At 39.3% G+C, this 251,201-nt stretch overlaps 10 protein-coding genes and 1 long non-coding RNA gene across 17 annotated transcripts; 7 read left to right on the forward strand and 4 right to left on the reverse strand.

Moving 5' to 3' along the window:
• Positions 1 to 32,720: 32,720 nt before the first annotated feature.
• Positions 32,721 to 52,740, forward strand: LOC122641335 (DNA polymerase delta small subunit). 2 transcript variants are annotated; one of them, XM_043834546.1, is made up of 15 exons: positions 32,721 to 32,855; positions 33,003 to 33,132; positions 33,489 to 33,595; positions 33,700 to 33,826; positions 36,459 to 36,566; positions 39,210 to 39,325; positions 39,424 to 39,507; positions 40,380 to 40,448; positions 40,556 to 40,627; positions 40,720 to 40,811; positions 40,888 to 41,015; positions 41,260 to 41,361; positions 41,435 to 41,502; positions 49,738 to 49,805; positions 52,711 to 52,740. In XM_043834546.1, the coding sequence occupies exons 1-14, from the start codon at positions 32,790 to 32,792 to the stop codon at positions 49,792 to 49,794; spliced, it is 1,326 nt and encodes a 441-aa protein (XP_043690481.1). In that variant the 5' UTR covers positions 32,721 to 32,789; the 3' UTR covers positions 49,795 to 49,805; positions 52,711 to 52,740. The 2 variants fall into 2 exon arrangements, with proteins under 2 accessions (XP_043690481.1, XP_043690480.1); XM_043834545.1 differs by lacking the exon at positions 52,711 to 52,740 and adding an exon at positions 50,525 to 50,826.
• Positions 52,741 to 55,652: 2,912 nt separating this feature from the next.
• LOC122642767 lies at positions 55,653 to 58,357 on the forward strand. Of its 2 annotated transcripts, none has more exons than XR_006330098.1 (2): positions 55,653 to 55,871; positions 58,053 to 58,357. XR_006330098.1 is itself a non-coding variant. In XM_043836346.1 (2 exons), the coding sequence occupies exons 1-2, from the start codon at positions 55,741 to 55,743 to the stop codon at positions 58,300 to 58,302; spliced, it is 372 nt and encodes a 123-aa protein (XP_043692281.1). In that variant the 5' UTR covers positions 55,669 to 55,740; the 3' UTR covers positions 58,303 to 58,357. The 2 variants fall into 2 exon arrangements, 1 of the variants encoding a protein (XP_043692281.1); XM_043836346.1 differs by having other exon boundaries at positions 55,669 to 55,871; positions 58,062 to 58,357.
• Positions 58,358 to 60,307: 1,950 nt separating this feature from the next.
• Positions 60,308 to 65,833, reverse strand: LOC122641619. The gene is made up of 3 exons (XM_043834905.1): positions 65,729 to 65,833; positions 60,776 to 60,883; positions 60,308 to 60,647 (listed from the first exon to the last, which is right to left on the reverse strand). Exons 1-3 carry the CDS (start codon positions 65,789 to 65,791, stop codon positions 60,429 to 60,431), a joined length of 390 nt encoding a protein of 129 aa, XP_043690840.1. The 5' UTR covers positions 65,792 to 65,833; the 3' UTR covers positions 60,308 to 60,428.
• Positions 65,834 to 78,046: 12,213 nt separating this feature from the next.
• LOC122641812 lies at positions 78,047 to 80,273 on the forward strand. The gene is made up of 4 exons (XM_043835117.1): positions 78,047 to 78,351; positions 78,777 to 78,826; positions 78,924 to 78,976; positions 79,933 to 80,273. Exons 1-4 carry the CDS (start codon positions 78,113 to 78,115, stop codon positions 80,242 to 80,244), a joined length of 654 nt encoding a protein of 217 aa, XP_043691052.1. The 5' UTR covers positions 78,047 to 78,112; the 3' UTR covers positions 80,245 to 80,273.
• Positions 80,274 to 89,887: 9,614 nt separating this feature from the next.
• LOC122641811 (callose synthase 3-like) lies at positions 89,888 to 156,355 on the forward strand. 3 transcript variants are annotated; one of them, XM_043835114.1, is made up of 42 exons: positions 90,165 to 90,390; positions 99,285 to 99,385; positions 100,350 to 100,468; positions 100,572 to 100,665; positions 100,811 to 100,921; positions 101,027 to 101,143; positions 101,277 to 101,369; positions 101,450 to 101,541; positions 101,635 to 101,761; positions 102,327 to 102,464; positions 102,564 to 102,640; positions 102,723 to 102,816; positions 103,363 to 103,482; positions 103,584 to 103,701; positions 105,408 to 105,742; positions 105,885 to 105,937; positions 106,027 to 106,087; positions 106,611 to 106,692; positions 106,764 to 106,813; positions 106,901 to 106,987; positions 132,191 to 132,328; positions 132,418 to 132,512; positions 132,825 to 132,909; positions 132,998 to 133,158; positions 133,350 to 133,473; positions 133,558 to 133,655; positions 133,738 to 133,873; positions 133,956 to 134,107; positions 138,678 to 138,787; positions 138,868 to 138,984; positions 139,112 to 139,180; positions 139,283 to 139,466; positions 139,555 to 139,708; positions 150,651 to 150,770; positions 150,860 to 150,978; positions 151,099 to 151,182; positions 153,393 to 153,505; positions 153,607 to 153,836; positions 153,950 to 154,747; positions 154,857 to 154,907; positions 155,710 to 155,895; positions 156,058 to 156,355. In XM_043835114.1, the coding sequence occupies exons 1-42, from the start codon at positions 90,207 to 90,209 to the stop codon at positions 156,301 to 156,303; spliced, it is 5,823 nt and encodes a 1,940-aa protein (XP_043691049.1). In that variant the 5' UTR covers positions 90,165 to 90,206; the 3' UTR covers positions 156,304 to 156,355. The 3 variants fall into 3 exon arrangements, with proteins under 3 accessions (XP_043691051.1, XP_043691049.1, XP_043691050.1); XM_043835115.1 differs by lacking the exons at positions 102,327 to 102,464; positions 102,564 to 102,640; positions 102,723 to 102,816 and having other exon boundaries at positions 90,168 to 90,390; XM_043835116.1 differs by lacking the exons at positions 153,393 to 153,505; positions 153,607 to 153,836; positions 153,950 to 154,747; ... (1 more) ...; positions 155,710 to 155,895; positions 156,058 to 156,355 and adding an exon at positions 89,888 to 89,980 and having other exon boundaries at positions 90,168 to 90,390; positions 151,099 to 151,186.
• A 4,845-nt stretch (positions 156,356 to 161,200) lies between these two features.
• LOC122641809 (nucleoid-associated protein At4g30620, chloroplastic-like) lies at positions 161,201 to 174,526 on the reverse strand. Its single transcript, XM_043835113.1, has 7 exons — positions 174,327 to 174,526; positions 170,177 to 170,322; positions 164,161 to 164,261; positions 164,024 to 164,063; positions 163,494 to 163,565; positions 161,595 to 161,651; positions 161,201 to 161,502 (listed from the first exon to the last, which is right to left on the reverse strand). Exons 1-7 carry the CDS (start codon positions 174,418 to 174,420, stop codon positions 161,428 to 161,430), a joined length of 585 nt encoding a protein of 194 aa, XP_043691048.1. The 5' UTR covers positions 174,421 to 174,526; the 3' UTR covers positions 161,201 to 161,427.
• Positions 174,527 to 179,538: 5,012 nt separating this feature from the next.
• Positions 179,539 to 214,127, forward strand: LOC122641807 (probable protein phosphatase 2C 25). The gene is made up of 6 exons (XM_043835108.1): positions 179,539 to 179,549; positions 190,531 to 190,537; positions 209,222 to 209,559; positions 209,899 to 210,263; positions 213,131 to 213,367; positions 213,466 to 214,127. Exons 3-6 carry the CDS (start codon positions 209,265 to 209,267, stop codon positions 213,748 to 213,750), a joined length of 1,182 nt encoding a protein of 393 aa, XP_043691043.1. The 5' UTR covers positions 179,539 to 179,549; positions 190,531 to 190,537; positions 209,222 to 209,264; the 3' UTR covers positions 213,751 to 214,127.
• Positions 183,276 to 188,673, forward strand: LOC122641804 (signal recognition particle receptor subunit alpha-like). The gene is made up of 9 exons (XM_043835106.1): positions 183,276 to 184,293; positions 185,917 to 186,001; positions 186,089 to 186,184; positions 186,305 to 186,457; positions 186,711 to 186,818; positions 186,949 to 187,068; positions 187,795 to 187,920; positions 188,023 to 188,106; positions 188,375 to 188,673. Exons 1-9 carry the CDS (start codon positions 183,329 to 183,331, stop codon positions 188,498 to 188,500), a joined length of 1,863 nt encoding a protein of 620 aa, XP_043691041.1. The 5' UTR covers positions 183,276 to 183,328; the 3' UTR covers positions 188,501 to 188,673.
• Positions 188,415 to 200,282, reverse strand: LOC122641810. The gene is made up of 5 exons (XR_006329965.1): positions 200,265 to 200,282; positions 195,230 to 195,233; positions 193,446 to 193,452; positions 191,675 to 191,678; positions 188,415 to 188,538 (listed from the first exon to the last, which is right to left on the reverse strand). It is a non-coding gene; the product is annotated as an uncharacterized LOC122641810 (long non-coding RNA).
• Positions 203,055 to 205,589, forward strand: LOC122641805 (inositol transporter 4-like). The gene is made up of 7 exons (XM_043835107.1): positions 203,055 to 203,191; positions 203,428 to 203,498; positions 203,616 to 203,951; positions 204,041 to 204,148; positions 204,358 to 204,592; positions 204,893 to 204,975; positions 205,083 to 205,589. The coding sequence occupies exons 1-7, from the start codon at positions 203,056 to 203,058 to the stop codon at positions 205,575 to 205,577; spliced, it is 1,464 nt and encodes a 487-aa protein (XP_043691042.1). The 5' UTR covers position 203,055; the 3' UTR covers positions 205,578 to 205,589.
• A 4,131-nt stretch (positions 214,128 to 218,258) lies between the features above and the next one.
• On the reverse strand, positions 218,259 to 233,366 carry LOC122641808 (actin-like). 3 transcript variants are annotated; one of them, XM_043835110.1, is made up of 5 exons: positions 233,356 to 233,366; positions 220,125 to 220,197; positions 219,567 to 219,960; positions 218,700 to 219,313; positions 218,259 to 218,577 (listed from the first exon to the last, which is right to left on the reverse strand). In XM_043835110.1, the coding sequence occupies exons 2-5, from the start codon at positions 220,182 to 220,184 to the stop codon at positions 218,512 to 218,514; spliced, it is 1,134 nt and encodes a 377-aa protein (XP_043691045.1). In that variant the 5' UTR covers positions 220,185 to 220,197; positions 233,356 to 233,366; the 3' UTR covers positions 218,259 to 218,511. The 3 variants fall into 3 exon arrangements, with proteins under 3 accessions (XP_043691045.1, XP_043691047.1, XP_043691044.1); XM_043835112.1 differs by lacking the exon at positions 233,356 to 233,366 and adding an exon at positions 227,061 to 227,073; XM_043835109.1 differs by lacking the exon at positions 233,356 to 233,366 and adding an exon at positions 222,000 to 222,188.
• Positions 233,367 to 251,201: the final 17,835 nt, after the last annotated feature.

Here is a 251,201-nt window from a genome sequence, read left to right on the forward strand (position 1 = left end):
AAAAAATCCTCATTTAAGTTCATATGATTAGTAATTTGTCATCATAGTAGTATAGCGATAAATAATCACATGAATTAGTTAGATCTTTTGAATTGGAAGTTTGATGGGGTTATGACAACCTTGTGATAATAGTTACTACATCAACTGTAATAATGTTGTAACTTTTTATTTTTAAAAAAAGTACAAATTTTTATAATTATATGTTAATAATAGTAGAGATATAATATGATAATTGATAAAATATTTTGAACATGGCATTTTGATTTTGTTTAGCTCTTTATCACGTGAGAATGCAATGGAATCACAAAACTAAATATTACCTTGCATGTGGCATTGTTCCAAGATATCTTGACTATTTTGTTTCACCTTTTCATTGCATTTGTGGAGAGAGAGTTTAATGTCTGCCAAAAAAAAAACAATGTGATTTTGTGTCGAACAAAATAACTACATCTAATTACCATATGAGTGAATATGGAAAATTATGGATAACTATCCTATTATATGCATGACAACCAACATTTAATATTACTTGTGATGAGATTAAGAAACTCATTTGAACGAGTATCATTCATAGTTTGTTCGACTTTTGTCCCATCAATTGCAACACAAGTTAATTTCTTTTTTAACTCAACACTTAATTACTCTACTTCTAGCATTTTCTTTTCTATGTGTTTGTTTAATTATGCTATTTATATAAAATATTGTCACTTAGAATCATTCACTATGAAAAAGGCACGGGAAAACATGAGAAAAAGAAAGGGGAACGGAGAAAGAGAGAGAGATGAATAAGCAAAAAAACAGGGACAGATAATTATTATTAGGCTAATGAAAAACATATATAGAACAAATAATAAAAGAGATAATGATTTTTGCTCTAAATCTTTCCCTGCCTCTGCTGTTTTGGTGGGGGGAGGGGGGAAAGAGGTTGAAAAATAGTACATTTTCCATTAACTCTAGAGAAACTCATTAAAACATCTAACATTCCTTGAAATTAACCTTTCACCTTCCATTTTTTTCTTAGCATAGCAAACTTTGCAAGATCCGTTGTACAACATTTATGTAGACGTAAAAGGATACAATTCTTCTAAGAGGCTGGCTCAGGTTCTCGTATGAGAAACATTCTTGTATGGGCATGAACCACAAAAATGGAATCCAAGAGTGGGACCTACCTCTCTTGGTTTCTATCTGTGTGGCTCAGGCCATACAAGAATGGTTCTCGTTTGAGAACCTGAGCTGCATTCCTCTTCTAACGTGGTGAAATGACTTTGAATGGAACATGAAAAATATATGTACAATAAAAACATACTCGTGCATAAGAAATCATATCAGCATGATTTCTTAGTATATAAGCAATCATATCCATGCGATTTCTAATTATATAAACTAATAGGCTTCTTTCTTCTTTTTTTTTTTGGGTGAAACAACAAACAATTAGGTTTCAGTTATAAAAAACATAGCGTAATTTTCCAGTGTTTCTAATCATTGAAATATATCAGGTAATTTTTCAGCCTTGAAAAAAATTATTCTATCAAAAATTTAAAGTGACACCTATTTTACAATAACAAAAATCAAACCCATAAATATTTTAGGAAAAAAGAACGTTAATCGGTTGTGTTCTTGCACCAAGACATAGGAGAAAGAAGGCTGTCAGGCTGCGTGACACCTACATCCACACACAAGAAGGGTGCAATGGCTGCCTCGCCCCATGAAATGAAAAACCCCATCCTTGTTGGATGGAGTTGAGGTCCTTTGCACGTATGTTTCAAGTGCCGCCAACACTTGCTCCTTTTACTTCCATAAATACCCCTTTTTACCTTTAAATGACAACAAATGGGACAAGTGCTTGAAGTGTACGTGCAGGTGAACGTACATGTAGAGGATGTGAACTCGTTGGATGCCTCTGCGTGTATTCTCATTAGCCCCCAAGTTGGCGTAGGATCCACACAGCCTGGTAGCAATCCCCTCCTTTATTTTATAATATTCTATTAACAGAAGATCTTCATGCCAAAGGCTGATATATATGGATTCAGTCCCTGTGGTTTCATGATCCACTGTAGTGGATCATCTTTGGGCTCTGCCATGAATCATTTCTTGGCTTTGGCTTGAGTCCAAGAAAATAACTCTTCCTTTTGGTGCAAGTTTCACCTCAAACTCATGCCAATATTCAATAGTACTATCTCACTTTGGGACATACTCGCCAACACCATTACAAGAGAAGGGAGTATTAAAGCTATGGGCTCATGTTCTCTATGCCGCAACACAGGCTGCTCCTAGACACATGGGCCTGCCACTCGAGGGGGCAGGCTGGTCATTACACCCACCCCCATGTGTCTGGGCATAGCCTGCGCCCCCAGCACAGAGAACATTCTCCCTAAAGGTATTTATAGGATGCTTTTAGAGACAATAAAAAAAAATCATCTCTAAAACATCATAGTAGAGATCATGGTTCGTAAACTCAGATCGAATTGGTCAAAATCGTCGGAATTGGATTGGTATCGGCCTAGATCAATCATGTTCAATATTAGTGGATTGTTCCTTGGATCAGTCATCTCGGCTAGTTTGCCCGAATCTTGGGATAGGATGTATCAGTCATTACTATTTTAAAATGGTTTGAAATCTCGGGATCGGATCGATCGTTTCGCCCAGATTGGATCCGTATTAACTGTGATTTTTCAAGTCACTTTTCATAATTTTGTAAAATTTTCTGACCTATACTGGCTGATATGGGAATCGATCCAGCAAATCCGATTTTCATTTTTAAGCAATACAGACCGATTTTGACCGATCCGGTTCGAAATTGACCCTAACCGATCCCGATATTCCGAACCATGGTAGAGACGATTGTATGGACGACAAAACCGCCTTCTCTCTGTTTGTCACAGCACAACTGCAAGGTGTTCTAGGGTTTCTTTTGCTCTCTCTTTTTCAGTTCGTTAACAGACATTTGCCATGGCTTTTCCAAATTACAGGTAGTTTATGTTGTTGGCTTTTTGTCATATTTTCCCTTTGATATATATATATATATATATATATATATTTTTTTTTTGGGGTAAAACCTTTGTTATTCATTCAAATTGGAATTTATTTAACTCCTAATCAGTTTATTAGGCATTTACACCCAAAACTATAGTTTCAGGAAGCATTAGCTTACTTCTCAGCCTAAACTATAGATTCAGGAAGTACTATTGACTTATAATATTACTGTTTTTTGTGTATTATATTTCTGTGAGAAATTATAATTCGCATTTAAATTCTGTATGTGTTTAAGTTTGAAACTTATTGATTGGAATTTTCTCTTCCTGTGACATTTTATTTGCAATTCTTTCCTGCAAATTATTTTTTTTACCAGTTGTTTTATTTTAATCTGAGAACATTATTGATTGGTCTCACTGTTGTGTCTACATTCAATGTTGTATTTTTCTCCTCTTGGTAGCTTTGCCACATTAACAGTGTGTCCTTGAATGGTAAATCCCTCAGTATGTATCTGTTTCCTGATATTGTGGAAATAGATATTGAACTCATCTTTTATACTCACCTTCGATAATTATTTGTTACTTAAATAGTTTCCTCCAATGATGCGAATTATTTGTTTGCTTCTCTAACGTAGCCCCTTAACAAGATGGACAGTATTTCGACCATCTGACCCTGCTTATGAACAAGTGTTAGATTCATTGGCTATGGTTGTTCGACATACACCACCCCTTGTGGAAGCTCTTCTTAGGTGGAGAGAAAGTTGCTGATCATTCCTGTTTTCCCAATATTGTTTTCACCTGTGTTTGTTTATGATGCTTTATAAATTCATATGAAGATATAGGATGGGTCACTCCAGGTGTGACCCAATTGCAGAGGGTAGAAAGAGTTTTCTTGAATTAAAAAGTTGGGTCCCAAATTAGTTTTTTCTTAGAGACATTCATAAGACTAGTGTTAACGAGTCTCAGTCAAATGTTTATGAAACTGATAGATCGTTGACAAGAATTAGGCTGTGCCAAGGAGAAAACGAATTTCTTTTTTCTTTTTGATCAGCAACAATAATGATAAGCTTTGATTTATCATTTATCAAAATGTTTGAAATTACAATTGTGTTAATATGTATAAACCCCTTGAAAGCGTGTACAGCCTATGAGCTGTCAACAAAAAACATTATGACACCAATTATGCAAGGAATTTCAGCTGGAAGAAAACCTACTACTATCTTCCCTAATAAATTCTTTACAAGCCAAAGTCTATCCGGTTAGATACCTGGCAGTATCAACACAAATTCTGGGAAAATTCTACTCTCCAATTGTATTCAGACATTACTTTATTCCTTTCTTTCCAGAAAGCCCAAACAACTGTATATTGTAGTAAATTCCACAACATAATCTTTAAACAGAGGGGACTCTTGAGCCACTGAATAAATAAGTTATTAATGTTCCGAGTTGTTTTATGTGCATACAGAAATAAACTTCCTGCTAGTATTTTAAAGGTATGGTGGGAGGTGGTGTTGAGACTTTTCTACATAACGTTCTTGTCCCTCAGATGCCTAACACTTTCCCTTCTTGGAGGTATTCTTCTGCAGTCAATATATGACATTTACTACTCACAGAGATGCTTTCTTTTTTTTTTCTTTTTTTTTGGGTGGTTGGGAATCTGAGTGATGTAGATTCTGGCCAGAGGAAGAGGCAAAAGACCCATCGAACCAGGCCCTTTTTGGGCCAGACCTGGACCAGCTTGAGCCTGCCAAGGAGGTACCAAATATGCCCCGCGATTTTGAGAAGATCCCACCAAATATCCTCCATGATTATGAGAAGATTCCCCTTTGACTAGTTAACTAGGATTGGTGCTCTTTAGTAGTTTCTAATTTGTTCATTACATGTGGCTGAATTATTAAGCCTAGTAGTCCTAATTTTGTTACCTTCTATTTTAGTTAGTAGTTTTATTTTGCTAAGTTCCTATTTTAGATTAGTTTCTATTTTATTGTAAGCTTGCCTAAGCTATTTATAGACCTCACATTGTAATGAAGGAACACATTTGAGAAAAGAATTTTCTGGCCATTTTAGCCATCGAATTATGGGAGGTCCTCCTTGTTTCAACAGCTGAGATAGCTGTGGATGAGAGGCCCAGGCTGAGAGAGCCATTCCCCCTACCCCTTTCTTCTATCTTCTCTTTTCTCCTCTTTTATTATCCTGCTCGAGCTCCTTCAGTGCTACCACCACTGATCTGTAACTGCAACAATTGCTGCTGCTTCCCCTTAGATCAACACAGGTGCTGAGAAGATCAATCGAAGATTGCTACTATTCTCCAACATATACCGAACTATTGCTGTTGCTGCTGCTGTTCCTGAGACTTGATTCCTGCTACAGCATCAGGGCTGTGAATCTGCACTCCTCTTCATCTAAACCTGCAGAGTTTTGGAACATCATCTCACACCATCATTCCCCCATTCGATCCCCTCTTCTACCCCATTCCATCAGCTGGAATTCTCCAATAACAAAAACCTTCTATTTTCTTCCCACCTCCATAACTTCACTTTCATCCATCAGAACATCACCAAAATTGCAGCAAAGCCTTCCTTCACTAGGCCCTACACTCGATCCTACTTGAAGTCCAAGTACAGTGCTGATTTTGCAAGTTTTCTTCAAACCGTCTAATTTTGGGTTATCTTCATATCTCAACTTCTTGTTAGAGTTTGTGTAATAAGGGTACTTTAGGAACTAGATTGTTGTCTAGTTGCCTTATGTTGTAATTTTCCTTTTTTACCTGTTAATTCCCTAGGGAGGTGTATGTAACTCCTTTCTTATTATTAGTGAAGTAATATAGGTGTGGTGGTGTGAACACTCCAACACACAACAGTGCACCATCATCTCTCTTCTCCAGCTTTCTACTTTCATCTTTCTCGTTGTTCTCCTACATTCTTTAACTTCCAACTTGGTATCAGAGCGCCCTCTGTTTTTGGTTTGAGAGTCGTCCTACAAGCTCTCCACCTCCTTTCCCTCTCTTTGGAACCCTAGGTTACAAAGGGGTTCCAAGGAAGGTGCTGTTATGTGAAAACTTTGAAGAAATCATGCCATAGCTGATGAAGCCTATGGAAGCACCAAGATAGGTCTTCACGTGAAGACTTGGCTGTTTGAAGCTCAAATCAAAGAAAGACAACCCAGAATACTGTTCAGTGAACAGTAACCCGAGAAATTACTGTTCCTTGAACAGTACCCCGAAATCTAAAACCCTTTTTCTGAAACAGGTATTGTTCTTCCTCATCTTGGCTTTGTTGAAGCTTGGACCTGGCCCATTGGAGACGCCCTAGGTCCCCTTTTAAGCCCCCAAAACATTGGTTGCAAAGGAGGAAAGCCCAAGATCTGCAACTCACTTCTGTGCTGCTATAGTACTCCGCCAGTTCTGGGAAGTTCTTCTTGTTTCTCCTTCATCCGAGGTCAGTTGGAGATGAAATCAGGTCCTGCGGAGTCGCCTTGGAGTCTACTTTCAAGCCTATATAGGCTCCTCTGGTGATATCTAGCCCTCTTTCTCTGCAACTCCAAACTATGATGCTCTATAATGCTGCCAGTTGTTGGAATAATGACTGTTTTGTGATATACTACTGTATTGAACCTATTTGATGGGGTTTATTTGCTAAGTTATATTGTTTCAAGATTATGGGTTGTTTTATAATGGATAGAAGGTGCTACTGGTGAAGAAGGGAGCTACCAACCTAGCCAGTTGCACCGCTAGCCTATGTGTCAGTCTGTTTTGCCTGTAAAGATGGTATGTGATACTTTTAGTTGCTTAAGGTTGGTGAGGTGTGTTGTTAACGTCTCTCATGTTGCTGTATGATGCCATAATGTCTTGAAGCATGTGGTGGAGCTGAATTTCGTTGAGTTACTTGCCTAGTTTGCTTGTTGGACTGTGTTTACCAGTGTTTGAAAGGCTTTTTTAGGTAGAGTGTGTACTCCCCATTTGGTTTGGGTATCATCCCTAGTTTCTACGTGTGTTCCTACATTATGTCAGAGGTCGGAGGAAGAGGCCAAGGGCCACCCCGAGGGAATGACAGGGATAGATTCAATTGTGATCACTGTGGTAGATCTGGTCACACTAAAGAGATATGTTGGATGCTTTATGGCTATCCCCCTAGTATGCATGGCAACAGGAGAGGGGGAGCCACACTCTATGATGACTGAGGTTGAGCCTATGGAATATCTATATGGACTACAAACAGACACCAATTCTCACTAAGGATGATATTGTAGTGTTTTGCAGGGTTATGTCATATCTGGATAGTTCTTCTACACCTGTAGTACAAGATTCTTCAGCTTCCACTTTACAGGCCTCTACATCTGCTTCTTCCATTGCCTCTTCGTGGGTCATTGACTCTGGAGCCACTGACCATATGACCAGCATATCTCAGTGTTATGATTCCTATTTTATATGTTCTGGTAAGGAAAATGTTAGGGTTGCTGATGGTTCTCTTTCTTCCATCTCTGGTAAGGGTAATGTCTGTGTCACTTCTTCTATTTCCCTTGACTCCGTTCTTCATGTTCCTAAGTTTAACACTAACCTCTTATCTGTGAGCTACATAACCAAATCCTTAAATTATTATGTCACTTTTTTTCCCATCTTATTGCGTTTTTTCAGGATTTGGTGACAAAGAGTATTATTGGTATTGGACGTGAGGGAAAAGGGACTCTACCTCCTTGATCTAGGAACATCCCCTCTACCTACTGCTCGGTTGTACGCTTGTGGGCGCAGTGACAACAGTATCGTTGACTCCGTGATGTTATGGCATCAACGTTTGGGCCACCCTTCTTTTGGTGTTATGAGAAAAAAATTGCCATACTTGTTTTCTTCTATTCCTCCTTCCCATGTATTTCAGTGTGAATCTTGTTTGTTTGCTAAACATTGTCGTTTTATCCGTATCATGGTAGTAGATCCAATATTCCTTTCCATATTGTGCACTCTAATGTTTGGGAGCCCGCTCCCACTACTGCTTTATCTAATTATTGTTATTTTGTTTCATTTGTTGATGAATATTCTCGGTCTACTTGGACTTTTTTGATGAAACAAAAGAGTGATGTCTATGTTGCCTTTCAAAAATTTTACCAACTGATTTTTACTCAATTTGGTACTCGAACTAAAATTTTTCTAACTAATAAAGGGGGGGAGTATATGTATGGTGGACTCCAAAACTTTTTTACTGACAATGGCATTATGCATTAAGTTGCTTGTGTTGACACACCCCAACAGAATGTCTGAGAGAAAAAATAGCCACTTGTTGGAAGTCATTAGGAGTCTCCTCTTTGGCATGCATGTCCCTAAGACCTTTTGGTCTGATGCCCGTCTTACTGCTGCTTTTTTAATCAATCGCATGCCCACTAAACTTCTTGGCTCCAAATCCCCTTTGGAAACATTGTCTCCCCAAACTTTTGCTTTCTCTTTTCCTCCCAAGGTGTTTGGGTGTGTCTGCTATTTCCATGTTAATAAATCTGCTAGGACTAAGTTTGATCTCGAGGCCCTTAAATGCATCTTTATTGGGTATTCATCCTGTTACAAAGGCTATAAGTGCTATCATCCCTCTTCCCGCCGCCGACTTCTTTCCAAAGATGTCGCCTTCTTTGAGTCTGTTCCCTTCTTTGCTCCTCAATATCTTCTTCAGGGGGAGAATAGTATGAGGGAAGAGGCTACTGATGTCATCCCTTTTCTTCCCCCTTTGCCTATTCATCCATTTCAGTTTGATATTGGGAAACGCAAAGAAGGGATTGTTACTGATATTAATGATTTTTCAGGTGGTAGTTTTGGTAATGAGAAGGATTACCGCTTGTGTACTAGAGAAAGAAGAGCAAGCAAAAGAAGACCTGCCAAGAGTCCTCCTTGGATCCACATCCTAAGATACATCCTCCTCAGTTAGGTGACATCCCTCTTCTTCCTTCTGATTTAGACCTTCTTATTGCTATTAGAAAAGGAAAGAGAGCTTGCACTAATCTTGTAGTCCAGTTTGTTTCCTATGATGCACTTTCTCTTATAGGTGTTGCCTTCACTGTTGCCCTCTCTTCTATTTCTATTCCCAAAAATGTTACTGAAGTTATGTATGATCCAAAGTGGAAGCAAGCTATGTTTGAGGAGATGATGGCTCTTGAAAAGAACTGCACTTGGAAACTGGTTGATTTTCCCAGGGAGAGAGTTCCAATTGGATGCAGATGGATCTACATAGTCAAGTACTGATCAAATGGTACAATTGAGAGATACAAGGCCAGGTTGGTGGCCAAGGGATCTAGTCAGGTGTATGGGATTGACTATCAGGAAACAGTTGCTCTTGTGGCTAAACACAATTCGATAAGAGTCCTCTGATCTCTGGTAGCTAATAGGGATTGGCCATTATATCAGTGGGATGTGAAGAATGCTTTCCTCCATGGTGACTTAGAAGAGGAAGTGTACATGCAAACTCCACTAAGCTTCAAGTTTCCCTCAGCTAAAGGGAAAATGTGTCTCCTCAAGAAGGCACTATATGGTCTCAAACAGTCCCCGAAGGCTTGATTTGAGAGGTTTAGACAGTCCATCTTGAAAAATGGGTATTCTCAGAGCCAAGCTGACCACACACTGTTTACTTGGCGAGGTAAAGACAATATCACCTCCCTCATTGTCTATGTAGATGATATTGTGGTGACTGGGAATGACAAAGCTGAAATAATGAGATTGAAGTCCTATGAAATATTTTTTGGACCTTTGGAATATTGCTTGAGAATTGAAGTGTCCAGATCTAAGAAGGGAATAAACATATGCTAGAGGAAATTTGTGCTAGACTTACGGAAAGAGATTGGAATGCTGGGTTGCAAGCCAACAAACTCTCCTATTGATCAGAATCGTAAATTAAGGGAAGATTGTGGATCTTCACTGGTTGATGCAGGGAAATACCAGAGACTTGTAGGAAAGTTAATTTGTCTATCTTTGACTCGTTCAGATATCACCTATGCAGTTGGGGTGGTGAGTCAGTTTATGCATGTTCCCAAAAGTGGGCACTTGGATGTTGTTTACCGGATCCTCAAGTACTTGAAGTCCTGCTCAGGAAAAGGCCTCCTATATGCCAAAGACAATCATTTGAGAATTGAAGGCTACACTGATGCGGATTGGGCTGGTTAAGTTTCAGACAGATGATGTACATCAGTTTATTGTACATTTGTCGGTGGTAATTTGGTCACTTGGAGGAGCAAGAAGCATCCTATGGTGGCCAGATTTAGTGTAGAAGGTTGAGTTTAGGGCTATGACTCATGGAATTTGTGAAATCCTATGGTTGAAGAGGCTAGTCCAAGAGTTGGGGTTGGATATTGAAGCACTTATGAGACTTTATTGTGATAACAAGGCTGCCAAAGTATAGCCCATAGTCCTGTGCAACATGGCAGAACAAAGCATATTGAGGTAAACAGACACTTCATCAAAGAGAAGATTGACTCTGGCTGCATCTGTATTCCTTTTGTTAAGACAGGCCTCAACTAGCTGACATCTTTATCAAGGGGCTCATCCCTAATCAGTTTAGTGCCCTTTTATGCAAGCTGGGAATGTATGACATTTGTTCTCCAGCTTGAGTGGGAGTGTTAGAGTAAGTAATAAGGGTACTTTAGGAACTAGATTGTTGTCTAGTTGTCTTATATTGTAATTTTTCTTTTTTTTTTAACTTTTACCTCCCTAGGGAGGTGTATGCAACTCCTTTCTTATTATTAGTGAAGTAATATAGATGTCGTGGTGTGAACACTTCAACAGACAACATTGCACCATCATCTCTTTCTCCGCTTTCTTCTTTTTCTTCTCCAACCTTCTACTTTCATCTTTCTCCTTATTCTCCTACATTCTTTAACCACCAACTCTTCTAGCCATCAGAATTGGCTAAAATTTGGAGTGCAGCCCCTCTTCAACCTCATCTCCACTCGACCTGAATTTGGAGACTTTCTACAAGCTGGTTTGATTTCTATACCTAATTCCTTTACTTTCTAATTTGGTGACCTACTGTTTCTGGGCATCCAAATCAGTCCCTGTTTTGAGGGTTTGCTGATCATTCTCAGCCTTGCATCCGGCCCTGTTCACAGTTCCTTTTAAGTGGCTGGAAGAGCTTTAGATGCACGTGGTTCCAAGTTAATGCCGAAGTTGTGTTTGATCTGAACTTTAAGTCCTATTTTCGGACCTGTTTTGTACCCTGCCGTTAGGGTTATTGCTGGTGGACTGCAGTGATTTGTTGTGGGTTAATTGGGGCTAGGTTACTCTAACTTAGCTTTACATTACTGAGGCAGTAATCCATGTGCAATCAGACAATGAGCAAATTAACCTCACAAATAACATGTGGGAAGCTGCCTTCTCTAGTCTGAGCCTCACTAAGAACATCTTCAGTCTTGTCCTTGACTTTTGCAATAGAAGGAAGTAATATAACATGCTTTGTTGCTCTGCACCATCTTTATCTTTATGGTGTCCAAAATTCCATTCTTTGTATGATGCCCTCTGTTGTTCCTGTTCGGTCTGCTCTGCTCACGACACCACCTACACCTCTTACAGTGGATTCCACTAAAGCTCCGACTCATGCACCTATTCAGTGTGATTACTATGGTAGACCCCGTCATACACGGGAAACATGTTGGAAGCTTCATGGGAGCCCCAAAAATGGGCGCAACCCTAAACCGGCTGGCACACGCTCTCAGGCACACCTTACTGAGACATCTGACACCAGCCCTACATCTCCTGCCATGGCTCCTTTCTCTGTGGATCAAATGGCCGCTCTCCAAAAAATGGTGACTCAAATGACCACTAGTTCCTCTACTCCTATCTCTAACCTTGCACAATTAGGTAATTTCTATGTCTCTTCTACTGGTCCTTTTAGGTTACTTAACTCCGGTGCTACTGACCGTATGACAAGTGATTCCACGGTCTTTCGTACCTATTCTCCTTTCTCTGGGTAGGATAAGGTACGTGTTGCCGATGGGTCCATGTCTCCTATCTCTGGTAAAGGCTCTCTGTCATGTGATTCTAGTATTTCTCTTTCTAACGTTTTACATGTTCCCAAGTTATGTGCCAATCTTTTGTCTATTTATCATCTCACTTGTGATCTGAACTGTTCTGTTCAATTTTTTTCCACCCATTGTTTATTTCAGGATTTATTGACGGGCACCACGATTGGGCATGGTCGGGTCCGTGATGGTCTCTATTTCTTGGATTCTCTACCAACGGTTCCGATGCCTTCTTCTGCTCATACTCTCAACTCTGATAGTGCCCTAACAAAGCTCGTTTATTGGCATCGCCGCTTAAGACACCCTTCCATTCATATTTTGCGTTCTATGCTTCCTGATTTAGTTCGGATTTATGGTTTAGAACAATTAAATTGTGATGTGTGTGCTAAACACACAAGGAACTTTTACCCTAATAGTGATAGTACCAGTGAAGTCCCTTTTTCTATTATACATTCTGATGTTTGGGGTCCCTTTAGGACTGTTGATCGTAATGTATGTCGTTGGTTTATTACTTTCATTAATAATTGTACTCGTCTTACCTGGGTTTATCTTCTCCATAACAAATCTAATGCTTTCACATGCTTTAAAATGTTTCATACTATGATTTGTACCCAATTTAATGCTACTGTCCGGGTCCTTCCTAGATGTTACTTGTGCCTTGATGTTTACTACTGGTGTCCCTAAAATGTATTGGGGCGATGCGGTTCTTACTGCTGCTGGTCTCATTAATCGAGTTCCCTCCAGTGTTCTCAACTTCAAGACCCCTCCTTCCTTTCTTCTTGACCCTACCATTGCCTCTTCTCTTCCTCCCAAAATATTTGGTTGTGTTTGTTTTGCTCACAACTCTTCTCCATCTCGTTCTAAGTTGGATCCTCGTGCCCCTAGGTGCATCTTCCTTGGCTATTCGGCCTCTCAGAAGGGTTACAAATGTTATCACCCTCCTACCCCCCGCCTTTATGTCACCAAGGATGTTACCTTTCATGAATCTAAACCATATTTCACGGCACCTCTTCAGGGGGAGAGTCTTGAGGAAGAGGTTCCTCCTTTTTCTACCAACCCTATGGTTGTTGATAATAATTTTCCCATTATTCCTCAGCAAATTTTGGGTCAGGGGGAGCCGGTTATTGACAATAATACATGTATAATTATTTTTGCTCCTCCAGATCTGAGAATCTACACTCAACAGAAATCTAAGAAGCAAGGAACCTTAACTAACCCTCCTGCACCGAATGTGGTGCTCCCACCAAGTCCAACTCCTATCAGGTAATGATTCTCCTACTACTACTGATTTACCTGAGTCTTCTGTTCTTGATTTTCCTTCACATGATGAACCGCTTTATTGCTCTTCGGAAAGGCGTTAGATCATGTACTCAACATCCTATTTCTCACTTTGTTACTTATGAGTCCTCATCTCCCTCCTATAGGGCTTTTGTTTCTTCCTTGTCTTTTGTGTCTATCCCACAGGATTGGAAAGCCGCCATTATAGATCCAAAGTGGAAAGCCGCTATGGAAGAAGAGATGAGGGCATTAGACAAGAATAGTACTTGGGAGCTTGTCCCTCGCCCTGTAAGGAAGAAATTGGTCGGCTATAAATTGGTGTTCACAATCAAGCAAAAATCTGATGGGACGATTGACAGATCAAGGCTTGTCTGGTTGCAAAGGCACCCAAACCTATGGTATAGATTATCAAGAAACCTTTGCCCCTGTAGCAAAGATGAACTCAATTCTTGCCCTTCTCTCATGTGTAGCTAATTTAGGATGGGATCTTCAATAATTGGATGTTAAAAATGCTTTCCTAAATGGAGACCTAGAAGAAGTCTACATGGATCCACCTCCTGGTTTCTCTTTCCCTTTTGTTGCTGGTTGTGTTTGTAAGTTGAGAAAGTCCCAGTATGGTCTCAAACAATTGCCTAGGGCATGGTTTGGCAGGTTCCTGAAGGCTATGCAGAAATTTGGGTGCAAACAAAGTCAAGCGGATCATATGTTGTTTGTCAAAAGCAATGGCTCTCAGGTCACTGCTCTCATTGTTTACGTTGACGACATCATTATAACAGGAAATAGTAATACTGAAATTTCCCATGTGAAGACCCCACTTGCTAAGGAATTTGAGACCAAGGACCTAGGTCCACTTTCATATTTTCTGGGCATCAAAGTTGCAAGGCCCAACAAGGGTATTTTCATTTCTCAACGGAAATATGTCTTGGATCTTTTACAGGACACTGGTATGTTGGGATGCAAACCAGCCGACTCACCCATCGAGGTCAACCATCAGTTGTGTGCAAGTATGGGTGACTCAGTTGACAGAGAACAGTACCAGAGACTAGTGGACAAGCTGATTTATTTATCTCATACCAGGCTGGATATTGCCTATGCTATGGGCATTGTTAGTCGATATCTTCATGATCCCAGGACATCTCATCTTGATGCTATTCATCGGATCTTGAGATATTTGAAGTCCTGCCCCAAGAAAGAGAATTCTTTTCTCCCATAATGGTCACTTGAAGTTGGAAATTTTCACCGATGCTGATTGGGCTGGATCCATCGATGATAGGAGATCCACCTCTGGCGACTGCTCCTTCCTTGGTGGAAATCTTGTTACATGGCGTAGCAAGAAACAAACATTGTCTCTCGCTCAAGTGCAGAAGCCGAATTTCGTGCCATGGCTCAAGGGATTTGCAAGCTTATGTGGCTGAAGATTCTGTTGGGTGATTTGGGAATTTTCCATAAGGATCCTATGCGCCTATGTTAGCATCACCCACAATCCGGTTCAGCATGACAGGATAAAACATGTGGAGATTGATAGACAATTCATCAAAGAAAAGCTGAAGCAAGCATCATCTACATCCCTTATGTCAGAACTAGTGATCAACTGGCTGATGTTTTTACCAAGGGCTTACATTGTAAAGTTTTCCATCCATTGGTTTCCAAGTTGGGCATGTTTGATATCTTCGCACCAACTTGAGGGGGACTGTTGGGAACCGTTGGATTAGGATAATTTCTCTTTACAATAGGGTTTTCTTATTTTACTGTTTTATCCCTAATGGACTGGTTTGCAAGTTGTAATTCTCATTATAAATAAAGAGGGCCTCTGCCATTATGGACAAGCCAATTATTCTCCTCACTCTGATTTCGAACTTAATATTATTCCGCATTTATTTCTGGAGATTTTTGTTTTTATAGAAATATTATTTATGGAATAAAATTATTCCACCCAATCAATATAGGGAATTTCTGTGTCTTTGGAAAGCATTAATTTTCTATTCCTTCCACCTTCTAATATAAAGTATTTAGCAAGTATTAATTTCAATTTCTCGAGATTATGTTTTTATAGAAATATTTTTTATGGTTTAGGCCCTGCTTTGTTACTTATTAATTATTAGGTATGACAGACAACACCTTCCAATTGAGAAAGCTTTAGGCAGTATCAAAAGAATGAGATAAAAAATCAATACGTTGAAATGAATATGAAAGCCATGGAACAACTGATATGGGTAAGATAGAAGTGAAAGTGTAAAACAAGTGGACATACATGACAAGTTGCCCTTACTCGTGAAAAAGTTGTTCATTTCCAAAAAATGTTAAGCAAATGAAAATTGTAAGAATAGGAGTTGTGTGTAGGTGAAATATCAAAACAGGACAATATGAATAAAATGATGGAAAAAAATTTCACATGTCTCAAACGTCCAAGTAGGGAATTGATAAATAAGTACTTCTTGCAAAAACTATTACAATCAGAAGGGCATAGTTAATGAAATCACATAAGTTGAAGCCAACAAGAGAGTACTACTTCAATGAGGAAAATCTGATAAAAAAAAAATTATATATAAGGTATTTCAAGTGCTGAAACGTAGTAGGATCTTTAGAAAGATTCATAATAACCAATAGAAGAGAGGTTGATAGCACGGAAGAAGAAAGAACAGCCTATACATAGAAGGATGTCACTTGAATTAAAATGGACTTTGGTTTGAACTCTGAAGAATGAGGCTTTGGAGTTCTCCAAGTAATACAATGCTCTTTATCTCCTTTGTGATGTGAATATTTATAGCTATTTCTTCTTGTTTGCTATACTATTTTTTCATCTAGTTTGGAATTGGGATATAATATCTTATAGCACTATTATCTTAAACGATCTGTGTACTAGCTTTGCATTTAAGTGTTCATTCTTCATGGTTATATACAACCTTATGCAAATTCTTTATTTTTTAACTTTACAATTCCTTTTTTATCCATTCTGCTAGATCTAGAAAACATCTTGAGTTCAACCATTTTATAATGGTACTTCTTGTTAAGGATGACAAGTCGTCTGACCTTTAATCATAAAGCAACTAGTTCCGAACTACAAGATTAAAATTGTAACATTAAAGTGATTTCTTACGTTTACCTAAATTGGATGAAGCACATTAAAAGGTAGCATCCAGAAGTTTCCACTTTTCCAGATCACATATGCTTTGTTTCAGTTTTTCTAACACTAAGTGAATATTTCCAGCTTAAAGATCGGTACTGAAACAATAAATACTTTTTAATTATAATTTTTTCATTCAACTCAGTTTGATGCCAAGACATCAAGAGTATAATTCACAGCCAACATTTTCTATGTTTGGCTTTGCTTGCATTTTCCTAGCACTAAGTGTACCTATTGTGAACCTGGTTTCGGTGTTATCTTTGTAGCATTATTCCTTCTAGACAGATAAATAGTTGATGCCAACTTCCTACTACTAGCTTTTTATGTTGATGTATCATACTCAACCAATAAGAATTAGAGGTGGTTATGTTGTATAAGACTGCATGGTTTGCTTTTTGTATTGTAACTTCTCCTTGAGGGCCTTCTATGAAGCACAAACATAGAAAATGTGCCATTTGGTTGTGCAGTGCTTCTCTAAGTGAAACAATTCTTTAACTTATTGAGAAAACAAATTAAAAAGTTATCACAAAACAGAAAGTAAAAGTTACATTCAAAATTTACCAAATTGTAGGGAAGAACGTAACCCGGTCGCATGGTCCCTCTTCCAATGTGGGGGCAAATGAGGGGACGCACAAGGGCATTGACCAGGAGGTATTTTTCATTTTGTAGGGGGGTCAGGTGGTCATTTCAGGGGGACTGTGTCTGGGTGCAGCGGCCATGCGACCAGGCAGCATTCTTTTTGCCCAACTTGTATTGGACCATGAAATTTGTATGAAGCTATTGTAGAGGCTCCTCAGTGCATATTGCAGTTGGAACGGCCAGATTAGCTGTCCATGTTGCTCTAATCAAGGTGAGTAGCTAACCCTTTCTATATGTTTATTCATGTGCAGTTTGGTTTTTTTTTTGGGAGAGGGGGATTCTTAAGATAAAAGATAAATTAGTATATTTAGATTTGAAATCTAATCCAATTTCATCACAATCCCAGTGCACAAAGGTAATAAAAATATGAACAAGGCTTTAATTGTATTAAACTATTAACTGTATATTAGAGGTTTGATTTAGTGTTTTGATTTTGACAAAATGATTTATTGAATTCAGTAAGTAACAAGTTGTCTTGTTAGTCATGTGATTGCATCCAACTAAAATTTTCTTATATTGATACATAGATATCTGAACAAGGAAAATAACATAAAATAAACGACTCATGATTATAAACTATTAACTGTATATTAGAGGTTTGATTTAGTGTTTTGATTTTGACAAAATGATTTATTGAATTCAGGAAGTAACAAGTCGGCTTGTTAGTCATGTGATTGCATCCAACTAAAATTTTCTTATATTGATACATAGATATCTGAACAAGGAAAATAACATAGAATAAACGACTCATGATTATAAAACCTAAATCATAAACCATAAGATGTCACTGTTGCAATTTGAAGACATCAACAACAATAATTTTCACCCCTACTTTTTCTAGTTGTAGGCCTAAGATTCCATTTCATTGCACGGAAGACTATATGCTAATGGAATCTTGCTCTAGACTAGCAAAGCAAGATTGGAAATAATCATTTCCTAAGACACTTAATACCACTTCAAAATTTATTCAAGTACATAAAACCAGAACCCCACCACATAAACGGAAAAACACTACCTTAGATAGGAAATCCTACAGATAACGAAATAGCATCCCAAGCGCAAAGTTAAATCCAGTTCTTCTTTGGGTTGGGCTGATGATCCTGCGTCCAAATCAAGCTGGGTTGAACGCATTGTTGAATCTAACCATCATACAACTCATCCTCAGATGGTACTACATTTAAATCGATCATCCTTTGATGTTTGCCTCCTCTGCCAGCACTCCTATCATCACTTTTAACAGTCGCTTCAGGTGAGCACATTGTTGAATCTGACTCTTCCTTGGGCTGTGCTAATGGGCATACGTTCAAATCAATTCCAATGGAGCTTGATCCATCATTCAACTCATCCTTAGATGGTACTACATTTAAATTGATCATCCGTTTACCTTTTCTTCCTCTGCTGGCACTCCGATTGTCACTTTTATCAGTCACTTCAGGTGCCTCTCTCTTTCCATGTGGTTGACGAGGCATCTGGTATCGTTGGATCTGCCTAGGAAACTTCAATCCTCCCAATGCCTCATAAGAATGAGAGAACTTTTCGAATCTCCTATGCAAACGATCATGCACAAAATAGTATGAAGCTGGAATGCTTGGTGTATTTGCCGGCCTACTTGTTGACACAGTTGAATGTGGATTTGCTTGCGAATGCATGGCCAAAGAAGACAGATTGTTGATAATAGGAAATGTTGTTCCTACCATCACAGGCTGATGTTTCTCATCTAGGAGATCATTTGTATATGATGGGTTTCCTCCAAGGTGAAGCATAGATGACTTGGCTATCCCTTGATTATGCAACATTTTATTCTCCATGGAGGTATAAAACAATAAGTTTAGCAACAGAAGGGTTGAGAAACAGCTGTAAGCAATAGGCCGAGAATAAAGAAGAGGAGATAACAAGAGAAAGGGGACAATGGGCTTCTGGGACCTCTTATTGGCTTTATATAGGGGTTTCATAGTATCTCATTTATTTACTAAATCTTCTAAGATAGCAAGTTAAGTTATTGACGAATTTATTTCTCAAGATTTTTGTTTTTATTGAAATATTATTTAAGATGGAATAAAATTATTCCACCCAAGCTATATAGGGAATTTCTGTCTTTGGAAAATATTAATTATTTTTTTATAGAAATATTATTTATAGTTTCAGAGACTCATTGAAAGATATAAAGAGGGTAAGAAGGATCTACACATGATCTTCATAGACCTAGAAAAAGCCTACGACAGAGTCCCTAGAGAGCAAGGTTCTAAAACTCGGTCTTGACCAGGTCGAGTTTTCCGAGATCTCGGGGAGACAGTGTATTTTTTTTTATGTTTCGGAATTATGTTTCGGGCATATGGCCATAGTTGGCTCCGAAACTTTAAGGTAAGCTTGTTTTGGGCTTAATAAACATATTTAAAGGTTCAAATTGAAAAAAAAACACCCAATTTGGTGTTTTGGATTTGTACCCTTGGTTGACTGTAAAGGCCAAACCCTTAATGTAATATTGCCTATTCTACACATTGTTTGAATGATATGAGACATAATTGGCAAGTAAAGCAAGTAAATTATGCACATAATATTGAATAATTATTTAAGAAATAGTTAAAGACTTAAAGTTTCTACTACAAACCACAAGATACCATTAAGTGTTCACAATGCATATTACATAGACACCCAACCTAAGCACAATGAATAATACATAAGTCATAGACACCTTACTACCCTAGTCTTACACGTCTTAACTCTCAAGTTCCCAACAATACAATACTATGACTCTATTAGTATTGAGGAGGTCGAGATTCTCGAAATATTTGAAATCTCGGTCGAGTTTTTCGAGTTTTTACACTTTTTGTTTCGTATAATAACTCGTCTAGAGAAGCTCGAGTTTTATGAGTTTTTTTGAGATCTCAACGAGAGTTTGAACTATGCTAGAGAGTTAATCTGGAATATCGTAGAGAAGAGAAGGGGGGGGGGGGCAAGCCAGTGAATTCCCAATTTCAATTTGGTTACACCAAGGATCAACCTTAAACCCTTATTTTTTTGCACTTATCATGGACGACTTAACCAGAAGCATACAAGATGAGGTCCCTTGGGCTGCGTTTGGTAGCATTTCTGTGTTCTTCTGTTCTTTGAACAAAAACCTTTTTTTTCTGTTTCTATGCTATAACACTGTTCTTTTGTTGCCAATGAGCGTTTGGTAAACCTATTCCAGAACTGTTCCCAAAATAGAAAAATAACAATTTGACGTTTGGTAAAACCTGTTCCGGAACAGTTTCAATAAATTATTACCAATAATTACTGAAATGTCATTACCATCAAATTAATCCAATTAAGACCATTTAATGTCATTTCCATCCAAATTACTTGATGAATTATAAGCCAAATTAAAGTTTCATGCTCATGTTCCAGTTAAATAAAAAAAAGTCTTGGTAGATTCGAACCACCATCCCTTGGAACTTGCTTGAGACATGCTCATGTTCCAAGTGCTCTACCAATTTGTGCTAAAGACCCATCAAGTAGAGTTAAAATTTAAAGCATATTGAGCCTATAAAAAAGAATGGCAATATTCATGGTATGTACACACTTTTCCTTAGTTGCTGGTCTCTATTACCCTAACATGCTTGTATTTTATTCCAAAATTGTATTTTCCCGGGTAAAGATACAAGTGGATAATATTGAGTCATGAGCTTTAGCTCATTGAAGCCTACATTCAACCAAAGCTGACAAAATAGAATTGAATACAACTCTGACCATCTATTCCAAGCCCATCAGGAAACAGATTGTAGAACTCATTCATGTCACAAAATATGCTCTACAACTCATTTAAAGATAGGTTTATCTAGTGTTATAATGGAAAAAACTGACATTTTCTTGGGTGTTATAAGCAAAAAGAGGTCCCTCGTGAAAAACATTAGATCCAAATTAGAAGTATGCAGCAACTATACAAATGAACTTGTTGCAATCTCATGAGATAGCGTGGCATGAAATTTTAGAAAACAGAGTAAATGTGAGCATTAAATATATATATATCACCATGTACCTCCCCCCCCCCCCTCTTTCCCTTTCTTTTCCCTGTCACTCTTTAGGGTAAAGGTCTTGAATTCAAGTTTATAAGGATGGGCTATGATGACATGTACATATCAAGCCCTGGTTCTTTAACACGGAAGTATGGGAAAGAATATTTCAGCTGCTCTTTCCCTGCTTCAAAACTAGTGCCTGTGGTTGTGAACCCTGGTGAAGAGCACCATTTATCATGCCACATGGGCCAAATCCCAGCTCAAATCCATGTCGTTTCTCTCCACAAAGATCAATTTCAAAAGCATACAAAGACTAGAACCCAAAATCCCACCTCAAATCCATGTCTTTTCTCTCCACAGAGATCAATTTCAAAAGCATACAAAGACTAAAACCCAAAATCCCACCTCAAATCCATGTTGTTTCTCTCCATAAAGACCAATTTCAGAAGCATACAAAGATTGGAACTCCAAATCCCAAGAACCCAAAGTGGAATCAAGAGGAAAATCCATAAGAAATCATGGCCAAATGGTTCCAATCACAAAAATAGGGAGAGAAAGAGAGACCAAGAGGATGAGAAAGAGTGAGAGAGAGAGAGAGAGAGAACGAACAAGCGAGCGAGAGAGGGGTACTTGCAACTTCTTCATACTCGATTTCCTAGCCAGAGTTTCTTCTCGCAAACGAGTGTATGGTGCTTGGTTAGAGAGAGAGATGGTGGATAATAAAGACGAAGATAGCAAGACTAGCAGCGGTGATCGATTCAAGGAGGTAGGCTTCGTTTGAGTGCTTCTGTTCTTCATTAAGGAGTAGCGTTTGAGAGAGAATAGGGTCAAGGGCTTTTTTTATCAGGAACGACTTTCCTATTCTTTCTACCAAAAATAGAAAAACACCTAAAACTTATTCTTCAAAAACTATTCCTTGGCACATTTTCCATCCGGTTTGTGCTGCGGGAACAGAAAAACAAACTGGAATTGCCAAACGTATTTTTGTTGTTCATCTGTTCCCGTAGCACAGAAGAACTATTCTCTGGGAGAGTTACCAAATGCAGCCTTACTGTATGATCTTTGTAGATGATATTGTTTTGGTGGATGAGACACAACAACAACAACAACAATAACTACCATAACCTTATCCCAACTAAGTGGGGTCGGCTACATGGATCCACAGAGGTCATGGCAGTAATAGAACTAGGAAAAGTAGAAGGGAGTAAAAAAGTAACAAAAGTAAGGGGTCGGCTACACGGGTTCTCGTCCTCCAAACAACTCTATCCGCGGTCATACTAGGATCGAGCCCTACCACATGCATATCCTTTCTTATCACTTCTCCAATAGTCATTTTAGGCTTGCTCCTACCTCTTTTAGCTCCTTCAAACTGAATCTGATCACTCTTCCTTACTAGTGCATCCATGTGTCTCCGTTGGACATGACCATACCACCACAAGCGGCTCTCACGGAGCTTGTCCTGGATTGGTGCGACTCCAATTCGGTTCCAATACAATCATTTCTTACTCTCTCTCCTAGTCTTTCCTCACATCCTCCTCAACATCCGCATCTCTATTACACTCATCTTATCTATATTACTCTTCTTAATGGCCCAACATTCCGCCCCATAAATCATCGTTGATCTTATTACTGTCCTGTAGAATTTTTCCTTAAACTTAATAGGCATGCGTTTATCACATAAAACTCCTGATGTACCTCTCCACTTCATCCATCCTACTTTAATTCTGTGGAAAACATCATCCTCTATATCACCCTTGTTGTTAATGGTTGACCCCAGGTATCTAAAGCATTCACTTTATGGTAGCTCTCGCTCCTCAAGTTTCACCACTTCTTCGCCTCTCCTGGTTTGACTAAAGTTACACATCGTATATTTTGTCTTTGTTCTACTTAACTTAAAACCTCTTGATTCCAAGCATGATCTCCATAACTTTAGCTTCACATTAATCCCTTCCACTGTTTCGTTCAGCCAAAAGCATATACCAAGGGACCTCATCTTGGATGTGCCTGGTTAAATCATCCATGATGAGTGCAAACACATAAGGACTTAGAGCTGATCCTTGGTGTAACCCAATTGTAATTGGGAATTCACTACTTTGGCCCTCTGCATTTCTGACACTTGTCACCACACCCTCATACATGTCCTTAGTTATATCCACATAGTTACTTGAGCTCCTTCTCTTCCCTAGGACACGCCAAATGAGCTCTCTACGAACTCTATCATATGCCTTTTCTAGGCCGATAAAGACCATATAGAGATTTCTCTTGTAAGCTCTAAAACTTTTCATAAGCCTCCTTAAAGGGTAAATAGCTTATGTCGTGGATCTCCCTGGCATAAAACTAAATTGGTTCTCTGATATATCAATTTCTCTTCTTAGGTGGGCTTCAATGATTTTCTCCCATAGTTTCATGGTATGACTCATTAGTTTAATGCCTCTGTAGTTATTGCAGTTTTGGATATCACCTTTGTTCTTATAAATTGGAACTATAATGCTTCTCCTCCAATCATCTGGCATTTTCCTTGTACTCAAAATCTTGTTAAACAGCTTGGTTAGCCAAGATACCCTCGTACTCCTAAGGTCTTCCATGCTTCATTTGGGATCTCATTCGGTCCCGGTGTTTTGCCTACCTTCATCTTTCGTAGAGCCTCTTTAACCAACCTCGCCAAAGAGGAATTATGGAAGTCAACCTTGGAATCAAAAGGCCTGAAGATAAGTAGAACTATGACCGAATATATGGTGTATAACTTTAGGAACACTAGGACGGATAATGAGGCGGTGAATATTGGAGAGAGAGATCCCACAAAGGGATTATTTTAAATATTTGGGATCAATCGTAAATAAAGAGGGTGACATTGAAGACGACGTTGCCCAAAGGATTAAAGTAGAATGGATGAAGTGGAGAACTACGTCCGGAGTTCTGTGTGATCGGTGTGTCCCTCTAAAGCTTAAAGGAAAATTTTATAGAACTGTCATTAGACCAGCTATGATGTATGGTGCAGAATGCTAGGCTATGAAGAAGTGTCATATAAATAAACTTGGCATTACAGAGATGAGGATGTTGAGATGGATTTGCGGGAAAACTAGGAAGTATAAAGTAAGGAATGACCATATTAGAGCTGAGTAGGGAGTAACCCTGATTCATGTAAACTTAGAGAGAGTCGTTTGAGGTGGCATAACCATGTCAATGGAGGCAATTAGATGCCTCAGTTCAAAGGAGCAACCTGATGCAAATTGAGGGAACCAAAAGAGCTAGATGCAAGCCTAAGATAACCATAGAAGTGGTGAAGAAGGACATGCTTAGCTTAGGCCTTGCTCCTTGCATGACTTCAAATAAAGCTGATTGGAGAGCGAAGATCCATGTGGTAAACCCCATTTAGTTGGGCTATGATGTGACACTTTTGTTGTACTCCTTACCCGAGGTCTGGAGCTCAATGTTGAGCAGTTATGATGCAGTTCGTAGCTAAGTTGGGTTGATGCCCTAGAATTTGTGTCATTGTTGCATGCTCTTTCCCTTTATTTTATATTATCATTGTTGTTTCTTCTGGGATCCATGTAGCCGACCCCATTTAGTTGGTATAAGGTTGAGTTGTTGTTGTTGTATTATTTATGGTTTCGGACCTACTTTGTTACTTATTAAGTATTAGGTATGATAGACAACACCTTCCAATTGAGAAAGCTTTTGGCAGTATCAATAATGAGATAAAAAATCAATACGTTGAAATGAATAAGAAAGCAATGGAACATTTGATATGGGTAAGATAGAAGTGAAAGTGTAAAACAAGTGGACATACATGACAGGTTGCCCTTAGTTGTCAAAAATAAGTTCATTTCCAAAAAATGTGAGACATATGAACATTGTAAGAATAGGAGTTGTGTGTAGGTGAAATATCAAAACAAGACAATATGAATAAAATGATGGAAAAAATGCCACATGTCCCAAAAGTCCACGTAGGGAATTGATTAATAAGTACTTCGGTGGACTTCTTTTCAGTTGTTCAAGGAGGATCGTAACATGAGAGGATGAGCTCCCCTCCGCTGGCCAACGCCTCCACCTCTTCCTCCAATCCCGCCACCATCTCCGCCACCCCCCAGCCACCACCACCACAACCACAACCACCACCTGTCCAAAAACTTGGTCCTCTCTTTTCAGTCCATCACCCTTTTCCTCCAACTCTGGTCTCTCCCTCCACTTTGTCAAACCCTCATTCGAAGATGGCTCATCCTTTGCTCTCTGTCCAAACAACATCCTCACCCCTGAAATTTCCAAATGGCAATCGTGCCTGGTGGGCCACTTTCTTGGCTCAAGTCCCTCCTTCAACATTGTCCGTGCTTCCCTCTCTAAGCAGTGGAAAGCCCAGGGATCATTAGACATTTTCCTCCTCGACAATGGCATATTCATCTTCAAGTTCTTCTCGGAAGAAACCAAGGCCCGCGCTTTGAATGGTGCCCCTTGGCTCGTTGGCACCAAACCGATATTCCTCTGCCAGCGGAACCCTTACATCCAGCTCCACAAGGTCGACCTCAGCTCCATTCCCTTGTGGATTGCCCTTCCAGGGCTCCCCTTGCAATACTGGAGCCAAGCTTGCCTCAGCATGATAGGATCCATCATCGGTTACCCTCTCTACATGGATGCTCGCACTCTGAAGATGGACAGACTCTCGTTTGCTAGGATTTGTATCGACGTCTCGGCTGCAAGTCCGCTCCCCCCCTTCATCCATCACCATCGTGGAAGAAGACGGTTTCAGCTTTGAACAAACAGTTAAATACGACTGGCTCCCCCCTATTGCATCCACTGTTAAGTGTTCGCCCACTGCCCGCGTGACTCTTCTGGCAAAGCCCCAACGCCCTCCGCTACCACCGTGGTTCCCTTTGCTACCCCGACTGGACGCCGCCCTGCGCTCTCTACTTCTCTGGATATTTGGCTTCACCAAGACCTCTGGCTGCTTCATCTCCGTCTCCGACAACCTCGATTCCACCACCGGTCATTGCCTCTCCATCTGGTCGCCTCCCTGGCTCTGCTAGGTACCCCCCTCCTCCCCGTCTGTCTGGCATCTCCAGACCTCCCAACAAAGGAAGGGCAACTTCTCGCCACCGCCACAATCTCTGCCCTGAACAGCCTGGTTCTGGTTCTCCACCGTGAAGGGAGGCCCCCTCGTTTCCTGTGTCTGAGGCGCCTCTGGCTATCTGCGATGGTACAGCTGCTCTGCTTTCGACTGCAACTCAGGCAAACTCCTCTCTACTCGGCCCCTACCGTCAAGACGCTGCTACAAGTTCAAATCTCCCTGCTACCATTGGTTCGCCAGCTCAGCTGTCATCTGATTTGAGCAATTGTTTCACCAAAGAGATCACTTCTGAGCTTGACAGTTCCTCTCCTACTCTGGTTACTTCGAAGAATAGGCATCTGCCTTCTCTGACTTCCTCGGACGCAGCAACTGTCAGGGTCCAATCTCACGCTGCAAATATAGCATTTTTCCGTCTAGATAGATAAATAGTTCATGCCAATTTCCTACTACTAGCTTCTTATGTTGATGTTTCATAAACAAACAATAAGAATTAGAGGTGGTTATGTTGTATAGACTACATGGTTTGCTCTTTCTATTGTAACTTCTCCCTGAGGGCCTTCTATAAAGCACAAATATAAAAAATAAAAAATAAAAAAAAGTGCGATGTGCCTTTATGTGGTTGTGTTTTGCTTCTGTGGAACGAAGTGAAACGATTCTTCAACTTATTGAGAAAAGAAATCAAAAAATTATCACCAAACAGAGTAAAAGTACGAATTTACCAAATTGTATTGGACCATGAAATTTGTATGAAGCTAATGTAGAGAGGATCCTCAGTCCATCTAGTAGCTGGAATGGCCAGATTAGCTGTCCATGTTGCTCAAATTAAGGTGAGTAGCTAATTCTTACTTATGTGTATTTGTGATCTCGTTTGGGGGAGGGTTTTTTAACATATATTAGTATATTTAGATTTAAAATATGAATAAGTCTTGAATGTATTAACAGTATATTAGAGGTTTAATTTAGTGTTATGATTTGGACAAAATGATTTACTGAATTCTGTGAGTAACACAACTCTCCCAGTTGAGAAATGAGGGAAGAAAACAGAAAATGAAAACAGGAAGATGATTTTTAGTAGATAGATTTTGTCTTTTGGTTCTTGCAATACTACGAATTGGAATTGATTGCTTTTGAACCCATCGCATGACTGTTTGAGAGTGTTCATAATTTTTTGGTGGCCATTAGAATCTGTCAAATTGAATTATAAGAAACAACCATCATGCTTTCAAGTTGTGACTGATAATCATACTTTGAAACCTTGAGTATGAATCTCTGCCAAGGTTTATTGCATCCATTAGACCATACAAATTGTAGCTTACAAGCAGCAACAAAAATTCAAAACTGAGCTTCTCAATTTTTTTACAACCCTTCCGATTATATGAGCTTTAGGTCTAAAAGTATGTAAGATTAATTAAGATCCTCCAACAAAACTGCTTTTGAACTATAGTCTTGGTCATGCTTGTAAGATACTTATGTGGCAATGGGATTGGGTTCATTTAGGATAATTTACCTCAGACACATCTTATGACATTATCGTATTCAAGTTCTAAATTGTAACTTTTATTGGATTTGTTCATTGTCTTCGTTTTTTTTTTTGGGGGAGAAGGAACGCCACCTGTTCGTGCATTGTGACTTGTGCCTACGCCCAGACACAGCTGGGCACAAAATGACTAGACCGGCCCGCCCTCAAGGAAATGCAAGGTTGTGCCTATCATTTTGCACCCGGCTGTGTCTTGGCACAGGTACACACCACAGCGCACGACCGGGTGGCATTCTTTCTCGAAAGCACCCTAAAAAATGTACAACTTAAGAATTGTGTAAACACTTCTGGTTGGGTTTATTGCATTTTGTTAGAAGGTCTTCTCATTTTGGCAGCAATAGGATTTGTTAGAAGGTCTTCTCTAGAGGGTGTACAGGAAATTCTTTTGGGTCTTGATCAGGCTACATCGAAGAGTTGGAAGATCAAGGAAATCTGGTGTGCAGACAAGGAGCTAACCACAGTACTCCCGACTCCTAAGCTCAAAGCATGGTGTTGGTATCTAGTACCTCATTTACTCAAGATAAACTCTTTTTGGATGATATTTTATTTTGTATCAAGGAAGATTTTCAATTAGTGTTGGCTGCTAAGCATCTAGCTAGTAAAGCTATGAGAGGCAAATTGAACTTTGTTTTAGTTGGGAACAATGTAAATATTTTTAATTTGTAATGCATCTTTTTCCTGTTTCTCATTAAAAAAAAAAAAAAACACTTACAGTTGTGTATGTACAAGTTGGAAAGACAATGCACAATGAAGTCACTTGTGAAATTTATATGTATGAAATGTATTAAGGCACTTGTGAGTTACGTGTTCAACTTCTATGAGGTTAGCCAAGTTCTGTATTGGTCTCTCAACGTTGTAGTGTTGCATGATGTTACAAACAATACTTGGGGGCTTTTTAAAGGTGAAGTAGATATGTTCTGCTCAAAAAATCTATCACGTGGCATATTAGATGAGGCCTAAATTTTGTGGATAAAGGTTTCATACACACCTATCAAATTTTAAGCCAATTAGAATTGGCCAAGTGGCAAAATGAAGCTCTGAAAAACCAAGTCCATATGAGTGTTACAAGACTCGGTAAAAAAAGGCCGTACCCAGTGCACAAGGCTCCCTTGTTTAGCAGTGTCTAGGGAGGGTCAAATATACAAAGATACGATCAGGAAGAATATCATTATAGTAAGTTAAAAATTCAAGCTTTAATATTGAGAATCATTAAACAAAATATGATTATGATCATTTGATCATATGGTTAAAAATCCATTTCCTTTATTTTTCATACCTTTTATGTTTTATGTTCTTCTAGATTTTTTTCCTTTTATAGAGAAAATATATGTTCATCCATTTATGGAAGGCTAAATATAATCTTTGCCTTTAATCATTTTAGAATCCGTCTTAGAATCCTTTTCTTTTAATATCCTCCAAGCATCAGTTTGACTTAGGTTTGCATGAGTATATATAATTGTAAATATTACATGTCAAGTTTGGAGCAACTATTGTCCTTTTTGAAACCATGAAACTAAAAGATGGGAAAGTTGATGGTGGGATCCAAGTCAATAGGCACAGTATCAAGAAACTGTGGTAAAAAAGACCTAAGGCGAGTATCCATGCATGGCATGACAAGAGTTCCAAAATTTTCGGTCCAAATGAAATCTAAAAAAGTAAGTATTGGTGTGAAGGTAAATCAATGTTAAAAAGTAGTAGATTAGATGCAGAAATGCAGATTGCAATGTGAAGAGTTTGGCTTAAATTCCAAAATCTGAATGAAATTCGGAAAAAAATTCCAATCAAGTATCAAAGACGTGGGTGGAGGGCAAGATCACTGGCGCTGTGAGAAAAATTTAGAATCATTATTTAATTGACAATAATAATTTGTATTGGATTCTTAAATAGTTGATCATTCATTTTTTGTTGTCATGATTTTTGGCCAAGCAATGAGTAAGAACCTATGGAAGTGGATATTGAAGTTGGTCAATCAAAAGTACTAGATGAGAACAAGAAGCCATTTTTAAATGAAAATTGGCAGAAAAAAAAAAACCGAAGAATCTAGCTTATAGGACAAACACAATTAGAAATCGAATTAAAAAAAAAAATCACAAAAGACAAGAAAAAAATATTTCTAACCTCAGAGATAAATTGAAAAAATTCTTAAATTTTACAAAATTGATCTAAATGATTTGCCAATAGATCGCGATGGGTAAAAAAGAGTCATAATAACTCGATCATATAATAATAAATTGTGGCTTTCGCTCCATTAGAACTTTGATTTTCTTTATTCTTTCATGATTTAATTTGTTACTTTAATTTAAGTTCATTTGACTACTAATCTTTTCATAGCAATATGGTGATTAATAATCATGTACATTATTTACAACTTTTGAATCACCGGAAATACTGGTGTGAATTGCACACCAAAAATCATTATTAAAATCGAACCACACCGTTTAACCTGTGAAGACACATTAGAACCGGTCTGGTATTGTAGCTGATTTAAAAAACCAGTTACTCCTAGTATTATATATATGCTCCGCAATGTTTTACAATGGATTTACACTGTAGAAATTTATATAAACTGTTTTTTATTTTAAAAGTCACAATTTGAATGTAGATGTTTCTTTTGGATTAAAAAATAGGTCCATTGCCAATTGGATCTAGAACTGCTAACTCGAATCAGTAGCTAAACGTTAACTCAACACAATATTAAACCAATAATAACCAAATACTTGAACCGACAACAAATCAACCGAAACAAAAAATTGAAACCATTTATTAATTGGCTTATTGGGGATATTTGAACCGTTTAAACAGTTCTGAATTCTACAATAGGGACCAAAACGATTAAAATCCTTGATCGAAAGTTTTGTAGGGTTATGAACTTGTGATAATTGTCACTACTTCAATCTTAAAAATTGTTGTAACTTCTTTTATTTTTAAAAAAAAAAAAAAACTGTATAAATTTTTAAATAATAGATAATATATTATATTAATTAATGTTACAAATAATAGATAATATATTATGATAATCAATAAAATATTTATAATATGTCGTTTGATCGTTTAGTTACTTTCTTATGCGAGGATATAAAATGAGGGAAGTAGTTTTCTGTCCGGGAATGTGGCCTATGCCAACACTCCCATGTGTGTCTATCTATCTCCTCCTCAAAACAAGGGGTTTAGGTGTCTTTTCATTTGGGGAGGAGAGATACAGACTCAAGGGAGTGCTAGCGTAGGCCACACTCTCGGACAGAGTTCTTTTTCCCATAAAATTAATAGGTATTTTACTTTTTATATGGTATTGATTTTGAATGAATGTCATTTATAGTTTGTTCAATTTTATGCACAATATGGGAAAAAGACTCTCTGAGCCTAAGGCATATGTTGTGCCTCCTCACATTCTTTATTATATTAATTATTTCAAGGAGAGAGAAACAATTATTTTAAAAAATTATGTGAGAGGGTGTAGTGTATTCTGCTTGGTTGCTCAGAGAACGTTCTCTCTTTATTTATAATAGTTTATTTTTCAATGCTAAGTACATGTAACATAAAGGAAAAATATTATCACATTGACGGCATGGGAATTCCTCTAATACTCTTCTCCTCCTTGGCATGTGGCCCATATTGACAAACTATGCAGTATCCTTGACCGTGTGCCCCTACATTGGCTGGGCATAGGAATTCTATCTTACTTGTAAATAAAGTATGGGAAAATGGTTTTTGTGGAGGAGTGTGGAATTTGCACCTAGAAACACGGAGGCGAAATGATTGCCCGCCCCCCATAAAATGTGAAAACGATGCCCCTATTTGATGTTTCTGTGTGTGCTCCCATTGGCTCCCGCATGCACGCAGTGGTCACGCTCCCCCACAGGAAACACTTCCCCATAAAAATATTGGCAAAAGGATGGCCAAGCCAATGGGAACAAAGAGGAGATGCCGCATGGTTCATCAACAGAGGGCAGTATCAGGGAGAAGAGTGGAGCACTGTTCTAAGTATCAAAGTCTGATATGATATTGATACGACATTGGCCGATGTGACAAAAAAATGATTTTTTTTTTCTTCCTCAAATTAGTCATATTCAAACTGATTCAACCGATATATATCGGTATCTATATGGTCTTGCATAAGGGTGTCAAAACCTAGCCCTAATCGTTAAGACCGATCGAAATTGGTCAGAAAAACCCAGATTGAATCAAACCGATCCTTATTGGATTGGTTTGGGACTGGAATATGGTAGGATCGGATAAAAACCAGACTGAACCGTACCGACCAATATCCAAACCGAAAACCGAATCAGATGGAATCGATAAAAAATCATTGAGTATAAGATTATGAATAAGTGAATTGATTATCCATTAATTTCAATATTAGTGAGCAAATTTATGGTTGTAAGGGGAATTGTTACAAATCAATGAGTATGAGGCTATGAATAAGGAAATTGATTTGTAATAATGCTTCTTTCATTGATCTTCTTGTTCACTATAAAAAGTTGGTTGGATTGTCAAATAAATGATTTGATAGTAAAGTTCATTTTGCAACTTCACTATTAGTTATATTCTAAGTGACTGTTCGTTGATTTCAATTTTAATTATCTATTTTTACAATTAATGATAATTAATTATACGATTTGTAACAATGATTTTGCTAGAAACTCTATTTATCCATTGTTTTAAATATTAATTATCTTCTATTCTTCCCTTACAATTTATTATTTTTTTTATTTTTCCCGAATTATAACATGAACATATCAAATCAAATTTCCAAATTTTTTGTTATATATTTGTTTTGACTAGGTGAAGGTGACTTAAAGTGTTTTTATTGAATTTTTCCTCACTACAAATTATGAATGTAAGATTTCATTGTGGTTCAAATCCGAAAAACAAACTGATATTAATCTGATATTGAAAAATCAAAATAAATCGAAACTGCATCAGACCGAAAAATCGAAATTTCTTAATGGTTTGGTTTGGTCACACTATCCCGAGACCAAAACCGAGCCAAACTGACCGATTACATCAATATAGGAAACCGATCACAGTGTGTATGAGGAATTCCTACGCAGCTGGTGTAGGGATCATTTTCCCAAAATATATAAAGTGCTTTGTTTGTTTTAAGTGTTCTAATAAGTAAAAGCTGCCAATCTCCCCCGTCAATTTCAAGTTCAGAGTTATCGCACCGGGAGAAACCATTTGCATTATTTTTTTTCCCGCCATGGGAGACATGGAAATAGACACAGCGGAAAATCTTCAAAGGAAACAGTCTCTATATCAAAATCTGGTACTATAATCTTATACCTCTATGTAGCTTTTCCTTTTCATTTTCTTCACATCGTTTTGGAGAGATTTCTAGTATATTATGTAACTAAGAAAATTTCAGGAAAAGTTGGAATTTTTTTTTGTAATAGCTGAGTGTGTCCGTTTGCAGGATGAGGGATTCGGGATTCAGAAAGAGCAATACAAAGGTCAGCAATACAGTCAAATTTACTTCGCTCGCCTCCATCATATGAGAATTCTTCTCTATTCACTCGTTGAGAAATGGAAACCTCATCTGCCGGGTACTTGCTAAACTTTTCTCGGTTGGAATTTCGTGAAACTATTGCTATTATTACTTGCATTATGTTCAGAAGTTACTTTTTTCTGTTTTATTTCAAAGTGCTATAGTGTTCATGAATAATTTAAGTTGAAGCTGCAAACATTAGAGGGTAATGGTCGGTTTGAACTTTAGATTCTTGATTAAGAGAAAATTTGCTGTTTTTTGCATCTGTGTCTTGATATCTTTCCAAACCTTCCCCAATTGTTTCGCAAGTGTACATGTACCAGGGGTTCTAGGTTTTAGAAAAATTGCAACTTGTTTACTAAGTTTCAAGTTGTCAGTTAGGGTTTACATAATGGGTTTTCATTAATGTTGCAGTATGTAAGGTTTTGGGACTTGAAGAAGGCAAAGAATGCATTATTGTTGGAACTCTGTACAAACAAATGAAGCTCAAGCCTACTATTCTGGATGAGTACTCTAAGGAGGTATTGAGTTCATGGTGAATAGCTTTTTTCTGCTTCTTATTTGTAGTTGACATGAAATCAGGAATTACTTGGCGCTATTTTCAATTCCAATTTTGCACTTGCAGAGATCTGCGGTTCCTCTTGTTAAACCACATAATTTCATCCATCCTGATGACTACCTTGTTTTGGAAGATGAGAGTGGAAGAGTTAAACTTGGTGGGACTTTTGTTGAACCATCTTTGTTTGTGACAGGTCTGTATACTGAAAGTTTTCCATATTAAAAAATGAAAAAAAAAAAAAGAGTACTTGCATCATTCTTATTTGCTTTCCATACCTGCCTCACTAAACCAGAGGGTTTAGGGGTTTGTTTTGGGGCTTAAAAACTGCTCTAGGGATGTTAATGGGGAAATTTAACCTATTGATATATTTGCTGTCCTTTTTCTTCAAAATTCTAACCCTAGTTTAAGAACTCCTAGTGCTTATGAGACTCTTTCTTTTTTTTTCACTAACAGCATTATATTCGTTCACTTTATCCTAGTTGGCTTCTCACATTGGCTTTTGGCTGCATTATTTACTCTTCTTGAAAGCTAGGTTACTATTATTTGGAATCTAGTTCTACATTTAAACTGGGGTATCACATGGTAATCCTAACTCACATTAAAAGGACAAGATTCTAGATGACTTGGGTTAGATAGAAAATACTTGAGTCCTTATGATTTAAGAGGATACGGATCTATACCGTGTGGAATGGGCAGACAAGTCGTGTAGCCAACCCCAATTGATTGTGATGAGGCTTTGTCAAATTAAATTTAGTTTACAACAATTACTTAAACATAAGAACTACATTACTAATCCTTTTGCATACCTTGTGAGCCATGTAATAACTAAATGTACTAAAATACATATATCTTAGAAGTTAAAACAATACACTGCATAGGTTATCTATCAAAAGAATATGTATTAGATAAGCCAGCCACAATAATTTTGCAGTTGTGTGACCTAGTATTGTGCTCCAGAAGTGCAATTGATGTGTTTCATAAATAATATTTTTGACAATATTTTCTAGAGAATTAGCATATATGATGCCAGATTAATTACATATGTAGATGTTAATATGTTATAAGTGTTACATAGGCCAACTGCAACTTATACTTATATGCAAGTTTAATATATGTTGAGAGGAGTTTTCATCCCAATGTGGTGGATATAGGGGATGATGATCTCTGCTTCAGTTTAATTTTTCATTGGTATTCTTACGCTTGTTAACTTCAAAAGGGGGACAAATCATGTGGGCAAAACAATATTGTCATGTGCACGAGAGTAGTGGAGAACAGAAATCACTAGTTTGCTTGTTCTAAGGTGGACATAATGCATGGCTCTGTGTTTGGACTGTTTGGTGTAGATTGGGTCTTGCCTAGAGAGTTTTGAAGGATATATTTATCACATGGACCCATATCTTTTTTGGTGTATATGGCTCTATCCAAGGACCAAAGGACCAAAGGACCAAATTAGTCCTGACTAATTCTACTTTGGACCAGCTTCTGCATTGGCTTATCTTGGTCTATTAAGGACTGATCCAGACAAGGTTAGGTTGGTCCTGGAAGTTTTTGCTCTATCTCTTCGAAAGCTGTGCCTTTTCTGGTACATTGAGCATTGGGGGCTATGGTTTGAAAGATACATAGAGAGATTCAAAGGAACGAGCAGATTGATCACAAGGATATGTAGATAAGTGTGTTCTTGTATGCTGGATTGGTTCTTAGTGCTAAAAGGATTCCTAGAGCTCCCTAGAGATGAACACAGAGGTGACTTCATTTACATTTTATGGGAAAACAAATGCTTGGATGTACCCTAATTATAGCCTATACATGTAAGGGATACAAAATACTTTTACAATATTTTGTTTGTTTATTTATTTATTATTCTTATAAGTACAATCCTCATACAATTCTGACAATACTCATTAAAATTTTGTCCTCATACTTTTCTGACATATAGTTCAAAAATTCTTTTCAAGTTCCTTAGCAAAGATACTGTATTGACATTTTTATTTATTCATTACATTTACTTGGGAAAGTTTCTTTATAACTTCTACAGCAGATGAACTGAAGTTGGAAAAAATCATTTTTTTTTTCATGTAGAACTATGTTGGGTCCATGCTATTACTCTAACATACTAACTCCCATTTAGATATCAGATGCTTTGAGGGATCAACACATAAGGTAAACTTGTGAATTTGCTTTGGCTAGTGTGGACTAGTGTTTGACAGGAACTTTGAAGTGTGAAACGAATTTTACTTGTGTTGAAACCGGACTCAGGCTTTCTGCCCTGGGATGTCAACAGGTCCGGTAGTGTAGTTACCTGATCTATTGAATCCATTTTTATTGGTTTGCAGTTAGGTATTATCCCTTCCAGACTGGTTTCTGGCCTTCAGGTGACTCATTGCCATTAACAACTAATTTGGTTTTGGTTAAATTTATTTGCTGACTCTACTTTGTGCCAGGCCTTACCTGTGACAATGCCTAAATCTTTTGGAGGATCTCATTCTTGACCTGATGCATCGAACTCTTAAATCTATAGGCCTTTTTCTTATTTTGATTTGAAAATTTGCTGTAGCTTTCTAATTACCATTGGAAATATATACTGTATTCAGATGGTTAGGATTGTATAATTGTCTATAATTGATCAATGCTTCATTCCAATATAATATGTGCTGTTATCTTCCATGCATGTTACTTGTATGACCAGAGTGGGAATGTTCCATCCATCCTGCATCCGTAAATAATAAACATATTTTTAATGAACACATGTTAAAAGGATCTAATCATATCTTCAACATACTTTTTAACAAATTCCATGTTTTTAATGATGTATTTCCCTATCACAGGAGTTGTGGTGGCTCTGCATGGAAGGGAAACCACCGCTGGTGAGTTTTTGGTTCAAGATATCCTTGAAGCTGGCCTACCAACCCAAATAGGGCTTCCACTAAATTCAAGTACGATCTCAGCAATGTCCCTTGGTTCTGTCTTAGTTTTTATAACCTTCAGTAAAACCATATATATGAGCAGCAGCTGATTTATTGTGGATATACGTTGTTCTTCATGTGCATGTAGAAATAGGCTGTGTATGGCTGTCATTACTTTGTAAATTATGTTGTTGCCTTGAGTGCCTCGTCAAACTTCACTAAGAGAGTAAGAGTTGTGACATAACACTATTTTTTTTTAAGTTTTAACATTAGTTCAAACTCAAATGTAATTGGTTGTAGAGCACTCTGTGTGCATTAAATATCTAGAACACACTTCAAAGACCGATCGGACATTAAACATATACTTTTGCCTGAATCCAGGTTTGGACCTGGTCTGGATTTGGACTTGATTTAAAATAGAAAATAGGAAATCTGAGTAGATTTTATGGAGTAGATTATGATTTAAGGAAAAGGTGCTGAGTGTATCAGATTTGTCCTGAATCTAACCAAATTGATTTGAGAAACATTACTATGGTATTAGTTGATTATGATGGAAGATTCAGGCCTAGAAAGATGACCCAATTGGTCAAGACGAGAAGAGGCAATGAAGCATCCTATTTTGAAATTCAGATAGTTGTGTCAGTTCGTTATTTTTTCTATGGCTATTTTTGGAAGGTCAAAACTGATGCAATCCCAGGTCACAAAACCCTGCTTTGGTATCACTATGGGTCCACATGGATACTAAATATCTCAAATTAATGGTTGTGCCATTCTGTAATTAACTTGAAATTCAAGACCAACAAGTGAAGACTGGAATCAAATGATTGAATAGGGGGTATTTCTGGAAATAACAATAAGAAGGGGGAGTGAATAAAATAAGTACATTTGCCCCTTCTAGACCCTGTAGTAGTGGGTGCCTTGTGCACTGGGATGCTCTTTTTTTTTTAAGATGTAAATATGGGTAATAGGCTTTAGTTATAACATGGGTGGTTGTCTTCAACCTCTTGATAGCAGATTCCCTCATGAGAGATCCAATTGAGTTGGGGCTTCAGTGATGTAGATAAGTCACCTAAACGGCTTATTTTATTAGATATAAGCTTTGGAGTTGGGTTATGTAGGTGTTTGGCCTTTGATCCCATGGAGTAGATCATGATTTAAGGAAAAGGGCTGAGTGTATCAGATTTGTCCTGAATCTAACCAATTTGATGTGTGAAACATTACTATGGTATTAGTTGATTACGATGAAAGATTCAGGCCTAGAAAAAGGACTCAATTTGTCAAGAAGAGAAGAGACAATGAAGCATCAAATTTTGAAATTTCAGATAGTTGTCAGTTTGTTATTTTTTCTATGGCTATTTTTGGAAGGTCAAAAATGATGCAATCCCAGGTCACAAAACCCTGCTTTGGTATCACTATGGGTCCACATGGATACTAAATATCTCAAATTAATGATTGTGGTCATTCTGTAATTAACTTGAAATTCAAGGTCAACAAGTGAAGATTGGAATCAAATGATTGAATAGGGGGTATTTCTGGAAATAACAATAAGGATGGGGAATGAATAAAATGAGTTCATTTGCTCCTCCTAGACCTTGTAATAGAGGGAGCATCGTGCACCGCCCACTGGGATGCTCTTTTTTTAGATGTAAATATGGGTAATAGGCTTTAGTTATATTGTGGGAAGTTGTCTTCAACCTCTGGATAGCAGATTCCCTTATGAGAGATCCAATCAAGTTGGGGCTTCAGTGATGTAGCTAAGTCACCTAATAGGGCTTATTTTATTAGAAATAAGCTTTGAGGTTGGGTTATGAAGGTGTTGGGTCTTTAATCCCATGGGTTTTCTTTGTAATGGACCACTTTAATGGGCCTAAAATATAGGTAGGAAGTAGGAAAACAGGATTTACTTCAATAGTTTAGTTAGAGTTATGTTTTGAGTTAGTTTCTTTCATTATTTAGTTTCCTAGTCAGTTTATGTTACTTTATTAGTTAAGGATTGGGTTAGGCCTTTCCTTTTTAGTGTTTGAGTTTGTTTTTGAGTCTGTTTTCGAGTCTTCAATATAAGTTTGTAAGGGGCTACAGCCTTGTACACAAATTTGATTAATGAGATTGAGAAAAAAAATATAGCTTTGTGCTTTGGTCTTTGAGTGAGTATGGTGAGATGCCATTGGTGAGAGACCAAAATATGGTGAGAGGCCGTGGATGAGAGACCCGAGTCTGAGAAATTCTACCCTATCTTCTTCTTCCCTACTTCAAGTTCTTGTTTTTTATTTTATTGTTCTGAAATTTCCTGCAAATCTGAAAACCGATCGAAGTATTTACTGTTGCTGGACCTGAAGCTTGTGATCCTCTTGTGGACTGGTTATCACTTATGACTGGTCTCCATTATTTGGTATCAGAACCATGGAGGGATGGCAGATGGAGTCAACGACTGCTGAATATAGAATATAGACATTATAGGACTAAAGGTGAGAATGAAAAGAAAAAAAAAAAATCTCAAATTTGACAGAAATTTTTAACTTGAATAAAGAAAAAGAGGAAAAAGGGTAGGGAAACATGGAATGCTTTTATGTACCAGATCAGATAAACCCCACCTATTGTGGTTGGTAATTTTTTGGACTTGTTGCACCATACACCTGAGTGTATGCTGAGGCTGTTCAGTTTTACTGCTCTCAGGAGAAGACAAGTATGTCGTTTTTGTATCGGGCCTGAGTGTTGGGAGCATCACATCTAACCCTCTTCAAATACAGCTTCTTGTTGATCATATTACTGGACATTTAGGAGATGAAAAGGTTTGTACTACTCTACCATTTTCCATTTTCTTCTTAAATTCTTATTCTATTCACTGACTGTCTGACTCAGTTTACTTATTAAACTATTAATTTAACAGGAGCAAAGCATTGCATCTCTAATTGTTCGTGTAGTTATTGCTGGGAATTCTGTTGAAATTCCACATGGACTTCTTAATGGACAGGTAACCTGTGGATGTAGTCTTGAAAATTACATATATTTGTTTCAGTTTTTAGAGGTTTTGTCTCCTCTTTTGATAGGCAAAGGAAAATTTTATTAGAGAGCAAAAGAAATATTTTTTTTTGGGGCTGGTCTACCTTCTAACAATTAAGGGAAAATGATTTGCACAACATCAGCTCAAAAATGAAATTGCACGCCACCTCACATATCACTGTTTATGTGAAGGGTGATATAAATGCCCCTCCCCTACTGTCAGATTCCAAAGGGGGTTCCCTCATTCGCTCGAAACTGCACTCGGGCAGTGTAGGGAACCCTCTCCTAGCAATTAATTGTTACTTTCTTTGGTTACTTCTGAGGTGCTTTGTCAGAGATATTTATTTTAATTTTGTAATCCATATGATACTTTAACAAAAAATTTCGACAACAGAAGCTGTATTTCATTTCTTAGATTGATAACTTGCTATAGCTTATTTTCTTTTAGTTTGTTGTGAAATGTCATCATATTCTCATGGACTTCATATGTTTCTAACTCAATTAGTGAAACACTTGGATTTGATAATAAGATATGTGATGATGTAATCTTTTCATTAAAAACTTTAAATAACAAGAAAGTGAAAAGTTAAATGTTTTATAAGTTTCATTGTTGAATAACTCCCAGTATGAGATATATGATGGTGTTGTTACCAGTGCTCTTGGCAATTTAAAGTATTTCCCTGATCGACTTTACGTAAAAGAAAAGTAGAAAGTATAAACTTTTCTAAAGTTTCGTTGCTGAAAAAATTCCCAGTACGAGATCAATGATTTTGCTAAGGTGTTGTTTACAGTGCTCTTGATGATGCATCCACTTCACTTAATCAAAACCTTTTGACATTGCAGACACTGGCCTCAAAGGATCAGTCCAGGCTGTCTGAGCCAGTCAAAGAGCTTGATATCTTGTTAACTCAGGTTCTTTTTTTGCTATAATAAATCCTGGAGCTAACTATGCTCTTTTTGTCCCATTGTTTGAGTTTTTTGACTGCTGTTTTTAATTATGTTGATTCTCTTGTCTGCAGCTTGCTGCAGCAGTACCTGTGGATATCATGCCAGGGCCCAACGACCCAGCCAATTTCTCCTTACCTCAGCAGGTGTTCCTACCACCTTGTTTACAATCATGAATTACAATTATGCTCTAACCATTTTGCAACATTCACTTATAATCTGTTCTGCTCACTTTCAGCCTTTGCATAGATGCCTTTTCCCTGGGGCATCAGCTTATAACACTTTCATATCATGTACAAACCCTCATTCTTTTGAGGCTGACAATTTCAGGTAGGCTATGAACATGGTGAATTTTAGTTTTATAGGAATATATTGGTCCAATGGTGCTGTGATGTTTTGGTTTCAGATTTCTTGGAACATCAGGTCAGAACATAGATGACCTTGGTAAGTACTCAGAAGCAAAAAGTAATCTTGATTTTATGGAGAGGACATTAAGGTGGAGGCATCTAGCACCAACAGCACCTAACACACTTGGTAAAGATCAATGAGATCCCTGCTTTTTCAGTATATGCATGCACTTGTGAGGCCATCTGCATATGCATATTAGTAACTAGGTTGCTTAGTAGAAAAAATTCCTGACATGCTAAATTGCTAAATAAAAAATGTGATTGAAGAAATAGTTAGAGGTATACTTTCTTCTCCCAACTATATACAAGTTCAAGAAGTTGCAATCTGAGCCTTCTTGTTGAGGCTAAATTTTTACTGATGACTTTTGCAGGATGCTATCCCTTCACTGATAGGGATCCTTTCTTCATTGAGAACTGTCCCCATGTATACTTTGTTGGTAATCAGAGTAAATATGAGACTCGTTTGTTTAGAGGTACATACTTTTAATTTATAGCATATCTTTATAGCTTCTTTTCATGATAATTCAATAGCATTCTCTAATGCAGGAGCAGAAGGACAGATGATAAGACTCATTGCAATTCCTAAATTCTGTGAGACTGGGTTTGCTATTGTGGTAAGATATTTGGGGGTATTCAATCTTCTCAAATCATTGTTAGGAACCTATCTATTAAAAGAAAATCTTTATAGAACTAAAAGTCGGAATCCATTATTTGCTTGCGAATGCGGTCTGCAATACAGACATTATGCCCATTGATTCATTCATTTTCTTTCTTGCTGGTGCTATTACAAATTTACAAGTACTTTATCGTTCTTTATGTTTCTGGAAAGGGAGGATGTAAGACCTTGGAAAGATGAAGTGAAGAATTTCTTGTAGGAGGTGAAGTATTTCTATACAGTAAGGGGCTTGACGCGAAAAGAGAAAAAAAAATTGATGATTTAGGGAAATAAGATGTAGAGAATGTGAATAATGGCTTGTGTCTAATTGATCACAGCCCCTCTTTATTTATAATAGATGGGAGAACATTCTAGAATAGGTACAAGGACGAATACCCCTAGGATAAAATACCCTTGAACCCATATTACAACACTCCCCCTCAAGTTGGTGCATAAATATCAAACATGCCCAACTTGCCAACTATAAAACAAACACTCTTACTACTAATACCCTTAGTGAGAATATCAGCTAACTACTCACTAGATTGAATAAAAGAAACACAATTGAGTCCTTACTCGAGCTTCTCCTTGATGAAGTGACGATCGATTTCAACATGTTTAGTGCGAATGTGCGATCATGTTGAACTGGATTGTGTGCAATACTTATTGCTGAGTTACTGTCGTAATAGAGACACATAGGAACAACATGTAAGTCTTGGAGAAGTCCTTAGAGCTAAAGAAGTTCACATATTCCATGGGCTATAGCTCGAAATTCTACTTCAGCATTGGATCGAGCAACAACTGCTTGCTTCTTGCTTCTCCAAGTAATAAGTTACCACCGACAAAGGTGCAATAACCTGATGTGGATCTTCTGTCATCTGGGCACCTTGCCCAGTCAGCATCAGTAAAGGCTTCAACCCGAAGATGATTATGAGGAGAGAAGAGAATACCCTTTCCAAGAGTAGACTTAAGATATCTCAAGATCCTATATGCGGCCTTCAGATGAGTAGAATAAGGATCATGCATATATTGACTGACTACACTCACTGCAAGGCTATATCTAGCTGAGTGTGGGATAAGTATATTAAACGCCCAACCAATCTCGATAGCTTCCCTTATGCCAAGAAAGAGACTAGATTCCTTGGATAAGTGGAAAAAGGGACTAACCCCGAGTGTAATCGCGAAGGATGAACCGTGTAGCCAAAAATCACAATCATTGGTATAAAGCTGGATGTAATACTGGCTCTCCATCCTTACTCTTTAGGTGAGTATTTGGTTCCAATGGCGTATCAGCTGGCTTACACCCCAACATTCCAGTGTCAGTCAACAAATCAAGAGTATACTTCCTTTGATAATGAGAGATGCCTTGGGTTGAATGAGCAACCTCGATCCCAAGAAAGTATCTAAGCTTCCCCAGGTCTTTAACTTCAAACTCTGTTCCCAAATAAGCCTTTAGTTTGCTTATTTCCTCAACAGCACTCCCAGTGATTACTATCATAGTATGTCATCCACATAGACTATCAACACTGTAATATCCTGTCCTGATTTCTTGATAAATAAGGTATGATCAGCATTACTCAATTGACACCATGGCTCTATGAAAAACGACCAAACCATATTCTAGGGGACCGCTTTAGGCCTTATAAAGCTTTCTTCAGATGACATACCTTTTCATCAGTCTCTGGGGTAGAAAAACCAGGAGGAATCTCCATATATACTTCTACTTCTAACTCCCCATGGAGGAAATCATTTTTCACATTAAGCTGTTGAAGTGCCCATCCTAGGTTGACAACACAGGAAATAATTTCCCTAATAGTATTCTTCTTTGCAAATGGGGCAAATGTTTCCTGATAATCGATCCCATAAGTTTGGGTAAATCCTCTTGCAACCAGCCTAGCCTTGTATCTCTCAACCAATCCATTAGCTTTTTATTTGACAGCAAATACCCATTTGCAGCCTACAGATTTCTTTCCAAGAGAAAGAGGTACCAATTCACAAGTATTATTTTTCCCAAGGCACTCATTTCTTCATGCATTGCGTCTTTCCTCTTCGAATTAGCTAAAGCCTCTTGCCAGGTGTTAGGATTAGAAATAGAGGCCAAAGAGGAAACAAAGACATAGAAAGAAGGGGAAAGAGAATTATATGAAACAACATTGGAAATAGGATGCTCAGTATAGATTCTCTTAGGCTTACGAAGTGCAATAGGTAAATCACTAGGATCAGAAGCAGACTTACCAAGAGAATAACTCGGAACAAGCAATATCGATTGAGGTGGAACAGTGGTGGTGGGTTTTTCATGCCAAGTTCCTCGAGAAAAGGTCTTTAAGGTGTCAAACTCCCCAGGCTGCCCTTGAATTAAAGGTTGCTCCTGTTCCCCCTGGATCAAAGGCTGCTCCTGTTCTTGCCCTGTTATACCATCCTCAAGTTCTATGGATGGGTCTTCCACTGTAGGAACATACTCATCCAATGGAGCAAACAAGTCCACTTCACTAACAGGCTCCCCCTGAAGAGGACTATGCGTAGGAAAATAAGCTTCAAATTCCCGAAAAATGACATCCATGGTGACAAACATTTTTTTGTAGGCGGGTGATAGCACTTATGTCCCTTCTGGGTAGTAGAGTAGCCTAAAAAAATGCAGCAGAGTCCCTTAGGATCAAACCTCCCATGGACATGATGATTGCGAGCAAAAACTATGTAACCAAAGACCTTAGGAGGGACCACAAAAGAAGAAGATCCCAAGAGAACATCAAGAGGGCAGCGAGCATCGAGGTCCCGGGAGGGCAGCCAATTGATGTGATAGGTAGCAGAGAACACAACATTACCCCAAAAACGTGGAGGAACAGGCGAACAGCCATGGTGAACAAAAGAGATCTAGCCACTTCCAAGAGATATCGGTTCTTCCATTCAGCTACACCATTCTGGGCAGGAGTATCCACACATGAAATTTGGTGTATTATCCCATGGGAAGACAGGTAAATTTGAAATGAGCTCTCCATATATTCTTTCCCATTATCAGTCTGGAAAATTTATACATGAGCATTAAACTGAGTCTGAACCATTTGATGAAACAATTGGAAGCAGGAAAATACATCAGTTTTTTGGTGCATAAGACAAACCCATGTAGTGCGGCTGAAACAATCAATAAAGGTAACAAACCACAGGTAACCAAAGGTGGAAACACAATGGGAAGAGCCCTACACATCAGAATGTATGAAACTAAATGGAATAAGACTTCTATTATTTGAAATGGGATAAACAGCTCGAGTTTGCTTGGCAAAAATGCAAGCATCACAAGAGAAATTGTTGGGGTCACAACTCTTAACTAAACTGGGAAATGAAGCAGATAAAACTTGTAGAGGGTGGCCAAGTCGTCGATGCCACCTATGTAGTTCAGCCAAGGCTGATGCCGAAGAGTCAGGGAGGGAAACCTGAGAAACCAAAACTGATGTGGAAGAAGGAAAACCGTCCAGCATGTACAGCCCACCAACCACTTTACCACTGCCAATCGTACGACCGGTTTCCAAGTCCTGAAAAAGGCAATGGGTAGGGAAAAAAGTTACTTTGCAGTTCAAATCACGAGTGAGGCTACTAATAGATAATAAATTAGTAGTAAATTTTGGAAAATGCAAAACAGAAGGAAGGCTCAAGGAAGGATTGTACTTGATGGTGTCCTTCCCAGAAACAGAGGAAAGGGAGCCATCTGCGACCCAAACTTTACTGTTACCAGACAATGGAAAATATTTAAAAAATTAGGTAGGAGAACCTGCCATGTGATCAGTTGCACCGGAGTCAATGATCCAAGAATTGGACATGGCTGAGGTACAATTCCCATGAAAAATACGTGGTGTGGGTGAAGGTGAAGATGTGGAGGTAGTGGGAAGTCTTGGCAAAGAGGTAGCCGAAGCAGCAAAAAGCGCTTGTGCATAAGTGGTGTCAAGCCGAGCCATCAAGTGACGAAGATGCTGGTTAAATTCCTCCTGGGAAAGAGGTTGATCAGAGGTGCTGTCCTCAGATGAAGTCTGATTAGCCCTTGTTGTGGTAGAACGTCCCTAGCCTCGTCCTCGACCATGTCCCCGGGTATCATTGGGACACCCATGAAGCTTCCAATATTTTTCTCGAGTGTGTCGCTCCTTGCCACAATAATCACACTTTGCTGGTGGGCGATCTACAGTAGACCGATCACCTGTAGGGCGAGAAGGAACCCCATGAGATGGCTGTTGTGGGCTGGTGAGGAGGGCTGATTGCTCTTGGGTAACAGGGTGAACCACAACAGTGCGGCGAATAGGCTTGTTCAAGAGTAGGGAAGGGATCACGATTCAAGACAGTTGTGCGAATCTGATCGTATTTGATATTGAGGCCAGCAAGAAAATCAAATACTCGAAGACCTTCCCACTTCTTGAAGGCAGTAGCATCAACATCATAAACAAAAGTAAAAGGCCCATAAAAATCGAGCTGTTGCCACATGCCTCGCAGTTTAGAATAATATTGAGAGGGATAATTCTTGCTGCTTTGTGGCATGTATCTTCTGATGGAGCTCACAACACTGGGGCCGTATTACCAATCTGAGAATAAGTGTCTTGGCTGTCTTCTAAATCTTGGCAGCAGTGTCGAGAAGGAGATAGCACTAGCAATAGCAGGATCCATAGAGTTGATGAGATAGGACATCACAAGAAAGTTTGATGTCATCCATTTATCTTGGGCAGGACCAGCAACAGCAGGCATAATAGCGGTTCCGATGATGTAACCAGAAAGACCACGGGAACCAATGGCCAAAAAACAGGATCTCGACCACATAAGATAATTGCTCCCATATAATTTGATAGGGCTGGCAGGGAATAGAAGGAAATCACGTTGAGTTGCTCCTTCAGGTCCAGTAGAGGCAGTGGAGATATCTTAATCTGCCATAAGTGCTGATGAAGAAAGACCAAATCACAAGATCAATCCTCAAAAAAATGATCCCAAAAAAGATCATCAAAAAATCCCAAGGAATTAGGGATTTAAAACATGTCACACAAGATGGAGGCCCTTGGTGGGAGTCAACTCACCATCAAGGGGAAAAGAAAGGAGCTGGCAGCAGCTGGAGGCAATGGCAGCGGGAGGTGCTGGTGGAAAAAGCCATGAGGGAGAGAGAAGCGGGAGGCGCTGGCGGTGGCTGGTGGCGCTAAGAGAGAAGCCACGAGAAAGAGAGAGAGAGAGAGGCCGGAGGTTTCTGTCGGCACGAAAATTGAGAAGAGAGAGAGAGAGAGAGAGAGACCGAAGTGGATCCCAGCTTTGATACCATGTAGAGAATGTGAATAATGACTTCTGTCTAATTGATCACAGCCCCTCTTTATTTATAATAGATGGGAGAACATTCTAGAATACGTACAAGGACGATAATACCCCTAGGACAGAAATACCCTTGAACCCATATTACAACATAAGGCTTCTCCAAGGGGGGAGGATTTTGGTTGGATTTCATCAAGAAAGAGTTTTGACATTGGATAAGTTTAAAGGGAGAGAAATTTGGGTAGTTAATTGGTGTTATACATGTTTGATGGAGGAGTCAGTTGTTCGTCTATTCTTGAGATGTGATGTGCTATTTTGGTGTGGCAATTTTTCGTGGATTTATTTTATTTGTGTTCGTTGAAGCTTTGAAATTGAAAGTGATCTTTATCTCTTGGCCTTTGATTTGGTAAGGGACAAAGGTGTGGTCGATGGTCCCATTACATGTCTATTTGGAAAGACACCAACAGCTAGCTTTTCAATGATAAAAGTAGATACATTCCAAGATTCTGCGCGCATATCACTTATTTTATTGTCTACTGGCGTAATTCCAAAGCCTTTGATAGTGTAGAGTGGAATTTGGAGACAACTAGTGGTCCATACATAAATTCTTATTGATTTGGTGGGTTTCCCTAAATGCTATTGGGGTTGTTCTTGTCTCCTGACTACCTTTGAAACAAAAAAAAAAAAAAGAGCAAATTATATGCACCCCTCTGTAGTTTGAAACAATAACACCCCCCCTGTATGATTGGGAGGCTTACAAATAAGCCTTTACCGTTAAGTTTAAACCGTTAGCTGTAGTTAAACTTTTGAAGATGGCTATATTAACCTTCTATTTTTTGCCATGCACCATTTAAAAAATGACCATATTACCCTTCTGCTACCATCTTCTTCTTCTTCTCCAACTCCTCCTTCGTTTTGTTATGTTCTTATTCTTCTTCCACTCGATTTCTTCCTAAAAGCTGAGATGGCCAAACCCTATATTTTTGCATTACTACTACTTCTAACAGAATACGCCCGCAAATTCAAGGGAATCTACCAAATGAATCCCAATTAATTTCAGAACCAACTGTTCTGATATATCACCAGAAAACAGAGTACCGCTGGGATATGAACCAGTCTGCAATTCCCAGAAAAGCGAAGCCCATATTGGCTTCAAACTGGGATCGAGTGTTACTTTATAGGGGGTAAACAAAACCCCAAAAACTCAATAAGATCTGCTGAACAGATGAGGATTAATCAAAGAAACAATTTGCCTGAAACACTACTCTAAAATAGGTACCAGTGATGTATTTTCCTTTTGATATTCAATGTTAAAACTGTTGTCCCCTTTCAACGCGAGAGAGAAAGAAGTAAGACCTTGATGATGCCCTTTAAATGCTTAACCAGCTTGGAATCTGGAGTGGGTTCATGGGAATGCTCTGCAAGTCGATATTAGAGGACTAGGAATGTTATTTCGAGATTGATGATGAAATGTGATTCTCAAGGAGGAAGGAGAATAATGGAAGTGGAAAAGAATCATACCAGGAGGATTGCATAAGCCCGACCGATCAATGGAGATTTTTGTTGTGGACTGAAGAGTTTTAGTTTTAGTGGGTTGGTTGGGATCCTCGGAGTGTTGGGTAGGAGGAGACGAGTTAGAGAATTTGGATGGCGCAGAAAATGCCCTGGTGGAGTGGGCAGAAGAAGTAAAGAAGGAACCAAAGCCATTAGAGAGGCGAGGAGGGATCTGTAGTGCCTTTCTCAACATTTTGCTCAATGCCACCGTAACGAAGGTCCACCCTCTCCAGACTCCAATCTCTCCCTTGGCAGAGCTCTCTACCCTTCCAAGATCCCTGCCAGAAGATACCCCAACTCCTTCTCCCCTTCTTCACATCTTTCATCTTCTCCATTGCTCCAGTCCCCAACTTCCAACCTGGCCATGGCCTGAACCCTAAATCAATTTAGGGATTTCTTGGTTGGAGGAGAAGAAGGTAAATAAGGGTAAAATGGGAATTTAAAATAGAGCACTGAACTAAAAGGGTAAAATGGTCTTTTTACCTTCAAAACTAATAGTTTACTAACACCGTGAACCATTAGGGGGTTATTTGTAAAAGTGAAACTAGAGGGGGTGTTTTGTTATTGTTTCAAACTTCAGGGGGGTGCATGTAATTTGCTCAAAAAAAATTAGGGGCTTCAAGTGCAACTAGAATTGTGGAGTGCTTGGGCAATTGTGAATCAATGTTTATAGGCTCATCCTCACATCTGGTATGAACCTGCCATTATGGTTGTAACAGAATCCATTCACAAAGTAACCAGTGTCCAAGGTTGCGCAAGAGAGGAAGAGGAAGAAGAAGAAAGATAAGAAGATGGGAGAAAATACGGCACATCGAATGGGAGAAAAGAAGTGTATCCCACCGGTTGCAGTCACCTTTATTTGTAACAAAATATATTAGGTAATGACAAGCCTTGCTTGTGTGTATTTACACATAAGCCCTTAAATAGAATAATAATACTACAGAAATATCCTTATGGTTCATAACTTCTAACTCTTAACACTCCCCTCAAACTGGATTATTACTAATATAAATAACGGTTTGACTGTCACAGAACATATCAATGAGTTGATTGACTGAAAATCCAAATTCCAGGATAAGATATTTTAACATTAACTCAGCTGCAAAATGAGCCATGGCTTTATATTCAGCTTCTGCACTAGATCTGGCCACTTTAGTATCTCCTTCCACACCGGATCTTCTCCAAAGTCCACTCCATGAAGCTTCCTAATTGTATAATAAAATAATGCAATTTGGTACAGCCTCTTGTAGGACTCTTTGGCTTTGAATAGTTTTTCCTTTCATAAAACTGCATGCTGATTTCGTTCCATAGATTGGTTTGATTTTATTTGTTTTTCCTTTTCATGCTTATTTTCTGGTGTGTACTTGTGCAGCTAAATATGAAGAATCTTGAATGCCATGCTCTCAGTTTCTCAACGAACTTGGACTAGTAGTAAATGAGGTAGGAATTAGAGATCTCTCTTTTTTTTTGCTGTCACAATAGTGGTATCTCATGTGAACAGCAGACAAATTAATATTCATTCATGAAACTACTTTTAGTTTGTCTGCGTAATCTGAGACAAGAATTACATAGAAGTTGAGAATGATGCTTTGAGTTACTGAGATGACCTCAAGCATTTTTTCTCAAATATATAAACCCAATGAAGGATACATGACAAATTATGAGATACAGGACTGTTTAACAGATTAGCAGAAAATGTACAAAGGTGGAAGAGATGAGAATATATCTTACCATTATCCTAATAGAATTTGGATGACTTAGGGGCCACACGTTGAAGGATTTCGCCCGCTGTGGGGGAGTGTCACCTTGCTGCTGTTCAACAACAGTCCCAACCATGGCTCCCCACCGGGGGGGGGGGGGTGGTAAATCCTTCAATTTGTGGCCCCTAAGTCATCCAAATTCTATTAGGATAATGGTACGAGATATTCTCATCCCTTTCACCTTTTGTGCAGTGCTTGGGACTTCATATTTTTGTTACTCCTGGGATTTAGGATTTTTTCAGTTCTTATAATTGATCTGTGCTTGAGTTGGTTAAGTTGCATATTTCATTGTTTATAATTTTTAGAACTAATTGGAAATATATTGTGTATCACCTTAGTCCTTGTAAGCTAATTCCAAGGTAATGTTAGTGACGTGTGCTTTATTTTGGATTGTTGCAGTTCCCAAAAATGGCTTACAATGTCAATGTATGGACGGACTGTCATGGAAATTCAGAACCCATTATTGAAGAGTAGTTATGACTCTTACCATCAGTCATGGGTACCATAGTATTATGTGAAAGTCCCAGTTTCTATTGTGATGATCCGTCCCCTTTGATGCAGATAACAGAATTAGGCTTATTTTAGTGGAAATAAGCCTTGGGTTGGGTTATATATGTGTTGGGCCTTTAGTCCAATAGGGTTTCTTTATGATAGGCCATTTTAATGAGCCTCGAATATGGGTAGATGGCTGGATTACAGGATTTACTTTCATAGTTTAGTTTGTATTGTTTTATTTTGTTATTATTGTTTATCTCTTACTTGTAAAGGTTTAATAGAATTCTTCCTCTTAGTCTGGATAGAGTTTTAGTCATGTGGGACACTGTACTAACTAATTAGATAAGATAGAGGTTTAGTCATGTTGGACACCTATTCCTACTTTGGATAGAATTTCCTACTTATTTTATATTTCAGCTTCACAAGCCCCAACGGTTTTTACTAGTTGAATAAGTTTGTTTTGCCTCTATATGTTCTGTGAGTTTCAAAATGGTGTTGTGGGATGTGGTGCAACTGATGCAGGTATGTCACCTAAAGGGCTTACTTTATTGGAAATAAGCCTTGGGTTGGGTTATGTAGGTGTTGAGCCTTTGATCCCATGGGTTTTCTTTGTAATGGGCCTAAAATATGTGTAGAAAGTAGGAAACTGGGATTTACTTCATTAGTTTTAGTTAGAGTCATGTTTTGAGTCAGTTTCTTTCATTATTTTAGTTTCCTAGTCAGTTTATATTACCTTATAGTTTAGGATTGGGTTAGGCTTTTCCTTTTTAGTGTTTGAGTCTTTTATATAAGTTTATAAGGGGCTGCAGTCTTGTATACAAATTTGATTAATGAGATTGAGGAAAAAAAACATAGGTTTATGTGCTTTGCTCTATGAGAGACCACAATATGGTGAGAGGCCATGGGTGAGAGACCTGAGTCTGAGAGAGACTATCCTATCTTCTCCTTCCCTTCTTCAATTTCTTGTTTTTGCTATTTTAGTGTTCTGAAATTTCCTGCAAATTTGAGATTGAAGTATTTACTAATGCTGGACCTGAAGTTTGCGATACTCTTGTGGACTGATTATCACTTGTGATTGGTCTCCATTAGCAACCCTTGGTGAGATGCTAAGGTCAAGGCTTATGGGATTTCAGTCTAGTTCGAGGCGAGATGCTTGGTTCATATCCAACTATCATTCTCCATTCTTCTATTTTATCCATTATTGATCAGGTCAGTACTTTCTGAGGTTTTTCTTCTAGTTCCTACGCATGCTATAAACCTGGAAATCTCTGTTTCTTGCTTAATAATACTGCTGAGTTCAATTCTAACTTCAGATCTTATAATTGGTTGCTATTCTCAGTTTATTCATGGGTTCAAAATTTAATCTTCACATCAGATCATAAGAGTCCTATTCTGTTAGGATTTCTGAATTTTTAAACCTGTTATTACTGCTATCTGGTTACCGTTTTAATCCCTGTTTCGGATCCTAAGGGTAGCATATTGTTCTATTCTTAAATCTGGTCTCTAATCTGTTGTTACTTAATCTGTAAGTGTTTGTTTGCTGTTCCGGTATTGATCCAAGTACTACCATCAGTTTCCTGTTCTGGAAAAATCCAAATTCAAGTAGGATTCTTGTGAAATTTGAGATCATTAAGTTCAGTTTCTGTTATTTTCTTCCTATATCCGAATAGAGTAATCCATTGAGTTTTGGTTTAAATCTAAAGTCCATATTACTGTTTATTACTTTTTAATTCTGGTCACTTATACTTCACTGCAATTCTGTATTTTTTTTTTGTGTCTGTGTTACTTGGTGACCTTAGGTGACTAGAAACCCATCTCACCCTTACTGCTGTTAAACAACTCACAACTGTAGCTTGCAAATGTATAGGTTCTTATGTTTTATGCAAGTCCCAGGATTTAGGTTTGGCAGTTCACTTGTTCAATGCGTTGAGACAGTGCCACCTTATGATCATTCTTTATTTATTACTTTTGTTGCATATGCCTTATTTGGACTATCCTTGCTTCACAACCAGTTTCCAGGCTATCATGGGAGGAATTTAGTATCTTTGGCATCTTCAAGTAATCAGAGTTTGTTTGGTTTGCCATGGCAGAGTTGAAGATGCTTGCTGAAATCATTTAAAATCCCAGTGGTAGTAATGGCAGTGTTGATAGGATCTTAAAGACCTAGGAATCGGAAAAATCCAATAACAAGAATCACCCTTTGTGAGTTACCATTCAATCCACGCCACAATTAGAAATATTGGAATAGATTTGGTATTTGAACTTATTGATCCCTCACCCAGATATGAAACTAGTCATCACTTATGGACCCACTCAATAATATCTTAAAAAGTGAATTTTGTTTGACCCGTTAACTGGGATCAATTTTGTGGTTTGATGTGAATTGCAGAAGCTTCTTCTGAAGTATAATAATGTTTGCTTATATAAAAATATGGCTATTTGAGCCCTTTTGTATGGTTTTGGGGGGGGGGGGGGGGTTGGAAAAGGTTATTTCTCAATATTGATACAAAAATGTTTCTTTAATTTCCCTAATATTGTTCTTTTAAATGGTTGGGGGAGAACAAAGGCAATTACCAAATCCTTCATTTGGCCAAGAGGTAGCCTTGGGTCTTTGTACCTGTGTCATATAGGGCATGGTATTTTTGGGTAGAAGGCATAATTGTATAGATAATGAAACCAAATTACATTAGTTATAGAAGGTGCTAGCTACCATAACCAGTAAGAGTGATGGCCTGTTACCATGTTCTTGGATCAAATCCCACTTTCACCTCTGGTTGGGGAGTGGGGAAGCGAGGTTATCGACAAAAAAAATTTGTCCAAGTCATTCCCCTTTTTCTATGTGAGTTTTAGGAGCTGCAGTGGTGGTTTATTTTGAATAGTAGAAAGGCAAATGTTTGACACCCTCAGCCATTAAACAGAGATACTTCGTTTGCCACTCGAGAGTTGAGTGTTTAAACTTGGACTGATCTATAATTGTTAGGAAAATAGATCACATGTAAGTTTAGCTCATAATTTTGCTCCTTAACTTAGAAGAGGTCTACAGACCCTCACAACGTTGTCATTTTCATTTGGAAGATCAACTTCTGTATTTCTTCGTGTCAAGATAATGGCTTTCTTAATTCCCAAGACCAAATTGTGACATAACGAAGGTTACAAGGTTAGAAAGAGGAGTGCATCCATCTTGCTGAGAAGGTCTCTAGCAGCCCCACTAAGTTGGTTTCGGTAGTAATGAACCTCAACCAAGGTTCTAAAAATGAGATAGCAAACAGTGGAACTGGGCAATTCGAATCAGAATCTATCTACCTCGAATCCAAGTTTTAAAATCTTGAGTCAGCAATGCCTCGATCTGCCATGTTGCTTATATAATAGAAGGGCAATTGTTCTCTGCCTGGGAGCATAGGCTGTGCCAGACACATAGGGCGGCCATCCAGGGGGACGGGGTGGTCATTTTGCCCATCCCTATGTGTCTGGGCATAGGATTTGCCCCTGGCACATAGAACATGTGAGCATAATAGTATTGAGAGGTAAGTATAATCAAGAATAGAGATGGTAAATCATTTATATGAATTTTATTGAAATTCAGAATGGCACAGTTTTTTCTTATTTGACAGAGTTTACTTTATCGGATTGGTCCAAATGTTCTAATGACCAAAAACCCAGTCTGGACCCGGAGCTCCATCTCCTTCATATTCCAAACAGCTTTTATTCATCAGTGTTGGAAGGGGTATCACGAGAGTCATGTTTTCTTCTTCAATGATGGAAACTGGGAATTATAGGATGGTTATTGATCACTACTTTTTAACGTATGTATCCGAAGAGAGGATGAAATAACTCCACAGCACTGGTTTTGATTTTCACCTGATCTGTGCCATGTGGGATGTCGGATGGAGTCCAATTGTTGTGAACAAGTAACTCATAAGTTTCCTTGCTCACCCATTAAGTTTCAATTCAATTGAAGTTGGCTGAGCGGCAAAACAAGGAATATTATCTCCTCCAATTCCCTGCTCGGCCCAGTTCCTCTAGTGTCTGTAATAAGAGAGGGGGGGGGGGTTGTGGATCCCATCAAGGCAGAGTGTTCGGGCAGGGGTAGGGTGGTTATTGTGTCCCCCCTTATTAAAGGCATTGGGGGAACTGGGCTGGGCAGATGGAGGGAACAAAGATCCGGCAAAACAATGCTTTGAAGATCTAGGTCTATAGAGATTAGAGATATGCCTACAGGAGGTTGCTTGCCAATTCATAGTTACCAAAAAATACATGGGTGCAGAAGGGAAAAAGGTAGGACACACCACTCGCATACCATAAGCTAGCGCCCGTTGCATCTATTTCTCTCGTTGTCCCCCTTTGAAATGAGTCCGTTGCCCTTTTCCCCCTTTGAAATGACCCCCTTGTCTTTATATGATGTCCTGTATTACATCCCCATTGGTGTTGCCCACTTGCTTATCGCACTTGGGTGATGTGTTTATCCCTCTCCTTTAGTTGAATTTGATTAAAAAATTGAACATGTGGCCAATCCAAATGTTGTCCTCAGGTACCCAATTGGTGTTGCCCACTTACTTACCGCACGTTGGCAAAGTGCTTATTCCTCTCCTTTAGTTGAATTTGATTCAGGAATTGAACATGTGGCCAATCCAAATGTTGTCCTTATGATCTAAGAGTTAGAGTTACTACATCATCTTACCGCACGGCAACTCACAATTTTTTTTTTTTTTAAGGGAGAGTGGATTCTCTAGCAAACAGCATAGGGGAGTGCACCAAGGAAGTGTGGCAGATCAGTTTCATACAAGAGAGGGCAGCTTACATTTCATGTGAGAGAGAGAGAGAGAGAGACCAGACAGCCATTAGTCGAGGAATTGGATCGGAATCAGATTGTCATTTCGGGCATTTCCGATCATATCGGATTGGAATCGGCTGGATCTAAATCCCAATGCAAAACATCGGCCGATTCTGGTCGAACCGACTTGAACCATGGTCAAGTGAGCTTATTTTGCACAGATACCCATTTCACCATTTGGCCCTCGCTACTCTCCTCTACTCGCCAGTCGCCACAGGTTGCATTTTATTATCTCTGTAATTACCACTTGAGTTACCACTAAAAGGGATATCAGGGATTCAGGGGAAGCATGGCGACCCTCTCTTCCTTCTCCCTTCCTAAACTCCTTCCGGATTTCCGACGCTCAAATTCCATAGCTAAAATCCCCGCCATCTCGGTTTCCGGAATCGGCACCAATAGTCCATTCCATACACGATTCAGGTACTTTTTTAACCTCTGCGATCTCTTCTCTTCCAAGGGTTCTCCTTTGAAGTTGTATTTCAGTGTTTTATGTTCTAAATTTGAGTCCAAATTATTTGTTTTCGCTGTTCTCTTGGTAAAACTACGACCTTCAATGTTCACCTTTTGATCTGATATCTACGGTGTGGCTGGAAGTTTTAGTTCTTACTTCATAGATTTCATGGAACAAATTTTCATCAGTCAATGCAATGTTGGATTCACATGTACCCACAAGTGAATCACAACAATGTAGCACCGAAATTTCGAATAAGCAATGAAGTCAGTGTTAGGGATGATTTCTTCAGAGATTTCGTTTAGGCCTGATCTTTGGTTTGTTGATATGACTCATATGTTATGACTTTGATAAATGCGTCGCCTGCCGCCTGCATGTTCAATTGTTCATACTTAGTTAGGCTGCTAAGTTGATTTACTCACTTTTATTCTTTATTATGTAAAGAACATGCCAATACCATCCGAATTAAATTTCATCATATCTACTATTGGTGTTACTCTCCTCATATGAATTCATTTCTGATTATTTATTTCCTAATATTGATTCCCATCCATCTCCGCATCCTGATCTCAGTCATTACGCATTTTATGTGTACGTTATTTTTAGCTAATCTTAAAACTGTCTTGTAAAATTTTCCCCTTTCAATTTTAATGGCATATGCATCTGCTGATCACAGTTGAGACAGCACTCCGAAAGTGCTTTTCCACTTCATCCCCCCAGTGGTAATCCGTAATCCTATGGGGAACCAAGATAATGAATATGGGCATTTTGTGTTATGTAGTTCTTCTTCATCAATAATTACTATCCTCTGGTGTTTCCTCTGATATTTAGTAAATTTGTACTCTATGTATTTGTTTTAGCTTGGCTTATCTGAAAAATTGTTTTCTATTATCTTGGTTGGACCATCCATATGGGGGAGATTGAAAAGTATATACCCATATTGCTTAGAGTGGATGGATAAAGTGGAGAGGTGTTTCTAAAGTGTCATGTGATCAACACATAAGGTTAAGTATAAGCAAAAAAATTTAAGCCACTATAGGACATGATATGCATATGGAGTAAACAAGTGGCAATCAAGAAACAATACACACTTAGGAGTGTAACTGAGATGGATGAGTGGCAAGACCAAATTGGGTAGCCTTGATGACACAGATAGGGAAGAAAAAATATATTCATGAAAGATTAGTAATGTGTGCGGAGCTATATGTTTTAAGTGTGGAACAAGTGGCAGAATGGACTGATATATCCAACTCCAAATGGTTCAGATAAGAGTTTGTTGAATTGAGTTCGAGTGAAAATAGTAGGGCTGTTTTAAGGGGAAATTTTGCCTAGCTATGTTTAAAGGTCCATTGGACCAGGTGACCAGATTGGGGTCTGACCATTTGGATTTTGGATCGTCAACGGATAAATGCCCTACAGTCCAAAGTTCTTAGGGAATTTTTGAACCATTCCTCTAGTTCTGCAGATCGTTCAGATTGCCTGCATGGTGCCTGAAGAGTCTGATGCTAGTTTTGGAAGGAAAAAAATGCTGCCAAGAACTGAACAGTTAAACATTTAGGTTTCCCTTTAAAAAAAAAAAGTAAAGGTTGATGGTCTTCATTATTGTTTATCGTATCCATAGTTGTCACGGGATCTAGACAACCCAAGGTGTTGGAGGGGGGGCTTAAACATCAAGGCACCCTTCCAGCAAAGGGCGCCTGGATGCCTAGCCGTAGGTGACGCTGTTACAACTATGATCATATCTCCTGAAATGGTCCTCTAGTTACATGACTGCACAGGCTATTTCTCGAGAATTGAGAGCTTAAAGGTTAATTTTACCATTTAACAGAGAAAAATTGCATTGCCATTCTGGGCACCCCCCTGATGTAGAAAGGTATACCTGTGTTTGCTTCCAATTTCACATTCTCTGCTTGGTCTTACCAAAGAAAGGTAGCAGAACCCTAGTTGTCACATCTGAGGAAAAGAGTGAACTAACAAAGAAGTGATTAACCTAAAGGCTTGCAACCTCTCCTCTTGGATTTTCATGTTTGTTATCGTGGATGTAGTCATGTTCTGTGCCTACTGACTATATTATCCTGCTATGTAGATGAATATGATTGATTGGTGAAACAATTCAGTCTTCCATATGGTTTAATCCCTTACCATAATAGTTATTTCAGGTATGAGAAAGGCTCAAGATCGGGAATGAAGCAGAGGCTGTGTACAGTGTTTGCTTCAGACACCAATCCATCAGGCGAAGATTCCCCTAAAAATAAAGCAAAGGGGAGCGAAGATGCAAAAGGCCCTCCTTTCCTTACCATTTTGGCAGGTTTTGTTGCCTTTTTGGTCATATTTTGGATTGTAGGATCAATTGTTACGTGGCTTATTGGTTTAATTGTCAATGTGCCTAAATTAAAATAGTGCCAACATTACTTTTTCACTTCCTTGTAGAATGGCTTAAACAGAGAGATTCTATCGTCATGAAATGTACAATCACAGTTAGCAATTTTCATCCCAATATTTTCAAGGCTTCTTTCAGTAGTATTAATCTTTTCTAAATCTCAAGATTGCTACTATCTGCTGCAGTGAGAAAATACCAAAATTTTACCAAAAAAAAAAAAGAGAGAAAACACCAAAACAGGTAGCTTGTTTCTATATCTCACATGGTTTGTCTGAGTTGGTAAACCAGTCAACCAAGCGATCCTCCTAGTGTTGTTCTTTTCTCCTTATGGGTCAGGCTTGGATGTGCTTCTTGATTCATGGGTTTGGTTGAGGCTGAAAATGTTTCGATCTATGGATCTATTTTAATATCATGTTTTAAGCATAGTTTTCATTTTGAAACTGGATGTTGAACCATGGTCCAGGTCCAGGTCCTGTTGTTGGTTTGACTGCCAGTTTTTAGCAAAAACCGAAGGTCTGACTGAAAGCCAGTACTGTTTTGATGTCAATTTATGGTTTAACCTGGTCAGGTTGATGGTCCTGTCTTGTTTTAAAAACTAAGTATTAAGTCAGCTTTTTATGTAATTTTAAGCGTTTTGTGGTTAGGTGATTTCTGAGGTAACCTATTGTAGGCCTTACTTTTTATAACTCAGTTGATTCGAACAATGCGGGGCTACAGGATACTCTAAATTCTTGAGGCCTTGCAGGCTGTGGTTGCTAGCATGAGATAGCAAGAAGAGACCCATGGTGGGGCGCACAGCAGTTGTCACACGACTCACACCCTTTGTTGGAGTCCATTCATTCCCTTATTCGTTTAGGGGAAAAAAGGACGGAGTTTTCCTCCACCCATGGTGAATGGGATCCCATTCACTGCGGGAGCGGGAGAGGGCATCATGAGGGTTTTTTGGGAAAAATATTAAAACCCTATTAAGGTTGAGGAAAACTTTGTCAGTGAGAAAAAAAGAGTAAAAACCCAATAACCAGTTTTCAGAGATTGGAATTGGTTGCCGCCGATTCTAATCTGAATCTGCCAGAATAGGCTAAGGATTAGCAGGTATCAGCCAAAAAATGCTAGAAACTCCTATCTGAATCTGTCGGTTGGAATCCGGATCAGTCTCTGTTGATCCCGATTTCGTAAAATCTGCCAATGACTCCTCTTCAGGATATGAAATCTCAAGTATCAGCAGTCACTGAACCCAGATTGTTCCCTTGGACAGCAATGAAATGGGAAGAACAATTTCCTATTGAGCTAGCCAGCTAGGTGCTTGAAACCTATTAAACGGATTGTAGCTGAGATCTAGAATCCTAAGCTTCTTGTTTTGGTTGCCCGAGTCCACAAGAAGGTTCAAGTGGAATCGGCAACAGAATCGGTCTCTATAGTATCTGATTCAGCAGCCTCAACCTAGAAATAACCCAATTTTTTGAATTGGGAATTGGATTCATCTGATTCGACCGGATCCGATTCCAATTGCTCAAACAAAAGTCACACCTACGGCTTGAAATAAATCATCCAAGGTCCTACGGTCTCTCACAAACGATTCATAATTGAACGATTGACATGCATCAGGTTTCACGTTTCACTTTGTTTGGATGATTGAAATTATCATAATTAACCATGCACATTGTGACATCGCTCTCAAGAGATTGTAAACTTGAAAGACTATTAGAAGTTTCTGGGGAGTAGGGTACTAGCAAAAATGCCCTTAAAATCAGGACTCAGGACCAATTTTTAACTGCGTCATCGTTGCCGAGTAGTCAAGATCGATATTTTTGGTTCATTACTAAGCAGAAGAATGATACAAGCAGAACTTTGTAATTTCCAAAATTCCAGTTTCTTCCTGTGAGACTACAGCATTGGCCTCCATCTTTGGTCATACATGGAATTGGGATTAGAGTGGGAATCTACTACTGAAGCAAAATAAAAGAGCAGTATGGAAACATAGTAATTGAAAGATAACATATTGAAATTGTTAATTGTAAGTTGTAACACATAAATGTCTTTTTCTTGAGACAAGGGGCAGTAAAAGAGAAAGAAAATAGAAGAATGATTTATAAAACAAAGGAAAAAGAAAGGAACACAAGAAAGTGAAACGAGTGTTTAAGAATCACTATGGTTTCTTCCCTTGGTTTCCGCAGTTATCATCTTCAGTGGGCACCATAAAAGTACGTCTTTCATCAGAAGTAGCTGTGATGACCGGCATCCATACATCGGAAGTACTACTCAAAAGAGACTGCACCTGAGGGTCTGAAGCCATGGTTGAGGATATCATCTCATCTACATCATCTAACTTTGCTGATAATTTGTCCAACTCCTTTGCTATTTCCAGCTAAAAAGAAATGGTACCACAAGAAGCAAATCACATATGTGAGGATATTAAACCTTAAAAAGACCATGAGGGCTTTTGGGGGGGGGGGGGGGAGATCTTCCACCAAAGAAATGGCTCCAAAGACCTACCTCATCAAGATGCTCAGATGGCTTTGATGGCACTTTGGTAACCTCTAATCCAAGTGCTTCGATTTTTGCACGCAATTCAACTTCTTCTTGATTGGTTAATGACTCTACCTAAAGAAACATATCCCATTAAACAACTACAGCAAACAAGCCTTCAGATTAATTGTCCTGAAGAACAACATCAAACAGTGAACTGGTGGCAGATAGCAAAATCAGTATGAAGTCCAAGAAAAGAAACAAATAAATTTAAGGTAACTAACTACTCATCGGTTTGACAATAAGGACAATGCAGTTCTATGCCTGTTTCCTTTACTTTGAATTGGCGGTTCACTGGATTCTGTGAACTATTAAATTGGTTAGCCAGAGGAGTTGCGCCTGGATATAATCCAAGTCCTCTAGGAATTGGATCTGTGTTACAGTCGAATCTAAGGATACAGAAAGACAATATGAATCAGCCAATTGTCTACAGGTACACGGGCACATCATTCATCAAATTGTATAAAGTATCCAAGAATCAAGCAAGTTTGAAGTCTAGATGCTTTGTAATGAAATAACAAATGCTGGAAATATCTAACAGCAAAAGGATGCAATTATGAACTTGCAACATGTTGAGAACAAAAGATTTACACACTAAAATCTGTAATTGATAAGGTTAGAAGGGCAATGGAACTGCTACTTAATCATTTTGTATTTGTACCAAAACAAATCATAATATATGTTGGGTGTCTGTCCAACTAAAAGGTGCATACCCAATCCACAAAATTCCAAATCAAAATACCAAGTACAGATTTAGATGATCTATGCCAGACCCATAGGTATGCTGTGTTGTGTCTAACATCGGAACTGTGGGTGAAATGAGGCATAACACATCCTATGAGAAGGGAAAACTGTTTGGATATCAAACTAGCGCTGTCCAAATTCCTGATTCTAGACAAGCACGCTTTAGATAAAATCTTACCAGTAGTTCTGTGATTGGAGCCTCAGACTCATCCTTCATTTCCAGTTTTCCCTTTTTTTTATGTTTTTTCCTTTTACCTTTTTCTCTTTTATTTATTTATTTATTTATTTTTGTGGGGGGGGGGGGATTACCTAAGGAGAAAGAAAAACAAAATATGAAAACACAAAACAGGTCAAGAAGAAACCTGGCGGTACACCACCCCCTCCCTTCCCACCCAAAAAAACAAAAAAAAAAATAGAACCCAGCTGCCAACCCCATCAAATTCCACTCCCCTCCTCAAAACCAAAGCAATATCAAGAGTAACATAAGGGCCCATGCCCTTTCAACCTACTCCCCTTCCACAATCTCATCTATCCATCTCTTGATGCCTTCCTACTGCCTTTCTTGGAAATTGACATGTAATCTTCCACCAGCTCAATTAGTATTTGTGAAGTCTCACCCTCCATCCTAATCTCTATCCTTCAAACTTCTTGAAATGATCAACCATGTTTATTGACAAGGGAATTGCATTCCTAATTGATGTACTCACCTTGACAGTATGCGCTATACATTCTTCCTAATTGCTTCTACATGATCAACCATCCTCACTTCACGGAATACCAGCTTCTACATGAACCACTTGACCAACTTGCTTTTCGAATGCTGATATCACATACCTGGGTTAAAAAACTACCCCACCTTCCCTGCAAACCTTAATGTCGCCCACTTGCTACCCTTTCAAGCTTGGTGTGCACAAAGGTACACGACAAAAGGGGGGTGGGGGGGGGGGGGGAAGGTGTGGGAACTCCTCTTGAATAAGAATGAAATCCCAGCAAAGAATTATTTTTAACTATAAGAATGTGCAGAAAACTTTCCTTAGGTACTCTAGGTTCTAGCACTAGACTATGAGGGCACAAAAGAGGCCTTAGGACAATTAACTGAGGGTGTGGGTGCAATTGAAGGTAAGATTAACTACATTTTAGGCACCACTATCTAGGTAATTGTATGGGTGCTAACCTGTGCAAGGGAAAACAAGCAACTATTCAACGCTTCTAGTTCACTACATCAGGCTGAAGAAAGAAATATTGTCACTTATGATGGTAATATAACTCATGTGGAAGGAAAGATACCAAGTCCATGCAAAGTGCACTGGGAGATTGTAACGACCCAGCCCCTCTCTTGGCATAATATTGTCCGCTTTGTCCCAATGGGCCACGGCTTTAAAACACATCATACCAAGTAGAGGAGGCTACTCTTTATCAATAGCTCAGGATCTCCCTCCCTAGCTGATGTGGGACTAAGTTTGCAATCTCTCACCGATCTCCCAAACCCCCTGGAACTAAGTCGTCTCTTGGTGGGGACCCCTCAAAGATCTCCCAGGTGGGCCGGTACTATGTCGTCTCTTGGGTGTCACAGAGATTATCCAATTAGAGTGGGATATCAACGATAAAAGTACAGCAACTACTCTTGTTCAACTTTCTTATGTTGATGGTAGTCATTGTACATAGGAAAGCACCAAAAAGTTTGCAAGCTTGTGAAACTTGATCTTGAAGGGGATTAAAACCAAGATCATTCCATTGACTGGTTACATACTTAGATAGCATACTTATTGCCACAGCTCACAAATGAAAGGAAAATTGAAAATACAATGTGGGATTGAAAAAAAGGAAAGAAGTAACACTCATATGATGGATTAAGCAGTAGGAAATTTAAGAAGTAAGAAACTGCTTTCTTTCTACAGATTATTGGTAATGGTACACCACCAGTTTACAGCATCTGGTTGTGGAATGTGGACAGGAAGTTAGGAGAAAAGGTGATAAATGGTTAAGATGTGGCTGAGCATGTTGGTGATCTTTCAAGTGTCCTACTAAGAATCTTTCACAAGTTGTCATCAAGAAGGAATTAAAGAATGAAGAGGTCCAGTAAGTTGATCCAAATGCTGATGAACAGAAGATAGACATTTGGAAAGTGATTTCCATGACTTTGAATCTTTAGTGGTGATTAAAACAACTGAAGAAGGGGCTTGCTATAGTTGCTAGGTATTTTGATTTACAGTCACTTTGGTGGACAGATTTGTGTTGCCCACTGGACACATCCCAGCTCTTCCCGTGAGAGGCTGAAATCCTGCAGAATGGAACCTTCTAACACTAAGAATTAACAAGATATTCTACTCTGTTCCTGCAAAATACAGTTCTTCTAAACCTTGTGTATTCTGAGATATAAACTAATCAACTCAGCTTTCTTTCTATCCATTGGTGCCCCTACAGTTCTGTCCAACTGCCCACTTCCACTCCACTCAACAACTCAGTTGAGACTAAAACCAGGCAAAGGAGTCCAACCACAGCTACATAGCCCATCTGGCAATTTAAGAATGTGCTTGAAAGACTCATTCTGTCTAATGGAATATGGATGATCATTGGCACACGCACTACTTGAGTTTTCCTACACTTGATTACTGAAAAATATATTTCTTCGACAGAACTTAAGAAACAATATAAGATTCCAGAATTAAGTGCTCCTTCTCAATCTCCATTGCTTCAAATCTGCAAAGCGCTCAATGAGACTTAATCCATCCTAAAAACTAGAGGATGCAGAGATCTGCATCAGGTTTACTGAAGCAACAGATACCCTCATTTCCTTAACACTGGAGCGTCAATTGTATATGTTTATGCCGATGGCATCACTATGAAATGCAAATGACATTTTTGAAAAGTAAATTTCACTGGCATACGAGCTTGTTATGTTACTTTTGTTGGTCTTGAGATTGCATCTATCTTTATTCTGTGCCTGTGAACCATATAGCTGGACATTTCTAGGGGAGTGGAGATGGTTTTTAATGTATGTAGTATGGTATTGAGGCTCCAAATCAGTTTATCTTTTCTGCAACACACTTATGATTCTGATTTTCCCAATCCGCAAAACTACAAGATATTCACTTCTTTCTTTCATTATATTAAGTGTTGATTCTTGGGTAGCCAATTGCCAATAGAGCTCAGAATCTGACCATATTTCTCTTCCCCATGTTATAAGACTCAAAACAATATGACGTCATGAAAGCTTTGCACTCAATGTTTTAACATATAAGCACCAAATTAGATGAACACCTTTGGAATAAATGGTAAAGAACACGTCCATATAAGAATGAAAGCAAGTTGTTTACTTAACCAGAGAAACACATCTCAAAACAATCCATAACCTAGCATGAATCAATTCATTCCCTGCAAAACATCCTAACCATGCCCCTAAGGTAGTTATCATGAGGCACTCACTGAACAATCTAATTCTTGACCTGATTGAATTGCAAAAACTGGAAACAATCTGCGTCATTCGTGATAATTAGATTAGTAGTTTAGTCCATGGCTAGGTTTAAGTATCTTCAGACTGCTTTAACTGGGACCATGTAATCCATCCAATTCCACCCCAACAACCCTCTCCCCCCCTCCCCCCCCCAAAAAAAAAAGAAAAGGGAACAATGAATGCAGCCAAAACCTTGAGCGAAGAAGCATGTAAATATATATTTCTAACGAGTTTGAATCAATTTTGCTTAATCACATGTAGTATAAGGAAGGAAGTGACTTCCTGGAACAAACAAAGAATGAAGCAAAAAAACCAAAATTGCAAAACCAGCAATTCAGACAAATGCAACGAAGAACCTCAGGAATTGAATCCGAACAATTCGATTTCCTCTCAAACGATCTCTAGTACTTCGTAAATGGAACACTCAGATCCTAGATTTCATACACAATATAAGATAGATGTTTCCTGTCCTTGAACAAAACTCCAAATTCCTGATTTATATCTAGAAAAGCAGAATGATTAAGACCTAAACGAAACCAGCAAAGAAACACCATGCCCAGATACGGGCTAAAATTTTTGTTACTCCCAGAATTATTGAACTTCAAATTCGCAGAAGAAAAATATAAAAGGAATTGAGAATCAGATATAAACTCGTAAACACAAAAAGCTAAGCCGGGCAGAGAAAAAAAAAATTTACAAAGACTAATAGAGTACGTGGGTACCTCCTGAAGGAGATGAGAGAGGAGCTGAAAGAGCTGAGCATCTGCTTTCCCTACTTCAGCCATGGCCGGATTGCCCACTGCTAGTTGATTCAGCTTCTTGATCGGTGATTTTAAGAGCAAATTACATGCACCCCGTTAGGGTGTGTTTGGTTGCGTAAATATGTGGAATAAATATGATATTTTAAAGAGTAAATTACTCAAAAAACCCCTTGTAGTTTGAAACAATATCAAAACACCCCTCCTAGGTAAACTGTTTAGTTGTAGTTAAACTTTTCAAAAATTCTATTTTACCTTTCAATTTTTTTCATGGACCATTTTACCCTTGTGAGACATAAGGGTAGCCCAAACCCTTCTCCCCCAAATAACGTTCCAAACCCATCTCTCTCCCTATCCCTTTCTTCTCCGGCAAATGGCGAAGAAATAAATCATCGCTACTGCTGCACCATTAGCAGATTGAATGAGCCAAAGACAAAACAAACCTAGTTAATACCCAAAAAAAACCTCCTTTGTTATCGTTAAACTCAGTTGAAATAACGGAAGGACCTGAATTTCTGTATAGGGAATTTGAGGGTTTTGTCTTCCATCTTAGAGTGAGAGCAGATCAAGCAGTTTCAATGACTGAAACTCTAGGGTTCATCACAGCCATTTAGCTAACAAACTCGCTATCTGTTCTTAGTCTTAGATGAGTTTAACTTGCAGAGAGGAGTGCCTCTTAGCTTAATCAATTGAGATAACAGAGAGAGGTTCTTCTTTTTGTTGGGTTTCCATTTTGTCTTGCATTTCTGAGTTCTTCACCTTTCTTGGTTGTGTTATTAGGGGTAGAAATCTAGGATTAATTAGGTTTTTAGGCTCAAAATAGTCTTATTATTATATGCATTAGTGAAAACTGAAAGCAAGGTTTAAAATCATAAATCGGGCACGGTTCGCTTCAATTGATCTAATCTAGGTTGGAATTCGTCTTTGGCTCGTTCGATTTGTTAACCGGTGGGAATGGTTACAAGGGTGGGTGGTTCAAGCCATGGCAATGGCAGTGGTTCTAGTCAAGCAAAGTAGTAGAAGGTTCGACAGTGAACAATTCGAATTCTTGCCATTAATAGCAAAAACCAGCTGTTAGAACACGCAAGGGTTTTTGTCAAATCCAAATCCGTCCCTATACAGATCTCTAGAACACGATTGAATCAAAATAAACAGGGAAAGCAAAATGTACCTGGCACCCACGTATGCTGATGAAGAACAGATAAGAACGCCTCCATAAGTAGCATCGATCTGTCAAAGAATGAATGCAATCCGCGATGGGGATCTTCTGCCGTCTCCTAAACTCTCCCACAGCTCCCTTTTTTGTGGAGAAAAGAGAAAAGAAAATAGTAATTGCTGGGACCCCTCATCATTAGTATTTATAATACTCACCAACCCTAACCCACTTCCACAATGGGCCAGGCTGGTCCGGTCCATCTCAATAAAATAGTAGCAGCCACGTCAGCCCTTGTATTTCTTGATCCCCATCAATGATCGACCCGATAATTAATTAAGCCCACACTCGTCACATTTTGGGAAAATCCTAACAATCTCCCACTTGGGCTAGATTAATTATAAGGTCATCATTATCAGATGTGGCCATGGGATCTCAATACAATAATAATGCTACTAAACCTTGATCCAGTTAGCAAATATATCGATGTCGAGCAACAGTAGAAAACACACCTCAACATATGGCATATCACTTTCTGTCAGCTACAAACAAGGATCTACTTACTAACATGAATCGCCTTGAGATGATTTTGTACAAGGAATGTCGTACACGTCTGTGATCACATAAATATCGTCATCATTTCTTGTGGGTCCTCGAACGTATTATGAGCATCATACGACTCATGGATTACCTTGAAACATCGTCATGATTCATTGGTAATCGAACGACTTGGTTAATCACCAATCAAACATCTGTGGCTAGAAATAGCCGAACGACTTGGTTCGTCGTCAATCGAACATCCTTAGACCAAAATGGCTTTCAACACATCAATCATATGCATGCATGCAAATGCTATTCATCACAATCGAAACGAAAATATGCATTAAGTCCTCCCACTCAACAAGCATATCAACGAAATAGGAAGCACTCTCAATCTACAAACAGAACAATCATATAAAGAAGCACTGGCACTAATCAAGAGAATCGAGCAAACTAAATCGATCAAATTTGAAATAAAGATTCAAACCACACATCTCGGTACAAGGTAATCAAAAACTGTCAAACTATTTGAACCAATTACTTCTTTTGTTCTCAGTCAAGTTATCATTCCCAAGATTCTTTCTTTCTTTCTTGTGCACAATTAGATATCGATTTCTTTCAAGGGAATAGTTGTAGTTTGCTAAGTGCATCAATTTCTTTAACATATTCTTCGTGATTTTTAATTCGCTCATTCATTCCTTTCATTATTCCTTGTTTTATTTCGGTGTATGGCTTCATCTTTTCATATTATTGATATATTTTCAATCTATGCTATCGAAGTAGCTTCTGTCAAATGGCTCAAGGCCAGTTATACCCTATAGGTTTACAAACTGATTTTAAAAACAATCTTTCATCGTTATAATTCTTATTGATGGATTATTCGTTCATGGTTCATTATGCACGTCAGTTAACCGTCATTTATTATAATTATTCACTTATTATTTCATCTACCATAATAAGTTATCGTTCGTCAATAGCATAATTTCCATCAACATATAGAAACAAAACATCATAATATTAAGGTTTCTATATCGCACAAACTAACATGTTCTTTACCCATCACGTGTCCAATCATCATTCAAACATGCATCAACATATCATCATAAAATCAGTAGTTCTAAACATTTATCATCAACACATCAGACGCATGGCTATATGTAATCAAGATGATAAACATCAATCAACACTACTTCTTTACAATACTGCATTCTTGCCCTTTCAGGTCAAAGATACACATCTTTATCGTACCGCAAATACCGCGAGATAGCAACAACTTTCGAAAATCTCCCTCCACCTTTGGGTGATAGAGAAATCCCTAGGTTATGCACCTCAATAACAATTTATCGCACTGCAATTACCGCGAGATGTCGATGACTTTCAAAAATTTTCCTCCACCTTTGGGCGGTAAGAAAATCCCTAGGCCACGCATCCCAAATTTCTTTGAGTATACTATCTTTGGATGGACACACTGCCTTTCCGTGAAGAAATCAGTAGTTTTCAGAAATCCCAGCACCTTTGGGCAACTGGAACCCTTAGACCACTATCCCTTCCAATCCATGTGCATATCACCTCGTCAAACTTTGGTAACATCGCCTTTGGGCTAATGTCACCTATTCCGCTATCTTGACAGAACCATAAAAGGATTCAATAGGCCACTTTGGTGGATCACCATTTCACCCTCTCATAACTCCTCAACCAGATATGGAGCAATATATGTGGAAATAAACACTTTGATTGTCCATAATGTGTTGTGATATGCACATTCATCGTTCATGTGGCAATGGTCAAACCAAAATAGTCCAAATATGCTCAAAGTAGCATAATCGTCCAAAACAGGTCCCTAGAATCATTAGATGTCCCAAAACCAGGTACCAGTGGGTAGGTCTTGAAATTATGAATGAAACAAGACCAATCGGAGCCCAATCAGATGCTCCACTTGCCCATACGTCACTTGAAGGTGACATAATCATCATTAACAGGTCCCATAAAATCAACAAAATATTCGAACAGGATACCCAAAACGTCGGCCTTGAAAAATATAAGTAAAATGGGGCATCCCAGAACAAAATCCAATCAACACGGCGTTCCAAAACAAGAAAAACAACTTCTGGAACAATTAAAAAACGTTCTAAAATAGTTGATTCTGTTCCCAAATCAACTGAAAAACGCAAAAATCACCAAAACCATAGTCTCTGTTTATCCAAGGTATGCCAAATTGCATATCAAAATGAAGAGCATGAAAAAGCAGACACACTAGAAAAAACCGCGTCTCAAAATTCATCTAAACGAACCCACACGGTCCCTTTGAAGTTTTTCGGTCATTTTTCCCCTTTTTTTTGTTTTGTTTTTTGTTTTGAAAAGCGAACCGAACCGGTCAGAACTAAATCAAACCAAACTAAGCTAACCAAACCGGGCCAATCCCGGTTTGACTAAATCGGATTGCCGGACCACCCAACCGGGTCAACAATCGGGTTTGGGTCGAGTCAGGTTTGACAGGGTCAAATGTGACCCGCAAGCATCAGGGCTGACATCAGCATCGCTACGATTTTTTTTTTCTACAACTGCCGCTGACACGTGGATCTCACTCGCTACTTCGGCTGGCGCATTCGGTCGCGGCAGTGACGATCCACACATCGTCGTGATCGTCTCTCCGAGACCTTCGTACCCATCTAAAAATCTCCGACTTTCGCTGATGGAAAAATTTGGCAGCGGCCAAAACGTGCGGTTTCGCCAAAAATCCGGCCAAAATCCCTATTTCCACCATCAAAACTCGATCTAGGTTCTTAATCAATCGATCCTAGGTCCGTATGGTCGGCTCTAATACCACTTGTTAGAACACGCAAGGGTTTTTGTCAAACCCAAATCCGTCCCCATACAGATCTCTAGAACACTATTGAATCAGAATAAACAGGGAAAGCAAAGTGTACCTGACACCCACGTATGCTAATGAAGAATAGATAAGAACGCCTCCATAAGCAGTATCAATCTGTTAGAGAATGAATGCAATTCGCGATGGAGATCTTCTGCCGTCTCCTAAACTCTCCCACAACTCCCTTTCTTGTGGAGAAAAGAGAAAAGAGACTAGTAACTGCAGGGACCTCTCATCATTAGTATTTATAATACTCACCAACCCTAACCCACTTCCACAATGGCCCAAGCCGGTCCGGTCCATCTCAATAAAATAGTAGCAGCCATGTCAGCCCTTGTATTTCTTGATCCCCATCAATGATCGACCCGATAATTAATTAAGCCCACACTCGTCGCATTTTGGGAAAATCCTAACACCGGCTTCTTCCCTCCAATCCTTTCCATCCGTGACCATGAGTAGCATCGAGTATGGAAGGAGAGTCTCGTTCTACTCCTGAAGCCAACTCTATTACTTCGAATCCTTTGGATTCCCAAAAACGACAGAAATAATTTTCATTTTTTCCTTTCTATGATAATGGGCAGGAACACCGAAACAAACAACCAAGAGAGAAGAGAATCAAAAGTGGTAACCGTTCACTATACCCCGCCACTGGAAATGGTTACAGGGGTGGGTGGTTCAGTCATGGCAATGGTAGTGGCAATGGCTGGGCCAGGGGATGTCCGCCGCAAATGGTTTGTGCAAGTTTTGCCGGAGTTGGTGTGTAGGCAAAACCCTAAATCATTTAGGGATTTTTTTGTTTGGAGGAGAAGGTAAATAAGGGTAAAATTGACCTTAAATTAAGTCATTGATGTATAAAGGGTAAAGTTGTTTTTTTCACTTTCAAAACTAATAATTTACTAACACCGTTAGCCATCAGGGGGTTATTTGTAATAATAAAACTATAGAAAGTATTTTGATATTGTTTCAAACTATAGGGGGTGCATGTAATTTGCTCTATTTTAACCATCTGGTTGCATTTTGACGTATTGAACCACCTAAATCTAAACTTGGTATAAATACCTTAATCCCAAATGGAACTGGAAAAAACACTCGACTGTGGTCGTAGGTTCCTTCGTTTTTTCGTCTCAGTTTCGAAACTGAGTTTTTCGTTATACAGCTTCATCGACTTTGAAGCAGTTCTTCGTCTTACTCGATTCCGCTTGGTGTCCTTACTCGAAAAACTCAGTTTCGTCCACGGAGAGAGAGCTCGAAGGATCGGCTTTGAAGCTCTTCGTCTTCCTCGATTCCCCTTGGTGTTCTTGTTCGAAAAACTCGCTTTAGATTCCGCTTGGTGTTCTTGCTCGAAAATCTCTCAAGTGCATCGGCCAGATTTGGTAACCTAGGGTTTTGGAGAGAACTCAAGTAAACCCCATTTGCAGTCTTCTCTCTGTGTGTGTCTTTGTCTTCTTCAGATTCGCCTACTAGCATTTGAGAACTTCGGTCAGCGCAGCCGATACGTCAATCACAGGTAAATCTCTCTCTCTCTCTTGGTTGATTAGCTGAAATTGTGATATATTCGTCTCAGTTTCGATGAGGAAAAAAACGAGTTTCAGTACAAGATAAACTTAACTTTTAGAACAGCAATATGTATAGGTGGATCCACTGAGAAAGCAAACGAAGTAACCTGCGACCATTGCCATGGCTGGAACCACCCACCCCTGTAACCATTTCCAGTGGCGGTGTATGGTGAGCGGTTACCACTTTTGATACTCTTCTCTCTTGGTTGTCTGTTTCGGTGTTCCTGCCCTTTATCATAGAAAGGAAAAACGAAATTTATTCCTGTCGTTTCTGGGAATCCAAAGGATTCGAAGTAATGGAGTTGGCTTCAGGAGTAGAACGAGACTCTGCTTCCATACTCGGTGCTACTCACGGTCACGGACGGAAGGGTTGGAGGGAAGAAGCTGGTTTTTGCTATTAATGGCGAGAGATTCGAATTGTTCACTGTCGAACCTTCTACTACTTTGCTTGACTAGAACCACTGCCACTGCCATGGCTGGAACCACCCACCGGACTTTTGATTCTCTTCGAAAAGAATGGTGAACATGATACAAAATGTTGAAGAGGGTAATGAAGAAAACAGAGAAGAATGAGATAGATCAATTGGAAGAAGAGATCAGAGGATATTTCTTTCAGCCACGGCTAACAAATCAATTTGACTTTGAAATTCTTAATGCTATTAGGGAAAGACTTAAATCCAAAGATATATTTATTATATACTCCTTGGACTAAACCTTTTTGCCTTCGTAATTGTGCCAATTGACCATTGCAACCAAAAACATTAAAAATAAAGTCCAGTAATCATGAAACATCAAAATAGTTGTTGTTCTTGATGTATAATGCATTATGACAGGACTGATAATGGAACATGGGGAAAGAAAACAGATTCGATACTGATGACTAGAAAACAGATCAAGCAAGAGACAAGGAGGTAGAGAAGAATTAGTAAAAATAGTGGACAACACGGGACAAGTAGCTAGAAAAGAATTGTTAGAAATAGAAGAAATAGTAATATATTAAAGGAGGAACTAAGAGGATGATTATAGGGGAAGAAAAAAGGGATGCCATATAAACTTTCCTTTGGAGAAGAAGTCATCCATAATGGGGGGGATAAGCTTTTTTTTTTATGAACTGGTATTGTCTGAATTTAGGCTTCCGTGTAGGTGCCCTTGCTTGATATGTTCATGCTAGAGATTTGTGCAATTCTAGGAACATCTCGTTTATTGAGGCAGTAAAAATACATTAGGATGTATCTCCATTACATGGATATCTACTTTCTTTATGTTATGTTTCACTGTTTTGTGGTGGGTCATATTATGTTGCATTTGCTTGTGCATTTACTATTTTTTGGCAATAACATTCATCATTAAAAAATTTTATTTTTTCCTTAATTTGCCACTGATCTCAGTAATTTTAAGTACTGTTTATTTTCACTCTTCCTTTCTTATCAATCTTGCGCCTAACAAGCATACATTCGGTATGTTGTTTTAATGCTATGTTAATTTTTTGATAGCTAAGGTGACGTTGGGATTTTAATTTGTTAGGTTTTTTCAATCTTTCTACCAAACACACATACACACAATATGGTAGTTTAGAAGTATTGGATAAATGAACCAAAACAAAGAGGGAATGCCAGCTTTGTAGGTAAATCGGCCAAGTTATGGCATAACAGTGGGTTGGTACTAACTAGACAGGGAAATTCTGTTTTCTTATGTCACGTTAAAACTAATTCAAAGTGGTGTAGAACTACCATTTATCCTTAGGTTTTTTTTTTTTTTTTTTGGGGGTTAAGTAATCCTTAAGCTTGAAGTTTTGAACTTGGCAACAACGCTCAACTTCTTAATCGTTTGTTTTGCAAAATCATCTTAGCTTGGCAAATTAGCCTTAGTATGTTCTGATTTGAACGATGTGGTGTTTTCTAATTTGAAATGTAGATCTACGTATAAATGGGTATCGATCACGAGGACGATGAGGAATACGAGAAGCACAAGCTAATAATTATCTTAGCAGCTACTGCTGTTGTTATAGCAGTGGAGCAATACATGAATACTGCTGGTGAAGTAGATATTCAAGCCGACGAAAATGTTCATTCCACTCCCATTGAAAGTAGCAGTCGTACTCGTCGTAGGCCTTGTTCGGATGTCACAAGTGGTAGAAAGAAAAGAAAGAAAGGGGGTGCTGATAAGATTTCAAGTCTTTTAAAGGTAATAGCTACTGCGATAAGCGATTTAGTCAAGAATGACTCACAAAATGATCTTGCAAAAAGTGTCTGCGCTGCAGTTGATGCAATTCCAGGAGTTGATTTCATCAATAGATTGCGTGCAAAACAATTTTTTATGGAGAGGAAGGAGATAGCCCACCTCTTTTTGGTTCAAAGTGAGGAAGAGAAGCCTAAATTCATAGAATATTATATGAAAGATAGCAAGGACAATGCAGATTACTGATGATGTAGGGTGGACATATTGCTTTGATTGGGGTTGATGGTTTAGGAATTAGGATTGGGCAAGGAAGGATTAAAATAGTTTAGTTATTCATGTTGGACAAATGTGATGGCTTATGTTTTATGGTGGATAGGTGTTCATGGTTTGATGGATTATGGTTATCTTTTTTGTTATGGTGTTGAGAATTACATTCTAGCTTCTGTTCTTATAATTGGATGCTATGAACAGTTTATTCATGGCCTGTAATTGTAATACTCTATTGATTTGGTTGAAACTCCTTGAACTGAGGTCAATCCTTGTAGGGACATTTTCGGTTGCTGAACTGTTTACCTTTCCACTTTGTAGGTATTTTCCTGTTTCAGTATTGTTTTATCACCTTCGCGGAATTGTGGGATTTATGTGCCAAGGTTTCTTTGTGGCCACTTTGATGGTTAGTCTGATTAGCCAGTTGTTTTCTTGAAAAAATAGTCTTTGGCTCTTGCATCATATCTTTTATGTGCGGTTTGGTTCTTAGAGGATGCTGCAAAACTTCAGTTGTGTCTGTGATTCTACCTTTCAGATAAATTTCAGTCATTGTGACCATTGGAGCAATGGTTGTTATTGCCATGAGATTTCATAAATGTTATTTTTGGGATTCTGTTGGTAGGAAGATAGAGTAGTTTCTGCTCCTATATTTATTGGATCAATGCAACCAATGTACCTTTTGAAGTGCTGTGTACTGGGTTGGAGAATACTTCATCATGCAAGCAACTTTTAGTGTTCAGAGTTATTATTTTGCGATGTGGGTATTAAATGGAATTTGATGGGTTTGATCTTGGTTTATGCCCTTACATTCCATCAAACATATCCAAACAGTGAGAGAGAGCTCAGCTGGATATCTCTTTAATGTGATTCGCCTAGTACATCTCAAGAAAGAAAAAACTTTTCACTTTTTTAGCACATTCTTTATCTTCAGTTCATCACTACTCATCCTAGCTAGTAATTAATTTAATTAAGACTAGTTATTGATGATCTATGTATGATTGTATGGGTCGTGTATGGTGGGAGTGATTGCTTACCTGCAGAATGACAAATCCAGCTCAGCAGACGCAACCTGCTGTGATCATAAGAGCTCCATTAGGAGGTTGTTGATGGACACTGGCTTCTGTTCCATCTTGGCTTCTTGTTCCTCTGGTCCATGGCAATTCTATGGAGGGACCTTTGATCAAGGCCTGAAGCATATTGGACATGGTTGTGGTGAATGTGGCTGAGGATACTGCATTCCAGCATAGTATAATTTCTGGTCAATAACTGATCTGTAGAGAACAGATTAAATAGTTTAGTTCACAGTGTTAACTTGATTGTTATCTTTAGCTCACAAGAGATACTATCTATCCAATAAGATTCCACTTAAGAGCAATGTTATCTTGGCGAAGGACACTGTTGGTTTGGTTTGGCTTTCTGTTGTCAGGCCACCAAGGTCTTGGGGTTCATTGTAATTGTCCACGCGTCTAATAAATTATTATTTTTTTATTTTATATTATTTTTGGTAATACAAAAAGGGAAAAAAAAGTCTGAAAGGTAGCGTGGCCCCTGTGCCTAGACACAAATGTGGGCATAATGACAGCCCCGCCCCTCATGAAAGGTGGAAATACTGCATCCGTTTCATGTGCACTCTCATTGGTTCCATATTGCATTTAGGGAACCCTCTTCCAAAAAAAATATATTAAACAAAGCATGGGAAAGAAATTCCAACTACATCAAACTACATAAAGAGGGAAAGAGTTCCATATGGACGAGAGTCAGCCTTAAGTAGGAACATTGTCGTACTGCTCCTAAAGATGACAAGGCTAAGTTTGGATGTCAAGAAAAGAAAAACGAAAAAAAAAAAAAAAAGAATTTGAAGAGAGATACATATATCAATCATTACATCATTATGATTTTTGTCTCATTATGTTGTTTTGTTTTTTTGACATCCAAACATAGCCTATGGTTTGCAACAAAATTTCAGTGTCAGTTGTTTGTTTTTGACTTTCTCTTTCTTGTTTCTAAAGCCCAAGTTCTCAATCCTGGCCAATCTTGCCAAATTCCCAACCCTTAATGGATAAAAGATCATACCATATCCAAAGTAGTATGGTCCTAAAATGACCATCCTACCCCCTACCCAAGTGGGTTCACCTCCCTCTATTAGAGGGAATTGAGGAAATTGATGGGCAGACAAATTGTGGTGATAGTTTTTTGTCAAAATTGGAGGTGATAAAAATCCATATTCAGGGATGGCGATTGAACTTTTTAAAGAAGGCACTTGCCCCACAGAAAATTCACCTCAATTTGCCTGCCTGTCAATTTCCTCAATTCCCTCTAATAGAGGGAGGTGGATCCCACTTGGGCAATTTGTTTGGGTAGGGCGTAGAGTGATCATTTCCGCCCCCTGATGGAATTGAGAAAATTGAAGGGCAGGTAAATTGAGGGGATAAAGATTCAATTCTGACACCGTCAGATTCCTCCCATTCCCCAATAAGATTTCCGCACGTGTCCTCTTGAAATCCAACGACCAATTTCAAAATAGGAAATTTTGATTTTCTCAACCCTAACATCCTCTATTCTCTCTCCTCTTTCACGCACTTCCTCTCTCCACTCCTCTCGACCTCAATGCGAACCCTTACCTTCACTCCTCTCGTTTTGCTGGAGTACCCGTCGGAGCAAAAAATCAGTGGCGCCATATCTGCTGCTCACCCCGGTGTGGAAGCAGTAACCTAACATCCCCTCTTCTCTCTCCTCACTCCCGCACTTCTCTCTCCGTAGAAGAGGTATCCTGCCGTGAAGAACCCTGCAACGATTTGGGAAGGTAAGGGTTCTTCCGATCCCTTCTATGGTTATATCTCTCTCTATTAAAGAATGAAATAAAGATCTCTCTTCAGACCCGTTCTGTGAAGAAGGGAATTTTGCTGCGAAGAACACCGCTGCAATGAGGAGGAGCCCTGCTACGATTTCTCTCCACCTCCCCCTTCTTGTTAGTTCTTCGGAACATAGGAGGCCAACATCTTCGATTTCAGATATATTTCAAGGTTCTGTAATGACCCTCGTTGACGTAGGTGTTTATTTTGAGCTTCTGTCATGGTTTTCTGTCCGAGAATGGCATATACCCACTTCTTTCTTTTTTCCTGAGAATTGTAGTTGGTAGAATTTTTTTTTCTTGTCTGAAGAATTGGTATCCTTAAAATTCCTTTCTTTTTTTTTTGAAATTGGTTCCATTCTTATTTGTATTCAGGAATGGTGAAGAAGTTTGAATCCTAAAACCCCCTTTTTTTTTTTTGTCAAAATTTGTTTGAATCCTAAAACCCCCCTTTTTTTTTGGTCAAAATTTGTTGCATTCTTATTTGTTAGCTGTTCAGGAATGGTGATCTGTTTTAATCTCCCCCCCCCCCCCCCTCCCTTCTGAATTTGGTTTCTCGAATGATAATACAGAATTTTCTTCTTTCCATATGTCAACCGTAGATGGAGAACTAATTGTTTCATGCTCCTGTCAATGCTGCCAATTCTGCAGTCAGTTTGATAAAGAACTGAATCCTTTGGTTAAGATCATCTCCTCATTTTAATATTAGTTTTGCAAAACCTTTGATGTCCAAAGGATGGGCATTCTCCTGTCATTTTCTGCATTCTTCAAAGTCATCTATAAACTGTTGTGTGGGATTGCTAGTTTCTGCATCATGTGGTTGGTTAACTTGATGAAAGATAGTTAGCAGAGCTAAGTCTTAAACCTTAATTTCTTCTTTTCTTGAATGTGAAGTGTACATGTATCATGTGCAGTACAGAAATGTTGAAAGAAGATGGGTAGGACATTTCGTGTGGGAGCAGATCTTTGCCGATTTTTAGGGGGAGCACGCCTCGTCCATCCCAGGCCTCTCTGCTCCAACAATTCCATTGTCTCGAAAGGAAACAACAGCGAAAACAGTAACAAGGATGCTGCAATTAGGGATGGCGATGTGTACCATCAATTAGAGAAACTGGATTTCATGACTGCTGCTAAGATTCTTTTCACCACACCCCCTAAGAAGAAGAAATTTGGGTACTGATACTTCAGTTTGGAACCATCCTTTTTTTATTACAATTTTTTGTCAGCTTCAATTTGGTTTATATGTGTCATTTTATTGGGGTTTAAGGTTTGTAATGTTTTTAATGCTCGGAGAATCTGAATAAATTATTAGATAATCAGTATCAATCGTAATTGAATTGTGTGGTAGAGACCTATATCAGTTCCTTGCAAGGGCTAGACTTAAATAATATTAGCTAGCTCTTTGGCTTCTATTTTTACTTTTCATCTATATAATTTAAGAAGATCAGGAGTTTCCAGGGGAACTGAATATTATTGAAAAAAATGGTTAATAATTCCACGTTATTTATGAACTTATATTCATTGTCCATCCTCACTTGGTTTCGTTCCTAGTTGCAGTTTTTGGAAAATATTCTAATTGGCTTTTCTCCCATTGTCAGGCTTGATTTTCATCTAGTGCAGCTCTTCTTTGTATGCATGCCTTCATTGGGTATCTCAATTTTCTAGCTTGTTATTGACCATTTAACATACTTCAAAGTTTCAGCTTTTAACACTACAATCTGAACAAAATTTATGTCCTGTAACAGCTGTATTTTTGGTGGCTCAGTATGCTCGCTACGAGATCAGAAGGATGGAGGCGGTAATGAAATTTTATCTTTTCTGGATATTGTTTGCATGTTATTGTGCTCTATTCTTTTCCTCATCAAGGGTTTATTTTTAAACATCATTTGTTCTTACATACATGCATAAAAATTATTTTTAACCATGTAAAGAAGGAAAGCATTCTCCTTCTAAGATCCTTGTATGGTTCACCAGTTTAAGCCATTCATTTAACAAACCTTTACAATGCCACCTTTTCTGGGGAGATACTTTTGCTAAGGCAATAGCTGTTGTGATTCTAGCTCGGGATTTAAGTTTTTAAAGAACTAGTTCCATGAAAGATAGACAATCAACTATTACCATTGAGAACAAATGTCGTCGGATACTCGCATTATTGTTGCGACGTCTTTATCCCTTGTGGCACTTAAAATGTATATCTCCATGCAGATGGGTTGTGCTAAGCGCAGTTGGTTATAATTAGACTGTAACCATGGCCCTGATTCTGCCACGTGGTGGAATGATGTAGCAACTGTCCATTGTCGGGTAAACTTCGAATTGGGCTGAAACTTGACATGTGAAAAGGCGATGTTGGGATCTATATGTCAACAAATTTTCAGCCCCATCTGATTCGCTATGTGGTAGAATCAGGCATGGTTACCCAACTTTTTATTATTGAAAAGCTTTTCTATGATGATTATATCCATAAACAAGTACCTTGATGGATGCTGTAGGAAGCATCTGAATGGTTGCATAATTGCACGTATACTGAATCGGTAATAAATATATTTAGGATTTTGGTCACTATTTATTGAGTTTAAAATTTTTACTGTATTGTGTCCAAAATTCAACAAAATATGAATGTTTTATTTAAGCTTCTGTAGTCAAATCAAATACTATGTAATGGTACAATTTCAATGTGCCGTTTTTTTTTTTCTTTCTTTTTTTTGCGTTTAGATCCATTTTTTATTAATTCCTTTCTTCCATCATTGGTCTCAGGAGGTGGAACTCAAAAAGAAGCAGGAGGAAGAAAAAGCAAAAGAGATGGAGTTGAATGCCACAGAAGAAAATGAAGAAGTTGACTCTGATCCAGAGCTGTTGAAGGTGAAAGTCAGACTGGATGCATTAGAAGAGACATTAAAGGAGATTGTTGTTGAAACAAAGAAACTGTCTGGTAGCAATGATCAACGAGAAGGCACCATGAGTGAGCATCATGCAGCTAATGGCTCAAGCCCCCAAAATAAATCAGAAGACAGCACTTATGCGACACAAAGCAACTGTAGTAAATCCAAACCAGATTCAAGCCAATAGAGGGTGAATGTGTCAGATCCAGCTCTTGTAACTTCTTCACAAAAGGATTGTATAATTTCTGGTCAACAACTGATGTGTAGAGAAGAAATAAAACAGTTTAGTTCCCAGTGTTAGCTAGATTGTTATCTTTAGCTCACAAGAGATACTATCTATCCATTAAGATTCCACTTAAGAGCAATGTTATCTTGGATCGGACACTGTTGGTTTGGTTTTCAGTTTGGTTTGGCTTTCTGTTGTCAGGCCACCAAGGTCTTGTGGTTCATTGTAATTGACCACGTGTCTAATAAATTAATTTTTTAATTTTATATTATTTTTGGTAATACAAAAGGGGAAAAAGAAGTCTGGAAGGTAGCGTGTCCCCTGTGCCCAGACACAGATGTAGGCATAATGACAACCCCACCCCTCATGAAAGGTGGAAATACTGCATCTGTTATGCTTCCATGTGTACTCCCATTGGTTTGATGTTGTATTTCAGGAAACCCTCTTTCAAAGAAAATATATTAAACAAAGCATGGGAAAGAAATTCCAACCGCATCAAACTACATGAGGGAAAGAGTTCTATATGGACATGAGTCAGACTAAGTAGGAACATCGTCGTAATGCTCCTAAAGATGACAAGGTGACCAAGAAAAGAAAAACTTCTAAAAAAATCTTGACTTCGAGGTGAGAGACAAATAAATCAATCATTGTATAATTATGATTTTTGTCTGTTTTTTGTTTTCTTGATATCCAAACATAGCCAGTGGTTAGCAACAAAATTTTAGTGCTCGCTGTTTGTTTCTGACTTTCTCTTTCTTGTTTCTAAAACCCAAGTTCCCAATCCAAGCCAATCCTGCCAAATATTGGGCAAGGAAGCAGTGGGTGGGGTGATAGGGGTAGGGCAGAGAAACAGAGAATGGAGCGGGGGTTGATGAGAGCACGATGGAGGGCAGGAAAGCAAGGGAGGGGTGTTGTAGGTTGGGGTGGAGTTGTGAGGCAAGATGAGGGTTATAGACAGGAGATGGTGCAACATTTTGTGGAGAAAGGAGTGAAGAGGAGGCAGAGGAGAAGAAGAAGAAGAAGAAGAAAGAAAGATGATGACGATGAGGAGGAGGTGGTGGTTGTGATAGTTCGAACATATGATTAAAAATGAGATAATTGAATTAAGGGTAAATTACATCCCCTCTCCTATATTTTGCCCTAATTATACATTCCTTCTCTCGACTTGTCCCAATTATACTCGTATCGCCGACAGTTTACAATAAATTACTATTACACGCATATCGTTAGCGTCTGTCTGTTAAGTCATGATGTGACTTAGTAATATTTTTTTTAATCCCCGAACTAAACCTGGATCGATGTGAGATGACCCTTTTACCCTTTTGATTAGAAACGATTCTTCTTCTTCTTCCTGCAACCCCACCCACCCCCATCGTTCTGCAATTCCACCCCATTGTCGACCACTTTGCTGACATTGCTGGCACTTCCCTCGACGATCAAGATGCCCATGCATTTGTGTATGAAATTTGACAAATGACCTTTCTCAAGTGTCCATTAATTGTCCACAATCTATCTAACACTTGAATTACCACATTATTTTGCCATGTGGTGAAATTTTATGGATCGTCAAGAGAAATTTATCTTCTTGACGAGTCATGAATCATGATAATGTCACATTTTTCCTTTACCAACAAGAAAAGCTTATTTTTTATCCAAAAATAAAAAAAGTTTATTTGTCTCATAGTTAGGGCTGTAAATGGATAACCGAAAATCCAAATTCGATCCGCGGCTGTATCCGTTTAGGGGCATCCGAATTCGTTTAGAGATATCCGGGAAAAAATCCGAATCCGAATACTTAATTATAAAAAATTAAGTAAATAATGATCTTAAGGGTTTTTGAAGATTCGACAGGTTCTAGAATATGAGGAAAAGAGAATCATGGTCTATTACTATGGATTGAGAGTAAATTGTATCCACTAGGGGGAGAAAAGTTTGGGTTACACAAGGCAGAGGTGTAAACGGATGGTCAAAAATTCGAATTCGATCCGCATCAGAATCCATCTGAATCCGTTTAGAGATATCCATATTCGACCAAGAATTATCCGGATCTGATTACATCCGATCCGTATCCGAGCCGAATCCGATCCATTTACAACCCTACTCATAGTCACATACATATGTTTCCTCACTAAGAAGTATAAGGCACAGAAAAGGTTGGGTATGGTCCCGGTGCTTTACTTCTCTATTTTATCCATTGAATTCCTTGTAAATTCGGTTAAGGGATCCATAGATTCTATAACAAAGAGGAAGAAGTCTCTTTGTTTCTTTTATGACACCAAAGCTTCTTTTCTGACTGCTTTCTTTGTCTTTTCTATGCATTGGTAGAAAGAAAGTATTTGGTGAGAAGTGTCCATCTCTCTCTCTCTATTAGGGTAATCTCCCAATAAGTCAAGGAATTTAAACTTGGAATCGAGAGTTGAACCGTGCCATCGAAATCAGCCGGAATCAGTTCCAAGAACCCTAAAAACCCCACTCCCCTAGAATGTCTAGAATTAGGATCGATCATGGTTGATTTTAGTGGTCCGATTTTGATTTTTGAAAACAATGCAATAAGCCACAACCCTAGTTTCCATATAGGGATCAGTTGTTCTGGATTTGTCAAATTGGAATCGGCCTAATTTTTAAAAGACTGACTGATACATTTTCCAATTCAGCCTTAGTCGCTCCATCGATTCTTGACAAATATTTACTATACAGGCAATTTTGGTCGATTCTTGATCAATTTAAATAAGAATCAGATTGAAATAAGAGAGACTAATTCACTATAAGAATTTTAGGGTTTACGTGATTTTGGTTGATTCTCATCGATTTTGATAGGAATCAGAATTGATAGAGATCGATTCAATTCTGGATTCTAATATCTTAAACTTAGGTTACTGAATAGACATGAAGAGGTTACTACTATCTTCCCCTCCCCCAAAAAAAAGTGCACGCTTGAAAAGGTTGAATCTCCAAAATCAGCATTGGTCTCACTTTATAAAAAATCAGTGTAAGAAGAAATCTACACGCTACACCAATGAGGGATTAAAAAATGATATCATCCATATGGGATCCAGGGCAATTTGGATCCTCTACTGCCAAGCTGCTTGGTAGGACCGTGCTGCCAAGACATGGTGAGGCGTGCAATGATCGCCTACCCTCACTTGGGGAAGACGCTCGGGCAGGGGTAAAGCGATCATTGTGTGCCTCGCTGTGTCTTGGTAGCACGGTCTTGCCAGGCACCTCGGCAATGGAGGATCTAGATCCGGTCCAGGGTCCACATAGGGCCATATGGTAGAGATTGTGTCGGTATGAACCCCCAGTGTTTATTATCAGAGAATAATATATAGGAATCTACCTACGTAATGACACGACGACGTGGTAATCTTTTTCTTATAGTTTATACATTAATTACTTTTTTTTATGGGGAAAGGTTTCGTACATGGTCGTGTAAACCGTGTACGTGAGAGGGTCTCTCCCAAATAGTTGAAAAAGTCATAAATACTCACCTATTAATTAATGCCTTAAAACTCCCAACCTCTCACATACACGATTTACACGACCGTGTATGAAACCTTTCCCCTTAACTTATTTTATACTTTATATTTCATGTCTGCGTCAACATTAAACAAGAAACCACTATCTGCTTATCCCAATCCTTTAAAATCCTTTTACCACAAAAAAAAATTCCTTTAAAATCCTAAAGGAGATTTTACACGTTGAGAGGAATCTTTCACATGGTTGTCAATTTCAGACTCCACCTTAATTCATCTCTACGTGACGTAACAGATGCTAGACTTTTGGTAAAGATGAGATTGGATTCCATGCAAATACAATGTTGACTTGGGTCTTCGTTTTTTCTTTTAATTTTTATAGAATGATTTGAGTCTTCGTGGTCTCTTCCGAAAGTGGGTTTTTATTGGTCATGATGAGAGGAGAGGGAATTCACTACCCGCAAGCATCACGTGTCAACCGAGACACAATGAGGCGGGAAATGATCGCTTTACCTCTGTTCGGACAAGGCATTCGGGTAGGGGTAAGACAATCATTCTTCATCTGACTGTGTCTTGACAATATAGTCATGTCAGACAGCTTGACAATAGAGGATCTGGATCCATCTTCACCTTTTAAATGGTGGGAAGTAATAGGAAATGGTACTAGTATTGGCACCTAACACGTATATGCAGGTACGCATACATAAAGGGGACTCTCCCTAAATAAAAGAGGGATTCCATGCAAATCCAATGTTGACTTGGGTTATCATAGTTTCTTCTAGAGAGGGGTTTTCTACTGAGTCTGAGTCTGGATCATTTATTCATGTTCAAACGCTTCACATGTGGTTTCATGATGATGCATGATATATATATATTTTTATTTTCATAGTCTTCTTGTGTTTTTTTTTTTAAGATAAATAATTTATATTAAAGAAATATGAAAAAAGGTAAACAATATTAAAAAAAAAGAAGTCACCTAGAACCTCCTTTCAAACAAGCTTAAAGAAGGAAATGGGAGGTCCTTAATAAAAATCGGGCAGGCCCTGTATTTTAACAAAAGTATCAAAAACAAGGAAATTACAATCGATAGTAGATATAGAAATTAACATTCCCTTAACCAATTTACATAGTTCCTCTGGGAAGTCAACTAGTTAGAGAATAGTCTCCACATCATGTATTAGTTTAATGGGAAAAGATTCTTTGAGTCGCCAGGGTGAGGTTCGCTAGCACCTATAAAGTCTATCTCTCTCCTCTTCGTATGAAATGATTTCGACGCCCTCCAATGTACGATGCCATTTTTATTGCACTTCATAGGTGTGCTCTTCTATGATGCTTGCTTAGAAAAGCCTCATGTTTGTTTGATTTTTTCATAATAGATTATGTATGGGTCCATTATAGGGGGTGTACCTAGTGCACGAGGCTCCCACTAAAAGTATTTTCTTGGGCTTAGTGGACTAGTGGTTTGGTCTTTGAGCTGATCGATTAGAAACTAGAATCAAATCATCTCATTATTAATGGTATTATTTCCAAGGTTTGGAACCATACAATTTTGATCCTAACCCTAAAAAGGTGGAACCGATAAAATTTGGTCCATCTCAATTAACTGAAACCATCCAATTGACACGCATAACGTGTATGTATTTGTACATCCATGAAAAAATATACACAATTTGAAGCTACAATCAATTCTATATTTTATTTAGGGCAAGAGACTGTACGTTGTCTAGTCGTTCAATGCTTGCATCAGCACAGGGTTAATGAGAGTGCACACAGGGGCGTCAACATAGATGCGATTTTTTATTTTATTTCTGTGTCTAAGCGTAGGGGCCACACGATCAAGTAACATTTTTTTCCCTTTTATTTATTATAATGGAAGAGAAAATGCTACGATGCGAAAATGGAGTTTCCCACCAATTAGGAGTGGTTGATCGAATCGTCTAATAGATGGCATTTAATGAGGAGAAAAGGTGTGGGGCCAATGGGTGATTTGTGAAAGGGTTTGGACAAGAATCTACAGGGCATTGTGCTCTTCTATTTCCTTTTAGAGAAGCAGTTTTCTATTCGAGAGTATGGCCTACGCTAGCACTCCCATGTGTCTATTTCTCTCTTCCTTATAACAAGGGGACAAAATTGCCTTTTCATATGGAAAGGAGAGAGATAGACCCATGGGCCACACTCTCGGACAAAGTTCTTTTTTCTTTCTTTTTAATAATTTTACATTTTCTACAACCATTGTTTGCTTGCAATCACTTATACCAATGTCCAAAAAAGAAGGAAAAATTACTTATACACCCCCTAGGCTATTGCCATTTTGCTTAAAATATTCAACCTTTTTAACAATTACTTGAACACCCCCAAATTTTACCCTTTCTTTCAAGTAGGTCCTATCTGTTACTTTAGTGATGATGTCATCGGTTAAATTTTTATAATACTTAAACTACCCTTGAAGTGACAGATTTACCCCCTCCTCCTGCTTTCTTCTTCTTCTTCCGTCAACCCCACCGCCCCTACCCCGTACTGCATTGCATCTGCAATATGACTGTTCAGTGGCCGTGGAATGGAAAAAAAATTTGAAATAACCCTAAGAATTGATACAAAGACTGGTTCTAGGGTTCTCTGCAGATTTCTATCGATTCTAGGTCAGTCGAGCCTCGGGATTACTGGTGGCAAGGTCGTACCAGCTAGGTTGAGATTCCGGCAAACTCCAATTCTGGATCTGAAATTCGAAGGAGGAGACTCTGTTTTTGTTCTTCCAACCTTGTTGATTGAAACCGGCGAGCGGGAAGGCTTCATGACAATTATGGGGGAAGCCGTTTGAGTTCCATCGGTCTTTTAGAGTACAGAAGCCCTTTGAGTTGCAGGGCTTAGGATCTGCTTCAATGTCTCCAGATCCCTTTCTGGTTCATCAAATCCACTCATCTTCGACTGCTTCTCGATCTCTCCATAAAGTGAGCCCCTCTGCTTTGGCTCCGGAATGAAATCCTACGAATCAAAATAGATCTTACGTTGCTGTTGCGACTTCCATGGTGAAGTAGGCAAGCCTCCATTCTGAGGTTTTTGTGGCTCGATTTTTGGTTTCTGATGCAGAATTCCGGTGTCTGGACTTTCGATTTATTACCTTCTCAAGCTGCATTGTCTCTTTTGGCGTTGTTTGAAACGTTGCTTCCAGAATTTGGCAAGAAAGTCAGCTTCTGCCGGAAATTGTTCCAGTCAACGAATCGAAACTGAAGCAGATCTCTAGAGACCCTAGACTCTGATGCAGACCTCCGTAACTCGGCTTTGTTTAGAGCTTCGTCAGCTGAGTTAGGGAGAGCTTCGAGCCCCATTAGCCGGGCAATGACGCTAGGCAAACGAAGCTGCTTCTCGTTATCCTCTGTTGTGGGTTACAGCAGGAAGAAGAAGGGCAGGAAGAAGAAGGGCAAGGTTGTCATTTAATTTCGATTTTTTCATTCAACCACAAACAACAGACTAACACTGTCAGGTTTCAGGGAATGTCAAGTACCTGTTGGAAAAGTTGGATATATAAAAAAATGGACAATAGTCTAGAGGTCTAATAGTAAATTTCCGTATAAATGAAAGCATGGTTTTAAAATTTTAATACACAATATTAGGATGGGCCCGGATCCTCTCCAGGTGGAGGCACCCGGGCAAGCGTAATCTGATACAAGTTCTTTTACTATTTTACCCTCCTCTAATCCAATACAATCGATTGCATACCTATAAATTTATTCCTTATCAGAAAAAAAAAAAACCTATCAATCTATAATAATGGATGAGAGAGTATCTGATTTCTCTATCCAAAGAAAAAAGAGAGCCTCCGATTAAAACATTAAAATTCAATAAAGAGGCCAAACAAAGCTTAATCATTAAGCAATAAAAACCGTGACAACCCCTTTACAACAATCTTGACAGGTGTCAATATTAGAATGGGACCATAAAGTACAAAGAAAAAGTGAGAGTTGAAAGCCGACGTGACTTTATCCTTTCGTGCTTTTTCAGTCATTTAAATACCCCAACCACACTCTACCGCCGTATACGGAACTACAACAATCGAAACCCATTCCCACGTTTTCACTTGCTAGGAAACTTTAGTAGTTAATAAAGTTTTCAAATGGGGTAGTTTTGTCCATTTAATTTTTGGGTAACTCGATGGTAACGTCCATGAGCCCATTGGTGTATGGTGACTGTTCCGCACAAATGTTTCAGTTAATTCGTTATCATATATATCCATAAAGGGCTTCGAAATGCCATGCAATTTGCGCTTTTTATTTTTTGAATGTTTTTTTAAACCCCATTAACACGCCCACCTCTCTGCAAATATTTACGATACTGGCCCTTCAGATGATCGATCGATCGATCGAACTTCTTATTTGTTCGGTATTGGTTTTTTATTTTTAGAACCTGTTAAAAAACAGGGAACCGGTTATTAGGATTGAAATCGATAGACCTTGATCCCAACTGATTCTCCCAAAGTTCCATCACTGATAGACCCATTAAGAACCGTTGAAACTAAAACTACTAGACACAATATACATTTTGCATAAACCTTGGCTTTTGCACTGATCACATTAGCCTACATGTTACCCTCTTTTCTCATTGCCCAACAATTGTTTCTATAGGTGAAAATGGATTTTTGTCTCCATCTACCTACTTACAGAGATATCTGCTATAAACATGAACTACAATATCAAGATCAAAAAGTTGCCAACACATAATTCTTTCTTCTCTCATTTATGTAAATATTTCAGAATACCTTTAGATTTTATACAAGCAAACTAATTTCAGAGAAAGTAATCTTAACCTAGGAAATATCAATTCAAAGCTTCTATGGATCAAAACCTAGTGTCGCTAGTGTATGTGTATATCATCAGACTATGTTGCGGCATAAAACTATCAAGGCGGCGACTGACCTGAGTGGCAGAGTAGCATCTGGGGAGAACTCTCCGATGATTAAGTCAGTTCTCTAGAAGCAATAAAAAGTTGCAGAGTGAATTCAAACAACTTTGAGATCCATACCTGCTCAATTGAGAACTTATTTATACAGTGATACCTTGTGATGTAAGCGGTGATTTGAGTCCTTTGGTATGTCATCCTTCCAATTTGATAGTTTCTTTGTGGGAGACAAGATATTCATGGAGAGTCCCATTGTAGAAAATTTCCATTCGTTGCATCTTTGGGGAGGTCTCCTTGCCAATTTGGGAGTTCAATCACATTGTAGTAGATATTCTTTGGTCATTAGGGCATAGCAATATTGGTTCCCTATTTCGGGTTGGATGCAGATGGTAAGTGTTCTATTCAGAGTTGGTTTTCATATGGGAAGTCATGACCTGGCATGATAGTACAACTCAACAATTTTGTCCATGATCTGTGTTGTCCATGTGTCATATTCTGAATGGTTGGTTCATTTTACCCGAATCACACTAATACCAACCTACTGAAGACTAACACACACAATAATAATAAGCAACAATGAACTACAGATTATCCCATTGTATATCTAAAGGGAGAGGGTTCCCTACGCTGCCCAAATCATTGTTTTAGTGCACGGTATCGGAGCGGGTATCAACAACATGCAAAACCGATATGTATCAATATGGTATCACCCTGGATCGACTATATCAAACAAAATTACCCTTGAATTTTCTTAAAAATGAGTTTTTTAACCATTTTACCCCTTGTCTGTACCGTGCTATCAATACAGTATTGGCACAATATCAATGACTACCAAAACCGATACGTATCGCTCGGATACGGGGGATACGATACCAATACTTAGAACCATGGTCCGAATGCGGGCAAATTATTTCACTTCCAAAACTGGGTTTAGAGAATTGGTGGTGCATTTGTAAATATTGACAGAAGCAAGGGCCTTTTTCTTGCTATTACATTCTGTGGTCCACTGTCTCTTGCTGAAGCAGATCTTTATTCTTAAACTACTACGCATGTTCAACCCATTTTCTGCTTCTCTTCCAGGTAAGCTTAAAGCAGCAGCATCTCTCCCTCCCTCTCTCTTCTGCCTATTGTCCTTCTCTCTGCTGCTCCTACTCTAAGCTGGGGCAAGCGGTCTGTGAATCGGCATTTCCTTTTAGTTGTTTTAGTTCGTTTAACCCTTCCCCTTCTTGACTTAGTTTCTTACTTCAGCTATGCTGATTTGCACTCAATTGTGGTTTCTCTGTTCACGTTGAAGATGTTAGGTTCACAAGCTTAGCTCTGTCCCTCTGCTGGTAATCGGTTTCATCCTCTTTATTACTTGATGTATTGTTTTAACGTTCTTCAACTAAGAATGTACTTCAGCTCTGCTCATTCCACTATTTTTGAAGTGTTTTTGTGTTTTCTTCTCCCTCGTTTTGGCTGGTTATGTGTGATCATACTCTCACTCTTCTCCCGCTTTTGTTTTCTGGAATTTTGCAGGAACAGAAGGTTTTTTGAATTCCCTATCAGGGTTTGAAAATGGCGTCTAGGAGGTGGTCTGAGCAGCCTCTGCAGAAGCGGATTATGCGGACTCAGACAGTGGGAAATATAGGAGAGTCCATTTTTGATAGTGAAGTCGTGCCATCGTCACTCGTCGATATTGCACCGATCCTTCGCGTTGCCAATGAAATTGAATCCAGCAATCCGAGAGTTGCTTATCTCTGTAAGTTTTTGTTGGCATTTGCTCATTATCATTTTTTTTAACCATTTCCTTCATCATTTGCCTGTACTGATGGCTTTAGCGTTATTAGTGGTCTTGTATGTTTCTGTCATTTCGTTGGCGTCTGTGGTCTGCTTATTTCTAATTGATTTATTTCGTGAAACATTTAATGACTTTTGGTGATACTTCGTAAAATTTCTATCACTGAAGACGAATATGTAATGGACAGAAAAACTGAATTCATCTATTAGATCTTCTTGCGTTTCATGATTTCGAGTGCTGTCTGCTGGTCATGCTCGTAACATGTATAAGAACACAATTTTCTGTGTTTTCACTTAAAGTGGGTTCATGCCTCCATTATCCAAGATCATCTCTGCAAGTTGTATACTTGTATGGCAAAGCAGGGGCATACTAACAGCAGACATGCTGTACGTTGGGGGTCAGGTCGATCCGCTCTATTTGATGCTATAATAACATTGGAATTTTTTTTGCTGTATATGTAGGGATACCGCAAAGTGAAAATTTTAGGTACCTAGGTTCCATAAAAAATAAAAAGGAGAAATAGGAATGGAGTGGATGAAGTGGAGGAGTGCATCCGAAGTGTTATGTGATCGACCTATTCCTTTAAATCTTAAAGGAAAAATAGCTGAAATGAGGATGTTGAGATGGATGAGTGGTAAAAAAGATAAATAAAGAGCGAACAATTAGAGCTAATTTAGGAGTAACTCCGATACATGATAAGTTGTGAGAAAGTCATTTGAGGTGGCATGGACATGTGCAATGGAGGGCTTTGAATGCTCCAATATGGAGGGGGTGATTTGATTCAGATTAAATGAGCTAAAGAGCCAGGGGTTGGCCTAAAATGACTCTAGAAGAAGTGCTGAGGGAAGACATGCATAGTTTAGAACTATGGTGGAGGGCTAGTTAGGAAGGGAAGAAATCTGAGAAGAACTTAAGAGTTGCAGAGGGGACTGGGAACACACAAGCACACACACGTAGAGGAACCAATAAATAAAGGAAAGCAAAAGAATCCTAACCCAACTCTTAATAGAGTTCATCTATTCCTACGTATCTTTCGTTGCAATTAAAAGACATAAAAAATAAATAAGTACTAAATAAACTACTTCCAAGTTGGACCGGTTCTTGGTTTGGACCATCAAAGTGAGTCTTGTTTGTCTAGCCAGGCTAGACCAACTGCATTAATTCTCCTCTGAAAAGAACTCGACTCCGTTGAATTTGGAAAAGGATCAAGGAGGTCATTTGAGGCTACACATTGGAGGAGGAACGATCCCGCTACGTTCTTGAGTTTAATATTAGAGATATCTTTAGAGGGAAGAAACTTCATGGTTTTGTTGCCGTGCTTGAAAGAATAAGTATTCGCATACCCACAATGTTGCTTCTTATTAAACAGCCATGGTCGACCAAGAAGAATTGACACCTTCAGAGGGAGGACGTCACACTGTATCCATGAATCCAACAATAGAGCATTAGAGTGGGTGAGTATACACTTATTTGTAACCTTGAGATTAGTGTTGTTCACCCATGCAACCTTGTAAGGATTTGGATGTGGCTCTGTCTGCAATCCCAACTTACGAACAATGTCTTAAGAGAAGATATTAGTGCAACTACCTCCATCAATCACCAGACTATATAATGGTCATTGCGTTTCACACGGGTCTAGAAATACTGCTGCTGATGCCAATCTTCATCCTCAGTGACCTTGTGACTTTGGTGGAGGGCCGGTTAGGAAGGGAAGAAATCTGGGAAGAACATAGAGTTGCAGAGGGGACTGGGAACACACAACCACACACACATGTAGAGAAACCAATAATTTGTCTTCAAATCGGTGTGTTTCAACATTGGTAAGGATGTCAACGGATATTCGAAAATTTATATTCGATCCGCGTTCGTATCCGTTTAGGAGAATCCAAAACCATTCGAAAACTAATTGGATACGACTATGATAATCCCCCTATCCGACCGATTATTATCCGATTCGTTTAGCAATCTAACAGTAATAAAATGTCGGAAATGTATCTTTGTGTCCGTCTATCCGATTAAGTTTTTTTATTTTTATAATTTTATAAGTTAAGATAATGTGATTTTTTTTCTAGATTTTCTATTGGTTTTTATATTATTTTATACATTGTGATACATGGAACCACATATCTATTAAAATAAATACAATATAAAATCAAAAGTAGAAAACTTAAGAAAATCAAAGACTAAGAAGAGTAGAAGAAAGGGTAGTTGCTGAACTCTCAAGTCTCAACCCGCCCTCATCAACAAAATGGTAAAGATGTCAATGGATAGGATTTTATCCAAATCCGTTCGAAAACTAATAGGATATTATCCGAATCTATCCGAATATAATCGTATACGAATATGATAATGCCACTATCCGACCGAATTCGATCTGGTTACAATATATAAATAAAGGAAAGCAAAAGAATCCTAACCCAACTCTAAATAGAGTTCATCTATTCCTACGTATCTGACTTTGCAATTAAAAGACATAAAAAGAACAAATATGTACTAAATAAATAAATAAATAAGTACTGAATAAACTACTTCCAAGTTGGAGCGGTTTGGGTTTAGGCCTCCAAAGTGGGTTTTGTTTGTCTAGCCAGGCTAGAGCAGCTGCATCAAACTATTACAAGTATGACTTTGAAGAGAGCTGATTGGAGAAAAAGGATCTATGTAGCCGACCACTTTTAGTTGGGATAAGGCTGAGGCTGACCTGCTGGGCAGTACGGATGCTAGGGATGCTCTCAGGGAGGCCAGAAACACCCTCGAGGGGGCTCTGCTTTAGGAGGAAATTTTTTGGAGGCAGAAGTCTAGGGTGAGGTGGTTGGAGGAGGGGGACCGTAATACGAAAATTTTCCACTCTATGGTCAATGTCAGAAGGAGGTGGATGTGTGTTAACAGCATTAAGGGGGTGGATGGTACGTGGATTACGGATCCTGATGGGGTGTGAGCTGAGGCAGTGCGTTACTTTTCCAGTATTTTAACCTCCCAGGGTTGCTCAATTGATGAGGAGCTGCTGGCAGTTATTCCCCAGGTGGTTTTCGACAGCGATAACTCAGCCCTTGTTGCACCTCCCTCCCTTGAAGAGGTGAAGGAGGCCGTTTTTGACTTGTCATGTGATAGTGCTCTAGGCCCGGGTGGTTTCTCAGGTTATTTTTTCACTGCCTGCTGGGAGGTAGTTGGTAAGGATGTTTAGGTTGCAGTAGTGGATTTTTTTGAAGGCGGGGTCCTGCCAAGAAGCTTCACTTCGGCCAACTTGGTGCTCATCCCCAAAAAGGACAACCCTGAGGTAATGGCTGATTTTCGCCCCATTAGTCTTTGTAATTTCTCTTATAAAGTTATTGCCAAGACTGTTGTGTCTAGGCTGGCAGTTCTCCTCCCTTCCTTGGTGGCAGAAAAGCAGGGGGCTTTTGTGCAAGGCAAGTGCATACATGATAATATTTCTATTGTCCAGGAAGTCGCACAGGACCTCAACAGGAAGACCCGAGGGGGTAATGTGATTCTCAAGCTGGACATGGTGAAAGCCTATAATCGTCTGGAGTGGAAATTCCTTTGGTTGGTCCTGTCTAGGTTCAGGTTCAGGTTCAGTGAGGCCTGGATTGCCTTGGTTCGGAAAACAGTGGAAAATTGCTGGTTCTCTATTGTGATGGGTGGTAAACAGTCCGGTTTCTTCAACTCAACCAGGGGGGTCAGGCAGGGGGACCCTTTGACTCCTTCCCTGTTCATCTTGGCTGAGGAGGTATTGAGCAGGGGCATCAGAAATCTTTTTCAGGAGGGGCACACTTCCTTCTTCAAGCTCCCTAGGGCATGCCCAGGAATATCCCATTACCTTTTCGCGGACGACACTATTATCTTTACTAGGGGCCTGAAAGGATCTCTTAAACAAGTGATGGGTTTCATTGGCAGGTATGAAGGCTTCTCTGGGCAGCTGGTCAATAAGGAGAAAAGCTGCTTTATTATGGGAGATAGGGTCTCAATGGCTAGGGCTCAAATGGTTGGGGCTGTTACAGGGTTTGCCAGGAAGTCTCTTCCAATTCCCTATCTTGGAGCTCCTCTGCACTCGGGAAGGCTCAAAATTTGCTTCTTTAATGGGCTTGTGGATAAAATAAGGCAAAAGGTGGCAGGCTGGAAGGATCGGCTCTTATCTGCTGGGGGACGTGTTACTCTCCTAAAACATGTCCTTTCCTCCATTCCCATACATGTTCTTGCAGCTCTGGACCCGCCTAAGGCAGTTACTAGGAGGATTTACAGGATTTTTGCCGATTTCCTGTGGGGCAGTTCGGAGTGGGGCAACCGGAGGCACTGGGTGAGCTGGGAAAAGGTGTGCAGGCCGCAGTCAAAAGGGGGGTTGGGAATCAGGCTGCTGGAAGACATGGGGCTGGCTCTCAGGATCAAGGGGCTTTGGAGGGTCCTCTCTGATCGGTCCCTATGGAGTTCCTTTTTGAGGGCCAAGTTCTTTAAGAATCTCCATATTTCTTTGGTTGATCGGCATGGTATGGGCTCGAAGTCTTGGCGTAATACTCTTGATTTTAAGGGATTCCTGTTGGAGAGATCTTGATGGCTGATTGGTTCGGGCAGGATTTCTTTCTAGCTTGACAACTGCTCAGGGGCCAGCCCACTTATTGATTATGTTGACAATGCACTGAGCGTCGACACAGAGTTGTGCGTGAAGGATGCTTTGGGGGTGAATGGTGTTTAGAGGCAGGACATTCTAGGACTTATCGACTCGAATGCAGTCCGAGACAGCATAACTCAAGGTAATTTTGCTCTTACGGAGGGTAAGGATGTCCTGGTGTGGACTCCCTCTAGTGATGGGTCCTTCTCCACCAAGTCAGCTTGGAATGAGATTCGGAGTGAGTCCCATGCGATCTCTTTCGCGAAGTGAATTTGGAACCAGGCTGTTCCCTTGAAGGTGGCTTTCTTTTCTTGGCAGCTCCTGAATGGTAAGATTCCCACTGATGAGGCTTTGATGTCTATAGGTATTCCCCTGGCGTCTAAATGCAACTGTTGTGGGAGGTCTCAACAGGAGACGACGAACCATTGTTTGTTATTTGGAGGTACGGCCTCTAAAGTTTGGGATTACTTTGCCAGGCTCTTTGACATCGCTTGTGTTCCTTACCAGACGGTCAGGAGTAGAATCCTCATGTGGCAGAACTTGGCAAACAATAACAGCCTGAGTGCCTTTATCACAGGTATCCTCCCTTCCTTCATTGTTTGGGAGCTTTGGAAAGAGAGGAATAATAGAAGGCATGGGGAGAATAAGCGCACTGCTGGGTTACTAGTAGAGAAAATTAAGGCTTGGGTGAGGGAGTGTCACCATCCCCCTAATATTGGGCGTTCGGGGTCAATGAGGGACCGCCTTATTTTGCAGTGTCTGGGCATTACCCCACCTACGCGATTAGGAGGCCTCCTCTTCCTGTTTACTGGGGTCCCCCCTTTGTCTCGGTTAAGCTGAATGTGGATGGTGCGTGCAGGGGAAACCCAGGGATTGGAGGGGGGGGGAGGAGTCATTAGAAACCGGAATGGGGAGGTGCTGGCGGCCTTTGCTAACTTCTATGGCGGTTGCACCAATTCGGTTGCAGAGCTCCGGGCCGTTAGGGATGGTCTGCTCTTGTGTTAGGGGTTGGGTCTTCTTGATGTTGTTGTCAACTCAGACTCTGCTACCATGGTCAGGATGGTTAACCAGAGGAAGTGTTCGCTATGGCAGGGCTGGTATTGGTTTGGCAAGGAGGTAGACTTGATTACGTCCCTTCGGGCTACTATGACGTTCGCTTTTAGGGAAAGCAATAGAGCTGCGGACTGGTTTGCCAATCTAGCTTGTAATGCAGGGGAGTCTGCCGTGTTCCAGCAAGGGTGCATTCCCGAGGGAGAGATACAGGCTATTCTTCGTGAGGATAGGGCAGGTCTGCCCGTTCTCAGAGCTTAAGACCTTTTGGGCGTTGTTTGGTTTTTTATGGCTTTGAGTGCGTCTGCACTTTGGGTTAGGGGTAAGGTGGAATGTCCCCCCCGTGTATTCTTTATTTTTTGATTATTCTAATAAAATTCTAGGGGCTGACCCGGGTCCCAGATAAGTTCGGGTTAAAAAAAAAATAATAATTAAAAAAAAAATAATAAAAAAAATAAAATAAAATATATATATATATACAACTCAACAACTCAGCCTTATCCCAACTAAATGGGGTTGGCTACATGGATCCTTTAAAAAACAAAGTAAGAGGAATGCAGATTAAAATGAAGAAATGGGATAAGAAAAGTAAGTAGTGGAAAATGAAAAATGAAAGTAAGAGGAAAGAGGATGGCCCAGGAAAATCTCAGCTGTATGGTGTCGATAACGTGGATCCTTGCCCTCTAAAAGGCTCTATCTGAGGTCATACTTGGCACAAGACCCAGACTAAGTATGTCATTCTTCACAACCTCACCTATGGTCATCTTAGGCCTGCCCCTAGCTCTTTTAGCTCCTTCATTCGGCATTAGATCACTTCTCCTTACTAGGGCATCCCCAGGCCTCCGTTGCACATGGCCAAACCACCTCAGACGATAATCTCAGAGCTTGTCTTTGATCGGGGCAAATCCCACATCATCTCTAATACGTTCGTTTCTCACTTTATCCTTCCTAGTTTTGCCGCACATCATCTTAACATCCTCATCTCTACAACACATAGCTTCGCTATGTGGCACTTCTTAACTGTCCAACATTCCGCCCCATGCATTATAGCAGGTTGGACAACAGTCCTGTAGAACTTTCCTTTAAGCTTTAAAGGAATGCAGCAGTCACGTAGTACTCTAGTCGCACCTCTCCAATTCATCCATCCTACTTTAATTCTTTGTGAAACATCATCATCCATGTCATCTTCTTTGTGTATGATAGATCCCAGATATCTGAAATAGTCACTTGGCGGTATCTCTCTCTCAATTTTCACCATGTCATCATCCATTATAGTGTAACTAAAGTTACACATCATATACTCCGTCTTTGATCTACAAATCTTAAAGCCTCTTGTTTCCAAGGTCGATCTCCACAATTCTAACTTAGTGTTAATCCCTGCTTTTGTCTCATCCACCAAAACGATATCATCGACAAAGAGCATACACCACGGTACCTCGTCTTGGATGTTCTTGGTTAATTCATCTATGATAAGCACAAAGACGGAGTATATGATGTGTAACTTGAGTATATATACCTTAAAAACATATATAATTGACCTCTGGAAAAGAGGAACCTCATACTCATTCAAATTTGAGGATTCTGAGTATCACAGATTCACAATGGTTATTTTAGCTAAGGATTTAATATGTTTTGTTATGCTTAACTTATTTAGTGATTATACCATATGTTTTCTCTTAGTTTCTACACTGAACTCATCCTATACTGTGCTTCATATGTTTTGCATTAGCTAGGAGGGTGGGGAGAGCATCTCATAAGCTCTTTTATTAGCATTGGTGGGAAGGGCAAGGAGCCATCACATGTGGGGGCTCCATAAACCCTGCCCTGCAATAAAAAGGAAAAGAAAAAAAGGGAAAGCTTTGATTAATTTTATATCTGTACCCACATCTTTGTGCCATGTATGATGCCTACATTATATGTATTGTAAATATTCTAGAATATATAGTATATTACTGAAGGGTGAAAAAAATATGAAGACTGATGTTCTTATTTGATTTACTAGGATGGATATAAAAAAGGGTTGAACTTGGGTTCGTTGAACTATGTGAATGACAGAAGGCTTTGGAAATTAAATAGTTGGTTTTGGAGGTGGTGGTTTTGTTGAGTTCCCCACTTGGGCAGATTCTTGGTATGTATTGCACAATTAATGGCTATTTACAAGATCCAAACAGATGTAACCCTTAAAGGAAAGTTCTATAGGGGCAGAATTGATGGCTATTTACAAGATGAAGTGGAGAAGTGCGTCCGGAATACTGTGTGACCGACATATTCCTTTAAAGCTTAAAGGAAAATTCTGTAGGACTGTTATACGACTGGCTATGAAGTACGGGGTAGAATGCAGGGTAGTTAAGAAGTGTCATATTGAGAAGCTTTGTGTAGCAGAGATGAGGATGTTAAGATGGATGTATAGAAAGACTAGGAAGGATAAAGTAAGCAATGAGCATATTAGAGCTGATTGGGAGTTGCCCCGATCAATGACAAGCTCCGAGAGAGTCATTTGAGGTGGTATGGCCAAGTTCAACGGAGGCCTAGGGACGCCCAAGTAAGGAGGAGTGATTTGATCCCTATTGAAGGAGCTAAAACGGCTAGGGACAGGCCTAAAATGACCATAGGAGAAGTTGTGAGGAAGGACATGCATAGTCTAGGGCTTATATCAAGTATGACTTCGGATAGAGCCTATTGGAAGGCAAGAATCCATGTAGCATACTCCATTTAGCTGAGATTTTCCTTACTTGCTGGGTGGTCCTCTTTCCTCTTTCAACTTAGCAGACTTTTTTTTTTTTAAACCCCTGTTTTCCCTACTTTGTTCTGTTTGGATCCATGTAGCCGACCCCATTAAGTTGGGATAAGGCTGAGTTTATTGTTGTAGACAGATGTAACCCTTAAATCAAACAGTAGTTCTCCATATTGGAAAGAAATAATGAATTTGTCGGGAACTTTCCCTAGGAATTTTACATAACTAAATGATGGTAACAAGGTTTTTAAGGCACTTAAGTTAAAAAGAAATATATTCATAAATTGTGGTCATTTTTCTGGAGATCCATTTAGTGGGCTTGGATTAGTATCATTTTTATTTGGCATGTGTAGGATATTTATTAGTTCTAGTAATAGTTCTTATTCTTGCCACAAAATGTGTTTATGTTTGAGTACTTATCTTAATATCATTTTATGAAATCTTATGCATTCCTATGCTGATGTCATATAGGTCGTTTTTATGCTTTTGAGAAAGCTCATCGGCTGGATCCAACATCTAGTGGACGTGGTGTTCGCCAATTTAAAACTGCACTCCTTCAGCGTCTTGAACGGGTGAGAATGATTTTTTCCCTTTGAATTGCTTATGGACAGTCAACAATATATCGGAGTTCTGGCCATTGATATTTTCTGCTTTCATTTTTTATATAAAACTGCCAAGGTACGTCATTAGAAGTGTACTGACTCAAGGGAAAAAAGAGAGAGTTTTTCAGGGTTAGTTGTAATTGAGCACTTGCTTGTGTTACTTCCATTAAGTTATATTCAAACTTAAAAAAAAAGAAGTTATATTCAAACTTACTGTTACTGTCATAAATTGAAAGTAGGCATCACAGCATGTGTTTAACTTTAAAAAAAATTGGCATATCGTTAAATGAAAGAGACTAACTGTTTACCAAACAATCATCTTTATTAGCACTTGCATTGCATGTTTTCTAACTCAATTAATGGCTATCTATTCTCTAGTTGGGAAAAGGTAGAGTTAAGTTGAGTATCCTAAAAGAGAATTGCAATAGTTGCATTTAGTTGGGAAGAGGCTCTATCGAGTTGAATGGTGTCTGTTTTCCTGAAAAGTGAATTGCAATTGTTGCATTTAGGTTGAACTATTTCCTGCAAATATTTGATGGCTTTTCTTAAATGATTTTAGTCATGCTATTATTAACTAAATTTGCATTCTTAGAGCATTCTGTTGGCTTCATAAAAGCTTGTTTGTTTCTTGTTTCTCTGCTCTTTGCTGCCTGATCTTTTTACCACACTGTTCTATATATTTACAGTAATCATATCAATACCCTAGCTGTGGTAGTTACCTGGTCAGAACAAAATATATTTGTATCACTGTCTTATCTTCATTCTTTCTTGTTTATTTCTGCTAACTTTAGTGTACGATATACTGTTCCTGTTGTGCCATTTGAAATGTAATAAAATGCCCGGATTACATCTAGTAATATTTAATGCTTGTATCTTTTGTTAATTGTTCATTTTCTTTCGCGGTTCCTTGATGGGTTTGACCTTCACTGTTCAGGAAAATGATCCTACCTTGAAGGGAAGGGTAAAAAAGAGTGATGCACGTGAAATGCAGAGCTATTATCAACAATACTACAAAAAATATATCCAAGAATTGCAGCGTGATAAAGCTGATCGGTGAGTTCATTTTGATATCTGATGTGTGTTCTACTAGTGTTTTATTTCGACTATTGACTTAGTGTACCTCGGGTTTGATTTTCAATTCTTTGTATGTACTCAGTGCACAACTTACCAAAGCATACCAAACTGCCGCTGTCCTTTTTGAGGTTCTGAAGGCAGTCAATCTGACTCAGTCTGTAGAACTTGATAATGAGGTGAAGTAATTTGAAGATTTTTAATTTGATTGTTCAATGTGTTCTTCCACTGATTATGAACTTGGATATTTGAATCTACTTTCCAGCAGAAGATTTTCAGGAAAATTTATTATAATTGACTTATAATGGTTTGCCTTTTACACAGATTTTGGAAACTCATAATAAGGTTGCAGAAAAGAGTCAAATTTTAGGCCCTTACAATATTCTCCCTCTTGACCCTGATAGTGCAAATCAGGCTATCATGAGATATCCTGAGGTATGTTTCGAACATCCATATTTGTTGTTATACCTTTATTGTAGATGCTTTCTGTATTTTTCAATTTAATGTTTAACTGCTTTGGTTTGTTCTTAAAATCTGCAGATTCAAGCTGCTGTTATTGCACTTCGTAATACGAGGGGCCTGCCATGGCCGAGGGACTACAAGAAGAAATTAGATGTAGACGTTCTTGACTGGCTTCAGGCCATGTTTGGATTTCAGGCTAGTAGCTTAGTTATTTGTCAAGGCTTTATGTTCTTGTGGCTTGAGGGTGATGTTTGTTTTCTTTGACTTGATCAAGTGCCTTCCCTGACCCTGAGGTTGATGATGTTTTCTTCCATTTATTAATGTGCAGAAGGACAATGTGGCTAACCAAAGGGAACACTTAATTTTGTTGCTTGCAAATGTACACATTCGAAAATTTTCAAAGCCTGATCAACAACCCAAGGTTTTATTTTCTATCTCTTATGGTTTATAATTTGGAACTCCTTGTTTTCATCTTTAATACTGTGTGTGGCACTTTTCCAGCTGGATGATTGTGCATTGACCGAGGTCATGAAAAAACTCTTTAAGAATTACAAGAAATGGTGCAAATACTTGAATCGCAAGAGTAGTCTTTGGTGAGGCTTCTCATACTGATGTATAGCGGATTTTCATTGGTATTTTATTGTGCCACCTGTACTGTTGTGATGCTGTGGTTTTTAATATTACAGGCTACCAGCTATACAACAGGAAGTACAACAGCGTAAACTATTGTACATGGGCCTTTATCTTCTAATTTGGGGTGAAGCAGCAAATTTGAGATTCATGCCAGAATGCCTTTGCTACATCTATCATCATGTAGGTCTCATGAGCTCCTCCCCACCCCCAATTTGCGTTAAGGCTTAAGGTTTGGGATTGGATAGTGGTTCTGTCCTTGCTAATTCAAATCTTATCCACCATGTGAAAAATGATCCTGTCTGCTCTAGGCCTGATTTTTTTCCTTCAATAAATCCGATTTAAAAAAAAAGAAAAGGTAAGAACATTAAATGATATGTTGGTTGACTAAACTTATGGAAAGTTCTAATAAAAATTCATATATATTAAGTATGGATATCAGAAAAATGTGGAACCAAATCAGTCCCTCATAATAACTGAATATTCACTATGATATTACTGGCCTTAGAGATACTTTTACGTGTGCTTTTCTTCAGTCGTTCTTCATTAGATTCATGTGTGCTCTATAACCTTCCATATTGTTAGATGATGTTTGAGGTATATGGTATGCTTGGTGGAAATGTCAGTCCCTTAAAATAACTGAATATTCACTGTGATAGTACTGGCCTTAGAGATACTTTTACTTGTGCTTTTCTTGAGTCGTTCTTCATTAGATTCATGTGTGCTCTATAACCTTCCACGTTGTTAGATGGCATTTGAGCTCTATGGTATGCTTGCTGGGAATGTCAGTTTCACAACGGGTGAGAATGTGAAGCCAGCTTATGGAGGTGAAGAAGAGGCTTTCTTGAGAAAAGTTGTTACTCCAATTTATGAAACAATTGCCAAGGTGTGGGATATGTTTGTTTTTGTTCAGTCTCATTTACAAATCTATGCTCAGTTTATCGTTTAGTCCATTGTCCATGGTCTGATCGAGTCTGCTGCACAGGAAGCTGAAAGGAGCAAGAGGGCAAAATCAAAGCATTCACAGTGGAGGAACTATGATGATTTAAATGAATATTTTTGGTATTGTAATCCTCGTTGTTTGGTTTGCATTTCTAGATATTTGTTTATAATTTGTAACTTAATCCATCCATGCAAATTATAGGTCAGGTGATTGTTTTAAGCTCGGGTGGCCTATGCATGCTGATGCTGATTTCTTTTGTAAGCCTTTGGATGAGCTACATAGCAAAAAAAATGGGGTAAGGTTGATCTAAGGATATTTGTTAACTTTTTCTGTAGTTTCCTGCATCAGTTCCCCCCCCCCCCTTTTGAAGATTTGAAGAAATAATCAGTTTTTGTAATTTTTGCTTCTATTGTTTTACCCTTTTTGTATTATAATGCAATGTTTAGTTGCATATTGTCATTTGTATCCCTTTTCCCTTCCCATGGTTGCCTCTAATCCAAGTAAATCATTTCCCACATTTATTCATTTATTACTTTCAGTAAATGGTCCCTCTCCATTTTGTTCCCTTTTTTTTTTTTTTGGGGGGGGGGGGGGGGCAGGGGGTGGGGTTAAAAGGGGGCTATACTTTTATATAGAATTGGTAGGTTATGAATTATTAAAATTGTATAAAAAAGTTGAAGTTCCTCCTGAAATATTCAAAATATTGCTTTTCAATCTTGATTACAAGTATCACCTTACTGATGTTGGAAGTTAATTTGAAGTAAAGTAGTTACTTTGAACATTGTTATGATTCTGATGTTGGTTTATGATAGTGCATTTTTTTCATGCGTCCTTTATGCAGGAGAGTATACCAACCAGAGATCGGTGGGGTGGCAAAATTAATTTTGTTGAGATACGCTCATTTTGGCATATCTTCAGAAGCTTTGATAGGATGTGGAGTTTTTTTATTTTGTGTTTACAGGTATCCTTTCTTTTTTTTTTTTTTTGTGTGGGGGGGGGGGGGGGTGAGGTGTAATTCTCCCTCTGTGTATGTGTGCACTAATATTCATTGTTCTTGTTAAGGTTATGATAATAGTTGCCTGGAATGGATCGGGGCAACCAAGCTCAATCTTTGATGCTGATGTTTTCAAAAAGGTGCTGAGTGTCTTCATAACAGCTGCAATCTTGAAGCTTGGACAAGGTAGATTAATTAGTGATTGTAGTTGCTGTCATCACTTTGTTAGTGTAATGAATTTCATTAATGCTTCAGTATTCTTTCTTTTTGCTACTTTTGCCTTCTGTATTAGATTTGTTTGAAGATAGATTGATAGCTTTAAGAATGCTTGCTACAGAAGACATCAATCACAGGCTTGCTATACTGAGACATCTACATATCTTGAGTTGTTGAGTAAAAGTAAGAGAAAACTGACTGATTTGGTGCTATTGGTAATTTGGTATTTTAAAAGGTGTTATTTTTCTGGTTGTTGGAGGGGGGGGGGGAGAGGGTGTAAAACTGGAGGTACACCTAAAGGAAGTGTGCTGATAAAAAACGTCGATGGTGCAATGCTTTTATCCTTGCCTTCAATTAGGGGCCATGCAATGTGCTGGAACATAATTATGTAATATTAGTGCAGCCTTTAGCTTTTCTCAAAAAAGGGGGAGGCAATGTGAGGCACATAAGAACAAGTACATATGCTGTAACTTAATTTCAATATCTTTCTGTGGTTCGAGTTCTGGTGTCACAATGATCAATCCCCATCTGGGGCTTGGGTTCATGATCTTTCACCTTTTAATAATTTATTTCTCATCCAAAAAACACAAATGGAGATAAAAAAAGGTGAGAGGTGGGGGAATAAATTTTTAGGTGTAATTGCTCAGGCTGCATTTCATATGCTGGAGCATGAATGGGTGGAGTGTACCATACTGGGGTATACAGTGTCACACCATGGTTATAGCAGTAGTGTTTTAATAGTGTTTGTTAAAGTGTAATCACAATAGGGGGAGTGTCCCTATCGTGTGTTTGTTAAGTTACAGAGTTTAGGTTTATGTTTATGTCTTCTGTAGTTATTGACTTTAGTTGTAATTGTGTAATTAGACTTGGACTCTTTCCTACTAAGAATCCAATACTGAAATATAATAAAAAGGCTATTGCTGGACCAGTGGACCGCGATAGGATCATTCAATTCCTATTGTGTCTAGCTCATCGTCTCTCTTTCTCTCTCTTGGTTCTCTTCTTCTGCAGATTCTTGTTGGTGATCTCCAGTTTTGTCACATGGAATCAGAGTGATGAAGAAGAAGAAGAAGAAGAAAGAAACAAAAAAATCAGTTACTGGTTCTCTTCTTCTTTTGCTCACTGCTGGAATCTCATCAATTCATCACTGTTGACCTTACGATTGCCTTTTTCTCTCCCTTTCACGTTAATTCAACAGACGATAACTATTCCTTTCCCTGCTGTTTATCTTACAACTTCACCAAATGTTCTGCAACTAGTGATAGCTACAGCCCTTACCATCATCCTGTTAGAGTTGTTAGAATATTTGTTGTATAAGGGTAGTTCCGTTACTGTCTTGTTATAAGACATGACTAAGTTGTATTTCTTCTTTCTTTTTCTTATTCCCATTTACCTCCCTAGGGAGGTCTGTGTAATTTATAGAAATTAATTAATGAAGCTAATATGTGTGTTGAGAATCACTCAACATAATATCATAATTTATAGAAGTTAATTAATGAAGCTAATATGTGTGGCTTCTTGTGTACTTCTCCTCATCAATATCAACTGAATGCTTCTAAATCTGTAAAAAAATCTCTAAATTTTGTGTAATTTTAGATTTTTTAAAATTATTTTCCCATTCTTTTAGTTCGTAAGAAGCCTTGTTATTTGATTAGCTGAAATTTTCACTTCTGCAGCTGTCCTAGATGTAATACTCAGCTGGAAAGCAATGCGGAGCATGTCATCCTCAGTAAAGTTAAGATATATCCTTAAGGTTGTGTCAGCAGCTGCATGGGTGATTGTTTTACCAGTGACTTATGCTTACACTTGGGAGAATCCTCCTGGATTTGCACAAACTATAAAGAATTGGTTTGGCAATGGTGCAAAGTCAACTTCTTTATATATTTTGGCCATTGTCATATACCTGTCGCCAAATATGCTGGCTGCGTTGGTTTTTTTGTTCCCCTTCATTCGGCGGTTTCTTGAAAGGTCAAACAATAAAATTGTGATGCTCGTGATGTGGTGGTCTCAGGTATGCAGAAAAATGGCTATTTGGCATATATATTGCTAATTATTTCTTATGGATCTCCTTTCAGTGTGTACGCATTCTTGAGCTACGGCATTTTAGTTGTTGACTGCTATATATTTACATTACCTCTTGTTAATATCTGCAGCCTCGGCTTTATGTTGGGAGGGGAATGCACGAGAGTACTTTCTCACTGTTTAAGTAAGAATACAGCTTTTGGAATGGTTTCATGAGTAGAATTGATATTTCATGTTTTTGACTGACGTATTTGTTTTTCTTGTCATGCTCAGGTACACCATGTTCTGGGTTCTACTTATAATAACAAAGATCACATTCAGTTACTATATAGAGGTAGTGGTCATATCTATTGAAAATGTGTGAAATTATTTTTTTGACACTATTTACACAAACTACTTCTATATTTGAGGTGTATCCAAAAATAATGATTGAAGTTTTTGTAGGGAGAATCTTCTTTTTAATCTTCAATGCTAAGTATTTTGCTAGGGAATTTTCAGTAAAATTCCCCCCCCCCCCCGCTTTTTTTAAGGAGCATGGGCTTCAGTACCACCACTCATTATCTACTGTGCTTTGAAGTAATCAAGTAATTAGTTTTCATAAATATGCTGAAAAATGTATCACTTACTTTTCACATTGTCTGGGTTTAAATGACTTGGCATAAACTAATCATGCTAATCATTTGTCTGATGAAAGTCTGTTGCATAGATAACCATCTTTTTTCTGTGCAGCATGTTCTAGTTGGGATAAATATATTTGTTACAAATGCCTCTGGCAATGAGCCTATCTGTGGCATCTTCTGAGAGACTGTAGTTATCTAACTTTATTATGCTTGTTTTTTGCCTTTTTCACATTGCAGATAAAGCCTCTTGTGGGTCCAACAAAAACTATCATGCAAGTCCACATAACAACTTTCAAATGGCATGAGTTTTTTCCTCGAGGTAATCAATCAAGTTGTTTCCCAAGTTGCTTTAATTAAAGAATTTGTAACATGGTCATTTTCTGTTTGCAGCCAGGAACAACATTGGTGTTGTAATTGCACTCTGGGCTCCTATTATTCTTGTATGTCTCATCGTTGTTGAAATTTTTATACCTGTAATTGTTTTTCGTTGCTTCACCATTGGTAATAACTTAATGTTTTTTTACTAGGTATACTTTATGGACACCCAGATTTGGTATGCTATTTTTTCTACATTTTTTGGAGGTATCTATGGGGCATTTCGTCGTCTTGGAGAGGTTTGTCGCCTAATTTGTTTTGCTCATTTCTGGTGGTTGCCTTTTTCTGTTTGTATCCATATTAGCAGTGTAAACTCTTAATGACTATTCAACTAACAGAAGCTTTTTCTTTTTCACTTCTTTTGGACACAATATATGGTCATAAGAATCTGCCAAAACATACGTCCTGATTTCGCTCTTTGCTGTATTTTACAATATCAAACCATAAAACCACAGCAATCACTCAAGTAGAAAACGTGGAGGAAGAAGAGAGGAGAAGGGCTCAAGGTTGGAATAGAATACCCAACTGTGAGCAGTATATGTCTTATATAATAACACAATAAACAGTACAATGATATATCTGCCCCTACTTATCTTATCTAACCACAAGACATGACATAACATACGAAACCTAATGTAGTCCTAGATAGGTAGGAGACCTACTAAGGAGCCAAACAACCAGGATCTGTTGCGCTGCTGGTTCGATAGGTCAAAATTAGGGTTTTAGGTTAAATTCTAGGGTTAGGGTTAGGGTAATGAGGATGTATCTTATATGGTAAAGCTAGGCAGGTTTAGGGGAGTCTAATGAACTAGGTTTTATGAGTTTTGGATGGATAAAAATAGGTTAGATGTATTTGGGCAGCAACTAGGATTAGGGTTTTGAAAGGTGGAAGATGATGGAATCTAAGGTTTATACTAACAGGAAATCAGGTGGTTGAATGGGCCTAATATTTAGGTTGAGTGTGGGTAGGGTGGAGGGGAATATATGCTGAAAGTTACAGCTAATTCAGATGGTTAAATCTGGAGTTATGGAGGTTTCCTAGTAGAAGTAGGAGAGAGGAGTAAAAGGGTAATTGCAGACAATCGGCTGGGTGGAAGGTGCTGAAATTTGGATCGAGTCTCTCTTAGGATTAGAGGAAGATTCGATCAAAATTTTAGCAGGTTCTAACAGTTAGATTTGACTGGGCAGAATTCTCGTGAAAATCACCTTGCATGTAACCTTCTAGAAGGGAAGAAGAATAGTTGCAGGTTTTAGGGTTCTAATGGATCTATTGTTTACTGGTGGATGAGGAAGGTAGTAATGATTGAGTATTGGCAATGGGGATCGATGAGGCTGGGTTAGAGGATTAGGAGAAGAAGGGTGTGGGCTAAAACTATAAACTACTTAACTTGAATTTGCAGGTCTTCAATGGCAGCAACTTGAAGAATAGAAGTAGGTCCTCCAATCTACAAGATGCAAGGAATCGATTGGAGATCCACCAATCCCTTATAACAGATCCTCTCGGTCTACAAGACGCAAGGAGTCAACTGGAGGTCCACCAGTCCCTTCACCTTGATATTGCTCACAAGGCAACACTTAATAGAGCAAGGCAGCAGCAGCAATGGGAAAAACTAATTTTATTAATCAAATTCATGTTCAATACTTGCCCCCTTACAACCTTATATAAAAGACTAAAAAATAGACTCTTACTCTAAAAAGGAAAGGCCTAACTCAATCTTTAACCTATTAGGTAACTTAAACTAACTAGGAAACTAAAATACTAAAGGAAATAGACTCATAACATGGCTGGACTTATAGAGTCTTAATCCAGCCCAACTTACATCACATGACCACTTAAGTTGTTACCATAGTTCGAGAACTTGCGAGATCTCGGTTTTTGGAAAAGTCGAGACGAGACTACCTATGAATCTCAAAAGTGCAATAGCGAGATCTTGGATCTCGGTTTCGACCCATTATTTTAACCCACCTACCACTTAAATACCTTACCTAATTGGACAAAACTCGACATATCTCGGCGAGATCTCGTATCTCAGGTCCAGATCTCGGGTTGACCCAAAGTTGAGGCTTCGAGTTGAAAAAAAAAGAAATGCACCAACTCGGCGAGATCTCGACTCGTCTCGGTTTTTCCAAGAGTCGAGTTGGTACCGAGACCCGAGTTTTAGTACCTTGGTTGTTACATGACCACTTAACCAAGTGACATGATCACTTAAGTGATCACACGACCACTAATTACATAAAAATAAAAACTAAGGAATTAAAACAGCTTATCCCATATGCAACCTAATTACCCATCTTTTAGGCTCATAAAAGTGGCCTATTACATAGAAAACCCATGAGATCAAAGGCCCAACATGTATATAACCCAACCCTAAACTTATTCCTAATAAAAGAAGCCTAGTTTGGTGATAAATCTGCATCAACACCATGACATACACTTGCGGTATGACAATTTTACCCCTTATTCTAAAACTTCCCTTCAAGCTGGAGCATAGACATCACCCACACCTAGCTTGGAACAGCTTTTAAGAAAAGCATTACGAGACAAGGCATGAGTAAGGAGATCACCCAGCTGATCACCAGAACTGACAGGAGTTGTGATGGCTTTGGAAATTGTGACTTGTGTCAGAGAGACATAGACCACTCTTTACTTATAATAATAAGATAAAGAGTACAATGACATTACAGCCCCTAAGGCAACACAAGATAAAACCCTATGGACAATTATACCCTTGAACCCCATATTACAACACTCCCCCTTAAGTTGGCGCATGAATATCACACATGCCCAACTTGCATGCAAGAGGACCAACATATTTACTACTAAGACTCTTGGTGAAAACATCGGCCAATTGATCTCCAGACTTGACAAAAGGAGTACAAATCAGACGTTGTTCTAGCTTTTCTTTAATAAAATGGCGATCAATTTTCTCATGCTTGGTTCTGTCGTGCTGCACTGGATTGTGTGCAATGCCTATCGCAGTCTTGTTGTCACAGTAAAGCATCATAGGTAAAGATGTAGGAAGACCTAAGTCCTTCAACAACCCTTGGAGCCACATCAATTCACAAATACCATAGGACATGGCATGAAACTCAGCTTCAGTAGTTGATCGGGCAACAACTATTTATTTTTTGCTTCGCCAAGTAATCAGGTTGCCTCCAACAAATGTACAATAACTAGAAGTGGATCGTCGATCATTAGGAGAACTGCCCCAGTCAGAATCGGTAAAGGCTTCCACTCGTAGATGATCATGTGGAGAAAATAAAACACCTTTGCTTGGGGCAGCCTTCAAGTATCGCAAAATCTGGATCACAACATCCCAATGAGAAGAATAAGGGTCATACATGTATTGACTGACCAAGCTAACTGCAAAAGCTATATCCGGTCGTGTATGGGAGAGATAGATTAGCTTTCCCACTAACCTTTGGTACTTCCCTTTATCAACAAGGTCACTGGTTTTGCTTAAAAGATGAACATTGGCCTCAAGAGGAGTATCGGATGGTTTGCAGCCCAACATGCCTGTCTCGGATAATAAGTTCAAGGTATGTTTTCTTTGAGAGAGAAATACCCCCTTGCTAGAGCGGGCAACTTCAATTGCAAGAAATTACCATAATAGGCCAAGGTCCTTGATTTCAAATTCTTTCCCAAGATATTCCTTTGGTCGAGAGATCTCCTCCTTGTCGTTGCCCGTAACCACAATATCATCTCCTTAGACGATAACATTAGCAATCTTGGTTCCAGTTCTCTTGATAAAAAGAGTACGGTCAGCATTGCTATGAGTGTAGCCAATTGAGAGCATTGCACCATGAAATCTGCCAAACCAAGCCCGTGGGGACTGCTTTAATCCATTTAAGGCACGCTTCAGTTTGCATACCTTCGCATGATTCTCCTGAGTGGCAAAATTAGGAGGAATATCAAGATAAACTTCTTCCTCTAATTCCCCATGTAAGAAGCATTTTTAACATTTAATTGTTGTAACTCCCATCCAAGGTTAAGTGCACAAGACAATATAACACGTATTGTGTTCATTTTCGCAACAGGGACAAATGTTTCTCGGTAATCGAGACCATAGGTTTGTGTGAACCCTCTAGCAACCAGCCGGGCCTTGTACCTATCAATAGTCCCATCCAAATTCTGCTGAACTGCAAACACCTACTTGCAGCTAACCGTTTTCTTTTGGGAAGGAAGAAGGACTAGATCCCAAGTGCCATTTTTCTCCAAAGCATGCATTTTTTCCAACATGGTTGTCTTCTACTTTGGATCACGAAGAGATTCCTACCAATTTTTGGGAAGAGAAAAAGAGGACAAAGAGGAAACAAAGGCACGGTATGAAGGGGAAAGAGATTCATACGAAACAACTTGAGAGATAGGATTTTGTTCACAAGTTCTAATCCCTTTACAAAGATCAATAGGTAAATCCAAAGAAGGGTCAGAAACAATAGGTAAAGATGAAGAAGAAATACCTGGAGAAGATGGATCCAATATAGGAGGGGCCGACGTATCTGGAGCAGCTATAGTGGTGTCTCTTTACCGATGATATGTGTGAACAATAGGAGGTTTGGGTGGAACAGTAACAGCAGGTGGTGTTGTCTCCCCCTGGACAGGAGGGCTAGGATCAACATCACTAGAAGGTGGTATAGGAATGGGCATGTCAAGCATATCAGGCATCTCGGCACCAACCAAATCACCCCCTTGAGGAGAGGCCGGAGAAAAACATGGGACAACTTCATTAAAAACCACATCCATAGTGACAAGCATCCGACGAGTGGGAGGATGGTAACATCGATACCCCTTTTGGGTAGGGGAATAACCACAAAAATGCACTTCAATCCTTGAGGCTCCAATTTAACAGGGTGTTGGTGATTTCAGGCATAACATACACAACCAAAAACCTTCAGTTGAACAGTGAAGGCATTGTTTCCTTGGAAAACCTTCACGGGTGAGCTGAAAATTAACACACAGCGGTCAAAACAGCCTCACTCCAAAAATGAGGAACATTCATTTCAAACATCAGTGCACGAGCCACTTCTAGTAAATGCATGTTCTTACGTTCAGCCACCCCATACTGAGCCAGTGTATCAACACAACTGGTCTGATGGAGGATGCCATGAGATGCAAGATAAGCTTGAAATGCCCCATCAATGTACTCTTTGCTATTATCACTATGGAGAATTTTTATTTGGGCATTAAACTGGGCACGCACAAAATTATGAAAGGACTGAAAACAATGGAAAACATCATTTTATGGTGGAGTAAATAAAGCCAAGTGCACCGAGCATGACAATCTATAAAAGAAACAAACCACTTATAAGCAGAAATTGAAGAACATCAGGCATGGCCCCACACATCAAAATGAATTAACATAAAAGAAGTACTCCGAGAATTTGAAATAGAATAAGAAGAACGTGTTTGTGTGGCTAAAACAGAAGCATCACAAAAGATATCCTTGGGATTACATTTAGAAAATAAATTAGGAAAAGCTTTAACTAAAATACCTATAGGTACACCCTAAACGTCTATGCCAAAGTAATAAGTCAGGAGGGACAGCAGGATCGACAACTGTAGGATGAGCATGACTAAGAGGAGGGGTAGCAGCATCAAGCAAATAGAGACCACTGTATGCTTTACCAATCGTTTCCCTCATTACCAGATCCTGAAAGAGACAATAAGAAGGGAAAAAAGTCACTTTACAATTAAGGTCGGAAGTGAGACGACTAATAGAAAGGAGATTTGTAGTAAAGTTTGGAACATGCAAAACCGAGTTTAGGGTCAGAGTAGGAGAGCATGTGATGGACCCCTTCCCAGAAATTGAGGAAAGAGAACCATCAGCAATGCACATCTTATCCTTACCAGAACAAGGGGAATATTTGGAGAAAAATTGGCCTTACCGGTCATATGGTCTGAGGCACCAGAGTCAAGAATCCATGATTGGGAAATAGTGGATGCACAAATACCAGAAAAAGAAATACATGGATTGGCAGAATCCGAAGGGACCAAGGTGGAAGAGGAAGCGGAAGCAGAACTGGCAGGGCTGGTAGAGTCCAGCTTGGTTACGAAATGACGGAGAAGCTTGGTAAGTTCATCCTGAGAAGTGGAAGGTGCAGCACCAGGTGGAGTGTCAACTGTGGTAGTCTCAGTATGATTTGCATAAGGTTTCCCACGACCACGAGCCTTGGTAGAAGACGCAGAAGGGCGCCTATGAAGCTTCCAACAAAATTCCTTGGTGTGTCTCTCTTTCCCACAATGCACACATTTAAGAGGTTCATGTTCAGAACGATCACTAGGGCGAGAAGAACCACCTTTGGATTGCCTAGGAGGGGCAGACAAAAGTGCCGATCGGTCCTGGGAAGGAGGCAGCATGGCAGCATGGCGAATATCCTCAAGTTGAATCAAGGAATAGGCCTGCTCCAGAGTGGGAAAAGGATCTCTACTAAGAACCTGTGCATGGAGTTGATTGTACTCCACATTGAGACCAGCAAGAAAATCATTCACCCTGAATTTATCTTCTCATTTCTTGAACTTGTTTGCATCTTCAGGGGTAGAGGCCTGGAAAGTATCATAAAACTCCAACGTAACTCAGAATAGTATTGGGACTGACTGAGTTCCTTTTGCTTCGTCTCATGAAGTTGCTTACCCAATTCAAAGACCTGGGCATCGTTCCCAACCTAGGAATAAGTCTGATGTAGGCCCAAGCACCCGCAAGAAGAAACAGCCCTAGAAATAGGGCTGATTGTTGGAGCCTTAGTTTAATTTTCTGTTTTCTATTTTTTCAGTTTCTATACTTAATTTTTTTTTTGTATACTTAAATTGAACCATGGTCTGACCAGTTCAAGTTAAGTGACTCTTTCCTATTGGCTAGAATTTGTTTTATTTCTATTGGTCCTTAGAGGATCTTTTGAGTTATTTGTTTTTTAATTTAAGTTGTCTCCGTCCACAATGTCTAAAGAGGGCAGACTTGTTTTTGTAATAGTAATTCAGGCTCTAGGATTTCCATTCCTGAGCTGAATAGGTGTAAGGCCATTGGCCATTGATTATAAATGGAATAATCATGGGAGGCTCCCCCACAGTTCAATTTTAAAATCTGCTTTCAGTTTCTGCTGCCATTGCTGCTACTGCTCTGCTCCCCAGTGAGTGTGCCTTGTGGATCTCAAGGTGAAGGGATTGGTGGACCTCCAATCGACTCCTTGCATCTGTTAAGATCGGGAGGCTTTTCTTTGCTTCAAGCTGTTGCTATTTTGGATCTCTGCAAATCCAGTAAGTTATTTACAATTTCCTGCAACTATCCTTCTTCTTCTAATCCTCCAACCTAAGCCATCACTACCCCCATCGATCCACGTAACCCTAGGACAGTCACAACTCTGTCCAGCTCCATCCCACCATCAGAACCACTCCAAATTCACACCATAGTTCCAGCAGGTCATCCCCTCCACTTGATCCCAAACTCAGCCCATCCTAACCCCTAAATCCTAATCCCCTTCATCCTCCGTTAAAACCCCAAAACCCTAAAACCTGCCCAGACCTAACCAGCCATCAAAAACCTCTCAAATTTGGATTGAACATCCCCCTCTCTATTTGGGAAACTCGATCCAAACCCTTGACCTAACCCTCCACTATAAACCCTAAAAATCATCACTCCCTTCTTTTCCAAAACCCGAAACCCTAATTCTCTGATTTTTAAAACCTCACTCAATCCTCACTAAACCTATACCATTAGACTCCTAAAAACTGCCTAGCTTTACCAAATAAATCCCAACTCCATTCCCCCAAGCCTAACCCTAGAATTTGATCAAAACCCTAATTCTGTCCAATTGGCCAGCAATGTTGGAAGGTCCTGGTTACTTGGCTCCTGGTAGACCCTTTGTCTATCTAGGACTACATTAAAGTCTCTTGAGCAGCCTTCCAAATTTTGCAATTGTATCTAACAGGAGATAGCCACGAGCAAGTTGAGGATCATGCTTGAGAGAAGGTAGGATATCACTAGGGAGTTAGAAGAACTCCCTTTATCTTGTTCAGGACCTGGAGTGGGGGGGTTTCTCTTTTGCACCATTGAGATAACCCAAATATCCATGGGAATCGGTGTTGAGATAACAAGACCTTGACCACATAAGAAAGTTGCTACCGTCCAAGCGAACTGAGCAAATAGGGAATATAGGGAAGCCGTTAGGGGTGCGAACTTGCCCTTCAATTCCAGAGGTGGTTGAGGAAGTATTCGACATCTTCACAAAAAGAGGAATAAAAACTCACAGATCCAGAAAAAAATTAGATCTTCAAGGATCTAAAAAAACTTCACGGAAAGAAGAGATTCTGCCCTTTTTAATGCATGAGAAAGGCAGATCAAACAAAGAGGGCAAAAAAAGGGTCCTCGGCGGTGGAGAAAAACACCACCGAGGGTGGCGGAAAAGAGAGGAGGCGGAACTCCCTCTCTCGGTAGCGCTAGAAAGAAACCCGAGAGAGAGAGAGAGAGGGGCGCAAGCGTTGGCGAATTGATCGTCATTTCATCAAGGAGAAGCTAGAACAAGGAGTCATTTGTCTCCCTTCTATTCAACCTAGCGATCAATTAGCTGATATTCTCACTAAGGGAATTAGTAGTAAAAGTTTTGGTTCTATAGTTAGCAAGTTGTGCATAGAAGAAAAATAGCAGTCACAGGACAGCAACAATACTTTATCCCAAACAACTCTTCAATCCTGTAGGAAACCCTAGTTTTTCATAGTGTAACAACCAGGACTTCAAAGGCACACACCACAACATAGGTTGCTATGAAACCACAATGGCGAAAGTGAAAAAAAATTGTCATGGCAAGAAAGGAGTTGGTGACTACTGGATCTTAATGCCATGATGCCACCATGTTACAATGTCAAAGCATAAAACCACAGCAATTATACAAGTAGAAAACCTGGAGGAAGAAGAGAGAGAAAGAAGAAGATGAAGAGAAGAAGAAATTGTTGGATATGTTACATATTGATGTGTGTCCATCAAACTCGATTTAATTTGATTAAATTAATTAATTGATTTACTAATATTATGTGCTTGTTATAATTGTTCTTTAGTGCAACTGCCCACTTTATATCGTTTGTTGTTCACAACTTTGGACAGAGTTGGGCAATCTGTTCTATGGTTGCCGTATTGTACATTCGTTCAATATGGATTGAGCAAAAATGTAAATACGGACACATCTAGTGTTGAACATTGATCCACAGAGATTCTTGGATTATTCACCACCGTGTTTTGATTTGTGACGGGAATCTCTGGTAGTTACTTTTTTCATACCTGGGAGATACTTGCTATTTTATTTTTGTTGTGTGCATTTGTGGTGAGTCAATGGTTGATGTCTACCGAAAGGACTAACTATATATTGACTGCTCGGTGTATGCAATCCGGATAGTAATAGATGTGATGCTCAATAGGGTTTTCACTGCTCGTATAGGGAGAACATCCAAAAGAGTATTGTCGGATTTGATTGTGCCAAATCCAAGACCTTGGTATTTGCAAAGTGTTTACAAAAGAGAATTCTATTTTATTATTATTAAATTAAATTATTTTGAAAATAGTTTTCAAATGTTTTTCGGCCATTCAAAGTCCTAGATACTCTCGTGATTAATTATAGTAGGCCGGAATAGTGGCGGTGAATTTTATTCCATGGTTGTGGGGGTCTATTATGGATGTTAGTAGTGTGAGGAGAAAGTGTAATAAAACATCTACCGATTGGGGGTTTTCAGTTTACACCTTTTGTAGAGATGTCCTTTTATGCAATTAAGGAACAATTTATTGTAGAGGTTTCCTTATGTGCAAATATGGATAACTGAAAGGGCTACCCTTTAGGATCACACCACTTGGGACGATTTGAACCGTTAGATTGTAATCTCCAAAATAAGCATTCTCTTTAAAAGAGAAGGTTTAGGTCAATTTTAAGAACTAATCGTTAGTTCTCAATTGCTAATAATTTTAGAGAGTTGAGACTTGAAAAGAGAAGAGTCTCCTTCTTCAACCTCAAGCTTTGGCCATTGGAGAGCAAAGCAAGTTTCGGTGTTCGTGACCTTGTGTTGCATTCCTTTGGAGGAACACACCACTTGTGTGTTCTAGGTGACCATTCCATCCCCATCAAGGTTAGTATGATGTTCATGTATTCAATGAGATCCTTGTGCTTAAAATTTTTTATCTTGATTTTGAATCGATTCGCTTCCGCTGCCGCTAACGGAAAGAAGAGAGGAGAAGGGTTCACGGTTGGAATAGAATACCCAACCATGAGCAGTGTATATCTTATATAATAAAGCAATAAACAGTACAATGACAAATCTGCCCCTACTTATCTTATCTAACCATAAGACATGACATTACATAAGACACCTGTGGTATGACAACTTTACAACATATTCCTAATGCTGTACGCAGCTCATTTATTCTTTCTGAAATATTTCCTATGCTGTAATGCATTTGTGGTCTTCAAATTTTAGTCACCAACACAAAACGGTAAACTCAAATAATTGCCATTTGTTGGCATTGAGTTAGGAGCAAGGTTCAAAAACTCATCTCGAGGAGGTGTCTCGACCAGGTTGAGATTCTCGAGATCTCGGCGAGACAGTGCATTTTTTTTTTTGTTTTGGTGGGCAAATGGCCATAGTTAGCTCCGAAACTTTAAGAGAAGCTTGTTTTAGGTTTAATGAACATAGTTAAATCTTCAAATTGTAAAAAAAAAAAGCACCCAATTTTGTGCTTTGGATTTGCACCCTTGGTTGGCAGTAAACGCTGAATGTTTATGTAATATTTGCCAATACAGATTGTTCGAGTGCTATGAGATATAATGGGCAAATAAAACAAGTAAATTATGCAATAATGGATGAAGACACATAATATTGAATAATTATTTAACAGTTAAGGACTTAAAGTAAAAACTATAAAGTACAGTGAACAATGCATATTAAATAGACACCCAAGTATAGTGAACAATACATATATCATAGACACCATAGTCTTCCATGCATAGTTCGAGAACTCCCGAGATCTCGCCGAGTTTCTCGATTTTTGGAAAAAATGAGACGAGACCTTAAGCGAGTCCCATAAGTGTGAGATCTCGTCGAGATCTCGGATCTCAGGTTGACACATGGAAATGACCCATCTACTATGTATTTACTTCCCTAAATCGACAGAACTCTTATATGCTTGCTGTGGAGCACTATATGCAACATTACAACAACACTATGTCATGGGAAGACTATGTGAAACTAGTGGGGACTGAACACTTGATTCAAAGTCATTTTATGTGATGATAGTTGTAACACTGTTAAACAGTTTGATATATCACTTTAACATTTCTGATTCTTATTTAAGTTGTTTAACTATTAATTGAATGCTTTGCTTGCTTAGGGCAGTGTGGTGGACGAGGATTTGATTTCTTTGCTCCCCTCGCTGGTCTCGAATGCTGATAATGCTATGCTGTTGGAGACCCCCTTAGTGGAGGAGGTGAAAGACGCGGTCTTTGCTTTATCCTGTGACAGTGCGCCAGGCCCAGACGGCTTCACGGGGTATTTTTTTACTTCATGTTGGGAGGTAGTGGGTAATGATGTGTGGGCTGCGGTTAAGGAGTTTTTTGAAGGTGGGGACTTGCCTAGAAGCTTTACTTCTGCCAACTTGGTCTTGGTGCTGAAGAAAGACAATCCGGAGGTGATGGCAGATTTGAGGCCCATCAGTTTGTGCAACTTTTCTTATAAGATTATTGCGAAGCTCATTACTACCAGGCTAGCAAAGGTCCTGCCTCTATTGGTGGCGGAGGAGCAGGGGGCTTTTGTCCAGGGAAGGTGTATTCATGACAACATTGCCATTGTGCAGGAGATGCCCCAAGAGCTGAACAAGAGAGCTAGGGGTAGTAATGTGATTCACAAACTAGACATGGCCAAGGCGTATGACCGGCTGGAGTGGAGTTTTCTTTGGGAGGTCCTTGCAAAGTTTGGGTTTGATGGCAGCTGGATTGCTCTGATCAAGAAGACAGTAGAGAATTGCTGGTTCTCTGTTGTTCTTGGAGGCAAACAGTCTGGGTTTTTCAAGTCTTCCAGAGGTGTGCGACAGGGGGATCCGCTTTCGCCAGCCCTGTTTATACTGGCAGAGGAGGTGTTGAGTAGAGGTCTGAAGGGGCTGTTCACTGAGGGGCATGCTTCGTTTTTTAGACTCCCCAGAGGGTGCCCTGGGATTTCCCATAGTCTATTTGCAGATGACACCATAATCTTCACTAGGGGTTTGAAAAGCTCGTTAAAGCAGATCATGGGTTTTCTTAGCAGGTACAAAGGATCCTCGGGGCAGCTGGTCAACAAGCAGAAGAGTTGTTTTGTGGTTGGGTCCAGGGCTACGCAGTTGCAAACCAGAATGGTGGCTTCGATCTCGGGGTTTCCGCAGAGGACGTTGCCTAGTACCTATCTAGGGGCTCCTCTCTTCTGTGGCAGGCTGAAAATTAATTTCTTTGATAAGCTGGTGGACAGGATCAGTAGCAGGGTGGAAGGGAAGCTGCTTTCAGCAGGGGGCCGGCTCACCCTCTTAAAGAATGTCCTCTCCTCTATACCTATTCATGTCTTGGCCACGATGGATCCTCCGAAGGCTGTGTTGCGAAAAATGTATGGCATATTTGCCGACTTTCTTTGGGGAAGCATGAAGTGGGGAAGGCGGAGGCACTAGGTCAGCTGGCAAAAGGTGTGCAGGCCATCGGAGGAGGGAGGACTTGGAGTGAGGTTACTGGAGGATGTGGGGTTGGCGCTGAGGCTCAAGGGCATTTGGAGGCTCTTGACTGACCACTCTCTCTGGAGTGAGTTTTTTAGGGCCAAGTTCTTTAAAGGCCTTCATATATCCCTGATGGTTCCAACAGGGGTTAGGCCTAGGTCTTGGAGGAATGCCTTGGCCTACAAAGGGCTGTTGATGGACAGATCTCGCTGGCTTTTTGGGTCGGGGGAGATTTTCTTCTGGCTGGATAACTGGTCTGGGGCTGGTCCCGTTGATTGATGCAGTTGATAATGGCCTCCAGGTTGATGTGGATCTACGCCTTAAAGACGCTTTGGAAGAGGATGGCTCTTGGAAACAGGACGTTCTGAACCACATCGGTGACACAACAATCAGGAATGACATTTCATCAGGAGATTTTTGCCTCTCTGCTAGGGAGGATGTTCTAGTGTGGACTCCTGCAAGTGATGGTGTCTTTTCCGTCCAATCAGCCTGGAATGAAATAAGAAGCATGTCGCCTGCTGTCTCATATGCTAGCTGGGTCTGGAACCAATCCTTTCCGGTAAAGGTGGCTTTCTTCATGTGGCAACTGTTGAACGGGAAGATCCCAACCGATGATGCCTTAATGTCGGTAGGGATCCCGATGGCTTCCAAGTGTCTGTGCTGCGGAGAGCCTAGAATGGAGACATCGGACCACTGCTTGATTTCGGCGGAGCTGCGCTAAGGTGTGGGCTTTTTTCTCGGCTGTTCGATATTGAGGTACTTCCAACCCAGGATGTTAGAAGCGGGATTACCCAGTGGCATGCATTGGCAAGCGATGCCTCGGTGCTTATATTACGGGTTCTTTGCCATCCTTGATTGTTTGGGAGCTTTGAAGGGAAAGAAATAATAGGAAGCATGATGAACAAAGGCGCCACAGCATCACGATTATGGCTCGCATTAAAGCACTGGTAAAAGAGCTTCCTATCTTGGCGAAGGTGAGAAAGGGGCTGTTAGAGACAGATTAATCCTGCAATGTTTTGCGATTGAGGCAGTTCCAGCTAAAAGTCTGCGCCCCCTTCCGGTTTTCTGGCGCCCTCCCCCCCATTCAGTTAAGCTGAATGTGGATGGGGCGTGCAGGGGCAACCCTGGAGAGGGGGGGAGGAGGATTGATCAGAAATACGGGTAGAGTTGTCCTGGCAGCGTTCTCTAACTACTACGGGTTGTGCACAAACTCTCAAGCTGAACTTAGAGCTTTGAGAGATGGCCTTAGATTGTGCCAGGAGATGGGGTTCAAAGAGGTAGTAGTGAATTCAGATTCAGCCAACATAGTTAATATGGTGTTCCTTCGGAGGTGCAGCCTTTGGAAAGGGTGGTATTGGTTCAATGAGGTTTTAGCGCTCATACAGGCTACTCAGGCGACAGTGGAGTTTGTGTTTAGAGAAAGCAACAGGGCTGCTGATTGGTTGGCCAAGCAAGCTTGTGAGACAGGGTGTATGGTCACCTTCCTGCAGGGTAATTTACCCACATGAACCTTCCAAGAGATTATTAAGGAAGATAGGGAGGGCCTGCCGGTCCTTAGAGTCGAATGTGTTTTGGTGGGTTTGGGGTAAGGTGGAATGTCCCCCCCTGTATTCATTATTCTTGGTTGATTTAATAAAGCTTTGGGGCTGGCCCGGGTCCCAGTTAAGTTCGGGTTAAAAAAAATAAAAAAAATTATGTGTAGAGTTGAGTATTTTAGTACATCATCGCCTACCAACCTATGGTCCGAAGTGAAACTCATATTTGGACTTTGTTTTTACAAAATCTGATAGTGTCATTGTGTTTAAATGGCCTAAAATAGGCCGAATACCAAGTTTCAAACCCAAACTAGGTCTAAAACCCACCGAGACGAGGCTTCGAGTTGGAAAAAAAAAATACACCAACTCTCCGAGATCTTGACTCGACTCGGTTTTTCCCAGAACCGAGTTGGTTCCAAGATCCGAGTTTTAGAACCTTGCTTCCATGTCCCAACAATATAGTATTGTGAGTCTGTGACTGTCTATCGATATAAATTATGACATGCTGTATCAAGTCCACATATGGTCTGATGGAACTGGCGTGCATTGTCTTTAATGTGCATGACATATGAATGCCACATCATAGTCTTCTCAAGCAGGTTGAGATATCCGAGATTTTCGAGATTTTGCCAAAATTTTCGAAACACTGCAGGTTTTAAGTTTCGTATGTAATCTTGTCTCGAGGTGCTCAAGATTCTCAAGATATTTGAGATCTCGGTGAGTCGGTGAGATTTAGAACTATGGTCAGGGGGCGGACCATAGCGCACCGGTAAGGTTGCTCCGTTGGGATCTAGTGGTCGCGGGTTTGAGTTGGGAAACAGCCTCTCCGTGGCATACATTATGACCCTCCCTAGATCCTGCAGTGGTGGGAGCCTCGTGCACTAGGTATACCCTTTTTTTGTTGGCATTGAGGGCAAGGATCCATGTTGCAGACCTCATTTAGCTGAGATTCTCCTGACCTGCTGAGCTGTGCTTCCTTCCTCTTACTTTTATCTTTCATTTTGCTGTTATTTTCCATTTCTCATCTCATTCCCCATCCATCTTTTCCCATCTCTTCATCCCCCTTTTCTTGTTTAGACCTTAGTTTTCCCTACTTTGTTTTGTTGGATCCATGTAGCCGACCCCATTAAGTTGGGATAAGGCTGAGTTTGCTGTTGTTGTTGTTGTATTGAGTCACTAACTTCTTCGTTCTCATGTAATATTTTGGAAAACGGATGGAATGAACAGCATGGTCTCCGAATTATAATTTTCTTTATTCAACAAAGAATAGTCCGTTGTTGTGGGGTGATTGGCAGAGGTTGGAGAAAATTTGTAGAAGACTGGAGGAAGACTTAGCTCTCAAAATCACAAAATTTTATTAGAATTTCTACTAGGTTCATGGGAGGGTATTGAATGGCTGCCTTTGGACCACCTTTCTCTCCCCCCCTACACTTTTATGCTAGTGAACTGTCCTCCTTTCTAATGCCTAGTAGGGCATGGGATGGATGCCTTGGGCCATCTTCCTCTTTCCCTCTCTTCCCTTATAGCTAGTAGGGTTCCAAGATAGTGGGAACCATCCCCCTTGCTCATTGCCAGGAGGGATCTCTCTTTGGCTTATCCGTTTTGGGTTCTTTTCAAAATGTTCCCTTGAAGCTAAGTATACCCCATGACACCTCTTGGTCACCTGAGGGTTATAAGCAAATATTAGAACTTAAAATAACTACCACTAAGCCTAATCTCATGTCTTGTTTGCACTTAAGTCACTTTGCTATACCATACCTGATGCCACCATGTTTATTGTCCACTGTTCATTAACCACTAATATTTTTTTTATAAGGAAAACCCACAAAAAGTATTTCATACAACATCAAATTGTTTAGGCTGTATATATTTCAGTTTTGCATCATATATAATTCTTATATTGTTAACCTTCTTTCTGGAAAGAAGTGGTCGGATGGTGGGTTTCTGGAGCTTCTGTCAGCCTAGGTCTTTATGTGAACCAACATGATTGTTTATATGATGACGATCAATTTGACCAAAATGCCATGTAGTATATCAAAGAATTCCACCAAAATTGTGTAATTATTATATGCCAATGGAATTTCAAGTTGATTTGCCTTAGGAAATGGAAATATATAATTATATATTCATTGACATACATCCGAATTGGGTACCCTTCCAAGGTGTACCTTATGCTGACCAAAATAATTTCCAAAAATTATGCTTGCCCCTGTTTCATTCTACTTCTACCTGACAATCCTAAAACCTCATGAAGGCAAACCCGGCTTAGGATAGAATTCCTTCCCACCGTATTTTGCAATCTGTAAAAATGTTAACCCTTTCATGGCTCATTTCTCGAGCCCTAACACTGATGCAGATCCAAGCATCCGGAAGAAGAAGAAGCCCTAAGCTTAGGGCTGGTTGTTGGAGCCTTAGTATTATTTTCCATACTTAATATTTTTCTATACTTAGTTTTTTTTTAAGAACTTAAATTGAATCGGTCAGACCATGGTTCAATTTAAGTGACTCTTTCCTATTGGCTAGAATTTGTTTATTTCTATTGGTCCTTAGAGGATCTTTTAAGTTATTTGTTTTAAAGTTAAGTTGTCCCCCTCCACGATTTCTAAAGAGGGAGGACTTGTTTTTGTAATAGGAATCAGCTCTAGGATTCCATTCCTGAGCTGAATAGGTGTAAGGCCATTGGCCATTGATTATAAATAGAATAATCGTGGGAGGCTCCCTCACAGTTCAATTTTAAAATCTGCTTTCAGTTTCTGCTGCCATTGCTGCTGCTGCTCTCCTCCTCAGTGAGTGTGCCTTGTGGATCTCAAGATGAAGGGATTGGTGGACCTCCAATCGACTCCTTGCATCTGTTCAGATCGGGAGGCTCTCTTCAAGCTGCTGCTATTGGATCTCTGCAAATTCAGTAAGTTATTTACAATTTCCTGCAACTATCCTTCTTCTTCTGATCCTCCAACCTAAGCCTAGCTACCTACCATCGATCCCCTAAACCTTAGCTTCATCTGTAACCTGTCCAGTCCAATTCCCTCCATCAATCTCATCCAAACTTCATCCACAACAGCCTTACCACCTCCCCTACACTCGACAGCAACCTCTGCCCCATCCATCAACAAACCCTAGGATTCCCCCAACCTATACTAAACCTAAAACTCTAGAATTTCCAGATCTAACACTTTTAACCATCCATTCAGCCCCAAACTCTGGCCGAGTGTTCTTCCCCATCATTGGAAGTGTTAAACAAAACAGAATTAATGGGAATGCTTGAATGATCGAATTGATTAGTCAAGCAACAACAACAACAACCATAACCTTATCCCAACTAAATGGGGTTGGCTACATGGATCCGATAGATGCTATGACAGTAATGGAAGTAAGAGAAATAAAAGGAGTAAAAGGGAGTTAGAAGAAAATAAGTAAAGGTATAAGTCGAAGCAGTAGTCAAAGCAGCATCCTAGAAACAATCCCCTACAAGGGGTCGGCTACATGGGTCTTTGTCCTCCAAACAACTCTATCTGCGGTCATACTAGGATCGAGCCCTACCACATGCATATCCTTTCTTACCACTTCTCCAATGGTCATTTTAGGTCTGCCCCTACTTCTTTTAGCTCCATCAAGCTGAATCTGGTCACTCTTCCTTACTGGTGCATCCATGGGTCTTTGTTGGACATGACCATACCACCGCAACCGGCTCTCACGGAGCGTGTCCTGTATTGATGCAACTCCCAAATCAGTTCTAATACAATCATTCCTTACTCTATCTCTCCTGATCTAGCCGCACATCCACCTCAACATCCTCATCTCCATTACACTCATCTTGTCTATATTACTCTTCTTTACTGCCCAACATTCCGCCCCATAAGTCATAGCTGGTGTTATTACTGTCTTTATTTATGTATTTATGATCAAGGGTAGAAATATAATTAGGGTTGTGACACTATTCACGTGAACAGTATCGTGAATAGTGTTTCCCCTTGTAATCTCTTTTATTATTATAAATAGAGAGCTTGACTGATCTCATTGATCATTCAAGCCATTCTCCCATTCTCGGTTCTGCTAACATGGTATCAGAGCTAGGCAACCAGTGACTGATTCTCTCCAAGATTGCTGTTTTGAGAGTCGTTTAGGGTTCCTTCTTTTTAGAAAGAAACCCTAGTTCATCGAAGAAGAAGAAGAACTAGGGTTTCATACATTGAGTTGCTGATTTGATTTGCTCAGGTTCAGATCCGATTTTTCGGAGATCTATTTTCTCTAGTGTGTTTTTTTTGGAATCGATTGCTGTTCTGTTTGAAAATTCCTTGGAGATCGATCAAGGTTATTATTGGGAACAACTCTTTTTTCTGGCCAATTTTGGATCTGGTTCTTGTTTGCCGCTGCTTTTATTTAAGGAATTTATTCCTTGTTGGGTACGTGATAAGCTGCCGCTACTACAATACTCTTGCCACGGTCAATGGTTGAAGAAGCTCTACTGCTATGGTTGAGTTCTTCGATTTCTGGTTTCCAGGGTGATTCTTGCTGTGGGAAACTTTATTTGGATAGATTCATCGACTATCGCTGCTGCTGTTTACTTCGATTGCTATCGAAGGTTTACTTGTGGAATCAAATCTGCAGTTCTTCTGTTGCTTGCTGCCTATTTGAATCGGTCCCTGGTTCTATTGTTGCTATTGATTTGCTGCCTCTGTTTCATGAGGAATAAGACTTCCTCTTCATTGTGGCCATTTACTTCTATCTATTTGGTGCTGCTATTTCTTCCGTGGTTCTTGAAAGTTAATGGGTTGAAGACAATTCCTATTCTGGTTTCTCAGTGGCTGGTTGCGTGACTGTGAGGAAGACAGTCGCGATTCCTATTCGAAGGTTACCACATTGATTTCCGCCGGATTTTCTCCTCTTGATCGACGGATTGAAGAAGGTATACCCCTTGGTTTCCCCTTCGTTTCCGTTGGTTCAGAGCCGTGATTGTCAAGAGGTAGAAGACAGTCGGGATTCTAAATTCTCATCATTTTCTTTTCCCATATTACCCCTAGTTGATACCGTGAAGGTCTCCAACACTTTCTCGGTTAAGCCCTATTTTTCAGGTTCCACCTTGTTTTATTGCCTATTTTCCAAGTTTGCCCCCATCTTCTCTATTTGTGTTAGTGAAGTATCTTTTTACGAATGGCTTCTTTGTTGTTGGTATTTAATGCTATTACCCTACCTTTAATTATTACCCCTCCTTTCTCTCTTTATTTCACTTAAGCCATTCTCTAAATTTTCATGTCATCATGTGCCATCATTACCTTATTTGAGTTTCCAGCTTTACCCTTATTTTTTGAAGTTATTTACTCTTACACCCTATGGCCTTCTTTGTTTTTTTTCAAAGGAATCCTAACCTGTTCACCATATTTACCAGAATGCCATCCCTTATTCAACTTTATGTTATTTGCAATGTTTCTTTGATCCATTACTTTTTTATTTACCAAGGGCTCCTTACAAAATTCTGGTTATTTACGGAACTGCCATTATCTTTTAATACATTCCCCTATTTGACTACCCAATTGACCCTTGAAAATTCTGATTTATTACCAGTTTGCCCTTTGACTTGGTTTGTATTTAAAAATGGATTTCCACCGAATTACAGCCATGCCATCCTTTTTTTTTCCAACACCGTTCCCTTTCAATAATTCTAATTCCCTTCATATCCCATACCTTTGGCATATACCCATAACCACTTTGGACGATAATGGTATTCTCTAATTTGCCATTTCTTCTTTTTTCATAACCCTTAGCACCTCTTGGAAAATTTTGGAATATTATGTTTTTGCCCTATCTCTTACATCATCTCTGTTATGTCCACGTGGACTACACGTGAGGGGGGGATTATGTACAATACACCTGCAGACATTGCAGAACGCAGAACATGTAGGAACATTGATGCAAAACATAGAAGATCGGTTTTCTCCACCATTGCTATTGGGTATCTTTTGTTATTGCGTTGAGTTTGCCGTAAGGGGGAGATTGAAGTATTGAAGAGTATTGAAGATATTTGGTTGTTGCCTATTTGAGGATTTTCAGTTGGGTTGATATCGTATTTTTTCCGCTGCCTGATTCAGTTTGTTTTTCGCTGCTTGCCGCTCTAGTTATTTCCCTTCAAGATTCTATGTCACTATGACAACCTGAGATTCATCACTGGATAGCTATTGAAGGTTGTTGAAAGCTGCATTTTTTGGAAGACATTCCAGTCCCGGTTTATTGATCATGTCTGTCCAAGTTTTGAAAATCTATTTTGTTCAAGTTAGGCATTAGTACCTTGTATGCGCCAACTTGAGGGGGAGTGTTAGCATTATTATGGAGTTCTTTTTTTTATTTAGTTCAAGTTGGATTTTCCTTCTTCTCTTATTTGTACAATTCAGCTTGAGGGGGAGTGTTAGAATATGTAATCCAGAATACCGTGGGGGTATTCTGGTCCTTTTGGGGTTAGTTTATTTATTATATTATTAGTTTATGTCGGCTATGTGGGTTTTAGTCCCACATCGCTTAGTTTATTCTATTTGTAATTTCCCCTCTATTTATAATAGAGGGGTTTACCTATCAATTAATTCATTCAAGTATTTTACAACTTCCATCTTCTCTTCTCTCTTTTCTTCTCTCTAGAGTTACTGGTTACAGGTCCTAGGTTTTCTACATGGTATCAGAGCCAATTCTCTGATCTAGGTTAGAAAAAAACCTTCTTTTCTTCCATCACCTTCTCCCACCTTTCTCTCTCTCTCTTTCTCTCTCTCTCTCTCTCTCTCTCTCTCTCTCTCTCTCTCGGCTTCTCCTTCTTCTGTTTTTTCTTCTTCTCATCCTTGTAAGGGGGCAGCACTAATGAGGAAAACCTAATCCAATGAGTTAGCTGCTGCCCTCCTCCCAATCTGTTTTTTTTTCATAACCTAAATTCTAATCGATACTACTGGAACCATACCTGCGATATTGGAGCTTTCCAGAATTTTGAAGATCAGATTCCTCACATGAAGGCTGATCCTCCATTGTTGGAGCTCCCTCTGCTTTCTTTTCCAGCACCTATCTACCTCTTCTATCTACTACACTCTCTTTTCTTTTCCAGTTTGGTTCACCCAATCGATCTCACCTTTTTAGGGTTTTTTCAAAACCCTGACTCCAATCGATTTAAGGATTCCTCCTTCCAGTTGATGCTGATTTTTTGTGGGTTGTTTTCTTCCAATACAAGGACCACTTGACCTCAATATTGCACCTTTTCAAGTTTTTTTGAAGACCCCTACCCCAACTGATCTCTACTTTTCAGGGTTTTCCAAAACCCTGACACAAATCGATTTTTTGGGATAGGGATGAGCTGCTATAGTGCCTATTTGAGGATTTATAGTTGGGTTGATTCAGTTGTTTCCGCTGCTTGCTGCCCTAGTTTTTCACTTCAAGATTTTACGTCACTATGACACTTTGAGATTCATCACTGGACAGCTATTGAAGATTGGTGAAAACTTTGTTGATCAAGTCTGCCCAGGTTTTGAAGATCAATTATTTCAAGTTCTTGAAGGTTTATTTGGGAGCTTCATTCATCCGTCTATGTGTCAATGGAATGGAATTTGCTACAACTCTGTTACTCCTATTTTGTTCAAGTTGGGCATTAGTGTCGTATATGCGCCAACTTGAGGGGGCGTGTTAGAATGTTGGAGTGTTAGCATTTTTTTTTCTTATTAGTTCAAGCTGGAGCTTCTTTACTTAGTTGTATACTCCAGCTTGAGGGGGAGTGTTGGAATATGTACACCAGAATACCATAGGGGTATTCTGGTCTTTTGGGTGTTTTATTTATTCTTTATTTATGTATTTATGAGCAAGGGTAGAAATATAATTAGGGTTGTGACACTATTCACGTGAACAGTATCGTGAATAGTGTTTCCCCTTGTAATATCTGTTATTATTATAAATAGAGAGCTTGACTGATCTCATTGATCATTCAAGCCATTCTCCCATTCTCGGTTCTGCTAACACATAACATTCCTGATGCACCTCTCCACTTCATCCACCCTACTTTAATTCTGTGGGACACATCATCCTCTATATTCCCCTCTGTGTTAATGATTGACCCCAGGTATCGAAAGCATTCACTTTGTGGTAGCTCTTGCTCCTCAAGTTTCACCACTTCATCACCTCTCCTGTTTTGACTGAAGTTACACATCATATATTGTGTCTTTGTTCTACTTAACTTAAAACCTCTTGATTCCAAGCTTGATCCGAATTGATCAGCCAAGCCTTATATTTATAAGGGAAAATTACAGGATTAGGCTAAATCAAGTTTGCTCTTACAAAAGTAGCCATTCATTGTTTCAGTTAACAAAAATACAGTGTTTTAAGTTCGAGTTTACAAAACTATCCAAAATAGTATCCTCCCTTAGCAGAAGACAGTTTTACCCCTGAACCTTACCGTCTTCGTTCAACATGTCCACCCCAAAGCCAAGGGCGAGATCATCAACCATGGAAGATGAGATTAAATGGGTCTCCTCTCGATGGCATATAAGAACGCCATCGGATCTTTGTGTGTGACCAAAGACAGTTTTTCCTCCTGATTTCTATTTTGATGCATGGAACAAAGGGATTCTCTCTTGCAGCAGTCGACGACACCAATTTCAGATTTGAGAAAGAAGACAAACTCATGCCTTTCTTTGAGACATTAAATTACTATAAGGAATAAAGAGGAAGAGAACCAAGATCAAGTGGGGGAATCAACAAAACCAAAGGACAGGGGGAAGAATTAGGAGGAGAAAGGAGCCAAGGAACACTGCATGGTGTTTTGGCCCCCGACAGCCCAGTATTTACTTTATTAAAAAAGGAAAAATAGAGAAGAAGTGTCGATGAGGGAAAGAGCAGAAATGCAGAGGGAGAAGAAAAACGAACAAGAAGGGGCTAGGGGAGGAAAGAGCAGAAATGCAGAGGAAGAAGAAAAATGAACAAGAAGGGGACAGGGGAAAGAGCAGAAATGCAAAGGAAGAAGAAGAACAAACTAGACGAAGTGGCAGGAGGATTTACCTGAAGTTTGAATGCTTCAAATATTCATTCTAAATGCTTGAATGTTTGGAAATTCAATTCTTTAAATTGTCGATTTCAACTGTTTAACCCCTTTTTTTTTTTTTTGGGTAACACAACCGTTCAATCCAAGTCTGCAAACTGAAGGAAACTTTGATAATGAGCAACACAGTCCAACATTTCAAGTGTAAGAACAATAAAATAAACAAAAACTCAGAATTTATACACTACCTGGTCAGAATCATCAAAAGTGGGCTCAGTGTCTCAGCCTCCGCCTTGAACCCTCGTGTTCGTTCCTCCCCTCCTCTGCCTCAGCATCGCCCTACTCTTGTTGCTTATCCAAACGCCTAATTCCGCGTTATTCTAAATGTGTTTCACCGCCGGTCTTTTACCATCACCGACCAACAATCTGTAGGAAGTCCTTAGATTCCACCATTTTCATGATCGAATCTGCTATATTCTGTTCCAAAAGGGCATCAATGTGTCAATGTGGTTTTCAACTCATCGCAGGAGATGGGATGCAGGTTAGGGTGGGTTGAAGGAGGGCAATAGGAGCCGGAGGTGAGGTGTCTCATCGGTGCGACTGGCCAGAGCCTCCAGTAGGTGGGGTTTGGGTGAGAAGAATTGCAGCGTTGGCCGGTCATGGGGTGATCGAGGGAAGGAAGAGGAAAGGGACAAAAATGTCAAAAAAAATGTGGTGATGAGGGTGGGGTACTATTTTGGTTATTTTTGTAATAGTGAAACTCGATTTGGCTAGTTCCGTTAACATAAACACTGAATGGTTAATTTTGTAAACTAAAACCCAATGTTGGCTAATCTGGTAATTTTCCCTATTTATAATGTGAAAGATTATATCCTAATGACAATAATACCCCTAGCTTAGCTGACTTAATTAGGCAGCATATAAACATAAACATAAAACTGTAAAAAGACCAGAATACCCCCACGGTATTCTGGTGTACATTATTCAACAGGAAGACTCGATCAGAACCCTGGCCCTAAATTCCCATCCTAAACTCTAAAACTCACCTCACTTACCTTACCCAAAACCCAAAACCCGAAACCCTAATTTCCTAAATTTCAAATCCTCATTCAAACCCTACTAAACCTACACCATTAGACTCTTAAAAACCTGCCTACCTATACTAAATAAGATCCAATCCAATTTAGCTAAATCTAACCTAGTTTTCCAATCCTGCCCCAATCGGCCAGCAGGTTGTGAGATCCTAAGTTACCTGGCTCCTAGTAGATTCCCTATCTATCTAGGACTACATTAATAACCCATGTAATATTTTACAAGTTAGTTCTTCCAAAAATTTGGTTTCTCCTATTTTATTCTGCATTAATCCAACAATCCTAAAACTTCTGCAAATGGATGAATTTTGTAAGTACCCATGTATTTGTTGCTCGATTTCCTCATTTCTAACAAAGTAAAAAAGAAAAAATATTAGAGTTTATCTTGCTGTGATATTAAAACCCTAAAAAAAGGTGTTAAACCTCCATCTTCCACAATCCCTTCAAATATGTAATTGGCTCCAAAATGGTTTGGTGATTAAAACAAAAATTGGGACAGGGTGCCATGGAATCAAGGACTTCTGTTTGTTTCAATTGCAATCTTGCATTTATGTTTGCGTTTTGTATCGTTTTGGCCATATCAGTGAAACAAGTTTTGGTGGAATGTTTCACTACTATGAGCAACGGTAAGGTTGCTCCATTATGACCAAGTGGTCACGAGTTTGAGTCTGGAAACAGCCTCTCTGCGAAAGCAGGGGTAAGGCTGCATACATTGTGACCCTCCCCCAGACCCCGCAGTGGCGGGAGGCTTGTGCACTGGGTACGCCCTTTTTGTTTCAGTACTATGAGAAAAATATTATGCTTTTCTGCCACGTGGCATTATCAGTTGCCTCCAAATTGTGGATATCTTCTGTATGTCTTGATCTAATGTGATTTTCAGCTCAATTCTACATTGCCATGTATCAAGAGATTGCTTTGGAAATTGTTATAAGAAATCATCATGTTTGGAAGACTGGGACCTTTAAAAATAGTTTTTTTTTTTTTTTTTTTTTTTTTTGGGGGGGGGGGGGGGAGACCCTGTGCATACTTTTGAACCAATTTCTGGGGTAGAAGTTCTGTGATGTTCTACACTGGTTTTATGTTTATGTTAGACCTCTGCTAAACCTTTATCCTATTCCAGATTCGAACTTTAGGAATGCTAAGATCCAGATTTCAATCATTGCCGGGTGCTTTTAATGCCTCCTTGATTCCAGTGGAGAAGAGTGAAACATCTAAGAAGAAAGGGCTGATGGCTACTTTATCTCGGAAATTTGCTGAGGTGCTCTAGGCTACTTTATCTCGGAAATCAAGCAGTGATGAATTTGTTTTACTCAAGTGGCTTTGTTGAACTTTACACTGTTTTTTCAGATCCCTCCTAATAAAGAGAAGGAGAGAGCAAAATTTGCTCAGTTGTGGAACCAAATCGTTGAAAGTTTCAGAGAGGAAGATCTGATCAGTAACAGGTACTGTTGCTACGAAATATTTATGCAACTTGGTACCCTTTGTTTGTATTTGCTAACTTCAGACTAGTTGAACATGAAATTGCTGATGGGTATAAACTTATTGAAAGACTCATAAAATATTTGTTTCAGACTCTTTACGTTTATCTGAAATTTCAGTATAATAGATTTGTTTCTAGAACATATTTCTGTTACTTGATACCTTTTTATGTTCTTAATTTGAGACTATTTGAACCAAAAACAGTTGACCCATGTAACCTTGCTTTGAAATTGGAGAAACGTTTATTCAAATGCTAGTTTTTCTTGAAATTTCAGGGAAAAGGATTTGTTGCTGGTTCCATATTGGGCTGACCGTGATTTAAAACTTATCCAATGGCCTCCATTCTTACTTGCTAGCAAGGTTTGCATTTACTCAAGTTATATGTCAGTTTACACTCTGAAACTGTGAAAACAGTTCCTTTAATCTTTCCTCTCTTTATGTACTATAGATCCCAATTGCATTAGATATGGCTAAAGATAGCAACGGGAAGGATCGTGAGCTGAGGAAAAGACTTAATGCAGACAACTATATGTATTGTGCTGTTTGTGAGTGCTATGGTTCATTTAGAAATATTATCAGCGATCTTGTCCAAGGGGATCAAGAAAAAAAGTAAGGTTCAATCTCCTACCCTTCAAAGTTTTCCTTTTTGGATTTTAATTTTCTATCCCATTTTATAGAACAAATAAGTCATTTCTGCCTTCACATTATCATATTCCTTGTCTGGCAAAGATTATGTCTTAGTTTCACCTTAATGTATTTTGATATTCTTGTTAATGTCATGCTATGATCCCACTCTCCAGGGTTATAAATGATATATTCTGTGAAGTTGACAAGCACATAGCAGCTGACACTCTTATAAGTGAATTGAAGATGAGTGCACTCCCAACCTTCTATGGACATTTTGTTGAGCTTATCGAATATTTGGTACATATTCTTAATGGTTTCCATTCTTCTTGTAAAAACATTGATTTGGTGAGGTATGCTAATTGAATGGTTCACTTTTTACAGCAAAACAATAAAGATGAAGATATGGAAAAGGTTGTAATTTGCTTCCAGGACATGCTGGAGGTTGTGACAAGAGACATAATGGAGGACCAGATTTCTAGGTAAACTATTTTCATGTTGACTGTCCCCTAAAGTATGTTAAAATGTAGATGCTGTTCTTATGTGGTTGTTACTTTTCTTTAGTATCCAAGAGTCAAGCCATGGTGGATCTTATGGGAGGCAAGAAGGGATGACACCCCTTGATCAACAAAAACAGTTATTTGCTTCACCTGGAGCTATTAGGTTCCCAATTGAAGACACTGAAGCTTGGAAAGAGAAGGCAATTTATATTGATAATATCGTTTGTTGTCTGCCTATCAATTGTATGTCTCCAAAATTTTTGAACATGTTGCTCTTTGCAGATTAAAAGGCTTCATCTCTTACTCACAGTGAAGGAGTCTGCAATGGATGTACCAGCCAATTTAGAAGCAAGAAGGCGTATTTCTTTCTTCTCAAATTCCTTGTTTATGGACATGCCTCCAGCACCCAAAGTTCGCCATATGCTTTCATTCTCGTAAGCTATTCCCATCAAATTTTCTTCAGATTTTTGGCATATTAAAAGCTACACACTACTAGTTTGTTGTATGAATTGAACGTTGTTAACAGCAGTATTAAGACTGAATGTTTGGATAATCAATGTGATTACCAAGCCCTTTAATTTATAATAAAATTGAAGAGGACAAAATTACAATAAAGCCCCCACATAACTGACTCTAATGAATGAGTCGGCTATTGGGGGAAAACCCCAAAATACCCTTACAGGTTACATAACTCAACACTCCTCCTCAAGTTGGTACATAGATATCACACATGTCCAACTTGAACAAATTAGGATGAAACAATTTTTCACTCGGTCCTTTAGTGAAGACATCAGCCAACTGATCACCTAATTTCACAAAAGGCATACAAATCTGTCCACTTTCTGACTTCTCCTTGATGAAATGTATGCCAATCTCCACGTGCATAGTACGGTCATACTGCACTGGATTATGGGCAATGCTAATTTTTGCTTTGTTATCACAATACAACATCATTGGGAGACGAACTGGAACACCAAGGTCTTGAAGTAAGCTTTGAAGCCACAATAACTAACAGATCCCTTGTCCCATAGTGTGGAACTCTGCTTCAGCACTAGACCTTGCCAAAACATTTTGCTTCTTGCTACGCCAGGTGACAAGGTTACCTCCTACAAACGTACAATAACCTGAAGTAGACTTCCGATCAAGAGAACCACCCCAGTCAGTATCAATGTAGGCCTCAATACGAAGATGATCATGCATAGGTAAAAGAACCCCTTTTGAGCTGACTTCAAGTAATGAAAAATGCGAAGAACAACAGCCATATGACTATATGAGCGAAGTAGGGATCATGCATGAACTGACTGACCAGACTCAGTGCAAATGCAATATCTGGTCTAATATGGGAGAGGTAGATAAACTTTCCCACCAATCTTTGATAACGGCCCTTATCAACAGGTTCACCATCTTTTTCCTTCAGACGAGTGGTAGCTTCCAAAGGAGTATCACAAGGATGACAACCCAATAAACCAGTCTCGGAGAGATGATCTAGGACATACTTTCTCTGAGAAAGAAAGATGCCTTTGGAAGAACGAGCAACTTCAATCCCGAGAAAGTACCTTAGCTTTCCTAGATCCTTTGTTTCAAATTCTCGTCCCACGAAAACTTTCAGTTGGAAGATCTCATCACCATCATTGCCGGTCACCACTATGTCATCAACATACACTATGGGAACAATAACCTTATCTCCTCAACGTTTGATGAATAGGGTATGGTCAACATTACTCTGTTTGTACCCTACAAAAATCATGGCTTTATGAAACCTGTCAAACCAAGCCTGAGGAGATTGTTTCAGCCCATATAATGCCCGATTCAGTTTGTAGACTTTGCCATAAGTCTTGTCACATGAAAAACCTGGAGGAATCTCCATATAAACTTCCTCCTCAAGCTCTTCATGAAGAAAGGCGTTCTTGACGTCCAGCTGTTGCAAATCCCATCGCAGATTGGGAACATATGACAATAGAACTCGAACAATATTCAACTTTACAGCTGGAATAAAGGTCTCCTGGTAGTCAATCCCATAGGTTTGAGTAAACCCCTTAGCCACAACCCTCACCTTGTATCTATCTACTGACCCATCCATCTTCTGTTTGACTACAAACACCCATTTATAGCCAACTGGTCTCTTGCCTGGAGGAAGAACCACCAGCTCCCATGTAAAAAAGGTTTAATAAAGGAATCGGTGAACTGTCTTAAGTTTTTTTTTCCAACATCAAGAAATGTACTTAGAATCTATAGTTGTCAAGGCGTAGCTTAGGCGTCGCCTAGGGCCTTGGCCCTTATTTATGCTAAATATCATTTAAGTAAATGTTTCTACTTAAGATATTATACCAAATATCATTTATTATTTCATTTACTTAAGACATTATTCATAAATAAGCAAATACCCCCCTTATTTGAATCAAATACAAATAGTTAAAAAATAAAGTTCCAAAAGGATAAAAAGTCACCCCCTCCCAGTTCAAGAGCAAAACTGTATTTTCGACGGTAAGTGAAATTTTCAACTTTCTAATGTTAGGGTTTTTTCTCAAATCTAAAAATTCTACAAATCTTAATATGGTAAAACATTGCTAAAAATCAAAATAGTAGTAAAATGTTCATTTGTTTTGAAAAAAAAAGGCCGTACCTGGTGCACAACTCTCCCGCATTTAGCAGGGTCTGGGGAAGGTCAAATGTACGCAGCCTTACCCCTATTTGTTTTGATAGACTTCGTGCATACCAAATAAGGTTTGGCTGGAACATAACTCCTTCAATATAAATCATATTAAAGCAATCTTGGATTTGTCGGAAAGCTGGTTTTGTGCTTTACCTAATACAAAAAGTCTCATGTAAAGATAAAATCATTGACCAATCAAACTTCTTAGAGAACAAAAACATTTCTCTAAATCAAGAGCAATTTAATTACTTATAGATCAGATCATATTTTCTAAAAACAATATAAAGCAAATGTGAGACTAGGTATACCATGACAATTATCAATTCCCAGAACAGTATAAATCAATTGTATGTTTTGATTGTTTCAAACCAAGGTTTTAAAACTCGGATTTCGACCATGACCAACCAAAAACCGAGATATGGTCGAAACTAGTGATTTTTTCCCAGCCAACTTGAGTTGGTGGTTTCGAGGCCCATAAATGTTTTTTTTTATTTGATTTTTTGTATACAACCTATTTTTGCCATTCTAAACACAATGTATGGATTATTTTCACAAAAAACATACTCAAAATGGTACTTGTGATTTTTTACCCAAGTTTAGTAGTGTATACACAGTGTACTGAGAATCATAGTTGTGAAGATAGACAGTTATTTATGCCATTTAAGTAAACGTTTTTGTATTTGTATTTCATTTACTTAAATATTATTCATAAATAAGAAAATACCCCCCTATTTGAATTCAATAAAAATAGTTAAAAAATCAAATTCCAAAAGGATAAAAAGTCAACTCCCCCAGTTCAAGAATAAAAACTGGATTTTCTGCGGCAGGTGGAATTTTTCAACTTTCCAATGGTGGGGTTTTTCTCAAATCTATAAATTCTATAAATCTTAATATGGTAAAACATTGCTAAAAACCAAAAATGTGGTAAAATATTCATTTGTTGTGATGTCTTCATTTAGAGCCATTTTGACAGCATTCGCACACACCAAATTAACTTTGACCTGAACATAAAATCTGATTTATATTGAAGGAGTTATGTTCCGGTCAAAGTTAATTTGGTGTGCACGAATGCTGTCAAAATGGCTCTTAATGAAAATAACTTATTAGACATCAAAACAAATGAATATTTTACCACACTTTTGGTTTTTTAACAATGTTTACCATATTAAGATTTATGAAATTTATAGATTTGAGAAAAACCCCAACATTGGAAAGCTGAAATTTCCACCTACCGCCGAAAATCCAGTTTTTGTTCTTGAACTGGGGGGGTTGACTTTTTATCCTTTTGGAATTTTATTTTTTAACTATTTTTATTGGATTCAAATAGAGGGTATTTGCTTATTTATAAATAATATCTTAAGTAAATGAAATACAAAAGCATTTACTTAAATGATATTAGGCATAAAAAGTGTCTGTCTTGATTTCTGACCTGTTTATTGGCATAAATAACTGTTTGTCCTAGTTGCGACCAAGGTTTCCTCAAGTTTTGATGGGCATCAGTGTCGAAACTTGCGAAATATGGGTTGTTTCAGTTGAAACTTGTTGAAACTGGTCGAAACCAATGACTTTTTAAAATTCACCCACATCTCGTCTCGGTGGTTTCGACAAGTTTCGATCGAGTTCTCTTTCCATGTTTCAAACTTCTAATAGCTTGCTTCTTCAGTTTTGTTGTCGTCTAGTTCTATGTTGATTTTTTATGACTTGATGTGGCTTAATATTGATTTTTGATGACTTGATGTAACTTAATGTTGATTTTTGATGACTTGATGTGGCTTAATGTTGATTTTTGATGACTTGATGTGGCTTAATGTTGATTTTTGATGATATAAGGTATATATTGTAACATACTAAATAATGTTAGAAAAGAAAGGAAATAAAAAATAACACTTGGGTGCCTTGGTCACCTAGGCGGGCGCCTTGTCGCCTAAGCGCTTAGGCACCCCTCCACCGCCTTGACAACTATGGTGGAATCTTCCAGACTCTGACCTGCTGAGAATTATACACTGTTCCTGCACAGTTCATTCATACAGCCTTCTGATTTGCAGGTAAGAACAGGATGCGAGAGTGATGATGTTCAATCATTGCACTTCTGTAAATCCAACCCAACCCACAAGTCCAGTTGTTTTCAGAAAAAAAATTCTGGGAACTCTGCCAATTTAGCGTCAATCATCAGGGTATTATTGTTATCTAGGACATGAGCTTTTGCTAGTTTGGCAACAATCTGCTGTCTTTGCATTTATTTTTTGTTTGTCTGTTCCATATTTTACATAGTGGTCTTTAGACATCTGAGCTTATACTTGTTGAAATTTTTTTGGGTGAGAAATATCCCCTAACACAATGTATTTGTGTAGTGTTTTGACCCCTTACTACATAGAGGATGTTCTTTTTTCGATACGCAACCTTGAAGAAGAGAATGAAGATTGTGTTTCCATCCTTTTCTACTTGCAGAAAATATATCCAGGTTTATTCTGGGACATAAAATATTAACATAATGCATTTTGATGCAAATTTTCTTTTATGTAAAGGCTCTATGGATTTCAGATGAATGGACAAACTTTCAAGAGCGGGTTGGACATGAGGACGTCAAAGGGAACCCGGAACTAGAAGAAGAACTTCGCCGTTGGGCATCATATAGAGGCCAAACTTTGACTAGAACTGGTATGAATTCGGAGTTTGTGTGCAAATGCATCACCCCCTACCCCAGTGTCATAAAACTGAATAAACTTATTCTGGACTGCTTGTTTTGACTTTGTATAATTGATCGATGAATTTTTCCCCATTCCAGTGAGAGGCATGATGTATTACCGCAAAGCTTTGGAACTTCAGGCCTTCCTTGATATGGCTAAAGATGATGGTACTTGTTACTGGATAATTATGAAGTACTTGATTACATGCAGCTTATGGTGAAATAGTTTTTAACTTTGTTGCGTGTATCTCGATGGTTTCCTTTGTCCAGAGTTGTTGCAAGGCTATAAGGCAGTGAATCCTGAAGAACACTCAAAAGACCAAACGTCATTATTTTCACAGTGTCAAGCTGTAGCTGATATGAAATTCACATATGTGGTCTCCTGCCAAAAATATGGAATTGACAAACGGTCTGGCAATGCTCGTGCACAGGACATTCTAAAGCTCATGACAACGTATGTGTACCAAATTAATATGTTATTGCTGTATTTCTTATTATAGCTTTAAAATGAATGAACGATCGTTTGTATTTTCATGTGGCAGATACCCATCTCTCCGTGTAGCTTACATTGATGAAGTTGAAGAACCTAGCAAGGATAAGCCCAAACAGATAAATCAGAAGGTTTATTATTCTGCTCTTGTTAAAGCTGCGCCTAAGTCTCCAAATTCTTCTGAGCCAGTACAACAGCTAGATCAGGTATCATATCATATTTTGGGAACTGAAGTGCTCAAAGTTTTGGGAACTGATGGTCTTAAATTTATATCATATTTCATTATTTAATTGTTGAGCAAAAGGCTCTTGCCAGAATGATTAAAGTACAAATCATGTATATGAACTAGCTATAGCATCTAAAAATGTAAGCTATTCCATTGTTGTCTAGCTGTTTTTTTTTTTTTTTGGTCAATAAAGAATCCATTACCAAGAGAAAAAGAACAACAGAGACCCCAAATCGAAGGGGGGGGGGAAGGAAAAAAAAAATACAAGCTAACACAGCCTCAAACAGGGGAGGAGGTCAGCTGGATAGTGGAGGGGGGGAGATCCCAGGAAACAACAATTTGCTTGTTCCTTGGGGAGTCAATACAAGGAGAAGTAACAGCTGATAGCTTAGATTTAATGTCAAAAGAGATGGAGTCCCAAATCTGGCTAAGAGGCCTAGATTTGGAAGTTCATTTCCTAATATTATGCTCCATCCAAATCTGGTTGATGGAAGCGCCAAAAGTCATTTTACCAACTGTATCACAAATCGAGGAGCCAGCAAATGTCATGTCTATCCATAACCATTCCCTGGAGAAGTTGAGAACTCTCCTCCTTCAGGGCCAGCATTTGACAAGAATTCCCTTCCAGATGGCCAAGGAGAGCGGGCAATCAAAGAAGAGATGATCTGTGTCTTCGATAGCATTCCAAAGGCAGTAAAAAGGGGAGATTGGTATCTGCCGAAGCCAGAGGAAAGACTGCAGTGGGAGGTAGTTTGTGAAGACGCGCCGCACAGTGAAGCTGTGTTGAGGAATGTGGCCTTTGAACCAGACAAGCTTTCTCCAAGGAACCAGATCACTTCTGTGTCTAGCTGTTATATATGTTCATCTTGCCTTTTTTTTTTTTTTTTTGGTTGTTTAACCCATTAAACATTGAAAGAACATCAACATCTAGAATATAAAATGTTTTCTCAGAATGTAGAAAGATGGATTACTGATGCAGTTGCACATCCATAACTGGACCTGCGTGACTCAGTCTGGAAACCAGTCCAAGAAGGGCCAGGTCCGGATCTGGGTTCTGGTCCCATAGAAGTATATAGGGGCTTCAGGGCTTGTTCATTTGTTTAGGGGATGTTTTGTCATTTGATATTTATTATTTATTTTAGTTTTTTTATGCTAGCAATCATGGAGTTGAGTTTGTTTCAAACTCTTCCTGTTTTGAGTAAGAATAAGAATTTGCTTTCTCTAGTTATATACGTAAATCACCCATTGATGTTGGGGTAGATAAGATCATAAGATATTGAATAAAATTTTGAGTTACGTTTTCCTCTCGGTTGTGGAATTGTGTGCAACCAGGTTGGTCAATTGTTCTGTCCTCGCTTATTTCCCTTAAACTTCTGTTATCCTATTCTCTTCTTTTTATTCTGTATTTCTTCTCTGCTCTTTTGTCTTACTGCTAATCCCATCTGTTTTAATGGTATTCTGGACTTGGAAGATTATTATGTTGGAACTTCTTGGTCTTCAGCCATTTGATCTGAATTTGGGTAACAGTTTGCTTCCTTAGGACGATTAAATCTCTTGAATACCATCCCAAAAGGAAGCTATCCTCTATCGTGATTCTTGAGATAGCACCGTGAGACCAGACCTGGTCTTTCTAACCTCCGCCAGTGAGTTTCACTGTTTCAGTCATTTATTCTTATATAAATATTTGAACACCGGGGTCGGCTATTGATTATTCCTCATTGGGTTTAGGAGTTACAAATCAGTGCGTAAAATTTCATCTTGAAAGGAGTTGGATCAAGTGATTTCTCTCAATTGCAAACCAGAGAACTTACCGGTTTACTGTTCCTATCGTGGGCTGAAGTAGAACGCATTGTTTATTAATTTGCATACATGTCCTTATTTCATAAAATTACAGAGAAGCCCTTTCATTCTTAAGTTTACTTCTGTTTCTCCCACTTCTAAATTTCAGAAAGACCTCTTTCTTTCAAATTTAATTACCAATTAGTCCTCTTTCCTTTTTGCTTTACCAAACAGGGTCCTAAATTTCTTGGAATTTACAGAATTGCCACTAACCATATTATTTTGAGTTTCTTTCACTTTGGTGGGCCCATAGTAACCCAAAACCAGGGTTTTGGGAACCCAGTTGCACTATTATTGCTCTAGCCTTAAATGCCTGGATACTTCAAAATTCCCACCCCAAACCAAACAAAAAAAAAATCCATATCAACACTATATGTTGCTGATAATAATATTAAATTTGAGTAATGCTTGGGTGCTTCTAGGACACAACATATAAATTTCCTATTGTACTAGTACAGCTTGACAGATTGGTGAACGGATAGGTTGGGTTGATCCAGGTGATACCATGATTTCCCCTATTATCTCCTCAAAAAGTGGTAAACGTCAATCGTATGGCCGAGTTAACTCGGAATCGACCAGGACCTATCCCGTCCGGAGTTCCAATCGGTCAGTCCTAGTGTTTTTTTAACCCCTAGATTGAACTATTTTAGTTTTCCATAAATCAGTGTTTTTTTCCCGTAATGTACTTTTTTAACCAGAATGTTGTAGCTTAGGTGGTTAGTGGGCTGAAGCAGTGATGGAATTTCAGAGATTTCTAGATATGAAGTTGCTTATATGGGTAATCGCTTTTGTGTAGGGTTTAACCGTTGAACATTGATTAGGCTTCACAAGCATCCATGGTTTATTTCCGAACAACAAAATAAAATTTGTCTCTAGTGTGGTCATATAAAGACAATCGTCTTTGTGTAACCCTGTGTTATCCATGTGTTCTCTGATATTTATTTCCCTTCTCAAGCCATTTCAGTAGGTATCTCACTATCTCCTATATGTATTTGCTTGATGTGGCCTTTCTTCATAAATATTAGGCCAGTGTTTCAAAGGGAGATCCATGACATAGCCAAGACACATCTGGCTCAGGCCTGACTTTCCCAACTGAGGGTTCCCCCACCACCAACAGTTTTTCCCTCTGGAATTTTTTATTTGGAGAGTCAGCATCTAGGCGCCCGCAGTCCCCAACCTTTCCTTTTAAGGACAGTGCATCAATCACCTCTTAAATAACCTCCACTGACTTCTTGGGTAGCTGCCTGAAGAATTAGAGAATAATGGCTTGTGTCTTTATGTCCACAGCCTACTTTATTTATAATAGACTAGAGAATGTTCCAGAATAGGCACAAGAACAAGAATACCCCTAAGGGATAAAATTAGACAAAAATACCCTTGTACCCCAAATTACAACACTCCCTCTCAAGTTGGTGCATAGATGTCAATCATGCCTAACTTGGAAATAATTGGATGAAAAACTTTACTAGATAGTCCTTTAGTGAATGAGTCTGCCAGTTATTCTGAGGAAGTAATAAAGGGAACACAAATGACGCCTTGCTCCAACTTCTCCTTGATGAAGTGACGATCAATCTCAATGTGTTGTGTCTGATCATGCTGAACTGTTGATGCAGAACTATCACCAAACTGGGCTTCTTTTATTAGGAATAAGTCTAGGATTGTGATATATATATGTTGGGCCTTTGATCCCAAGGGTTTTCTATGTAATAAGCCACTTTAATAGGCCTGGAATAGGGGTATATAGGTTGCATACAGGATTAGCTCAATACTAAGTCTTATTTTTATGTTTTTAATTGAACCGGTTTAAAATTGGTTGCATCCAATTGGTTCAATTGGGTAAATATAAGTTATTCAGTTAGATGTCTTTTAACTTAAGTTAGTAGGATTAAATAGGTCTTTTTACCGTTTTAAGTTGTACTAGGTTTTGGCTGTTAGCCTATTATATAAATAGTTAAATTGTGGGAGGCTCCCCCATAGATTATTTGAATTAAAAAAATAGAATTTGCTGCTGCTGTTGCTCCTTGGAGTGTTTGCCTTGTGGTTCTATCAAGGATGAAGGGCAGGTGGATCTCCTGTGAGTTATGACATGGGAGGATCCTTATCTAAAGGTGGTTCTATCCTTCAACTAGTCGAAGCTTGCTGCCAGTGGAATCTCCAGTAAGTTAGACACCCAATTTCTTCTTCTAACACTCTAATCCTTTCCCCCAATCGTCCCCCCTTTATTTTTTGTTTGAATTCCATAAACCCTAACTCCATTAAACCCTAGATCTTGCTGCCTAGCCATATTTAACCTGTAGAATTACTTCAAATTCAAACCACAACCTCTCCTTAACACCCTCTATACTCGACCCAAGCTGCTGCCCCTATTTGTCTTTCCAAACCCTAAATCCCCTCACCTCCATTAAAGCCCTAAAATCCCCGCAGCCTGATTTAACCATCAGAACCAGCCCATATTTAGATCGAACCTTCCCCTCCCTGTTTAGAAAACTCGACCCCAAGCCCAGCCCTTACATCCCACTTAAAACCCTAAATTTGACCTAATTTTTAAAACCCAAAACCCAAAACCCTAACCCTAAAATTCTGGAATTTGAATTTTTATTCAAATCTTGTTCAAACCTACATTAATAGCTTCTCCTAGACCTGCCCATCAATACCCTATAAGTTTCATCTCCATATTCATAAACCTAACCCTAGAAATTGACCAAAAACCTTAATTCTACCCATTCGAACCAGCAACCCCCTTTGAGATCCTGTTGCTTGGCCTCTAATAGGATCTTTCTCCTATTTAGAGCTACATTAACTGAATTGTGAGCAATACTGGTGGCTGATTTGCTGTCACAAAAGAGTTGCATGGGGAGCTAAACATGGACAAATAGTTCATGGAGAAGACTCTGAAGCTAGAGAAGTTCACAAATACCATGGGTCATGACCCTAAACTCAGCCTTTGCGCTAGAACGAGCAACCATTGTCTGCTTCTTGCTGCGCCAAGTAACGAGGTTCTCACCGACCAAAGTACAGTACCCGGAAGTGGAACATCTATCATTAGGAGAACCGGCCCAATCAGCATCAATGTAAGCTTCAATGCGCAGATGGTCATGAGCATAAAAAAGAACGCCTCTATCTGGGGCAGACTTTAGGTACCACAAGATCCTATAAATAGCTTCCAAATGACCGGAGTAGGGATCATGCATATATTGGCTGACCATACTAACAGCAAATGCAATATCCGGCCTAGTGTGGGAGAGATAAATTAATCTCCCAACCAATCTCTCATATCCCCCTTTATCTATAGGTTCACCATCCTTTTGCTTGAGATGAAAATTTGCCTCTAGGGGAGTATCTACTGGTTTGCACCCTAACATCCCAGTGTCAGTCAGAAGATCAAGTGTATACTTCCGTTGAGAAAGGAAGATACCTTGATTTGATCGTGCAACCTCAATCCCAAGGAAGTAGTAGCTTTCCTAGATCTTGAATTTCAAATCCAGTACCCAAAAAAGTCTTCAACCGGGCTATCTCACCATTGTTACTTCCTGTTACCACGATTTCATCAACATACACAATAAGAACAGTAATCAGCTCACCATTTTTCTTAATGAACAGAGTATGATCAACATTACTCTGTTTGTAACCAGCATACATCATAGCTTTATGGAAGCATCCAAAACCATGCTCTAGGTGACTGTTTCAGCCTATACAAAGCTCGCTTTAACTTGCAAACCTTCCCATGGGTCTTCAGACTAGAGAATCTAGGAGGGACATTCATGTATACTTTCTCTTCAAGTTCCCTAAGGAACGCATTTTTCACGTCTAGTTGGTAGCTCCCAACCCAAGTTGACCGCACATGAGAGAATTACCCGAATAGTATTTAACTTGGCCACAAGAGCAAAGGTCTCCTGGTAGTCTATGCCAAATGTCTGGGTGAAGCCCTTGGTAGCCAATCGAGCCTTGTATCTATCAACAATACCATCCATCTTCTGCTTCACAGTAAACACCCATTTGCACCCCACAAGTTTATTCCCCAGAGGAAGAGTGGCTAAGTGCCACGTCCATAGAGACAAACACGGATGATAGCATTTGTATCCTTTCTGAGTCGCCGAGTAACCAAGGAAAATGCAGCAGAGGCCACAAGGATCAAGCTTACCATGCAGGTGATGATTACGGGCAAAGCACACACAACCAAATACCTTCGGCGGTACAATTAAGGTAACAAAACCAGTAAGCAGCTCCAAGGGGCAACAAGAGTTGAGAACTCGAGAGGGCATCCTATTAATGAGATATGCATCCGTGAGAACAACCTCGCTCCAGTAGAGGGCAGGGACATTCATTTGGAACATCAATGAACGTGCAACCTCCAGTAAATGCCGATTCTTGTGTTCGGCCACACTGTTTTAAGCATGGGTATCCACACAGCTTGTCTGATGAATGATGCCATTGTCACCCAAATAATTTTGAAAAGAATTATCTAAATATTCATGCCCATTATCAGACCGAAAAAATTTTAATCTTGGCATCAAATTGGGACTTAACCATTGGGAGAAAGAGTTGAAAACAGCAGAAGACTTCACTCTTCTAGCGCAACAAGTAGATCCAAGTAACCTGCGTATGGCAATCAATAAATGTAACAAACCATCGGTATCCAGTAAAAAAAACACACCAAACAGGGCCCCATACATCAGAGTGAATTAAATGAAAAGGTTCCAAACTAATATTATCAAAAGGAGAATAGACCGAACAGGTTTGCTTTGCAAAAATACAAGCATCACAAAAAATAATGGTTCGGGTTACATTTGCTAAATAAATCTGGAAAAATTTTGGCCGAAGTACCAAGGGGGGATGACCCAAAAGGTAATACCATCTATATAAATTATCCAGGGCAACTTCGGAAGAACTAGGAGGAGCTTGTATCGTCAATGCTGAGGAAGAAGAGTTTGCAGAATCCAGCAAGTATAATCCATTGACCACTTTACCACTGCCAATCGTTTTCTCCGTCACCAAGTCTTGTAAAACACAATGGGACGGGAAAAAGGTTACTTTGCAATTCAAATCCCTAGTAAGGCTACTAATGGAAAGGAGATTAGTAGCAAAAGTGGGTTCATGTAAAAAAAAAGATAAAGAGAGTAAAGGTGAGCATTTGACAGAACCCTTCCTAGAGATGGAGGAGAGGGATTATCAGCAACTCTAACTTTACCCTTACCTGACCCAGGAAAATACTCAAAAAAAGAATGGGATGAACCAGTCATATGGTCGGTGGCCCTTGAATCAATAATCCAAGGATTGGATGCAGAGTAGGCATAGTGATCATCGACAGAGATACCTTTTATGAGCAAAATGGGAATCAGAAGTGGCTGGCAGGGAAGCAGTAATAGACGCTGATGGAGAAGAGCTGGATGGTGCAAGGAGACGATGGAGATGAGAGTCATCAAATCCTCCGGAAAAAGGTACTCCAATGGGTGTAACTTCAGTGGATTTGGTTTAGTGTGCTTGAACCGAACCAGTCCCGTAAACGTGACCATGATCTCTGCCATTTGCACGTCTACCATTGAGCTTCCAACAAAAGTCTTTGGTGTGTTGTTCCTTTCCACAGTACTCACATTTAATAGGATCCTTTTCTGAATTAGGGCGATCACTAAGACGTTAAGTCCCTCTATGAGAAGAGGCTCCAGACCCCGAAAATAGTGTGGATCAGTTTGGGGGAGCAGGCTGTAACATCGTAGTATGGCGGCGGTTTTCTGATTAAACCATAGCATACACCTGCCCTAGAGTAGGAAAAGGATCACGACTCAGGACATGTGCCCGAATCTGATCAAACTCAACATTGAGACCTGTCAAAAACACATATACATGAAACTTGTCCTCCCTTTTGGTGAACTTCAAGGCATCAGTAGGGCAAGAAGCAGAGAAATCCTCATAATAATCTAGCTCTTGCCACATACTACGCAACTCAGAAATATACTGGGATAATGTCATCTTTCTGTTTCGTCTCATGAATCTTTATGTAGAGTTCATAGAGTTGAGCATCATTACCCACTTGAGAGTAGGTATCTTTCGCTGCCTTCCAGATTTTTGTTGCCAAATCCAGTAAGAGATAACCCCTTGCAATATTTGGATGCGTGGAATTAATAAAATAGTACCTTACCAGAAAAGCCACGGGACGCTATAGAAAGGAAGCAGGAGGGAGACCACATCAAATAATTGTTCCCATCTAATTTAATGGAACAAACAGGGAACAAAAGGAAGCCGCGATCACCAGAAGTATCCGTAGAAGTCACATCGGTGGTCATGCCCAAAATAGTTTCTAGTCAAAGATAAAAAAAATCTTCAAACAAAAGGCCTCTCAAAAAGGGCAAAGCCAATCAGGCAAATCAAACGGTTCCAGGGAAAAAAAGACAGAGATCTCAAAAAAGGGAAAAAGGAGATCTTTCAATCACTCACGGATTCACAAAAAAGAACCCTCAATGGAAGAAATCACCACCAAGGGGTGACACAAAGGGGCGCTGAGAAGAGGGAGGAGCTTGAAGCTGGTAGAAAAGAGAAAGAGAGACCAAGAGTGGAGAGAGAGAGAGAGAGAGAGGAGGAGGCGAGAGAGGCGGGAAAGGGCGGCGACCCTGGAAAGGGAAGGGAAGGTGGCGGCGGTGGCGCTAAGAGAGAGAGGGGATTGCAAGGGTTTCCTTCATTAGGGTTCGGATCCCCATGATGATCTTCGCTCTGATGCCATGAAGAATTAGAGAATAATGGCTTGCATCTTAATGTTCACAACCCACTTTATTTATAATAGACTAAAGAATGTTCCAGAATGGCACGAGTACAAGAATATCCCTAAGCAAGGTTTTAAGTCTCTAAATGTATCCGTTGATACTAACCAATACACATCTTATTTTTAGGGTACCGATACGATACGGCACGATACGATATCCAAAAAAAGTATCAATTGTATAGGGTCAATATGTGACCCAATATGGTTGATACTGATACACTTGATACATCTTTTACAAACAATATTTTACATATTACTTATTTATAGGTTTTTATGCTTCAAAATTTTAATTTTGCATGTATCCTAAACATTTCCATGTGTATCTTGCGTCTCTTTGATACAATACGATACGTCTCTTAAAATCACCCTTCCGATACAATATCCAATACCGATACTTTAAACCTTGCCCCTAAGGGATAAAATAAGACAAAAATACTCTTGTACCCCAAATTACAACGATATGTTGAACTCCTCAGAATCAGAGCTGCCATTAACCCTTCAAAAAAATATGAATCAACCACACCGAAACCCTAATATAAGAAAGGGCAAAGCTCGCTGCTGGAATTTATTTGAAAATAAAGAAAGTGTCAGAATTCAATAAGTAAACTGAACTAGATTTTAGATATGGATTTAAAAGAGAAATCGCTGGAAAATGTAGGACTGAATAGGAAATAATTGGTAAAATCAATAAACCATAAAATAGGGGAGAAATTGAAGGTGGACAAATTCAATATCTCATAGTCCAATGGACAGATCACCCTCACATATGGGATGGGATATTTCAAATTTCTCTGGGTAAATCACGCTTGGGGCCGCTAGTGAAGCTATAAATTGGGTCCCTCATATTTCAAGAACTATGGTTAGTGTCCCTAACATTTGTTGAAACTACAACTATGATCACTTCATCTAATATCAGTTCAAATCATGAGATACACTAGAATTTCTTCTCAATATCTTTAGTACAACTATTTTACCCAAGCAAAAGAACCGTCCAACTCATTAGACCCCTCTATGACTGAGGGTCTTTGCAGGAATAGAACCAAGGGTCTAATTAGTTAGGAGGTTGTTTTTTATGTGATAAACTAGTCATCTTCAAGACATAAAAGCCATCAGACCATATCTTATCACTTTAACTAACTTTAGTCTAAAGGGGGCACTGGTTCATAGTTTCCCAAATGTTGGGGGGTAATTTACCCCTTTTCTCTTGACGCTAACAAGGGGAGATAGATCTCATTGTAGAAATCAGGAAAGCATGGGGGAAATTATGGAAGTAATAATGGAGAACAGAAAACTAAAGTTTGCTTACCTGAACTAGTACAATAGGCAAAATCGTCAAGGCATTGCCTAGACAGCAAGGCACTTTTCAAAATCCTCGGCAACCAGTTGCCAAGTTGCCTAGACGTTATCCGATTTGACTTATGGACGAGTATGCAACCGTAGCTACATGCTTGTTTCCCCAATATCATGCTAAGAGAGCCTAAGAGTAGCTAAGATTTCCAGAAGTAGATGCCATTTTTTTATGAGAAATATAATGGAATGTCAAAAAATTCGAGCGGCTGAAGCTGAAGCAGCTACCCTAGAAGTAATAAAAAGAAAAAGCAACAGCTGAAGTGGAAAGCCAGAGCTGAAAAGAAGACTTCTCACTTTTTCTCTAGTTAAAAACTTGCATAAGGTGGAAAATGGGGGAAAAAATAAGAAATCCGGGCAGAAAAAGAAATGGGAAAAGGAAATAGAGTAATGGACAAAAATAGTGAGAAGAAGAGGAGGAAGCAGCAGTAGCAAACGCAGGCGCTGCTACTGCCAGGGAAGGCAGAGGAAGAAGGAGAAGGGAGGGGAATCATATGTACCTTGGTCACTACTGCAAGTTGCACTGCCAGTCCTCTATGTTTCGACCCTTGACCTAGAAGAAGTGGTGTCCTCCATTGAGGAGGGAGAAAAAGATGCATCTTCAGTATTCTTTAAAATATATTGTTTTTTATATACATATATATATATATATATATATATATATATATATATATATTCTCTGAGCAAAAGCGGCATAGGGGAGCACCCCAATGGGTTGCTGCGAAATGGTATTGACCATATGAGGATAGTGAGGTCATTTCATGTGAGAAGGAGAGAGATAGACACAGAGGAGCTAGCATACCCTACTCCAGCGGCTCAGAGAACATTTTCCCTATATATAGGACAAAAGATCACTGCCTGGTCGCGTGGTCTCTATAATTCTTCTATTACTTTCATAATGTACCAATGGTGTTCCCATCTTTTATTGGTAGGATTCTCTTTAACTTGGGTTACTTATGTTAGTTTGGATTTCAATGGGTAGGACATTTATCGGATAAAGCTTCCAGGACCTGCTATATTGGGTGAAGGAAAGCCAGAAAACCAGAATCATGCAATCATTTTTACCCGTGGAGAAGGGTTGCAGACTATTGATATGAATCAGGTACGATGATGGGTATGTCTGGTTAGCTATGAGGTTAACCTGTGTTTCTGAACCTAAATTTTGCTTCTTTAAAATGCCATTTTCTACAGGATAACTACATGGAAGAAGCATTTAAAATGAGGAATTTGTTAGAAGAATTTCTTAAAATACATGATGGTGTGAGGCATCCGTCAATACTTGGACTGAGGGAGCATATATTTACTGGAAGGTAGTGCCTTGACTTTATTAACTTATTCTTGGTTGAGATTGTGATGTGGTTTTTGAATCAGAATGTTTATTTGTTAATGATAGCATGTACTTACTGATATTCTTCTGATATCTTGTGCAGTGTTTCTTCCCTTGCATGGTTTATGTCAAATCAAGAAACCAGTTTTGTGACTATTGGGCAGAGATTGTTGGCAAACCCTTTGAAGTAAGATCTCTAATCGTGGTTTCAGCGAAATACCTATTTCCTGGGTTTGTAGTGGATGCATTTAGCCATCCCACTGGAATTTTAGCATTACCTTTTCTATGTTACTAATGTTGTAATTTTGGTGCACGCATGACTTGATTAACTTGTGTTCTAGTCCATAGTTTTATCTTTCTAATGTTGGTAAGACCGTTTTTGGTTGTCGGGCAAGATGGGGGTGGAAAGAAAAAGTGTGAAGAAGTCCAACAAGTTTCCCAGTGAACAGTGAAACTTTGTTCCACGAGCTTTTTCTGTCTCACAGGCTTCCAGTCCATCCTCTCCAAGATCTGATTAAAATCCATCAGAGTCGGACTTAGGAGATTTTCCAGGTAAATTGGATTGTGCCCCACTTTTCCACCATCCAAACATCCACGTGCTGGGGGAAGTTATGATTTCCTTCAGTTTACTATCTGTCTTTTCACTATTCGAATATGTGGGGCTTACCGTTTGCGCCGAGGTCCGCATAGTTCATTTAATTTGTCAGGGACCTTTTGGTTGGGTTACAATCAAGTGATCATTTGAGAGACTGAATTTTTAAGACTGCTGCTGGCTTTCAAGTGAACCTGTGAGAGCTTAAAATATTGATGGGAGGGTCACCTTTGACAGGAACTCTGATCTATTCTTATGTTGCTGGAGCATAATGTGTACGCCAAACTGGATGTTGCGTAGTTGATTTTTTATAATCATATTTGGTAGGCCATTATGTTATGGGTTGGAAACTTGTGGTTGGGGTTTCAAGTCACTGTTCTAAAATGGAGGTCTTGATCATCTGGAATGGCATCAAACAATCTCTATTTTCGAAATTAAAATTTTCTGTTTCTTCTTCTATGTCTTGTATTAGTTGTAAGGTCGAATGAGCCACTGTAAGGACCCTGAAAGTGGAGCTTATAATAAATGAAGGAAGAAGGAGAAGTAATAAATATCTGGATTATGACCAGTACACCACTAGAGCAGAAAATGCAAATTGCCATCATGTAATAATCTATGTAAAATATAAATCTGGCAACAATTAGGTGTCTTGAAATGAAATGATACTGCATGGTAATCTGAAAGCTAGCAAATATGTGGTTGGGAAGCAAATGTTGTTACCTTCTAAAAATCACTGGGCTGGAGAGACCTTTGATAAAGTAGATCCTCTCTCTTGGTCCTCATCATATAGATCACTGTATGCCCGTTTGAATCACTGTCCCAAAACTGGATGTACTTCTCTTTTTATATCCAGTGTCTGCAGGTGAATGTTGAATGCAGGACAGGGGTACCTCACCGACCTAGCCTTATAATTCTAATATGATTCTGACTGTTTCTCCAGAACAGAAAGTGTTGGGGCTTAAGAGTCATTCAAATCAAAGGGTCACTCTTACGCCCTTTTATTTTTGAAATTCGCAGACCCCATCTAGCTTAGATTCTCCTGACTTGCTGGGCTGTGCCTCTTTCCTCTTACTTTCATCTTTCATTGTTCTGTTTTTTTTTTTTTTTTTTTTATCTTTCATTTGTCACTTTCCCTTTTTTTTTTTTTTTTTTTTTCAGTTCTCATCTCATGCCCCATCCCCCTTTTCCCCTCTTTTCATTCCCCTGTTTTGTTTAGACCTCGGTTACCTACTTTGTTTTGTTTGGATCCATGTAGCCAACCTCATTAAGTTGGGATAAGGCTGAGTTTGTTGTTGTTGTTGTTGTTGTCTCATACCCCTCAAATTCTCGACTGTCCAAATTGATGTTGCTTGAAAATAGCTACTACCTTTGGAAACCACTTGGCATTTGAAGAACCTCTAGATTTCTCAAGTCCTACGATGAGAGAACTGAACTTTTCACTGACCGTAAAACTGTTGAAGAACCTAGCTAGGAAGGCTCAAACAAAACTGGGCAAGTGCATGATTATCTTTTATGGGGATACATATCTAGGTAGTAGATGGGTCAAATGCGAGGTTTGTGTCTACGGAAATAGAATGAAAGTTGGGGGGGGTTGAAGTTCAGCTGAGCATGTCAGAAGATGAAATTCTGAAGACATCATAATTAGCTAGAAATGAGTATTTTTCTTAACTTCTAATGTAGGTTTGAAGCAGCTGCAGCTTCATAATCCATAACCCTAAAGTTCGAAGATTATACACATTTCATTGAGTATGCAGTGCTTAGTATATTCTGATCCTTCGTTTTTCTCCATGTTTCTGCCCACTAAGGGTCCGGTTCCACTATGGCCATCCAGACGTATTTGATAGAATTTTTCACCTGACAAGAGGGGGTATCAGTAAAGCATCCAAGATCATCAATTTAAGTGAGGATATTTTTGCAGGTATGCTCCTGACTGTAACCTCCTCACTGTTTGTATGTCGAGAAATTGTTACATTAGGCTAAGCTTTATATCTATATTTTTCATGTCGATGTGTTATGCAGGTTTCAACTCTACTCTTCGTGAAGGAAATGTTACTCATCATGAATACATGCAAGTTGGCAAGGGGAGAGATGTGGGTCTTAACCAAATCTCTCTGTTTGAGTCCAAGATAGCTAATGGCAACGGTGAGCAGACGCTAAGCCGTGACATATACAGGCTCGGACACCGTTTTGATTTTTTCCGGATGTTGTCATGCTATTTCACCACAGTTGGTTTTTATTTCAGTACCCTGGTAATGTTACAAAAAACAACTCCTTCCCCCCCCCCCCCCCTCCAAAAAAATATATATATATTGTTATTATGTCCTATGGTTATCTGATTTGGTTTTTGCCTTTGTGCTGACAGATAACTGTGCTCACTGTCTATGTATTTCTTTATGGTCGCCTTTACCTCGTTCTTAGTGGACTCGAAGAAGGTCTGCTTACACAAACATCCATTCAGGACATTAAGCCCCTTCAAGTGGCTCTTGCTTCTCAATCTTTTGTGCAACTTGGGTTTCTGATGGCCTTGCCTATGATGATGGAGATTGGCTTGGAAAGAGGATTCCGCACTGCACTAACTGATTTCATAATGATGCAGTTACAGTTGGCCCCTGTATTTTTCACGTTTTCTCTTGGAACAAAAACCCACTATTATGGAAGGACATTGCTTCATGGAGGAGCAGAATATAGACCTACAGGCCGTGGGTTTGTGGTGTTCCATGCCAAGTTTGCTGAGAATTACAGATTATACTCTCGCAGTCACTTCATCAAGGGAATCGAGTTGATGATTCTACTTATAGTGTACCAACTTTTTGGCCGTATATACAGAAGTGCAGTGTCATATGTCTTGATCACATTCTCCATGTGGTTCATGGTGGGCACATGGCTTTTTGCTCCATTCCTTTTCAATCCATCAGGATTCGAGTGGCAAAAGATTGTTGATGACTGGACTGATTGGAATAAGTGGATAAGCAACCCAGGAGGTATTGGTGTACCTCCGGAAAAGAGTTGGGAATCATGGTGGGAGAAAGAGCAAGAACATCTTAGACATTCTGGGAAGCGTGGTATCATTGTGGAGATTTTGTTAGCATTACGATTTTTTATCTATCAGTATGGGCTTGTTTACCACTTGAGCATAACAACGAGGACCAAAAGTGTTCTGGTATGTTTTCACAATTCAGTAACCCCCACATGCATATCCTGTCAATTTTATCCTGTCTATTGGGTTGCAATATTGCTGATAATTTAATCAACATTTTCTTGGGTTACAGGTCTATGGTGCATCATGGCTTGTGATTATTGGCATATTGATTGTGATGAAGGTTAGTAGCAACAATCCATCGTTCCTAACATGAATGTCTTGAAATGAATTTGTAATAGAATACAAACCAATAACCAGCCAATAAAAGGTGAAAGCTAGAGAGCAAGAAGGAGAAGGAGAAGAAGAAGAAGAAGACAAAGGGAGAGTTGCTGAACCACGATAGACTCAGCTTAGAGATCTATCGTGGGCTTTTCCTTTCATTTATAATCTATCTAACTTACAATTATAGTCTGAATAGGAAACCTAATCTAGCCAGGAAACCTACTTAGAACATACTACTGACAACTAACTACTACTAACAATTAAAAAAAAAAAAAAAAAAGCATAAAGCAAAACAATACACCACGATAGGGACACTCCCCCTACCATAGTACACCATAGTACATAAAACTTGTACTCCCATGGAACAACTTTAAAAGAATTTAAGTGAGGGTGGCATCTCCCAAGATCTTAGCCGACCACATTTAATTGGGATAAAGCTGAGTAGTTGTTTTGTTGTTGCATATCTCAAGATCTCTTGTGGAATTCCTTTCCTTTTTCTACAGTTAGCAAACCACATGCCAATGTGTGATTGTGTGAGTGTGTGTGACTGTGTGTGTGTGTGTGTGTGAGAGAGAGAGAGAGAGAGAGATCAAACCCTGACAAAAGTTGGGGCACTTATTTTTTTTTTATCCTTGGCAGTACAACTGATGTGCTGCAGAAGGTCTAACGTGATACCAACTTTCATCTTAGCATTGAGCTCTAGATGTGAGCTATGATTTTCTTGCCTCGCTTGGTTTGACAGGTTTGTTGGTTGTCTGCAGACTGTTTCCGTTGGAAGACGAAAATTCAGTGCCAACTTCCAGCTTGTGTTCCGGTTAATCAAGGGACTTATCTTCGTGACATTTGTCTCTGTTTTGATTGCTTTGATAGCACTTCCTCATATGACAGTGCGTGACATCTTCGTCTGCTTTCTTGCTTTCATGCCAACTGGATGGGGATTGCTCCTGGTTGGTGAAACATTTCATTTTTTCCTCATGTCCACTTATTATTTAGTCTATGCATGTAGAGGATTGCATCTTTTTATTCACTGCTATCTGCAGTCCAGTTTCCCTTTTCATCTTTATTCTTTCATGAAGGATAAATGTCTTTTGTTATTTTTTATTCATCAGATTATGCAAGCCTGTAAGCCTGCTGTTAAACGTGCTGGCTTCTGGGAATCAATTCGGACACTTGCTCGTGGCTATGAAATTGTCATGGGATTGCTTCTGTTCTCCCCTATTGCGTTTCTGGCCTGGTTCCCATTTGTTTCTGAATTCCAGACACGAATGCTGTTCAACCAAGCCTTCAGCAGAGGTCTACAGATCCAACGTATTCTAGGTCAGAGAAAGGACCGGTCATCTAGGAATAAGGAGTAAAATTCTCACAAATGATAGCAAGTACATTGTTCAGTATATTTAATGTGATTAATGTATATAAAGTTCCTTATAATCTTAGAGTAAAATAGGATGGCATTTCTGTGGATCTGAAATTAACTTCGTCTGCCACTTATCCCGCATGTATTGATGTTTTATCTGCTGAGGTTTTGTAAATGGCTTGAAACTGATTTTAACAGCATTTTGCATTGCAGTTTAATGTTTATAACTCAGTGTTTTTTGGACCTTAGGTGGAATTTGTTGACATTTATGTGTTAATGATCAAGCTGTAAAGTCATTAAATCTTTTATAGTGGTTAAAGTTGAGTTCAAATTACAAAACCTACTTGTTCTGAAAATGTACAGATAGTTCTACACATCCCACCTGCATATGTCGCATTCAATTTCAATAGTATCATAAATTTTTATTCATATTTTAGGGGCTTTTTTTTTTTTTGGGGGGGGGGGAGAGTTGGGGAGGAGGAGCTGAAAGGCTGGTTATTAACTGCTTCAACTATTGTCCCCATCAGTTTCATTTGCGGAGCTTTAAATCATTTGAAGGATGTTCAAACACGCCATGTTGCTCTGTTTATGACTTATTGTATCTATTGTCCATTGTTTTCTGGAATGGCATTAATAGGGTTCAGGAAAAATTGGGGGGGGGGGGGGGGGGGGAATTTGAATGCAGAAATGTAAGTTTCATCGCAGAAGCCTGTAGATTTCTCAGTTATTGCAAACGTAAGCGTGTCATTGGCTTGTCACCCATATGGATAGCGACAAGGCGTAATAGGAAGGCAAGGCAAGGGGAGGGGGGTTGGGGATCCTCTCCAGTGAGCGTGGAGTGCCCAATGAGCATCCAATGGCTGGGTGTGCACCAGGGCATGTGCGAGCCAGACCAGCAGTTGGATGCCTCATTGGGCGATCTCAACATTGGAGAGGTCTGAGAGGATCCTAATCAAGGGTGTTAATTGGTTTAGTTTCAGTTAATCGTGTTGGTTTTTAGTTGATTCAAAGTATGAAAGATATATATTGAACTGCTTATTAAACAGTTACAATATCCCAAATCGAAACCAAATAATAAACGGCTTTTAAAGAGTTCCAGTTGTACTTTTATTGGTTTCAGTTTTGTTGTCGATTCAAGTTAACAGTTTTGGACCCAATTGAGGAGGAACTTAATTTTGAAAATAAAAATAGGTTAAATTAATTTCATGATGTACATAGAATGCTAGGAGGCACCAATTTTTTAATTGTTCAATATGTATAATAGGTTTAATGGCATATCGGTTTTAATCGATTCAAAATCAACGATTTATAAAATCCAATCGAATCATTTAATAACTGGTTTTACTTTTAAAAATCAGAACCAAACTGATTAGGAAATTGTTTGATTCGATTTTATGGGAAAGAGTAGTTCAGCGAAAATCAGACCTGTTCAAGTTTCAAGTAGAATCGGCAACCGAATCGGCCTCTATGGCTTCCAAATCTGATTCAACTGGAATTGGCTGGGAATTGATCAAAATTGTCCTGAAACTTAAAAATTCAAATCCATCTTTTTTATTGAAAGACACATATATTCTATTTAAAAAGAAAAAAGACTGAGTTTTCCTTCACCCATGACCATGGCATTGGTGGTGATAATAGATTAGTTTTGACCCCTAAACAGAGAGAGATATAATTGAGCATAATGATAAGTAATACAGCGAATGGTATATATGTAAAATTTATATATTTTCTGTGGCCCCACAAAGAAACAGATCATTTGAGTTGTGTTTGATGGCAACTCCTATTTTTTGCCACATGGCATGTCAATGGAGTAATGTGAACATTTTTTATAGAAAAAAGATTCTGTTTTTGTCAAATGTCATATTTTAGCTTACCATTTAATACATAATTTTCATTGTTTTTTCAATAGTCTTTAGAGATTCCAGAATTGTCTAATTTTTGAGTCATTTTAATCCTTTATTATGCCATTTCAGTTTAAAAAGGGTAGAGGAAGTGATTAACATTACAAAAGATTTTATTTTATATTTTTCTACTCAAAATATGAGGAGAGAGAAGGGAACCCACATTTTTCAACGAGAAGAGAGGATAGAGACTTGAAAGGGAAGTATTCACCAAACCAAGTTCAAATCAATTTTGTACTTTAAATTGATTATGATTTATGAGAGCTCTTGTTTGTCATGATGATGGTGATGTGTTTAATTTCAATGTTGTTTTATCCTTCTAATTTATGCTTCATGGTTAATTTTAACGATGGTTAAATATGTCATTAGCCACTTTTTCTTCTTTTGCCTCTCCAACAAGATTGTGGAGAGCTGGAAGGAACCCCAACTGTGAACTTAAGACAAAATTGTTGGATTTCGTGGTTTTTATCTAGATCGGTTGAAGGTTTGGTTCAATGATCTAGATTGGCTAGTGGAGACGATAGAGAAAAGGGTTGCGTTTTGTTGAGTCAAAACTCATGTGCACAAATGATATATGAGTTGGCAAGCACTTTCCTTAATAGGTGTGGAAACCAAATGGTTACTTGGGAAATGTGTGTTTTCTCTACCATGAGAAGAAGAAAGAGAATGATTGGGGCACATAGTCTTCAAAGAGGTAGAGTCTTCAAATATGTGGAGTTTTCAAGAAGGTGGAGTTGAGTGTGGATTTTTCCATTCAGCCACTAACAGCAAACTAACACCGTCAGGTTTCATGGTGCTTCAAGTAATAGTTTCAAAAGTTGAGTGTGTCGAGCAATCGGGCCATAGTACAGCTGTACAGGGGTTTTACAAGTAATTTATCCTAAATTTAATCTCCCTTTCTTCCTTGGTAATTCAAAATCTCTAAATTACTCGTGTTTGTCTTCTCTCCCTTCCTGCAGTTCCCTCCACTAGCCCATCTGTACCAGCTCCCACCCCCTAGACTCTACCACCGCCCCTTCCCCCTCCGTTGCCCTCTACATCTCCCCTCTCTGAATAATGTATCCAAGTAACCACTCCAAAGCTTTCCTTGAATGTGTTGTAGTCATGCACTCTATGGTGCTACAAATATGGCGAATATGGGTTGAGTCACATCACTTGATATTATCCTAAAGACCATACGCACCCCCAATGGTGCACCTAAGAGATGTGTGAATTGGTATCCAAGACCGCGATTAGTAATGCACTTTTCTATTGCGCTCCTTCGAGTTCTACAAAGTTGTGCTCAGACTCAATGATGAAACTCTAAAGATATGATCAGCAAAACAGGAAACTAGAGGTGTGTTGTGTAGATGAGCAAACACACAAGAAGAGAGAGTGAGAAAGAAAGAAAGAAAGGCTCTTAGAATAATCCCTTAAGAGCCAAGGACGTTCTCTATTTATAGAGGAGATGAACTCCTTGGAAACACTTTTCCCAAAAGATGTGACTCTATTGGAACTAGCCATTATCGGGACTCAATAAGTGTTGGATGGCATCGAATGAAGGTAGTTGGCACCTGCGACAAGCCAAATGGCGCCAAACAACCTACCCCGATACTAGAGTGAATACCCCAAGCGTCGGACAGATAACAAAGAAGGCCGGTAGGAGCTCCTGAAAGGTCTTGGCACCCACAATAGAAGGCCGGGATCGGCAATGCATGAGACGACGTACATTCGACACCGGCAAGTCCACCTCAACACTGGACAAAGAGTAAGTAGTATAGGTTGGAACAGTCCCTGATGGAACACGACACTTTAATATATTTTATCCAATGTATAATAGCCTACATTCGACGTCTATATAACCCTAAATGACACTAAAATGAAAATTACTGACGTCGAAAAAGCCTTATCCGATGGCAGCCAAAAGGAATCAGGATACAAGTCTGGTTCCGAGAATAAAGAAACTTCACACAAATCAAAGCCTTGCCTCACTCCGGCTTGACTCGGATCGGCTGGGTTCATGCATGAGCATGGTTCCTAATCTCGGATCGTATCGATCGAGCTGATATTGGCCGGATCGGATTGGTATCAACTGATGCCGATCCCGAGATGCAATCGATCCTTGACCACTCTGACTGAAGTTTTTGGATTTTTTTCATCCCGAGATCAACACCCACCAACTCTGGTGGATACATGACCCAATCCATGTGAAAAGCATCTCGGACCAACCCCAAAATGTGGGAGGAGAGATACCTCTCTTCAAGAAATCCTACCATTGTAGATTTATAGTTCCAATTCCTATACATTAACTTTTCTTCTTTCTAATCCACTTCCAATGTGTGACAGAAAGTTTCTTCACAAAAAGTGCTTCACAAATACTCACCTCCAAAAAATCAAAAGTTCATACCCTGTGGCAGGGAAAACACAAAACTAATTTTCAGGAGGATGTATTTTGAAACTTCACCCTTTTTTCTTTTTAAAAAAAATGCATTTTACAACAATAGTTCTAGAACCTTTATCCCTGAGGTTCGTTGACCGGTACAGTTGTGCGGTTCCTCTCATAAGGGGCTGAAATGACCATTCCACCCCTGATCGAACACACTGCCCGGGTGAAGCCCCACCCCCTTTTATTAGAGGCACTAGGGAACCGTACCGGGTAGGGAAACCACAGGTGATAAAATTTCACAGTTCTGCTCGAATCATTGTCGTAGGTCATTGTTCTGCAATGGGATCACTAACTGATGGATTGAACCCAGTGGCATTTCTACACCCTGCACTGAAATGACGGTCGAGAAACTCAAATGACAGTTAAAAAGAAAACCACAGGCACCCTTTGAATACCTTTATTGGTGACAATAACGAGGCTGCCTCAGGCAAATGTGGTGATAAATCTGGTCTAGCTTATCTTAATACTCTCGGATCCCCCATGAGTAGCTGGATTATATGTATCTTAAATGCCTTACTTACCCTTTTAATTTTAAGCCAAATGGTATGAATTGACAGGAACATGAAAATCAGTATCATGTAATCCAGATATTAGCAACAGGTTGCTCAAGGAATAGATAGCCTTGGTTATTAAAGTAACAAGGGCAAGATTACAGGCTCTCATTCTACTACCATTCCAATAACCATGAGTAAAATTTTGACGAGATTCTGATGGCATGGATACATTGTAAATGACCATCTCAACAGGACTAGTATACAAAATTGAAGCTTGCTCTCACCAGCATCATGGAATACGATCTTCACTTCAATCCCTCACTGAGGCCTTGAGGCATTCCTAAACTCTGTGCAAGATTACTCATCCTGTCCTTCATAGCCTACATAAACAAGCCCATATTAATGTTCACATATATAGAGATAGAGAGGGAGAGAGAAAGAGAGAGGTCATCTTGAGCAGATGGCGCCTCACCAGAACACTCTTCTGGTGCGCATCCTTGTATGCCTCCGTAACTAAGAGCGAAAGCTTCTGCATGAACAGGATGAATGTTGCCCGTGAAATAATTTCATTTAATCTCAAGTCACAGTTTAAGCTATATAACTGAGAATCAAGGTGCAGGATAAAGAAATTCATCCCAGAAAAAAATTAAAGCAATATTAACATTTAATCTTTACTTCTCTACATTAACAGCATAAGATAAAGTCGTGTCTGTGAACAAATGCTATTCTGTTTTTATTTAAAGGTTGTTTTCATCAGACTTTAGGTAGTATGATTGATATTTATCAGAAACAAATAGTATGAAGTATCATGCAACCAAGTACATGCAAAAGAACATGAGAATCTGAAACTAGCTGACCAACCAGTTACGAAATTTCAAGGGGAATGAATCTGATTAGGATTGCAAGCAGGGGCAGTTGGCCAAGGAATTGGTACTTGACTGGAAATAAAGCAGGAGCTTAAAAAATATATGTTTCCGAGATTTTGAAATACAGGCCAAAATCTAACAGGAATCATTATTTTGATTACTTCATAGAAACAAGATTTTCTGAATATTATAAATACCAGGTTTTTATGTATTTTTATTTTATCTTTCATGTACATACTTTATTTAGTTAAAGAAATAAACGAGGTTAATTGGAAAAACTATTTCATGACTGAAAGAGACCTTCGTATCAGGCTCCATGTCCTATGATCTCTACATCTCTGCAGAATCTGTCGACTATTTGGTTAAATCATAAAGGACCCAGTTTTTATCCACAGCCGTGTATGTACACGGTTGTGCCTTTAAACCGTTGGATGGGGAGGGGCAGAAGTGTAATTACACATCCCCCTCTCTCCCCCCATCCAACGAATGAAGGCATGACCGTGTACGTACACAGCCGTGCATAAAACCTTATGCCAATCATTAATATCCTCCATAATTATTGTTGTAAGGACAAATATCAATAGTATGTATTGTATATTCACTGTTTTTTATTCCAGAATGTCAGATGAAGTTCCACAATTTCAAGAGGGAAATGAAGAGAAAAGAGAAGTTAATTTAGAAAAAGAAAATGGAAACTTTTATAATCATGAGCCATGACTGTGCATTAAACTTAAAATCTACCTAAATATGGTAATTAAACTTTTCATGGCATTGTTATTCTCCTATTCAAATTCAATGAATTTGGTTGAAAAGTAAAACAGAATTTATTTACTTTATTTAGTTATACAATTATTGTTGGTAATGATTACAAAAGTTTCCTTTTTTGGTGGAGGGGGCAGTTTTAATTTCACTTCACTTCCAACAAGGAGCCTGAATGACTCCTACCATCAAAATTAAACAAATGGACCTAAGCAGAATCTATATTATCTAGGATTGTTCTATTACACTTGCCATTGTGAACAGAGTCCATGAAGCAGATAGAGTGTATTATTAAACCATTAGGCCAGAAGTGGCATTCCAAAGCCCAAATGTCTGAACCAAAGACATGATCAAGCAGCCCCAAGTGTGTTAAATTGTACAGTTTTACAAACATGACCCACAGGAAGGTGAAAATTTCATCCTTCATCAATTTAAAAGAAACAAATGGCAGACAAAATGTGTGAAAGTACAGGACTTTGCAGCTTTTGAAACTTTGTACCAACGTAACTTTCAAAGTACAGTCCTCATCATTTCATATATTTTGAGTTTGTGACAGTGAGTCACAGTATATTTTTTCAATGTGGATTGCACCATGGATCTCCACAGAGTCCAATTGTTGATATGGTTATGATGATTATTCAGAAATGCATAAGAAACCTCAGGAAAGGCAGAACGATTATAAATTTTGTAAAAAGATTGAGACAAAGAAATGCATAACCAGCTTAACAAAACAAATATTCACTTACTTCAGGTCCTAGCTCCATTGCAGCCTCAGTTATCTCAGTGCGTAAAGGTTGCTGGTTTCCAGAAAGTGTAACCTAGAGAAACTTCCAACAATAAATAAAAGTAGAGTCCCTTGAAGAAAAAGGAATGAAGTGAAAAGAAAAATGAAAGCAAAATGGCTCACATTTGTGTCATTAAAATACTTCTCTTTAATGTTAAAATGATAAAATACCACAAAACGTCTCAATCTGATGTTACTAAATTTGTTCAGCATTAATGAAAATCTTAGAATTCAGACAAAAATGAAAAAACAACAATGTTCTTCTTTTTGGATACTACATCCTCCCAATTCACTAATACGAGAAGAAATAGAAGCACCTTTCATTTAGGATATAAGAAGAGGAAGTGTGACAACTATTTATAAATCTGAGATGATATAGAGCAAATTAAGATCAATCTCAACTCCTAACACTTAAACTTGCATTATTTCATGAGCCAATTGAGCCTAACTTTGTTTGAAGCAATTTTTAAATCATGATAAAATATTGCATACCTTAATTAGTTCACCTTCACAGTAACCATCAAACTCTGCACTGCAAAACAGAAAAAAGCCACAAAAAACAAAAGGAAATTCAGTATACCAATATCAAATGCATTAAAATGAAAATGGGGTTTGGAAATAGTACACACGCAGCAAGTTCTTTCTGTACACGCACTGCTTCAACTTGGACAACCATCTGTGCCTTCTTAACAGTTTCATATAGATTTTGCATATTTCCTAGAATTCCTGCCTATATTCAAGTAACATGACAGAAAGGTTAATTTTCCCATGAAAAGCTTAACTACTAAAAGGATGTTTTGTCATTATTCTCCATCTCAAACATTGAAGATTTTAAAATTCTTGCAATAGATGTAAGATGAACACAGGATACCATAAAAGGATGTTGCTGGAGGTGGGTGCCTAGCCAGATTGATTTATAAGGATGTCAAGGGATATTTAAAATAATAATATTTATACAAAAAAATCATACTTAACTGAAAATAGCATATCATAATCCAATATAATACCATTTCGTAGAAACGTATGCATCAAAATATCTCTCGTACAAATAATAGAAAAGAAATGAGCCATCCCTAGCATAACCACTAGTTGCCAGTTGCCACACATTCTTGAGATATGGGGTCATACATTTCTTTGATATAATGGGGGGAAAAAAAGATGGATGCCAAAGAGAGCACACACTCGAAATCTATTTCATTCCATACCTCATATTACAAGTTTCTTCATCAGTCATATTTAACCCCCCCCCCCTACACACACACACACAAAGCAAGTGGTGGTGGAGTGGGGAATCACAACAAAGTTCACAAAAAAAATTTGGGGTCCCGGGGGAGGGGGCTGAGGGGCATGTGCACGGACCATTTCAACAGGAGGTTAGGACAAGGTTCTGACTCTTTGAGCCCAACTACCATGATGGAACATATATACCTACATCATATGCATCACACATGAACGTTATCTTATAAATTTAAAAGCCCTCTCCCTCCCAACTTTAGCTAACTTATCAAACCAGGAAAAATTGAGTCTATAGATGAACAGAGAACAAACATTGGAAAAGAATATTTCAACCAAACCTTTTGATCGAGAGTTACAAGGCAGAACTCCATGCATTCCTCCCTTCAGGTATTCCTGTCTTGGTTCAGGACCAAAAGTGGATCACACGTGCCATACTGACTTCAGTCCAGCCCTAACCAACTTTGCTGCTCATCTACTCCAAATATCAGTTAATTGTTACTCTCCTATGTCCCACCTAAGAGTGCAACAAGGGCATGTTGGTTGGGGCTTGGGGTCGAACCAAGTCCAATCCTAAGCAGGGAACAATTATCCCATAACCCTAACCTAAGGTGCTCAATCAAAGCCCAACCAATTTTGACATACTTAATGTGAGATGGGTCTACTTGGGCTTGGATTACAGTACTGTATCATAATAAAAGGAAGCAATATTTGAAAGATTCAAATTCTTTGAAGTCTTTTGACATATAAAGAAACATTGACAGTTAGCAGGAGAGACAGAACCAATAGGTGGGTCTGGTTAACAAGCTACAAATTGAATCCAGAGCAATCTATGCAATTTAGTCCATCTTACTAGCTGAACAAAATCCTAATCAAGGTTCTCCAGGATTTTCCTTCAAGCTTTGGCTTCTTTACAATTGGTGATGCAGGAAATCAAGAAATGTCAAGGTCTAGAAAAGGAAATATATTATCAAGTGGGTCCAATGAAACACACTAATGATTTGTGCATGCCGAAACATTATGAAAGGCTGAAGTTGCTCATTGGGGGTTTTTCTGGATCTCCAATGAATGTACGGAACCTGCTAATGATTTGTCAAGTTTTTCTTGATCTGTTCATCAAAGGGTTATTTTCTCCTTTTCTGTTTTTTTTTTCCCAGAGGGACAAAATTCATTTTATTGAAAGAGAAATAATAGAAATGCATAGTAATCTCCTAATCTAAGCTTCCATGGGTAATGTAGAATCGGACTTTAACCAGTAAAGCCAATGAGAGATCAATCGCAATAGGATTGCATATAGGACAAACCAGTATTAAGAACAGAATTCTCTCAACACTTATTTTAACATATGAAAGAAGAAATAAAAAAAGATATGACCAAGGCTTCACCACTTGGCCTGCGGGGAATGGAATCACCAGCAAACCCAACCTAGATTTTTTTTTTTATTATTAAATTAAAGAGAACGTGTGTACATCAGAAAAGTGCTTATCGGAGATACAGTTATCCTTAATGGCTGTGGAAGCAAGATTCCTAAGAGCACTATAATAGAGGTCATTACTGTTCCAATTAAAACTAATACTAGTAAAGTTGTTAGTTAGATCAGCTAACACAAAATAAGTCCGGATTAGGTTCCATGGGATGCACATATGATCAAAAGGCTGTAGAAAAGTGCCTAAAGTTCTATTGCTGCACCAGATTGCTTTTACTTGGATCTTGGCTTCTGCAGCATGTTTCCACCCCTGCAGAATTCCAAACAGTTCGGCCTCCAGTATGTCTGTTGTAGTGAGAGAACCTGCAGATGTTAAAACACCCTGCCCAGCATGTTTCTACCCAACCTAGACTTCACCTCCTAGGGTTGCTGCTGATTCACTACAGTAGCATGCATCTCACATAGATAACACTTTCTTCAATAGCCAAAATTGTTGGAAAGCTGCTCCTTGTATTTATAAAAGTTAGCATAAAGGTAGTAAAAAAGAGAACTCTCCATGCGTGGGAGAACTGGACAGAATAGTATCTTTCTAATAACAAAAACAGAAAGGGGTAGTGACTAAAAAGGAAAACTCAAAATAGAAACTGCCTACTAACGAGAGACTTAGTAACCAAGTACTTGTACAAAATAGAAACTAAGAAAGACACAATCTACTAAGAATATTCTAGCAAGCAATCTTCAATCAATCTTCAAGACAGGCTAGATATCTTTCCATGCAAAGGGGTATATGGTAGCCAACACAATCCATGCGGACTCTCCAAAAATCTTCTAGATATCCTCTCCATGCAAAGCAGCAACCATGCTCCACACAAAGAACAATATGGGGCCCATAACAATATGGAGCACACACAATCTGCCAAGAATCTCCTATATGCTGTGCTGGTCATATCTCCAAAGAGGGCCCCACACAATCTTCTAGAAACTGCAGGTCGCCAATATTGGGCCCAATATGGACCTGCTTTTACCTTAACCATGGGGGCACTAATATGGGCCCAGTTGGGCTGGGCATTCTTCCTTCTACACTAGTCTTGTACTGCATCAATGGGTTCTCTATATCTTGCTCTATAACTTCTGTTTGGTGTTGGAATTCAGTTTTGATCAAATTTCTTAAAACAGTTTCCAGTTATCATAGGTTTATCTGTCATAATCGGCCCAAAAATGGGAGACCGTATAAAAGCCTTGTGATTGATTTTTTTTTCTCTCTGGAGTTTTATTCTAATGATTGTTAGCTAGTTTGGAGCTACATTCAAGACCCTTGAAAGTAAGCAGCTTCTAATGCACCGTTGGTACGATTCCTAGAGCTCCACCAGTTTGATTCCCACAAAATCTATTTGTCTTGATTTTTCCAGTTTAACTGATGCAGTTGTACGCATCAATGCAACTCTACCATTCAAATACTAGATATATGATGTACCTAAAAAATTGGCAAAACCCATAAAGCCCTCCTGAGTCCTGATTCAATTGACTATCAATAAAAAAACTACATAAGCCCCTCTCATATAAATCAGCTGGCATATCTAAATTCAACATAATTGTCCAACATATTCATCCTAAACCCTAATTCTCCTACTCAATAATTTCAAAACCCCAACCCAAGAGTTGTCGTGATTGAGCCTTTACTGGGAAGGTTCTCCAGCAGTTGGTTTTAGGCTATTTAGCTCTTATAACAGGTGTCAAATTGAAGAACAGTTCACCGATAAGGCATCAAATTGTGGTTGAATTTGATAACCTTCATTGTTTTTTCTTTTCCATTTTTCCTCCCCATCTATTTCCTCCCGAGTGGATTAGTCATAAAAAATTCAAAATGCAAATTCTCCAGCCCCCCCTTTCTAATATACCTTGAATACTATTGTTAAAGTGTACCGTGGTAATATGGTGCATGTATGGGTGCACTGTGGGAATGTGTTTGAATTGTAACCATAGTACTAAATCTTGCCGTGGCGAGATTTCGGAAATTTCAACTCTACTGAAATGAAATGCTACTTCGAAATGAAAAAATTCAAAATTTCGGAAATTTCGGTCATTTTGTTTCGGAATCTCGCTTATTTCAGTCTAAAAAATGAACCATTTCGTCGAAATTTCGGTTATTTTGGTCATTTTGTTCCGGAAATTTCAACTCTACCAAAACGAAATGCTACTTCAAAATGAAATAATACAAAATTTTGGTCATTTTGTTTCGGAATCTCACTCATTCAGTCTAAAAACTGCACCGTTTCATCGAAATTTCGGTTATTTCGGTCATTTCGTTTCGGTATTTCGGTCATTTTGGCATTTTGCACCCCAAAATGGCCAAGCAAAAACTCATAAAAAAAATACAATGTTTCGGCGAAATTTCGATATCTCAGAAATATCGGTCTGGCCGAAATGGTCCTCTGAGACGAGATTTAGTACTATGGGTGTAACTAGATTAGTTCTTTAGTTGTTATTTCCTTTTCTAGTTATTCCTCTTATAATAATTAGACTTAACCTCCAAGTAGGATTTCTACTAAGAGCTGATAACTTGATATTATATAAACAAGGGGCTAGACCATGATAGGGTATTTCTATGCCCCTAAAGTTCTAGCTCCCTCTCCTGCATCGACATTGCCTTGTTCCTTTCTCCTTGTTCTCCCTTTCTCTTCTCAAGCTTGGTAAGTACTGATTGCAGGTTTCTCTGCTGCTACATGGTATCAGAGCAATTTTAAATCAGTACATCTTCTATATCTGTTTTGAAAGTCTTTAGAGGGCCTTTCTCGTGGCTGCAGCAGCCTATGCTGTCATACATACCATATGAGACTCTAGTTAGAGTCCCCCTGCATATACTACCTACTTCTTAGTTTCCATGGAGTCATTCATCTACAGAAATTGATTTTATTAACGTAAGGCTGGTGGTACACTGTTTCTGGTTAGAGTCTCCCTGCATATACTACCTACTTCAGCAGTTTCACATGGTATTTTAGGGCTTTGTTGGCCCTCATGGTAAGCCTCTTCAATACCTGTTCGAAGCTGATCCAAGCCTCCAATATTGAGTAATTAAAGTTCTCCAAAGAGGCTGGCGATACTCTATTTTTCTACATTTTCTGGACAATTTTCATTCTAAGATTATTAGAGATCAGACCATCAATCTGGTCTGATTTTTCTGGGCAGTTTTAGCCCATCTGAAAGGGTCCCTCAATCTGTTTTGTGTCAATCTGACATCTCGATGGTTTGATTTCTGAAATCACCCAAAAATCTGGGTTTGTGATTTCAGAATCCTTCTATATCGCTACTGGTCATAGTTATCAAGGGGACAAGGCGACCATGGCGTTGGAGAGGGGTCTAAAATCAAGGCAACACCAACACGGCAGCAAGGCGTCCGCTTAGTCCATCAAGGAGCCTGGACGCCTAGGCGTTGGCTTGATAACTATGCTCTACTGTTTCCTATTTATTCATCAGATTTGGTTCCTATACTGCTGGTTCTTCTATTGAATTAGTATATATGTCCAGTTAATCAATTCTTCTATTGGATTAATGTTTTATTCATCACATTTGGACACCTATCGGAATAAGGTTTCTAAGTTAATCAGTTCTGGTGAGTATTTCCTATTGGTGCTGCCGCTGTCTTCTATTTTATCTTCTTTGTGATTGGCTACTGATTTTTATTTGTAGATATATGATATATCTGGGACTCTTCTTAGCTAATGGGAGACTGATGCCTAAAATCACATCAAAAACTTTTTGTGGTAGCCTCAAACAAATTACTGCAGCCTTGGGCAAAAATTGGAGTCCAATATCTCTACGAGAACTTGAAAAGTGGAAAGCAAACAAAGGAAATGACATGAAACTTAAAACGCCATGCCATGATTAAATATTTGTGCATGTTACAAGAGTACTGATGCATGGAAATGTCTGAAATGCAGATGAAGGTAGCCATGAATCAACTGGAAGAAAAGGGTAGCTAAATTTACCTTTGATTGGCCATCATCATTATTATCCTTCTTTCCTCCAAATAAACTGTAAACCCGAAAAGATTTTGGATTACGTGATCTTTTACTTCCAGGCCAGGATAAAGCTGGTATACCAATTGGAACAGTGTTTGGGCTTAGTTTATTACCTGAAAAGCAGAAGAAGCCACAAGAAACGGATTTGCAATTGTCTCTGTTAGATAGCATAAACAGAACCTAAAAGCATGCATCCTTGGACAAAGTAATAGCCAACAATCAATTTCAAAAGGGTATAAAAATTGAAGGGCGTCGAAAATTCTGTTCTTTCACCATTGCTTGATATACATAATCAAAAGTATGGCTACATTATAACCATAAAGAACTTCAAGCTCTAGGAGCATATTGCCTCGATGAAATTATCTAACTATAGAGGGTGGAAAAACATAATGGGGGTCAAATTGCAAACCACAAAAATGAAGAAACCTATCATATGGCAAAGCTTCCTCCAAGGAATTAAAGAAGAAAACTGTAGAGTGACCATCCAACTCTTATTCTTAAGCAGGCTCATCAATAACCAATAAACAAAACAAATCCCGTGGCAAAATGATAGACCCAAGGAATGTAAGTATATTTTCTAAAGCATCAGACAGCATCCACAAGGTCCTTGTTTGGTTGCATGCTTCTATATGCACAGTGATAACTAGCCCTTTGGATCGGTGATAATTAACCACATAAATCTCAGGATTCAGCATTAAAATGAAGCATACAAAAAGGGGAACTGGGGAAGTAGATAGCAAACAATAATGAGTTCCTTAAGAGGCAATTAAATCTAACCCTTTCTAGAAAGATCCAATCATCATACAGGTTAAGGGACCCCTCATCAGGCATTTTCGTCTTGTACTTGACTCAACAAGAACCTGACTGACCCAATCCAATACTTTGGTCAAGTTTGGTTTAGGATTTCAGAAAATTCGAGTTGGCTTTGGTTTGAATTCTTCGGAGATGTACTATACCTACAAATGCTGGAAACTTTATAATTTTGCATCATGTCACATTGAATCACTTCTCTCCTTTTCTTTTTTTCCCCTTTTGATAACTGAATCAATTTTGATTCAAACATTCACATGCCTGAACCAAAACCCATGTCCCTTCCTCCTTCTCCCTCCTACCTCCTCTCTCTCCTTTCTCCAAATTCCCCTCATAAACAAGGTTCGAAATCTTGATTTCAAGGCCAGTTTTGGGGCTGATATAGCAGGTTTTGACCGAAACTCGGTTGAAACCTGGTATTTTTCTAGGTTAACTCAAAACCTTGGTTTCGAGGCCCAGAAAGTGGTATTTTGCCCTGATTTTTTCTGTGCTGCCTATGTTTGACAGTTTACACCCAATCCATGAATTAGTTTCACAAAATGAACATTCAAAATGGTACTTGTAGTTTTGACCCAAGTTTGCTAGTGTACACTGCTATTGGAAATGATATTGAACCAGATTTGTCACTTATTTAGGCCAAATATCATTTAAGTAAATGGTTTTATAAGATATTATTCAGAAATAAGCAAATACCCCCTATTTGAATTCAATTAAAATAGTCAAAGTAGGACTCTCCGAAAACAGCAACAAGATCAAATTTTGAAACTAGGTATGTTCAGTATATAATCCAATTGCTAAATCTGAAGTCTGATTTGAATCTCAGACTTGGACAAAAGAGAAATTGAAATTCCAGCAAGTATGATATGCACAAGAATAGAACAGAAAAACAGAAAGTACTGACCTGATTTGATGGTGGACAAGAGGAAGAAGAATGGAAAGGTAGAATGATATTTTTCAATGTATGTAAGGGGGAGTGTTAATGTACTTTGGGTACTGTCCACGTGAACAGTGCTGTGAACAGTACCATCCACTGTTCACATGAACAGTAACTAGAGATGAGAGTTGTTAGTCAGAGGCAGTTTGGGACTTTCTTTTGTGTGTTAGCTCTACCCTATCATTAATAATACTGGTGAAGAGGGGAGAACTATTTTTTATTCGATAGTTCTCCCCAAAAGATTACAGCCACTTCTCTTCTTCTTCATCTTCTTCCTCTCCATCTTCTCCATTAAATCTGATTTTATTTACAATATCGACCAAGCTTCTCATGTAGAACTTGATTGAAATCCCATCAGCCTTGACCTTAGCATCTGACTAAAGGTTGCACTGCATCTCAAAGTACTATTCTGAATCTCACAAAACATAGAGGGAGAAAAGCCAAGTTCTATTATTCATCATAAAAATTGTGGGGTAGAATTTAACCCTTTACATCAATATATAGAGTTGAGTACTAATTCTTAAATTCTAATTCGGAAACTTAAAAAAGCTGGAAAATTAAAACTCCTAACTATGGGCTATTTGGAGTGTTCTACTTCAAATAGAAAACTTTTAAGGCAAGGAACTTCAAGATAAGACAAGGAATTTAAAGAGGGACTTATAAATTATAATCCAACCCAACTACCTACATTAATTAAAGAAAGAATAATATTTAAAACTCTCTAACAGGAACCACAGGCCCTTGTTTGTCCTTGTACTGGTTCCTATGCTGGTATTTGTGTATATACCTCCTCCGATCTGCATCAACCTATTCTTCGAATATGAAGACAAGGCAATAACCATCATAACAACCCTCTCCCACAGCTATTAGAGCTCAATTGCAAATCCAAGGAAATCATATTGAACTAACCAAGCTAAATTGTCCTAAAAATGGGACAAGACAAGAAATCAATTTCTGAGTTTTGAAAAAGGAATACTAGATAGTAGACTAGAATGTATATCCTCCTACAATAACTGCCACCACCAATTCATGATGAAATACTTCCATAGCTTCAGCTTTTCTGAGCCTAAGCTGGTAGTCCCTTTTACCAGTATCACATACCGAGTTAAGGAATTAAACCATCCAACAGACAACCTTAGTCGTTCAAACTTTCTTTCAAGGAAAATGTCATGAAAATATTATTCGAAGTGCCTGTCAATTTATAGGTCATCAAAAGAGCAACAAGGACCACCCACATTACGTTCGCCAGATTATACAGCTTCAATTCATGTCAAATAAAACTCATTAACTGCCTGAATAAATCAATCATAATGGATTTGAAAGCCACAGAGAAGAAAAGCCTCTGTTGATTCAAGAGCATGAAACTAAATCCTAGACAACCTCCTACACTCACTAAAATCAAGCTCCAGGTACTTAAGGTAGAAATGCTAGACAATGCAAGATGCTCTAAATTATCATATCAAAACAGTCCAAAGTTCTAAACTTAATAAAAAGAAAAAGAAAGAAAGACTTTCCTTATGAATCAGCAGAAGCAAACTGAGCATATCATTTCATATGAAATATCCAAAAAATCAAATTTTAATAACAAATTTCATCCATGCAAACCCAATGCATATTCTAACATGAAATGTTTAAATGGAAAAATCATATCGACACCTCAAGGGGTGTTATATCATTCATAACCTGACTTTTCTACCCTCCTATTCAGTATTCACACCACAACTTCATCTCTGCAACTTGAAGGCAAAAAGCTATGTCAAAATCGATGTCAACCAATGATGAACGGTGATGGCAGAACGCAAGTTCTTCAACATCAGCGGTGGAAATATTTTAGGTTCAAGTTCCCCGCAGTAGACAGCAACTTTCCAGCAGCATTTCTCCAATGGCATTTTTATTGTTTTAATTTCTCTATTCACACATAGGGTTAATCTATTTGAAGGCGAGGTTTAGACCTTTAGGTTCAAGTTCAATGTTTTACAGATTAAGGTTTTCATAGATTAAGGTTTCAGGTTGCCAGAAAAAGGTAGGCAGAAGGGAGAAGACGGACGATTTCACGGTTCACACTCCATGGAATTTCAAGGTTCGTTACATGGTTCATGGAGATTCCAGAGACTTTGATATTTTCTGGTAAGATTTCACCACCCATGGTCTTGTTTAAGGTTTTAACCAAATGAGCATGTTTTCCCCCAAGAGGATATGCTGTAATAAGGAAGCATGGGAATTTCAAAGTTAGGTTAGAATTTCATTTGTCAATCCGCCTAACCATATTTTAATATCCGCATTCGCTGATTAAAGATGAAATCTAATTGTTAAATGGTACAAATAAAATCAGCTAGAACTTAAAGCAGAAGAGAACAGGAGAAGAAGACTTACAGAAAAAGATAGAGGAAAAGCTAGTGAGGCTTTTGCAGTCATTGATACTGTGCAAGTTCGAAATCTGAGCAGTTAAAGTGCTGGTGGACGCCATTAAAGAGGATCGAAGAAGATAGATAAGAACGAGGATAGAGAGGTTGAGAGAGACGAGAGAAGCAGCAGAGATTTTTTAGTTCTGTGAGAAGGATAGCTGAGATTTTTCATTTTCCCCCTTTCGTGGATAAAAATGCTTAAATATTTCGAAGGGCAAGAGATCTCTACTTGGTCGCCTCCACCCAGGGGCAGAGACGTCATCTCACTTTACTGTGTCCTGTGATAGGACGTAGAAAACACAACCAAGTAGAGATCTTTTTTCCATAGCATTTTTAATATTTTATCTACAAGTTGCCAAAACAAAGAAAGAAAGAGAACACAATACAATATGCATGCATATACTCATGATATATAAGTGTAATAATGGGCATTAGTGGTTCTACCAAAAAACAAAAAAGGACATTAGTGGGAAGAAATCTGCTTCAAGTGTTCAATGCTCTCCTAACCCCACACTGATACCGATCATACTCTTTAACGTGATCGTTATCCTCTACTACCCGCTGCCTGAACAGCATTTGTTGTTCCCTCACATGGGGGCAAAATGACGACTTAACCTCCCTGCTTGAACACACTGCCCAAGGGAGGTTAAGTCGTCATTTCGCACCCCATGTGAGGGGACAACACTGTGCTGTTCGGGCAGTGAACAACAGAGGATAAAAATTCCTCTTCAATGATCTCCACTCAGAGCCGTCTCATAAGTTTCTTCCAAAAATGGGAAACAAAAATTAATTATTTAAGAAAGAGATTGGCACAATGACACTTATAGTTAGAACATCTAATTTTCTTTTGATTACCTCATTTTATTTTTATAAGAAAAAAATAATTACTTGATAAAAAATCATATCTATGTTGATGTCTCTACATGTGCTTTCATTGCTGGCACTACATGATCGACCAAACAACGATCTCTTGCCCAAAAACTTATAACTCATGATAAAAAAGAGTTCTCAAAATAATTTAAAAGAGAGAGGGTACTTTGAGCAAGCAACATAGAAGAGAGCATCAATGAGATGTGATAGAATGGTTTTGTACATAAGAGGGCAACAATATCATTTCATGTTGAGAGATAGAAGTCGCTAGCATACCCTACCCTAGTGGCATAGAGGAGCACACCAATGAGGTATAACCATAGTACTATATCTCGCGATATATCGGTATCTCGGGCCTATCGAGATATCCGAAATATTCGAGATATCGCGAAATATGACCGAAATATTGCATTTTTTTTGCAATATTTTGGGGGTCCATCTCGGGGGGTATTTGGCCATATCTAGGCCTAAAACTTCATGGACAGCCTTATTTAAGCTTAATAAACATATTTAAACCATAAAATTGTAAAAATGTGAATTCAAATTGGTGTTTTGGGCTTGCACCCTTGATTGACATACGGTCGCCGACCCTAATGTATAAATAATTAAATACACATAGATTAATGAAATCACAACTTAAGTTACAAATTACAAGTGCTAAACTGCTAATAGTAGTTGTTGTGCCTCCCTGGATCAATCCCACTCATGCCTCGCTGGAGTCGACGCCCATTGCTCTCTGTTTGAAGGACATATGTGGACCACGGTATAGAATCGGAGAAGAAACGAGTGTAATCATCCACAAGTGTCACGTAAATGGAATCATCAACATACTATAGGTAACCTATCCTAGGAAATAAACTAGGGTTACCAATCGATCCAGTCCGTGAAGAAGATGATCCACTGTGATATGATGTTGGCGCCGGCGCAAGAGGCGATGGCATTTGCTGCATGTATGGCTGGTGAGGTTGGTAGCTAGGTCCGCTAGGGTATGCAAAGATGTTATCTACAAAAGATGATCAAGTATGTCCCTGGGACTGGGACTGGTAGTCATAGTCCCCTACCCCACTAAACTGCCCATATGATGATGATCCATATCCATATCCACCATAAGGTTGAGATGTACCATAATCCGATGCCAATGGAGTGGTATGTGTGTCAAAAGATGGGGCACGCCAATATCCAGTCGGTCCTCCCTCCCTATCACCCATACTCAAACCACCAACAGAGCTAGATAGGTTATCAATGTCCATGTGATCAGGTTGCAACTGTGTTTGTCAACCCCTACGCTTCCTGTTGTATGTATGTAGGGGGCCTCTCGAGGGTGGGGGTGCGGGGGCACGTGCTCCGTGGTCCGTATCTTGTGTGGCATGATCAAACTGTGTCTCTCCAGTGAATCGGAGTGGCTCTACAGGTGCCGTATCCTGGGCCTCCTGGCCTACCACATAACACTCTCGCATGCCATCAAATTCTTCACCAACATCACCACCACCAACATCACCACCACCAGCATCACCATCACCACCACCAGCATCACCATCATCACCATCATCATCATTTGAGGACTTAGACCAGTCTTCATCATCAGCAACATTGCCACCAGTGGGCTGGAATGGTATGGGTGAGGCTTCCCTTGCATGTATCTAACCATCGTCAGTCATATACTTGTCCACATCAGCACCAATCTCATAAGCTATCATGGGGTCAGGCCTATCTCCCTCCTCATCCAACACTAGCTCACCTCTATCCCTCACCCAATCCACAATAGGGTCCTCATCGTCTGAGTCAACTTGAAAGATGTCAGCTAGATCAATGGTGTCCCTCATGTCCCATGCGTATGTGTTGCAGTTTCAGCCTCAAGTTGTAGTGCACATACACCATGTCAGATAAACGTTGAGACCCCAATCTGTTGCGCCTCTTGGAGTGGATGAGTGCAAAGGTACTCCAGTTTCTCTCACAACCAGATGCAGAACATGTTTGGGCAAGGACTTTAATTACTATTCTTCTTAAGTTTTCAGCCGATTCCCCATACAACACCCACCATTCAGCTGCATTACAAGTTTACAACAAAAAAGACATGTGTCAAATGTTGTTTCAACTTTCAACTTTCAAATTTCAATACATATGTAATTTAAAACTTAAAAGAATTACCAGCATCACCACGTGCTCTGCCTTGTATCGCAGCCTCAGTTCCAAAACTTCCAAATGCATCCCTAAATACCTTGATCTACACCCATGCGGAAAATTAGTAAGTACTTCTTCACTACTTATTTGAAAGCATCAATAAGTTGAGTTTTCAAATGAACTCACCTCATTGTTGCAAATTGCTTATAGTGCACCATCTGGCTCCAACTTCTTCACTACTTGTTTCACAGCATCAATAAGTTGAGTTTCCAACCCAAGCCTATTGTTATATTGATACTTAGGGTTCAAGTAGTATCTTTGAAATATGACATATAGAATAGAGGTATTGTCAAATGCATAGGTAATTAGTAAATAATAATACTATGAATTAGTAAACATAAAACAAATTTACTCACCAGCCTTATGCAGTGGATGCATAAGTTGATTCTCCCAGCGAGCATTTATAATATCTAAGAAGTGTTTGCTACTGCGAGGAGCCACAGTATAGACACTATCTTTCATCAAGTCTATTGCAGCATATAGGACTGGTATGATTGGGCCCTTCAGAGCGGAGTCAACAACATGTAGAACTTTAACTACTGGCTCTAAAACTTTCACCACTTTGCTTAGTTTGGTCCAGAAGTCCTCAGATGACATCGTTGCTTGTGCTTCCCTCCCATTTGCAGTCTTAGAACCCTTCCATTCAAACCACTCCTCAGAAGCAAACATGCTTCTCAGCCCGGCCTTCTTTGTCTAGTTGGTGGCAAATCTTGTGATGCCAGGCCTAACCAAGTCACCCCAACATTTTTCCCTCAATAGATTGAGTGCATAGGAGTGGTTGTATACAAAGTTGGTGACTTGTCTTGCACTTTCAACCACAGTCTTCACCAACTTTAACTTTCCCATATCTTTTAGCATTAAGTCAATGCAATGGGCTGCACAAGGAGTCCAGAAGAGTCGGTACTTACTATTGTTCATCATCTTCTCACCGGCCAGCTTGAAGTTACTTCCATTAGCCGTTACAATCTAGACAATATTCTCAATACCTACATCTTTTTCTACTACTTTCTTTAACAATCTGTAAATATATTTTGCATCCTTTATCTTTTTGGATGCATCCACAGATTTGAGGAACACTGTCCTCCCATCACAATAAACCATGAAATTGATGATGGACTTTCTTTTAGGTCCAGTCCATCCATCTGCCATTATAGTCACCCCGTATGTCTCCCACATATTCCTCATCTCACTAATGTACTCATCAATCGCACTCTTTTGTTGAGGTAGATAAACATTCATTACCTCATATGGGGTGGGGCCCTTGAATCCTGGGCCAGCCTCTGCAATGGTATCTATCATGGTATCATAATGGGGGCCTTATGCAGTGTTTGCTGGGATGGTATGGTATAACATCCACTTAGCTATTGATTCTTTAACCAATCCCTTCATCCCTTTCCATGCTCCTTTGATTCTGGGTTGACTACTTCCTTTCTTCTTATGCAATTTAGGATCAGATGTTGATGGTGGTACTGGTACTAGTAGAGGTGTTGGGGCTGCCCTCACACTTTGTGATCTTTTAAAAGGATTCAAAGTTCTAGGACCTCAAGAACTGCCAGCTCCTCCACTACCCCCTACTCTTTGTCTCTGCTAATCATCTTGAAAACTTACTCTACCCCTTGAAACAGTCCGCCTAAAATCCCTAGCCTCCTCTGCTGTTTGTATGTCATCAGGTACTGCAATGTCATCATCATCATCAGAGGAGGAGGAGTCATCATCATCATCATTGTATCGTCTTCCTCCTCCCATCGAACTCCTCACTGTATCCTCAAGTTGTTCTCTTATCCTTTGCTTGTCAGCCTTTCTCTTCTTTCTTCCCCTTAAACTATCACCAATCTCCCTGGCTACTTCAGTAGGGACCATATGACAACCTACAACATCTTTAGATCCTCCAGTCAGATGTTGTTTAAGTCTACTGGACCCACCTCCCATAAATTGCATGTGACAATAGTTACATATAGATTTTCTCTTATCCCCATCAATGGGAGTACCAGTAACCATGCAATGTCACCCCTATCTTTGGTGGTGGTCTCTCTTGTTCCCTCTGTTCTCTTTGTTCCCTCCGCCCCTTTGTTGACTACTTTCCCCCACCTTTTGTTTGCCCTTCGCACGTTGTCTATCACGATCCGTCATAATGATACTTGTTTACTGCAATGTAAGTAACACAAATAATTAAAAAACTTAATGTAGATGCACTTTAATTGACACTTTTAGATTACTAAAACACTTGTATAGTTATTTAATATTTTTCCCCTAACCCTTATATTTTTCACATAATTAAAACCAATTTTTTATATATAATGTTAATATAAGTATTGACCTAACACAACAAAACCAAAAATTAGTAAACATAATATACATGTAATGCATCTCAAAACATATAGAAATAACTTTCATATTTTTTCATTATTTTTTAAACTTAAAACTCATATTTTTTCTTATTTATTTCAGTTTTTTTAATTTTTTATATATTTTTCTTAATTTTCAAAAATTAAAAAAATTATTTAAGAGCAGAAAAATAAATCCGACACTGTGAAGCCGTAGATCGGCCATTGGTGTCTAACATATATTTAATTCATTACCATCTAAGTCATATTACCCCTAATTATTTCCTATTTTAGTTGTAGGAAAATGAATTTTTAAAACCAGAAAAAAAATAAAAAAAATACATATGGGAAAAAAATTTCGACACCGTGAGGTTGTAGATCGGCCTCCGGTGTCTAACATATATTAATATCATCAACATCCAACAACATTTGTACAAAGTATTTAAAAAAAAAATAATTTTAGAGAAATAGAATTTAACTTAAATAATGAAAATAGGCTTGGATGATGAGCTTAGATGACCTTCCGACGTCTTCCCGGCGATAAGGAGCTTCAACAATGCTTGGATGAGGCTTGGAAAGGAGGAAGAAAAGCAAAAAATGAGGAAGAAGAGAGAAAAATTGATTTTCAGCAGCTCTCGGTCGAAATATGGTATAAAAGGGGCCTTAGTGTGACACTATTTGTCACTTTTTCAATATCTCACGATATATCGTGAGATCCACGATATATCGACGAGATATTGTATTTTTTGGTTTCGGAAGTGTTTCGTATCTCGAACATGTCGAGATTTGCGAAATATGGCGATATATCGGCGATATATCGCGAGATTTTATACCATGGGTATAACGGTATGGTTTCTTACATAAGAAAGCAACGAGGTTATTTTATGTGAGGAGAGATATATATAGAGAGAGAAGTTGCTAGTGTACCTTTCTCAGTTGGTTTAGAAAACTTTTCCCAATTGAAAATGGGGAAATGATTCTTGTCCAGAGCTTAGCCTCCGTGCTCCCCTCTCCCTTTCTCTCTCCTCACCTACTTTGAAATGACCGCCCTACCCCTTAAAATGGTTCTTGTCTAAAGTTTCTCGTTGGGTGTTTATTGCCAATGTACGTAGGCTATACTTCCAAATAGGTAGCACTCTCCCTTTAAAAGTATATTTACATACCATTATGGATTAGAGAAGTCAATGTCTCACACGTATTTTGAGTACACTTGTGAAATGACAATATTTAATCCTCAACGAAAGAAGTGCATTATAGTACGAGGGCAAAATAAAATAATTATAGTAAGATTACAAATTATATGATATTGTCATCTGATAATAAGAAAATCCCTTTTTTTTTAAAAAGAAAAAAAGAGGGTTCCCTCAAAGGCAGTGTGGCCTACACCAGCATGGGGCCAATGGAAATATGTACATAAGCAGGGAAGAGATTTTCGCATTTCATGAGGACAAGGCTGTCATTTTGCATCCCTCTATATCTCTGCACAGGGGCAGCTGCCTTTAGAGTTTTTTTTCCCATAAAAAATAAATGAATTTTGAAGTCAAACTAATCTAAAACCTTAAAAAAAAGACAATCCTCTCCATGATCGTGCTTTCATTTTCTCTTCTTTCCTCATGTTTTTAGGTTCCTGGGATCCTATAAATTGGAGTTGATCTTCTCAGTTTCTGCTCACATTATCCAAACTACCTGAGTCTTGGAAGCTTGAGGGATTAACTTTCAGTTCCTTCCTCACCTCTCTCTCTCTCTCTCTCTGCCTTACAGTTGACTTGTCTCTGCAACTATTGATGGGTGAGATCTCTGAAACTAATTTAAACCTCTCCAAATCCATGGAGGAAGAAGGTGTTGAGGTCATAAAAGAAGATGACAACAATTCTCCTGGTTCTGGTTCTGCATCAACAATCAAAAGAAAAGGATCAGGCTGCTCTATCTTTGTACCTTTCTTGCAGAAGGTACCTTTTTCAACAAGATTACTGTCTGGTGCGGAGGAGAATCATTTCTTTGGGTCGGTACCAACAGGGTCAGACATGCAATCGTTCGTGCTGGAGTTCAACATCGCTTTCTAGCTACCTGATGTTTGTTATATATATATCTGGTGTTGCAACTGATAACCGAGCGGTAAGTTCTTCTAAACTAGGGACGTAAATGGATATTCGAAAATTTGTATTTGATCCGTGTCTGTATCTGTTTAGGAGAATCCGAATCCGTCCGAAACTAATCGGATACGAATATGATAATCCCCCTATCCGATCGATTATTATCTGATTCGTTTAACAATCCAACGGTGATAAAATATCTGAAATATATCTCTGTGTTTGACTATCCTTTTAAGTTATCTTATTAGATTTTGTTATCTTATTTTTATAAATTTATAAGTTAAGATGATGCTATTCTTTTCTAGATTTGTTATTGATTTATATATATTGTTTTATGCAATGTGCTACATGGAATCATATATCTATTAAAATAAATACAAGAAAAAATCAAAAGTATAAAACATAAGAAAATCAAAGATCAAGAATAGTAGAAGAAAGTGTAGTTGCTGAACTCTCAAGTCTCAACCCTAACCCTCATAATAAAAACGGTAAAGATGTCAACGGCTAGTCGAAAATTCGTATTCGATTCGTGTTCATATTTATTTAGGAGAACCTTTATTCAAAAAATCACTATTCAAAAATCATCTGAATCTGTCAAAAAACCGATAGGATATTATCCGAATCCGTTCGAATATAATCGGATACAAATATATATGATAATGCCACTATCTGACCGAATTTGATCCGTTTACATCCTTATTTTAAACTTGCGGTTCTTGATTGATAAATCAAAAGCTCTAGAGTTGATGAAACACGTTAAATCAAGTGCTTTAATTTATTTAATAATAATTAGCAGGCCTGTCCATAGTTAATAAATTCATATATTATATGCGTATTAAATGCGTATCAAAACATTTAATTGAAAAAAATACCGTATTACTTATAAAATGTCAGAGTCGGATAAATACACAGATTATAAGGGTTGAAATATTATATAGGTATAAAACACGTATAATACGATTAATTATAAAAATAAAATAAAATTTATCTTAATCTAATCTAAATCTAACCGTTAGATTACACTATTACCAAACCCTCGACCTCTCTCCGAGAAAGTTTCTCGCGGATCTCATCCAAAAAAAAAAAAAAAAAAAAAAGTTTCTCGCGGAAACCAGAGATCAAACGAGGAAACCCCAGCGGCTCTGGTTCCTTCTCCATTCTTCTCCGTCTCTTCTTCCGGCGACCGTGGTTCTTCCGTTCTTCAGGCCGGCGATTGCAGCGGCAAATTCCAGTAAGGTATTTTCCTGAAACCCTTTCCCCCTTTTAAGGCCTTCCGTCCTTCCGTTCTTCAGACCGTGCTTCTTCTTCCGTTCTTCCATAGCCGTTCCCGAATTTACTAACTAAGGTTTTTACAGATTCTCAATTTTTTCTGCTTGTATTTTATATTTGATATTTGCGTCTGATAACCATATTGATCGCTTACAAGGTTTATTTTTTTTTTCCGTCAATTTGAGTATTCGTTTAATCTGATTTGCAGGTTTTTAGGTTAATTTAGGATCAGGATGTTAGAGCAGTTACTTATATTTACGAGAGGAGGTCTGATCCTCTGGACATGTAAGGAGCTTGGCAATGCTCTTAAGGGATCTCCAATCGATACTCTGATCAGATCCTGCCTCCTGGAGGAACGATCAGGCGATGCTTCTTACAATTACGATGCTCCCGGGGTGGCTTACACCCTCAAGTGGACTTTCCATAATGATCTTGGTCTGATCTTTGTTGCTGTCTACCAACGGATTCTTAATCTTCTGTACGTCGATGATCTTTTGTCTATGGTGAAGCGCGAGTTCTCACAGATTTATGATCCAAAGCGCACAGCCTATAATGATTTTGATGATATATTTCGGCAGCTTCGGAAGGAGGCTGAAGCGAGGACGGAGGAAATGAAGAAATCAAAGCAGGCGGCCAAACCTGTGAGCAATTTGAGTAGGAAGCAGGGACAGGCTGCCGCTCAGAAGGCTGGATCGGAGGGTGGCGTTAAGCAAAAAAATGGTGCTTCAGGAAAGGATGGCGGAGATGGCGATTATAAAAAAGGCCGTAAGTCGGAGAATGGATATTCCAATGGTATTGGGATTGAAGAATCTCATGCGGCTGGTGTTGTAAAGAACAAAGAGAACGGAAGTTCCGAAAACGGGGCTTTCGATGTAAATAAACTTCAGAAACTAAGGTCCAAAGTTGGAAAGAAATCAGATACTGTTAGCAAGGTTCCCAAGGCGGAGCCAAAGAAAAAGGGTCCAAAGAAAAATAGAGTTTGGGATGAATCACCTCAAGAGTCAAAGTTGGATTTTACGGATCCGGCAGATGAGAGAGGGGACGAGAACATAGCAGTTATTGCAGATCAAGGTGAAAGTATGATGGACAAGGAAGAAATTGTTAGCAGTGAAAGTGAGGCTGAAGACGATGAAGAGATAGAGAAGGACAACAAGGGTAATGCAAAGAAGAAGGGGTGGTTTTCATCAATGTTCCAAAGGTAATTCCCAACCAATTTGTATGCCTTATTACCCTTAACAGTTTGATTGGTAGAAATTATTGAATTATGCTAACTTCATTGCAAATTTCAGTTGCTTTTAGTATGGTTTTAGAACTACCAAGTAGAGCTACTTGCAAATTAGTCCTCAAAGATGTCTGAATCTATGCCTGATCTTTATTTCACCACATAATGACCCTGTGAAGACTACCATGTTGGACTGAAATTTTTTGTGGCCTAGCATGATGTATGAATTCTTTTTCTTTTCCTTTTATTTGGATTTTTATCATAAGGATGCTGTTTACATGCACAGTGGTTAATCTCTCTAGTTTTAGCATGTTTAAAAAGAAAAGCTATTGCTTCGTGATCTCCATTTCCTTGCTTTAAACCTATAATATTCTGCAATTTGAGTTTGGAATAATGAACCCTTTGTAAATAAGATTTAGCTCTACTCATGCATTCTTATTAGAATGCATATTTTTTATTGGGGAAGTACTTGGGGGAAATTTAAGGGAAGGAGAAGTTGCAGCATTGTTGTGGGATGATGATACCAAATATCAACCTGGCTCTAATGACAGAATGGCTTTCCTTAGCTTAACATAAGAGGTTTAGTTCATTTAGGGGGAGGGGGTTGAGTGCCTTCAAAATGATGACAGTTTGACCAAAAAATAACTCCAAATTGGTTTCAGCTTCTGTATGAACGTATATACACACAATAAGTTCGATTATAGCCCCTGACTATATCCCTTCCATTCCCTTAAATAGACATGGATAATGTAAAGTGGGATCCACCCCTGTCGCAGAGTTGGGCCTCCAGAAAGTGGGATCCATGTTTACATTCTCTAATTGGCACATTGCGCCAGAAATGCCTCCAACATAAATGCAGAGGTTCCTAGATCTGAAATGTATCTCCAAAAGATTCTATAATTTATTGCTTCAAAAAATCAAACACCAAGGCCACTTTGCAATAAAAACGACTCCATTAAAAGAACAATTGATTTAGGAACTTCAAAACATTACAGCAATGTATGATATGGTGTAACAAATCAACCTGAAAAACTAGATGCAACCTATGAAAAGGCACAAGCAGGTTTTTCCGTCCCTCTCTTTCTGCGTAGGTTATTTTGATTTATTCAGGAAATGCGGCAGAACTGTCAAGTACGAAATAAGACCAACGAGTAGACAAGATATGCAATACATCAATTAGGTGGATGGAGTAGACATCCCTTGATAACTTGTGAAGCACTTGCTCGCTTTGGCTCCAATTTTGTCTATAAGAAATCTTGTAGAAAAGATTAGGAGGTTAACATCATTTAATTGCTCTAAGTTTTGAAGGTTTAGACTTCAGACTGCATTGTGTATACTTATACCATTGATTAGGAAGAACTAAAGAAGCTTCTTTCAATCAAATGTTTGTGGGGAGTCTGTGTGTGTGTGTGTGTGTGTGTGTTTCCTTTTTTTCCTTGTCAATATTTTCTACCTTTTTTGTGGGAACCCCTGCCCGCCTCCCCTCCTCATCCAAAATGAATAAATAAAATCCTGCAATAGACTACATGGCAATTTATAAATTAATGGAAATTGTTGGTTTCTTACGCAAAGCTTCTTCCTATTTTCTTTTTCCTTCAGCATTGCGGGGAAGGCAAATCTAGAGAAGTCAGACTTAGAACCAGCTCTGAAAGCTCTTAAGGACCGGCTGATGACCAAGAACGTGGTATGTTGATTTGTCCATTATAAGAATTCACTTTTCCATACATGTTTGTAAGCCTGCTGATCGCTTGTTCTTGTTATGGCATCACAGGCTGAGGAAATAGCTGAGAAACTATGTGAATCAGTAGCAGCTAGTCTTGAAGGGAAAAAGCAGGCATCGTTTACAAGGATATCTTCGACAGTTCAGGTTTGTAAGCTTAGTTCTTTGTGGTCTAGATATTCGTAGTCATATGCTCGTTTAGAGTCCATCATGTTTCAAGTTTCATTTTTTAAACCTTCATTTCTTAACACCTAATAACAATTGCAGACAGCAATGGAAGAGGCTCTTGTTCGTATTTTGACTCCTAGACGCTCCATTGACATACTGAGGGATGTACATGTTGCCAAGGAGCAAGGGAAACCATATGTAGTTGTCTTTGTTGGTGTCAATGGAGTCGGAAAATCAACCAATCTCGCCAAGGTTAGTTAAACTACACCATTTCTTTTCTTTTACTTGATTAGTTTTTGGGATATCAGATTGGGAAAATCCAGCAATCTTGCCAAGGCCCTTTGTATCTTTTCTCCTTTTGGCAGTGAATTTTTTTATTCACAAAAAAAAAAAATAAAAAAAATTTGGGATATCAGATTGGAGGTTAGAGTCATAGCCTTCTAGTTACATGTAGTCTTGTTCATTGTTAAAAAAACTAATATACTTCTCAATTGCAACTCGGCAGGTTGCATATTGGCTTTTACAGCACAAGATCAGTGTCATGATGGCTGCATGTGATACATTCCGTTCAGGAGCCGTTGAGCAGCTTCGAACTCATGCCCGTAGGCTCCAGGTGTGATAGAGATCACAGTTCAAATTTTACTTATGTTGTAGTCCTCTCATGTAAAGCTAGAATGGCTTGTGATGCAATGAGAGAATGAGATTTTGATGCAATCTGACTTTGAAACATGTCACTTTTCCAGATTCCTATATTCGAGAAGGGTTATGAGAAAGATCCGGCTATTGTTGCCAAGGAAGCCATCCAGGAGGCTGCGCGCAATGGTTCAGATGTTGTTCTTGTTGATACAGCAGGGAGGATGCAGGTAAACTATCAAATTTTAGATGATAGAGCTCTGATCAGACATCATGTTCATAATAATAGATGGCATACACGCAGATGGAACTATGAAGGCTCCCTCTGTTTAGTGGGAAAAAAATTTCTAGAAAACCAACTTTTATTATAAAGTTTATTTTTGTATTTATTTGTGCCCACCACTTCTTTTTTCTTTTTTGCACTGCTTGAGTGAAGGAGAGAATCCAGTTTTTTTTTTGTTGGAAAACTGCATCCGAAAAATTAAACTGAAAAATTTTCCCCCAAAAAAAATAAAATAAATTGAAGTTGTTTTACAAATTCTAGTGTGACATTTCAGTAAAGATAATTTCTTGTATTTTCAGACCTATTCAATTTCCTTTTGCTTCTAAGACAGTATTTTCCATTCAAACAAATGGAGCCTGAAGGGAAAACAGGGAAAGAAGAAACTGGAGAGGAAAAATGCATTATTTGCTATTTCCTGGCTCTGAATGTCCAGAAGGGTGGTGGTAATAACTCATGATCATCTAGGTCAAATTTCCCACTCAGTATAGTATAGGGCTTACTTCAGTTTTTGATAATTAGGCTTACTAAGATGCATCTGTTGAGTCCCACCTGTGTGGCAGTGTTAAAGTTGGCTTCCATAAATGCATCTCTGGAGTTCCCTCTGTCCTGTCCTGTGACTTGAAAACTGTTTTTGTATAACGAAATTTCAATTCAGTTATATTAATTTTTTTAGGACAATGAACCACTGATGAGGGCGCTGTCCAAGCTCATCAACCTTAACAATCCAGATCTAGTCCTGTTTGTTGGAGAAGCATTGGTTGGGAATGATGCTGTTGATCAACTATCTAAGTTCAATCAGGTTAGCTGATATGATGATATCATATTGAATTTTAATCGTCGTACTCTTTTTCTGGTGGTAAAGTAAGTTGTTGCTTGAACAAATTTACTTTTCCTTGCACAGAAACTAGCAGACCTCTCTACCTCACCAACTACCAGGTTGATTGATGGAATCCTGCTCACAAAGTTTGACACCATTGATGACAAGGTATGAGTAGTAGTTTTTTTTTTTTTTTTTGGGGGGGGGAGGGATATGATCATTGAATCATTCTCCCATGGGAAATCCTCTGAGTGTGGAATCTCCCCACTATAGTTGGTTGGATTGGGGTTAGTCTCAGACATTTATTCTTATCCAAACATTGAGGAATGTTTCCGCCATTGGAGCAATCCTGTTAGAGAATTTCATATGATCATCATAGTTAAATGTGCTTCCCAATGTGTTTCTGTATGATGAAACTTTGAATCCCGTTACACAGGTTGGAGCTGCCCTTTCTATGGTTTATATCTCAGGAGCACCTGTGATGTTTGTTGGCTGTGGACAGTCCTACACAGACCTTAAGAAGCTCAACGTTAAATCCATTGTCAAGACCCTCCTTAAATGATCTACTTGGTCTTGTCCTTTTATATTTCATTCAAATTCCTTGATGCTGCTGCTACTACTGTCTTGAACTTCCATGTACCTGCTTGTACTGTCTGTGCCCCCTATGACCTCATCTATTTGACATTGGAGGTGAACCGGCTGTTTGTCTTTGAATAAGTGTTTTGACGTCGAGTCCACTTTGGATTGTGCTTCCGTCTGTGTAATTTGTACCGCTTTAATAAAACTGGTGAATTTTTGAGAAATATTCCCTTAGGATGAACATAATAAAACATGGTCCGTAAAAAAATGGTGTATCCGCAAGTTGAAGACATGGAAAAGTCAGAATGAGCGGATGATTTGAGCATTTGATGGCACGGTCAAAATTGCTTGAATCCATACAGCTGTGATTTACCTTGGTTTGCATTATATTGGTGGAGACTTGAAAGCATTTTGGTTGAATTCTTTTTCCTGGCTAGTGAGCTTTCTTTACTCAGTGATTCAAATTGATCCTTAATGCTTCCTTAAAAGAGACTCCAATACTTAGACTAGCTTTTATTCTCTGGGAGGATGAGTGCTAACTGTACTTTGTTATGAATAATACAATGGCGCTCAGACTGCATGGTGCTTTGCCGATAATTCAAGGGTTCGTCTGAACACAGGGAAGAGAGAGAGAGAGAGAGAGCACTTCTGGACTTTGGAGAGTTTGGAGTTTGGACCCATTTCTCGAATCGCCTTGAGGGTTTTCTTGAGAGCTTTGAAGAAGACTTGAAGAAGACGAGAGGCTTGTGTCAAATGAAAAGGCAAAACGAGACTTGAAAATATCGGGTACAGTTTCTCAAATTTGTGCCTAGAAACATCAGAACATGTATTTGATATTCTGTCAAAACTCTTCCATGTACCATAAATTTCGATTTTTGTTCCAAAAAACACTCAATAAAAACACACCGTTATCAAGCGTTTTTTATGGTGTTTCCCTATTTCAAAAATTATTTCCCGTAAGGTTATCAAACGGGCTCATAATTGTATCCAAGTTTCGAAATTGGATAATTACGTTTGGATGCACCATCTGCTTCACCAATTCTTCTCCAATTCTTCTCCTCACCTTCAATTGATGACAACCACCCTTTTCTCCCCCTCCCTCCCTCCCTCTCCGGCTCTCCATTTGCTCTTGTTTCTTATGTTTTAACCGCAAAATGACAAGAATGCCCCCACTAAAGTGCATGCAGTGCAATGCACGGTCTTTAAAGCCTTTAGAGCAGAATTGGTGAGAATTGCAACTCTCACACCTCCAGAGTTGCTGCTCTCTTGTGTGCCTTAGAATTGAAGAATTGGGCTGAAGGTCAATTCTCAATTGTGGCCTAATCCTAAGAATTGGCCTCCAAAATTGAAGCCAAACATGTACGTCGTCACGATTTCAAGGGGTATTAGCTATTGACATTAACGCAATAAGCATGAGACAAGACAAATTCAGGGTACTTATTTTTAAGGTTTTTAATCTATATCGTTTGTTCTCAGTCAGAGTTGGGAAAGTGCACAATAATATCTAGAGTACCGATTTATATGCATGAACGTACATGAAATGCATGCCAAATTGCCAAAACAAGAAAGGTATTTGATTGAATTAATTTATGAATCTAACTTTTGGCTGAATTAGAATATATATTCTCTATCCAATGATTTGAATAGACACATCATTTATCAACATGGGAGAATGAATGCATTTTGAGGTTTGAAAAAAACAATTAACCCTTATGACAATAATATTTTACAAATGGGTAAAAAAACTAAGGCCGGCTCCACATGTAAGTAAATCCAAAGTAGGAGTGCAAGTTTGGCGATGACGGCCCGAGCCAGTCCTGAGCCCAAACAAGGCTTCGATTGAGATATCTTGGCCCTAAGGGCCAGTTAGGGTTGAGAATTTCTGGCCTTGGGTCAGGGCCGGACCAAGGTTGAGGTCTTAGGCTGAGCCGGGCCCAACCCAACTGGACCTGTCTTTTCTTCATGTTCTTTCTTCTTCGGCTTCCTTTTCTTTCTTCTTCTTCTTTTTCCCAGTCTGGCCGTCTCATGCATCTCCCTTCCCTCCCATGGTGGTCAGGGTCATCCCGACTCGACCCGAAGGAAGAGCCAAAGTTGGATTTTTCTGGTCTTGAGTAAAGGCTGAGCCAGGCTTCCAGCTAAGCGGACTCAGGGTTTGGGTGGGGTTTTAAAAGGCTCGGCCCAACCCGACCCTGTTGCAACCCTAATCCAAACTGTTTGAGGGTCTTGTGTCGTTCACCCAGAATGAGAACTCTCACCCCAGCCCAACCACAAACAACCCCCCCTCCCCCCCCCAAAAAAAAAAAAAAAAAAACACCCCAAAAGTCTACAAAGAATTCTAGGGCCTTGTTTGGTTAGAGGTGAGAAAAATTGACTATATAAATGAAATAAAAAATGTAGAAAGGATGTTTGGTAGGATCTGAGCAAAAAAGATGAAAAAAGTTTTGTTATACCTTTTTCGACGTCAATTTGCAATTGCAATTAAATAATTAGAGGCAATCAACCGCTAGCTTGGTTGGCTGGAAGCATTGCAAGTTGGTGCATTCCCCCCAGGAGGTCAAGGGTTCTACTCTCCTGGATTGCATATTGTGCCCAAAAAAATAAGCACGTTTCTCCCCGTCCACCCACACCCCCCCTTCCCTTAGTTGTAGATTGTGGGCTTGTCTTAGCCTTCCCCTTAGCTTGTAGTTGGTCTATGGCCCTTGAGTAGGATGGATCAAAAAAAAAAAAAAAAAAAAATAATAATAATAGGATAAGGAATTTTATTTTTTTAAAATAGCCAATTGGGTCCCTTCCTGTGAAATGACCAAACCCCACCCCCACCCCCTCTGTTTTGCTGGGCTGGACCTCCAGCTCCCGCCACGGCTGGAGGAGAGCCAAAGTTAAGGGTTTTTATTTCTTCTGGACTGCTAAAACCCGCAGCTCAAATATCAGCTTTGATCAATACTGATATCTAATCTGATACAGATAGGCTGATACAGTATTATAACCATCCAAAGGATTTCACCTCAACTGGTGGCCACGTTGGGTTGGGTAATTGGTTCGACGACGCAAAGAGAGAGAGAGAGAGAGAGAGAGAGAGAGAGAGAGGGAGAAGGTAAAGTTGATGGTATAATGGTAATGAGGAAGGAAATACCTCTACGGAGAAAACTGAGACCACATTGCTCTAGTTTTACGTTATTATCTCCGGCCAGTTAATCCCTCTTAAAAATTAAAAACCGCTTAAAAGATTGAACACCGTGAGAACAATCATGCTAGTTCTTACAGATTTCTTATCGAAATCATCAACTAATTAACTGCAGCAAATCGCAACGAATGTTCGTATGGAAAAGAAAGAAAATGCGTAAACACTAAGCAACTAATTACAACCAAAGGATAAATAAAAAAGAGACAATTAAAGATTTAGGAATAGTTAAAAGGAAGAATATATCTCTATTATATCAGTATCAAAAGGCTCTCTCAATACATGGCGATGAAATCCATCCATCTAAAGAGTAAAGAAATCCATTTTAATCCATCTATGACATCTTATTCTCTACCACCGACTCTGTAAGACTGTAACCAAAGAAAACCCCAAGCATTCATCAGATGGCGAAGCTACGTACGGCAGAAGCAGATGGTGTACTTCACGAAAGATCGATATCAACAATTCAACATTCTCCGATCCACAGTAGATGAACGTTTCGAAAATTGCAGCAAGGAAGAAAAAGAAATTTACCTACTAAAATACCTGAAAACAGTCGAAGCACAAGGAATTGATTCTTATAAATCTCAAAGTTAAAAAAGAAAATCCGTTAGTCTCCGAATAGTTTAGATGAAATAGTAGAAAATTGATTCAGAGACGTACGAGATCTTCAAATTGTTCATCGGTAGAACGATCCAAGCATGAATGCGAGGAAAGAGACAAGGAAAGCAGCGGCGACCGAGGGGGAGACGGCACTGAGTCCGGCAACAGAAGTAGGACTTGGAGCCGGAGCATCAGCAGCGATTGCATCTCCAATGAAGGAGAAGACGGTGAGGACGACAGCCATAAGAGCCACGAACGAAGCTTTTCGGCTGAAACCTTCCATGTCTCCTTTTAACCTGTTTTGGTTTTGCTTCTGAGAAAGAAAGAGAGGGGTTGAGAACGAGAAGAAGAAGAAGGGCTTCGCCGATGGATTTCTGAGCGAGAGCGATTGAGCTGAGGAGATAAAAGGTGGTGAAAAAGTGGGGGAGGAAGTTCTTATAGAGTAATGAGGCTGGAACCATGGATTCCGTGTGAAGAAGAAATGAAGAAATGATGAAGAATGAACCTCGGGCAGGGGGCAGCTGCCCGAATTGGACAGCCTGGTCAATACGGAAAGACGACAGCTGGCGATTTCTGGGCCCCACTTCATTCCCCATTCCCCCCTATGGAACATGGGGAAGTTGGAACATCCGAAGACTTTCGTACTTTATTGGGGCATTTCTTATATTCTATTTTGGACGGTTATATTGAATTTATATGGATCACCTGCGGGTGATGTTCCTATCTCCCCCAACCATATCAAACGGCAATCAATTAAAAAAAAAGAAGCATTTAAGGGTATTTAAGTAACAACAACTAGTTGTTATTACGAAAATACCCTTAGATATTTGTTCTTGATCTGGTGAGTCACCAGTGGGGTACAAAATCATTTCCTTTCCTTTTCTATGTCTCTGAGATTGTTATTATTATTATTTATTAACCTCCATCCATTTTTATGATTATTACGGCAATTGTCGTGCGTCGTTTAACTTTTGTTTGGTTTTATTTTTTTTTGTATCCATTTGACCCAAATAATATTTTTTTCATTTTCCGTCCTTAAGATTTTTTTAATTTAATATTTCTTTTTCTTGGATTAAGAGCTTATATAATAGGTAGGGGGGATTACTGATTAGGGGATGGGAATAGGCCCCAAGGTGGTTTGAACTCATGACCTCTTAATTGAAGAGTTGGTCTTTTGCCAACTGAGTTGACCCCTTGGGATATCTTCTCTTAATTTATTTTTACTTGTAATTAATATGAAACCAACCACAAATCGGAGAGAATCTCTCAAAATAGTAAAAAAATTGTTTAATAAAGTCATGACCTATTTAAGAAAAGCGAGGAGAGTTATTTAAGTTTGTTAGAAACCTAAGACGTCTGGGTGTAAAATACTACCAAAAATAGAAATATAATTGGGAACCCAAGTAAATGGCAGGAATACCCTTAAAAAATACAATAGTAAACGGGTAGATGGATGGGCATTTCAGTCAATAACTGGTTGGTTATGTATCTCACGTTGGAGGCAGTTGGTGCCGGCTCCTCCGATTCGATGCCGGCCCGGGGGCTCAGATTCAGAATCCTTTCTACGGATTCTCGTCTAATGGAAAATTGCTACTGATTGAACTGGGTGGGGCCCATTTTAAATTGAGGACCACTCACATCTCTCTCTTTCTCTCTGGATTTTGTATGCATTCTTAGAATGTGTTCTAGGTCAATAATGCATTCCAAGAAAACATATCAAACGCAGTCTTACATTGTGTTTGGAAGCCAAGAAAAGAAAAAAATAGAATAAAATAAAACTCATGATGAAGTAATAATTGATTTATGTGTTTTTCGGATCTGGATCCTTTGTAGCGCGACACCATGTGTAGCACACATCCAATGGTCCACAGTGCTTGGGCACACAAGCCAACATATGGGTGGGGTGTTGGGCTGCGTGCCCGAATGCTGCAGGTCGTCGAATGTGCGCTACACGTAGTGTCGCGCTAGAGAGGAGCCCCATCCGTCTTTTTCTCTTCAATTTCTTCTTCTTCTTTTTTCTTGGTTTCCAAACATGGTTTTAGTCTTCCATCCACGATCTTAAATATTTGAACTCATTATTCATTGAGCGAATATTTATTATCTCATCTTCTCAACCTCAATGTTAGACTCCACTCCTTGAAGATCTCAACCCTAAATCGTGATTAAAAAGAATAAACTATACACTATACTCTAAATTTTAAAAGCATTTATTTAGAATCTATTAGTAGATTTTTTTTCTAAATTAAGGATGTGTTTGATATGATTTCAATGAATGCATTATTGACCTAGAATGCATTACCAAATGAACCTCCAAGAAAAAGTGGAGGGTATTTTGATCATTATAATGGGAAGGAAATTGGAAGTTGGAACTTGGAAGAAAACTTGGAATTCAACTTTTTTCCTTTCCCTTTAATTCAATTAGTACTATGGACCTTAACAATGGATGACTGAATAATGACTTGGAAGGGGTAAAGGGTTTAGGGTTGGAAGTCTATTCAGCTTTGACAAAGAAACCATGTGGCTGTTGGAGACAATAACATTCATAAAAAAATATTTCAAAATAAAGAAGTTCCTCAGATATCTGACCTTTCCAAAACACTTTTTTTTTTTTTTCAAATTTTCCTTTTTCCTTCATTCAAAACATACTTTTCAACCATAGAATTTATAAATAATTAGAATAGAAGGAGAAGACACAAACTCATTAGACTCACAAGCCAACCATTTCTTTACATGTTGTGGTGGGTCCCTCCCTCCCTAGTTCCTCCTTCCTTAAGGACAAATTGAAGAGGAAGAAGGGATGTCTTCTAATCAAATTTTTATCACCTACGGGTCTCCTGTCCAGTACTGTTTCCTAGTGCCTCTAATAAAAGGGGGGTGGATCCCACCCGAGCAATGTGTTCGGTCAAGGGGTAGAATGATCATTTCAACCCTCCTATGAGAGAAACCGCACAACCATATCGATCAGCGATCAACGAACCTCAAGGTATAAAGGTCCCTTCTTATCTATGCTTACCAATCACAATCCTTTTATATTCTTCTTAATTATAACTAATAATGGAACCCCACACTCCACAGTCCACACCTCACATGGTCTCTCTCTCTCTCTCTCTCTTAAAATAGCCAACCTAGCCAAACAAGGTTGGATGTTTAGTCACCAATCCGGCCCACCCACAACAACCGGAAAACCTAGGAGTTGGATCCTTGGTTGGTTAGGCTGACCTTATTCTCCCACAAAAATGAAAAAAGATTGAACCGGGTTCTGGATCAATCAGTCCAAAAACTGACATTTTTTAGTGATTTAAAATCATCAGTCCTCACCCAAAGAGATTTTAGGACAACCCAAATCATTAACTTGGAATCATTGATTGGACCGGGTTTTTTCGTGGCTTAACAACCCAATTTCTGCAAATTTGGAAACTGGAGAACATCTTCATTCCATGATTTAAAAATATTTCTAGTTTCTCATTTTGTTAATGTAATGGATAATCATAGCAATCATGGACATATGCATAAATAATTATATCTGCACATGGTAATTAGTAGCAAACCCAGCTAAGCACTTCCAGGCCCATGATTACCTGCAAAACAGCTGCAATACATGATTTAAGAGATTATTTTTAGGCTTATGGTTGGCTAGACTCAGTCTTAGCTGAAGGTTTCCTAACTTTAGAGACAAAACTGTTCAAAAGACCAATAAAAAAACCAACCCAACTTTTTTTCTCTGGTAAGAATGAAACAGACAATACGAAACATACCTGAATTTCTCTCTCTTCCTCTAAGTAGCAGCAGTTGTGATCCCTCAGGAGAATATACATGTTCTTATTAGTTTCTTGTGAAAGCAATCTCAAACATATTACTGTTAATCATCATCAATATCACCATCTGATTAATCAACTTAATACAAGCAAACTCAGTGTTGATTTTTTTTTTTTTTGGGTAGAAAGAAGGCTATTCATTCATGCGCTCCTAACGCCAAGCAAAGGAAAACAAGATATAGAAAATAGATAGAGAGCATGATAAACACAAGGTATAGATATACGGTATCCGAAATCAAGAAGCGAAAATTGACCCGGTCTCACATGCCATTGACTGAGTCATCCAGACTAGGGGATGGGTCACAACCACTTCCCTTAAAAAGAAGGTATACATACAGCTAACATAGAGCACATGCACAAGCGTGCCAATAGAGGGGACCCCATACGTGCCGAATAGACCAATGCCAAATTGCCCACGCGTGCTGACACACTGCCACAACCTACTTTCAAACAGGCTTGCCGGATCGACAAAAGTCTACTGGATCGACGAGTGGAGCTTTGACCGACGGCAAGAAGGCCACCAGAAACGCTACCACAACCTACTTTCGAACAGATCTGCAAGGATCTGCTGGATCGAAGAGTGGAGCTTCGTTCGACGGCAGGGGAGAGATGGTGAAGATTGAACGGCGACTGGAGCTTCGGAGCCGACGATAGTCTTGGTGCCACCAACACCAGGGTCGGCATAACCTGCATACACACAAACAAAGAAAAAAGAAAAAACTCCCTTGTTTCGGAGCCCTTTGGCACAATGGCTAAAAAAACCATAACCATCCACAAAGTTGAAGCTGGATAGGGCAGGGCGGGGAGCTTCAAGGGAGGGGAAGGGGTGCGGGCGCAGAGGACGGTGGAGCAAGGTGGAATGGAGGCAGGCATACAGGGTGGTGGAACAGGGCGGTGAAGCAGAGTGAAAGGCGAGGTGGTGATGATCCATGAAAGGTGGGTGCTTTTCCAGGCAGGTTCGTCATCATCGTCATCGACGTCGTCACCGGTGGCGATTCCAAGGATCATGGCGAAATAAGCAGAGAAGGAGGGAAGGAGTCTGGAGGTCTAACATACACAAACGGCGGAGGAATAACACACATAAACGAAGGAGAAAACTAACCGAGCAGCATCTCTTCTTGGGAAAAACCCCAACCAGCGGCGACGTTCCTTTTTTGATAGAAACCCTAACCCATTGCGATATCGTATTATGTTTTAATTTACTCAGTGTTGATTTAAGGCAAGGCAATCTCTAATGCCTCTGAAATCTTCAATTATTTGAAGACAATATCTTATTCTCCCCTAAACCACAGCTCCAATTACAAGAATCAGCAAGTACTTCCAGATGGATATATGTTGGATATTAATTTACACTATTCAAACTTTTTCATTGTTGATACCAGTATAATTTACAACAATCTTTGCTGCTATAGCCGAAATGTTTCACCCGGCGGAACAGCCTGGATCAGGTAAGATTAGCCTATCCAAATCGGGATCAGATCAGGATATCCTCAGTTTTACTGATCCAGGCCAGGATCCAAGTTTTTAAAACCTTAGATATGACATCATATTGAAACAATGTCCTAAAGCTATCATGGTAATACACCATTATAAAGCATTTTGGAGAAAACCTCCAACATGCAAGGCATAAGAATCATTTGCTCTACCAGATCCAGATCCCATTTTTTACAACTAGAACCTCTGTTCGTTTCCATTAAACAATAAAGCTCAATGATCAAAAGTCAATACCCGAAAAACTTTGGGGTGCCTGTTGTAATAAGGGCTCCAAAGCACTTGGAGCAAACTTCATGGGAAAAAGGAAACAGACAGTAGAGGGCGGGGTGGGCTGGTCATTATAAAGATAGCTGTGTCCTTCAAAAATTCTCTTTAGGAAATCCTCTGTGATATCAATCAGCTTTCCCAAAAGTAGCTGGATGAGCACCACCCCTTGACCAGTCCACCCAAGTGAGGCTCCTGTATGCTAAAGAGATGTGGTGCCTGAATGGTCAGCATCGTATGGAGGAAAATAGTGCTCATCTACCTAACATACTGGTTTACAGAGAACTCCTCAAACTTTGGGTAAAAACTGGTATGTTAATGCTAATTTTGTGATTACAAAAAAAAAGAGAGAAATTTTCAAAAACATATTTCTAATGCCTTGTATCCTTCAAATCTCAAGAAAGGGAACAGGAAAATCAGCATGATAAAAAACTTGCTGGCTTATCACTTCGCTCCAACATTATCCTAATAGAATTTGAAAGTTGATAAAACCCCACAGAAATAAAGAAATAAATGACCTTACAGGACTAGCAAATTTAGTATTGTAATTAGTTTTTTTTTAAAAGAGAAATTGACCCCATAAATCCAAATGATTCATTGAGATTTCACCATCATTCTAGTATTGGCATTGGAATTGAATCCACCGCGATTGTGATTCCAATTGCTGAATCCACGTTGCTGGTGACGTCTATTCGAAAAATTATGATTTGAGAACCCATCTCTTCTTTTTCTTTACTTCGAATTGAAACCATTACCTCTTTGATTTGGACACAATTGACAGGTACTGCTAATGATGATTTTGGTTATGACTGTTATGTTGCCTTGAATAATATTGACCCTAAACCGGCCTAAGCCCCATTGACGAAAGAACTAAGGAGGAAGAAGATGAGGACATCAATATCACTGCAGTATGCTTCGACTTAGGGGCAGAGTGATCAACAGATGCAGTGACTGAAATGGTGAAATCAATAGTTGAAGAAGAAGACTAGTTGTCGTTTGGTACAGCCATCTCGGTAGTGGCAGAATCACAAGTCTCAATTTCAACAATCGATTTTGTCGAGAGGATCACCTGCACCAAAACAAAAAAAAAATTTCCCAGAACCTCTTTAGTAGTTCCATTGATATGAACGAAACCAACAGAAAACCTTAAAGACCACCCAAGAGATTGAAAAAGATTGTTAGAAAGAAAGAAATAAAAGAAAATAAAGAATTCAGGAGAGTAAACTCTAGAAGAAGAGAGAGCAGCTAGGACGAAGCATCCATGACAAAATCCATTACGAATGCAACTAGAATGTTCTGAGGTAAAGAGAGTTTCTTCCAAGGATTGCTTGAGGTAGTGGTACTGATTATCAGAGAATAAGTGTTGGAATTGTTGCAGGATTGGTTAGCATCACCCGCACCATCAAGCCTGCTAACACTGTCTCCATGGTCGACGGCAAGCTCTGCTATGCCATGAATGGCATTTCCCACATCGACCCACCCACCCCACCCAAGCTCGCAGAGTACTACAGCATCACAAGAAGAAGAAAAATGGGTTTTTCCTAAAACCAAAACCAACAAGAAGAAGGGGTTTTTCTAAAATCAAAACCAAATGTTTATTTTCTGTCCGAGAGTGTGGCCTACGCCAGCACTCCCATGAGTCTATCTCTCTCCTTCTCATTTGAAAAGACATATTTGCCCTTTTGTTTTAAGGAGGAGAGAGATAGACACATGGGAGTGCTGGCGTAGGCCACAATCCCGTACAAAAACTGCTTCCCAATAAATATATACTCACCAGATAAATTATTTGATTTCCTCCAATATCTTAGTTTTTTCATTTGAAGCTTTATCATTATAATTCTTTGTCCTATTCTAACAAGATACAACTAGGTTGAGAAAGAAAAGAAGAAAAGTGGTGAATGGTGAGTACTTGGGACTATTATTTCTTATAATCATGTATCATGCCAACAATGCATGGTGGTTTTGTCCATCCATTGATCATAACAAATGCATGCCTTTTTTTTTTCTTATCATGAGTTTCTTAAACCTAACCCAATCCATAAACTGAAAATCCTAACCAAAACATAGACAAAATCAAGGGAGTTCAGGTTTCTTGGGTCTGAATTGAACCCCCTAGAGAGATTCCGTGACCTTATGGCATTTCCAAAATTCATCCCTATCCCTCTAAAACCTAAGCCCAGACCCTATGTGTATGTTTTACGTACGGTCAAGGAACTTTTATGGAAGTAAAAAAGGCAGCATCATATCTTAAAAAAATAAAATAAAAGTTTGCCATAGTTACGGGTGTCAATCCATCGGTTTGGTTTCATCGGTTTCGGTGTGAGAATGACTGAGTCCGAAACATCATTCAATAAGGGTGCATCTGCAACTCATCTTCCCTTTTTTCAAACCTTAAATGATTTGGAGATGATGAGTTGCATTTTATTTTTTCCTTGCAAGGGCATTTTTGTCACTTTTAAGAACTTCAGGGAAGCATACAGAAATTTTCAAACTTGAGGGATATTTTTATAATTATGTGATACCTCAGGGGAGGTACGTGAAAATTTCACTATTTTTAATGAAAACTGTAACAGAGATTGCTTAATTAACTACAACAAAAATATTTAGTAAGCCTTCGTAATTATACGTGTAGTTAGACTTTAGAAGACTAAATTCTTTAAAAAAATTAAGGCAAAAGTTTTCATGCACGACCATGTATATACACGGCATGCATTAAATACAGTCAGATTGGCATAAATGCTAATCCGAAATGATGTAAAAACCCTTGTCCCCTCTATATGATGGAGTTGATGGGAGAATCTCCAGTGTATGAATACCTTCCCCAAAAATTAATAAATTTGAGCCAAAATATAGCGAACTATAACACAAAAATTACATGGCTGATATAGTAATGAGTCTATGGTTTCATCTGGTCAAGTTGGAGCATGGAATGAGGTATCGGTATTGGTGGAGGCCGATCCTGAATCAGGTATCATCGAATCAATGGTATAATTGTTATAAAAAAAAAAACTAAAAAAAAAACACAAATTTTTAAATGAAAATTAGGGGTAAAATTGACCAATTTGTACCGATCTACATCAATATTAGATCGGTATTGAAGGAGACCGATATTGGATCAGTATAGGCAAAGACCATATCAATATCTGAATCCTTGAGTTGGAGTGAAGCCAATCTTTTATGTGAGAGGAGCACAACATACCCTAATACCATGGGGAGGGTGGTGTTTCATTCATGCTTTTTGAATTTGGATACACATTGTGAGAAACTTATCAATAACCTCTCCAAATCAAGACTCTAACTTTCTTGTGAAACTTATCAATAACCTCTGCAAATCAAGATTCTAGCTGTCGTTGGGATGCATGCCGGACAGTTCCAACCGTTCGATGCACATTGCACACTAGTGCGCTGGAGAAGATTCGGACTCTCCAACTATCCGAGTCCGGATCCTCTCCAACAACATTGAAAAGGATTCCTCTCCAATGTCCCTCTCTTAATGCCACGTGTATTTATTAATTCACGGAGAGTTCACTTCGTTTACCTATTTTTTTACTTTTTTTCTCTCCCTCCCTTTTTTTTTATAGGAATCCATTGAATGTGACTTGCGTTCAAATAGGTAACTAAGATAGACACTCAAATATCTCTCTCTCCCTTAGTGCATGTCATCGACACAATCGGTCATATCGGACAAGTTTTCCCCTGATTTTCTATAAAATATGATTTTTTTAAAAAACTATTTTACCCTTTGTTTGTACCATTTCGCCAATATGGTATGGCACAATATCGGGATCATGGTTTGAAGAATCGGTCTTGGATCGGCCAATTCGTACTAGTATCAGTGGAGACCAATACCAATTCCTGGTTGATCTCGCATTGGTGGACCGGTACAAACAAGGGTAAAAATGCAAAAAAAAATAATAATTTTTTTTAAGGAAGCAGGGACCGATACCGATTACAAAAACAGATCTAATCGGGATCGGTGACCTACGGTACCCATGGTTTAGTGAACGGTATCGGATCAGGTATCGGTCACTTCCAAAACCGATACGATACCACTATGATATCGACAATGAGTAGTCGTATTGGACAAAATTGCCCTTGATTTCCCTTTAAAAGAGGATTTTTGACTATTTTACCCCTTGTCTATACCTTGTCACTGATACGATATCTGCACAGTATCGGGATCAGCCATAGACAAAACCGTTACGTATCACTCGATACGAACGATATGATACCGATACCTCAAACCATGGGATATCGGGCGCAATGCGATAATACCTCAAAGGCTCAAACCATGTTAAACTGTTTCATCAAAGCTTTCAAATTAAACTTGAACGATTTTTAGGTAAAGTTTTAAACGGTTGGGACATTATTTATAGTTGGAAAGAGTGTATTACACCTAAGGGTGTAAATGAATAGCCGAAATCCGTTTTCGCATTCGTGCCCATATTTGTTTAGCACTATCCGAATTCGTCTGAAAGCTAAACGGATGCGGATACAGATAGGCTTTAGCTATCCGAAAAGCTATATTTACATGTAATTGGATAAAATATCCGATCCGTATCCGTTTAGTACTATCCGAATCCGACCGATAACTAATCGAATGCAGATGTGGATATAGCACTATACGTGCCGAATCCAATCCGTTTACATCCCTAATTACACCACAGAGTTAGTTGGAGAGGATCCGGACTCGAGCTTACAGTACTTAGGATGAAAGAGAAGATAAATGGATGATTGTAAGATTAGAAAAGAGAGTCTTTTTTTTTTTTTTTTTTTTTTTGATAAGATTAGAACAAAGAATCGAAACGACCGCAACACCACAAATAAAGTATTCAATTTAGGAAATGACAAATGGCAGCCTTCCAGTGTAACAGGAGTGTTGTAGTTAAAAGGATTAATCCAGATTTGCTTTCTTACCTGTCTCATCTTTTCTAAAACGGTAGAAATGATATCTAAAATAGGATAAGCCGTGGGGAAAGCAATTTTCTCGGACACAAAAATATATATAAAAGGGACCCCTTATACAAGATTTACATATCATTGCTGAACATCCCAACTATCCCGATACACTCATCAACTGGAGGGAAAAGAAAAGAAAAGAAAAGAAAAGAAGAGAAAAAATTTTAGAAGATGTTTACCAAAAAAATTAAATCCTTTAAGAAGTTCTCACCTGTATCAAACATGGTGGAGGGAGGGGTTCACAAAGCTGAAGCTACAGACTACATAGAGTGCTTAACTACAACATGGGAGCAGCCTTTTATCATGCGCCTTGCCTTGTCTGCTGGCATTGGAGGTCTTCTCTTTGGCTATGACACAGGTAAGAATGTATCAAACTTGCTTTGATCTCAGGAAATACACCACACCAATGGCAGTGCACAGGATGGTATTGTTAGTAGGGACCACAATGGTCGGTAGCAATACAGCCCAATGCGGCTGACATGTATCATTATTGAGGCGACCAATACCGTGAACTAGATCATCCTCCATGAATTGATAAGAGTTTTCACAAAATTATTTTTTTCCCCCCCTTCTTTTTCCCTTATTGGTGTATAGGAGTTATCTCTGGTGCACTTCTTTACATTCGAGATGACTTTCCATCTGTTGACAAGAAAACAATTTTACAGGTAGAGTGTAGAGGTTCTATTCCTTCTTCACAACACATTTATTGAACAAAATATAATGGAATTATGCCCCCTTTTTTAACATCTAATTCTTATATATATATATATATTCATCAATAGGGAATGATCGTGAGCATGGCAGTAGCTGGAGCAATATTTGGTGCTAGAATTGGTGGATGGATGAATGATAGGTTTGGAAGAAAAACGTCAATTTTGGGAACAGACATTTTGTTCTTTGTTGGTGCAATAATCATGCCTTTTGCACCTGGTCCTGGAGTTATAATCTTGGGAAGATTTTTTGTTGGGTTGGGAGTTGGAATGGCTTCCATGACTGCACCTCTTTACATTTCAGAAGCTTCTCCTGCTAGAATTAGAGGGGCTCTTGTTAGCATGAATGGTTTGTTGATTACAGGAGGACAATTTTTGTCATACCTTATAAATCTCGCCTTCACAAGGGTACATACATTTAGTACATTTAAGTTAAAAGAAGATGATCATATCTCCTACTTAGTTTAATAAATTTTTATTTTTTTTTTCAATCTCAGGTCGATGGAACTTGGCGTTGGATGCTTGGAGTGGCAGCAATTCCAGCTCTGATTCAATTTGTATTGATGTTGTCCCTTCCAGAGTCCCCTAGGTGGCTCTCCAGACAGGTATTGTTGGAAATTATCTTTCATGGCTGTTTTCTATGTTAAACTTTCAGACTAGGTCTACACAAAGGTTTTTGAAACCTTTAGTCTACCTCTACCTTAAGATATAATCTATTCTCATCATACAAAAGAAATATTTGAAAACCCTGGCTTGAGGCTCTTACAAACAAAATTTCTCAATTTGTTCCTATTCCCATAAAAAAATAGAACAGTACAGAAAAGATGAAGCCATAGACGTTTTGAGGAAACTATATCCTGAAGATGAAGTTCACGACGAAGTGGAGGCATTACGAGCATCTATTGAAAATGAAATAGCTCAGGAGAGTAGCGTTGGTGATGGTAACCTATTCAGTAAAATTGGTGGAGCATGGGGTAATGTGGTTGTCCGTAGAGGGCTTATTGCTGGTGTTGGGTTGCAAGTGGCTCAACAGTTTGTTGGAATCAACAGTGTCATGTATTATAGTCCCACCATAGTTCAATTGGCTGGATATGCTTCCAATAAGACAGCTCTGGCTCTCTCTCTTATTACTTCCGGTCTCAATGCTGTGGGTACCATTATTAGTATATTCTTTGTAGATAGAATTGGGAGGAGGAAGTTGCTGCTTCTCAGTTTGTTTGGAATCATTTTTTGGCTCCTCGTGCTATTTGTTGTGTTCGATTTAGCTGCTACCCATGCTCCTGCAGTTAATAAGTTAGATTCGACTACCAAATTTGGTGCAAATAGTACATGTCCGAACTACCTTACAGCCTCAGATGCATCAACTTGGAATTGTATGACTTGCTTGAAAGGATCTATAGACTGTGCATTCTGTGCTAGCGGAGGCAATAATGTAAGTACTCTTCATCCATTTCAGTTATTTGATTATCTAGATTCTCTACCTAAGAGATATCATATTCTAGTTGAAACATTGTTTTCATGGTTTCACTTGGAATTCAGCTTCAATCTGGTGCATGTTTGGCTTCAAATGGTGGAACAAAGAGTTCATGCCAAGGCAAATATGGTGGTGTATGGTTCACAACAGGATGTCCAAGCAGATTTGGACTCTTGGCATTAGTGGGCTTGGGGCTCTACATTATCTGTTATGCACCTGGGATGGGAACTCTCCCTTGGGTTGTAAACTCAGAGATATACCCATTGAGATATAGAGGATTTTGCGGAGGCATTGCCGCTGTTGCTAACTGGGTATCAAACCTCATTGTTAGTATAACATTCTTGTCTTTAACTCAAGCTCTAGGCTCGGCCTACACGTTTCTCCTGTTTTGTGGTTTTGCTTTCTTGAGTCTAGTGTTCGTCTACTTCAATGTACCAGAGACCAAAGGTCTGCAATTTGAGGAGGTTGAGAAATTGCTAAAGAGAGGTTTCAAGCCTTGGCCTTTCAACAAAGCATCAGATGGAGAAAGAAACTCACTTGAGATGAAACCAGGCAAGTGAATAAATAGTACTTTTCTTGTTACTTGTAAGGACCTTATTACAATACCTCTTCCATTTAGTTATGTTTATGCAAATTCCAGTAGGATGTAACAAGAGCGAGTCAAATTACAGTCGACATTTATTCGGAACACCGTGCTCGGGGAGATAGAGGAGTGAGTCAAATTACAATTGACATTCCTCCTAGGGTCATTAATGTGTTAGCGGATAATATCCGATTGCTATTGTATAGATAGTAAGATTATGTTGATTGATCTTAATTGATTCCATTGTATATATGGGGTAGGGCTATTGTTGATTGTACTGGGTTTCCTTGTTTAGAGGATTTTTTATCGTGATCCTTGGGGTTGAGGGGATGGTAGCTTGTATTATTTATTGTGTGGATTTCTCCATGGAACGCAAGGAATGTGGAAGTGTTCTTGGTGGATGTAGGTCATATCATAGACCGAACCACGTTAATTCGAGTGTTGTTCTTCTTGTGTGTACTGCTCCCACCTAAGATTCTCTGGATTTATCATAATGAGCCTGAGGATGAGTTACCTCATACCCAGGGATCCCTCTGCTATGTCGGTTTAGATGATATAGAAGAAACTGATGGAGATGAAAAAGATGAAAAAGTGACTCCTACTGCAGACAAACGGAGGAGGCTAGATAGAACACCTCAAGATCATAGGAAGAAGAGTACGGGAAAAGCATTGGCTACTTCTGCATCAAAATTTAGCAGGTATCTTAATTGGAAAATGGACCGAGCAGGCAGTACCACTCCCACTTCATCCAACCAACCAGTATCATGTACTAGTACTGTCATTCCTACTGATTTTTTAGTAGATAAACCCTATAGTATGAAGAATTGTCAAGCTATGTTGGACTCAATACCAGACATTACAGAAGATCGATGTATGTGAAGGCTCAGAAGAAAATTCACACTGGCCCTGGTACGTTGGAGACTGTCATTTGTAGAAGTGATTCCTGAACGAAGGACATGGATGTTGCGGACATTGCTTAGGGAGTAACAAAATGTTTAGTCTTTTCAGCTGTTTGTGTGTGATGAATACTATACCTAAATTATGATACAAGAATGGATGTTGAATACCCTAATACCCGAAAGCTAGAGTCTGTACAGAAAATTGCTTATATAGCAGTTACTTGTATCTTTCAGAAATGAAGTTAAAGGAGAGCAATTTGTGACAAAAGGTATCATACATTAAAGCATGTGATAACCAATCTCTTCTTCTTCAATATCATGGTAACACACCATAATTAAAGCATTTTGGAGAAGACCTCCAACATGCAAGGCATAAGAATCATTTGCTCCACCAGATCCAGATCCCATTTTTTAACAACCAGAACCTCTGGGTTCCCATTGAGCAATAAAGCTCAATGATCAAAAGTCAATACCCGAAGAACTTTGAATTGGTGCCTGCTGTAAAAAAGGCTCCCCAAAGCACTTGGAGCAAGCTTCCTGGCAAAAACAATAGAGGGAGGGCGGGCTGATGGTCATTATAAAGGCAGTTGTGTCCTTCAAGAATTCTCTTTAGGAAACCCTCTGTGATATCAATCAGCTTTTCCAAAAGTAGTTGAATGAGCACCACCCCTTCACCAGTCCACCCAAGTGAGGCTCTTGTTTGCTAACCTCTACCATAGGGGGGCTCCCCAGCCAGGATCATCAAATGCACCAACAAAACTATACTTGGATCTTACAAAACCTAGTTCTAGTTCTAGCATTCAAGTTCCTCACTGGATTTACAAAGTCACTGCTGCATGAACAAGGAGAAGGAGAACATGCAAGGCCAGCTCAATCAATGGTGGCTAAGTTCATCCAATTCGTGAGCTTAGTCCAAGCCCAGTCATGGGCTTAGTTATTGGCTTAGTTAATTAGTTAGTAGTCCTCTATTTAATTCAAGTAATTTTTTTTAAGTTGAACTCTCACTCTCACCTGCGTGTGGGTATATTTTCCTTTTAGGATTAGAATTATTCCTATGTAATGTAGGACTTAACTCCTCTCAGGTTCCCTGCCCGGTCAGGTTCGTAGGTTTCTCTCATAGGGGACTGGAAATGACGACCTCACCCCCTGTCCGAACACACTACCTGGGTGGGGTGAGGTTGTCATTTTTGCCCTCCCTATGAGAGGAACCAACGAACCCAACCGGACAGGGAACCTGAGACGAGAAAAATTCATGTAATTTATGTTGCTAGTAGTAATAGGCCCTATTATTTTCCTATTCAGATTAGGATTCTGTTTCTAGTTTTTATATGGGGAAAAGAACGCTACCTGATCGGTCGTGTGACTCCTGCGCCCAGACACACACAGGAGCGTGCAAAAGTGCCACCCTACCCCCCCTCATTTATTAAAAAAATCGCATCTATGTTGATGCCCCAGAGAGTGCGTGTTGTGCTATCATTGGCCCCCATGCTGGTGCAAGCACTACATGACCAGACAACGATCTCTTACCCATTTTTATATAAAAGCTTCTTATCAGTCAAGGCAGAGAACGGTTGAAGATTAATAAAACTTTTGAGTTATTCAATAGCACTGTGCGATTCAGCCATGGCAGTGAGAAGCTGATCCTGTTAGTGGAAGCCTTATTATATATCTATTATCTATCATTCTTCCTTTACTCTGTTTAAGCAATCAAGGTACATTGTTTTAATACCCCCATCATCAATTAGTATTTATGCCCTTGGGTTTTAATCAATTGGTTGCTTTAAATTCATTATTAGTTCTAGTTAATCATATTGGTGATCACTTCCTGATATCACAAACCTCATTAATCACTGATTTGAATACCTGCGGTACCCCTGTTTTCCTTCTATTTTCAGTCTAATTTGTGTGCACCCGAGACTAATCAGTTTAATCAGATCTAAGCCATCTTTTAGGGATTGATTGAAAGACCCTCCTTCCTAAGAGAAAGCACATGACCAGAGATTGGGTCTGATATGGCTTCCAGATCTGCTGCTGCTATCTGAAGTCTCCTAAATTCTGTCTTTTTCTGGAACCAACAAGTCTGAGATCTTCTAATTACTTTAAAAATGGTCATTCAAATTGTTCCAGATTTTGGGATTTGGCTGTATCTACCGAGGGTAAAATTCGATTTCAGTTCGAAACTAAAATCTTCAAAGTCTAAAATCTTGCATTGAATTTTGATTTTTCATATTTTCGGACTCAAAAACGAATCAAGGAGTGCGACAACTTCATCCTTTGCATCATCCAATACTCTTTATGGTTATAGACGATTACAACATGTAAGGAACCTCATCTTTTATAACAATTTCAATTTAATGTACTTGTTTGGTTATATATTACTCTCTATTTTAGTGTTTATGGATGATACTTATTATATAATATTGCTTATTTATATTATTTTTGTTTTCAAAAGTATATTTTCATGTGTATCTTAATCATTTTTATGCATGTATATCTATAGTGTTTGATACATATTTTTGATACAATACGATACGATATGATATGATACGATACATCTCTTAAAATCACCCAACTGATACGATATCCGATACCGATACTTTAAACCTTGATATTCTCGTCACAACAATAACCCAACCGAAAGGATCACAGGGGTGAACATCATCAACCTACACCAGTTACAATCCCAGACCACCAATCGGTACCAAAGAAGGCTGCCACAGAGAACCCTGAAGCATTCTAGGGTTGATCTCTGGAGGAAATGAGGGATGTTTTCGTGGTTGGCAAGGCTTGTTGCGATTTGCTGGCGCCCGGTCCGGCTGTACGCCCGTATGAGCAAGGATGATGAGGACGGAACGGGCGACGCGCTTCTGTGGTACAGAGACCTTGACCGCCATCATTTGGGAGAGTTTTCAATTGCCATCGTCCAAGCTAACGAGATCCTTGAGGATCATAGCCAGGTTGAGACAGGCTCCTATGCCACTTTCGTCGGGGTTTATGACGGTCATGGTGGTCCCGAAGCTTCACGCTTCGTCTGCGATCATCTCTTCCTTCATCTGATGAGTAAGTGGTTTCTCTTAATTATTATTATCTCCATTGCTTTTGTTCCTCTTATATTTCGGTAATTCTTCCTTGGTTACTTATAAGACGAAGATTTCAAGCTATTGATAGTGCTCGGTTGGATTGTGTATGTTTCCAAGTTATGAATGTGCAGTGCAAGTGATTGATAGTGTAATCTCAATTCACCTTGAGCTTACTGGATCGTTACTCTTGCTCAAGTTTTCAATCTTCATCCCCAAACCAAACCCCTTTTTTGTTTATAAAGTGGAAATTATTCTGTACCTTGAGATGCTTTTAGTCAAATAAATAGTTTTTAGTTCTAAATTGCTGTTTATTTTATAGGGCTTGCTCGAGAAAATGGAACTATTTCTGAAGATGTTCTGAGAAATGCGTTTTCTGCAACAGAGGAAGGATTTCTTACTCTTGTGCGTAGAACATGGCAAATTAAGCCTTTAATTGCTGCTATGGGTTCTTGTTGTTTGGTTGGAGTTGTCTGGAGAGGAACACTATATGTTGCTAACTTGGGTGATTCTAGAGCTGTAGTGGGTTGCTTAGGTAGGTCAAATAACATTGTCGCAGAGCAATTGACGAGTGATCATAATGCAAGTATGGAGGAGGTTAGACAGGAACTCAGGTCCTTGCATCCAAATGATTCACATATTGTTGTCCTGAAGCATGGGGTATGGCGTGTCAAAGGCATCATCCAGGTTTGTTCCCTACTTACCTTTTAGTAGTCTCTGCCTATCAAATGTATGTATAACATAAATTTGTTTGTTATGTTGTTGCTTTTTGTTAGAGAGAGAGAGAGAGAGAGAGAGAGATAGCATCTTGTATTATTGTATTGATGTTCCACTCAGGAACATTAAGGTTTATGGCCGAATCACCCCTTTTGAACCAGTGACTCACTGATTCAGCCATATCACTTAGAAAGTTCCCTCATGGGTCTGCTAAGTCATTAACGCATCTAGGTCTGAATAAATAATAAATATATATTTTTTTTCTAACAATGTGAAAAAATCTCCATGTTCCCACTTCAGCATTCCTATTCATGAAATGACATTGGAGGAGTCACCTTCAACTATGATATTAGATAATCTTTCATTGATTCCATGATCCAATCAATGCATTGTGATAAAAGCTCAGTCCTGGATGAATCACTTTCATTGATTGGACAATAAAACCCACAATTCAACTTGAAGCTTTCTTTCCTATTCCTGCAACCACTAGACTGGGACTGCCCAATGAGTAGCATGAAAGCTTAGCTTCTCAAATCCTTCAGGAGTGGGGGACCTTGAATTATTCCTGCTATGCACCCGAGGGTTTGAGGGTATGTTCATTTTTTAACCAATTATGATATGTTCTTTTAATGGTTCTCTTATTTCCGATAAAAACAATTATATATTCTTCATTGCTTCGGAGTTTAAAGACGTTTTGAGGTGTTACATCTCTCCTTCTGGATGATTTGAGCCTTGTAAACAGATAATAAACTCAACACCCCCTCACAAAGACAACTTGATGCTATAATTAGCTGAAACCAGTTACAAATAAGTGAAATGGAGGTAGCTTCCCTAAACAATGAAGAAAAGGGCCAAGGCGCTAAAACTTCTTGACCTGTGATGACCAAAGCAAGTGAACTGGTGAAGAATAAGAGCAACTGATCAAGAGAATCATTGAGATTGTTCTCTATCACAATCCTTGCAAGAGTGCAACAGGATTCAAAAAATGCTCGCCTCAACACAGAACCCAGGATGTCTTTCAAGAAAACAATATTGAACTTAAAAATTGCCCATTTGATTCAGGAGAAGATATCATGCATTGATTTTAGTAGGATGTGCATGCATTGTACTTGAGACTTCTCTGGAGTTGAGTAAATTAATTAATAGCTCCAAAATGTTTCATCATCTTCTAACTCACAGTGCATTCTAAAAAGGAGTTGGCAGATTCCAGTTCATGCCTCTGTACAATCAATAGTACAAAGTGCGTATGATGTTTGATTATAAATTCTTAGTATTTATTAATTTTTATACTTCGTTTTGAGTCTGATCTAAGACTAACTTCCTCTTGCTGTTTAATGATGAAACACTTTTAACTATTGGTTGAGGTAAAATTCCTTTTTCTCAGTAATTTTTCCAGGGTTATGAAATCTGTGTTTGTAAAATGTGAGAGAATATTTATTTATTTTGTGAAGTTTAGAGGGGTAATTTGCTTGTGGAAATGATCCATAAAAGAAATGACTTAAATGTAAGATTTTGTGCGTGAGAGAATTCTTAGTTCCTATGGAAGGACTTAAAGAATTAATATTAATTGTGTGGGTAGGGTTGTCTAATCCATTAGAAATGTTGGGAAATAAAGAAATGAAAACCTCTACCATAAAAACATCATGGATCGTGCTTGCAACAAAGAAAATTACAAAAAGTATAATAGTTTATGGTGCTTGCAAAAAAATGTAAAAGCTACAAAAGTGTATAATACCTTATCATGATGTAACCATAGCTATTACTAGTGAGTGGTAGCAATATAAGAATCTGGAGGTGTAACTGAGGTCCCTATGCTTAATTAGCATGTTTAGAAGCTTCCCACAGCTAGCAGTTGGTCTTTCAAGGTGATGGAAGAGTCAACTGTGTTGTTTTTAAATTTGAATTGGATCCTTTTCTTTTCTAAACCATAAGAAGGTGGATTAGAGTCTTGATCATAAACTGTAGGACCTGCCGACCTGTGGAGGACGTATTTGGTAAGTGGTAACTGAAAAAGGAAAATAAAATGGAAAAAATCTGGTGATGAACAAAAATAATAACATTTACAATGCTGGACCATGAATATCAGCATATGAGGTTCTTTCATTGAATTGAAGTTAATACCCAACAGAGCTTTCTTATGTTTTCATAATGTTTTAATAAAGTATATACCACCTCTTCATTACCAACTCAAGTCGCAAAACTCTGAAGATTCTCTTAGAGAAACAAGTTTTAAAGCTAAAAGTGAGTTCTTTCAACAACAGATGGAAAGATTATAGTTTCTGCCATTGCTGCAGTAAACTTTGGAATTCATCCTCCCCAATCGCTCCTTCATGTGTTTGCACACATGCCTGTGTGAGTGTGTAGACATGTACTCCCTGAATCATTTTGGGTTCTTTCAAGGTTACTTTTCATGCAATGTGCAAAATTGTAGTCATTGCTTTTTGGGTTTACCTACCTTTAAAATTTCAGAAGCATATGTAGTTTTGTACATCATACATAGGATCCAAATCCAAATCGTATGGATTTATGTTCTCACCTTCAAATTGTAATATCATAACATTCTGCCCTTTGAACAATATCAGGATATTTTTTGCTGAAAACATAATTAAGTAATTGGAAGAAATGTATCTTTTCTAGTTATGTGTCTCCTCTGTGCATCTTTTATATGCATCAGCTTTGGCAAGTCTATCTTAATTTGCATGTGGTCTCATGTTAAACTTTTCACATTTTCCAAATATTTGCCTTGTTCTATTTCCTAGTAGAAGTAACATTTATAATCTATTTGCCCATAACATTTGTTTCATCTCTTGTCCATCTTCCATTGGTCTTGTCTGTAGGTGTCTAGATCTATAGGGGATGCATACTTGAAGAAACCAGAGTTCGTTATGGATCCATCATTCCCACGGTTTCGGCTTTCAGAGCCACTACAGAAGCCAGTTCTAACAGCTGATCCATCCATATATTCAAGACCCATCCGACCCCAAGATAAGTTTATAATATTTGCGTCGGATGGGCTTTGGGAACACATGACAAACCAGGAAGCTGCTGAGATTGTGTATAATTATCCACGAGCAGTATGTTGTTCTCCATTGTGCTTTTGTTCTCATGCATTCCTCTTCATTTTGGTCATGGAATTCTCATTTTCAAATTTCTCCTGTTGATGGGTGGGCAGGGAATAGCTAAGCGACTGATCCGAACAGCTTTGAGCGAGGCAGCTAAGAAGAGGGAAATGAGATATGATGACCTCAAGAAGGTTGAAAAGGGTATCCGACGGTTCTTCCATGATGATATTACAGTGGTTGTTATCTTCATAGATCATGAATTGCTGGGAAAAAATGCATCTGTACCAGCACTGTCAGTACGAGGGTTCATCGACACTGTTGGGCCATCAGATTTTTCGGTTTTGGAGGGGACTGCTGTAGATGCTAGTTCAACAATCAACTCTGCCCGAGTTTGAACTGATAATCAGGTAGAAACCAGGTTCTGAGAACCTGCCTTCCATGGTGCATGCTACCCTTTTTGCAACTGTTGATATCTCTTTTCATATTTTTTATTAGTTTTATCCTTCTATTAGTTTGCACCTGTTCTTGTGATCCTATGCCCATTTTATTTGTATCTACGGTTCCATCTTTTTCAAGAACAGTTCAGGCTTTTGTGGAGGGCTCATAGGTTTTAAAGGGATGCATGTTTGAACTGTGCAGTTCATGCTACTGTGCTTCATTGCAATAAAACCTTCGGCACCCGTAAACCATTTTGAGAGTTTTCTATAATGGCCCTGTTTGTACCCTTGTAAAACTTTCCCTGCAAATGATACTTTACATGAAGATTTTACTCAATGTAACCTTTTCTTATTTTTAAATGTTATTTTGTATTTTACATTAAAGCAAATAGCCAAAAAATAAAAATAAAAAAATCCTATTTTACAGGGCAATTTTCTTTTTAGCCTTTTTAAATAGAAACAAACAAAGCAAGGCCAACCCATTACATCAACCCTTATCAATCAAGGATAATTACTTATTTGTCAAACACCCTTTCTAGCCAGGGATATCTTTGTTTCGTCCAGCATTTTGGGTCAGCTGTCGCAGTTGAATTTTTTTTCTTTGTCCTGTGCTCTGTCCGGTTCAGTGGTCCAGTTCCACTCATAGGGAGGCCAAAATGATGGTTTAACCTACTTTGGGCAGTGTGTTCAGGCAGGGGGTTAGATCGTCATTTTTGGTTCCTTATGAGTGGAACTGGACCACTATACTGGGCAGGGAACAGGAGACAATAATGATCCGCACCCAATTGGGGTTTTAAAACAAGGAATTGGCATTTGAATCGGGTCCTAGCAGATTCTATTTCAATTCCATTTCGGACTGGTTGGAATCAGTCAGGAATTGGTTAGAATCTGCCTGAACCTTTGATGGGTGCAAACAAATTGCACGGTTGGATTCTGAGCTGTCGGGTGTCGACATCTCCACCCTGAACTGTCACAATGCACACATTTAAGGAATTGAAGAAGATTATTTTCCACCGTCTCCAGTGTATGGGACAAATGTATTCATTTCTATTAGAGTCATGTTTTATGGTTATGATTCTCCAATTCAAATTGATGTTTTTAATGGATGGATTGAGATTGTAAATTTTTCCATTTCCATCCATTAAATAGGTGGAATGGGGATTGTAATTCTTTCTACGTTGGGTATATTGACAAATCGGGAGCTAAACTAGAAGGAATTGAACAAGAAATTTTGAGTTATTTGTGGTGATCCTTCTCGTGTCTGAATTAGATCCGTGAAACCTTAAAAAAAAAGAGGAAGGGCGAATTGTCTAAATATCAACCCAGTCAAACAATAGGATGCCATCCAAGCAGGTTCTAGAAGGGTCACAGGGAGTTAGAGAAGAAGCTTTTTTTCACATCTTGGTCCTTAATATTTAAACCCAAAACCCTCCAGGGTTTGTTCAAAAACCCAGCCTCTATTGCACAACAAAGCCTTTTTTTAACCTTTACTAGGCTGAAAACTGATTGATAAACAACCATTCTCACCTTTGGGTTCAGGTGTTAAAAGGCTAAATATTTCAAGAACAATAGCTTTTCTTGATTGAAATAATGTCATCACTGATCTTAAATTATGAAACAACTTGAAATGCATCATACCCGATCTCCAAAACTTAAATCTGTTTTATGGTGGAAGATGGGAATAACATTAACATATGAACAGACCCATTGGTCCCTTCCATTCAAGGCTTCTGTATACCTCAGTTCCTGCTAATCCAGGTAAACTCCATAGGTTGTTTGATACAGCAGTTATCACATAATTCCTATGGCATGTAAAAACAAACTGGTTTTCTCTAAAGAAAGACCCAACACAACAGTGTCATTATGACCAGCATTTCAAGATGGGAAAGATGGATCTTTCTCTTTTGACTCAACCTTTTGCTCAAAACTAGTACTGGGTATGTAACCACAACCCATCAGATTATTTAGAATTCCCTACAAACATCCACCACTTATTCTCACTGATGGAAACTATGATCGTCACAAAAATGAAGCTGTGCTTCAGTTATTATCTGCAATGGTCAATTTGTTTCAACATTCATAGATCATGGTTATGCAGGTAGCGCACAAGAAGCAAGGCAAGGGAATCCAGCAAGGAATCAAGATAGGAACCCAAACAGCAAGATAACACATGGCCATGGGAGATCTCTTTTTATTTAATACCTGAAATTTTTCTTAATTATTTCAAATCTGTAAAACTTCTAAAACAGCACAGGATTTCAATAAGAGTTGCACATAATTTGACCTATAAAGCCAGAGCAAGCAAACTTCGAGGTATTCTCACAGAGAACCAGAAAGATATTGTGTTTAGTTAAGTTTTGCTTTTTAGATAAAGATCATTTCATCAGACAATAGATAAAAGGAAAGTGAGGTGAATTCGGCAAAACTACTTACCGGGGAAAAAAACAAAAGATTTCTGCAAAACTAATGTCGATCTGTAGAGTTTGTGAACATGAGAAAAACCACTCCTACAAATTTGAAGGGCTACAAACTTTGCGAATCACCATTCTTACTTGCACATAGGCATTAAAGATTTGCCGAAAAACCAAAGAACGCAAGGATCGATGAAGAGAACAGAAGAAAAAGAAGAAGAAGAAGAAAGGAGATAGGTGCTGGTTTCTCTACTCGACTCCACTGGATATATTATGGTTAAAACAAGGAGAGATTTACAAGTATACTCATCACACATTTTTAATGTCCTATTACCTTCACTATACCACCCACCCTCTCAAGTTGGAACATATTGTAAGTGTTCTCTTGAAAAGTGTTAACAAATCACCCAACTGATCAACAGAATTGATAAATGGAGTAGCCATTATCTTCAACATTACAGCATCATGAGCAAAAAAATGACAATCAATCTTAATATACTTTGTTTTCTCATGGAAATATAGAATTACTGACAATGTGAATAGTAAGTAGTCTGAAATATTTCAATGGGTTTGTTAACAGTAAACTCAATCTCCTGCATCAATTGTTTTAACCACAATTAACTCACTAATAGTAGTCTTAAGTCAAAACTCTATATTCAACCTCAGCATCAGATTTGGCCATTTTAGTCTGCTTCTTACTCCTTCAAGTCATGGGATTACTTCCCACAAATATATAATAACCATTAACTACTGGTAGTAGATTTCTTTTCTCAACTCGAAAGGATAAGAGATCAAAATTGAAAATATAAATCACAACCATGAAAACAAAATTTTTCTAACACAATTAAATTCTAGATTTCTGTTAGATCAATGCCTTTGGTGAAACAACTAGGGGACTGAAATCAATTCGTTCAAATGCACATCTATATGATGCAGGAATGGGGATGCTCATTTTCATACCCATTGCTCTCTTCTCATGATTACCTTTCATGTCTACATTCCAGAAACACGACTCGCATGTTCAACCAAGCATTCATCCGAGGTTTGAGATCTCTCACTAATTCTTGCCGATGATAACCCCAACAACACCAGGCTGTAGTTATAGATTCAAATCTTTTAGTTTATCCATGTTTGTAAGACTAAGAATACTTTCTCTTTCAGTGAGAACATTTTCTTCCTTTCCTCGCTTGGCTTTGTTTTCCTGTCATTCCACGTGTTATGTATGGAGGGAGGATTTGTGACATTTTGTTGAGTAACAATTTAATAATTGGGATTAATTGCTACCACATTGTAGCAGAGGAAAGAACTGGAGAGAGGATGGTACAAACATCTGTTATTCTCAGTGATAGATTAATATGAATATAGATTGTATGTAAGTAGCTATTAGCTTTCACCACCAAAATCCATTTTCCCTTGCTCCTTTTATGATTACTATAGAATTACTTATTTGTATCGTCTCAATGACAACTATATAGGTGTATTTAGAATTTGTAATCTTCATTCGATTGATTGCTCTCTGTCTTATACCTAAAAGCTCTTTAAGTCAACAGTAACAGAGTTTCCAAAATATTTGAAAGTGAATTACCATTGCGTCATTCTCACATGTTTTTAGAATACATATGTTAAATGTCATTGTCTCTCTTTCTTTTTGTGTACATAAGTAAAATGTCAAGATTTTACAAGAGTAAAAAATTAAATTTATAAATTATTTAACACCTTAATAATATGCAATTAATCGTAACATGATATGTTCAGTTTTGGCTTTCTGTTCTCATTTGCTCTTCAAACCAGATATAAGGGGGTTTTCACTTTTCTTGAATTCCAAAACATGAGTTCATGAGAAGATTTATGTCAAGGATTTAACATGGAAAAGATATGGCCAAATGTTCTCTGTGCCGAGGACACAGACTGCGCATCTGCGCCTAGACACATGGGGGTGGGCAAAATGACCACCCTGCCCCCCCTGAATGACAGGCCCATGTGTCTGGGCGCAGGCTGCGCTGCGGCACAGAGAACATCAGCCCTTTATTGGTTTTAGTTAATCAAAAGGACCTCTAATGAACATATGGCAGACCACTGATTCAACCCAAACCAAAGCAGTATTAATACACAAATTCTAACAAGAAATAACAATGAAAAAATTGGATTCCAAGTGTGAAATTTCACACCCTTCGAGTTCATTAGATTGAGAGATAGAGAAGAAACGGGAAAGAACGAAGAAAACAGCGTCCTAGAAATGTGCTAGATCAAAAGCATTTTCATAACATGGGGGGTGTTTCTCTTAAATCTTCACAATGCCTTTCCATGATCAGAAGCATTTCCTATGCACGATCGATGGTCCAGATTCATCGTACTCAGCCTTCGCAATCCACATCTGCACTCAGCAACAAAAATCGTCATACAACAAGACATTCACAAGGGCCACACGATCCATTTTAACATATTTTCTGGCTGGCGTGCGCATGTGAATAAAAAGCATAAATATGATGAAAGTACCTGCTGGAAAGTGCTGAGGGATGCCAAGATGGAGCCTCCAATCCACACACTGTACTTCCTCTCAGGAGGAGCCACCACCTTGATCTTCATGCTACTGGGAGCCAGTGCCGTGATCTCCTTGCTCATTCTGTCAGCAATGCCAGGGAACATGGTAGAGCCACCACTGAGGACAATATTGCCATACAGATCCTTCCTAATATCAACATCGCACTTCATGATAGAATTGTAAGTTGTCTCGTGGATGCCAGCAGCCTCCATACCAATCATGGATGGCTGGAAGAGGACCTCCGGGCATCTGAAACGTTCAGCTCCGATGGTGATCACCTGACCATCAGGGAGCTCATAGCTCTTCTCCACAGAGGAACTGGTCTTGGCTGTTTCTAATTCTTGTTCATAGTCCAGGGCAATGTAGGCCAGTTTCTCTTTCATGTCTCTCACAATTTCACGCTCCGCAGTGGTGGTGAAAGAGTACCCACGCTCAGTCAATATTTTCATAAGGGCATCTGTGAGATCACGACCTGCCAGGTCGAGACGCAGGATGGCATGTGGTAGGGCATAGCCTTCATAGATGGGAACCGTGTGGCTGACACCATCCCCAGAGTCCAGAACAATACCTACATAAAAAAACAATCACCAATAAAACTGTGAACACTAATTACCATGAAAAATGTAGAAAAGTCAAAAGCAACAGCCCACAAAAGACGATCATCTTCATTATCAATTCAAGAATCTACACCATTTGAGGAGTTTGAAGAGCAAAATCTTTGTTAGCCCTTCCCCCATCCAAAAACAGGTCAAATCCACAGCTCTTAATAAAAAAAGACATCAAGGAAGAAATTTAACCCATAAGATGATGATGTTGCTTACCAGTTGTACGACCACTGGCATAAAGAGAAAGAACAGCCTGGATTGCAACATACATGGCAGGAGCGTTGAAGGTTTCAAACATTATTTGGGTCATTTTCTCACGGTTGGCCTTAGGGTTGAGAGGTGCTTCAGTGAGAAGAACAGGGTGCTCTTCTGGGGCCACACGAAGCTCATTATAGAAGGTGTGATGCCAGATCTTCTCCATGTCATCCCAATTGCTAACAATTCCATGCTCAATTGGATATTTCAAAGTTAAAATACCACGCTTGGACTGAGCCTCATCCCCAACATAGGCATCTTTCTGCCCCATACCAACCATCACACCGGTATGGCGGGGGCGACCCACAATACTAGGGAACACAGCCCTTGGAGCATCATCTCCAGCAAATCCAGCCTATTTATTAAGATACATTCAGATGAGGCAAAATGTGAGTTCCAAAAATTATTATGGATGAGTGCTCAATGTTACTAAATAGATAGCTAAGGCAGCAGTTACTGGTGGTCATATAGAAAACTAAAACATAAGGACTAAATTTGCAATAAATAATGGTTCATCACCTTGACCATTCCTGTTCCATTGTCACAAACAAGAGGCTGAATATCCTCCGCATCCGCCATCTTCTATCGACTACTGAAGAAAGGCACCAAATTTTGGTAAGGAGATTATTAAAAGAGAACATAAATGTTATAGTTGTCACCTCAAAACTATCTATGAAATATGGTGGATGTTAAATTATGACAAATAAGTTAAACAACCAACAAAAAGGAAATCCTGAAGATCCACCTTATAGGTTATGGGGTGTTAAAAGTCCAATATGTTTGTAACATGGGTTAGTTTGACCATTTAGAGAAATGTGTGCATAAAGCACTTTCCTGATTGAAACACTAAGCCAAATATGATGGCAAAGCATGCTCACTATATGGTTTTCCGGCTCATTAAATGTTAAATGCTCTCCAAATTGATCAGTTGAGAAATGGCTAATTCCTTCCATTAGTCAAAAATCAAAAGACAAATTTTCATTCTATACAAGTCAGTTCATTTGAATCAGATATACCAACTGTACAGGGGTTCCAAAAACCATCAGAAAATGGAAAAGAAACTTGGTGAGGAAAAGATAATAACCACACTAAAAATAATTCCAGACAATTTACAGTCAGAGACTACTGGATAGCAATAGAAGAACATAAAATGAAACCCAACCACAAATGTCCTTTTGGAGTAGGTTGTCAGCCTTACAAAAATAACACCGGATCTAGGTGGTAAAAAATAATTGTGAAAATATAAAGCAAGATATTGACAAACTAAACCAATAAATTTTGAGTGAATTGAGATGACGAAAATAGAACTCATTAAAGGGTATAAAGGGAAGAGAACATTTTGAGATAAGGAAAATGAGAGTTAGAAGAAAAATATTTTGAAAGGCAAGAATCATTAAGTGCTTATATGGTTATATGATGATGACCTATAGCATTTAGAAACATGCCAAATCAACAAGATTCATAACATGTTTTGAGATAATCAGTTAATTTTAAATCATAATTCATGCCTAAGAAGCCCATATCATTAAATTTATTTAAGGTACTATTACAATATCTCCCATCTCACCTCTCCCTCTCTCCAGAAAAAAAAAAAAGTCAAATTGCAGAGTCTTGATTCCACAATACAATATTCAAAACATCGAGGGAGACAAAAGGAAACCATATCATGTAATAATGTAATCACTCTTCTTTCATCCGAAAGAAAATATCAGTTCAATTATGTCAATCTGTAATTGTGAGGATAAAAACAGTCATGAGTCCCAACTACCAGTACAACCAGAAAAGTATCAAAAATACTTTAGACAATCAAAACATTCAATTCCATAGAGAGAAAAAAATATGGATGAAGAACAACCCCCGGCCAGATCATTTGGGGTGGAGGAGAATGCAATTAAACCAGCACGAAATCAATTTCCAAAACTGATCCAGCTTTCACAATGAACAAGATTGCAATCCCAAAGCAATACGGGTACCATAAAAAAATTCATCTAACACCAGCTCCATATAAGAACAACCAAAATTAAATCCCCAGTAACCAAATGCAGATCTAGAACGACGATCAATACAAAACAGATCGATCACAGACATGCCATGCAAGACGAAAGTAAACCCACGTCGTAAACAAACAGAACCCTTAATTCATGATCCCAAATCCCACAATTACATGAAATGCAGATCAATGTACGACAAATTAGTTCCACTTTAATCAAAGTAAAGCTTAAAAAAAACTCAAATCAATCGATTTTAACGAACATAAAAGGAAAAAAAAAAAAACAAAGATAAATAATATCATCTTCTTGCCCTCATCGAATGTCAAAACCGACCGAAATTTTCATCCGTCGATCGATCCACCAAAATTCTCCCTGATTAAAATGAGAAAATCACAGTTATTACCTTTGGAACACTAGATCGCGCGTTCGTGAGAGCCTTCGAAACGCTTCTTCTCTCTCTCTATCACAGAGTTCTTTCTCACCTCCCTCTCCCTCTCCCTCCCTCCCTTCTCACCTTCTCCCTCTCTCTAGTTAACGACCTCCGATGCAGAGCTGCCCGCTCTTTGTTTAAAAAGGAAAACTTCGTCTAAATGAAACTCAGCCACAAAGGAAATTCTCCTTAAATGAACTATAAATTCATTTTCTTCAATCCCAACCGTTCCTTCTTTCTAACCCTATCTACGGTCACGAAGACGCGTCAGAGTATATGGATACAGCTGGTTTCCAGTACAGTTCGTGCGATATTTTCTCCCTATGACAAATCTACCCTCGACATTTAAAGAAATCGCCAGTATATCTTTCATGCAAATGGAGGGTAGAAAACTTGGAAATCTGCCTATTCTATTCTCGTGGCTTTATGGAAGGGGTCTCTTCTCTATGCAAGCTACATAGATGAGCGCATCAATGAGGGATGATAAAATGGTATCAAAAATTAAAAGGTAACAAAATCATTTTATGTGAAGAGAATGACAGGGATAGACACAAAGGTGCTAGTGTGGTCTACGCCAACACTCCTATGACAATCAAATGATATTCTTGTAATTTTATTTTATACAGATTTAAAATCATTTAGGATTCTTATTTTTTGGTTGAAATTTTCATATAAGTCATTTGGCAAGTGGTGATAGTTGTCATTTTTATTCTCACTTTGAATATTTTATAAAGGTAAAAAGATCTCTACTTGGTGGTGTTTTCTACGCATTCTCACAGGGCACCATGAAATGACGCCTCTGCCCCTTAGGTAGATACCCAAGTATGCTCCCCCATTTTGTATTTTATTAGTAAGTATTTACGTTTGATGATTTCCTCTAGTTGTTAGGGGTTGAACTTGACCAAGGAGGTGGATAGGCATCCTTTATGACATGGACCCACCATGTATACCATGTGACAAGTGGTGATGTATGGGTACACATCCATAGACGTACACAAGATGCATGCCAATACAAGAAAGGGCATTTGATTAAATTCTTTCTATCCAACGATTGGAATAGAGACATCATTTATCCATTTGACAGAATCTGAATAAGATATAATGTGATGTTTTATGAATTAACAAACCCTAATAGATATTTAATGTTTTCAAAATTACAAAAATAATCTCAAGAGCAGATTGGATTAATGATAAAGGATACATTGGACTTATATAGGATGTAGAGGGTTAAATTCGTCTTTGACAAAGGGTCCAACCAAAAGAATTGATTTTCTAATTTGAAAACCCCACTTTCGCTTTTTGTGGGTTGGGGTAATTATTTCGGGGTATGGATATTTATTTACTTTAAAAAGAAAAAAGAAAAAAGAAACAAAAAACAGGCTGGGAGTTCATGTCGGGCATGTTTGTTTACACGTGCGAGGATGATTGTTTCTTTGTTGCCACGTGGGTGGTTCAAGAGAACGAACCGGTCAAATCCCGTAAGTCTCGTAGAGATGAGTGCGAACATGGTACGCACTCCTACAACAATTCCGTAGGATTTGGGCGAAGTGTCGGGTTGTAGGGACGGAAATGGGTCCGATGACCTAATATTTTGACCAATCCTCCCCAAGACGTGTTGACCTCTGGTAATAAATTTTTTGACTCTGATGAGATGATACCGACCATCGATTTCAATGACTCCTTCCAACAAATAATAGTATGATCTGACGGTATGAGGGACTTTATTGCATGATCGGAGCTGTCTGTTCTGTATCCCACCCTCTTTCCTTGCTCTTCCCGCTTTGGAAGAGAATTTAGGGTTGCCAATCGGCCGGCCGGTCTGTCTCTGTCGGGTCTAATCCGTCTCCACCAATTTAAGGTTTTACATCCTAGGTCTGTGCATAGACACATTTCTATTTGGTTGGTCGGTTTTTCGTTCATAATCAGATTCAAGGTTATTGAGCTATAATTGGAATTTAAACTGGCTTTTTATTGATTAATTGGACTACCATAAATGATCTTTAAACAAGTTATAATTAGGCTAAATAGGCTTAGAAAAACTAGTCGGGCTACAAACGGTTGGTTATCAATCGATCACAATATTCAATTGGTCCCAATCAAACAACTGCCTCACTATTGGTCAATGCTTGAGCGTGGCACATCTAGTAATTGATCAGGCCAATCTCAAGTTTCAATTGATCGGTTCAAATCCGGCTACCAGTGTGAGGCAACTTTTGACACCCTAGAGGAGATCACCTAATAAAGCAAAAGAACAACTTGGGATACAATTGGGCCATGTTGGGCTGGGTTTTAAAAGCCCAGGTCAATCCTTGGTCTTCATAGCTCAGCTCAAGTTTGGCTATCAGACTAGACAGTGAAGGAGGAATTCCTAGTTTTAGAATTGGCCATAATTCTGGAAATAGAATTCAAACCAAACATAGCCTCAAGAGGGTGGTTGTTATATAACATTGAAATATACAACTTGATGTGGACAATTATCCACCGCCAATGAACATGTGCCATGTAGAATCCCCAAATAGATACGTGAACATATAACCACGTGATCAACAAGGACTCTCTACAAAAGGAAGTAAATCCGATCGGATATCAACCACAATTAGGGATGTAAACGGATCAGATTCGGCTCGGATAGTGCTATATCTGCATTCGCATCCGATTAGCGTTCGGACTGATTTGGATAGTGCTAAACAGATATGGATACAGATATGGATCGGATATTTTATCCGTTTGCATGTAAATATAGCTTTTCAGATATCTATAGCCTATCCATATCCCTTTAGCTTTTGAACAGATTCGGATAGTACTAAATGGATATGGACATAGATACGGAAACGAATTTTGGCTATTCATTTACATCCCTAACCACAATTAATAATCTATTATATTATTAATATAACTCAAACACACCTTAAGAATATCGAGGAGGAAAGGAAATAACCCATCGAATCAAGGACTCTAACTCTACTAGAACTCTGACCGACTTGCTCAGAAAGGGATTTGCCCCATGAATCTTATAAAATATCATACCCAGGGCATGAGGGTAAGGGACTGGAATTACTTTTTAGGTTCTCATTACTCACTCTATCCATTACACTGACTTGATCATCGGAGAGTCCCTGAAGACCAACTCCAGCCCCTTACTCTCTCTCTCTGTTTAGGTCCCGTGGATCATTCGTGAGAAAGACGATAATTTCTGTTGGAAACACAACTAAATTATAGGTGCCTAGATGATTGATTTAGGCTATATTATGTGTACTAAATAGGGGCCCGGTTGGGCCTGGTTTTTGGAAACCCAAGCCCATCAATGGGTCCCTAGGCTTCAATTCAGGTCCAACACACCTATATGGCTCGAGGCTAAGCAGGGCTGGGCTAATGAGAATTCTAATATTTGGCTATGGCAAAAGTTTTTATAGGCACCACCATATGGTTAGCAAATACGGGAACGGCAAAAAAACAGAGTCTTACGATACGGGTTTTAAATAGTAAAAAATTGCAAATAGACGGTCAAATAAAATGGACAAAAAAAACAGAGAACGGTAAAAAATAGAAAACGGATGGTACGGGTTTTAAACGTTTATATTTTTAAAAAAAATGGCATTATTCTCATCTAAATTGAGGAATTTTTATTTTAATTACATGCTTCTATTTTCGGTATTCATGCATTGACCTTCAGTTGAAGTTGATATCATGAAAAATGTAGCACTTAGAGTCATCTTTACGGCAGTGAAAGAATCAGGCCGATCAGAGTTCGGGAGAGAGAGATATGATCAGTTAAATCCAAGGTCTTAAAAAACGCCCAAAAAAATTGAAGCATGTTTTAAACGCGTTTAAAACGGGAATACTTGTTGTTTGCCTTTTTTTAGTGTATGTTTGGGAAACATACGACAAAACATGTTTAAAACGGTATAAAATGGGAACGTGTTTAAAACGGAATTTTAAACGCGTTTTTGCTAATAGTGGGCACGACTGTGCCCATGCACGGTAGGCATTAAATATTGTTAGATGGGCATAAATGGGCATAAATGTCCATCTTAAATGACCATAACACCCTCACCCCCATATTTGATGAATCGATGCACGGAATCTCTCTATTGGTCGGCATTAAATATTGCCATATGGACATTCATCTTAAATGACCATAACACCTTCAACCCCCCCCCCCCCCCTTAGGTAATGGCCATGTTTGAGGGTGTCAATTGGTCGGTTCGATTTTTTCGATTTCGATGTGAGTTTCAGGGAAATCAAAACCGAACCTACAAGGACTTTTCGGTTTTGATTTGGTTTGTGATATCGGTTTCAATTCAGTTTGGTTTGTGATATTGGTTCCAATTTGGTTTGGCTCGGTTTGAAAACAAGGTAGGGATTAGGTAGAATTTTTAGGGTTTGGGGGTTGGTTTTAGTGTTCGGTTCGGTTTGGTTTGGTCTTATTGGATGGGTCAATTGGTGGACCGTCGGTTTAGCCCAAACCGATCTGAAAATCAAATGATGTTCTAACCTGTAAACCAAAGCCAAACCGATGAGACATTAGTTCGATTTAGATCAGACTCAATCGGGTCGGGCCGGATCAGATTTACTAGTTCAATTTAGGCTTTGACACCCTTAGCCATGTTATATGTTATAACCACAGCCTAGTCTCCCCCACCCCACACACACACGTATGCAGAAAAAGGGTCAACCTTAAGTCTCAAATGGGGCTTGGAATTGCCTATCCTAGCCTACTCCACTTGCTAAAAAGCTAAACCTAGACTTAAATTGCCATAAATATTTGATCTGTTTCCAACATAATTCTTAGGCCCCAACGTTAATAGTAATCACAGTTGTGCTTTCAATCATTGGATGAGCATGATCATGTCCAGGACACGATTTTTGGTGCATCCATACATGAAACCTTTTGCCTTACTTTACCATAATTTTATTTCAAACTAAACATTTTTTTGAAAGGTCTTTTTTTTGAGATTTTTTATTGTGATTGTCTTACAAATTTGATGAAAATACAACTAATTGTGCAACGTATAGGGTCAGATTGGTTTAAACTTGTGAAGAGATATAGACTCCATGGTTCCGAGCTTTAGTATAAGATTGAGTGCAACTTGTTGTCACCAAAGTGATGACATGAGAAGTTGTAATCTTCTTTTCATTGCCTCCCATTTTCATTCTCAGAAGTCATTTAAGATGGAGACAAAAAGGATTTCCAAATAAGTTGAAAATCAACTATCATTAAAAGTTATTGTTGTCATATATGAAATACTAGGTTTTACTTTCATTGGGGAAAAAATGGATTTTATTCATCTCCAATTCTTAAAGTTGTGCAGTGAGATAGTGCTAGGTAGAGATGTCAATATTTGGTAGCTCACGCACATCCAACGGTCCGAACTCAACATAAGTCAATGAGTTCGGACCGTTGGATGTCCAAGTTGCCATATGTCAATATCTCCACCTAACATTGTCGCATTGCACAGCTTTAGGGAATTGGAGAAGATTATTTTTCGAAAAAAAATAGGATTGCAACTTATTTTTCACCAAACTTTGAATTAAACAAGAGTTTCCTTTCAAGATTTGATGTAAACTAAATTGATGAAGTAACAAAATAAAACATTGAAATATCTAGTATGATAAGAGAGTACCCATTAATGCTTGGATTACCAAGAGTCCGAAAGGGTGTATGCACAATGAATATGTGCATGAAATTTGACATGATACAAATCCGAATCATTACCCATATATCCAATAGTTGAATTGCCATATCACCCTTCCACGCAATACAATAATGTGTGTTAATCATAGATTTCTTAGTTGACATGCCATGCCATCCATGAACCGTATCCTTTCTATTTTTCATTTCACTATACTTATCGAAAAATTTATTCCAAACCTAAACAGGGACTTGACTCTTTGAGTATTAAAAGTTTGTAGCACTAATTTTTTAAAATTTTTTTGGGTCCATCAAAAGGCCTTTCGCCCAAACAATTTTCTAGAACAAAAAGGAAATGTTACTTCTACTTGAAGAGGAGGATTTATGTCACGCCCCCATCCCGTTTGAGGAATAAACTAATGATAAAGGGGTGACTAGGACGACACGTGTCGTCCCATAAGACTACCAGAATCACGATTTGCAGTGTCCCAACGCACAGTCTTAGTCTAAAAGAACATACCATAAGATTCAGAGTACAAAAGGCAAGGAATATTCCATTTCCAACGATCATAAAATAAGCGGAAGCGTTTGTAGTAATTACCTCATGTTCATACGGTTAAAAGATACATAAATAGTTTGGATGGATATCCCGAATGACCATAGCATAACTACCCCAAAACAAGTATAGCAATAAATGTTTATACAAGGCACGCGGCCCCCAAAAAGACAATAAAAGAAGGGAACACGTCCCATGTATCAATACGGCCCGTAGGCGCAGTCGTCACAAGGACACCCATCACCGTGCTCCTCGGTCACGGCCTCAGGGTCCTCTGTACCGATATCATCGTACTCCGAGGCCTGAACCTCGAGTCCTGCAAAATAAGCATCTCCTGCAGCCTCACCTAAAAAGGTGTGCACAAGAGGGGTTAGCTCCACCGAGCCAGTGAGAGAGAAAAGGGGATGCACAATCACACAATCACAAATAGTCCATGGTGCATGCCATTATTAATTCATTTACCACCTAACACACAATGCTAAGTCAATGGGTATATGCTACTGCAATAATTCGGGAAGACACTGTGGATCCTTCCATTCTCACCACAATGCAACCTCAATTATTACCATGGAGCCCGCGCCGGTCGTAGTCATCACCACCCAGAGGCGACCCGATAACCATTACTACCCCCGGCCTGGCCTCTCTAACTCTCCACAGCAGCAGGTGCTCTGGCTACCCAACACCTAAACCCCTGTTGGTAAGGGTCGTAGCATAGGGAACTGAGCCTAACCACAGATATACTACATGAATCCTATCGTGTTGAGAGGTACATCCGGGTGTGTCAACGTCCCATTCCATCTAACACCCGGGTACCAGCACAACACGGCGCATACAGACAAGAATGAGATGCAATATACAATTCCACGTAATTGGGGGTTCCGGTGCGTACTTCCGGCACTGTAACCCAACACAGATCCATATCATCCTAATCAATTATCATCATCAAATAAGAATAAATGCAAGTATGCAATCATGCTTGAATGATAATGTCATAATATAATTCATAAATGCATGAATAAACAAGCTCAAACAGTCACCCAAACCCACTCACCGTTTACTTGAATTAGGAATTTGATTAAGTGTAACGATTCCCGCACGAGATCACCCCCTAGCACAAGTGTTGGCGCCTACGGAAGTGAATAAGAGTATGAGAGAGTGTAGGAGAGGCCTCAATGAAAAGCCCCGCAGTTTGCATAAGCCATAGGCCTTGAAAACCATGTCGGAGGCAACATCGGACTCAGCAGGCTTGCCTCCGACCTTGCCTCCGACCTTTTCTGCAGGCTCAGACCACATCGGAGGCAACATCGGAGGCACACAGACTTGCCTCCGATGCAACCCAAGTGCGATTTCAAGGTCTTAAAAGCCCAGGGTTGTCCCATTTGGTTCTCTAAGCCTCAAGGGACTAGGGAGGGGGTGTCTTGGAGTCTATTTGGGTCTTAGAAACACCCAACACCTAAAGATCTAAGGGGGGTTTAAAGGAGCCAACAACTCCGAGTCCAGATTTGGGGTTCCTAGGTGGTTGGAACCTTAGGTCGAGAGACCCAGTTGGAGATCCCAAGGGATGTAGGGAAAGTAGGATAGCATCCTACAAGGGGAAACCAAACATGGTTCAAGCTACCCCTTTGGGTTTCAAAAGGAAAAAAAAACCCCAACTTGGGGCTGCAACCAACGAACCACCCAAGCTCAAACGAGCAAGGGGGAGGAGAGAAAAAGGGGAAAAAGAGCACTTGGCTCACCTGGTTTGAGGTACACTCGAGGTGCCCTCTTTGAAGCTCCAAACTCAGCCAGCCGTTTCTTCTTCTTCTTCCCTTCCTTCTCCTTGCTAGCCCTCTCTCCTCATAACTCCCTTCTCAAGCACGGTTAGGTTAGGTTAGGTAGAAATGAGCCAAGACTAATGAATAGTCCTACCCACCTCTCTCTTATAGAAAACCACTATTGATGGTCTATAAGGATAAGGCCTCATAAGTGCACCCTAGGGTCTATTTGGGTAGGGTCAAACATGGCAGGGTACCAATAGCACCTTAGCCACAGGGTCTCACTCACAAGGGTCCTTGTCAGCAGCATTGGATGCAAGGTCGGAGGCAGCCAGTAACCTTGCATCCGATGCGAGTAGGAAGGTGGTTCCCACCATAAGGGGTCAGGGCCTTTGGGCCACACTTCGAGGGCTTTGAGGGGGCAGTAAACACACAACAAAAATTTGGTCAACCACTTACCCCTGTCACGTCAAGGTGCAACCTCTGTGATCCCGAAGAGTTTTCCCACCGCGACGCTAAGTTCGTCACCAAGTGAAGTGTCTAAGTAGGGCGATACGGGGTGTGCTGCCCGATACTCCTCACTCTTGGGACTGGTACTTGGAGGGTAGTCGATGAAGTCACCGTCGATGAATTTTCCCCACTCCCGATTGAGGAATCTTTCCTCGACTGGCAAACCCGTGTCGAAGTCAACAATCTTGTAGCTTGGTTTGACCACCATTGTGAACAGCTCACCGGCATACATGGCAGCACCCTCTACACGTCACAAGGATAAAAGAAAGAAAAATATTAGGGTACCGGGTGCGGGTATAACATTCTCCCCACCTTACAAAAATTTCGTCCTCGAAATTTGCATACCTTGTAGGTAACCCAGAGAAGGGTACTTTGCCCGCATCTCGACTTCAGCTTCCCAAGATGCTTCTTCTTCCGGGTGATTGCACCATTTTACCTTCACATAGTGGATAGGTCGGTTGCGAAGGTGAATAATCTTGTTGTCCAGAATCCTTTCAGGCTGCTCCTTGTAAGACATGTCGGCTGCAAGCTCCGGTGGTTCTTGTGATAGAACATGACTTGGGTCATGAACGTACTTCCGTAACATTGACACATGGAATACGTCATGTACCCCTTCCAAGGATGGAGGGAGCGCTAACCGATAAGCCACTGGTCCAATTCGTGCCAGGATTTCATATGGTCCGATAAACCTCGGACTCAGTTTACCCTTCTTACTGAAACGCATCACCCCTTTAGCAGGTGATACCTTGAGAAACACCTTGTCGCCGACTGTAAATTCCAAATCCTTTCGCCTCAAATCAGCATAACCCTTCTGTCTAGATTGGGCTGCCCTGATTCGTTCACGAATTAAGTTCACCTTCTCACATGTCGCCTGGATCAGCTCGGGGCCAAGGATTTGCCGTTCACCTACCTCATCCCAATACAAGGGTGTTCGGCACTTCTTTCCATATTGTGCTTCAAACGGTGCCATACCAATGGTAGCCTGGTAACTATTATTATAAGCAAACTCGATGAGTGAGATATGCTCATCCCAGCTGCCTTGCATGTCAATGGCACAGGCCCGGAGCATATCTTCTAAAGTCTGTATGGTCCTCTCTGATTGCCCGTCTGTTTGGGGGTGGAAGGCCGTACTAAAATTCAGCAATGTGCCCATGGCCTTCTGGAACCCACCCCAGAACTTGGATGTAAACCTGGGGTCACGGTCGGAGATGATACTAACTGGGACTCCATGCAGGCGAATCACATTATCAATGTATAAACGGGCCAGCTTATCCATCTTGTAGGAGACTTTCATAGGGATGAAGTGGGCTGTTTTTGTCAATCGATCAACAACAACCCATATGGCATCAGCACCCCTAGGGGTACGAGGTAACCCAGTTACGAAATCCATAGTAATATTCTCCCATTTCCATTCAGGGACGGGCAATAGCTGTAAGAGGCCATGGGGTCGCTGCCTGTCCGCCTTTACTTGCTGACAAGTGAGACATCTTGCTACAAACTCAGCCACGTCCCTCTTCATTCCGCTCCACCAATAGTTTCCTTTCAAATCCCTATACATTTTTGTGCTACCTGGGTGGATTGAATAAGGGGAGTCGTGGGCTTCTGCCAGAACTACCCTTCTCAACTGAGCATCACTAGGAACACATAGCCGGTCTCTAAACATGAGGACACCACCCTCTGTCAATGTAAAGTCCAGATCTCGCTGTGTGTCTCCTCGGATCGCCTCAATAATTTCTTGAAATTTTAAATCAGAAGTCTGAGCTGACTGTATCCTCTCCACCAGCGTTGATTGGACTGATATGGCTGCCAAAGATAGAGTAACACCCTCCACTAGTAACTCCAAATCCATCTTTCTTGCTTCCTCAATCGTTTCATGATGACCAAAGATGCCAAAGATAGGGCTTGGGATTTCCGGCTTAGCGCATCTGCCACCACGTTTGCCTTACCCGGGTGATAATGAATGGTGCAGTCATAATCCTTCATTAGCTCCAACCATCGCCTCTGTCTCATATTAAGCTCCTTTTGTGTGAAGAAGTACTTGAGACTCTTGTGATCACTGTAGATCTCGCTCTTCTCACCATACAGATAGTGTCTCCAAATCTTCAGAGCAAAGACCACAGCTGCAAGCTCCAAGTCATGGGTTGGGTAGTTCTTCTCATAATCCTTCAGTTGTCGAGAAGCATAAGCAACCACCTTCCCATCTTGCATCAGAACGCATCCAAGGCCCATCTTCGATGCATCACTGTAAACTACCATTCCCCCAGTACCGTTAGGAATGGTGAGTACCGGAGCGGAAACCAACCTCTGCTTCAGTCCTTGAAAACTCTCCTCACACTCATCTGACCACTCGAACTTCACTCCCTTCCGGGTCAGTCGAGTCATAGGAGCTGAAATTTTTGAGAAGTTCTCTATAAACCTCCTATAGTAGCCAGCTAGGCCCAAGAAACTGCGGATATCTGCCACACTCTTGGGAGTCTCCCAGTCAACTACCGACTTGACCTTGCCTGGGTCCACTTCAATCCCCTTGGCAGAGACGAGGTGCCCAAGAAATGCCACCTGCTCTAGCCAAAAGTCACACTTACTGAACTTGGCATATAGTTGCTTCTCCCTCAGGCGCTGTAGTACTAGGCGGAGGTGATCTGCATGCTCTTCTTCACTCTTGGAGTATATCAAGATGTCATCAATAAAGACAATGACATATTTATCCAGGACATCATGAAAAACCCGGTTCATCAACTCCATGAAGGCGGCCGGGGCATTAGTCAACCCGAATGACATCACTAAGAATTCATAATGACCATAGCGGGATCTAAATGCTGTCTTGCTGATGTCGCTGTCCCTGATTTTCAATTGATGGTACCCCGATCGAAGGTCAACCTTTGAAAACACCTTGGCACCTTGTAACTGATCGAATAAGTCATCAATCCTAGGTAGAGGGTATCTGTTCTTGATCGTAAGCTTGTTGAGCTCACGGTAGTCGATGCACAACCTCATACTACCGTCCTTCTTCTTCACAAATAAGACCGGTGCTCCCCAAGGAGATACACTAGGTCTAATAAAACCCTTCTTCAACAGATCTCGAAGCTGTTCTTGCAGCTCCTTCAATTCCATTGGTGCCATCCTGTAGGGAGCCTTAGATACTGGGGCTGCACCCGGTGCTAGGTCTATCATAAACTCCGTCTCACGGTCCGGTGGCAACTGTGTCAGATCTTCTGGGAAGACATCCGAAAAGTCCCTTACCACACTTATCTCATCCATAGGCTTAATCTTGGCTTGAGTATCCACCACAGAGGCTAGGTAACCTTGGCATCCTTCATCTAATAACTTCTGGACTTGAAGGGCAGAAATGATAGCCTTCTTGGGTTTCTCCCGTTGAATACCCTTGAAAGTAAATTCTATACCCTCTTCTGGTTTGAACAGGATCTTCCTCTCTACGCATATTAGATTGGCACCCTGAGCGGACAGCCAATCCATACCCAAGATCACGTCGAAATCCTTCATATCCAACACTATCAAACTTGCCGTTAACCCGCGATCACATACACGTACTGGGCAAGGAGCATAAACCGTGTTGAGTTCAATCTTACTACCCGTTGGTGTACTAACCATCAGATTCTGGGCCATTGGCTTTGGTTTGATCGGTAACTTCTTAGCAAAAGAGGGGGAGACAAACGAATGCGTCGCCCCCGAATCAAACAACACATACGCTGGTTGGGAACAAACAGAAATCATACCTGTGATGACACCTGGATCCGCATAGGCTTCCTCATTAGTGACTGAGTACACACGCCCTTGAGTCTTGTTGGCTGTAGGGGGAAGGGGAGGGCGAACGGTTATCTTTGCTTGAGGTGCCTTAGAAGACACAGTTGGCCAAGAGTTGCCCTGACGGGCACGGGGGCAGTCTCTAATCATATGCCCGACCTCGTTGCAGTTATAGCACGTAAGAGTCTGAGTGCCATAATGAGGGGCTGCAGCTGTCTTGGGTGCCTGGGCTGCATCAAGTTTGCGGTACTGAGTCGGAGAGGTGGTAGAGTAGGATCCCCTCTGAAACTTACCGGGACCCTTAAAACCGGAAGGACTCATGGGCCTTTTGCCAGCTTGTACAGCCCTGTAATTCTCCCTCTGCTGGTCTTCGATGACCTTAGCGGCTTGCACCACTTCAGCATAAGTGGGGTACTTGTGTAGCACCATCGAAGTGCTAATACTGTGCCTCAAACCTCTCTCGAACTTTCTTGCTTTGACATCCTCGGCCTTCATGTGCTCCGGGGCAAAATAGAAGAGATCCTCGAACGCTTGTTGGTAATCAAGGACAGACTTGGGTCCTTGACTTAAGGTCGAGAACTCCATCTCCTTCTTGTCACGAAAGTTCCGAGGGAAGTAGTTCTCAAAGAAGGCCTCAGTAAATTGTGCCCAAGTAGCATTAGGGTATTTGGCCCAAAAGTTCTCCTTGGACGAACGCCACCAAGCATCGGCGTCGCCTCGGAGTTGGAACACGGCACACCTTATCTTGTCTAGGTCATTGCATTGTAGAACCTCAAAGATCCTCTCAAGGTCCCTGATCCAAGTCGCCGGAAATAAGGAGTCATGAGGCATCTTATAGAAGGTCGGGGGGCGGTGCTTCTGAAATTTCTCGGACAACTTGGAGGCATCGGCCCAAGCTGGGGCCGCATTTTGGGCTAGGGGAACATCAGCAGCAGGAGCCGGAGGAGGGGGAACCACATGTACCGGAGGGGGCACTTGTTGCCTTTCCCTACTAATGTCCCTGAGCTGATCGGCCATGTTCTGCATGAAGAGGCGTTGTTCCCTCTGCGCTTCCCTATGCTCTTCTTGCATGGCTCGAAGCATATTACTCAACAGTGCGGCGGCATCCGCACTATTGGTGACCGGAGGGGGCACCGGTAAAGCCGCACTCGACGCGTCCCCACTAATGTCTCTCGGAGGGGAAGGGTTCCCATTCGAGCGAGTGTTAACCATGACGAGCACCTGCTCAAATTTGGGATTTCCACGCACCGTTAGCACAAACTAAACAAAAGAAAAGAAAACAAGACATCTCATCAATGATGCGTCCACAAGTCAACCCTAAAGTATGTTGGAGAAGTCAACATTAAAGGATAAGGAAGATTTGAAAAGAAAAACACCAGAAAATCAACCCAAAAACAGATTCTGGGCGGGTCGGAGGCAACATCGGAGGCAGTCACCCTGAGTCCGACCTTGAGTCCGACCCAGCCTGAAGCCCCAGCCTGAAATTCTGGCCATGTAGGAGTCAACATCGGAGGCAACATCAGATGCCTCCAACCTTGAGTCCAATGACCCGCGAGGTTTAGTCAAAAAAAAAAAAAATTATTTTTATTTTTTTTTTTTTTCTTTTCTTTTCTTTTCTTTTCCTTTGGGGCTTGGTTTAAACTAGCCCGCGCCTCTTCCTCTTCATCCTATCTCCTTCTTCCTTGGCTCGGAGGCGACTTAGGGCTGCGTCCGATCTTGGTTCTCCTTCCTGGCTTGAGGATTTGAGCTCCAAATCTCGGTTTCCACCAACAAGACACTTGTAGGTATGCTTCCTTCTTCCTCAAAACCTGAAATTTCCAGAATTTTTTTTTTTTTTTCCTCCTTCCAAAACCCTAAATCTCGTCTTCTTCTACCTGGCTTTTTTTTTTTTTTTTTTGATTATAACCCAACAAGGTTGCTGTTTACTTGGGTCTCACATGGTATGGGGTCGATTGCACAACCCCACAACCTCTTAGCTGCCCCATCCACGATTCCAGACAGGGCTTGGAAGCCACGCCCAGAAATTGCAGAAATCTTTTTTTTTTTTTTTGATAATAACCCAACAAGGTTGTTGTTTACTTGGGTCTCACATGGTATGGGGTCGGTTGCACAACCCCACAACCTCTTAGCTGCCCCATCCACGATTTCAGACAGGGCTGGAAAGCCACGCCCAGAAATTGCAGAAATTTTTTTTTTTTTTTTTTTTTTTTTTTTTCTGGTTTGGGCAAAAATGTGAGAGGGCTTTAGTAAAACTACTGCTGCTCTCTCTCTTGTTTGTTTATGGGCCAAGGTATTGAAGCATCCACTTAGGAAATTGGTCATTCACTCACACTCGGCCACGACCCTGCAGATATATATTTTTTTTTATAAAGAGGAACCATGGAATGGTTTCTGTATATGCTTAGGCCCTAAAGGCTATTGATGTTCTCTGTTTGAAATGCCCATAACCCCTCCTTTCATGAGCTTGGTAATGAGATTGCTTCACTATTTTTTTTTGTTTTTTTTTTTTTGTCTTGGTTGCTTGAAGTTTCACAGTGTTTTAAATTTGCCCCAATTGCTGTATTATGTATTTGGGCATTTGATTGAGCATGAGAGTGTGATATGGGGAATAATCCCATATCTACAGCAAGCTCTGTTATTGTATCCTGATGAAGTTGCAACTCATTGGGTTTGGGGAAAGTAACCCAAATGTGAGACAATCCGAATGTTTCAGTCTATAATGTTGTTTATCCCTTTTTTTTTTTTTTTGAATTGGTTCAATGTAGTGGTCTCACGTAATGGCTCTTGTGTGTAGGTCCTTGCGCATCATGCCTCCAAGATTGAGGAAGACTAGAAATGCCCCTGCTCCAGCAATTGCGCACGCAGCTTTTGACCCTGTATGGTTTCAGTCCCTAGAAGCCCAAACCCTATACCGGCAGCACCTCCGGATGAGGGAGATCCTAGAGGGCAGAGACATTGCGGTTAGTGAGCTCGAGGCATATAAGGTGAGGGCCAGGTTCGAGGCATTGGGGTGGAGTGCCATGCTCGATCTCCCTCAGTTCTATTATCCCCGGTTGGTGCGGCATTTCTACGCCAACTTGAGGATTGAGCGCGAAGACACTCCACACTGTCGGATCTACAGTTATGTGAAAGGGGTGGAGATATCCTTTGATTCTCGGCAGCTGAGTGAGATCATCGGAGTGTCCATTGGTGGGGTCTTGACTTACCACCAGTCCCATGATGATGCGAACGATTTTCTTAGTGCAAAGGGGCGGGAGGAGCTCTTTCTTGACCTCACGAGCGGGGCCCACCATAAGAGGGTATCGGAGACTCTCTACGGCAAGTCCCAACGGATTCTCAGCCGTCTCGTGTCAACCAACGTACTGCCAAAAGGAGGGCATTGCACAGAGCCTCCTATCCTTGTGAGTTACTTCGCCAACTGCCTCTACAAATCCAAGCCCGTGTGTCTTCCCTTTGCCATCTTGCGGACCATGGCTTACCCGTTGGCCTACCTAAAGAAGAAGGCTCAATTGCCCTATGGACGACTCCTTACGAAGATCTTTGTGCGGTTTGGGGTGAAACTAGAGAATGAGCCGAAGCTGATGTCTGATGACCCCCCGCTTGACCATCGATCTCTTGGCCGTATGGGTGTCAAGACTGACACTTACAGCGACGGGGAACCTCTTCCTCCTGTGTTGTTTGGTGGTACCAGCACCCCTCGCCCCCATGGCATCGATGTGGCATCCTCTTCTTCAGCACCTACTCCTCCCATGAGCGACACCGACAGGATCCTTGCTGCGATGGGACAGTTACGAGTAGACATGACCCAGGGTTTCGCAGACGTTCATGAACAACTTGCCAGGGCAGACCAACGCTATGATAGGTTGGAGAAGGAGGTTCACGACATTAACGCCTATCTATATTACGAGGGTGATGATGAGGACGAGCACGGGGGTGGCAGTGATGCGATGGAGGACTAGGCCTCATCACATCAATCCCATCAATCCCATCATTGACTAAGTTAATAGTTTCAGCCTTTACTTTCTTTGGACAGAAGTAGACATTTAAGTATGCAGTTATAGGTTGTAGTAATTCTCTTTGGTGATGTAAGTACTACTGCGGTTGATGTCTGGAACAAATGGTTTTAGGGAACATACATGTATATATATCTAAATTTATTTTTTTTTTTTCACAGTTGTCCTTATCATTTGATATTATGTTTCTCTTGGAGGTTTTTGATAGACTGTGTTGGTGCAGAGCATCACGCTCTGATACCATGTTGTCACGCCCCCATCCCGTTTGAGGAATAAACTAATGATAAAGGGGTGACTAGGACGACACGTGTCGTCCCATAAGACTACCAGAATCACGATTTGCAGTGTCCCAACGCACAGTCTTAGTCTAAAAGAACATACCATAAGATTCAGAGTACAAAAGGCAAGGAATATTCCATTTCCAACGATCATAAAATAAGCGGAAGCGTTTGTAGTAATTACCTCATGTTCATACGGTTAAAAGATACATAAATAGTTTGGATGGATATCCCGAATGACCATAGCATAACTACCCCAAAACAAGTATAGCAATAAATGTTTATACAAGGCACGCGGCCCCAAAAAGACAAAAGAAGGGAACACGTCCCATGTATCAATACGGCCCGTAGGCGCAGTCGTCACAAGGACACCCATCACCGTGCTCCTCGGTCACGGCCTCAGGGTCCTCTGTACCGATATCATCGTACTCCGAGGCCTGAACCTCGAGTCCTGCAAAATAAGCATCTCCTGCAGCCTCACCTAAAAAGGTGTGCACAAGAGGGGTTAGCTCCACCGAGCCAGTGAGAGAGAAAAGGGGATGCACAATCACACAATCACAAATAGTCCATGGTGCATGCCATTATTAATTCATTTACCACCTAACACACAATGCTAAGTCAATGGGTATATGCTACTGCAATAATTCGGGAAGACACTGTGGATCCTTCCATTCTCACCACAATGCAACCTCAATTATTACCATGGAGCCCGCGCCGGTCGTAGTCATCACCACCCAGAGGCAGACCCCGATAACCATTACTACCCCTGGCCTGGCCTCTCTAACTCTCCACAGGCAGCAGGTGCTCTGGCTACCCAACACCTAAACCCCTGTTGGTAAGGGTCGTAGCATAGGGAACTGAGCCTAACCACAGATATACTACATGAATCCTATCGTGTTGAGAGGTACATCCGGGTGTGTCAACGCCCCATTCCATCTAACACCGGTACCAAGACAACACGGCGCATACAGACAAGAATGAGATGCAATATACAATTCCACGTAATTCGGGGTTCCGGTGCCAGTACTTCCTGGCACTGTAACCCAACACAGATCCATATCATCCTAATCAATTATCATCATCAAATAAGAATAAATGCAAGTATGCAATCATGCTTGAATGATAATGTCATAATATAATTCATAAATGCATGAATAAACAATAGTAAACAAGCTCAAACAGTCACCCAAACCCACTCACCGTTTACTTGAATTAGGAATTTGATTAAGTGTAACGATTCCCGCACGAGATCACCCCCTAGCACAAGTGTTGGCGCCTACGGAAGTGAATAAGAGTATGAGAGAGTGTAGGAGAGGCCTCAATGAAAAGCCCCGCAGTTTGCATAAGCCATAGGCCTTGAAAACCATGTCGGAGGCAACATCGGACTCAGCAGCTTGCCTCCGACCTTGCCTCCGACCTTTTCGCAGCTCGGACCACATCGGAGGCAAATCGGAGGCACACAGACTTGCCTCCGATGCAACCCAAGTGCGATTTCAAGGTCTTAAAAGCCCAGGGTTGTCCCATTTGGTTCTCTAAGCCTCAAGGGACTAGGGAGGGGGGTGTCTTGGAGTCTATTTGGGTCTTAGAAACACCCAACACCTAAAGATCTAAGGGGGGGTTTAAAGGAGCCAACAACTCCGAGTCCAGATTTGGGGTTCCTAGGTGGTTGGAACCTTAGGTCGAGAGACCCAGTTGGAGATCCCAAGGGATGTAGGGAAAGTAGGATAGCATCCTACAAGGGGAAACCAAACATGGTTCAAGCTACCCCTTTGGGTTTCAAAAGGAAAAAAAAAAAAACCCCAACTTGGGGCTGCAACCAACGAACCACCCAAGCTCAAACGAGCAAGGGGGAGGAGAGAAAAAGGGGAAAAAGAGCACTTGGCTCACCTGGTTTGAGGTACACTCGAGGTGCCCTCTTTGAAGCTCCAAACTCAGCAGCCGTTTCTTCTTCTTCTTCCCTTCCTTCTCCTTGCTAGCCCTCTCTCCTCATAACTCCCTTCTCAAGCACGGTTAGGTTAGGTTAGGTAGAAATGAGCCAAGACTAATGAATAGTCCTACCCACCTCTCTCTTATAGAAAACCACTATTGATGGTCTATAAGGATAAGGCCTCATAAGTGCACCCTAGGGTCTATTTGGGTAGGGTCAAACATGGCAGGGTACCAATAGCACCTTAGCCACAGGGTCTCACTCACAAGGGTCCTTGTCAGCAGCATTGGATGCAAGGTCGGAGGCAGCCAGTAACCTTGCATCCGATGCGAGTAGGAAGGTGGTTCCCACCATAAGGGGTCAGGGCCTTTGGGCCACACTTCGAGGGCTTTGAGGGGGCAGTAAACACACAACAAAAATTTGGTCAACCACTTACCCCTGTCACGTCAAGGTGCAACCTCTGTGATCCCGAAGAGTTTTCCCACCGCGACGCTAAGTTCGTCACCAAGTGAAGTGTCTAAGTAGGGCGATACGGGGTGTGCTGCCCGATACTCCTCACTCTTGGGACTGGTACTTGGAGGGTAGTCGGTGAAGTCACCGTCGATGAATTTTCCCCACTCCCGATTGAGGAATCTTTCCTCGACCGGCAAACCCGTGTCGAAGTCAACAATCTTGTAGCTTGGTTTGACCACCATTGTGAACAGCTCACCGGCATACATGGCGGCCCCTCTACGTCACAAGGATAAAAGAAAGAAAAATATTAGGTACAGTGCGGGTATAACAATTTACAACAAAACTAGAGGGATTAACCCATCAAACAGATGACGGAGGTAACAAAAAGCACCCCTAGCTAAGACACGAGTTTCCTTTTTAAGAACCTAGGTAGGAACATATAGAAAAACAACAGAAGAATAAAGCAAAAGCAAATGTCGTATATCCTCAGCTATCAAAGTAGTTGGCCAATTCTAAAGTAGCAATGGAATTATTCGAGATAAGCTACTAAGATCTATAGTCCGAAAAAAACAATGAAAAACTATCCAGCCTAATACTCCTTGCAAGCAGGTAAGTCCATCCACGATAGCTTCAACATCCATAATTATAGTTGAATCACCGCAACCATGCTTACATTTGGCCGCAACAATAGCTCTTAAGCGGATCTACGAATCATGACTCCCCACCCACCTGAAAAGAAAAGAAGTGCACTTAAGCACCATCAATATATATTTTGAGCAACCGACGAGAGATAATACGAGGAAAAAACCGAATTTAAGGCAACAAGGGTTGTGAAAGACCCAACCTTAACTGTTGAACATTTTGATAGAACACCTGAATAGTATCATGAAGGGAAAGATTAGAACGCCCAAAAACAAGAGAATTCCTCGGCTTCCAAATTTGCCAGAGTAATGAGACCTACTGAATTACTGCATTAGATCTATTAAGAAATTTAGTAGAAAAGTTTTAAAAAAAGCAGGGTTTCAGAAAAACACATCAATTCCAGCCAATTTAGATTGGAATTGGCCGTGGCCTATCTTGATTCTTTGAATCCAACTCCAGCAAATTTTGTATGCAAAAATCACATATGTCTGGAAAATTCGATTTTGAAGCCGACCCAAGTGGATTCTAATAATCAGATGGGTGCTTGGGTCGATCTGGATCCCGAATTCCTGTTTCTAAGATTGTGTTTAGTATGCATTTTTGGAATGCATTTTAAGTCGATTTCGCATTTTCGGACAATAACAACAATAATTTTTATCATCCGAGAATGAGAAATTGACCTAGAATACATTCAAGAATGCATACCAACCGCTGCCTAAGTTTGTAAGCCAGCCCGTTTTGAATTCTTTTTTTTTGTACTAACCCTGTTTCAAATTCAATTCAAGGCTGCGTTTGGCAAGTATTCATAGATGACAAAAACATTGAAAATTACCATTTCAGAATGCATTATTGACAAGAACTGATACCAAACGCACCCTTATATGTCTTCTCGTTCCTCTTTTGAAGTACGTTTTTTAATGGTAATAGAGGTTTTATGAGTTGTTGTTTGTACCTTGCGGTGTTGAGGATTCAAGCCCGGCGTTTTTCCATCTCCGCATCTGTTTCACTATCGCTGAGGAGAGTAGGTAAGATCTATCTTTGATGTCCTCTCCGGTCTATTTCACAATCGTTTTTTTCATTCTCATTCACTGAAGAACTTGTTCTCTGCAACTTACTCCTTCCGCCCCTCAAAGCCCGGAAAGTAAGTAGGTCACTACTGTAGAATTTAGAAGAGTACACCTTCTTCTTCTTATGGAGAAACTCCTTGCATTCATGACATGCACATGCTGCGTACGGTTTCTCTGAAGCGTATAATGCTCCATGTGGGCTTCGACAATGATCGTTTTCTTGTGAAAGGAAATCGATAATACCCTGTAAATTAGCATAAAGAAAGCCAAGTATAATCAAATGGATGAAGGACAGTCATGGGAACATCTGAAGATAATCCAACAATTGGAACTTTTAAAATTTGTTATTAACAATTCAAATAACATATTCTCTTAATAAAAGACTTCTCTCTCATGTAAATGACCAGCAAAGGCCCTCCATGAGAGATGTGTGCTTTAAGCTTTATCTGATAGAGCAGGTGCTGTTTTGATTTGACAAGGATATTTGCTTTCTGTTAATGAGATCGGTTTGTGTACCTTGTATTTCTTTGTTTTTCAATTTATTTCGTTGGTTTTGATTCTGCAAAACAATATATTCATCTTTGTCTGAAGCACCAAATTTTATAAATGGGAGTGTCCTATATCTGGGTTATATTTCTTAAATAACTTTGTTAATTTGATTAAATCGTATCAGAAAATGTAAGTGAAGAGTTAACATGATGCAAATGCAGCTTCTCGTACATTATACACTTCCATTCATACCTCTATTCCCTATGAAGGGATTATGTTTTCCCTCACCAATGGTGAATTGAAGGCAGTAAATCATTAACTAAATACGAATCCCCCTTTCCAGTCCCAAACCTTATCCCTAAAACTTAAACTCTGTCTGGGTAAATTAGTGAGATGTATACATAGAACAAACACCTAAATATGAATCCCCCTTTCCAGTCCCAAACCCATTATAGCTTGCACCCCTGTAAGGAAATACCAATTCATGGAATTAAATGGATGCAAAAACTGAAAGCCAAAGAAAGACCCCTCACAACCATACTTCAAAACAGCTAGCATCTTTTGTTCTTCAAGTGGAATTAATGATTTTGGAGTAATTTTGCGAAAAAAAGGGTAACCTTACCAAAGAAAGTAAGTAGAGTTGGTATCAAATTAACATGCACAACTAGGTCCGCCCTTAGATATAAACTAATAGTTTACCTACAGTACTAACTATTAACATATTAAATCCAAGAAAGGTGATATGAAAAGTAGTTTCATGGCCATTTAAGTGATCATTATCCCACAAGAACAAAAGTATAACTACCAAATAGAATAGGGTTAGGCCTTTTGTCCTTAATGAATGGCTTTATAGATTCTTGAAGAGCTGCAACTTTTATACGAATTTAATAAATGAATGGTTCTCATCTTGGATTTCTATCTGCAGAGAGAAGTGCCATTAGATTGATGGCCAAAAGATCAATTTGGAGTTGCTAGTGTTCCTAAAAAATGTTAACCTGGATTGGTTCTCTTCCAGTGATTTCCTCTACCCAAAATTTGTTCCTCATGCAACTAATCACCGATTCAAAGTTCAAACACAACCTACAACAGTTTATTTTTTGATTTTATAAATATGATGGGAAAATCTTGTTTATATTATTGAACATCTAAAGTGCATTGATTTGTTATTCCTTCATGTATTTCAATAGTTGAATAAAACTTATCAAATTTTAGCTTTTGATGGATTCTGGAGTTTTACATGAAAAATCAGGCTTAGTTTAAAACTGAAAAAGAGATGTATGATCATATGAAACTAAAGTATGCATAACTTTCTAGGCCTAGGAGTTGTTTCAATTCAGCGTGGGTGCAGTTATGTTGTGTTCCTTGGTTGTTACTAGATTATGGTGTGCAGTTCTGTTTGTTAGTTCTGAGTTCTAGTGTCTTTACATTTTGATTTGTAGATATACATATACATGGATACTATACATGAGACTGATGAGGCCTACCAAGAGCGCAAGAAAAAAATAATTGTATTAGCGACTGTTGCTGCTGTTCTAGGAGCAGAGTATTATAGTAGAATGTATTTGGGGGGAGCTGATAAGATAGCTAGTCCTTTAAAGGCAATAGCTGACGCGATCATTGAAATGGTTAAGAAAGACTCGCCATCAGATTTCTGTAGCAGGTTGTTTGCTACAATAGATGCAATTCCAGGCATAGATTTCTCCAAGAGAGTCGCTGCCAAACGTTTTTTTTGGACAACAAGACCTTAGCCATGATATTATTAGATGAAAAAGAGGAAGATAGGATGACGATTTTGGACATGTATTTGCCATTTTAAGATGCTGGACGAAATAGGCTGAAAACTTTTTGTTTGTGGACCTTTTTTTTTTTTTTTTTTTTGGGCTCTAAAACTGATGTCTCTTTTATTTTGGTAGAAAACTGACGTGTCTTTGGGTTTTGATTAGAATACTGATGGTTTGCCACTTTGATGATGAATTGTGAATTGTAGCAGAATTTTTGCTACAATAGATGGTTTTTTGTGGATTCAGATATGTGATCCTTGGTTGTTTGGTTTGAAAATATCTACCGTTCTTTTTAGTTTATACTTAATTGTTTCCGATTTGGTATTATCTTATACCTATCTCTATATTCTACAGGAAAAATCTACTGTTCTTTTTGGTTTGATATTATCTTGCCTCAATTTCCAGTTTTTGTGAGAAATGGTATGTGATTATTAGGCAAGTAGTTGGATGATTTCCAACGTTCACTGTCTGCCAAGGATTAGACCAGCAAACAATGAATACCACTGAGGATCTTACCACTGTCACATCAACACCAAGTCCTAACACAAACTATCTGCAAGACATTATCGAAAAAATTACAGCTTCCCAAAAACATACAAGGGATTTGGAGGATATCCTTGACATTGTCAAAAAACTAAACATTAACATGTAAAGACGTCTGGGAGGAAGGAAGAGAATGTGACAAAAATCATGTGGCATTGTCGGACCTTGTTTTTTAGTCTTTAAAATGTACTTGAATCAAGTGACACAAAAAATGTGAACCAACATCTTTGACTGAATTCTATTTAACCCTTCTATTGTCGAAAAAAATCATTCAACGAAGGCATCATATAATTAAAATTTTATATATAATTAATTAAAGGGCAAAGGTTGCATGGAAGGCAGTGTGCACACATAATTAAATTACTATTTAAAAATACTACATTTTTTAATTACTTATATTATGATTGTGAGTATATTTTATTATTATTAAATAATAAAATAATTGGTTTAATTAATTTTATTTCATATTGCATTTTATCACATTTTGAATATTTATTGATTTACTTATAAAATATAAATTAGCCAACTGACATAAACATGGGAACCAAACAACTTTTCAAGTAGATTCAGGATGAATCCAACTAATAGATTCAAGGTAACCAAACAGTTTTTTAGGTAGATTCAGGTTTCAGAATCAGGATAACCAAACACTTATTGTGGTAAATTCAGGTTTCAGAATCAAGGTAACCAAACAGTTATTCTGTCAGAATTTCAAATCCACAAATACTCTCATCAATAGATGTTACATCTGAATCAATGCTGACATCTAGAAATTTACACAGCCAAACGTGGTGTTATTGAATTAGATACACCTACAGTTGTTCAAATCTTGTACAGAAAGGAACCCAATACTTCCCTTTCGTTTTTCCGTCAGTTTAAGGATCACGGATTCTGACAAGGTGTTGAAACTTTAGCAATGACTCGAATTGTGTGTCATTTGGGTCTGCTGAGGACATTGGGATCCCTCTTTGGTTTGAAAGCGGATGACATGGGTTTTGAAATTCCCGCTCTCTTTGAGGCACTATCTGAGAGACGTCAGTGTGGAGTGGAGGGTAAGAAGTGTTATTGAGAGGAGAGAGTGAGAGTCCTAGTCCCTCGGTCGAGGCTCTTGATGCATTAGTCAAAGTTTTTGTGGATCATCAGATTTTCAGTGAGGCTATTGATGCCTTTTTCCAAACAAGAAGGAGTGGATTTCTTCTCCCATGTCTGGACCTGCAATTTCCTCTTAAATTCCCTGACTCAATGTGGTGAGTTGCCAATGCCTTTGGCCCTTTATCCACAACTGAAGATGCTAGGATTGAACCCTAATGTCAACACATATACTATTGTTATCGAGGCATTGTGCAAAAATGGAGATGTTGAAAAATTCATGGATGTGTTAGAAGAAATGCAGGAAGTGGGGGATAACCTCTGATGACTTCACTTATAGAACTTCTTTGTGGAGTCCGATTTGGGTTTATATTTATAACCTACTCCAAGTATGTATGGTATCTGATATCCAGTTGAGTACCTTCTGTTACACTGTTGTGATCAAAGGAGATGCTGCAGGATGCTGAGACTGTCTCACATGACAATGGAAAGCAAGGGTTGTAACCTTATTGATGAATGCTGTAGTATTTGGAACTTACCACGGGCCATATGACTGGGTATTAGATCCAATTGTGTGATTGTTTGTTCTATCCTTCAATGCTTGTGTAGAATGGGTATGGTCACTGAAGCAGTGGATCAATTCATGAGTTTCAAGGACTCTGGGATTTTCCTTGATGAGATGTCATACAATATTGCAATGAATACTTTATGTAAGATGGGCAACTGATATCCAGTTTCAAGGCCTTGGCATTCAGGAGAATGATATCTTCAACAAGACTATGGTGCCCTCAAGTGAAAGAATCTTAAGGACTCCCCTTTCACCAACCACATCCAGCCTAGAACCATTGCTGATTCTGGTTCTCCCTCTACCAATTGTTGCTGGCTTCCTTGACAGCAAGCCATGCAGGGCAGTGTTATCCCCTAATCTCTGCTCATTGGGATTGCCAATGTGAACAGGACTCGGAAACTCTTGAATACCATTGCTGATTCTGGTTCTCCCTCTACCAATTGTTGCTGGATTCCTTGACAGCAAGCCATGCAAGGGCAGTGTTATCCTCTAATCTCTGCTCATTGGGATTGCCAATGTGAACAGGGCTCGGAAACTCTTGAATTACTCTTCAGATTCAATCTCTGAAATCTTCCACAATACCTGATTGGCCCAGATTTCTATTGAAATTAAGGTGAGATGGGAAGACAGGATTTGAACTGAGTCCATGTAGAATTTTACATATCCCATTAACCATCTTGACTGTTGATCACTTACTATCTGTATGGTTACTCTTAAATAATGTCCTGTCCATTGATCTGTTATTTCATAATAAAGAATGTTATTGGTTGAGAATGTTGGAAGTCAAATGATCACAGGTAAGAAACTGTTATAACATTTGATCAAGTAAAAAGATATATGGTTCACCTGAGATGTCTAATTTTAATGTATTAGGGCGCAAGTTGTACTTTGATTGTTAATATTGCATTATCTATTAGACAAATTAAGCACATCAGTTCTGTTTTTATTACCTCATCTGCAAGAAGACTAATAATGAAGCTTGTTTCTTTAAGTCTTATTACTTTTATATCCATTGTAAAAAGGCTGTTTTTGGTGAAGTAAAATTGTCCACATACAAACATCGGTACAACTTGTGTTTGGTGGTACAAATTCTAGTAATTGTGATGCAGAAAGATACCATATGGAAAATGATTAAACTGTTGTATGTAAAGAGAATTAATTTAATACGTGAAGGCTTTGTTTCATATGTATTCTCGGAATAGATTCTGGATCTAGAATGCATCTGAAGTGAGAAAATAAAGAAAACTCAGGTTTCAGAATGCATTATAGACCCATAATCTATTCCAAGAATGCATACCAAACTCAGTCGAAATCTGCAAGACCTGGGATTTGGTTGCAAAAGCTTGTTTTCTTCAGTACATGCTACCTTCAAGGTTCAGCAATCAACCTCGTCCAGTGTCTAAGCATTTGCAAAGCCCAAATGTTATTTCACAAGGACACTTCAAATTTTTGGTTCCTGTGCATGTATACATTATATAGCTTCTAGCATCTTTCTCAACAATTTGAATTTTCTTTAGTAGAAGATGATGGAGAAACATCTCTCAATGGGTTATGTATATGGGTCTGTCCACAGCCAAGATTTGGCTGTTCTGACCTTTGGATGGTTAAGTTCTGATCTAGACTGATTATGTGTGAATTTCTAAAGTTCATCTCAACCATCTAGCCCACTATGTATTGAATGTTTTTTCTTTTATTTTCAACTATATCAGAAAGCCTCTCGTCGGACAAGAACTACCCCCTTGGCATAAGGGTAAGGATAAGAAGATGGTTCTCCTGATTCTCTGATAGATAATTGGTTCCTTCCATGAGAACCTCAATTCAGTTTTTTGGTTTAAAGATTGGTTACAAGCTCACTCTGTTGGACATTGGAGGTACTTTCACCTTATAAAAAGGGCAAAGTTTTTGTGCTCTCGAGAGATGTTCTCCTTTTCTTGGAGAATGAGGTCAGCCAATTCTTTTGCTGAAGATTTTGATGGGGGAGGGGGGTCGCTTTACATTCTATTTACTTAGGTCTTTATCCCACTGATTAGTCCCCTTAAGGGTCCCTGGCTTCCTATTTTTTTTATTGTTGTTATCTTACTGTATTGTGTATCCATTTTTTTTCTTCTCAATAACGTCCCTTTGTTAGTTATCAAAAATTAGTCTTATGGAGTAAATTTTCAGTTTTTGATACAGTTAGGGCTGTTATAACAACTACAGTGGATTTAGTGAACCAATGCCCATTTTCTTTACTCTACTTAACTCAGTCTTATCAACTAAATGGGGTCGGCTACATGAATCCTTTTTCTCCAATCAGCTCTACTAACAATGCCCATCTTCTTCAAATAAATACATTTGGTGCTGAAGGCTTCTGGTTTTGTTGAGTAAATACAGTGCACTTGTTTCTTCTCATTTACATTCAAACTTTGATTAGAAGTTAGTGCCTCCTTCAGGGAGTAGCCTATGTTGAGAGTTGTATGTTAGTTCTCTTTACTACTTATTAGTTTGATTCTTGGTACCAGGATAACTCAGGGTTAGATATTTGCTTCATTCTAATATGGTATTGTAGTGAGCATCATCTGGATTTTCTATTTTGAGCTCCATCTGGATCCATTGTGTTAAATGTTTAGAAATCCCTATTGGAAATAAAGTTTGCTAGAATTGAAAAATCTGTCTGCTGGCATTAGATTTGTAACTGGAATTTGTGTACTGGTTCTTTTTCAGTTCTGACAATCCATTAGCGGATTTATATATTTGGGGATTCAGAAATAAGAGAAGCTTAAATCAAGCAGAGGTTTCTGATTCAAGTGTTGAAAGTTGAGTTGTTGTTTTCAATTAGTTGTCATCATTTCATCTGTTGTTTAAAAGTTCTTATGCTCATTCTCTTCCTTAAAATTGGGCCAAATAAACCGGGGTTTGAAACATCGGATCGGTCAATCTGGATCGAACCAATCCTGTACGGAAACTAAGGTTTGGGTGCTATTCAGCCAATTTGATACTAAAGAGAAGTTTTCCTTCATCCACAGTGAAGTAATAGTGTGGATGAACAACTATTACTGTATGAGTTCAAGAGCACGCCAAGATTTAAAAAAAAAAAAAAAAAAAAAAAATTGAATAAGAGAAGAGATTCTTTGCACAGCTCACTTATAAAAGGTTTCTTATATAACCAACTCAGTTGTGCCACATAGAAGAAAAAAGATGTAGTTTCAACTGTTGGATAGATAGCATGGTTAGAATTGGTTGTATATCAATTTTTAAAGTCACATCCAACCAAATAACACACAATGTATTGGTATTTTTCCTTCCTTTACCCAAAAAAAAAAAGTATTGGTATTTTTCCTTCTATTTTCAATTACCTTCTTTTTTTTTTTTATTGGAAAAAGGCTAAGTATGCTGGCGGTATGTTATATGTTAGCACCTTATGTGTCCATCTCTCTTTTTCAACCTTTGAGGGGTAAGGAAGTCATTTCAAAGGGAGAAGAGAGAAATAGACACATAGGGTGCTAGCATACCCATCCCTCTCCTTTTTTTATTTTATTTTATTTTTTCTTTTTTCATAGTTTGATTTTTTAATAGTTCTTAGATTAAAGTCTCCATCATGGGATGACACTTTTTTACACGGGACCTAGATCTCCCCTATGGTAGAATTGTAGCTAAAAACAAAAGTTAACCTAGGGGTGGCTAAGATAGTCCCACATCCTAGATCTCCCCTATGGTAGAATTGTAGCTAAAAACAAAAGTTAACCTAGGGGTGGCTAAGATAGTCCCACATCGGTGAGTGAAGGAAAGGCTATGGTTCTTCTAAGAATTAAAGTAGTGACTCCCTTACAAGGTCTTTTGAAACCGTGAGGGTGACATTAAGCTCCCAGAGCGGACCATTTCTTGAAACATATTCCCTAACCTTTTCATTGGCGCCATATGTGGGAACCTTTGCTTGGGCTGGTAAGCCAACACACGCTTTACCCTACGCTGGGTTTTGGTAAAAGCTAGCCTAGGAGCAACTAAGATAGTCCCATGTTCTATCTCGCATGCAACTGGCCAATATTTTTACCAAGGTGCTAGGCTGTGACATGTTTCATTTTTTACTCTTCAATTTGAGTGTTTGTGATCTATACGCTCCAACTTGAGGGGG

The sequence above is a fragment of the Telopea speciosissima genome, chromosome 10 (genome assembly GCF_018873765.1).
Source record: "Telopea speciosissima isolate NSW1024214 ecotype Mountain lineage chromosome 10, Tspe_v1, whole genome shotgun sequence".
In the NCBI taxonomy this organism is placed as follows: domain Eukaryota; kingdom Viridiplantae; phylum Streptophyta; class Magnoliopsida; order Proteales; family Proteaceae; genus Telopea; species Telopea speciosissima.

Bases quoted from the DNA above. Each gene is read 5' to 3' on its own strand.
- LOC122641335 (XM_043834546.1), top strand. From the start codon at position 32,790: ATGGGAGACATGGAAATAGACACAGCGGAAAATCTTCAAAGGAAACAG. The intron at 32,856-33,002 runs GTACTATAATCT...GTCCGTTTGCAG, and splicing joins AGTCTCTATATCAAAATCTG to GATGAGGGATTCGGGATTCA. The intron at 36,567-39,209 runs GTACGATCTCAG...TACTGCTCTCAG, and splicing joins AGGGCTTCCACTAAATTCAA to GAGAAGACAAGTATGTCGTT.
- LOC122642767 (XM_043836346.1), top strand. From the start codon at position 55,741: ATGGCGACCCTCTCTTCCTTCTCCCTTCCTAAACTCCTTCCGGATTTC. The intron at 55,872-58,061 runs GTACTTTTTTAA...TAGTTATTTCAG, and splicing joins CCATTCCATACACGATTCAG to GTATGAGAAAGGCTCAAGAT.
- LOC122641619 (XM_043834905.1), bottom strand. From the start codon at position 65,791: ATGGCTGAAGTAGGGAAAGCAGATGCTCAGCTCTTTCAGCTCCTCTCT. The intron at 60,884-65,728 runs GTACCCACGTAC...ATGTTTCTTTAG, and splicing joins TCTCTCATCTCCTTCAGGAG to GTAGAGTCATTAACCAATCA. The intron at 60,648-60,775 runs GTAGGTCTTTGG...ATTTCTTTTTAG, and splicing joins CATCTGAGCATCTTGATGAG to CTGGAAATAGCAAAGGAGTT.
- LOC122641812 (XM_043835117.1), top strand. From the start codon at position 78,113: ATGGGTAGGACATTTCGTGTGGGAGCAGATCTTTGCCGATTTTTAGGG. The intron at 78,352-78,776 runs GTACTGATACTT...TCCCATTGTCAG, and splicing joins CCTAAGAAGAAGAAATTTGG to GCTTGATTTTCATCTAGTGC. The intron at 78,977-79,932 runs GTAATGAAATTT...CATTGGTCTCAG, and splicing joins AGATCAGAAGGATGGAGGCG to GAGGTGGAACTCAAAAAGAA.
- LOC122641811 (XM_043835114.1), top strand. From the start codon at position 90,207: ATGGCGTCTAGGAGGTGGTCTGAGCAGCCTCTGCAGAAGCGGATTATG. The intron at 106,814-106,900 runs GTATGTCTCATC...TTTTTTTACTAG, and splicing joins TCTGGGCTCCTATTATTCTT to GTATACTTTATGGACACCCA. The intron at 134,108-138,677 runs GTAAGCTATTCC...GTATTTGTGTAG, and splicing joins CGCCATATGCTTTCATTCTC to TGTTTTGACCCCTTACTACA.
- LOC122641809 (XM_043835113.1), bottom strand. From the start codon at position 174,420: ATGGCGTCCACCAGCACTTTAACTGCTCAGATTTCGAACTTGCACAGT. The intron at 164,064-164,160 runs GTGTGTACTATT...TCTGTTTTGCAG, and splicing joins GTACAGAAAGAACTTGCTGC to TGCAGAGTTTGATGGTTACT. The intron at 161,652-163,493 runs GTAAGTGAATAT...CTGTTCATGCAG, and splicing joins CAATGGAGCTAGGACCTGAA to AAGCTTTCGCTCTTAGTTAC.
- LOC122641804 (XM_043835106.1), top strand. From the start codon at position 183,329: ATGTTAGAGCAGTTACTTATATTTACGAGAGGAGGTCTGATCCTCTGG. The intron at 186,819-186,948 runs GTGTGATAGAGA...TCACTTTTCCAG, and splicing joins CTCATGCCCGTAGGCTCCAG to ATTCCTATATTCGAGAAGGG. The intron at 187,069-187,794 runs GTAAACTATCAA...TAATTTTTTTAG, and splicing joins ATACAGCAGGGAGGATGCAG to GACAATGAACCACTGATGAG.
- LOC122641805 (XM_043835107.1), top strand. From the start codon at position 203,056: ATGGTGGAGGGAGGGGTTCACAAAGCTGAAGCTACAGACTACATAGAG. The intron at 204,149-204,357 runs GTATTGTTGGAA...AAAATAGAACAG, and splicing joins CTAGGTGGCTCTCCAGACAG to TACAGAAAAGATGAAGCCAT. The intron at 204,593-204,892 runs GTGTCATGTATT...ACTACCTTACAG, and splicing joins ACAGTTTGTTGGAATCAACA to CCTCAGATGCATCAACTTGG.
- LOC122641807 (XM_043835108.1), top strand. From the start codon at position 209,265: ATGTTTTCGTGGTTGGCAAGGCTTGTTGCGATTTGCTGGCGCCCGGTC. The intron at 209,560-209,898 runs GTAAGTGGTTTC...TTTATTTTATAG, and splicing joins TCTCTTCCTTCATCTGATGA to GGCTTGCTCGAGAAAATGGA. The intron at 210,264-213,130 runs GTTTGTTCCCTA...TCTTGTCTGTAG, and splicing joins GTGTCAAAGGCATCATCCAG to GTGTCTAGATCTATAGGGGA.
- LOC122641808 (XM_043835110.1), bottom strand. From the start codon at position 220,184: ATGGCGGATGCGGAGGATATTCAGCCTCTTGTTTGTGACAATGGAACA. The intron at 219,961-220,124 runs GTGATGAACCAT...CTTAATAAATAG, and splicing joins ATGGAACAGGAATGGTCAAG to GCTGGATTTGCTGGAGATGA. The intron at 218,578-218,699 runs GTACTTTCATCA...TGCTGAGTGCAG, and splicing joins CCCTCAGCACTTTCCAGCAG to ATGTGGATTGCGAAGGCTGA.